Source organism: Balaenoptera acutorostrata, chromosome 5 (assembly GCF_949987535.1).
Source record: "Balaenoptera acutorostrata chromosome 5, mBalAcu1.1, whole genome shotgun sequence".
Taxonomy (NCBI): domain Eukaryota; kingdom Metazoa; phylum Chordata; class Mammalia; order Artiodactyla; family Balaenopteridae; genus Balaenoptera; species Balaenoptera acutorostrata.
In genome coordinates this window covers 124,329,080-124,572,872 of record NC_080068.1, presented here as the reverse complement: position 1 = coordinate 124,572,872, position 243,793 = coordinate 124,329,080, and the positions used below count along the sequence as shown (strand labels likewise).

Sequence of the window (243,793 nt, the reverse complement as noted above, 5' to 3'; positions counted from 1 at the left end):
GGGTCAAAAAACCTGAAAATGAACAAACAAGAAAAACCTCAAACTGGATTAAACAATAATGAGATTTGCTGATTGACATATCTGGAAACTTAGAGGTAGAATAGATTCAAGGATGATTTAATCCTGTAGATAGCCCTATTTCCTTGTGACTCTTGGCACTGTCTTCCTCATTGTATTGACGTCATCCTCGAGCCTGGTGATGGGGTATCGTTAGAGGTCTAAGTCTCACACCTACACACGACAATGCATCCAGAAAAAGAGTTAAGGGGTCACTTCTGCAAACGTTCCTGGAGTAGTGGGCAAAAAATTTCCCAGGAGCCCCAGGAAACCTCTCTTCAGGTCTCATTGGTCAAAATGGGGACTCACATTCCTCAGCCAATCACTGACAAGGCGGAGCAAGATTACCAACCAGGCTCACCACCCCCCCATGAATCACATGGGTTGCATGTGGCACAGGAACAAAAGGGGGTTCTGTTAAAAATGACAGTAAAGAATGCTGAGCAGGCATCCTCTAGAGAGAAATTTCATGCATGCCTCTTAATAGCTGCCTTCTTTCTGAACTGGTGATATGGAAAACATCTCATATACATTGATTAAAATCTTAGATACTGCAATATTACTTTTTTTTTTTTTAAAAAGCTTTTAGACTCTTACAAACATAATATTGAGAGAAAGAAGATAGACACAAAAGAGAATACGTACTGTATGATTCCATTTATATAAAGTTCAGGCAACAGTCTTTTGTGTTAGCAATAAGAGAGGCAAAGACTGTAAAGGGGTATGAAGAGTTATTCTAGGGATAATGTTCCTTTTCTTGATTAATGCTAGTTACAGCATGACTTTCATTTGTGAAAACTCATCCAGCTGTGCATATGTGATTTATGTACTTTTTGAGATGCATGTTTTACTTCAATTAAAAAAGTAAATGTTTAAAAATGAAATTATAGCGTAAAGCGTTGTGCAGGTATTACAGATATTGAGATAAAGTCTCTTCAAGATTCAAGGACTTCATAGCTGAGTGGAGGATTCATATATGCCCATAATCCATTATTATACCATGTTAGGATATTTTCTATGATATGCAGCATCAAATCCAAGGTCGGGAAAGGCTTTCCAAAAAGGATGACATGTCAGTTGAAACAAACACAATGTGTGGGTAGGAATTTGCCTGGTGAAGGATGAAGGGTTGCTGTGAATGCAGAGGTAACAGACTACCCGAGACCAGGTCAGCATGACTGGATCTGAGTGTTTAAGGGGAAGAGCGCCCATAAAGGCTGGAGAGGTCAGCAGAGGCCTTCTAGGTTATGTTAAGGAGATGGACTTTATCCTGAGGGCAAAGGAAGGTTATAGAAGGGAATTGCCCTGATCTGTCATCAGCCAAGAGCACACTCAGCACCCTTAGTGAAGGGACGTTTACTTGTATGTCTAAGAGATTGGAAGAAACCTCCATCAAGAGGTTGACAGTCCTCAGAGCTTGGCTGAGACGAATGAGTGGGAAACTAACTGGTCTGCAAGCCAGATGATCTAGATTCTTACCCCAGTTTTCCTACAGCCTTGATCTGCACTCTTAAACAAGGGGGAACGGGGAAGAGAAAGAGACTTACTGAATAGATCCACTACTTAGGCACTAGGCGTAAAAGGCAGAACTTCTCCAGGCAGAAAAGAGGGTAAGCATTCTCGAGAGTAGAGGAGGATGAGCATGAAGGCTATGGCACTAGCAAAGGCATCTAGGCACTAGGTGTGGTCACGCGAAGTGACCAGGCTCAGAAGCGGGAGTGTGGTGAGAGAAGGATGCTGAATGGGTGAGAAGGAGCAGGATAGGAACTGCAAAGGTGACTTCAGGCTGAGTTCAATCCCGGTAGGATGGCAGGCTGGATACTCTGAACAGCTCTCCAAACTGCCAATTCCTTAATGCAGTTTTAAAAGCATGCTTTTAAGAGAATTGCTCAGCTCACAAGAAATCAAGAGAAGTAGCTTAGGGTCGACTTATTCAAGTGACTGGGAGGATAATGAAGGGAGGTGCAGGTTTACAAGGGAACTGGCCAGCTGAGTGACCTTCAGGAAGCCAGCTGGCTTCTTTATGTCTCATTCTCCTCACGTGTGACATGAGGGTTTCAGGCAAGGAGATGAAGGTCCCAGCCCTAATGTTCTCACTGTCTGGAGGCAGGGTGCTTTTCCTCCCAAGCCCTTCAATTCTCACTATTACATCTACCGCTCAGATCTCCCTGAGGCTGAGAGGACCCTTGGAAAGATCATAGAGTTTCCTTTTTTCTATTCTTGTTGTCTTCCAGAAATTTAGAGCCTAATAAATTACTCAGAACTTTTAAATTTCAGGTAAAAATATAACATCAAGAATATTCAGCTTGGCCAAAAGCAGCAGAGAAAAAAGCAACTGTTATTTCCTTTTTTAAAAATCCTAAATTTACTTCATATGAAGTGAATAATGTAAACAGTGACTTCTGGGGGGTGGGGAGAAATCACTTACTCAGGAGAATGTTTATCTCTATTCCATCAGTAATTTTATAAGCAGAATTTCTAGCTTCAGGTATAGAAAAGTACACAGTGAATATTATCTTGGGAAAATGATAATGTAGTCACTTAAATGAACAATTTGTGTGTTTTAACAGGCTTATAGTTATGCAAGAGTGAGTGCAATGTTAAGAAGTCATTCTTTAAAAAAGATTTCAATTTCAGAGAAACAATGTTCCAGTATTATGGGAAAACAGTAATCTAAAAAATTTTTACACGGAATACATTACTTGAAAAAAGCATTCACTTGGTTATGTTTACTTTAATTCAGATAAATTATTTTTAGGTTTTAAAGGAGCTGTTAAAAAGTTCTGTTACAGTAAGGAGGCTACTGTTGTTTTCCTTTGGGCTACCGTATTTGCTTTGTTCCCAGACAAAACGATTTATAAACTTTGAAATCTAATTTCAAACATGTGTATATAAATTATTGGAAGAAAATAAGATGGAAGGAGGGAAGGAAGGAGGAACCCATAATAAGGAGGAAAAAATAAATTTTCATTAGATAAATATAATTCACAAGTGCTACTGGAAACTATTCATCCCTGCATCTTTCTCACTTACCAGGCATGAAGAAATGTCATTAAGACCCTGCTATCACTTTAATCGTATCAGTTTTTAAATTTATCCTATACTTAAGTCCCCTCTGGGGTGAAATACAGATCCTCACGCAGGGTTTTGAAAATCACTCTGGAAGGAAATCTGTGAAAATCTATATAATGTAACAGAAGGATATGATTCAACAATTACTTGTCTTACCTACCCCATAGGTAACATTTAGTGAAATTTAAACCAACATTTTCCGTTATTATAGGTAACAACATTAATTTCCTTTCTGTACTAAGTAATGTATTTCTTTACAGTGGAATTAGCTTCTCTGAATGACAATAATTCATTCCCAGTCTTTCCCATTGGAAGAATTAACAAACATGGTTTGTTAATTACTGAGGGAGGAAAACAACCAAGGTTAGGGTCCTTATTTGAAATACATTTAGGGTCCCTCAGTTCAACCCTCTTTATTTTACCACTTCACTGACTGACTGCAGCATCGTGCTTTGGTACTAGTACATTGCTACATACTTCTCAAGAAACAGGCATTGACTAAATGACGAATTAACTTACCGTACTCTCCCTTCTTTAGCTGGGAAAATATGTCAAGAGCTACAGAGCAAAAATATATGACTATTTTTTCTCCCGCATCTTTTAATCCACACCAGAAAATAGGGAAGGAAGAAAGTTTTACGTGCTATATCTAAATTGAAATGTCAGACAAAGGGTAGAGACTGAAATGACAACTGTATATTGCAGAGTTCTCACGTGTCACTGAGTGGCTTGCAGTCAAAAAACTAGGAGGTTCCAGAATTGTGCTTTGCTAAATGCCACTGAAATTGAACTCAAGAACAGGGTTATTCACAAATGATGAGGTCATCAATGAAACACAACTAGGCTTATGTACCAATAAGAAAGAGAAAAGCAAGGGTTGGTTAGATTCATGGTGAGTCAGTTTAAACACAGGAATGTTAAGCAGAGAATTGATTCTCCTCATAGCAATAATTATCAATATAATTAATCAAATGTGCTTATCCTCTTTCTATTCCTGGCTTGACTTGTTATTTAAACCTTATTGATTTTTTAACATTTTCTATTTTTACATCCAATCCTTCTAAAACACGGCTGGAAGCTCCTAGACTGCAGGAAAAATTGTCTTTTAAAAATACCTTCCTGGGATTCCCTGGTGGCACAGTGGTTACGAATCCACCTGCCAATGCAGGGGACACGGGTTTGAACCCTGGTCTGGGAAGATCCCACATGCCGCGGAGCAACTAAGCCCGTAAGCCACAACTACTGAGCCTGCACTCTAGAGCCCGCGAGCCACAACTACTGAGCCTGTGTGCCACTGCTACTGAAGTCCGCGTGCCTAGAGCCTGCGCTCCACGACAAGAGAAGTCACTGCAATGAGAAGCCTGCGCACCGCAACAAAGAGTAGCCCCCGCTCACCGCAACTAAAGCCTGCATGCAGCAACAAAGACCCAATGCAGCCAAAAATAAATAAATTAAAAAAAAAATCTTCCTACAATGTCTTGCACTAGGTTGGTGTTCAATAAATATTGATTTGGATAGTGAAATTACAAAAACTGATTCTAATTTGAGGAATTCATTTAAAAATTTTTTCTACTTAGAAATAACACATGGTCAGTGGAGAAATTTTGAAAACACAGAAAAGCTAAAGGAAAACTTAAAAGTCATCACAAGTCCTAAATACCCTGTCAACCTTAAATATAAAATAACCAGTTATTTTACTAGCAAAATGAGTTTGTTTGGAAATGGAAGAGGAATTGCAATTCAGGACATGCTAACTACGGCAAACTGTAGGCAAGTTCAGAGAAAGAAGGAGAGGAATGTTACTTTATAGAGAAAAACGGGAAGTTGGGAGTGGCTGCTTTGAACTGAAATCTATTGGAGGAAAGTGAGAGTTCAGGGTGGTAATGGTTACTCATTGGCTGAGTACTTGCAGTTCTCATTGGCTGGGTTGTTACTGGGCAAGGAAAAAAAATCTTCCTTCTTCCTGCTAGGGTAGTAAAGTAACCTTCTTCCCGCCCAGGAATGCATAGTAAGCTGCGACAGATGGAGCCTGACAGCACCCCGTTCAGGGCTTCCCAACTTCATTTTAAATGAGGTTTCCCTTTATTAATTTTCACAACCTTTTCCCTACTCCTCTTCTGCCCCTGGAAATACGTGAAAATTCTTATAATCTTTTTGCTGTGTTGGTTTGTAGGGGAAAAAAGGTATAAAGCTACACATAAAGTTCAATGGCCGACAATTTTTACTTAATGTATTACATGAACTTTTTCCCATGACAATAAATATCCTTCTACAATATGACTTTTGTGCCAGTATAGTATTCTATTGCATGGGAGCACCATAATTACTTTGCCAAAATCTTACTGTTTCTAATTTTTTCCATTATAAATTATTCTACAGTGATTATCCATGTTCATATCATATCAAATACACATAGCAATTAATAATTAATCAAGTAATTGATTAATAAGCTCTGATAGGCAGGATGTTTAATTAAAAAGAGACAAAGAATGGAATTAAATAGGTTTGTATAATCATGTATTACATATTTTACATTTTCATATAGAAAAATTACTAATCTCTTGAGTTTTGAAGTGTGACTAAGAAATAAAATACTAAAATTTTACAGAAAAAAATGTATGCCTTGATAAAGTGACTAATTTCTTTTTTTAGAGTGTAAAGTGCCTATAGATAATCAAAGCCTTAAATCAGTTAACAATAGAACAAACAAAAGGCTTCGCATTTATTTTCTGCACCATTTTCCATATCTCAGTGAGTTACAAAAAATAAATATGGGAAGAATTCTTGCTAATTCAGTAAAGTTTGAAGACAAATGCACTCAATATAAATTATATAAATGCTGAATGAATTGATACATGATTGTTGTTCAATTTCAATCTTGACTTGTGTCACATGTAAAAATCTATGTGGCTTTTTTAAAAAGCCTAAAATTCTGGATTATAATTACATATTTATTTAATTCTAAGTATAATGAGACCATCTATCACAGGCCAACATCAGGTTTTTTTTTTTAATAATTCTATCACCAACACGGATGAAAAAAACTCAAAAATATCTCAGAATATGCCATTTAAAGGAATCAGTGCATGGACTATTTATTTCTACTTCCTTTCATTGGTTAGCCCTCCTGATAGCTGGTGACCTTTTTTTTTTAATCCAAAAATTTTAATAGGAGATAAAACATCAAATTATTAATAAAAAAGGCTTTACGGGAAAGGATTATTACTAAGATTATCAGTCTTTTATCCAATTTGATCCCTTGCACCCAAAATAGCTTTATACCTTAAATATGGGCCAACAAATAAAATAGTAATGAAAGAAAGTAGCAAGAGGAAAAGAAACAAAATGGAATTAGGCCATGGGATGGAGAAATTCACAAGGAATCTAGGACTTCTGCACTGAAGAATTCGCAATATTCTCAGAATTAAAATTTTAAATCTACCTCTGTAAATGCAACCAGTTATTGCTTAATAAGGACATAAAGACTATCAAAGTTCTGAGAGGATGATGTTTAGATAAAATACATTTAGGAAGTGTCTAGACCCACATCACCACCATCACTCCCATCCCCACCACCATCTTTATCAGTTTACATAGTTACCTTTAACAAAGGAATGTTCTGGTCAAAAATGATTTCCCAAGCATTTATTGAGTGATAGGTTGCTAAAACTCAAGAATGAATAAACATAGTCCTTATCCTCAAGAGTAACATCCTGAAGGGAGAACAATTTGTAAAAACAGTAGTGGTTGCTCATAAATAACGCATACTTAAATGTCTGTTTTTCCTCACCTTATAGAGTTAATCCATATTGCTACCTTTCCTCCACACAGGACATGACTCTTCACATGTTTCTACTTGCCTCCATCCTCCACTGCCTTCCATGTTGTGATGGTCAGACAGCCTAAGAGCCCACTTGACATCTGTGGTCTTTTTTTTTTTTTTTTTTTTTCAGAGAACCCCAGGCTCTGAATTTTTTTAAATTAATTAATTAATTAATTAATTAATTAATTTTTTTGGCTGTGTTGGGTCCTCGTTTCTGTGCGAGGGCTTTCTCTAGTTGCAGCAAGCGGGGGCCACTCTTCATCGCGGTGCGCGGGCCTCTCACTATCGCGGCCTCTCTTGTTGTGGAGCACAGGCTCCAGACGCGCAGGCTCAGTAGTTGTGGCTCACGGGCCCAGTTGCTCCGCGGCATGTGGGATCTTCCCAGACCAGGGCTCGAACCCGTGTCCCCTGCATTGGCAGGCAGAGTCTCAACCACTGCGCCACCAAGGAAGCCCAACATCTGTGGTCTTGATTTAATGTGATTCAATAAGCAGGACTGTGTTTTCCTGCAGGCTCATTCAGCTGTACAAGTACAAGTAGAGGCATGGCCATAGCAGATTAGTTTTGCCAAGTGACTAGGAGGAAGGGCAAGGGAGTTGAAGGCATTATGTGGGGAATGGTAATAATTATAGTTGTGGAGTTTAAGTTGGGTAAGGGGGCATGTGGAATAGAGGAAAAAGGGTAGGATTAATGAATTAAAGATTGTGGAAAGATTGAAGTATTGCTAGAGTTGTGCTACTAGAAAGAATAAATGGCAACTATAGGGGGTGGTAAGGCCAGAGAGTGAGGTGCATGAAATTGTGAGGATGGAGGGATTTGAGGGATGGTTATGACAACTTCTAGGAGTAGAATTTGAGAGTAATAGCTGAGGTAGAGTGTAGGACAAGACAGAGGAAAGGAGCTCAAGAAACTGAGAGAAATATCATCTATATATCCTGAAGCTTCAAAAATTAATATAGGAAAAGTGCTGGGGAGAGTGACAGAGAGTCAGGAGCTAAAATCATAGAGAAATTAGGAGTGGCTCGGGCATAGGAAGATGCTCCCACCAGTGAGGTTAATCAGTGATATCTTCTGATGACGTCAGGGTCAAGCTACAGAGAAATCTACCCTGATTCTGGGTCTATAAATACAAAGGGTGTGGAAAACAGTCCCCGATTGTGAAGACTGCAGGGGAAGACGCATCCTCAGAAGGACAGCCAGCTTTTCTGTAAAGCAAGAAGGTAAAGGAAACTTTCAGAAAGGAGGTTGAAGACAGCAGATTTTGCTGAGGATGGATCTTGAATTCCAGAAGGAAGAGTAGAAGGGATTCAGAAATTTGGTGAAGGGTGGGTAGGAGACAGGATTAGAAGCAGAAATGGGCATAGCTGATGAGAGAGAAGGGGTGACCTGGAATATGGAGTTTCTTATGGTGAGTGACATAAACATATAGACAAAGGGCATCATGAAGATAGTCCTGGTAGATTCAAGGCAGACAGTGAGGTCATGGGAAGGCTGTGTCTGTTAGGAGCAGGGAAAGAAGATATTCAGTATATTCAGGGCTCCTTCATGACCTCAGGAGTTAGAGATAAGGAGCCAGAGAAGCCCTATCTCAGAGGCTTCTTGACACCTGTTGATGAGGGTGTGTGACCTGGCAGATGTGTCTTACTCAATGTGTACTAGATGCACCCTTGACATTGCTGGTCAAGATTGCAGATGGGAATTTAATTGTTTACAGACTCTTTATAGGGCAATTCCTTAGTACCTAAGTAAACAAGAAGTGAATATATACTTTGACTCAAAAATTTTAGGAATTTTCCTGTAAAATATTGTCATGTAGCAATCAACCTAGAAACAAACTAAATATTCAATGGTTAAGTAGCATATAGTAAATTCGTATTATAAAATAAGGTAGATAGTTAGCAAAGTTAAAGGTTGCAGAACAGCAAGTATAGTATAATTTCCTTTATATATTTTTAAAAGCATCATAAAAACCTATACTTGCATAACATATAGAGCAAACACTTTAAAGAATGTAATATGTGCAGGACACTGTTCTAGGTGCTTTATGTATTAACTAGGTCAGCTATGTACTATTATTATTATTATTGCTATTCTATAGATAGGGAAACTGAGACACAGAGTAGAAGTAATTTGCCCAAGAACCCCAAAATGTTAAGAGGTAGAGCTTGAATTTTCTCCCAAACAGCCTGTCTCCAGGTCTGTGTTTTTGTTTTTTTTAAAATTTATTTATATATATATATATTTTAGGGCTGTGTTGGGTCTTCGTTTCTGTGCGAGGGCTTTCTCTAGTTGTGGCAAGTGGGGGCCACTCTTCATCACAGTGCACGGTCCTCTCACTATCGCGGCCTCTCTTGTTGCGGAGCACAGGCTCCAGACGCACAGGCTCAGTAATTGTGGCTCACGGGCCCAGTTGCTCCGCAGCATGTGGAATCTTCCCAGACCAGGGCTCGAACCCGTGTCCCCTGCATTGGCAGGCAGATTCTCAACCACTGCGCCACCAGGGAAGCCCAAGACCTGTGTTTTTAAGTACACTAAATTGCCTATCGGGTATATAAGTCTATAGAAAAAAGCCTGAAAAAATACGTCCCTAACTCTTAACTGTGGTTATTTCTGAAAAGGAGAAAACTTTTAACAATTGGAATACTGAAAACTTTTAACAATTGGCATACATTCACTAGTGTAATATTTTTCACTTCCTTGAAAAAAAAAAAGTTGCTGTATGGTTCCACAAGGGTTGTGTACAAGGTACAGTGGTGGCATTATTTAAAAGGGTAAGAGGACGGTTATTAACTTGCTTTGAGGAAGGAAACTTCAAGGAGGAGGAGATTTTTGAGTTCTGAAAGTTGAAGAGTTTGCCAGGCAGACATTTAAGGAAGGGCATAGAATTGGTGCTCAATAACTTTTTTTGAATGGATGTATTCTAGGCAGAGGGAACACATATACAAAGTCTCAAAGAGAAGGTAGCAGGAGATAAGGCCAGAAAGATAGGCAAGGGCCAGATTACCAAAAGTCTTAAGTGTTAGGTAAAGGACATTATCTGGAGGCAATCAGGAGACTCTGAAGGGTTTTAAGTGGTGGACAGCTCACTATTCTTTGATTGTGGGTTTAATTTAGGCTCATCATTCTATAGAGGCTCACTCCACATTAAACAGAAAGGAACAGTAGGAAAGGGTAGTTGTTGCTGCTGATGTGAGATTCTGGGATATAAAGTCATGGATTCTGAACATGACTGTCTCCTATGATACACCCGTCCTATGTTTTCTGTATGTAAGATCATTTCGTTCATGGCCACACTGACACCTTGGGATTTTTCATTTCCTTAGGTACTGGTGATTTTTTCCTGCTTTGTACTCAATTTTACATTTTGCATTTATATAAAAGTAGCTTCTGAAACAAATCAAAACTCATGAATAAGATCTTATATGTTCTCACAGAAAGTCATTCTAATTAAACTATTCCATTTTGTTCCCTTAACAGCACTATAAATCCTTAATGTACTCTTGTTAGCTTATGAGCTTTTATTATTCCTCCTGAAATCAATTCATTTGTGGATATTGGGCTTTTCCTGAATTATCTCCAAAGTTGTCTTTGTTGATGTTCTAATGCATTTGGCTACAGTACGCATACTATTTCTAGCCAAGAAAAAGCTGATTCTTTTTAAGTAAGGTATTATTGGTAGCATAAGCCTATCAATGCATTTTTGGTAAAAATCTACCTGTGATTCACTAAGCTGGTTTTTTAAGAAAATTGAAGCCATTTATGGTTTGGGAGCCTGCCATCTTCTTTTGGATGTGTGAGAAGCCTCTCTCTCCCTTGGGATTTCAGAATTTGAAGCTGTTGGCTAAACAGTTGAGTAGAGAAAAAAAGTCCTCATGAAACAGAACATCCTATAGAAACGATTTCTTTTTGTGGTTCAGTAGCTCAGACTAATGTCTAACTTTTATGAGGAAGACTTTTGTGTGCAGGAATTGTTTGTTTGATACAGATACCAGCTCTTTTGTTATTGTGGCTGGGCTCTGCAGCAAGTAGCACCTTCACAGGATCCCAACAAAGTCCCTTGCACGAAGCTCCTTTTCCAGGATAAATTAAATTCAAGCCAAGATTCAAAGCTTCCACTTTCAAATTATATTTTAGACCATTCTCTCCTGTTTTGTAGTCAAACTGAAATCTATTGTATGCAAAAAAATCTATAATCTGTCTTCTTTTTGGTTTATAATAATGCAGATCCTTGTAATTGCTCTCCATTCCCATCTCCAACTCATAATCCTAAGAAGTTCTGATTGGGTTGTATCCAAGGCTCAAATTTTAAAAGCCCCAACTTTCAACGGAGACTCAGCTGTCCCCATTTGATTTGTACATGTCCAATTGGACTTTTCCAGTCCTTGTAGATTTAGATGGTGTTGAACATCAGTGCTTCCCAGGAACCCTCATAGGCATCACTTAAAGTTCCCCTTTGAACAATTATTCCATCGCAAAGAGATTCAACGACCTTCCTTATAAAGGCAATTATTCACAGATTGGACTCACTGATTAAGATGTAGTCCACACAATTAATTTTTTCCCCAGCATTTGAAACTCTTCTAAGAAAGGATTTATTGAACTAAAAAAGAATCTACAGTGGCATGTGGATGGTGTTTTTTAAAACTGTTGACATTATAAAAATATTAACATATATGTTCGAACATTTAGCCAGGACAGTGCAGAGGGATTCAAGCATTATAATGAGATCAGACTAGATGTCCTTTAAGATACATTTCAAATCCACATAGTTCATGATTTTTTAGACAGTATAATCTCCTCCCTTTTTCTTTATCCCTAAAGTCCTTAAAGACATTCTACTGATTATAATATCATGTCAAAAGTGTTAATAATTGAGCTGTATGTTTTATGTTGCTGTGTGACTATCTTGTAATTTTAATTTTTAATCAAAGTTTGCATTAAAATTAGACCACTGAGCATCCCATGTATGTGGATATTTCCTACGTATTTAAGATAATTTATTCCAGGTGAATATAGGGAGGGAGAAGCAGAAAACATTGTCTTCTCTCCCATTTCTCTTTCTTTTTGTATGCTCTTAACTCTTTGCCTAAATTGAGTTACAAGATAAAGGAGTTACATTTGAAGATTAGGATAGCTAATTGGGGTCTGGGGAAGAAGGGCATGGTTTAAAGCAATGGGGAAACATTGTCCTTTATATATCCAGAATGTTTAAGTGAGGCCCACTTTCCCTTCCCTAAATCCATACCTAGTTAGACCTGATTAGGCGTCAGAAAGTCAAGTCTCTCTTCATCCACTGGTGGTGAGTAGATATTTATGCTTTTAAACAAAACAAAGAAAGCTAAACTGCTAATATGGAGACTAACAACTTAATTCTATTACTGAACGATTCAGACCTTAGAATGGGATTGCATTTGCAACCTGTAAGTCATGTGCATGTAGCACAGAGTAAATTTGACATTAAAGAGCTATATGAGTAGGAAAAGGAAAGAGAATTGCACTTTAGTTTTTATCACCATTATTAATGTGTTCTAAGGATTCAACCTGCACAAAAATAATATGAATAAGAAATGACTTTAGCTCATTTCACTAATGGTGAATATACTATGATCGGAAAACTTGAACTACTCTATTTTCTCAAACTCCCTTTCTGACAGGTGACTTACATAGACACATTTCTGCCAGTTTTCCATTTGTAAGTGATCAGTACTTTTTCCTCCCTCAAGGAAGGACAAATATAACTTTGAGGAACATGTCTTTAAATAGGTTTTGGAAGAGGGTAGGCAGGGATCATAGGGATTAGGATGAAGCAGAGTTGTTTTTGCCCACGCCAAAAATAGAGGCTGGACAGATTTGATTTCTATATGTGCGTGCAGACAGAGGTCGAGGAAGTGAAAGCTAAATATTCACCCTCACCTCTCCTCAAGTCTCCAAACACAACAGCATTCGAAGCCTTGAGTAGCAGTGTTGGCTGAGTAGCAATGTCAAGCCACTCCTCAGATTGTCAACACAAAACTATTAGCACTCATAAAGTCTGTATCTTAAAAAATAAAGGATATTGGGGCTTCCCTGGAGGTCTAGTGGTTAAGACTTCTCCTTCCAATGCAGGGGGTGAGGGTTCGATCCCTGGTGGGGAGCTAAGATCCCACATGCCTCGCGGCCAAAAAAACAAAACATAAAACAGAAGCAATATTGTAACAAATTCAATAAAGACTTTAAAAAAATGGTCCACATCAAAAAAAAAATCTTATAAAAAAAATTTTTTTTAAAGTAGAGGGTATTGATTTCCTTTGGTACTGATTTCACATAAAAAATCATTAGCAAATATTGAAAAATTAATTAATAAATTAATGCATTTATTCTCGTGGGAAAGTTAATACAACCCCTCTCAGAACCTAATATACTCTTGGAGATTTCTGCTCTGGGGAGAGCTGTGAGTTTTTTCACCTGTAAAATATAATAATTGTCAAGCACTCTGAGATTTTACACTCTTTGCAAGCTAACAAGTTGGTCAGTCACAGTTTCGTGGATGCTGGCAGAAGGCACTAAACTCCCAGACCAGAAGCAAAGGACAGTTTTTTACTCACAGCCATAGCAGTAGCTAGAGGGTCAGCATTTGTGCTAGTTCCCTGAGTCCCAACTCCTGCAAAGTAACAGGAAGTGGGCCAGATGATCCCTGTGCATGCAGTGGGTTGCATTACAGGAGAGGAACCCCACGCTTAGGTAATTGAATCTTTTATAAGGATCAGTAAGCCTCCCTGCCCTTTGCCCAGTGGGAGCACCATCTTTATTATACTGGACAGTAAACAAACCTAGTCTTTGCTCCAGAGAGGGACACTCCCTCTGCCTTCCTAAGCTGTTCGCCTTACAAACACCCTTGAAAAGATATTCCAGAACAAAGGCAGACTCTCTCTGCTTGCAAGATGTATAGAAATGGGAGGCACTCATGGAGAACTGTCTTCCAAAAATAATACACTTCTGTTCCTATTTTCTCAAGATTGAGACTACACATAAAATCTCTAGCTCTGCCTCTTAGCCCTTTTTCCACTCCCTCCTCAAACTGCGCCCTTTCTTGACAGTGCCATGGGCAGATGCTGATGAGGGGGCTGAGGGGGTGAACGTAAGATGTTTGGGAATGGTAACTTTAGTAACAGGGAAGATAAAAGTCAGAAACCCTGTAGGAAAGTTCCTCCTCGGCCAGCTTGCTACCTGGCAGTTCCTCACCCCTCCCCACCCCTGTAAAAAGTATCTTCCTTTCCCTTCACTTTAATACACAGCTAGTAATTCCGCTAAATGGATATTCACTGCAGTCTTTGAAAAACGTAAATCTCTCAGAGCATTAAGGACTCTTAGATGTTCACACACATTCGTGTGAATTTGTGTAAGACCCTTTCCCTTAATAGCTAGCTGACGTTGGTTAACCTGAAGGAAGAGCAATTTTGACTGGCAGGAGATAGAAGGGTGATTGTAAAGCATGGAGCACTTTTTGGGTTCAGCAGGCCAGAGAGATAACATTGTGGGATAATTCAAGCAACATGAAGTCACTGAGTCCATAGGTGCCAGGGAAGGCAGGCACCATAAGGTGGGAAAAGATGTGAGAGAAAGAGTAGAAAGATATCAGAGAGGAATTTTGCCCATTCCCAGATTTTGTTTGAAGTTGGCACTGTGCCCAAAGCAGAGGAAGTTCTCTCCCTCCTTCTCCTCGTACCTGGATTTTCATTCCATAAATATTTATCGAGCATCTGCTATTGCAACTGCCACTGCTACTATTACTAGTTACCACTTACTGAACACTTGCTGTTTTCAGGTTTATGATTACACAGTGTGACAGTGTCAGATACGACACTGTCCCTGCCTTCAATAGAGCTTACCGTCCAGTGGGGGAGACAGACAAATAAGTCAACAGTTATGCAGCTTAGTAAATGCTATTTACTAAATACAATTATACAATTTAGTAAATGCTTTTATATAGAGGGGTATCTAAATCAGACATGGCAGCTCCCTGCCTTAGGACCCAGACTTCAGACTTCTATTGTAAGTTCTATAGTTTACAAGAGTGAACTAATAATAGATAATTCTTACCAGTACCTATTAGGTGCAAGGCACAGTTTTCCATGCCACTAACACCTAGAATCTTTATAGCAGCCTTATGAAATAGGTACTATGATTATATCTTCATTTTACGGAGGAAGAAACCGAAGCTCAGAGAGGTTAGGTAGCTTCCCTAAAGTCACAGAGCAGCAGAGGTGGGACTGGACTCCAGGCCTCTGGCCTAGATTATATGTTCTTACATACCTCTCTATACTGTCACTGAAACAAGTTTAAGTTAAGTAAGCTTTTGTGAGCTGTCCAAGAACTATACCCGTCACTTACAACTTATTTCTGTGATAAAGTAAATGTGGAGTTCTAAACTTGTGACCCATGAACAAATTTTCAAAACAAACGTTTTAAGGTAGGAAACTACCTGAGACCTCCTGGGTCTGTAAGAGAGCTGCAAGCATTAGTGAGACCCTGTTAATAGAACCCTGCCAATTCTGTGTAAAAAGCACTAGAGTACTAATTACCACATTATACATTCAGGGATCCTCCTTTTTCAGGCTCAATTATCCCGATATGCAGCATTCCCCATCTTACTAGTTTATGCTGCTAAGAAAAATTAATGACTTATGTTTCCTTTAAAAAGCAAAAAATCAAGAGCATGAGAAGACAAGCCACAGACTGGGAGAAAATACACTAGTTTCCCCTTATCCTCAAGGGATATGTTCCAGGACCCCCAGTGGATGCCTGAAACTGCGGATAGTATCCAACCCTACATATACACTAAGTCTTTTCTTATACATGCATACCTATGGTAAAGTTTAATTTATAAGCGAGGCACAGTAAGAGATTACCAACAATAACTAATAAAACAGAACAATTACAACAACATTCTTTGAGAAAAGTTATGTAAATGTGGTCTGTCTCTCTCAAAATATTGTACAAATTTAATGCCTTTTCCATCTTAACTGAGCACTTATCATGCACTGTGGCTATAACTTCCGCAGTTTGAAGTGTGACAGCAAAACTAGCACAGATTTCTTTTTCCTTCCTCAAAATTTCATGAATAGAAGACTCATTCTTACCGTAGATCATAGCAAACGCAGCATACGAGTTCTTTTTTTTTCTTTCCTTAAACCAAGAACTTTCACCTTTTCACCTAAAGGAAGCATTTTATGGCTTCTCTTTGGCATATTCAAATTGCCAGAACCACTGCTCTTGTGCTTTGGGGCCATTATCAAGTAAAATAAGGTTTACTTGAGCACAGGCACTGCAATACCACAACAGTGGATCTGATAACTGAGGTGGCTACTAAGTGACTAAAAGATACCTTACATCCTGAGTAACGATAATTCACGTCCTGAGTGGGATCGAGCGAGATTTCATCATGCTACTCAGAAAAGCATGCAGTTTAAAACTTATGAATTGTTTGTTTTCTGGAATTTTCCGTTTAATATTTTTGAACCATGGAACATGAAACTGGAGATAAGCGGGGGCTACTGTATTTGCAAAAGACATATCTGATAAAAGGCTGTTATCCAAAATTTACAAAGAACTCTTAAAACTCAACTATAAGAAAACAAACAACCAGATTAAAAATGGGCCAAAGATCTTAACAGACGCCTCACCAAAGAAGATATACAGATGGCAAATAAGCATATGAAAAGATGCTCCATACCATACCTCATCAGGGAAATTCAAATTAAAACAACGAGATACCACTACATACCTATTAGAACGGCCAAAATCCAGAACAGTGACACCACCAAACGCTGGCAAGAATGTGGAGCAACAGGAACTTTCATTCAGCACTGGTGGAAATGCAAAATGGTGCAGTCATTTTGAGAGACAGGTTGGAGGTTTCTTATAGAACTAAACATACTTTTACCATATCCAATAATTGTGCTCCTTGATGTGTACCCAAAGGAGTTGAAAACTTATGTCTACACAAAAACCTGCACACAGATGTTTATAGCAGCTTTGTTCATTATTGCCAAAATTTTGAAGCAACCAAGATGTCCTTCAGTAGGGAAATGGATAAAGAAACTGTGGTGCATTCAGTTAATGAAATATTACTCAGTGCTGAAAAGAAATGAACTATCAAGCTATGAAAAGACATGATAGAAACTTAAATACATCTCACTAAGTGGGAAAAAAAGCCAATCTGAAAAGGCTACATACTGTATAATTCCAACTATATAACATTTTGGAAAAGGCAAAACTATAGAGACAATAAAAAGATCAGTGGTTGCCAGAGACGGGGGGAAGGGTGGGATGAATAGGCAAAGCACAGAGGACTTTTAGGGCAGCGAAACTACTCTGTGTGATAGATATATGTCATTATAAATTCATCCAAACCCATAGCATGTACAAGACAAAAAGTGAACTCTAATGTAAACTATGGGCTCTGGGTGATAAAAATGTGTCAATGAAGGTTCATCAGTGGTAGCAAATGTACAGCCCTGGTGGCAGGTGTTGGTATTGGGGGAGGCTGTGCGTGTCAGGGTAGGGGGTCTATGGGAACTCTCTGTACCTTACACTCATTTTTGCTGTGAATCTAAAACTGCTCTAAAAAATAAAGTTTATTTTTTTAAAGCAAAGCAAAATCCACTTGGAAGAGAACTTCTATTCTTAAGGAGGAAAAAAATGTGCACTGGGGCTCCCCTGGTGGCTCAGTGGTTAAGAATCCACCTGCCAATGCAGGGGACACGGGTTCGAGCCCTGGTCCGGGAAGATCCCACATGCCGCGGAGCAACGAAGCCCGTGCACCACAACTACTGAGCCTGCACTCTAGAGCCCACGAGCCACAACTACTGAGCCCGCGTGCCACAACTACTGAAGCCCGCGCGCCTATAGCCCGTGCTCCGAGACAAGAGAAGACACCCCAATGAGAAGCCCAGGCACCTCAATGAAGAGTAGCCCCTGCTTGCCACAACTAGAGAAAGCTCGCACGCAGCAATGAAGACCCTGCTCGCTGCAACTAGAGAAAGCCTACACGCAGCAATGAAGACCCAACGCAGCCAAAAATAAATGATAATAAATAAAAAATTTTTAAAAAATGTGCACTGTTTGGAACATTATACCTGTTTCCATGCTCTTGCTCCCTTGAGAAAACTGCTAAGTCTAAACTTCATCCTGGGGTGCAAGAATTACTGCTCAACAGTGTCTTCTTATTAGGTGTGTTACACACAATCCTGGAAGAAGAGAGGGAGACAGAGAACAGAGCCTTCCACAGTGTGTGAAACAGATTTTAAAGAAGGTACAGCATTTCTTAGAGATTCAGGGGGAAAACTGGAATCCATCTTCTGCTACCAGGTTTTAAAAATTTGCTTTTATTTAATTTGGACTTATCATGAAAGTTACGCTTCTCTTCTGCCTCAGTGACCACCTCTACTTGAAAATAACCAGCCTTAACGGTTGATTTTCTGAATACTGAATACTAATTTTGTTGTTGTCGTTCTCCAAAGGAGTAATGGATTTTGAATGCATATTAGGCACTTATTTCCTGAGTACACAGACAGCCAACAAGATATATACAGTGATAGACCCTCTTTTACAAAAGAAGAAAACCAAAAAGACAAAGCTGGCTTATGCCAAGGAGGTCCCTATTTCCTCTCTCTTCTAAGAACCTACTTTCTTTAGATTTCCTCTCCTCTGGGTTTTCGTTAATCTCATGAATGCACTTCTTAAGAATAAAAATGTTAACAGACTCTGAATGAAACAGTTCCCTCACCCCAGGAGAGTTAGTTTGTGTTATGGGCTGAATTGTGCCCCTGTCCCTCATTTACATGTTGAAGTCCTAACCACCAGTACCTAAGAATGTGACTGTATTTGGAGATAGGGTCTTTAAAGAGGTAATTAAGCTAAAAGTGAGTTCATTACAGTGGGTCCTAATCCAATCTGACTTGTGTTGTTGTAAGAAGAGGAGATTAGGACACAGACACAGAGGGAAGACCATGTGAAGACTCAGGGAGAAGACAGTCAAGAGAGAGGCCTTGGAAGAAACCAACCCTGTCAACATCTTGATCTCAGACCTGCAGCCTCCAGAAATATCAGAAACCAAATTTCTATGGTTTAAACCACCCAGCCCGTGATACTTCGTTAGGGCAGCCCTAGGAAACTAACAACGTATGTAAGAGTAAACCCTCGTGAGTCCAGCATTCCCACAGTGCTTCTATCCAGAGCCTCATAAAAGCAGTTCACGCAGTTGTTAACATAATTATAAAGAACCTGTAGACTTCCTGAATTCATTCAACATTTATTGAGCTTCTCCTGCACATCAGGTACTGAGCTAAATGCAAAGACAAAAAGATAAACCCTCAAGAAGCTCAAGGTAAATAAGATCCCAAACCATCCTCAAGGAATTCAGGCTTAAAAGAGACAGGAATATAAGGAGTTAATTTCAATGCGCTATGACTACTGGTAAGACTGTAGTATGCACAGAGTGCCATGGGTGAGGACCACGAGCTGTGGGAACTTACTGGGAGGCAGGAGGGATATCAGATTGGATGCTGTACCTAATCTAGGTCTTTAGGGAAAGTAAAAGTGTGCCAGGTGGCTGAGGGGAGAGAGATGTTTCAGTGACAGGAATACCACAGACAAAGGCAGGGAAACAGGAAAGTGGCTAGAATGCAGGGTGATGAATGAGAAGTTCAGCGTAACTGGAGTTAGGATGTATATGAAGGAGGATGGGAGGAGAGACTGAAGAATTAAGGTCAGACCACAAAGGGCTGGGCATGCCAAATATGGATTTTAACCTGAAAGCAGTGGGAAGCCACCAGAGATTTTTACAGTGAAAAGTCATGATCAGACTTGCTCTGAGCATGGTCTCTCTAGCAGCGTGGAGAATGAAATGGTGTGGGAAGAGGTGGGCTGCAGAAAGACTAGATGGCAGGGAGGATGATGGGAGCCTTCACTGAAGCAGTGGTTTTGGGGTACGGAAAGCAGTCCTGCTTTAGAGATAGTTCAGAGGTGGAATTGAAGGGGTCTGGAAACTTGCATTGTGAGGATTTTGACACTTCTACTTCTATATGTGCTGGTATGGGAAGGGTGCTTCCAACTGTAAAACACCAGACATTATTTGTTTTTTCTGTACCAGATGTATAAATAAATATCATTGCTTCCTAAAACATACAGACATTATCATCTTAATAAAACACACAATATATTATTTACTTTTTAAGACTGTAGTTCAAAAGAGCTAAATTTCCTTGTGCTTTGTTTAAATTTGAGAAGAATTGCTCTTCAAAAAAATACAGTATAATTGAACAATGGTAAGAATGAGTATCTTATTTCATAGTAGCGTACTTGGTATTTTTGTGATTCTTCCAAGTTGGACTTGCTGGAAAGCTGTTTATTTGAGGCAATAGAAAGCTTTAGAAAATACACTTGCCTAGGTCTCATCTGAGTTTTCTATTACCTACCTTGAGTAGTTTACTCAGCCTCTCTAGGCCTCAGTTTTCTTATTTCTAAAACGAGGGATAAATTCCTTGATCCCTAAAACTCCTTCTGACGAAAATTCCACAAGTCTTTTCTCCCAGAAGAAATACTGCTCTTGAATTTTAAAATGCAATTTTTAAATTTTAAAAAGAATACTTTAAATTTTGCTGGAAAATATTTCTTGGAAAGCATATAAATCTTGTTAGATGTTTTGAGATTCATTTTAAAAAAACCCTGAAGCATCATGCACGATTAAAACATTACCATTCTTGGCACTCAGGGAAATGTACTTAAACCTCTGTAGGTTCAACGAAGTCTTAGAGTAAGTAACACAACGAACCAATGGTGCTTGTTGAAACAAATATAAAGTTGAACAGGGTAAATACAACTGCAGGAAAATTAACAAGCCAGACGACTTCCTTTTCCCTTCCTTGGGAAACTTGTATCTCTGAAAGGAGAAAGGCTGTTTTGGAAGAGAAAGGGGAAATTGCGGAGGGAAGTTTCTCTGATTTCCTTACTCCCTACCTGCTGGTCTGTCTGATTTCCTCTCGAGCTCTCACTATCTGATAAGGAATTGATTCTTCCCCTCTTCTCCCTCCCTCCCTCCTCCCTCCCCCCCTCTCTCCCTCCCTTCCACCCTCCCTCTCTCTCCTTCACCCTGAGTAACTGTACTGTCCTAGCAAGTGATGCTGTCGGAGACAGGAGACGGGCACGGAGGAGGCATCGCCGCCGCGGGGCGGGAGAGCGTTTCCCAGCACCAGCGGCCCGCTCGGCCCCGGGCTTCCTCCTCACAGCCACGGGCGTGGCGGCTGCCCCCACGGTTGGATGGTGGGCGGCGGCGGCGACACGGCTTTGGTTCCCGCCTCTAACTGCTCGGTCTCGGGCCGCGCCGTTCTCTCTTCCTGCCTCCCCGCCCGGGGCTGCCCGGGACTGCTGGAGCCGCGGGAGGTAGGGAAGGGGCGCCGCGGGGAGACCGCGCGGCGGCGGCGGTGGAGAAGGAGGCCGCCGGCCGGCATCCCCGCGCTCGGACCGCGGCCGGCGCGATGTCCACCAAGGTCAGCAAGTGCAAGGAGCAAGCGAGGGTGACCTTCCCCGCGCCGGAGGAGGAGGAGGAGGGTGAGGACGAAGGCGCGGAGCCGCAGCGCCGCCGACGGGGCTGGAGGGGCGTCAACGGGGGGCTCGAGCCGCGCTTGGCGCCCTGGCAGCGGGAACCGCACGACTACTGCCTGCCGCCCTTCCCGCCGGGGCCCGACATGTGAGTACCCGGCCGGCCCGCGGCCCGCGCCTCGGGAGGACGGCGCCTGGCGGGGGGCGGGAAGGCGCGCCCACGGCCGCCTCGCGATTTGCCCCGTACCCTCAAAGCCCACCCCCCACGGCAGTCCTATGCGTGGCGGCTCGGGTGTACGGCGGACCTGGGGCGGGGTCTCGCACCCTTGGTGCTGCTCGGTAGAGGGACTTCGGGGGGCGCCGAAGGCGTGGCCGGGGTGTCCGTCCCGGCTCGAGCGCACGGAACAGCCCCGCGGACTGACACAGCGGACGCCAGGCACGCTTTCCAGTAAGCAGACGCCTGCTCTCCTGCAACCGAGGACCGGCGTGCCCCTGCCCGTGGTCAGGGGACCCCGAGGTCCCGGCGCTGACCCCGGGAGGTCAAAGAAGGGGAAGGTGTGCTTAGACCCCGGCGCGAGCTCGAACCCGGCCTCCTCCCGGCGTCCAGCGTGGAGCCACCCTGGGAGCCTCAGTCCCCTCCGACGCTCCCGGCCGTCGGGCGTGGGGAGAAGGGAGGGGGCGGCGTGCGATACAGAGTGTGGGGTGAAGGTTTGCCCTGTCACCTCTTTTCCCGACGGTCCAGTCACAGTCTGGGGGTAAACTGGAGCCGAAGCCCCAGCAGGTCTCCCGGGGAGAGAGCGGGCGCGGGGCGGCCGCCGGCACCGCTTTGAGGTACTTGGTTGTGGTTCCCAGGCGGCTCAGGGTCAGTAGCTGTTTCTTTTTCAAAGAACGGTAGAGGCCCGCGCTTTAACGTGTGAGAAAGAACAACTTTTCTTAATTGCTAAATCTTGGAAACAGCCTTTAACCAGCTGCGAGACGCAGAGAGGATGAAGAAGAGAGTGGTTCGTTTTTTAGGGCGCGTGCTCTCTGTTTCTTTTGTCACGTACCTTGGGCGTCTCTCTTTTTTAGGAGGTAGAGAACTTGGGGCCAGTCGTGACGGGCTGCACTAACCGCCTGGGCCGGGGAAGGGGTTCTCCCGGGAAGGGACGGAGGTTCCGCAGCGCCCCCTGCTGCCCGCAAGCTGCGCACAGGCGGGGTGCGAGGTCTCTGGGGCGACCTCGAACCGGTCGGGTCGCGCACTGCTCGGCTGGTCAGAGCCTGCACCTGGCTCGGCCGGACTTGCCTATTAAAAACGCAAATCATTGGCTGGGAGTAGATCGTCTAGGGAAGGTTTCTGATTTAAAACGAGCGACGCTTCCCAATGTGGTTCACTTATTGCTGAAGATTAGCCTGGATTGGAAATGGCCCAGGAAATGGAGGGAAGGTAGGTCCTTTCGGATTAAAGCGCGGCCAGCTCGCTTCCCCGCCTCCCTAAGGTTTTAAGACATTGTCCATTTTTCCTTTTGCCAATTTGGTTTTTATAACCCAGCTCAACTTCTTGATTCCTTATTTTTTTTTCTTTTATCGTAAATCCACAATAAATGGGACACCAGAGCACTCTTATCTGAGAAAGTAGGGCGGAGCAGAGATTACACACTTTGCTTTTTGAAGCTTGAGGTCAATTACACAAAGCACTAGGACAAATTCTAATGTAGACTCGATGTCTAACTCGTAAGAGAACATCTTTCCTATCTATCTTCTGACTTTACATAATTCAACAGGTAAATGTTGTAGTGTACTTATTTTGTAAAGTAAATGCAGCTGGCTGAAAAGACCCAGTCATTTGAAGGAGATATCCAGTAATAAAGGTTCCTTCTAGAGGTAGAGCAGCAAGCTCTTCTTGTTTCTTTGAGGCCTGTCACTTGGTAACGGCAGAGACTAACTTGATATCTGCATCAGAGATTAGCTCTTTATTCCACCTTTGAGTAGAATATGGCCACAGTTTAATAGCTCAGAAAGTGAACATACAGCCCCAGGATGGAATTGGAGAAGGATACCCAGTCTACCAAAGCCCCAGGGTCATTTTCAGTAGGCAGAATAGAATACCCGAATTTAACATCCAGCAGAATGCCCAGGGTAGAATCCCACTTTTACCAAAAGGATTCCTTAGCATAACCCTGTTGCTCATTTCACTGCTCCGTGCTCCAGTATTCCATCTGGGAATTTGAAACAGACTGACTTAGGAAGAAAAGTGTCATCTACTATATCACTAAGAAGACTTTTTTTAATCCTTTGATAGAACTCTTTATCCAACCATTGATTCAAAACAAGACTTCTTTTTTCCCAATTGTTTGCAAATCTAGGACCAAGTAGTACGTCACTGGCAAGATTAACTCATTCTCGAAGTTTTTAGTTATTAAATATGTCTGATGAACTCCAAAAGCATTTGAAGGCAGTTCTTATGAGTTTTAATTCAAAGGCATTTCTTAAGCATTTACATGTGCAAAGTGCAGGCTAGGTACAGTGAGCCACAAAGATGAGTATGACAACTTTACTGCACTCAAGGAGTTTAAAATCTCATAAGGGAGAGGTGGAAATGAAAGTACGTATGAACAATTACACTATAAGTTAGAGTAAAATAAGTGCTTAAATACATACACACAGGATAGAGCTCTGATGAGTCAAGTGCAAAGAAGAAATAGACAACACAAGGTTGTGGAGAAATCAAGAAAACCTTTATGAGCCTTAAAAAGTAAATAGGATAGGAGGCAGAGACAGGGTGGGCAATTAATTCAAGCCCTCCCACTTCCAAAATTCCAGGCATGTCCAGGGACTATCAATTGAGTTTTACTGAAACATAGCTTATTTGGGGCATTAATGTATAGGATCTTGTATGTCAAGGGGAGGCAATAGGGAGCCATTGATTGTTTCAAAGCAGCAACAGTTTGATCAAAGCCGCTCTGAGAACAGGATGGATTGAAGTGGCAATTGGCAGAATGTGAATAAATAAATTAGGGGGCTATTGTAGCTTTCCTGGCTGAGATTAGGATCTGTAATAGTGTAGGACTGGTGGGATGGAATGGGGCGAGATAAGAAAAGAGAATACACAAAGAATCTATGGGAATTTGCAGCTAACTGTCCATCAGGGGTTCCCAAGAGAAAGCAGGGTCAGAGATGACTTGGTGATTTTGATGTAGATGACTAAGATCGTGATGTCATTGTTGAAAAGAAAAGAACAAACAGAGTAGAATCTGATTTTTCAGATAATTTTGATAGAAGTGTCAAGCAGGAAGATTGAAATGCAAGTTTAAAGCTTGGGAGAATTTCAGCATCTACTGTCTAATGGGAATTGTTATAGAGTTGTGTGAGTTCATGATATTACCCAAGGAAGGAGTGCGAAGAGAGGAACAAAGGGAGCCTGAGCTAGTTTTCTGAGGGGAACTTTTTTGTTTAGAGGGGCAGAAAGAAGGAGTAGCAAGCAGAAGACACGGGAAAAGATGAAGGAGCAGGTGGTACTAAGACAAGGCTGCCTAGAGAGAAGAGGTTCAAGAAAAGGGAAGAACTGACCCATAGTTGTCAAATACTTGGTAAATAAAGAGAAAAACTTTGTGTTTTGTCTTACTTTTAGTAAGAAGAATCAATCCTTACTCATTAACATACATGCAAGAAATCATTAGATTTCTCAGCAGTGTTATCTTTAAGAGAGAAAGGCTTCTAGAAGAGAGGATTCTGGGGAATTCCCTGGTGGTCCAGTGGTTAGGACTCGGCGCTTTCACTGCCGTGGCCGGGCTTCAGTCCCTGGTCTGGGGAACTAAGATCCCGCAAGCCTCTCGGCCAAAAAAAAAATTATAATAAACATACTTAAAAAAAAAAAAGAAGAGAGGATTCTGTTTAGTTTTTCTTGAGGAAGTGCTGCCAAAAATTTGTCATAATTAAAGCAGTAATTTGTGTTTATGTAATACCTCATGCTGTCATTTAAATGAATTAACGTGAATCACACCTCTTTAAAGCAGGTTTTCTCTTTTGGCAAATGAGGAAATTGATACACAGTGAAGTTTTCAATTGCTAAAGATTATTTAGTAAATCAATAATAGAGCTTCTGTATTCAATATAGTATTATTAACTTTAGTCCCCATACTCTACATTAGATCTCTAGACTTTTTCATCCTACATAACTGCAACTTTGTACCCTTTGACCAACATCTCCCCAATTTCCCCACCTCCCAGCCCCTGGTAACTACAGTTCTACTCTCTCCTTCTATGTATTTGACTTTTTTAGGTTCCACTTATAAGTGAGATCATGCAGTTTTTTTCTTTCTGTGTCTGGCTTATTTCATTTAGCCTAATGTCTTCCAGGTTCGTCCATGTTGTCACAAATCGCAGGATCTCCTTTGTAGAGGCTGAATAATATTGATATTACATTGTATATATATATACACCACAGTTTCTTTTAACATTCATGGGTCTATGACACTTAAGTTGTTTCCATATTTGGGCTATTTGCTAAGAGGGTAGATTTCAGGTTTCTTCATCACACACACACAAAAGGTAACTATGTGAGGAGCTGGTTATATTAATTACCTTGCCTGTAGTAATCACTTCACTATGTACAGCTGACTCTTGAATAACCCAGAGGTTAGGGGTGCCAACTCCCCGCACAGTCTAAAATCCATGTATAACTGTTGACTCCTCCTAAAACTTAACTACTAATAGCCTACTGTTGACCAGAGCCTTGCCGATAACATAAACAGTTGATTAACACAGATTTTGTATGTTATATGTACATATTATATAATTGTATTCTTCAATAGAGTAAGAGCAAGAAAATGTTATTAAGAAAAGCATAATTATGGAAGAGAAAATACATTTACAGTATTGTACTGTATTTATTGATACCATGCTTATGTCATCTGTTTACAAAATGAATCATCTGTCAGTACCTACAACGATATTGTCTTATATGGTACAAAACACTGCAGACGTTATATGTATTATTGATACTAACACTAGACATCAAAAATGAAAAAATTATGTGAAAAAGAAATTCATATTTATTTGCAGGTATAATGATTCATGCATTGATAACGAAGAAGTAGCAATATGATTGCTTTATGGTAGCCTAGTGTAATTGATATGGCTGCTTCACAGTAGCCTATAAACTAACAAATGAACCGTTATAAAATTCTTGTGGCATATGGTATTATTACCATGCCATATTCATAATACAGTATTGGAAACATGCTTATGTTTTTTTAAAACAACTTACCTGTGATGATAGGCTGACACACATCTTCTCCAATTGAAAGAAAGAGAGAGAGAGAAGCATACTATATGGTAATGTAATTCTTTGAAAGCAAAGTTATAAAACAGTAAGAAAACTAACATTATTGCTATTATTAAATATATTTAAAGTATATTATTTAATTATTTAAACATTATAATTAAATGTCTCTCACCTTATGCCTATGTAAGGATAGGCTAGTATCTACATATATCTTAGGCATTCATGACATACCTAACTTTTTCTTAGTTTTTTCAATATTTCCAGGCTACAGAGTTTGCCTGTGAGTTTTTTCAAATTGTCACAAATCTCCAAAACTTTTTCCAATATGCTTGTTAAAAAAATATGTGTACAAATGGACTTGCACAGTTCAAACCCGTGTTGTTCAAGGGTCAACTGTATATGTATATCAAATCATCATATTATATACCATAAATATATACAATTTTTATTTTGAAAGTTATATAAAATAAAGCCACAGAGTGATTAGAAGATTTAAAAGAATAATAGAGCTTCTGATGCTCAACTTTGTATGATAGGGGATCTGAAGATGAGTACACAATGCCTCGTAACCCAGATTGTCTACTTGGATGTTAGTTTCTGTGGTACCGGCCTGTGAAAACGTTCCAGTCCAGGTTTAGCTTGGCTGTGGGATTGAGAACAGTGTTGTGCATGTTGGCTTGTGTTTCAGACTGGAAGCAGCACTTCCCTTCCACCGCTGGCGTGGAAATCAGAGATTTGCCAAGTCACTGTTGAATCTCCAGGGATAGGAAGTTGGACTTTAAGGACTGAAGTCAAACTAGCATTATTAAGGAAGGGGCAGGTTTCTCCATAGTTAATAATTTTCAAGAATAGTACAGCACGGCATTAGACTTGAGACCTTTAATAATCTGAAACTTTGAATTATATTTTTAGTTTATCCCATAGAGTAGTAATTTCACTATGTACAGTAGAAAGTTGTCATTTTTGTTGGTTTGTTGTAAATTATTTTATATAGTATCAAAGTAATGCAAGAATATAGTTTTAAAACTTAATGCTAAAAAAAAGTGGCTTATAAGAACAACAGCAAACCCATGGCAGTTCCCTGGTTTTCTCCTTTTTTCTTCTTGTCCCCTCCACTTCATTCCACTTACAACTCCTTCAGGTATAGCTATCTTATTATTCATGTTTTTAGATGTCATCAGTATTCTCAGGCAACAATTTTCACTCACTTATACCTTTTATTCTCCCCCATCCTCCATCACATGGTTTGGTACAATGTGTGGTTAATATCTTACTTAAAGTCTTTGTTATTATGATCATGTAACTATTATTCACTGCTGAGTCAAGTAGTATAGTATGATTGCATTTCTTTTCTTTTATAATTAGTTGCTTTTCATGGAGTAAATATTTGTTCCATCTTGTTCTTGCCTCTTTAGCAAAATCTTTTACAGTCTCTTACTGTGTGTGTTTTCCTGAAGACATCCCTTCCAAAACCCTCTGACTTCCTTTGTTTGTGGTTTTTAATTTTTTTTTTCTTCAGGAAGCTTTTAGAATGATCTTGTCATTAGTGTTGTTCTGAAATGTCTAGATGATATGCCTTGATATGGGTCTTTTTTTCATTCGGTGAACTGGATACTTGGTGAACCCTTTCAGTATTTGGAGATTATGCCCTTTGGTTCTGGGAAGTTTTCTTGTATTATTTCTTTTATTATTTCCTACCTGTTATTTTCATATTTCTTCTTTCTTTCTGGAATCCTATTATTTGGACTTTGGATCTCCTGGGCTGATCCCCTAGTTTTTATATCTCTTCTATTCTGTTTTCCAGTGATTGTCTTTTCTGTTCTTTCTGAGATATTTCCTCGACTATATTTCCCAACTCTTTCACTGAATTTCTTTCCATTTTATCTATTATATTTTTAATCTCTAAGAGCTCTTTTTGTCTTATGAGTATTCCTTTGTTATAGCATTCTTTCTTATTTCAGAGATGCAGTATCTTTTTTTTTTTAATGTCACAAGGGAGAAGGGGTTGAGAGATAATAAACCTGGCTGCTAGTATTCTGGAACTGGCCAGGGTTCCCCCCATTCTTAGTCCCTCCCCTCCCCTGGGCCTGGTATCCCCACATTTAGAGAATCTCTGTTTCTATTTCTCCAGAGATTTCGTATCCTATATTTCTTATAGGGATGTGGGAGGGTTGTCACTTGATCATATCAGTTGGAGGTTAGCAATCTAGGGGGAGGGTTACTACACACCACTTACACAAAATTTCAGCTGATTCCTCCATTTTAGGCTCCTGCCTTGTCTCTGCTTTCTGAGATTTCTTTTGCCTTTAGTTTCCAAGTCTTTTGTGGTATTGGGTAGATCAGCTTATTTTTTGTTACAGGCACTCTGGTTAGACCTTCCTTCTCTCTGTTAAATCATTCACCATTCTTCCAGCTTATCTCCTTTTCATATATTGTGGTGTGTGGTTACAAATACTTCTGGTTTCATGGAAGATGAAATTTGTGTTCTTTGTTTTCTGTGTTGTTTAGGGGGTAATTTTTGAGAGGTGAAGGGGTGAGAAAGGCCTTTATTCCATCATCTTGAAACCAAACATCCTTACGATTGTGTTTTAGGTATTCATTTAAGCCCAAATGAAGACAGTATTATTAACAGAACCAAGGTTGCAGAAGGAAGACTATTCTTAATTATGACTGATCTTATTAGGCAAATGAAGTAGATAGTAATCTATACAGTGTGATTTGAGGATCATCTGAAGTCCCCCAACTAAAATCATCTTAGAATCACACTTCCTAAATTTAACTAATGTAGAATATGATGAAGAATAGAATGTTTGAGTTGAAAAGGATTTCATCTAGTCCAGTTGAGAAACTGAAGCTGAAGGTTGACATTGAATTCACGGAAGCCCCAGGCCTTGTGAAATCTCCAGTTTCCTTTGACTGTAATGTTTACACTGTGGCCGAGTTTGGGTTAAGCATTTCTCTCTTCCTCAAAGAAATTTTAGATGCATTTACTCCTAGGAGGAGCAACACAGGAAACTAATAATTAGTATTAACTCATTTATGAAATTCAATTAATTCATCATTTCAATTTGACTACTGATGGCAGATCAACTTGAGAAAGTTTGTAAACTAAGTAGGAGGATTAAGAATTGGGCGGGGGTGGGGGTGGGGGGGTGGAGATAAGACTATCTCAAGGAACAGTTGACCCCTGCCAAATATCATTTATGGTTTTCTCTTTTCTTAATATCAAAGAGGTAAAAGGATCCTGGACAACATCTGAAGAGTAGGTTAGAACTTTAGGAATTTTTCATTACTGTGCTAGGATAGCAAACGTCTGTCTGTTCATGTTTTCTCCATATAAAACTTCACAGGAAATGTAATGGGAGGAAGACAGCTGTTTTTGCAGAGCTCTCTGCTCTCCATAGGAAGGAATACTTTCAACTTCCTGGCTCAGGATTGAGATAGCCCCCTTCAGGCAATCAACACTACATAGCTATCAGTCTGGCAGGGAAGCCAGAAGAGTGACCTGTGCAGGGTGTACGCAGAGGAATCTGGCCCCAGATAGAAGGTCTGGAGTTGGGAACTATGGGTGCCAAATTCACACTTGTGCATAAGGGGCTCAGCAGTGACTTTATGAGAATAATTAGGATTGTTATAGCATTTTGTCTTTAATTTAGTATCTAGGTCAGGGGTATTTGTCTACACTTATCGAATCAGAAAATTTCCCCTATTCAAAAGAAAACTCCCCTCTTTTCTTTGCACTATTCAAATAATAGGTGACTATATGAATTTGGCCCTAGACCTTTTTTTTAAAATGAGATTTAAATGTCCACAAGTGCATGACGTGTTAAGGAAAGAGCATGACATTACTAAATATTTTACACCAGTTTTGCATTTCTAAATACATTTTGTCAAATAGGACTGATGCATATGGATTCTCTGTTAAAAAATAGGTCGCAGGGTGATGAGATGGGAACAAGAATCTAAAAACCTCAGACTTTTGACTTCAGATATGGATGACAATGATAGAAAACCAGATCCTTTTGCTTTTAATAACGTTAGAAGTTAATATATATCTAATTGATAGTGACTAATATGTTTAAATAGCCGAATATGAACTTCTCTTGGGTCAGTAGAGGTTTTTGATTTTATTATTGAGTTCATTTTATCTCAAGTTCTTGATCAATTATAGACTGAATTTTTATTTCATTTCTAATTTCATTGTCACTAATCTTCCTGAAATAATAAAAATTTGTTTTAGAAAGTACTGAGTTTAATAAATGAGTTTGTTTTTGAAGATAAGCTTAATTATTAACTATAAAAGCTTATTAATTCTAAGATGTATCCCCTGTTTGCCCTCAGATTATCCTGACAAAATGTAACTTTATCTAAGATCAAAATCACAAGCTGTAAGATTCGTCAGTTATTTTGTGGTGTAACTAAGAATTGAATGTGATTAAGCAGAAATCTGTTTTGAAAGAAGAATGATTGTTTACATTACTTTAATTCCTGATAATTAATTTATATTAATGTATTCATGACATTCTTTTTTATAGAAGAATGACTCCAAATTCCCCTCCACCAGTACTTCCACACATTATTTTATGTGACCAAGGGTATGCTTGAATCTGAAGGGGAAAAGTGTCTGTTCCCTAGGTCTTCAGCTTAACGCTTTAAGCACACACACGTCTGTGCCTCCGATAGATAGATATTCTTCAGCCGTGTACTAACAGCCAGGCTTATAGAGATACAGAGAGACAGTCTCTGCTCTTAAGTATGTTACAGTATTGTTGAGGAGACTGTCACGAAAGCAGATAATCACAAAGCAATACAATAGTCAGTTCAATGGAGTTACACACAAAATGCAGTTCCTGGAAACAGAAACATCTAAGTTCTAGAAGGCATTTACCTAAACTCTTTTCTGGGCACATATGTTTAAGAAGCATCACCAAGAACTCATGCAGGCAGTGGTTAGGGGTCCTCACCTCTGCTCCCAGTGGACTTTTAGAGGGAACAACACACTCTTAAAAGCTTTTTTGCTTTTCTGGTCTTAGCTGCTAAAGGGTCTGGCAGAACTTTCCTGAGAGGGATGTCGGGGAAAGCGATGAAGAGCAGAGACAGGAGCTTCCCTCCAACAACAGCTTCTCGTCTCCAGCTGAGTCATTAGGGCATATACCAAAATTAGCAGATTTATTAAAATGATGCATGGAGAATTCTGACTATAACACTGGCCAACAGAAACTCTCAGGAAATTAATGACTGTGGAGATCCAAATCTCTCTCCAGACTTGGAAGTTCTGGAATCTCCACATTCTAACCGTTTTCTGGGGTGGGACTCTTTAGGCATGAAAGTGACGCGTTCCTGTTTCTGGAGCGGAGTGCCTTGTCTTGCTGCTTTGGCCGCGGTCGTGACAGCATGTTGTCGGACTGTACGTGGTGACGGTAGAGGCAGGCTCAGCAGCAGGTGGTGTGGAAAGCGGCGCTACCCGTAGCTCAGTCCCCGCTACACCAGACAATCAGGCTGATTGGGCTGCCTCTCTCTAGCCTTGCGCGCTGGTGCTCGTCGGGGCTACTCAAGTTCAGAGTGCCCCGCCACTCTACTGCTTCCCCTCCACAAATACACATAAGAGATTTTTCAAAACGTGACATTACCAAGGCTGTCAGATGCCCTCTCCTCTTTCCGAGCACACTCACACGTAGGCGTAGCGTGTAGCTGTCAGATGTCTCCAGAGGCGACCACATTGACTGACAGGTGCCTGCTTCCCTGGGGGACTGTGGGGTTTGTCTCTTTTGTGACTTTTCATCTCTGACTTTCTTGTCCTCCGTCAGGTGCCTGCTGCTTCCCACCTTCATTACCACTTCCAATTATCACCATCCCTAATAGGTAGCTAACATGGTGGTGGCTCTCTGACACTTTTTCCCCCTCCTCTGTGCTTTTCTCACTACTTATCTTCCGTGGCTCCTCCTGCTTTTCTTGCCCTTCACAGAAGGACAGACCGGATCCTAGCCGGTGGGCACATTTGCCTCCTTCAGTGTGGTGAACTGATTAGTCAAAACAATTTGACTGTTATTCTTATTGCTTTGGCTCACGTTGGTGGTGGTGTTTACTTTGCTTGGTTGCTGGCTGGCTTGCTAGATAGATTGAGTAGCTGCTTAATTCTTCACCTCACTTAAATAAAAGATTTGAGGGGACTTCTTTAATAATGTCCATTTGTTGCTGAGTGCTAAAGAGCTTGTGATTCAACCCAAAGAGCCATTTTAGAAACTGTTTTTATAGAACCAAAGTATTCCAATACATAAGTTCAGCTTATATATATTTTAATAGTGCTATTTTGATTTGCAACTTGTTATTCATTTTTCTTGTTCCCTAGAGACAGCATGGTAAAGTAGAGAGACCCTAGGAGAGAACCTCTGAGCTCTCATTTTCTAATTCTCTTCCTTTCAGTGACCTTAAGGACGTTAACATTCTGACTGAGTCACTTTATCCATAGAATTAGCATCAATTGACAAGTATTTTTGAACATATACTACACTATATTAGGCACTATAGAGGTGGCTAAGAAGTATGAAAAATAAGATAGGAAGCATGGGGCATTTATTCTCAACCAGACTTAGGGGACATGAATATCATAGGAGAAAATAATCAAGGAGACAGAATCAAGGAGAGGGAAAAAAAAGTGTATAGATTTATGGGCAGACTAGCAATATTGCAAAAGGTCAGGCTGAAGTGCTCAGAAATGGTTTCAGAAAGGTTCAGAAGACAACATTTCAGAATGAACGGAACCTTGCAGGTCTTCTAGTTATTACCGTGTGAAGCCTTACCCTCTGTTTCCAGAGGTGTAATGTAAGCTGGACCACAGAAGGTAGGAAGGATTTGAATTGGCACAGGGCAAGAATAAGAGTATGCCCAGGGATAGAAACAAAAGGAACATCCCAGAGGCAGGTGTAGCAGGAACAAGAAACCAGAACAACTTGTATGGGCAGCATGTAGCTCGCATAACAGGCCTTTCCCCTGAGCCTCCTACCTGCTGACTAGTGGGGAAAAAAATTGACCAAATGTTCAATCTGTGGTTTAAATTAGTTTTTAAAATTCTGTTTTGTTTTTTGCTTGCTAAACAGACATTCATTCTCATTCAACAAGTGAATTAAGCAATCAATAAATTAAGCAATTAAGTTAATTAAGCAATTAAGCAATTATGTGGGTTAATAAGATGGGAATCCTTGACCTACATTATCGCAGGGATCTAGTCAACTAGGGCAGTGTCTCCCTGTGCTGCGAGCCGGTGTCTAAGGGACCTTTGCTTACTGATTCCTCCCTGCAATCTCCATAAGGGGTTGGAGTCTCTTTCTGGTCCACATGTCCACCCCCGGTTCAGGGCACTCTGGAGGGATGCTGTGAGGCCAATTTCACTTCTCTTACTTTGATAATATAAAGTAAGTTTCCTTTTTAAGAAATACTGTCTCACTTGGATAAAATTGCTTAGGCTCTTGGAAAGCCGCTCCTTCTCTTCTCTGTAGCATCTGGGCATTGGGGGAGGGGAGCTTATGTGTCCCCTGGAGGGAGGAAAGGGTGCTATTCTCTGACTCTTCCGGTCTCTGGGCAGTGTTCATTGTCTGCTGGGTGCTGCTTGTCAGTGGCAGTAACTTGATCTTGGCTGACTTGACTTTGTCACCCAGATGTGCTCTCTGGCATATGTGGTTTCAGCTCAGCTCCTGGGGGCTACAAAGCTGGGTGCCTGCAACATCCTCTGTCCAGCTCACAGCACCAGCGGTCGTCCTTAGTCTTGGTGCAGGCTCCCTGGCTCTCAGCGCAGGGTCCACAATACATGGAAGCTGAGGGTGGCTTGAGAAAGCCCAGACCATTCCCTACTTAACCAGGCAGGACTGTTCCAGATCTCCAAATCAAACAAGCGGGGCAAGAATCCCCCTACCCTCAGTGGTTCCTCACCTTACTAAATCCACATCTTGACTTTTACTTCCTTTCTGTTATTTCTTTCTTCTCCCAGGACAATAAGCATCATGGCTTTGTTGTCAAAAGTGGGAGAATTATCTTGTCTGCGTGATGAGAGCACTCAGTGATCAGGTTCTTTTGGAATTAATTAGAGAAATAAAGGAACTAAGCAAATTCTTCCTCAAGACAAGTTCCCTTTTCCCAAATTCTGCTTACAAAACCCCATTTTTCTTGCAAAAAAAAAAAGACTAAAAATTACCTTGATCTCTCTATGTGCACTCCTCCTCTAAAATTTATCTTATTTCCCCCTAAACTCATGCAACTCTATACTGCATCCCTCCCCCACCCCAAGACTGAAGCAAGATGTCCCCGAGTTAACCAGGGTCAAGATCTTGTATTTGGAAAGGCAAAATCGAAAAGAACCTTGCTAATTTTTCAAAAAAATATCCTTGATGGTATAGGATATTTTATACCTGTACCCTTTACAGTACAGAAATAAACAGAATAATATGTTTATAAGACAGTGAAGAATGAATCTGAGGAGCAAGGAGAAGAAGGTTGGTTAGGGAGGGTGGGGCAGGCTGTCAGCATCCCTGAAAATCAGCTGGAGGACCTAGTTTGTTTTTGTTTTTGTTTTGTTTTGTTTTGAAGAGAAGCGTGACAGTAAAAGCAGAAGTTAAGAACTGCAAGCTGCTGGGGATGTCTGTGGGGATGCAAAGAGGAAATCAGGAGCAGCACGAAGTGCCAGGAAGAATAGGAGTCAGACAGACCCTAGGTTGAATCCCAGTTCTGCATTTTACTCTGTGTATTACCTTGGGCAATTTCCTTTGAGCTCAGTTTTCTTATTTATGAAAGAGAAAATAATACCTGCTTCCTAGCAATGTTACGAGAATTAAATATGAGAGTGCATGAGAAACAGACACATATACCAGGAACTCAGTAAAGTTTCGTTGCCTTCCCTTGTGCCATCTCTGCCAGAAAGCTGTTCCAATAATCCAGCCACGACGAGTTAAAGATCTGGAGGATAGCGTTGGCATTGAGAATTGGAAGGAAAGGTCCGGTACAGGAAACATTCCAAAGGAGAAGCTTCAGAACTTTGTGACTGACAGGATCAAGACAGTGAGTCACAGATGACCTTGAAATTGCTAAGCCTGAATAACTAGCCTGAGATGCAAATGTTAGGAGGGGGAGCTGGTTTAAGGGAGAACGTGAGTTGGGGCATTTTAGAGTGACCAGAGGACAGATAGTTGTACATGTGGGAGGTGAAGTCAAGTGAGAAGATAGGGCCCAGGAAGAGATTTGAATACTCAGTTGAATAGATATTTATTGAGTATCTACTCCCTGTGGGGCATTGGGTAATGACAAATAAAGCATGGCCTTACCATCCAGGAATGTGGGCAGGAGTGGCCCATATGAGGGGGTATTTATTAATACTCTGTTTTTCAAAAAAGAATTTAGATAACCATAAAATAGGTTTAAGACACATGGAATACAGGATAACTGATTTAAAATCTATGTCAGAAATCATTTAGGAGAAGGGGAAAGACTGCCAGAAACCTAGGTTAGGATACTGATGGTAATTGAGCATTTTTAGATCTAAGCTAAATTCCTGGGTACCCTGGGCCACAAAAAAAGACACGGGTATACAGTTCATATTATTAGATTAAGGGAAGCAAACTCATCTGGAGAGACAGGCTTCTTGATACACAATTCTAGGATGATTTTAGCACTTGAATTCTCATAAAAGGTACAATAGATACTATAATGGAAAACCTCTTTAACCCTTTAAAGGCAGTTTTGAAGGAAACATAGTAACCCTTTAAAAATATCAATCCTTGATAAAAGAAAGAGCATGACATTAAATGGTCACTGGTGAAGGCATTTTACAGGCTTCTTATTTACTGTGATTCAGGTGAATAGCTTCCTGAAGATCAAATTTTAAGTGGTAATAAAGGGTAGGGAACCTAAATGAATGTAAGGCTGCTTGTCCCTTAGCCTGCACTGCTCAAACATGTTATTCCAACTTTGCTTTTGGCAGGGCCAGTGTGACAAGTGTTTACAGGCCTCCTAGCCTGGGGTCATTGATCCAGGATATCTCCATTGTTTTTATACTGGAGGTTTCCAACCTTCAGTGTGGGTAGGAATTGCAAAGGATGCTCATTTAAAATATGTATTCCAGGGCCCCACCCCTGAGAGTGATTTAGTTCATCTAGAATGGGGCCCAGAAGTCTGAATTTTAACAGGTATTCCAAGTGATCTTGAGGCAGGTGGGCCTCAAGTCACACTGTTAGAAGTCAGATGAGTGGATGGCAAAGTTACGAAAACTGAGGAGTGTTGCTTATATTTTTGCCTCTGAATAGAATGGAGCAAAGGATTGCCTTTGGGTGCACAAAAATATTTCTCAGGAAGAACTTTTTATCTGCTTAAGTGTTTGGACAAGTACTAGGAATCCAGAGTTTGTTTCATAAAGCATGAAAAAATTTTTTTGCCTTAAGATGTATGGTCAGTGTCTTACTCAGCTTGGGCTGTCATGCCTAAGTACCACAGACTGGATGGCTTAAACAACAGAAACATATTTTCTCACAGTTCTGGAAGCCAGAAGTCTGAGATCATGGTACCAGTATGGTCAGGTTCTGGTGAGTGCTCCCTTCCTGGCTTGCAGATGGCTGCCATCTCTCTGTGTCCTCACAAGGAGGGGGTGGTGGGAGGGTAGGGAGAGCAAGCTCTCTGTTTTCTCCTCTTACAAGGGCACTGATTCCACCATGAGGGCTCTACACTCATAACCTTATCTAACCCTGATTACCTCCCAAAGACCTCATCTCCACATACCATACTGGAGATTAGGGCTTCAACATATGGATTTGTGGTGGTACAGAGTTCAGTCCATAGCAGTCAGCTATTACCAGCCATCCATATCAGCCAGGAAGGAGCTTGCACATGGTGCTTGTAGGGCAACTGATTTAGGTCAGTGGTTCTCCAATGCTTTTACCCGAAAGAAGGCCCTGTCCAATGCACCCTTGCAGTGCTGAATGAGTTGACGCACTGGGTGAGGATCTAAAGGTAAGAAAATGTCTGGCAAAATGATTTTAGTGTTAGCATTACTAAGGTTAGGCATCCTCTCCCATTCACCCTCACTCTTTCCTTATTTCTCATGCCAGAGGAGATGCATTGTCAAGACCAGCCGAGATTGAGGCCATGCTAATGCATTGTGGATGAACTGATTGTGACTCATACCATTTTCAGTCCAGATTAATGAAGCTTACCTTAATACAGTAAGGAAAGTTTAAAAAAAAAAAAAAAAAGACACTTCTTATGTGGATTCACCATGAAGACAAGTAGCACCAAGTCAGTACTTTTATTTTGAAATAGCAGTATAACTGAAAAATCTTAATTCACACTTAACTCAGTGTTAGAATCTTTTAAAGCCAAAATCAAAATGGCTCATGTGACTTGTGTTGTATAGTACTAAAACCCCACATTTCAGCTCAAATACACAAAATGGAGGTATAGGTTCCAAAAGAAGAAGAGATACTAAGAAAAAAAAACTTTAAAATACTAAGAAATGCAAAGAAAAAATTTATGAAAGAATCATTTTCTGGTATTTTCAGATCACTCTCTTTTGGGAGAAAAAGTAGGGTTTTTATGAGTGATTTTCTTTGTAGGTAGCAAATCATTAGATAAAAAGCCCTATTCCATTAAGATGTGACACTTGAATAATGAGTTTATTTCCCCAAAGATAACCCATCTGAGATAGACTGGAATTCTGCAGACTTACATATTCTGCATATATATTCTGTAGTCATAAATAACGTCAATATATTATCAATGGTAAGCACAAATTTCATCATTTATACAATATGGAAGTTCTAGCCATTTGAAGAGTACCGGTTTGTAGCCTAATAGTAATATTTAATCTAATGAAGTCAGTACTACTAATGTAATAAGTATGTCAACTTATTACAATGACAGTATTTTTAAGATTTTTAAAGACCCTTGTCATAGAGTTTGATCTTGAAGCAAGGTCTCTTCTATGCAGTTCAGTGAATGCTATTTCCCAGTTCTTGTTCACCTAAAAAATCATCATTCTACAAACAAAGACACGCACACACAACACAAAAACACACACACAAAACACACGCCCCCAACCAGACTTGCACCTCCTTGTTTCCCACACACACACCACACACTTTACACACCTCACTCCACACACTATTCTACACACCACACCTACTAATAATAGTCAAACATATGGCATTTATTTAGCTTCAGAAAGATTATAGTGTAATGGTTATGTATAATGTAATATGTACCTATATTTAAAAAATTTTTGTCAACTATGGGATTAAGATTTTTTTAAATTTAAACATAAATTTTATTTTTAATAAAAATATTCAAACTATGGTTAAAGCTATTCAAAATGTGTAAAAGCTGTAAGTGAAAAGTAAGAATCTCCCTTCCCCTGTGGCTCCTCAGTTCCACTCCCCAGAGCCCCAGGTATAAATACAATGAAAGGCTACTTGTATTGCTTTCTAGAAATTCCTACACATAGATACATGTGTGTGTACATATGTGTATATATAAGTATATTCATATAAATGTGTGTGTATATATAAATACTACATTTAATTTTTTCAAGTTGATCACCTGACACTAGTTGAGCCGTTAGAATGGGGGGCCAGTCGCAGCACCCTCTGCCCTTGGACAAGTTTACAAGCTTGTTGGGGGACTTCTTTGGTTTCCTTACCTCTGTAGGTTTGCCTGGCCACATTTCCTTGGTCTCTATCTGGGAAACCTCTGCCAGTGGCTTCAGTGCTCCTTTCTTAATTTGGGGCCCACAGAGCTGAGAACTGAGGAGACACTGCTACCCACCTCTGAGTTCACCTGCTGGAGATGCTCCCTAATGCCAACCTCCAGGCCCCCCGCAGAGGACAATGCCTCTCTAGTTAGTTTTCAACCCCTGACTCTGTGAATGCTATTTTGTCAACGTTAGTTGCTTTATTCATAAAGTAATACTAGTGATTTTTAAACCGTAAATCATACCATATCCTTTTAGTTCAAAGAGGTAACTATATAATATTGGTAATTAAACAACTCATTACACAGTTATTTTCAAAAAAATAAATCTAGATTGATATTCTCATTTTATAATTGCTAAATCTTGTCTGTGTTATTGCAAAAAATGAATCTTGAAAGTTTTTTGGAGGGGTGGGGGAGTGGAGTGGGATATCCTTAAGAGAAAAAAATAGCAAATCTAAGATCCTGAAAGATAATTATTGGCCTAAATACTGGGCTGTGTGTGTGTGTCAATGATTTTATTTAGTTAAAAATATGCAGTGACTTGAGAGGATTGTTCTGGCCTAATTCTTGAAAACTTTAATTTCTTTAGCCTTCAAGCCTAGTGCTTTGGTGCCAGGTACCTGCTCGCCCCTATTTTCAAGACTTTTAAGAGCAGTAGTAAGGTTATTTCCACAAGGTATGATGAGTCCCATCTTTGCCAGGGTCGCAAGGGAGACGCGGGGTGTCTGGAAATCATTTATATTATTATTCCTTGTGAATGTCATTTTCTACGGAACAGGAACTCTTGTTCTGAAGGGCTTCCGGCCCCTCTCTGGGTTCTAGCAGCCCGTGTTAGGTACAGGTGTAAATTTCAGGCGGGCGTCAGCAACGGACCTGGCTGTCCTCGGGCCACAGATGTGCGCGGTGGATGCTGTGTACTCCAGAAATGGCCCGACATCTGGGAGGAAGCAATATGCCCTAATATTATACATCTGGATTTGTTTGTTTGTTTGTTTGTTTCTTATTGCTGTTGCTGATTAGGTCAATGGAGGAAAGCCCTTCCCTGAGGCGCAAGACGGTGATGCGCGAGAAGGGCCGGCGCCAGGCTGTGCGGGGCCCGGCCTTCATGTTCAACGATCGGGGCACCAGCCTCACCGCCGAGGAGGAGCGCTTCCTTGACGCCGCCGAGTACGGCAACATCCCGGTGGTGCGCAAGATGCTGGAGGAGTCCAGGACGCTGAACGTCAACTGCGTGGACTACATGGGCCAGAACGCGCTGCAGCTGGCGGTGGGCAATGAGCACCTGGAGGTGACCGAGCTGCTGCTCAAGAAGGAGAACCTGGCGCGCATCGGCGACGCCCTGCTGCTCGCCATCAGCAAGGGCTACGTGCGCATCGTGGAGGCCATCCTCAACCACCCGGGTTTCGCGGCCAGCAAGCGCCTCACCCTGAGCCCCTGTGAGCAGGAGCTGCAGGACGACGACTTCTACGCCTACGACGAGGACGGCACGCGCTTCTCCCCCGACATCACCCCCATCATCCTGGCGGCGCACTGCCAGAAGTACGAGGTGGTGCACATGCTGCTGATGAAGGGCGCCAGGATCGAGCGGCCGCACGACTATTTCTGCAAGTGCGGGGACTGCACGGAGAAGCAGAGGCACGACTCCTTCAGCCACTCGCGCTCGAGGATCAATGCCTACAAGGGGCTGGCCAGCCCAGCGTATCTGTCCTTGTCCAGCGAGGACCCCGTGCTCACCGCCCTGGAGCTCAGCAACGAGCTGGCCAAGCTAGCCAACATAGAGAAGGAGTTCAAGGTAAGCTGTGCGCTCCACCCCGGCTGCCCTGCGCGCTCTTCCCCTTCCGGGCTGCCACCAGGCGCCTTCCGTAGTTTGCTCCCGAATCAGTTTCGCCCAGTGGATTTAAAACCGCGAGGGACTGGGAGCGTCGTTCACAAACGACCTGCTGATTTTCCTTTCTCACCACGGAGCTGTGATAAATTCGCTCTGAGGATGGGTATATGCTAGATCAGAGAGCTGTAATTACGGTGCTGCTCTGTGTTCTGGATAAGCGTTAAGTCGTACACGAGACTTCTCTTTTGTTGAAGGAGGGATGTGGTGCGATCGTCTCCCTTCCAAATTCTTCCTCTTTTGTAGTTGATTGTCTGGTGGCACCCAATACAGAAATAGTATTAGTTTTGCATGCACTGTTTATTGGGCCAAACATTTGTATATCTTTTTTGAAAATTTATTTTATTTTTGGCTGCATTGGGTCTTTCTTGCCATGCGTGGGCTTTTCTCTAGTTGCGGCGAGCGGGGGCTACTCTTCGTTGTGGTGCGCGGACTTCTCATTGTGGTGGCTTCTCTTGTTGCGGAGCACGGGCTCTCAGGCGCACGGGCTCCAGTAGTTGTGGCTCGCAGGCTCTAGAGTGCAGGTCAGTAGTTGTGGCACACGGGCTTGGTTGCTCCAAAGCATGTGGGAGCTTCCCGGACCAGGACTCAAACCCGTGTCTCCTGCATTGGCAGGCGGATTCTTAACCACTGCGCCACCAGGGAAGCCCTTTGTATATCTCTTTAGACTGAAAGTCAAAAGGCTAATATAAAATTTTAAGTGAATGACTAAAGTCATTTTATTTGTGACAAAAATGGCTGTACCTGAAATCCACAAGTGAAATCCACAATATTCAAAATGGTGAGCCATAGACATGAGGTCAACCCAGAAATATAAGGACAGCAGATTGATTTGCTTTAATAGATTTTTTTGTTTTTTTATGAGTGAACTTTTTTCTGGACATCAACTCCAGTCAAGCAGAATTATTTATTTTTATAAAAACTATACATTAATAGTGGAACATTTTTAAAATTTAATTGTTACAGCCTGCTGTGCATTTTGGATGGTTCTACCTATTAAATCTGGGGCAAAAGGAGATTTCGTAGATCAGGTGAAAGTCAGACTGTTTTTCAGCAGGTTCTTGCCTCCCGTTATCCACCTAAGAGAATGATTCTAGGCATAAATTCCTTGAATTATTTTCTGTATGTTGAGTTAATCTTTTTAATTTAGTGTTGTGGTATCAGATCACAGACAAAGTGATGATTCTGCTTCTCAGATATTATTGCAGTCTTTCACACTTAAGTGTTACACAAATGCAACTAGCAATATAATTCAAGGGAAGTAGTTGAAAGAAAATGGTAGGAAAGTTTTGTGGGGGGTTTTTCCCTTCTGTATGCACCAAATTCCCTCGACATCCATCAACACTCATCTTGTCCTTCTGGAGATCTGGCCTTAGATAACAAATAATTTTATTTGTTATTCCATTGCATTCTTTTCTAATATAAAAGCTACACATATTTATAGTAAAAAAATTGGAAAATGTGGGAAAATAAAAAGAAGAAAATAAATATCACCTATATCTACTCCCGTTGAAAAGATTCATTATGTGGTATTTGAAAAGATTTATTTCCTTGTACCTAAAATGAATTATCATTTTTTTGACAGAACTCAGGTAGAGCAAATTTAAAACTTCAAATTCTGTTTGAAGAGAATAGAAAAGTGTTCAAAGTCTAAATGTCACTTTATTTCAACTTAGTAATAAAAAGTATAATTCTAAATTTGTTAATTCACTATTCCAAGTGTCACTCAAACCTTGTTTTTAAGCGTTTTGCTTGATATATACTGAAAGTCTGTAGAAGAGGTTCTACAAAAGGGAATGTTCTAGATTATGTTTTTTGTTTTTTAATATATATTTATTGGAGTATAATTGCTTCACAATACTTTCTTAGTTTCTGTTGCACAACAAAGCGAATCAGCCATATGCATACACATGTCGCCATGTCCCCTCCCTCTTGAGCCTCCCTCCCATCCTCCCTATCCCACCCCTCTAGGTCATTGCAAAGCACCAAGCCGATCTCCCTATGCTATGCTGCTGCTTCCCACCAGCCAACTATTTTACATTCAGTAGTGTATATATGTTGAGGCTACTCTCACTTCGCCCCAACTTTGCTCTCCCACCCCACGTCCTCAAACCCATTCTGTTTGTCTACCTCTTTATTCCTGCCCTGCAACTGGATTCATCAGTACCTTTTTTTTTTTTTTTTTTTTTAGATTCCATACATATGCATTAGCGTACGGTATTTGTTTTTCTCTTTCTGACTTCCTTCACTCTGTATGACAGACTCTAGGTCCATCCACCTCACTACAAATAACTCAATTTTGTTTCTTTTTATGGCTGAGTAATATTCCATTGTATATATGTGCCACATCTTCTTTATCCATTCATCTGTCGATGGACATTTAGGTTGGTTCCATGTCCTGGCTATTGTAAATAGAGCTGCAGTGAACATTGTGGTGCATGTCTCTTTTTGAATTACGGTTTTTTCAGGGTATATGCCCAGTAGTGGGATTGCTGGGTCATATGGTAGTTCTATTTTTAGTTTTTTAAGGAACCTCCCTACTGTTTTCCATAGTGGTTGTATCAATTTACATTCCCACCAACAGTGTAGGAGGGGTCCCTTTTTACCACACCCTTTCCAGCATTTATTGTTTCTAGATTTTTTGATAATGGCCATTCTGACCGGTGTGAGTTGATACTACATTGTAGTTTTGATTTGCATTTCTCTAATAATTAGTGATGTTGAGCATCTTTTCACGTGTCTCTTGGACATCTGTATGTCTTCCTTGGTGAAATGTCTATGTAGGTCTTCTGCCCGTTTTTTAACTGGATTGTTTGGGTATTTTTTGATATTGAGCTCCATGAGCTGTTTGTGTATTTTGGAGATTAATCCTTTGTCTGTTGTTTCATTTGCAAATATTTTCTCCCATTCTGAGGGGTTGTCCTTTTGTCTTGTTTATGGTTTCCTTTGCTGTGCAAAAGCTTTTAAGTTTCATTAGGTCCCATTTGTTAATTTTCATTTTTATTTCTGTTACTCTAGGAGGTGGATCAGAAAAGATCTTGCTGTGGTTTATGTCAAAGAGTGTTTTTCCTATGTTTTCCGCTAAAAGTTTTATAGTGTCTGGTCTTACATTTAAGTCTTTAATCCATTTGGAGTTTATTTTTGTGTATGGTGTTAGGTAGTGTTCTAATTTCATTCTTTTACATGTAGCTGTCCAGTTTTCCCAGCACCACTTATTGAAGAGGCTGTCTTTTCTCCATGTATGTTCTTGCCTCCTTTGTTGTAAATTACGTGCCCATATGTGCGTGGGTTTATCTCTGGGCTTTCTATCCTGTACCATTGATCTCTATTTCTGTTTCTGTGCCAGTACCATACTGTCTTGATTACTGTAGCTTTGTGGTTAGATTATGTTTTAATAATTTCCGAAAGATGGTGATGTATGCAATTCTGTCCAGAGAAGTAGTCTCAGTGAAGCAATGTTAAGAAAATTTGTTATTCATAGTTTTCCCCTTGAAGCCAGCTAAACCCATATTGATAATACTTGGAATCTCCTTTACCCTGACATAAAGAGTCACCTCTGATAACCTTTCAAAGGTGGGAAACTATTATAAGTGAAGAGGCAAAAAGAGGAGAAAACACAACTGAGTTTAAGAAGGCATCCATAAAGCTGCCAAATATCTAAGGGTATGCAAAAATCATCTAAATCTCACAGTTCCTTTTTCTGAATTATATGGAAAGCAGTCGTGTAGCATAACCATCTCTGAGCCAAAATACAGACACTTCTTTGGAAGTTACAGTCTCTAAGGACTACAGATCTCTCTCCTCTGACTAAATGTTCCTTTTCTTTCCCATTCTCACTTGTCCTTGTTATTCTTTTCTTATCTGCCTTCCTTTCACCTCTTTGCCTTCTCATCCCACACTCATGTCCACCTGTCAGGGCTTTAGACAGACAGAGAAAATAGTGCTTTCACAGCACTGACCCAGAGACTCAGAGCTCTGAAAGGGCAGGAAGTGAAGCTTATTTCTGTGGCAGGGTCACTTAATTTGCCCTATTCCATGGTGTTCACTATATTCTTTCCATAGAGGCTTTGAGCTCAAAGTACTGGCCTTGAAATGAAAAAAAAAAAAAGACAACGTGTTCCCTAGTGAAAAAGACGTGATTTTTTTTCCGTTTCAGACACGTATGACTATTTTATCTTATCAATGGCCTGTAAGGTCCAGTTTCTCATCCCTCAAACTGCCATCACTTAGGTGCTTCACGGAAGGTTCTCAGCCACTGTGCAGTTTTCAAAGTTCCTTGAAGAGTGCAGGAGGCATGGTGCCGAAAACATGTGAAGGTCATTACCCCAAGGGTTGAACATTCTAGGATATAGATATAGATAGATTAATGGAGGACAGCTTGGTGACAGGTTATTAAAGAAGTATTTTCGATGTGCAAATGCTATCTGAAGCTATTTTGAGAAACAGAATATTGGACAGGATGGATTCCATGTCTAATCCTTCAAATGTCAGTGGCAAGGAAGCTGGACATTTATTAAACTGAAATTTACTAATTTCCTAATTCTGAATCAATGATGCACTTTTTTTTTGCAAAAAAAAAAAAACCATTTGTTTTCTCCATGCCTCAAATTTCCCCTCTTTAAAGCAGAAAAACAATTTCAACCTAAATCACAGTAGGACTGTAAGGAAGAGGAAAATGAATGTAATCCAAAAGCAAGATAGCATTTCATAGCAGGAAAATACTCTAGGAATCATCTGACTATACACACCTCTCATTTTACAAATGAGAAAACAAAGACTGTAGCCAAGGTCCCATCTGCTAAGCCTAGATTTGGGTGCCTTGGGTCCCAGTCCTAGCTATTCTATGTAACATGCTGTACCTGGTAACACTGAAGCACTTCTATAGTATTTGATGTGTACCAAGCATACTCAAAGCATTTAATCCTCATAGTAGCAATATTAGATAGGCTTATTCTCATCAGAGAGGCTAAGTAACTTCTATAAGATCACACAGTGGTAGAAGCAGTAAGTGGTAGAAGCAGTGTTTGAACCTAGGAAGTCTGGTTTCAGATTTATCCTTTTAATCACTACACTATCCTGCCTCTTTTATTATTAGGGAAAGGATCTGACAGAACCACGCCTGCTTAGAGCTGAATTTCAGTTTTCCTGTTAAGGATAAAAAGGGATTAGAATGATGATTAAACCATACACATTAAAAACCTGCTGAAGCCTGTAGACAGGTTGTGATGAGGCCCGAGCTTCGTTGTTCTTCCTCTGGCTTGAGCACGTCTTCCAGGTTTTGAGTTCCTGCTCTGTAAAGTGGGCTGCAGATCCATCTGGTAACTTTGTGGAGGGCCATGGTAATGGAAAAGCGGCACAGTGAAGATGATCAAGCAAAACGAAATTAAGACAGTGTCATTAGAAAATTCAGACCAGATAAACGGTCTGAGTTGTGAAGCAACATGAGACAGGACCTCATGGTAGAACTGACAGAGTCAGCTCATGTTGCAATTCAGACTTTAGATAGTTCCTTTTGCAACTGAGGAAAGGCCATCTTTAGTGGTGCTCTCCATCTTTCCCTGAGAGCTCTGCATATATTAGCAAATGGTATCCCACAACCCCAGTAGAAGAAATCGCTATTACCTCCAGCTCTGATTATTTTCTGTACTTGGATAGCAGACTTCTTCCAGCAGGAAATGTTTAAATTGTTATGAAAACAGTGTTGTCCTTGCAACTTGGTTACCTGTTTTTTGCTTTTTGACTGATCTTTTAGTGGATATGAAAAAGCCACAAAGCTTTCCTTAAGATTGGATAATTTTACAGATTATAATTTTTAAAAATAATGATTTATTATTCAGGTATTACTGCAAAATTGGTTCCTATGTTTTCTTCAAGAATAGAAAATAGTCTCTTTTATTTCTGATCAATGGAGAATTGGCCATCCTGTGTTGTACCAAATCTTACAGAACAGTCTGAACTGACGAGTAACATGAGGAAATTTCATCTAAAAAATTGTATTAAAAGGGGAGCTTTATATGGAAACAGACATGGGTAACACTTCTTCTGGATGCTATAATAAAATATTTCATTAGTCTTTCAGGAATGGAAGGCAGATGGATATTTAACTGACACTCTGCATAGAAACCAGAGACTGAACATTTTATTAATTTTATCAGTTGCATGGTACCAACTTGAATGGAAACCAAAGATTGAAGTTTTTATTCATTTTATCTGTTCCCTTATGAGGGGAAAAGGATTAACTGCAACTGTTCTTTATCTGGATTTCTGATATCTGAAATGGAAACTATTCTAGTCTGTGTAGCCTTTAAACCGTCTCTCCTCTTCTTGTTTATTTTAGTTGGTGACATGATTTTTGCCCATCAAATCAAGTTAATTAATCATTTAAGGGGAAAAAAATTGAAATTCTTCATGTCATTTTTAAAGTATGATTTTTGGAAGCCCAGAAATTCTGCTGTGCTAAATGTTACTCAGTTATTAGACATATACAGTATCTCAGGACATGTTGGAATGAGGGATTCTATTTTCCTCAAGTGCACCAAATTAGGTTATCATCTGATTAATTTTCTTAATGGGCTAAAATTTTAGTGAAAGCCGTAGAAGTGGAGCTGGGGGTTGCAAAAGTAAGGCCCTTTCCCAAGAGATGGTCATTGACACCTAGACTGGAATCAATGGGCTAGAAATAGAGCTCCATTCAGTAGGTAACAGGGAATGCTGACAGCTGACTTCCTCATACCAGTCCATGGCACTATATAAATATGCTAATGAAATTAAAGATTCACAGATTATTTTTAGCAAGGTGTTAGTTCCAGTAGCCTGAAAATTTTTCTCTCAGGTATTGATATTCTGCAACCCTTGAGAATTCAATTACATTTAATCAGACATTTCTCTCTCTCTAGAAGCTCTGCAGGACATTATAATGTGCCCTTCAGACAAACAAGAAAAAATACCCTCCACGTTGGTACCTATCCTTCTCTTTGCCTTCACTATGAACCATCATTCTCAAACACAAATGTGTATCAGAAACACCTGGAGAGTGTGTTAACACAGATGCGGGCCCTCATTGTCAGTTTCTAATCAGGACACCTGGGGTGGGATCTGAGCATTTACACTCCTAACACATGTCCAGGTGCTACTGAGGCTGCTGGTCCGAGGACTACAGTTTGAGAAGCACTGTCTCCAATGAGGCAATGGATAGTAAACCAGACAGGCCATTTTCATACATAGTCAATCTTCTATGCCAAATTGCCACTTAATTTAAAGAACTTTCACTGTAGAAATGGTTTTGTTTGAGTTTTAAGAAAACTATTGTTCATCTGTACAAGAAAGATTCTTTCGATTCTTTGGTCTTTCAGCATTAGCATTTAGCCAACATCTCTTAATATAGATCAGTCACTGACATGCACACCATTTTCAGAACTGTCTCGCATGGTTGTACAGGTTGTAGAAGGTGCTGGCTAAGGGGGTAGGTGGGAGCAAATCCAGCCGGTATCGAACTGAACAAAACTAGCATCCACCTGGGGGCTGCAACTTCCTACCCAGAGGTAGGGAGACTTTTTCTAATTCACAAAACCCCTAAACACTTTCCATTGAATTAAAGCACATTCTCTGTATTAAACTCTAAACCTCTTGGCCTTAGAATGACTATCGCAAGCTCTCCATGCAATGCAAAGACTTCGTAGTGGGTGTGCTGGATCTTTGCCGAGACTCGGAAGAGGTAGAAGCCATTCTGAATGGAGATCTGGAATCGGCAGAGCCTCTGGAGATGCACAGGCATAAAGCTTCACTGAGTCGTGTCAAACTTGCTATTAAGTATGAAGTCAAAAAGGTGAGTGGCCTACTTTCGTCCAGCTCCATATTAGAATAAACATGTAATATCAACTATGCCATAATCCCAGGAAAGATTTTAAAATAATAGCCGTAATAGACGTTATTGATAAGAAGATTTATTTTACTTCATGAAAGAGATTAAATGAAGTATCATGGTAAAGTTGTGAGTCAAGTATCTAGCTCCGATCCTTTCCACTTTTTATCCATTTTTGGACCTTGGATAAGTCGTAAAACTTCTTTAAATTTCATTTTCCTCATATAAAAGGAGAATAATACCTCTTATCTGTCTCAGGGTCTTGGTGGGATTTCAGTGGATTAAGATATGCAAAAGAACTTTGTAAACTGCTCATTAAAATGCGGTTAATGATAATAAAATCTGTTACTTGTAAACATTTTTGTAAGGCACTGTTACTTACATTCGCATGTTAATCTTGCAATAAGCCTTTGTTATTATCCATTTCACATATAAAATAGGTGTTCGATGATGAGATTTCTATTCTATAAGGAAACCGAGGTTCACCAAGCTTAAATGACGTGTCTAAGATCACACAGCTATGGAATTTTATGCAGTTGCCAAAAAAAAAAAAAATTATGATTACTTTTTTACTCTGGTTACTGCAGATAGAACAGTTATGTATTATGTGTTTGCTACTTGTATGGGCCTTTGAAATAATTCATGTAAATTGTAGTTAGGACGTTTCACTTATAATAAAAATCTCAGTTATCCAGAATCTAATCGCATATACATATTGTATATAACTTAAATTTTTGTGCTTTAAATCACGAAGAAGTAAGCTGTTGTCGGGAATAGATCTGGTTTCGTGAACTGGTCAATCTATGGAATCTTCTGTCCTTCCTGCAGTGTGACATGGTGCACAAGAGGGCAGGCCCTGGAGCCAACTTGCAAGAGTTCAAGTCCTGACTTGTCTTCTCTGTGTGACAGGGCAAGTCACTTGATCAGTCTAAACTTCGTTCTGCTTGTTGGTAGTGAGGACAACTACTGTTGCAGTTGTTTTAAGGATTACATGAGCTAATGCAAGTAAAGTAATTAGCACAGGCATAGTACATGGTGATTGCTCAATAAGTATTAGCTAATCACATTTCTGCATTTGAAAATTCATTCTCAGAATGATGGCTCTTAAACAAGTTCAGTTCTTAGTCATCAAAGACATTTCATGTGTATTGTGCTGGTTCTCGTTCTTAGTGGTAGACCATAGCCAATTTAAACAGAAAAAAATTTAGTTAAGGATATTAGGAGGCTCACAGAATCATTAGGAGAGGTGGAGGAACAAGCTTATCTAAGCTGTGCTTGCAGAAAGCTTGCCCAGAACCAGGCCCAGAACTGACCTGGTAAGGGAGTTTCTGTGGCCCAAACAGAACAATTCTGCCTCTGCTGCAGATGGCCAGCTCCCCCCTAGCAGAAAGGATGCCCTGAGTGCTGCCTGTTATAAAAGGCCCCTTCCAAGTCAGAGGTCTGCCCATGTGCCTCTGACCAGTGGAACCTAGGCCAAAGTTTGTACCCTAGTAGCAAATGAGGACGGGGGAGTCTCTCTCTCTCTCTCTCTCTCTCTCTCTCTCTCTCTCTCTCTCTTTCTGTGTTTCTATGTGTGTACACACACACATACACAGTTCTACCACAATGTAGAGAACTTCCATATTGTAGTGTTCACAAGATTATAGCCAGCCATTAATGACAGATCTCCCCTCTACTTAATAAGATAGTGAAATGTGAAGATTCTCAGTAAATCTTGAAGTAAAATAACTTTTCAAGGAATTGTCAGTTACAAGGTAAATGAATTGGCTTAACTGCCCTCCTCTCAGAGCATTCTTGCTAGTTGAAGTTTTGCTGTATTGGAAGAAAAAGATAGTTTTGCATAAGATTGATATTAAACTGTTTTTAGAAAACTGTCTGGACATTTATTCACAGATCTTACACAACAGGCATCTCTCCTCTTTAGCACCTGAGCGGAGAGAATTGATTTCGGTTGTCACTGGTTCTTTATCATTGCGTTGAAAGTGTCATATTAGCAGAGATAGCTCATCTACAGATGTGCTGCTGTTAACCAAACTGTCTTGCAGAGTGAATATCTTCTTGCATGTTGATTTTAAATAAATGGATGTGTAGGTTACAATGTATGAGGTGTCAATTAATAATAAATTTGCTATCAGTCAACTACTAGGAAACAGCAACAACAAAAATGTATTCGGAACTGAAAGGAGATTTAGAACTTTGCAGGTATTTCTGGTTTTGTCTGTTTTATGCTATAAAAGGAATATTAGTTAAAATCTTTGATTTGGAATCTTCACCCAATAAATGTATATAAGAACTTTATTCTGGAATGCCCCCCCCCAAAAAAAGCCCCAGTTCCTCTTTCTTTCTCTCCAAGGCTTCCTTCATTCTTCACTCAACACTCACCCATCTCCATCTAGCAAGGAGCAAAAATACCCCCACCCACTTCTGCTGCTTCCTTTTTCCATCATCTCATTTCTAGTCCCCAGGTAAAATAACCTGTTGGGTTATAATGATTCATGAACCCTACCCACTGTGGCATTGAAGTAACCCATAGCTACATGCATGGCATTGGGATTTCAAAATACTGTATATGTTATGGAATTTTCCCCCCCTGATAATATAATAAACTTGTATATGTTCAAATCAACCCATAATTCTACCAAGGAAACCAGTTTGATTAATGTTCATTTGTTTAGGTCCCATAAGAGACTCAGGATGTCTCTTCTGCCATCTGCCCAAGATCTACTCTCAACTCTGATTCTGAGTCTGTTGGGTTCTTTCTGGGCTCAGGTCTTCCCTAGGAATAACCATGAGTTCACCTTAGGCCTTAGAGACTCAATGACAGTTAATGAAGAAAATGAAAATATAAAAGATCTGAATAGGAGAAGTCTGAACATGAATTTAATGTTTATGTGGGAAAGGATTTTTTAATATAAAAGCAGTAGAAGAGATAAAAAACAAAAACATAAATTGTTTGACAACATGCAACTTAAAACCTCTGTACATCAAAAAGATCATAAACAAAAAAGGTGAAGGGCAAACTGGGAAAAATTTTTTCTATACTATAACTTACAGAGGATTGATATTCTTAATATCCAAAGTATGCAAACAAATTTATAGGGAAAATTTCCAGAGCCCTGTAGAAAAATAAGCAAAAGGCTTGGATAGGTAATTCACAGAAAAGAAAATTCAAATGGCTAACAAACATATTTTAAAATTTCAAACCCTCTAGTAATAAAAGAAATGCATGCTAACATACAGATACCATCTCCTCTCGCTCAAATTATTAAAGAATTAAAAATTACAATTCTCAGTGCTGTTGGTGAAATGAGCAATCATACGCTACTAGTGGGGAACAAACAATAATGTATCTTCTATCAGGGAGTGGATGTTGAAGCTTATTCATCCCAGATTCACTTCTGAGGGGTCTTTAAGGTAAATAATAAAACTGGAAAGATAGTAAATGTTGTTACCGTTTGTAGAGTTACCCACATTATTCTACAAAAGAGAATGGAATAGAGTGGAGGGTGAAATTTGGTTTTTTGAAAATAAGTACAAGAAAATTAAATTTTAGGCAAACCATTCATTATTTTCCAATTAGAATAATGGACTATTTGCCCTCCAAAAAGTCCTGAGCTCTATTTATGAATGTACCTCTATCTTCTCTGACTTGAGGATGAATATCAATCCACTCCCCCCATAGAAATAACGGGAGTCCTACCTATCTCAAGTGAGCTTTTGTCTATTGTAAGAAAGCCCTTGACAAAGATAAAAGATACTAGCACTGGATAGATCATCGAATCTGGAAAACCAAGCTCTTGAGAAAGAGGAAATCCTTTCCTGAGTTCTTCCTTCTTGCTCTATTTCCTCCAGAGAGAGATTAGGTTTAACCGTAGCAAGATCATCTAGAAACGAGACATGAAGCGATATAGACACATAAAATTATCCACTGTATATGCAGAAAGTGTGAAAAGAAAGCCCAGAAAGTGAGCAGTACAATGAAAGAGTGGTAAATCCACTGCAGAGACTTTGGCGTGCATGCGGCAGCCGGCACGGGAAGGGGTCCTGCGCTGCAGGGCTTCTGCCATGTCTGTGCTCAGGCACCTGAGAGGCAACAGTGGGTTAGCTCTCGGTAGCAGCATTTTGCACTCAGTGGGTTTGAAATTCAGAAAACGTGTACAATGTAAGTTTTCAGGGGCTTTAAAAAAAAAATTTTTTTATTGAAGTAGAGTTGATTTACAATGCTGTGCCAGTCTCTGCTGTGCAGCACAGTGGAGTTTTCAGTTTATATTTCACAATTCAAAGAACTTTAAAAAGAAGATGAATGATCTAGTTTTTATTCACAAGAATATTTTCTTTTAAATATTGTAAACCGTGGCTCCAGCAATGTCATTAAAAACAAAGACAGAGTGTTCCTACCATGTTTTTGTACAACAGTATTCCCATGAAGATCGCTCTTGGAAAAAGCTAATTTGATAAAAAGACAGTGTAATTTTTTTAGGTTGAAATTTATCAACTGCCCTGATTGGTGGTTTAGTTTACAATCTGTCAGTCATTTGGCAGGGAATAAAATTTGTTCTCTATGCTCCAGTAGTTTTGTTCCATTGAAAGATTGAGACTTTCTTGTGTGTCAAGCATTTCCCCTTTAGATCAGAAAACCTCAAATAAGGGTATTATTTCTGTAATGGTTTCAATTTGTTGGTCCACTGAAGTTAAGAAACAGCATACAAATTTTATCCAGCTAGCTGTGACTGGTGTGGCAGCATAAGGACATTTTTTAGGAGGTAACACAGTTTTAAGAGATAAAGGTTACTGCCCTATTTTGGTCATTGAAAAGAGCAAAACTCATCTGCTAGAAGGATTAGCTCTTTTGCCCTCACTTGCTACTATTATACTGGTTTTATTTTCTTTTTTAAAATGTTCCTTGTGTACTTGTATTAGGATTTTAAATCATTGGAGGAAAATATCTATTTGTGTTTGCTTTCCGTGGATTAAATGCCATATGGTGCTGTATTATGATCTCAGTTAAGAAGAGGGTAGAATTAATAGTATAGGAAATATACCAGTTAGGTTGAATTTTAAAGTATAACAAGTGAAGTGCAAACACCATGATTTTGGCTAGTATTTAACATATATTAAGTGTCTGCACTGTATTGTACAAGTCACACCAGGTCAAAGATTGATCATTGCATAATGCCATATGGAAAGGATTGATTTCCACCAAGTCTTTGAGGGCTCTGTAAACTTTATACAGTATAATTAATGCCATAAAGCATTTAAAGATTCAAATTTAAAGATTAGCTCAAGGAGGAAGAGCAAGAAGAGGGAGCCATACTACAACATTAATATTTCTGTACTCAGGAGTTTAAAACCTAAGAAAGAAAGGCTGGACAACCACAGAAGGGAAATTTGTCCATCAATTTCACAGGGACACGTGTCCAAGTGTCTCTTAACTTCATGTGGATTTTCTGTTTTACAGAAACCCTTGGCCTATAAACAAGTGCATGTTGACTTCCCAAGTGGTAATCTGATCTGATGACACTGTATGCTCTACCTGTAGATTTCTCTGAATGCACCATTCCCGTTCCTAAGCTGAGCTTAGCTGGAGTCACAGGACTGCCTTTTAGTTACATCTCTCCAACTTCCCACAAATGCAGATCCTCCAAACACCAAGACATTTGGACCAACATTCAGATTAAGACTATTTTAAATGCTGATTATTTATCTTGGCAAGCATATGGAATCCAAGTCTCCATTATAATAACTTCTTCACATTTATGTACAGCTTACTGTGTGCTCTACAACAGGGACCACTTATCACTTACTGCAATACTGATGTTCCCATTTTGGTCTTCTTGTACCAAATACCTAACACCTGCCTGGCGTGTAGGAGGGGCTTATGACATTTTGAAGAATGAATGAATGAATGAGACAGACATTTAAGAACCGTAGAAGGGGGACTGCCCCGGTGGTGCAGTGGATAAGACTCCGCCTGCCAATGTGGGGGACATAGGTTGGATCCCTGGTCCGGGAAGATCCCACATGCCGCGGAGCAACTAAGCCTGTGTGCCACAACTACTGAGCCTGTGCTCTAGAGCCCGTGAGCCACAACTACTGAGCCTGCGTGCTGCAACTACTGAAGCCTGCGTGCCTACAGACCGAGCATCGCAACAGAGTAGCCCCTGCTACCTACAACTAGAGAAAGCCCACATGCAGCAACGAAGATCCAGTGCAGCCAAAAATAAATAAAATTAAATCTTAAAAAAATAAAAAAGAAGAAGAACCGTAGAGGGGATGAAGATTCTTAACACAAAAGGAGGGGTGAAGCAGGAAGGTAATGATCCAATATAGTACAGGGGCAGAAGTGGAAGTTTGGAGAAATTCTCAGTAAGACTCCTAGGAAATTGTTACATAGACCCCAGGAAGCCTTCAACCTTGATTTTATTTCATCATGAGTTCAAGTAATGACTGCATTGATCTTGAAATACTGTTTTCAAAAATCAGAACTTTGGAAGAGTGACAGAATCTTGAATTTGGAAAGAAGATCTAATATATACTTAGCCACTAGCAATGACCCATGAGCCTCAGGACCTGGGATTTTTATAACTAAATTAAGAGGAACTTACAAGATAAAATATGCTTTTTCACATTGAACTCATCAAGCAAGAAAAAAATAGCATCTTCCTTTTAGTACTTTCAATCTCCCAAATCCTGCTGTTCATTTCCTTTGTATTATTGGAAAAAAATTCAGTTAAGTATTTCAAACCTGATATTTGTAAACTCATCCTCACCACCTCTGTCAATGGATTGTCAAGTTTTCCTTCTGCACAGTGGTGGCAGCTGTCATAGCAAAGTCAGTGGACTTCCCAGAGGGCGGGTGCACACTGGGTAAAGAGTGGGAATTTGAGGAAAATTGTGCCTCTACCGCCCAACCTGGGAGATGAGGTTTTATTTTTGTTTTTTCTTTTCTTTTCTTTTTTTTTAAATTAGAACAGCTGATGGGAAACTCTACACCACTAAGTGGAATCCTGTTCATTTCCTTGTAGGTATGCTATTGATAAATAGCCAGGTAACTTGAGGAATTGCCTAGAGTTACTAAGAAGCATTCAGATCATTAACTAGAACTTGATTAGTTAGTTAGTGGGAACTGCGGCTGCTTCCTTTGCCTCTCAGAATTTGCAAAAACATTTCATGGGTACTTCCTAACAGGTTCTTTGTTGTTTGTTGCATTTTATAGAAGACAGTTATACCTTGATTTTTGTGTTGCTAAGCACTCTTTTTTAAAAATATGTTGACACTCGTAGCTGATTTGTGAATGACCCTGAATAATTCCCAAGCTTGGGCAAAGTGCAGCTGGCCGTTCAAAGAAAGGCATATCCAGCTGCAGATAGGCACCTTTTGACGTAGGGACCTTTTCACATGGGCCTGACTACAAATATATTCTGCTACCTGAATGAAGACAGGACCTTAATGAAATCCCAGTTCTTCTATATAGATGTAGGCAGATGACTTAGCAAAATCAGATGGCAAAAATAAAATAAAATAATAAAATAAAACAAAATAATAAAATAAAATAGCATGGCTAAAATAAGTATAATTTGCTCATGTTTTTCCTGATTAGAGCTGTAATTATAAAAGAATTGATAGAGATAAATGTTTGTGGTTTTTTTGACCTGTGATAGAGGAAGCAACAAAAAGAGTACAGATTACTAAAATAGGATGGACATGATATTTGATGCCAATTCCTGGAAGCAGAGCAAATGTGGATCAAGCATAACACTTGGAGGTTCACTGAGTTTTTGCAAATCTTTTGCATATTTGCTATGGTAGGGCATACATACACATAGGACATATCATGTATATATTTTTCATAGATGTATCATTTTAGGAGTTGCTCATGAAACAGTAACACATTTCTCTTTTAGCTATAGTAGCCAGTAAACCAAATAACTATTTTCTTTTCCATTTTGAACTGAATGCAAGTAAGCTGGCAGACAGCAACATGGGACACGTTTCTGCAAAGGAAAGCATACGTCACCCAGATTCCATAGAGGAGTCTGCAAGTGCAGAGAGAAAGAACTATGATTAAGGACAACGTCAGTTTTACCCTCATGTTTCCACTTTAGTTCTTGTAATAGTTCTGGAGCAATTTTGAAAAACAAAGGGAAGGTAAAGAATATTACCAGAAACCTTCCAGTGCCTATATCTGGAAACAAAATGTGCATTAGTATCTTTAGGATGCACATGCATTCGGTAGCCGAACTGTCGACAATGGCATGGTAACCTACTTCTCTTTCTCCCTCTCTCTCTGTCCCGACCAACAGTTTGTGGCTCACCCCAATTGCCAGCAGCAGCTCTTGACAATCTGGTACGAGGACCTCTCAGGCCTGCGGGAACAGACGGTAGCTGTCAAGTGTCTGGTGGTTCTGGTCGTGGCCTTGGGCCTTCCGTTCCTTGCCATCGGCTACTGGATTGCACCTTGCAGCAGGGTACCGGCTTTTTCACCTCTGTTTCCTCTGTGGTTGGTGTACTATGTCCTTTGAGGATGAAAAAGGAAAAAGCTTCCTACTTAAGGCTCTTATCAGTTTTACCCTGAATGTTAATTGACTCAAGAACACGAATTCTGCTTTTTAATGACTGGATTAGTTCAAATAAGGGATGAAAAGGATTTGGTACTAGTGGGATAGATCATATTTGCAGGCATATAATACTTAGGCTTTTAAGATAAAATCCCCATGGTAAGCAGGAGGAAACGCTGCTTTAAGTGAAGTAGCAATTGTACGGATTCTATTGCCAGCTTAATAAATAGTCTACCAGACTGGCCTGTGGAAGAGGAAGAGCCCTCCTGCAGTGGTTCCAAGAAACAGTTAACCTGAGAACTGAAAAGGCAGCTCGGTTGAACCTGTCAAAAAGATCTGAGGCTGGGTGTATTAAGCTCGGTTCTGAACAGTGGTATTATCCAAAGTCTTCAAGAAAGCACATGTCAGGTTCCCCTAGCCCTTTGTTCCTTCAGGAGATTCTAAAAAATGTTGAATTTGGGTTAGGGGGGCTTTGGATTTTTTAGATTGTTCATCTATTTAGTTTTGTTTGAATCATTTTGTTCACTACCTTTATCCCTCTCTCAACTTTGCCAGTATACAGTCAATTTAATTGTGCCTAAGAGATCCCCTAAACAAGATGTGGAAAGGAATAGGAGTCATGCTAACAGAATCTGTATTAGGTTAATAAAGGACACTGCCAGGGAGAATAAACAGTTCTGAGATCCTTTAGTCCTATTTTTATATTCTAAAATCTGGTTTTGTTAAAATCAGAGGCAGTTTCAGGCAAAATGAGTCAAGGCCACTCACAAATGACCCTGGAAATCTGTCATCTCTCTGGAGCATCTGTCTCCTCCTGTGGAGTCCTGCTCTGCAGGCCCATATACGTGTAAGAATATTCATCCATCTCACTTCGTCGTTGAGCTGCCCATGCAGTTTAAGGCAGAAATGTTGTCATTTTGATCAATTTTGATGACGCAACTAAGTTCCTTTGTTACATATCATGGACAAATACCTTACGATTCTGCTAATACATAAACGCTAAAGACGAAAAACTATAAATAGGGAGAGAGCATGCATTAAAGCAAAAATCATATCCCACCCAAATAATTTCCCTTCCTGGGGGAAATGAATTGGAATGTTCAGATTTATACGTGTTTGTCTCTTAGGGCAGCTTACCCAGTTAAAACAGATTGAGTTTGAAGTAGGCATCTTGAAGTCTATTCTTTTTTCTCTTCACTTGTAAAAGTGCAGCTAATGATGTGGTGAACTCTGCCCAGCAGAGAAGGGAAAGGAGGGAATTGAGTTGTTTCTGGAGCCCACATTTATACCTGCCATATACCACTTATCCTGTGGTGAAAGGACAATATAGTAAGAATTCTCCACATGTATCCCATTTTTAAGATAGGCATGCTGCTTTTTTTTTTTTTTTTCATGTTATTTAACATTTTCAAAGATCAACCTTTAGGAGAAACAGACTTGGCGACTCCCCTCAAATCACTATGTGCTATGGATGAACTACCCCAGTGTGTCCTCTCGGCAGCTGTGGGACAGCACAGTGATATGTAAATGAGTGGTTTATTTTTCTGTGTCTAATATGGAAAATGTGACATTTGTCTGTGTGCATTCATGTCCAATCCCAGAAATGTTTGGCATTCTTTGGTTATTTGTTGACATCAAATTAAGTTTCTGGACATACAAAAACATTTGTTTGAAGTTACAGTCTTTTAAACGTGAACCTTGGTACTTTTCAAGGTCACAGACTGAGTTTGAAAGTAGGGTCTGAGTATGCAGAATAGAGAACTTATCTGATAAATCTACCAAATATACCTAATTCTTAGACTGCAGAAGGTCTTGGGACAGAAGGAATTGTTTTTCATTTCTACTAGAACATATGGCTTTTAAGGACATTATATCACATGGGATTTTAAAAGAGTTACCTTAAAATCATTATAAACTGAACTTTAAAAATGCTTTTGTACTATTTATATGATTTTCCAAACTCAGGGATGACTTTTCATTAAGTTAACCTACTTAGAGGTTTTAATTATTGTGTATCTCTCTGCTCTTATTGGATAGTAACAGATAAAATATTTATGTTTATTATAATGTTTTCTGCCTTTTTATATCATACAAAGTACAAATTGATTTTGGAATACGTAGAAGTGAGAACAAAAATTTACTTCTGTAGTAGTAAGTTTCTTTTAATCTTCAAAGGGTTTGTAATGTGCTACAAAAACATCATAACATTTCAATTATAAATGAATGAGTCTACAAACTCATCATAACATTTCAATTATAAAGAATTACATATTGCAAATTTGGAGTTTCTTTTCCTAGACTCTAAAATCCTGCCACTGCATAATCTTTCATGTAAAAATAAGAATAACCAGTATATGCCTTGTAATTTCCAGAAATGCATCTGTGAATGAAGTCTATCCTAAGACAAATTGGATATTTAGAAACAATGACGTTTGAAGACCGCTTAAATTATTCTTAGAGGAAGCATCCCCTAAAAGGAGTAATTTTTACAATGTATAACTCTTCAGAAACAAAAGCAGAATTTTGAAAGTGTTCTCATTTTATCTGTTTTTTTTTTTTTTTTTAATCCTGTATAGTAGTTTTCATAAGTGGAAACCAGATTTCCTCAAGTAAAAGGTTTTGGTGTTTTTTGTTTTTGTCTGTCTGTTTGTTTGTTTGCCTTCTCACAGCTGGGGAAAATCCTGCGAAGCCCTTTTATGAAGTTTGTGGCACACGCTGCTTCTTTCATCATCTTCCTGGGCCTGCTTGTGTTCAATGCCTCAGACAGATTCGAAGGGATCACCACGTTGCCCAATATCACTGTTACTGACTATCCCAGACAGATCTTCAGGGTGAAGACCACCCGGTTCACATGGACTGAAATGCTAATTATGGTCTGGGTTCTTGGTAAGCCTTTTATTTCAAGTATTCTAATTTCTCCCAAAATAACATCTATATAATGATTGCCATGTTCTATGTAAAATGCTGTGGTACATTATATGGTGACAACAGCCCCACTGGAAGATAAGCAGAATAGCAAATACTGGAATAATGTGGCAGCTTGATAATGCTGCAAGGTATCCCTTAACACTAAACAAAATTTTTATGAGTAACATAAGCTTAATTATCAATATACCATGTTTCAGAAATCCAACTTCAATTACTGAATAAAATGCCATCTTTATATATACACTACCAACTGTAAAATAGATAGCTAGTGGGAAGCAACCACATAGCACAGGGAGATCAGCTGGGTGCTTTGTGACCACCTAGAGGGGTGGGATAGGAAGGGTGGGAGGGAGATGCAAGAGGGAGGAGATATGGGGATATATGTATATGTATAGCTGATTCACTTTGTTATAAAGCAGAAACTAGCACACCATTGTAAAGCAATTATACTCCAATAAAGACGTTAAAAAGATAAATTAATTTAAAAAAATAAAATGTGACTATTGTGATGATCAAATATTTAATTGAAATAGTTCTGAAATAACCTAGTGGCTATTAACTGATGATTAAAGAGCATTTATTGCTTCCGTTTCAGAGGTTTTTTTAAGGAGAGTTTCCATTTTCAGAATGTTTGTTACTTCACCTCACAATAGCTCGTTTTGAATAACTATGTTAAAGTAAACATTTTAAGCAATATGAGAAAAAAAATAAAGATTAGAACCAGTTTATCTATTGATCACTAATCCAAAGTCATTTTTGTATATTCTATTTCACACAGACTGTTTCTTATTATCTTCTCAGTTCCCAAATTAATGGGTTGGTTCTCCTCCTCATTCACTCCTGTGGCCTTAACCTGGGTCAATTAATTATTTTATGAATTTTATTTTGAGCCACTACATGTCTTTTAAAAGTGCTGCAATATTTTCCCCTTACATAGTCAGGACAAGTTGTTAAACTGGCATATTTTGTCCTCTTCTCCCAGAACGACATTTTCTGCTTTCAGTTTCTTCATAATGTCCTAGGGCCTCCTGCTTAAGGGTTTCTTCTTTTTCCAATGACATTCCTCACCTTCTCAGCATGACGCTGAAATGAGGAGAGAGGGTAGGGGAATGAGGTAAGTGTTCCTGGATGACTGGAAGACTGTTCTTGTTAAAAGTGTAGAGTACGGTTCTCAATTAGGGGCTTATTTCTCTAATAATCACCATGATTTGACAACCATTGTCATTTTATAAAGATGAATTTTCTCCTCTCTTCCAAGTGTTTCATGGGCCAAAATCATTTGATGTGAAGAGCCTTCCTTGCTTATTTCCTTCCCTCCCTCCTGCCCTGCCCCCATAAGAGTAGCACCATTTCTTGTGCCACATGTAGAATTATGTTTCACCAAAATCTAACTTGATGGAGTGAATCATTCCTTCAGTCGAAGCTTCTTCTTTCATTTAACTCTGCCCAGCACCTCCCTTCCCGAGCTGTCGTCCATCAGTGCTTTATGGTGCCTAGTGGCATGCTTTACACTGGGGCATTTTATAGGTGGGGACTGATGGTGGACGAAATAGTAGCTTCCAGATCCAAGCAGTAAACTCTTGTCTGTAACCTGTGCGTCTTGTGACAGGAATGATGTGGTCTGAGTGTAAGGAGCTCTGGCTGGAAGGACCCAGGGAATACATTTTGCAGTTGTGGAATGTCCTAGACTTCGGGATGCTCTCCATCTTCATTGCTGCTTTCACAGCCAGATTCCTGGCTTTCCTTCAGGCAACAAAAGCACAACAGTATGTGGACAGTTATGTCCAAGAGAGCGACCTCAGTGAAGTTACACTTCCACCAGAGATACAGTATTTTACTTATGGTAAGTTATCGGCTGCAGAATCCTCTTTTGTCTCAGGAAGGGTATTACAAGCACATTTTGGAAGGGAGTGCCAATAAAGAGTATGTTTAGTATGAGATGCGTGTTGAATGTGTAGAGATGGTAGAAAGAACATGAGCTTTAGAGCTGTATAAAACTAGATTCATATCAAGGCACTGACTCTCCCTAGCTGTGTGACTTTGTTCAAATTAGTTTACTTCTCTGTGCCTCAGTTTTCACATCTGTAAAAAGGAGGTATTGCAAGGTGGGAGAAAATTACCTGTAAGCCTAACATCATGATTATGCTTATATATTCTTAGGACATGAAATTGTCTTTAAGTGGGGGGAAAAATAGCTTGCTAAATTGTTTGATGTGGAAGATGAGTCCCTGAGAGCCTGGGTTAGAGGAGATGAAATAATAAAAGGTGCTAAACTGCTGTACAGGGAAGTGAACAAAAATTCAGCAGAGGCAGGAAATAGGAGCTAAAGTGACAGTGAGAATGTAAGCTTTGCAGAACCAGCAGGAATGCTGGGAAGGATGTTGTGCTCCTACGACGTGGGATGGAGAAGCCAGGCTTGTCTAGATCATGAGAGCAGGAGACCCCAGTGACATCAGAGGTGCATGGATACCGATGCCTTCCTTGCCCACTGCAAACCGATATTAAGTAATGTTAGCTTCCCTTCCCTTAAGGCGAAATTGGGAAGCTGCAATTAGCAAATTTTCATATAGTTGCAAAATCTTAAACCTGGAAAAGTTTTTAGCAATTATTTTACAGATAAGGAAACTCAGGCACAGAGTTTAAATGCGTTCTGATTGTGAGGAATAACTCTTTATAAGTACATTGTGATACGTACCAGCAGCGTGTTAACATTATTGAAGAAGGCTGAGTGCATGCTCTAAAATGAAGGTGTATGTTTTACACACTGTGAAATTTAAACACATTATCTCTTATTGTCAGCAAGCAAAGATTTTTATACACCAAGGAGGCCAGATCAAATGAGCAAGTGATTACCACTTATAATTAAGGAAATAGCTTAGATTGTATTTGTGTGTAACATATATCTTGACTATTTCAGTACCTTCTTATTTAAATTTACTTGTGTGTGTCTAATGACTATCATCTGGAGGAATGGAAATCTGTGAATTTAGCCTTCACTCCTTACTGTGATTTTGATCAAGTTTTTAACCTTTCTAAGTCTTGGTTTCTGCATCTTTGAGAAGAGAATAATAACCTCAGATCCATAGAGTCATTGAAAGCACAGTGTCTGGTACATATTAAACATTCAATAAATGTCCATTTTTGTTGTTGCTGGAAATGTCTGCAGTGCACCATCCTTCTGGGAGTGACCCAGTTCTCACAGAATTAACCACATAGTGTTTCGCTGATCTTCTAGGGAAATGAGTATCCAATAGTCTGCTGTGAACTTACTAAAGTAACCTTGAAAGGGGTGTTGGGGGTCCTCATTTAGAATCTGTTGCCAAGATTTTTGCACCTCAGTAGCATTTTATACTTTCCAGGAACCAGCTGTGTTGCTCAGACATCACATTGAGAGCACCACTGTGATTCAGTGACATTCTCACTTCTTATAATATGACATTTTACTTGCATAAACTGTTAGATGAACTAGTTTTCCCATGAAATAGGGAAAAGAAGATTTGTGCCAACTGAGCCTATAGGATGATAAAATAGCTGGTCAATAAATCTGGTAACTGAGGGGACAAATCAGTCAGGTCAGCTGTTTTGTCAACCTGGACACAGTCTGTATCTAACGAAGCATTTTCACCTCTTTTTTCATCCCTTGTACTTTATTCTGTTTCTGCTCAATGTGAAGTCAGCTTTGTATCTTTATAATAGCGTTTCCTCCATTAAAAGAAACCATATGAATGTAGAATTCATATGTTTCTGGTTTAAAATGAAAAACTGTGCCTGGACAGTTCATTAAATGTAGAGTAGTTTCAATTGAGATAATAACCACCTACCTACAAGGTAGTTCCTATTTAAGGTATTCCACGTAGTTAGCAATGAATAGAAAGTTCCATCTTTGGGCTTCCCTGGTGGCGCAGTGGTTGGTAATCTGCCTGCCAGTGCAGGGCACACGGGTTCGAGCCCTGGTCTGGGAGGATCCCACGTGCCGCGGAGCGAGTGGGCCCATGAGCCACAACTGCTGAGCCTGCGCGTCTGGAGCCTGTGCTCCGCAACAAGAGAGGCCACGACACTGAGAGGCCCGCGCACCGCGATGAAGAGTGGCCCCGGCACGCCGCAAGTCGAAAAAGCCCTGGCACAGAAACGAAGACCCAATGCAGCCAAAAATAAAATAATTAATTAATTAATTAATTAAAAGAAAAAAATTAAAAAAAAAAAAAAGAAAGTTCCATCTTTAATCGCTCTCTCTCTTTTCTTGTAGCCAGAGATAAATGGCTCCCTTCGGACCCTCAGATCATATCTGAAGGTCTCTATGCCATCGCTGTCGTGCTCAGCTTTTCTCGGATCGCCTACATCCTCCCTGCGAATGAGAGCTTCGGCCCCTTACAGATCTCTCTTGGAAGGACTGTGAAGGACATATTTAAGTTCATGGTCCTCTTTATTATGGTGTTTCTTGCTTTTATGATTGGCATGTTCATACTTTATTCTTACTACCTTGGGGCTAAAGTAAATGCTGCTTTTACCACGTAAGTAAAACATTTTACAAAAAAAGGTAGGATGAAGGGAAATTCTAACAAGTCTAGATGAAGCAAAAAAAAAATTTTTCAATGATTGTAATAAAGATGTTTTTAAGAGCAGGGAAAAAAATCCATTAAACATAGTTAGTGCCTCAAAGAACAAATGTTAGCGAGGATGTGGAGAAAAGGGAGCCCTCGTACACTGTTGGTGGGAATGTAAACTGGTGCTGCCACTGTGGAAAACAGTATGGAAGTTTCTCAAAAAACTCAAAATAGAACTATCATATGATCCAGCAATGCCATTCCTGGGTATATATAAGAAAAAAAAAAAACACTAATTCAAAAAGAGACATGCACCCCAATGTTCATAGCAGCTTTATTTACAATTGCCAGGGTATGGAAACAAACTTAAGTGTTCATCAACAGGGGAATGGATAAAGAAGATGTGGATGGACTTGGAGTGCACTAACTGAAATAAGTCAGACAGAGAAAGACAAACCGTGTGATATCACTTATATGTGGAATCTAAAAAAATACAACAAACTAGTGAATATAACAAAAAAGAAACAGACTCAGACATGTAGAGAACAAACTAGTAGTTACCAGTGGGGGGTGTAATAATCGGGTGGGGGACTAGGAGACACACACTATTGGGTATAAGATAGGCTCAAGGATGTACTGTACAGCGCAGGGAATACAGCCAATATTTCGTCACAACTGTAAGCGGAATATAACCTTTAAAAATTGTGAGTCACTGTGTTGTACACCTGAAACTTATGTAATATCGTACATCAGCTATACCGCAAAAAGAAAAAAAGGAAAGGGATGGGGAAAACCTAAGAAAACAAAAAACAGAAACAGTGCTTGTGTGCCATTACATTGCTCCAAAGGCTCATCTCTTTGAGTTTAGTGAGTGTTTGACCACAGAATGGATCAAAACTCAGTGAAATCCTAGATAAAACTAGCTATTTTAAGAGAATTGGGTAGCAGATTTTTAATACTGGATATCTCTCACATTATGTATGACGTTAAATGTAGTTTCATTATTTTGTAGCCATTACTATTATTTCAAAAAGAAGCATTGGCTTTCTTTTTTTTTTTTGACTGCATTGGGGCTTCGTTGCTGCATGCGGGCTTTCTCTAGTTGCAGCGAGTGGGGACTACTCCTCGTTGTGGTGTGCGGGCTTCTCTTGTTGTGGAGCACAGGCTCTAGGTGCACGGGCTTCAGTAGTTGCAGCATGCAGGCTCAGTAGTTGTGGCGTTCGGGCTTAGTTGCTCCGTGGCATGTGGGATCTTCCTGGGCCAGGGATCGAACCCGTGTCCCCTGCATTGGCAGGTGAATTCTTAACCACTGCACCACCAGGGAAGTCCCGGAGCATTGGCTTTTATGTTAATGTATCATTAATCAGTACAGGGAGTTGAAGAAGAAGAAATTATAGCTAAACGTTGTACCGTCCACTGTACAGTAGTACCACTTCCTTCCTTTGATCTTACTGGCGTCTGCACTGGAGGCTTACCTTCCACGTGAAGTCTTCCTTGAATAAGCTTTCTTAGTCATTGTCCCTTTAAGTCCCCTCAGCGTGGAGGAGTCCACATTGCCAGATCCTCTGTCACCCATTGCTGTTTAGTGGTCAGGGAGGCGGGCCCTCCGTCTGTACTGTGGTCCTTCCAGGTGAGGAGATCAGAAGGTCCTCCGTGCCTCCCTTTGTACCCTCTGTGCCCTGTAATGCCACAGCTGAAAACAAACTAGACCTTCAGTAAGTTCCCTGTGGACTAAAATAGAATATCAAGCCCTTCCAGGCATCTAAATTGTTTTGAAATCAATTTTTCCAAGTAGTTAATATAGAGCAGATCGTAGGGGTGAAAGAGAACTGAAACTCACTTTATTGTAATGAAAAAAAAAAATTCTGTTTGAACCCGGGGGGGAAGGACAGAGAGATCCTGCACACAGTAGTACCCCTTTGACCTCTATGAGAACTCATCTTATACACTACATTTCATCACTGCTTTGTGTGAGGACCTGACAACATGATATAGTGGAAAGATCATAGGCTGGAAAATCAGGCAGACCTGGCTGTGAATGCAACGTCTACTCTTTTCTAGCTGTGGTCTTTGGTTAAGTATCTTAACATTTCTCTGTATTAGTTTCTTGTTTTTAAAATAAGAGTTATAGGGGCTTCCCTGGTGGTCCAGTGGTTAAGATTCCGCGCTTCCACTGCAAGGGGTGAGGGTTCAATCCCTGGTTGGGGAACTAAGACTCCCCCATGCCCCGCGGTGAGGCCAAAAGAAAAAAAGCACAATAAGGTTTGAATCAGGTCATTGTAAGGATATGGAAGGTAATTTATATAAAGCCTCTTGCCCATAGTAGGAGCTCAGAAACTGCCAGTGTCCTCTCCTTTTCCCTCTCCCCCTCTCCCCACACATATGGATTCTCGGGAATCTATATTCCCAGCGTTAGAGGCGGGAAGGTTTGCAAAGGAGCAAGAGGAGGGAGTGGGGGCATTTTGTGATTCTGTTAAATTCACAGCAGGAACAAAGAGGCTAATAGTCTTTCTTATTCTTCCTTTAGCATCTATGCTATAACATCACATCATCAAATGTTTCATAATCAAGAGTAACTCTACAGGAACAAGAACCTTTCTATTCAACCCTCTATCCCCAGGGTCTAGCACAATTTCTATAACATAATATGTGCTCCATCAATATTTGTTGAATGATTGAATTAAACTAGTACTAAAACCTACAAATCTATAAAATTGTTGTTTAGAATCTGTTGTAACAAACCAAAAAAAGTACTATTTCTATACATATTTCTTTGAAAAAAAAAAAAGGGCTTACTTTTGAACCCTCCTTTTTACTGGAATTCTACATGTGTAACTGTTTAAGGATTATTCTCATGGTTCACAGATCAGTGATTACCACTCGGTTGTATGACAAAACCAGCCAGATTCAGTTGGCATAGTTCATTTAAGGGATACAAGTAGGTAATTAGTCTGGTGAGGGCTTAAGTGCTAACTGCTGTGATGGAAGAATCAGGAAGTAGACTATATAAATCAAGGGAAAAGAATAAGAATCTTTAATTGTTGCCTTCTCTTCACTTCCACTTAAGTAAAACTTTTAGGTAGGTAATATATTCTTGTGGCGAAAAATACATGTAGAGCAGTATCTACAGTGAAGAGCCTGTCCCCTTCCTCAGCCTTGGACCCCAGTCTCTTAGTTCTCCTTAGGTACAGAGGCAATGGTTTCTTTTGGATACTTTCAGAGATGTTTTTTGCATAAACAAGAATATAAGAATTTGTATACCCCTCTTTGTTATTAAAACAGTAGACTATTTCACACTTGCTACATCTCATTTTTTCTCTAATAATATATCTTGGATATCATTTTATATAAACACATGAAGGCAGATCTGTCTCATTTTTTCCCAGTGGCTGCGTAGCAATCCATTTATAGATGTACCAGAATTATTTACCCACTCCTCTATTGATGGGTATTTTGGTAGTTTTCATTCTTCCCTGCTGCCATGCTGCAAGGAGTAAGTTTGTACATACTTTTTTTTGAAGTGGGTATATAATTTTAATCCTAATCTTGTTCTACTCCAGAAAGCTTGACTTAAATTCCTAAACCACCTGCAAAATCAAACCCCAGACTTCCATCCTTCTAGGAAAAAGGAATGGGTATTGGGACATGACTTCAGCTTTCCCCTGCCAAGCTCAGAAAATTTTCACTTGATGATAACTTAAAGAGAAACTAGGCATCGGCACCATTTAATCACCAGTTCCTAAAAACCTGAGAGAAAATGTTCTATTAAATATAACAAAATTTTTATGATCGGGGTATTATGATGATAGTTTAATACAATAGCATTTTACATCTGTGCAGTATTCAGACCTTAACTTGTTTTTACTTTTGACTTTTTCGTACTGAAAACTGTTTATTTATTGACTCTGTGCCTTATTCTTTCAACAGTGTAGAAGAAAGTTTCAAGACTTTGTTTTGGTCAATATTTGGGTTGTCTGAAGTGACTTCCGTTGTGCTCAAATATGATCACAAATTCATAGAGAATATTGGATACGTTCTTTATGGAATATACAATGTAACTATGGTGGTGGTTCTACTCAACATGCTCATTGCTATGATTAATAGCTCGTATCAAGAGATTGAGGTAAATCCGCTTCCTACCCACTGTGTCTGTCCTTGCCATTTCGTTCTAACAGCACACTGCGTCTGCTTTTGTGCCCTGTGCCGGAGCGCCTGCTCTTGTCAACAAAGAGGCCTAGACCACAGCAGGACCTTTCTTTCTCTGTGTTTTCCATCTGGATAGGTGGTAATACACCTTCTAGTATCTTCTAGGAGCACAGCAGGGGTCCTCATGCATTTACCATCACTCTGCCTTCTCTCAGGGTATATTGCTGAATTAGTGTCTAGAAGAAGTATTGGCCACAGGGAAATTATTCTCTCCTACGTTGGCCAGCCAACCATCTGAAAGATCCCAGTAGAGGAATTACTAGATGCCTGGTAAACTTTGATGATGTTCTTTATCTAGTCAGAATTTTTAGTATTCTAGAAATCACTTTATTTTTGTTTGGGATTGGGCTCGATTTGGTGCCTTTCTTCATCACTGTATATATATTTTCTTATGTACTCCAGTTTAGTGTGCTGTATCTCTTTAGCGCTTTACTGTTTGTTAAGTCCATCGAGTCTCTATCTGTGTTTTAGAAACACATTAAGATAGTGTTCTCAAAGCAGAAGTTAGGTCCTCCAGAGATGAAAACTGGTACTCTGAACACCTGCTTGGGTGTAGTAATGGCAGACTGGGCAGCGTGAAATGACTGAGCCAACTTCTTCGAATCATGGACCGGCTCCGTTTCTTCTCTCCATTCTTCCTACCAGATAGAATGTTTATGCCCACCACCAGGGGGCAGCACTGAGGATAAAAGGAGATTAAGACAGAAATAGGCCACTGAGGGCCTTATGTGACATTTGAGTACATATGGCAGACACAGAACCTCCAAAGTGCAATTCATCTGAATGCTGCTGTCTTTTTCCTTTGCCCTTTATAATATGCTGTGTACACAACTTGGCTTGGATGGGTGTAGATGAGGAGGGGAACGGAGAACTATTGTTGAATACGCAGAATTGGAGGGAGTGGAGAGGGAGGGAGGAATTAATCTTTTCATCCTTCCTCGACCCTGAACTTTTCTTGTGCTTATGCTTTGTTTTTTGGATAGGGGACAGGAAATTCTGGTTAAATTTCAGTGGGTACAGACAGAGGCATATAGAAGAGAAAAAATTTTTAAATATCATGAAAATGATATTACTTAGAATATTATATAGCCCAATAGAGATTATATGCAGATAAATGTATATATGCCACTTTTGTATTTCAAAAGCATAATGTATGTTCATTGGAAGATCAATTACTAGGATATTTAGTTTTTAAAATCAGTTGTTATATTTTTTCTATTTTTGTGACACAGGATGACAGTGACGTAGAATGGAAGTTTGCTCGCTCAAAACTTTGGTTATCGTATTTTGATGATGGAAAAACATTACCTCCACCCTTCAGTCTAGTTCCTAGTCCAAAGTCATTCGTTTATTTCATCATGCGGATCATTAACTTTTCCAAATGCAGAAGGAGAAGGCTACAGAAGGATATAGAAATGGGAATGGGTAACTCAAAGTCCAGGGTAGGTATCAAAAGCTTACTGAGACCTGAAGATAAATGTTTTGTCTTTCTCCTTGTCTTTTGACGTTTGTTCAATAATTTTTATGTGTGAACTTAGAAGATGTTGAAAGTAACTGTCCATTCCATAGTCTTTCGCAGACTAATACTTAATATCTTCATAATATATCAAGAAGTCACTTAGTCTATGCCTTGTTTTAGGTCAGAATTTCATGTAAACTACCAAATTAAAAACAAACAAACAAAAAACTTCTTTAACTTGTTAAAAGTAAACAGAAAAGTTATTGCTAGAAAACACTTTGTTTTTTTGTGTGTGTTCCATGCTTCTCAATTGTTATTCTGAAGTTAAATAGTTCTAACATCACATTTTTCTCTTGGTTGTATATATAGTTCACCACCAACATATTATTCTTATTTGTAGAAACCCTTTATTGGGCTAAATAATCTTTTTTCCTTTAATATCATAAACTTGATACAGGCTTAAGAGCACCCCCAAATATTAACCATAAATACTCCCTTTTATAAATAATCAAGAATGGTTTGTTCTTGAGTCATACTAATTGAGTCATACTTTGATTTTAACAAAGATGAGTTCCATGCTAGCACTTTAGTATCAGGAACTTAATTTGCAGAGGTAGAATTGGTATAGGAGACAGAAGGATATTGGCAGAACCTCAAATAATAGGGAGTGAAGCAGACAGGAGCAAAATTAAAATATAATTTTGCCTAAAAGTTGTGAAAATGGAGCCCACAAGATAACAATGTTACCTCCATAAAGTGCATATTTTTTCTCAGTTGATGCTGGGGGAAAAGACAGGATTAGTGCAATTTAATTTCTCACTTTTTAAAAGAGATGTGCATTTCCAAGATTTGTAATACTCTACATCTTACTCTTTAAGAAGGTAGCCTTTTAAACCTTCTTTGTCTGACCTGAATATGGGCTCTTAAGGCTCTTAGGTTGCAAGACAGTGACTGGCTATGATTTCAAATAATATCTCACTGTATACAGTGAGAAGCAGCATAATGTAAGGAAGAGAGCCTTGGTATTAGACCTGGGTTTCAATTCTGGCTTAAGGCTTAGTAGAAAGTAACATGGATACATCACTTCATTATCCTAAGCCATAATTGTCTCACCTGAAAGAGAGAAAACTTCACAGGGTTATTGTGAGGAGGATATGAGAGGCACAAAATTCCAGCCTCAACAAATATCAGTGCCCTTCCTCATACACAGTTTACAAAGTGCTTTGCCGTACATTTGAACCTCATGCAACGCCGTGAGGTAGGTGTTATTATTCCCATTTTATAGATAAGACCACTGAAGCCATTAAAACAACTCACCTATGCAAGGTCACAAGAGCTAGCCAGTGTGGGGTACTTGTGGAATTGGCGTTTTCCGGCCTCAGAGGTCTAACTCTTTCTGCTGCACCTGGCTGCCTCCTGCCCAGCAGCTGCGGCTCTGGCTTGGTTACTGCCCCACCTCCTCCCCACCGGCTGTGCCTTTAGCTGCCGCTTAGCTGGTGTCTTAAATGGGTTGGGTTCTAATTGCCATCCTGGGCAACTCCTGCTACTGCTGAGACGGACTTTGTTTGGAAGGCAATTTGTTTCTCTGGGGATTGATTATTATTCTCGGAGGCTTTATTATTTAAAAGGGAAGCTGTTCAAGCATGGGAACACACAGCTCCAGCACTTCACACCCTCAAGTTTTCTTTCTGTAGGCAAATGGTTTCACTGACATTTGACTTCATTCCTGATACTGTCATAATGTACAAGGGGAGAAATACTAACAGGTTAAGAAGAGCACATTCAAGTTGGCTGTGGCTACCTAGACCCCTGTTTTTAAAAAAACAAAACAAAACAAAACAGCTTGCTCACAGGGATGTGAGGGCAGCAGATGTGCTCTGTTTAGGGGGTCCTCTCCTGCCTGTATTGCAACAGCGGCAGGAAGAACAGCTTTCTTCAGAGACGTTGCTGGAAACAGAAGAAGGTTGAGCACTGACCTTTCAGGAGCCATGCTGCTTGGCTTCCTAGTCTCCCCATATCTGGTTTAAAACTGCCATCTTGGGACCTCCCTGGTGGTCCAGTGGCTAGGACTCCGCGATCCCATTGCGGCGGGCACAGGTTTGATCCCTGGTCAGGGAACTAAGATCCCGCATGTGGCATAGTGCGGCCAGAAAAAAAAACCCTGCCATTTTGATTTTATTTCTTAAATTGTTCATGGACCTGTTTTTATCTCTTTAATCTTATTAATCTTTATAGATACTCTGTGTCCTGAATTTAGTAAACATTTGGAGAAATTATGTTTCTGCTTTTCTTTTTTAGAGGACAGGAAGGAACCTCAAGAAATCAATCTAACGTTTACCTCTAACCTCAGTCAACAGTCAGAGACTGACCTCTAGTGGCAAATAGGAGAATTAACTTTGTTAGCTGAGGTTTTCTCCTGCCACAATCGAAAGAGGACAAAACCAGGAGGATCCTTACCTATAAGCGCCACTTCCTTCCCTTCTAGTATCCCACCGCTTCCTAAGTTATGATGGTGGGAAGACAGGTGGTGGAGTGAATACATTTTTTTGGATAAAGGGCCCTGCCTTTGAATCACACTGTATAGGTAGCAGCTTATCTGCAAATAAAATACAGGCCCTGTTCACATTCATGAAGGATAGACAGTAACGACTGTCTCCTCTTGCTTTCTGTTCCTACCCACTCAAAAGCTAAACCTTAAAAAGAAAGAGAAAAGAAAAGAAAGCCAAAATACTTTAGTCCAGTTCTCTCCAAAGTGTTGAACCTGACACGGGCTACTTCCAAGATACTTAGGAAGACGTTTTGTTTTGGCTCATGTTTTAGGATTACAAAATACCAAGTGATACCCTATACCCTCTGAACTTGTAGTGTGTATCTGTTCAAGTGTAAGAGAGGACCACAGGCTCAGGAGCAGATAGAGTTGCTTCTGTGCAATTTCTCCTTCTAGATGCCATGAAGACATTTTGATAAATTGTACAAGGACCCCAGGAACAATTATGTTTAACATGAGCCAACTTTTAAAAATATTTTTTCAGTTAAACAGTTCTATTACAGTACATCTGTCCAACATTTTGATAAATGTGAGCGTGTTGCTCACATTAATTTTTGCCTTTGGAAATATATGAAGTCATTCATAAAACTCAGCTTCCACAGAATGTCCCTCGGAAATGTTGACTCCAGAAATGTTATCAGGGAGAATAAAGTAGATTATATTTATGATTTCCAAATAAATGTATTCTAATTTACTAGGTTAATTGTATTTTTTCCTAGTTAAACCTCTTCACTCAGTCTAACTCAAGAGTTTTTGAATCACACAGTTTTAACAGCATTCTCAATCAGCCAACACGTTATCAGGTAAGCATTCATTAGACATATCTCTTTATCTGTATGTAGTTCCATATATGTCTCTGTGTTCATGTGTGTGTGTGTGCGTGTGTGTGTGTGTGTGAGAGAGAAAAGTGAGTAGAATTATTTCTTCAGTTCTTCAGATGTGCTATGAGGGTAGAACAGAACAGAGAAAATGGTATGTTAGAGGGCACTTTAGAAATCAGACTCCAAGTTCTTCCTCTCCTTCTCCTTCTTCTTCTTCTTGCTGTTGTTTTGTTTGTTTGGTTGGTTGATTGAGGAAGAAGAGTTCCTTTGTGATATTGAAAGCAAAGTGTTGCCACAATTTCCGAAGGTCACTTTCATACACCTTGAGCTGGAGAAAGCAGTGGGAGATGTGGTATATTAGGAAAATAATGTTCTCACAGTACAAAAAAACCTGGTACATTTCTCCAGATAATCTGTTTTTCAAATGGAATCTTAGGCTATACTGTTGCATCAGTACTACTTTAAAATATCTGTTGTGCTTTGATCTTGGATGTGACATTTCAGCACTATTTTCCAACTCAGAAGAGGGTATAGTCCTTCCCATCTGGTTGATCACTTTGACTACCAAATCTTTAGATTTCTGTTGACTACAAGATCGCAAGAATGAGGATCAAAGAATTTACAATGAATGGTAATGTCAATTAATGGGTATACTCCTGTTCATATGGTTTTCTTGGAAGCAGCACATTCTGCAAAATTGCTTAGCACACTGACTGTCAAAGTCTTACTTTGTAATGGTTACGTATTTAATTTATCAGCCTTCTATTGATGGAAATAGAGGATATTGCCAATATTTAGCTATTACAGGCAATACAAGTAAGTAACCTTGTATACATGATATTTGAAACTTGCAAGCCTATAGAATTGTCTGGTTAAAGTATATGTGCATTTTAATTTTTTAACTATTATCAAACTGATTTTGATGGAGCTTGTACCAATTTATGTTCTTTTTTTTTTAACATCTTTATTGGAGTGTAACTGCTTTACAATGGTGTGTTAGTTTCTGCTGTATAACAAAGAAAATTAGCTATATGTATGTATGTATGTATATATATATATATATATATATATCTCCCCATATCCCCTCCCTCTTGCGTCTCCCTCCCACCCTCCCTATCCCACCCCTCTAGGTGGTCACAAAGCACCGAGCTGTTCTCCCTGTGCTATGTGGCTGCTTCCCACTAGCTATCTATTTTACATTTGGTAGTGTATGTACGTCCATGCTACGCTCTCACTTCGTCCCATCTTACCCTTCCCCCTCCCCGTGTCCTCAAGTCCCTTCTCTACGTCTGCGTCTTTATTCCTGTCCTGCCCCTAGAACCTTTTTTTTTAGAGTCCATATATATGTGTTAGCATACGGTATTTGTTTTTCTCTTTCTGACTTACTTTACTCTGTATGACAGTCTCTAGGTCCATCCACCTCACTACAAATAACTCATTTTCTTTTCTTTTTATGGCTGAGTAATATTCCATTGTATATATGTGCCACATCTTCTTTATCCATTCATCTGTCGATGGACACTTAGGTTGCTTCCATGTCCTGGCTATTGTAAATAGAGTTGTAATGAACATTGTGGTACATGACTCTTTTTGAATTATGGTTTTCTCAGGGTATATGCTCAGTAGTGGAATTGCTGGGCCATATGGTAGTTCTACTTTTAGTATTTTAAGGAACCTCCATACTGTTCTCCATAGTAGCTGTATCAATTTACATTCCCACCAACAGACTCTATGACAGACTCTAGGTCCATCCACCTCACTACAAATAACTCAATTTCATTTCTTTGTATGGCTGAGTAATATTCCATTGTATATATATGTGCCACATCTTCTTTATCCATTCATCTGTCACTGGACACTTAGGTTGCTTCCATGTCCTGGCTATTGTAAATAGAGCTGCAATGAACATTGTGGTACATGACTCATTTATTTATTTATTTATGGCTGTGTTGGGTCTTTGCTGCTGCGCGCAGGCTTTCTCTAGTTGCAGTGAGCAGGGGCTACTCTTCGTTGTGGTGTGCAGGCTTCTCATTTTCATGGCTTCTCTTGTTGCGGAGCATGGGCTCTAGGCACGCAGGCTTCAGTAGTTGCGGCACGTGGGCTCAGTAGTTGTGGCTTGCAGGCTCTAGAGCTCAGGCTCAGTAGTTGTGGCAAGCGGGCTTAGTTGCTCCGTGGCATGTGGGATCATCTTCCTGGGCCAGGGCTTGAACCCGTGTCCCTTGCATTGGCAGGCAGATTCTTAACCACTGCACCACCAGGGAAGACCACATGACTCTTTTTGAATTATGGCTTACTCAGGGCATATGCCCAGTAGTGGGATTGCTGGGTCATATGGTAGTTCTATTTTGTTTTTAAGGAACCTCCATACTCTTCTCCATAGTGGCTGTATCAATTTACATTCCCACCAACAGTGCAAGAGGGTTCCCTTTTCTCCACACCCTCTCCAGCATTTATTGTTTGTAGATTTTTTGATGATGGCCATTCTGACTGGTGTGAGGTGATACCTCATTGTAGTTTTAATTTGCATTTCTCTAATGATTAGTGATGTTGAGCATCCTTTCATGTGTTTGTTGGCAATCTGTATATCTTCTTTGGAGAAATGTCTATTTAGGTCTTCTGCCCATTTTTGGATTGGGTTGTTCGTTTTTTTGATATTGGGCTGCATGAGCTGCTTGTAAATTTTGGAGATTAATCCTTTGTCAATTGCTTCATTTGCAAATATTTTCTCCCATTCTGAGGGTTGTCTTTTCGTCTTGTTTATGGTTTCCTTTGCTGTGCAAAAGCTTTTAAGTTTCATTAGGTCCCATTTGTTTATTTTTGTTTTTATTTCCATTTCTCTAGGAGGTGGATCATAAAGGATCTTGCTGTGATTTATGTCATAGAGTGTTCTGCCTATGTTTTCCTCTAAGACTGATAGCATCTTTAGGATTCTCTATGTATAGTATCATGTCATCTGCAAACAGTGACAGCTTTACTTCTTCTTTTCCAATTTGGATTCCTTTCATTTCTTTTCCTCTCTGACTGCTGTGGCTAAAACTTCCAAAAGTATGTTGAATAATAGTGATGAGAGCGGGCATCCTTGTTCCTGATTTTAGAGGAAGTGGTTTCAGTTTTTTCACCATTGAGAATGATGTTGGCTGTGGGTTTGTCATATATGGCCTTTATTATGTTGAGGTAAGTCCCCTCTATCCTGCTTTCTGGAGAGTTTTTATCATAAATGGGTGTTGAATTTTGTCAAAAGCTTTCTCTGCATCTATTGAGATGATCATATGGTTTTTCTTCTTCAATTTGTTAATATGGTGTATCACATTGATTGATTTGCATATATTGAAGAATCCTTGCATTCCTGGGATAAACCCCACTTGATCATGGTGTATGATCCTTTTAATGTGCTGTTGAATTCTGCTTTCTAGTATTTTGTTGAGGATTTTTGCATCTGTGTTCATCAGGATATTGGTCTGTAGTTTTCTTTTTTTGTGACATCTTTGTCTGGTTTTGGTATCAGGATGATGGTGTCCTCGTAGAATGAGTTTGGGAGTGTTCCTCCCTCTGCTATATTTTGGAAGAGTTTGAGAAGGATAGGTGTTAGCTCTTCTCTAAGTGTTTGATAGAATTCGCCTGTGAAGCCGTCTGGTCCTGGGCTTTTGTTTGTTGGAAGATTTTTAATCACAGTTTCAATTTCAATGCTGTGATTGGTCTGTTCATATTTTCTATTTCTTCCTGGTTCAGTCTCGGCAGTTTGTGCATTTCTAAGAATCTGTCCATTTCTTCCAGGTTGTCCATTTTATTGGCATATAGTTGCTTGTAGTAATCCCTTATGATTCTTTGTATTTCTGCAGGGTCAGCTGTTACTTCTTCTTTTTCATTTCTAATTCTGTTGATTTGAGTCTTCTCCCCTTTTTTCTTAATGAGTCTGGATAGTGGTTTATCAATTTTATCTTCTCAAAGAACCAGCTTTTAGTTTTATTCATCTTTGCTATTGTTTCCTTCATTTCTTTTTCATTTATTTCTGATCTGATCTTCATGATTTCTTTCCTTCTGCTAACTTTGGGGGTTTTTTTTGTTCTTCTTTCTCTAATTGCTTAGGTGTAAGGTTAGGTTGTTTATTTGAGATGTTTCTTGTTTCTTGAGGTAGGATTGTATTGCTATAAACTTCCCTCTTAGAACTCCTTTTGCTGCATCCCATAGGTTTTGGGTCATCGTGTTTTCATTGTCATTTGTTTCTAGGTATTTTTTGATTTCCTCTTTGATTTCTTCAGTGATCTCTTGGTTATTTAGTAGTGTATTGTTTAACCTCCATGTGTTTGTATTTTTTACAATTTTTTTTCCTGTGATTGATATCTAGTGTCATAGCGTTGTGGTCAGAAAAGATACTTGTTACGATGTCAGTTTTCTTAAATTTACCAAGGCCTGATTTTCGACCCAAGATATGATCTATCCTGGAGAATGTTCCATGAGCACTTGAGAAGAATGTGTATTCTGTTGTTTTTGGATGGAATGTCCTATAAATATCAATTAAGTCCATCTTGTTTAATGTGTCATTTAAAGCTTGTGTTTCCTTATTTATTTTCATTTTGGATGATCTGTCCATTGGTGAAACTGGGGTGTTAAAGTCCCCTGATATTATTGTGTTACTGTCAATTTCCCCTTTTATGGCTGTTAGCATTTGCCTTATGTATTGAGGTGCTCCTATGTTGGGTGCATAAATATTTACAATTGTTATATCTTCTTCTTGGATTGATCCCTTGATCATTATGTAGTGTCCATCTTTGTCTCTTATAATAGCCTTTATTTTAAAGTCTATTTTGTCTGATATGAGAATTGCTACTCCACCTTTCTTTTGATTTCCATTTGCATGGAATATCTTTTTCCATCCCCTCACTTTCAGTCTGTATGTGTCCCTTGGTCTGAAGTGGGTCTCTTGTAGACAGCATATATACAGGTCTCGTTTTTGTATCCATTCAGCCAGTCTATGTCTTTTGGTGGGAGCATTTAACCCATATACGTTTAAGGTAATTATCAACATGTATGTTCCTATTACCATTTTCTTAATTGTTTCGGGTTTGTTTTTGTAGGTCTTTTCCTTCTCTTGTGTTTCCTGCCTAGAGAAGTTCCTTTAGCCTTTGTTGTAAAGCTGGTTTGGTGGTGCTGGTTTCTCTTAACTTTTGCTTGTCTGTAAAGGTTTTAATTTCCCCATCAAATCTGAATGAGATCCTTGCTGGGTAGAGTAATCTTGGTTGTAGGTTTTTCCCTTTCATCACTTTAAATGTGTCCTGCCACTCCCTTCTGGCTTGCAGAGTTTCTGCTGAAAGATCAGCTGTTAACCTTATGGGGATTCCCTTGTACATTATTTGTCGCTTTTCCCTTGCTGCTTTTAATATTTTTCTTTGTATTTAATTTCTGATGGTTTGATTAATATGTGTCTTGGCGTGTTTCTCCTTGGATTTATCCTGTATGGGACTCTCTGTGCTTCCTGGACTTGATTGACTATTTCCTTTCCCATGTTAGGGAAGTTTTCAACTATAATCTCTTCAATTATTTTCTCAGACCCTTTCTTTTTCTCTTCTTCTGGGACCCCTATAATTCAGGTGTTGGTACATTTAATGTTGTCCCAGAGGTCTCTGAGACTGTCCTCAATTCTTTTCATTCTGTTTTCTTTATTCTGCTCTGCGGTAGTTATTTCCACTATTTTACCTTCCAGGTCACTTATCCGTTCTTCTGCCTCAGTTATTCTGCTATTGATTCCTTCTAGAGAATTCTTAATTTCATTTATTGTGTTGTTCATCATTGTTTGTTTGCTCTTTAGTTCTTGTAGGTCCTTGTTAAACGTTTCTTGTATTTTCTCCATTCTATTTCCAAGATTTTGGGCCATCTTTACTATCATCACTCTGAATTCTTTTTCAGGTGGACTGCCTATTTCCTCTTCATTTGTTTGGTCTGGTGGGTTTTTACCTTGCTCCTTCATCTGCTGCATATTTCTCTGTCTTCCCATTTTGCTTAACTTACTGTGTTTGGGGTCTCCTTTTCGCAGGCTGCAGGTTCATAGTTCCCATTGTTTTTGGTGTCTGCCCCCAGTGACTAAGGTTGGTTCAGTGGGTTGTGTAGGCTTCCTGGTGGAGGGGACTAGTGCCTGTGTTCTGGTGGGTGGAGCGGGATCTTGTCTTTCTGGTGGGCAGATCCACATCCAGTGGTGTGCTTTGGGGTGTCTGTGAACTTAGTATGAAGTTAGGCAGCCTCTCTGCTAATGGGTGGGGTTGTGTTCCTGTCCTGCTAGTTGTTTGGCATGGGGCATCCAGCACTGGAGTTTGCTGGCCATTCAGTGGAGCTGGGTCTTAGTGTTGAGACGGAGGTCTCTGGGAGAGCTCTCGCCAGTTGATCTTACATGGGGCCGGGAGGTCTCTAGTGGTCCTATGTCCTGAACTTGGCTCTTCCACCTCAGAGGCTCAGGCCTGACACCAGGCCAGAGCACCAAGACCCTCTTGATGTCTGCTTTCCTTCCTGCTACTTTCCTTCTCCTCCTCCCTTAGAATCCTCTTGCTGGCAAAGCTGCTTGGTTTTCTCTGCCAGCCACAAAGAAGCTGTCTTTAACTGTGTCCAAGGTTGGGTGGAAGCACTTGAGTGCTCCTAGACAACCAATTCAGGTTTATTATCCTTCCCCTACACGGTAGCAGTTTCTCATGAGTAAACAATTCTCTATTGATAGTGTGCCTTTTATCATTCTCTTGGGTCTTCAAATGATTGTAATAATTTTCCCGTTTTATACTAGACAGAATGGACTAGGATTCACTTTCCTTTTCATGCATGTTCAACTCTTTTGCTCCTGCCTCATTTTGCCAGGATACCATTTCTTTGGGTACCTGTGCAGGTGAGCTGGGTCCTCTGCTCAGGGCCTCACACAGGAGGCTGCATGGGAGCTGCTGGTCAGGGCTGGAGACTCATCTAAGGCTCCAGGTCCTCTAGCAGGCACATGGTTGTTGTTGGAATTCACTTCCTTTTGGTTGTTGAGCTCAATCCCTTAGCTGATAGAGACCATCTGCTATTCCCTCACATGTGGGCCCCTCTCCAAAATGGAAGTTCACTCCTCGGGCAGCCGTCCTGTCACAGAGTCACCTGAGGGCTGGGTATCCTGTCAGGGGCTCCTTTCCTCAGGTCCCAGAGACGCCTGAGCGGTGGCCTCCTGTGAGGGGCTTCCCGGTCAGGTGCAGTCGCCTGAGGGCCGGGCGTGGGGTCTGAGTCATGTGGGGCGCTGGGCACTCGCCTTCTCTGCTCCCGAGTGCACCATCGGGGGCTTCGGCCCGCGTCTGAGCCCAGTTTATATTCTTAACAATAAACGTACAAGAGTGCCCATTTCCTCCTTAATTTACCGATAGTATGTTACCAAAGGTTTTTATCTTGTCCAAATTGATAGGTGAAAATGATACCACCGTGTCACATTTTGCTTTGCATTCTTTGTAATGAATAAATTTGACCATTTTTTAGGCTTAGTTTTCTATATGCTTAAGACCCAATATTTATTTGCTTTTCTTGATGGGCTCTTTGTTATAAATTAGGAAGAATTCTTTTAAGAATTAAGAATTATTTTAAGAAAATCAGCCCTTTACCTGTGACAGGAGTTGAGAATTTTTCCCCCAGTTTGTTGTGTGTCTTTTTAATATTTGTGGGTATTTTTTCCCAACCTTTTAGAATTGTGTGTAGTCAACTTTACAAATTGTTTATGGCTTCAGATTTTGTGTCCTATTTCAAAAGCTCCTCTCCCATATGAGGATATTTAAGAGATTTTTTACCCATATTTTCCTTGGTACGCTGATGGTTTCACTTTTTACATGATAATATTTGATCTGTATAGAATATAGTTTGATGCAATGTGTGGGTGGGGATCCAATTTATTTTTTTTCCAGATGATTACACAACTGGGTGTGTTGAATAATCTGTCTTTTCTATTGATTTGAAATATCACTTTCATCATTTACTAAATTCCCATATCTACTTAGATTTATTTCTGGGCTTTCAATATGCTATAGAACCACATTGTTTTAATTACTATAGTTTAAAGCAAAATCAAATAAAATACACAGAAACACATACATATGTCCTTACTTCAAGACTCTTACTTGAAGAGACTCTTACTCAAATTATTTTGCATACTTTTCCTGGTTTTTCTTTCTTGTTTATTTGTCTACTTAAACTTTAGAGTCAGCTTGTATAATTTGCAAAATATTCTGTTGGTATTTTAGGGGTTGTGTTAACTTAAGAAGAATTGACATCTTTATAATGTTGTGTCTTCCTTTTCAAGAATATGACACACCTTTCCATTTGTTCAGATCTTCATTCGTGTACCCAGTATCATTTTAAAGTAGTCCTCAGAGTGTTCATATTAATTAGGATTAAGAGGTGCAAATCACACAGAACCACCAAATACCAACCACTAATAGCTGAAAGAACATAGAAATGTGTTTGTCTCTTCTCTTCAAGAATTCTGGAGGTGGTCATTCCAGGGCTGGTATGGTACCTACCACTGTCAAGGGCCCAGGCTGTTTCTATCATATTACTCGGTCATGATTGACTTTCATTCTAACATGATCTCACAGTCCAAGAAAGCTGCTGAAGCTCCAGCTATTATTTCTGCATTCCAAAATATAGTCAGACAGTGATAGGGAAGAAAGATGCCTCCTTCCTGTAAGGAACTTCTGTTAACTTACACAAACAACATATCTGCAATGGAGGCTGGGAAATAAGTCTTAATTCCTAGTGGCCATGTGCTGAGCTAAAAAACCAGGGAAGAGAATTGGCAGTCTCTGCCAAAGTGGATTATATTATTTGTCTTGGTGGTTTACACATACTTATATCTGTTATTTGATTTATAAATTTCAAGTTTTGACCCTCCAGCTCTAAAATATGAAAAAATCAGTATATTTATTTTATCTTTCACCATTTTTGCCCTCCTTCTCCCAGCTTTTGCTAGTTAAATCATTAGAATTGTAGGAGTGGAACAAAAAAACCTTTCCTCTACCCATTAGGTTCTGTAGCTGGGGCCTGTGAATTGAACTAACAAAAGGTAGATTAACAGGAAGAAAAAAAAAAGAGTTTATTTATGCATGCAACGTGCAAACACATGGGAGAATTTGGTGATGAGTAACTCAAAGGGGTAGTTAGAAATTGAGGCTTATATATCATCCTAAAAAGGGCAATGAATTTGTGGAGAAGTGACAAGACAAAGAAAAGAGGATGTCTTTGGGCTCCCAGGGGTGGTAAATTGTGGGAAGGTAAGTATATATGTGGGGAAATTAATGGAAGACTAGGGTTACTGTAGTAAGGTTTGTGTTTGTGTAGACCCACCTCTGAGCCAACTTTCTGTTTCTAGTGATGATGCTTGTTTCTCTTCCTCTTGGTATGGGAGAGGGGAGGGGGAAGATCTTCACACAGGGAAATTTATGTCCTGTTCTTGGGCAGTTGGGAGGAAGGCAGTGAGCTCCTTCTGTGTCTTCTGCTTCTTAATTGCCTTCAGCTCAAAGTAATCCTATGTCAAAATGATATATTTGGGGGTGATATTTTCTGATCCCCTTCACTACCTTGTAGGATTATAATTCACATTTGTTTTCGTTTTAGTCCCACAGTTACACAGTCAGTACTCACCACCAGTCTTTTTGCCTTAATTTTCCATTAATCTCTTTGTCAGGTAAAGTTTGTCTTCCTCCAGTTTCTTCAAAAAGAGCTCATGGGAACTACGTTCTCTGAGTTATTTCATATCCTAAACTGTTTCCTATTTTCTATATATTCATACTGACTAGCTGTAAAATTCTTAGATATGACTTTATTTTCTTGATGTATTTGTAAACATTGCTCCACTGCTCCTAGAATGGAATGTTGATATGGAAAAGTTTGAGGCCAGCCTGATTGTTTTTCTCATATAGTTGACCTGAGATTTTGATTTGAATGCCCAAATTTTCTTTGTTTACCTTTTGAATCCAATAACTTGCAATTGATTGTTCTGTAGGTGGATCTACATGAATTTTTCCTGGCATGGAGTACGTCCTTTCAAATTGTACATTCAAGTCTTCTTTTATTTCTGAATAATTTCCTTGAATTATACCTTGAAATATTCTTTCTGTTCCATTATTTGAGGTCTCATCTTCAGGGATACCAATTAGATGCCTGCTGAATCTTTTTTTTCTCTATGCCTTTTGAATTTTTCATCCATTTCTCTTTGGCTCCTTTTTTTTCCCATCCTGTCTTTTATTCCTGTCTATCTTCATATGTGCTGCTTCAAATATATCTTTCATTTCTGTGATGATTTAACTTTTTTCTTCCTCCTCTTCTTGAGATTTTCCAACTTATATATCATTTCCTACTTTGACTTACCATATTTTCGGTGTGCTCTTATTTTGAAGACATGATTGGTCCCTATTTTTAAAAGATTATGTTTCAATAATGGCATTATGTGTTTTCATCTTTTCTTTAGCATTTTTCTAGTGAGTGTTCTTTATTTGCTATTTGTTTTTTTCCTTTTTTTCTTGGACTGTCTTAGTATAGATGTTTTGTAGATTCCTTACTGACTATTACTCAGTTTTGAATGAAGTAAGTTCTTCTCGGACCAGCTGCTTTCAGGAGGTTGGAATGGGGTCAGAGAATTCCAGGGCCCCGTCCCAGGCTAGCAGGAATTTGCCTTTAGGCACAGCATTGTGTATGTGAGTTCAACGTATTCTTTATTATCTCTTGTCAAAAGTAGCACTGCAGGGGGCTTCCCTGGTGGCGCAGTGGTTGAGAGTCTGCCTGCTAATGCAGGGGACACGGGTTCGAGCCCTGGTCTGGGAGGATCCCACATGCCGCGGAGCGGCTGGGCCCGTGAGCCACAGCTGCTGAGCCTGCGCGTCTGGAGCCTGTGCCCCGCGGCGGGGGGGGGCCGCGATAGTGAGGGGCCCGCGCACCGCGATGAAGAGTGGCCCCCGCTTGCCGCAACTGGAGAAAGCCCTCGCACGAACCGGGGACCCAACACAGCCAAAAATAAATAAATAAATAAATAAAGTAGCTATAAAATTAAAAAAAAAAAAAAAAAGTAGCACTGCAGGATCCTTCACAAGGCAGACTCTCCCTCTCCACCTCACTCACAAAATACTTCTAGCAATTATGGCTTTTCTTTATAATTTCTCCTTCAGCCCTATAATTCTAAGCTTCTGTAGCCTTTGTATCAAAAGGTCAAGGGACATTCTCAGCCATGAATGTCTGCTCTTGGCATTTCTCCATATCCCCATTTGACCTTACATATAACCTATCTAAAAAAGAATATGGATTCCTCTAAGTCTCATTAATGAAGGAGTTAGCGTTTCTGTTTCCTATTCTCCTTATTGCTTTTGAGTGATTTAGAAGTGGCGAAACTTCTAAGTTTATTGTCAAATTGAAAATGGCTATGCCTCTGCATGAGATGGTCCTTGCTAAATGCCTAGACTCCAGAATCCTGTATATTTCGTATTTTCTAAAGAGAAAAATTCCCTGTGCCTGTGGCATAGTCTTCTGTAGCTCCCCAAAAGTGATAGCAGAAAAAGAGAAACTGAGGGGAAAGTCTCAATCAGCTATATAGACACCAAACTTCATATAAATGTCTTGATTATATTTAGATAAAAATCTACCTGTTATGAACTCCATGAGTGATAACAATTGGTTTATTTGTTATGGATTTTTGTTTCATGTAGTGTGAGTATGTGGTTTACCTTAAAGAAATTCCTAATCTTAATCTGCTAAATGGGGATTTTTCCTTCAAAGGGGTGACCTTTGGAATACACTAATTCTAATGGTTTATATCACAGATCAGAATATTTTTGGAGTATCTCTAAAGAGTTACTTCTATAATTAGTTTGTAAGACACACAAAAGTGCTTTGTTACTTTCTCAGTCCTGAACTCAGCTAATCATTCACCTTATTAACAAGACAGTGCCATCTGACTTCACATTTTTTCAAAAATAGTCACATCCTGGGACTTCCCTGGCGGTCCAGTGGTTAAGACTCTGCGCTTCCAGTGCAGGGGGCACAGGTTTGATCCCTGGTTGGGGAACTAGGATCCCACGTGCCACAGGGCTCGGTAAAAAAAAAAAAAAGTTACATCCACTTTCAAAAAAATATGTGGCCATCACCAATCAGGTCATCATCTTACATGTTTTACATTCAAATGAATGTTTCCTCTCCATGACAATTACTTCAAAGACAGAGATTCAGATGTGTCTCACAGGGCAACAAAGGAAAAAATTTTAGGTGCCTTGATCAATGGCAGTATTATTTATATTAACATTAATTATTAAGAGCATGCAGAGGTAATTTTTATGTATATAAAGAATTTTTTGAAAAACGGGATGATTTTTCTGGAGAACATAAAGACTTGGAGGGATAGCTATGACTGAATTTTGCTCATGAATACCTGTGTTAATTCAAGTTAAAAGTACATAGATATGCTAATATGACCTTGAGAAATGAGAATATATTGTAAGCCTCCACAAAAGCTGGGCTCTAGGTTCTTATCTCTCTGCTCTCTTCTGTGGCAGCTCTGCTTTAACAACCTTCTTTGGCTTGGGAACACCTCTGGCTCAGATAGTGTTAGACTGTCTTCGGCCCACATGATGGTCTTTGATCTAATTCATGTAGGCTTGATTTTACTGGAAGTACATGGTAATATGAGGAATTCACCTTAAGCTTCAGGGCACATTCAGAATATCCTCTATTATGCATGGTCTTAGGTTGTAAGACTATAAATATACAGTCCATGGCTTCAAGGATCTCTCCACTGGAGTGGAAGGGCAGCACAGAGGTGGAGAGGAAGGGAAGGAAAGAAAAAAGTAGGTGAACGTTCATACAACCTTGGGATATGGCTATGTGGTATAAGTGAGATATAAATAAAATGGTATGGGAACCCAGGGAAACCCAGAGGAGGAAAATATTTGAAAGCTGATCAAGTAGAAGAAGGAAATCTATTCTTTGTTTCTCCAAAGAACAAAACTTGGACCAGTAGTTAGAAAGTACAGTGAAGCAGATTTTGGCTCAATACAAAGGAATTTTTTAACAGCTACAATTGTCCAAAAATAGACCAAACCAACTGTCTGGAAAAAGTAGCAGGGTCTGAATCACAGATGTTTATTCAGAGGCTGTGCAATGGTGATCTGTCAGGGTATGTATGTCACAATGAGTGGTATGAAAAAATGAAAAACACATGATTTCCAAGGACCCTTCCCTCCCTACAATTCTGCTCTCTACTTCCAAGTTCTTTGTGTTTGTCCAAATCAATCTTATTACCTTATACACTTTATAGGTTGCTAAAATTCAGATTATAGAATCTACCGATGTCAGTCAAATTTGGCTTCTCTGTAGGAGTAAATGAGGAAATAAATGTAAAAGTATCTGATAGATTACTTAACAATTGTTAGTTGAATTTGAATCAGTAAAAAATAAGCAAGTGAAAAGAAAAGCTTTGATGCGTTTTGGAAAGGCAGGGCATACACACATATGCAACCATCCAAATCTCATTCCCTCTCCCAGTCTTAATGGAGGGCTGAGAAATGAACTTGGATTTGTTTGCAAGAGATAATGCTTGAGGTAACTAGGACCAAGCTTTCCACACCCTGGACAGAGGAAATCCATAGTCCACTCAATAAAATTACAGTGTCTTCCTTAAACAGTGACTCACATGCTCATATCGAGAAATATGGATAATTCCTGGAGGTCTGTGGAATGTGGAAGTTAATTTATAGACTTCTGTTGCATTAGTTAGCAATTTGACCAAGAGGGAAAGAAGATGATTCTGTTATTGATCGATCTAATTTGTGGTACTGGCTTTGATTAAAGAATCCATCAGAAATTTAGGTAATGACAATATTTTAAATGATACTTTTACTTATTACTCGCAAGTTTCATGACCTTTGCCTACAGTACCAGCATTATTAAGATGGGTGAATCAAAATTTTCTTTATAAAAGAAACGTAAATGATAATAAGGAATAAGAGTTACATTAATTGAGCACCTTCTATGTAATTAACTTGTATTATCTTTTACAAGATAGATGCTAACATTTCCACTACACAGATTGTCACCAAGATTTGATTGCTTGTAAATAACTCAAAACACACTCAAATCCAAGCTATTTGTCCTTGTAGCCCACTTTCTCAACTGCTATACAATACTGCCTTGGGTTCACCAGACAAGCTACCTAATAGAATGGAAATGGCTAAACTTTTCACCTTCTTTGAGCTGCAAATCATTTTGGAATTCACATCAGTTATCTTTCCAACATGAACTAAGGGATAGACTATTACCAGGTAGTGTCATATGTGGGGAAACTGATTTCAGTCCAATAGCAGGTGTCTTCTTGCCTTTTAGAGAGACTCCAACTTGGTGTAGTGGTAGAAAAGTATATTTAAGTTGTAAATATTAAGGTGAACATTTTTATGGGATACATGGAAAGCTTAAAACACATCAAATTTTGAAGGGAAAAATTTAAGCCCATAACTAATTTTCCCTGCGGGTTAAAGATGAAATGGAGATGAATATGCCTTCTTTTCCCTTCAATGAGGGAATTTAATCTGAATAGTTTTGTTCAGTATATTTCTAGAGAACTTGAACACTATATGAATGTTTAAAATATTTTATTTTCCTGTTATTGTCGATTCTGGCAGTAAATGTAAGTTTTCATAGACTTTCTAAGTGTGGTTTTGAATAATGTTACAGAAATGTTTTAGAGTATTATACTAGGGAATGTGGGTAGCAGTATCTTAGTCTTCAGACTTTATAAATGATACCAACAAGAGCTGTCCTTTTCTAAGCAGGAACTATTCTTTTTACATGCGTTTGGTTATTTAATCTGTACAACTTATTAGTTGAGCTTTATTACCCCCATTTTATAAATGAGGAAATGGAAGCCTAAAGAGTTTAAGCACCTTTAATTCACTCAGCTAGTAAATAAAGGCCCGCATTCAAATTCATAGATTTTTGACTCCAAATGCATTCTGCCTCACTTAAATTTTTAGAAGTTTCATTTTTTGTAGAGATAGTATTTCTAAATAATGCATGTCTGAATGGTACTAAATAAGACCCTTATAAGCCCTGAGTTATTCTCAGTTTCTTTACAAGATGAAGTTTTTACAGCTTTGTTTGTAAAAGTGGAAAATATTTGTTTATCATGACTGAAGGACTATTGGCTACTGAAGATGGAATGAATGCCCAGGCTAGCGAGGCACATCGATTTGCTAGGCAGCATTAAAAACCTATTTGTAAGAGTATTTTAATTGTTTTTATTTTATTATATTTAAATTTTGATTATGGACTATTTCAAACACAGAAAGGTATCACAAAATGTCCTGTTAGACATCTATGTCACTACCATCTTACTTTAATAAATATTAACATTTTGCCACATTCTTTTTGGGTCTCTTTTTTTTTTTTTTTTTTTTTTTAGAAATTCACGTTCTTTTATTTATTTATTTATGACTGTGTTGAGTCTTCGTTTCTGTGCGAGGGCTTTCTCTAGTTGCGGCAAGTGGGGGCCACTCTTCATCGCGGTGCGCAGGCCTCTCACCATCGCGGCCTCTCTTGTTGCGGAGCACAGGCTCCAGACGCGCAGGCTCAGCAATTGTGGCTCACGGGCCCAGTTGTTCCGTGGCATGTGGGATCTTCCCAGACCAGGGCTCGAACCCGTGTCCCCTGCATTGGCAGGCAGATTCTCAACCACTGCGCCACCAGGGAAGCCCTGGGTCTCTTTTGTAAGGAAGTTTTGATACAACTAAAATACCCCTACTCTATTACATTAGCTTTCATCCCTCCCCAGCGATCTTCACTATCTTGAATTCTTGTGTGTTCTTCCCATGTATACTTTATTTATTATTTACATAAGTATATTCATACCATTATGTATTGATACTAGTTTTATGTGGTTTTGAAATATATATAAATAACATTACATATTCTGTTTTTTTTCACTTATCTTTATATTTTTGAGAATTATCTATGTTGATACACATATATCTTGTTTTTCATTCTAATTGCTCTATAATATCCCATGGTATGAATACACAATTTTTGTTTATTCCTCTGTTGATGAAAATTTAGTTTATTTTCCATTTTTGCCTATTATAAATAATGCTGTATTGAACATTCTAGTAAATGTCTCCTTTTGCACACTTGTGTTTTTCCGGGTTGTATACCTGGGAGTGGTTATATCAATTTCTATTTCCAGTAGCAGGATATAAGAGTTTCCCAATGTTCTCACAAGAACTTGGTATTATCAGAATTTTTAAATTTTGCCAACTACAAAACAACTTTCCTTTATACTTCAAAAACGTCAGCATCATGAAAGACAAGGAAAGGCCAAGGAGCTGTTCCAGATTAAAGGAGACTGAAGATACATGACATCTAAAAGCAACATGTGATCCTTGACTGGGAAAATGAGACAGAATATAGACTATGTATTAGACAGTTTGATCCATGTTAATTTTTCTAAACTTTGATCATTGTAGCATGGTTATATAAGAGAACTTTCTTAGAAGATACTCATGGAAATATTTAGGGATAAAATGACATGACGTCTGAAAATTATTTTCAAATGCTTTAGCAATATAATAATAATAGACACAGGGAGCAAGATAAAGCAAATGTGGCAAATTTCTAACATTGGTGAATCAAGGTGAAAAGTCTGAAGTCACTTTATTTTACTTCCAACTTTTCTGTGGGTTTGAATTTTTTTCAAAAGAAAAAATGTTTGCCGAACGTATATGTGTGAATTGGTAATAATTTTTTAAATGTACTCTTCTCTGATTACCAATGAGGTTGAACATCTTTTCATACGTTTGTTGGTCATTCAGTTTTCCTTTCTTGTGAATTTAAATTCTTTTTCCTAATTCTACTTGGCTGTTTGTCTTTACCTTAGTGACTTGTCAAAATCCTATCATGTCCTGGATACTGATTCTTGGTCAGTATGTTTTGCAAGCAGCCTCTCTCCCTCTTTGGTTTGTCTTTTAACTTCATGTAATGGTTCACTAAGGAGTTGCAGCCTGTGAATGTATAAAAGTGACTTTGTTTTCAATAATTTCCCACTAAGTGTCTTATTTTGAACTCTTCTTTTCCACTGAATGGAGGAGCCCTTTACAACACCTTGTCAAGACTCCATAACTTTCCAGTGACTTTGTGTTATTTGAAAGTCTCACGTTTGTAATTAAAGAGATAGTTATGTTTATTTTGAAATTTGAGAATTCCCTGGCAGTCCAGTGGTTAGAACTCGGTGCTTTCACTGCTGAGGGCCCGGGTTCAATCCCTGGTGGGGGAACTAAGATCCTGCAGGTCATGCTGCATGGTAATAAATAAATAAATAAATAAATAATAAATAGATAGATAGATAAATAAATAAATAAATAAATGAGAAAGAAAGAAATAAACAGACAAACAAACTCTCCAAATCAGTCTAGCGCTCTTCTCCTCTTCACTCCTAGCACAAGCTAAACCTCTGAAGGTGACTCCAGTGGCTGAAGACTGTGGTCTGCTTTGTCCACACCTCCCCCTGTTAACTCTTCTAGGTGTTCATCCTGTGCTATGTGGAGAGGGAAGAGGAAAAAGCTGAAGGGTAAACATCTTTTCCCTTGAATTAACTGCAGGTTGCAGTCTCTTCCTTGTTGTCACTAGTGCTCTAACACTGATCAAATCCTGATGTCCTGCTTGTGGCCGTCACCAAAGTACTGCCTGTCTAACTGGGCGGGGGCATGTTTAAAGGGTTTGAAAAGGCAACGCACAGCTCCCTGATGCAGAGATCTGGCTCTCACTTGAGGTGTGGATCTAATTTTCACCTTTCCCATGCGGATAGCCCATTGTCCAAGCCCCATTTATTGAAAAGATTATCGTTTCCCACTGATGTGTATTCTACCCAACATAGTGGAAATTTGTCTCTGTTTGTCAAATATTGAGAGTACAGGTTGACCCAATGGCTGTTCCTCTCTTATCACAGTTCTTTTTCCTTTCTGACTAAATTACCAGTATCAGGCCAGCAAGCCTGCTAGAACAGACATCTAATTGGGAGCAGGATGCCAAGCTCCCTTTCCTACAGGCTACCCTAAACTTTACATTGCCTTGGATTTCCTTCTTCCCTTCGCTTCTAGGAGGCGGGGTGCACCTTCTCCCTTCCACACAGGGAAGGGAGAGAATAACCTCTCTCCCCGCAAAGCCCATGATCCCTCCCATGTCTCACTCTCTTTCCTTATGTGAGGTGAGGAGAAAGTAGTTGGTAAGTTCAGTACTGGTCCAGTGAGTCTCAGTAAGCCCTGAGGGGAGGTGGCTGACTCCAGCTGCAGGGGGCAACGTGGTCTTAGACCATGGTGGCTGACCTGGTACTTAGCATCCTTTTTCATCAGTCTTGGGTGTATCAACAATTCCAGGACAACAGGAAAAATCCCATCTGACATAAGATTACATGTTATTGATATTCTTCCTTGTATGAAAGTTTTAAATTGTCCTTATATGGTCAGATTTATCAACATTTTCCTTATGGCTTATCCTTTCTGTTAGCTTTCTCAAGAAACATTACCATATTCCTTTCAAAGTTTCTGCTTTTCACATTTAGATTTTTCATCCCTTTGGCTCTTTTCTTTAATATATGGTGTGAGGAAGGTCTAATTTTAACTTTCCCTGTAAGGATAGTCCATTGTCTAGGCATTATTTGTTGAGCAGTCTTTTCTTTCCCACTGATTTGTATTACTGCCTTTCAAGCTGCTTTTAACTGATAAACACTTCGTTGTTTTTTCTTGCTATAGGAATATGCCTGCGTTGTCCCCTAAACTTAATTATATCCCACCCGTCACAGTGAATTGTTCCAGTGAGGTTTCGTTGGAGAAGGGATTGTGTTCACTGTTGCATCTCCAGTGCCTAGTATGGTACCTGGTAGAGAGCTGGCGCTCACTAAAAATACTTGGTGAATGAGTGAATGAGTCCTGCCTAAGGTCTGTCCTGGGGTCCAGATTCCACACAACTCAACAAGTTTTATACGTATTTTATTATGACTGATAAAATGGGCTTTTCCTTTTCGATAGCATGGGCTCCCTCTCAATCTGTCATTATTCTCTGAGACAGACATTTTGAATTATCCTAGATTTCTCCTTTCTACTTGACCTTGGCATCTAGTGGGTCACTTTGGTTCATAATTCATACTTTCTTAAAACTGAGGTACATTTTCCACCCTCACTACATCTGCATTTCAGTTAGAACTTTTTTTTTCTTTTCTTTATTGTCTTTTTAATGTTTGATATATGCACAAGAATATGTGCAGCACGTCAATTATGAAGTATAATTACATGCATACCTAGGAAGCCACCACTTCCGTGAGAGGGATAACGTTATCTGTCCACTGCCCCTGCATGGGTACTCCTCCCTAGGCCACACCCTTGCCTCCACCTAAGGGGTAGTCGCTATCTGGAAGTCTGGGTTTCTCATCCTCTGGCTTTGGCTTTCTTTTCAAATGTAGGTTTATCACAAATATAGATAGCCCTAAAAATGCATTATGTGGATTTACTTTCATTTAGTAACTTTATAAGGATAGTTTCATACTTTGTGAAGTCTGCAACTTGAATTTGTCATTCAACACTTACGCTTCTAAGATTCATCCATACTGTTGTGTGTGGCCATGGTTCATTAATTGCATTAATTAATTTCATTAGTGAACAGAATGACATTACATTGTGTAACATACCATGATTTGTCTATTCTTCTGTTGGTATTTGTTTGGATTGTTTCCAGGTTTTTTGCTGTCTCAGACAAGATTGCTATAAACCTTGTCTATGTCTGTCTCTTGGTCCACATGTGCTAAGTTTCTCTAGGGCCTATACCAAGGAGTGGCCTTTCTGAGTGAAAGGATATGCAAGTGTTCAACTTTAAAAGATAATGCCAAATTGATAGGGGATTAAGAGGTACAAACTACTATGAATAAAATAAGCTACAAGGATATATTGTACAGCACAGGGAAAGATAGCCATTGTTTTATAATAACTTTAAATGGAGTGTACTCTATATAAATATTGAATCACTGTGTTGTACACCTGAAACTAATATAATATTGTAAGTCAGCTGTACTTCAATTACAAAAAGATAATGCCAACTTGTTTTTCAAAGTGGTCTACTGTACTTGTACTCATGCCAGTGAAGTACAAAAGTCCCATTGATCCATATCCTTTCCAACACTTGGCATTATAAGATTTATTAATTTTTCCCTTTTTAGATATAAAATTGTATCACTTTTTTCCTTTTTTCCAGTTTTATTGAGATATAATTAACATACAGCACTGTATAAGTTTAAGGTGTACAGCATAATGATTTGACTTACATACATCATGAAATGATTATCATAATAAGTTCAGTGAACATATGAGTCATCTCATATAGATACAAAATTAAACAAATGGAAAAAAATTTTTTTCTTGTGATGAGAACGCTTTGGATTTACTCTCTTACCAACTTTCATATATAACATAAAACAGTGTTAATTGTATTTATCATGTTGTACATTACATCCCTAGTACTTATTTATCTTATAATGAAGTTTGTACCATTTGACTGCCTTCATCCAATTCCCCTCCCCACCCCCATGTATCTCCTTTTAATTGTAATTTGTATTTCCCCAAGAAAAGATTTTGAGATTGTTTTATATGCATGTTGGCCATTCACAATTCCATTTCAGTGAAGTGCCTCTTTGTCTTTTGCCCATTTTTCTATTGGATTATTTGAGTTTTTCTTATTAAAGTTCTCCATATATCTTGGATCCAAATTCTTTACCAGTTGTAAGTATCATCGATATTTTCTCCCAGTGTGTGGCTTGCCTTTTTACTTTCTTTGTGGTATCTTTATAAACAGAAGTCTTAATGAAGTTTTAATTGTAATGAAGTTGAGTTTATAAATCTGAAAAGTAGAAATTATAATAGAATTATAATTATAGTAGAAATACTATAATTAGAATTTTTTATCTTGTTTAAAAAACATCCATTTGTACACTGAATTTATAAATATATTCTCCTATACTTTCTTTTAAAGGATTTAAAAGCTTTGTCTTTCATATTTAAGATGCATGTGGAGTTCCTTTTTTTGTGCATGGTATGAAGTAGGGCTCCAATTTAATTTTTTCCATATGGATAAACAATTATCTTGTAAGAGCATTTATTTCGTTTGAAATATATTCACAATATATATTGCTATGAGAGGAAAACATAATGTAACAGAATATATGGTATTTAGACAACATAAAATGTAATACATATAGTAATTAGTATATATACAGAATTAAAAGATATTGGAAAGACATACACTAAAATAACAACAATGATTATCTTTGGATGGTGGGATAATTGATGATTTTTGTTTATTGTTTAGTTCTCTGTATTTTCCAAATTCTCCATATTGAGCATATATTTATATATTTTTTAAACAGTGAGAAATAAGGTAGTATCTATAGATGATAATTTAGTGTCAATGTGCCTTAAAGAGAAATCATTATTTGAAAGAGAAGCCATGAATTGAAGTCTTTCAGCTTAACTTCTTTTGAAGCTTCTTGCATCCCCGGAGTGGGGTGGCAGTGGAGGTGAAGGCTGGGTCAGGGCAATGTTTGTGGATCATGCAGTAAAACTCAGTACAAGGTGAAAAGGGATTATGTTCTGAAATCTGGGTGAGTCTTCTGTAAATAGTTACATACAGCTTCTCTCCCCTGAGTTCTTTGCTTTACAGGTATGTAAGGCTCTTTGGGAAATAGGATCCAGATTACTTATGTGTATCATTGGTGATACAATTTTTTTTTTTTTTTGGCCCAACAGCAGATAATGAAAAGACTTATAAAGCGGTATGTTTTGAAAGCACAAGTAGACAAAGAAAATGATGAAGTTAATGAAGGTAAGCACCTTCAACTTGAGAAACATCGTTTTACAACTAATTTAATGAACTTGGAAAACTTCATATTGAAGGATACTTTAAAAATCCAATATGGGAGAGTAAAAAATGAAAGTAAAAGTCAACCAGAAATAACTATTGTTAGTGCAATTCCTTCTTACCCTGCTTTCAAAAAAGAAAACAAATTTAAGTTGATTTTGGAGTTGCCTTGTATTTTGACTCATCATACTATATCAAAACAAGACTAAGCCACTTAATCCCAGTAGGAAAGACGGGGGCATTACTGATTTCAGTACAAAACATTTTAATAATAAATTAAAATTAAAACATGTGAAAAAGGAAAACAAAAAAATCCAATCTCAGGTAACTGTTTGGGTTCCTCCAAGATTGACAGGAGAATCTTATGCTACATTTCTAAAACTCTGTCTTTTTAAAGAAACAGTTATTTAAATTGTCAATCAGAGACAGTTTGTCACTACAGAATGCCCTGATTTCTTAGAATGTAAAGTCTGCCATCTTTCTGGGAGTTTCTAATCCCTATTACATAAGTAGTCTGTAGTTTCACTTCCGTTTCAGGGAGTTCACATTGAGTGTTAACATTTTTCCGGTGATGCAGGTAAAATAACGTTGGCTCAAACAGAATCCACATTTCTTCAGAAAAATCTTTACTTTCTTGTCCAGAAAGAAATCTCTAACCCATTTTTCTCATCTGGTGTTTCTCTTTTGCCTTTCACTTTTCTTCTTGGCACCTGTTTTCCAGGCATATCCTAGGCAGCACGTCTGTCTGGACTATAACACTTTTTCATCAAAGGCTGGGGTATAAGCCAAAGTACAGGTCCAGAGATGGAAAGAAATCAACCAGGGAGAAATAAGTTGCCCTAAAAATAGAAACTATAGCTTTCAGCACCAGTGAGATGCTACTAGATATAGCTACGCTGATAAGAAAAGGCTAAACTAAACTGTTGATGAGCTTTGAAGCCATTACTTGATTAATGCAAGGAATCTCTTACAAATCTGAGTCAATACAATGGTATGTGTTTGTAGAAATCTAAGAATGTGTGATTGGAAACCAGCAAAAATCCAATCATGGTGACCTAGAAACAGTCTCAGACAGGATTGGAATTGAGTTTTAGTTTAGAAAGCAGAAACCTTATTTGTTGTACCATAACCTCCCTTATTTGTTGTACCATAACCTCATAACTAAGTGAAGGGGGCAATGGGCCACCGTGACAGCATCAAAAACAAGGAGTCATCTTTCAAGTCCTTTTATACAAAAGAGGAAAATGAATTAAGGAAAATTTGGAGTTTTGAACAAAGTTTTAACTAAGAAAGTATATCATATAATTTAACCTGTTCACTGAATAAATAAAGAAGCTGAATTCCAAAGAGGTTGAGTAATTTGTGTTTCCTGTATTGGCAGACTAAGTACAACACTTAGTGTGTAGGCTTCCCATAACTTAAAAACAAGGAAGAAGAATGTAGTAGTAGGGAGGTGAAAGGGGGCCCACTGGGCTTATGGTCCAAATATGATATTAAATGCTGTGAGAATCCATTTCTTCCACAAAAGACTGGCCTCGCGATTTCGAATTTGATCAGTTTATTTCCTCTGTGTTGCCAAATGCGAAAGGAAAAGGCCCCCCCCACCTTTTTTTTGCCACAAAAAGAATCAAATGTTTTGTGTGTATTCTTGAGGAAGAGTTAGAATTCTTTAAAATAAAAGGTTCTGATGTTTATATAATAAAAGAACATAGATTATACTTTAAAGCATCATAAAGATACCAGGAAATATCATGAAAGATATGTTTTACATATGATTCTATTATAGAAAGCTATTAAAGTGCCAATGATTTAAAGAATCATTTCTTGGATTCAAGATAAATTCATGCCCCAAGGTTTACCTTTCAAGGTCAATGGCTTATCTACATTACAATTATTTGCAAGAGAATCCAGTTATTAATTGCAATCTACACATGCTCAGAGTATTACCAAGCTAAATTATGGGAATAGTTGTGTTTTAATAGCCAGAAGTTTCCTATGGAGACTTCTATGTATGTAAACATTGCCAGTGGTATCACATCTAAACTCCTTAATTTCACCATTGCTTGTTATTTCCTTATACATCATCCCCTGTGCCACAGAAACTAATTTGTTTGTTCCTTAGCTCTATGTTCACTGCCATTGCCTTCCCTAAGAAATACCCCTACTCTTTTTCCTTCCTTTCCCTTACTTCAAACTTGACCTCAATTTACTTCTTACATGTGAGTATTTGCCTGTTATATAGATTGATTCATTTTTAGAAATGTTTCATTTTGCTAGGATTCCCTTCCAGCCTAGCAATGGGAGATAATCCATATAGGTGTCAACCCTTATGGCTCAGGGAACCAGACAAACTCCCTGAAGATAGAAAGGAGATACTCTGATTATAGACCAGTTAACAGAAAAATCACCCTGTGTTAAAAATTGGCTGAGCCACAGGACAATACTTTAGCTGAGTTTTACTTTTAAAACATAGCTGAACTACTTTTTATGGGTTTTTTTCCAAAGTCAGTACATTTTTAAAGGCAGACATTTCTTAAACATTCTAAAGGAAAACACCTAAAGTAGCTATGTTGGAGATGTTATGAGACAAATGCATTCATGTATAAATTTCACTCTTGTTTTTTTATAAATACGAAGGGCAAATTACCAATTATATGTTTTTTAATACAAATACCGTAGGTGAATTAAAAGAAATCAAGCAAGATATCTCCAGCCTTCGCTATGAACTTTTGGAGGACAAGAGCCAAGCGACTGAGGAATTAGCCATTCTAATTCATAAACTCAGTGAGAAACTGAATCCCAGCGTGCTGAGATGTGAATGATTCAGTAACCTGGAATTATGGCTTTGACTATAGCACAAATGTGGGCAATAATATTTCTAAGTATGAAATACTTGAAAAACTATGATGTAAATTTTTAGTATTAACTACCTTTATCATGTGAATCTTTAAAAGTTAGGTCTTAATGATTTTACTGTTTTATCATATGCAAATGGTCTTCATTTTAATTGTCTGCCTTGACATTACAAACAATGACGTGCCATTGTATTTAAAGGCCCAATATTACTACGTTATTGATATTTTTGTCCATTTTAGAATAAACTCTACGTCTTTGCATTACCTGTTTGCCTCTAAGAGACTGTAAGCTCCTTGGGGACAGGGACCATGTCTTATTCATCTTTGTGTCTCCAGCATCTAGTACAGTGCCTGGTCCATAGTAGGTGCTCAATAAATGTTGTCAAAACCGACTGAACTGAACTGCCAACAAAATACAAATAAAAATTAAAAGGCCATCACTATGTAGCATATCTTCCCTTGTCCAAGTGCTAAAGAGATTTTTTTTTTTTTTTAATATAAACTGAAAAAATTTTACAAACAGCTATGTCTTGGTCAGATTTTCTTAGAATTTTTGACATCACTGATAATCCTAGAACCTTTGAGCCCTGAATGAAGAATTTCACAATGAAATGGGTTAATAGAAAATATAATTACATTACATATTTGTTTCATAGAATTGTTCCAAACAACACATTAAAGATTTTTCTAAAGTATATACTGTTTGCCTACTGTCTTAGATTTTCATTTGTTGTTTTTCAGTAATGGGAATTTAGTCAGTGGGGTGGTGAATTTTTTAAAGTCGGGGGTTATGCAGGGTTGTTAGTTTGTTATAACCTCCTAATTTCTGCCTCTGATGCTTTAATGCTAAATAAGTTATCAACAACTGACTTCATATCTTGCCTGTTAGCTCCACTCTGAGTTTTGGAGGGTATGCTATGGGGAGGAATAGGAAGGAGCAATGGCTGTGTACCTGGAAGCCATGTCCAAGCATCACCAGGTGTGTTTCATTTTCCTTTGAGGCATCTCTTGCCATCATTGCTTACAATGATTGACATCCTTTTCCTTATCAAGGCATTTCACTTACACTTGCTACACAGAATAGATTGTGATGTATGTGTATGACTTACTATGTAACTGAGCTGAACACAGGTAGTATCTGCAACGCCTCATGACTTTACTAGGAAAGGGGATACAGACTGGTAAGTTCCCTCCTCTCTTCACAGACCATAAAACGTTGAAGTATTTTTTTTAACCAGCTAGGTTTAAATCTCTCATAGAGTTATGCTTACCATCCTAATTCTCTTCAGTCTGTTCCTCTCAAATCTTACCAGAACACAAATTATGATCATAGCTCAAAGATAGTTTTATAGGTTCTAAAAGCCAATTACATACATAATACTTTGAGTCATTACTATCACGCAGGAAGGCTTTCTAGACATGAAGACAAAGATGAACATTAAATGGAACTACATAAAGCTCTTTAAAGATTATTTCTTAATTTCTACTTTTGGGGACTTAATTAAATTAAGAAAAGAACTTTATACATTTTTTGCTACCATTGTAGGATATTTCATTAACTTTTGTGCTATGATAATAGTATTTTGTCTTAAACATTTTTCAAACTTTGTGTATTTTATGTTATACCTCAGAACAGAATAAAATACTGAATTTTTCATTGTTACATGTTACTATACTTTATATTAAAACAGTAAAGATATGGAGTTTCCATAATAGACAACACTTTCAGTCTTATACATAGTATTGTCTATGATTCCAAGTGTGGATATTTTTGCTTACAGCTATGGAGCAGAATAATAAGTAATATTTTTAATTGGGGTTGGAAAAATGTTGAATGTAAAAGTGTTAAAAGCAGCTAGTTTGGGCTTCCCTGGTGGTGCAGTGGTTGAGAATCTGCCTGCCAATGCAGGGGACACGGGTTCGAGCCCTGGTCTGGGAAGATCCCACATGCCACGGAGCAGCTGGGCCCGTGAGCCACAATTACTGAGCCTGCACGTCTGGAGCCTGTGCTCCGCAACAAGAGAGGCCGCGATAGTGAGAGGCCCGCGCACCACGATGAAGTGGCCCCTGCTCGCCGCAACTAGAGAAAGCCCTCGCACAGAAACGAAGACCCAACACAGCCAAAAATAAATATAAAAATAAATAAATAGAAGTATGACTGTTCTGTTTAAAAAAAAAAAAAAGCAGCTAGTTTAGGATTCTTGGAGTCTTGACTGAAGATAAAACTCATGTCATCTATGCCATGTGAGTATATACATCTTTTCAGTCCATACCTTTCACAACTCTAGAGCTCTCAACATAGGGTTTTGTCTCCTTTATTTACTGTGCTTGTGTAAAACTAGTATGTTTTTGATATTTCACATTTTTTCTTTTTTTATAATTTCTGGGTGGTAGTCAAGAGGAAGATGTGACACCAAGGTGTGGTAGATGCCACTGATACTATGGATGCCCTACCCAGATCCCCTTTAATGGACCAGGGCATGCATCTCTCAGATCCGGAGTGTTGGCTCCTTAACAGTTCCCAGCTATCCTGTTCCCCAGGGAATTGCCCTCAGCTGAAAGAAAGCAACCCTGTCCTCGTCTGGTCGTTATGACCTCCCCTCCTCACACCAACAAACGACCAACTGGTGTGGACGCACAAAAAGCTGTCCCCTTGTGTCAAGGTAGGGCCAACTCTTTTGGTGCAATTCATGTTTCAGAGCTTTGGATAGGATTAGGCTGCAGCTAGACTCCAGCTGAGACCAAATCTTTTTTTAGCTTCTTCCCTGTTTTATCCTTCTTCCCCCCCCCCCCCCCAACCCCGTTTCTCCTGAGAGCATTCCCTCAATAAATCACCACATCCAAATCAGACTTTCCGTCTAGGGAACCACCCTAAGACGTAGGTATTACTGTGGTAACTTAAGGGTGAGGTGAAGATTAGTTTAGAGGATTACCGTGAGAATTAATACTTCTTTGAGGTTAATGATAGCCCTGGGCCACCAAGTCCTTGACCCACTTACTATTGTTACAGGCATGTTGGGCTTAAAAGTAAAGCTCAAAGAAGTTGGTGGGGCAGCTTGGAGAAGGGAACACTTTAACAGGACCAAAAGCAACTTGTCTAGCAAAAGACATTTAGGTGCTTATGATTAATTACAGGACTATCAAAGTCCAGTATCTCTTACTTTTTGACCTCTTTGCTATGCTTAGTTTTTTCCTCTGTTACAGAGAAGATCAAGGAAAGGAGGCAACACTCAACTGGCTTCTTAGGCTTATTGTTTAAAAAGTTTGGCACTTTGTAAGTGCTTGCTGTATTAAACTTATCGAGGACCCTTGACTTGATGGAATTCACAATATGTTGAGAAGCTTGGATTCATAGACCTGAAATAAAAGAAGGGATTATGCAAAATAGTATCCAGTGTCTTCAAAAAGTTCTGTGTACTACTGAAACTTAGAAATGACATAAATATGTTGTGATTATTAAAAGCAAAGTTAAGGAATTCCCTGGCAGTCCAGTGGTTAGGACTCCATGCTTGCTTTCACTGCTGCGGGCCGGGTTTGATCCCTGGTCAGGGAAATAAGATTCCACAAGCCACACCGCTCCAGCCAAAAAAAAAAAAAAAAAAAAAAAGCAAAGTTATTATAATTTAGGATAATTCTCTTTCCCCATGATGTCCAACATATTTCAATTCAAAAGTGTAAACCAAATGAGAGCAGCTTTTGTAAATGAGATGGTAAAGTGTCATATGGCCAATGTCTAAAGGAAACTGAAGCCACATTAATTGTTAATTGTGTGGCCTGAAACAAATCACTTAACTTCTCTGGTCTCATACATTATCCAGTCAAACAGGGTTATGCTACACCAGGTGTTCCTGGTCTCTGGGCATTGTAGAGGTGTTTCAGAAGGTTAATATCATCTTCCAAGGTGTTAATGATCTCTGTTTCCATATCTTGCTTTTATTTAAAGTCAGCCTAAAAGGGCTATTTATTATTTTTCTTTTTTCTTTTTCAATTGTCTTTTTTTTTTTTCTTTTAGAACAAGAGTTTGAGAGTTTCCAAATTGGTACCACATATTGGTGGAGAGCAATATGTATACTCATGACTCAGTCACTCAGCCAACCTCCTCTAGCTGTGTTGATAGTTTTAACACAATTAATGAATAACGAATTTAATGCTTCTATTCTTAGTAATGAGTTGTTTAATTTATGCTTACAGTGATTGCTTTAAAACCACAACATAAGGTTATAAGTTACTGAAGTGCATGGTAATTCAGTAAATTTGTCTCATGGCAGTTTTTATCACATCTGAGATGCAATCTTCTGGGGTTTTGTTTTGTTGTGTTGTGTTGTGTTTTGGGGTTTTTTTGCTTTGTTTTGTTTTGGCTTTTGGTTTTTTTTAATGTAGCCCACCAAGATGTCGCTACTACCTTAAGACATGTTTAAAAACAGAAAATATAGTGGCAATTTTGTCTAACTTTGCATTTCATTTATTGTGAATAAAAACTCCCCACCCTGCTAATTATTTGAGAAGTGCTTAAAATTAGTAGTTTGAAACCTTTGCTCATTATTTTGAAACAGAACACAGTACTTAAAAATACAAAATACATCCCTTGCCTTTTCTAGATGCAGAATGAAAGAATTCCAAGTAACATATCATACAAGCTCTTTTTATTTATTTTTGATAATATGTCATAGCCTCATTTCTATGTTTTAAAAGTTGATCTTCAAAAGAAAACCTCTCATCTTTTACACAATTAACTGAAAGTGAAATAAACAGTGGGCATCACTTGTTAAATGGAAAATAAGCATTGCCAGCCTATGTTTTTATTACAAATATTATAAATATTGTATAAAGATGAATTCTATAATGCCACCTTAATTAAATAGCAATCTAAATACCTTTGCTTTAAAGTTACATTTCTATGCAAAAATTATACAAAATTAATTGCAAAACCACACAGTGAAAAAATTAAGTTATTATTAAAATTCCTAAGGGCTTTGAAGGATTATATACTACTATGAAAATAGTTTGTGAATCCAAAAGGGAAAACATTGAATTAATATTTTCTAAGATTTCACCCAGTCCTGGAATACTATTAATATTTCCCAAGTATCATTTTTAAAAAGATAATGTCTGTCCACTTCACCAGGTTTTTGACATTTTGATGGTTTGTTTGTTATAATACAAAAACATAACAATATTGATATCGGTACCATTTTCCTTAAATTGTTAACATGAACTGCCAGGACCTAAAAAGGGAAACGAGAAAATAGACGGTGGGAAGATTCGGTACTCACCGTCTTAGAATACCCTTTATCAGAAACTTGCAATCACTGGGACAGTGGATTGCGTACTTTGGAAACTATGCAGAGTTAAACAGATGACCCTTAAAATAAACACCTTATGGAAAACAAAAAAACAGGAGGAGAAGCTCATAATTCTTCAATTTATAACCGACTGAAGTTTTTTTGGTATATTTCTTAACAGTCTTTTCCTATAATTGAAGTCATAGTATACACACAATTTGATATTCTTTTAAAATTATCATCCTGAGCACTTTCCACATTGCTATACAGCCTTCATTATTTTCACTTTCAATGGCTGCATAGTAGCCCGGAAAGTGGAGGGAGGCAATACTCCCCTATTATTGGACAGTTAGGGTCCTACTTTAAATAATGCCTCGATCATGGCTTCTAACCTATTTTGTGTTGTTTTCATAGACTAAATATCCAGAATGGGGGTTATAGGTTAAAAATATCACCCCATAATTTATAGATTTGGATATACATTACTAAGTTGCTTTTGAAAAGGGTTTTATTACTAGTTTAAAGCATCATGGATGATGAGAACACGCTCTCTCTACAGCATATAGTGGTATCATTTAAATTTATTTTCCAATTTGAAAGGCAAAAAAAGGTATCTTGCTTTAATATTATTGATTACAAGTGAAGGTAACAAATTTCTATATGTTTGTTCAGCAGCCACCTTCTTTGTGTATTGTCTGTTCATGTTTTTCTTATTAGAATAATTATATTTCTTTTTTTAATATTTGTATGAACTGTTTATTAAGATACTAACTGCACATATTTACCCTAAATTTTTTTTGTTTTTTGTTTATAAATTTATTTATTTATTTATTTATTTTTTGGCTGCATTGGGTCTTCGTTGCTGTGCACGGGCTTTCTCTAGTTGCATTGAGTGGGGGCTACTCTTTGTTGCGGTGTGCTGGCTTTTCATTGCAGTGGCTTCTCTTGTTGTGGAGCACAGGCTCTAGGTGTGCGGGCTTCAGTAGTTGTGGCACGTGGGCTCAGTAGTTGTGGCACACGGGCTTAGTTGCTCCGCGACATGTGCGATCTTCCCGGACCAGGGCTCAAACCCGTGTCCCCTGCATTGGCAGGCGGATTCTTAACCACTGCGCCACCAGGGAAGTCCTAAATTTTTTTGTTTTAAAATTTTTGTGACATATTGAAATGTCTAATCTTTGTTTTTCATATCTGTTTCTTCTTTGTGGCTTCTTCTATTCTTTTCAAGATGAAACAAATTCCTTTCTGTTATGGGCTGAATTGTGCCTCCCCCCCCCCCACCCCCCAGCCCCCACCAAATTCATATGTTGAAATCCTAACCCCCAGTACCTCAGAATGTGACTGTATTTGGAGAAAGGACCTTTAAAGAGATAATTAAGTTAAAGTTAGGTCACTAGGGTGGGCCTTTATCCTGCATGACTGATGGCCTTATTAGAGGAGGAGATTAGGACACAGACGAACACAGAAGGAAGACCATGTGAAGAAACAGGGAGAAGACAGCCATCTACACGCCCAGGAGAAATGCCTCAGAGGATTGGTTTGGTTCCCTGCTGACAACTTGATTTTGTAATCCTAGCCTGTGAGATCATTATAGAAAATAAATTTCTGTTGTCTAAGCCACTGTACTACTTTATTATGGCGGCTCTATCTAACTAATACACCTTCTAACCCCCTAAATTCCATAAAATTCTATAACAATTCTATTTTATCTCCGCTATGGCTTTACATTTTCAATTTACTTCTAAAATTTATCTGTATTTTTGTTGAGTCTAAATTGATATTTTCTCCAAATTTCTACACAGCTATACCATCTTCAGGCATTGTTGTCTATTTCAATACTGAGTTATTTTGGCCTCAGCAAAAGAATTGTCTGGAACATCCTGGGACCTAGGCAAAACCTTCTCAGATCTCTGTGTAGGAAATAATTTCTTTTCTTAAGAACCTCTTCTCAAGGGCTTAATTCTTGTTTCACAAACATTTGTGAACTCTCCCCTAGTAGACCACAGAAATCATTTGTGAACTCTCCCCAGTAGACCACAGAAACCACTTATTCATCTGTAGTATTTCTGTAGGCAGAGTGTGGTATGCACAAAGGAAGGACTGATGAAAGTGAGTCAAGGAAGGTCAGCTTTCAATCAGATCATGGGTCACTACAGGCCAGCAATAGTCAGAGGGTCCCTAAGGCCTTTTCAGTGGGGTCTGTGATTTTGAAGGTATTTTCATAAAACTAAGATGCTACTTAACTTTTTCACTGTGTTGACATTTGTACTAAGGGTACAAAAGCAAGGTTGGTTAATACTGCTGGTACTTAAGCGTGGATCAAGGCCACACATTGACAGGAAACAAAGTTTCATGTAAAAATGTTCTTTATGAAAGCCCCTACTCTTAGTACATATCATTTTTATTTTTTAATTCGGCCACGCCACGTGGCATGTGGGATCTTAGTTCCTCCACCAGGGATCGAACCGGGGCTCCCTGCAGCGGAAGGGCGGAGTCTTTTTTTTTTTTTTTTTTTTTAATATTTTTGCCTTGTTTTGTGTCCTCAATTGGTTTTTCACTTCAGTTACTTTTTTTTTTTTTTTTTAATTAATTAATTAATTTATTTATTTTTGGCTGTGTTGGGTCTTCGTTTCTGTGCGAGGGCTTTCTCTGGTTGTGGCAAGTGGGGGCCACTCTTCATCGCGCTGCGCAGGCCTCTCACCATCGCGGCCTCTCCCGCTGCGGAGCACAGGCTCCAGACGCGCAGGCTCAGCAACTGTGGCTCACGGGCCCAGCCGCTCCGCGGCACGTGGGATCTTCCCAGGCCAGGGCCCGAACCTGCGTCTCCTGCATTAGCAGGCAGGTTCTCAACCACTGCGCCACCAGGGAAGCCCGGAAGGGCGGAGTCTTAACCACTGGATCACCAAGGAAGTCCGAGTACATACTCTGTGGGGTGACATGGGAAGTATGCATGAAGCATTTCTACTGAATACGGAAGTACATTAGTTGTTTCAAGGAAATGCACTTGTATGATTATTTGAATTGCTAGCTGAACTCGCTGCTTTTTTCATGGAACACTTTTTTTGAAAGCACGACTGACAGACAAATTATGATTATTTAGACTTGGCATACACTTTCTTGTGAATTCAAGAAGGAAAACTATCATTTCAAGGCAAATAATTGACATTTGTTGCCAATGCTTCAAATTCAAGCTTTTAAGCACAAATTAGAATTTTTCAAAAATTTGTATCTGCCATCTGAGGTTGACAACTTTCCAACACTTCAAAACTTTTCTGATGGAATCTGTGATGATATTAACAAATGGACTTTTGGGGATGTTGTATAATGAAGCCACATTCCACATTGCAGCTAACTTTTCAAAAACTACCACTTGTTGAGTTTGGACCACATTTTCTTCATATACTTACAAAGAAACAAAAAAAAAAACATATACCAATAGATTGTATGCAGAAGTAGATCTGGGACTCCCCTGTTCACTGTTCAGGTGAACAGTGAATAGATTTGCAAACAAAGCCAGTCTTTTTACTTTTCTTTATTTTGGAAAATAGTTATTTTTCATTAAAATATTTATATAATGAGTTCATTTTTTTTTCAATATATTTTTTAGAAACTTAGTTCTAATTTCTAATATGGTAAATATCAATAGATAATTCATATAACCAAAAGGTCTTTGGGGTCCTCAATAGTTTATATGAGTTTTGTAAAGGGGTCCTAGGGCCAAAAGTTTGAGAACTCCTATGCTGCTGTAAGCTAACTCCTATGGCGGTGAAACCTAATTCTTTCAGGGATCCTTTCTAGTGGCGGTGAAACAGGTCAGAATCTACCAGGGCTTCAAGTCAAGGCTCTACACAGAAAAGACTTAAGACTTCGGGCTCAGGGCGGTGGCGGAGGCGTAGCCAAGACTGCGTCTCCGGTCTCCCTGGAAACCACCCTTCTCAGGTCTCCTGGACCTCGCCCTCCGTTCCTCTCCGCCTCTCATTGGAGCAGGTTAAGTCAGTGGGCGGTCTGTCGGGAGGGGGGTGGGGCTTCATTTCCATCCGGGGCCCTCTCGCAGGAACGTACGGACGTCACGCAGGACGCCGCTGCCCTGACGCTCCGCCTTTGCATCCCCCACTGAGCCCTTAGTAGCTGGCGTTGGCCCTCAGGTGGGAAGCGAGCTTTTTCCCTTCGGAGGCCTGGGGTCCCGCAGCCTCTACCCCACCTGTCCTGGCCTGGCGCTGCCCAGCGCGTCCGTGCCTCCGTCATGGATCTGAATTTAAACCGAGCGGATTATTTACAGGTAAACCTGAGGGGTTGGGGCGGTCGCTGCGCGGGCTGAGCTGCGCTCCCTGAGAGGATTCGATCCTTCCACTGGCGTCTGTTGGGGTGTCTCGGCGCCGATGCGGCGGCACAGGAGCGGATCTGGGTGCCACCCTCCAGACACCTTGCTCACGGGCAACTCCGGCTTGTTGGTGACGGTCCACGGGGACTTGGAAAGAGGGAGCCCGCGCCCCCGCGGTGCTGGCGTCTGCCAGGTCCTGAAGATGCTCCGAATGTCCTGATGCGCTCCCGGATTCCTACCCGGGGCCCTTCTTCTCCTCCCCGGCTGCAGCTTCTAACTCCCTGATCGCCATCTGTACCCAGCCCCTTCTGCGCAGCGCCAGATACCTGTTTCTTACTGTGAGCTGGACGCCACGAGCCAGATCATAATAAAAGCAGTGACAGCCGTTTTCGAGCGTCTAGTTTATTCTCAGATCTTAACACACGTACATATATTTAATCCTCATAAAAATTCCCAGAGTAGGTACATGAGGATCAAGGGGCTCAGAGAAAGTGATTTACACGATAGCGGAAAGGATGGAGTTCCTATTTGAAACAAAGTCTCTGACTCCAGAGCTTGTGTTCCTTCTGTTACACCACCCTGCCTCTCAGTATTTCAGCCCTAGACTTTCTCTCCTTCTCCATCTCCTTTTTCAGTAATCCTGTTTTGGCTAATGGTACAAATGTTTGTCCTGTCACTTTCCTTGAGAGTCATGCTAGGTACTTCCCACCTTAATATCTTCCATATCCATCTGGTCACCACATTTTGCTGCTTCTATCTCCTAAATATCTCATGAGTCTGTCCCATTTGCTCCCTCCATCTCTGTTACCCCTAGTTCAGTCCTCATCTTCTCTTGCTTGGATAATTGAAATAGCTCCTAGCCTCCAGCTTACCTCCCTCCAAGCAGTCCTTCACATCATTGCTAGATTGATGTTTCAAAAATACGAATCAGATTAAACTTTAATACTACTCCCTAGAATTCAGAATTAAAGGATAGACCTATACTATATGTAAATTCTTTCGTGGTCTGTTGTCTCCTCCAGTTTCTCTCTCTTTGGTCCCATTCTCCTGCCCTAACCATGCACCACTAGTGACAGTGCCCTGCTGAGCAAACCGTGCTGTTTTCATCTTCTGTACCTTTTGTAAAATAATCTTCATCATCAGTTAGATTGGATGTCATTGTCATCAGCATGGTGGTATTTTAGCTAAAATCTTTTATGTTTCGTTTTCAATAATAACGAATCTATTTCCAAAGATTTTAAATTACAAACACACTTTAACAACTGTATGAAGTTGTAAAAGAAGGCTTATAGAAATATTTTTTTGGTGTGAAGTATCTTACCAGTAATGCCACGTTATTATTTTTGACTTGACAACTTTATAGCATAAGTTTTACTATTTTTTTTTTAATTTTATTTATTTATTTATTTTTATGGCTGTGTTGGGTCTTCATTTCTGTGCGAGGGCTTTCTCTAGTTGCGGCAAGCGGGGGCCACTCTTCATCGCGGTGCGCGGGCCTTTCCCTGTCGCGGCCTCTTGTTGCGGGGCACAGGCTCCAGACGCGCAGGCTCAGTAGTTGTGGCTCACGGGCTTAGTTGCTCCGTGGCATGTGGGATCTTCCCAGACCAGGGCTCGAACCCGTGTCCCCTGCACTGGCAGGCAGATTCTCAACCACTGCGCCACCAGGGAAGCCCAGTTTTACTATTTTTGATTGTTTCCTGTGTTCTGACTTTTGTAGCATATTTCATTAGAAAATAAGTTCGTTGCTGATAATAATTATTTCATATCACTAATTAATTGCAATAAAAAAACTGAGGCCTACTATGATTAGAATCTGCTGGTCCTTTTAATCTCTGATTTAATAACTTCACATTAGTGTATCAGAAATCACTCACCAGGCAGCTGATGTGTTTCCTTAGGTGGGAGTGACCTCTCAGAAGACGATGAAGCTACTTCCTGCTTCAAGATATAGAGCCACACAAAAGGTAACGTAGAGATACTGATTTCTCCATATCTCTTCAGCTCTGACAGAGGAGAGGTTTATATTTCCTTCATTATTGATAAGTTTTTTTTTAAATTCCAAGGCTAAAATGGAAATGAATTTCTTTTCATTTGAACAGAGATTGGAATACCAAGGGACATTTATAGACAGTAAGTTTCTTGGACATTATAATTATTATGTACAATTAGTAAATAGTATAAGCAAACTAGTTGAAAACCATATTCCATTTTTCTGGTAATAACTTACCCTGTGTGTACCAGATTGTGTATATGAAAAAAGAAATAAAAAATCACAATAGATTGTAGAGAAAATGCTTTTTAAAAACTTTATCATATTTTTAAGAGTAATTAAATATATTGATGTTAATCTTTACATTTAACTAACAATATTGATTATTTTTATAGAAATATTAATCCTGTGATTTCCATAAGACAATTATAATTTCTTGGTAGACTAGTAGGATATTTTAATAGCTGCAAAATAATACAGTATTCCTATATATTAACATTTTATCAGGATAAATCAACAGATTTTTGATTGTCATTTATTGTATTCACGCAACTAGAGCAACACTTCTCAAACTTTTTGGTCTCAGGACTCTTCTACACTTTTTTTTTAAAAGATCATTTTATTATTTTATTTCTTTTTTATTGAAATATAGTTGGTGTATAATATTATATGTTACAGGTGTACAATATAGTGATTCATAATTTTTCAAGGTTATATTCCATTTACAGTTATTATAAAATATTGGCTATATTCCCTGTGTTATACTGTATATCCTTGTAGCTTATTTTATACATAGTAGTTTGTATCTTTTAATCCCCTACTCCTGTGTTGCCCCTCCTCCTTCCCTCTCCCCACTGGTAACCACTGGTAGTTTGTTTTCTATATCTGTGAGTCTGCTACTTTTTTTTTTTTAATATTCACTAGTTTGTTGTATTTTTTAGATTCCACATACAAATGTTATCATACAGTTTGTCTTTCTCTGTCTGACTTATTTCACTTAGCATAATGCCCTCCAAGTCCATCCATGTTGTTGCAAAAGGCAAAATTTTATTCTTTTTTATGGCTGAGTAGTATTCTTTATCCATCATCTGCTGACGGACACTTAGGTTCCTTCCATATCTTGGCAATTGTAAGTAATGCTGCTGTGAACATTAGGGTGCATGTATCTTTTGGAATTCATGGTTTTGTTTTTTTTTTGGATATATACCCAGGAGTGGCATTGCTGGGTCATATGGTAGTTCTATTTTTAGTTGTTTGAGGAACCTCCTTACTGTTCTCCACTGTGGCTGCATCAATTTACATTCCCACCAACAGTGTATGAGGGTCTCCCTTTTCTGCACATCCTCGCCAACATTTGTTATTTGTGTTCTTTTTGATGATAGCCATTCTGACTGGTGTGAGGTGATATCTCATTGTGGTTTTGATTTGCATCTCCCTGATGATTAGCTTTCCCTGATGATTAGCGGTGTTGAGCATCTTTTCATGTGCCTGTTGGCCGTCTGCATTTCCTCTTTGGAAAAATGTCTGTTCAGGTCTTCTGCCCATTTTTTAATCAGGTTGTTTGTTATTTTTTATGTTAAGTTGTATGAGCTGCTTACATATTTTGGATATTAACCCCTTATTGGTCTTATTATTTGCACATGTTTTCTCCCATTCGATAGGTTGTCTTTTCATTTTTTTGGTGGTTTCCTTTGCTTTGCAAAAGCTTTTAAGTTTAATTAGGTAAATCAACTATACGTCAATAAAAATAAAAAATAAGTTTTAAAAATATCAACTAGGTCTGTCACAACCTCATTTTGATAATTTTTTTTTAATATATAAATTATTTATTTTTGGCTACATTGGGTCTTTGTTGCTGCGTGCAGGCTTTCTCTAGTTGCGGTGAGTGGAGGCTACTCTTTGCTGTGATGTGCGGGTTTCTCATTGCGGTGGCTTCTCTTGTTGCAGAGCATGGGCTCTAGGTGCGCAGGCTTCCGTAGTTGTGGCACTCAGGCTCAGTAGTTGTGGCTTGCGGGCTCTAGAGCTCATGCTCAGTAGTTGTGGCGCATGGGCTTAGCTGCTCCATGGCATGTGGGATCTTCCCGGACCAGGGCTCGAACCCGTGTCCCCTTCATTCGCAGGCGGACTCTTAACCACTGCGCCACCAGGGAAGTGCCTGATAATTTTTTAAAGGTTAATCTTAAAATGTTTTTATGCTCCAGTTAAGGGAAAAAAATAATTGCCTCCTTGCCATTTGTCTCGATTTTCTTGTTCTGTTTACCTTGTAGGAACAGAACAGAAAGCCAGCTACTTCCGTAACGACTCTTCATAGCCTTCTCTTTGGCCCTTTCTTACAATTCTTTGGTGGATATTTTTTGTGGGGATGTCTTTACTAGATTTTCTGATATCTACTTTTAAAATCATAATTTATATATTGAGAATCTTGTTTTCCCCATATAAGTTAGTAGGGCATAATAACAGTAATTTTAGATTCTCCTCAATCTGTTACAGGTGGTTGTTGGAGATCATGATGGAGTAGTTATGTGCTTTGGCATGAAGAAGGGAGAAGCAGTGGTATGTGTACCTTTTGAATACTCCTACATTAAAATTTTTTCTAAAGCATAATGAAAAATAGGTTGAGGGAAGTAGTCATATGAAGTATGAGGCTACAGGCAGCATGAGAGTCATTTGCTAGCTGTTCGTAAAACATCTTTGACAGCCTAGGGTGATATACTAGTTTTTTATGCTGTGTAACAAGTTACCTCAAATTTAGGGGCTTAAAACGAAACACATTTATTATCTCATGGGACAGGAGTCCAAGCTCGAGGCCTCATGTGCCTGCAACACAGGTACAGCCAGGCTCTGTTTCTTTCTGGAGCTCAGGGTCCTGTTCCAAGCCCATGTAGTTGTTGAAAGAATCCAGTTCTTTACTGTTGTTGGACTGAGGTCCCCACTTTATTGCTGTCCATAAGCCAGGGCCTGCTTTCAGCGTCCTGAGGCCCCCCACAGTTCCTTGCCATGCGCTCTTCTCACAGGCTCTCTCACAACATGGTGAACTGCTTCTTCAGGCCAACAGGGAAATCTGTCCAGTCTGCTAAGATGGAGTCTTATGTAACAGTGTAACATGGACGTGACCATCGCATCACCTTTGCCACTTAATATAGCCTAACCAAGGAAGTGAGTTTTACATCATCATGTTCCCAGATCATAGTTTACAAGTGATGAGTCTGAGATGTGAACTCTTATATTCATTTAACATTATATGAAATTTGCAAAAAGATGAAGAGGGTAAAAACTATCAGAAACTCAGTGTTTCCATTGTTCATATATCCTTCCAGATATTTTATTCTCTGTGTATAAGTCATTGACGGTGAAGGGAAGAAACTGATGCCAATAATAAAATAGAAGATAATGAGGAATAAACTAAGGATGCAAATATTTCCAATTAAATAGAGAGATATGAAGTTATATGCTCAGGTTTTCAGTAAATTCTACAGTCCTTTATTTATACTACTAAAATTTATAAAATTGTAAGGGAACCAGGAGAGATTAGTTTTAAAAAGATGATTAAGGTATAAAACATGTCTACTGGAACCAGCTGAGGAATCTTGGTAAAATGCAGATTCTCATTCAGTAGCTCTGGGGTTGGGCCTGAGAGTCTGCACTTCTAATAAGGTAAGTGACGCTAATGCTGCTGCTTAGCGAACCCTGCTTTGAGTTGCAAGAGTTTAGATTTTAATGATGTCATTGAAATGCAACGTGTGTGGGAATAAACGTTGCAAAGTTTGAAGATATTTAGCAAAAAACCCAGAAGACCACTGGATACATTTGTATCTAAAGGTGTTCCTATTTAGAACTATAATATTTTGTAAGTTTAAAATCACAGCATTTTTTATGGTAAAAGAAAATACTTGGAATAAATTTGTGTACTTAATTTTTTCCTCAATGATTTTTGCAGACAGTCTTCAAGACTTTACCTGGGCAGAAGATTGCAAGGTTGGAACTAGGAGGGATTCTTAACACGCCCCAGGAGAAAATTTTTATTGCTGCAGGATCTGAAATCAGAGGCTTCACAAAGAGAGGAAAGCAGTTTCTCTCTTTTGAAACAAACCTCACTGAAAGCATTAAAGCTATGTATGTTTATTCTCTTTTTTATTTTTACATATCCATTTACAATATTTTGGATAGGTGACAAACATCAGATTAAGTATCACATCTTAGTAGGTTATCTGGGAAATAATTAAAGATACTTTATTAGTCGGAAATTAAATTTGACCTGGAGTCAGTACAGAATCAATTGGGTGTTGAAATCTTATCTTTTTAAGACATTTATAGTATTTATAGCTTCATTTTTGACTAGTTAGTTCAGTTATGATTCATCATCAAAGTATAAAAGAAGTGAAAGAAAATCTCCAGATATTTAGGTTCCTGTTGCTTTGCTGTCTCTGGTAGTTCTGATTTTGAGGTAGCATCATTTTGTTAAAAGGCTGGCCATCAAAGTTAATGACTACCAAAAAGGTATAATTTCAGGTGAGTTAGGTAAGACTCTAAGAGAAAAATAGCTTCCTTAATGGCTTCCTGTTATGTGAAATTTTGCAATTAAAATTTTAGTTTTTGAATCATGGAGAACTGGAAGAGGCTTTAAAGTTTATCTAATCCACTGTTCTTCAAACCTGCTACTTAGGAGAATCCCTTGGAAGCTTTAAACAATAGATTCCTTGTCCTACCTCATACCTGCAGAATCAGAATTATTAGGAGTAGGTTAAAAGAACAGTTTCTCATTTGAATCCTATGCAGCCATGTTATATAAGCAGCCAGACCTTGGTTTGGAAACTACTGATCCAGAGTTCTATTAACGTATAGCTGTCCTATGTAATTCTGTATAATGCGCAGCACGTGTCCTGATGTCTGGGCTGTAAAACTTCGGTTTGGTGAGATTAGATAAGAATTAAACAATGGCAAATGGAAGTAATTTCAGTGGCTTAATAAGAATATCATTCTTTTGAAATGCTTTTCTAGATAGACATGGCCAGTGATAATTGTGAAATACTAACACAAAAGTAGCTAATTATTAGCATACCTCCACATTCAGAAAGGTATATGGGTTGAGGTATGAGGAAGCTAAGGAGTTTCCCAGCCAATAGTCTCTTTAGCTAGTTTCTTAAATGTTTTTACTGGAGTGGCAGAGGTAGGATGGAACGGTTCTTTACTCAGTTTTTGAAAATTTATTATCTGAATCTCCACATTGATAAGGTTGCGTGGGAAAACAAGATTATAACTTGACAATATTCAGTAAGAAAACTGACCACTTATAAAATTGATTACCACTCATTAATCCTTCCCTGCTTATAATGCAGATGGATTTGAAAATGAAATTTCAAATCTTATAAGAGATTTAGAATTTCACTAAGTTGATAAAAATTATATTAAGAGAACTTTTCATTTATTTATTTATTTATTTATTTTAAACAGCAGGTTCTTATTAGTTATCTATTTTATACATATTAGTGTATATACGTCAAACCCAATTCATCCCACCACCACCAGCCCCCCACTACTTTTCCCCCTTGGTATCCATACGTTTGTTCCCTACATCTGTGTCTCTATTTCTGCCCTGCAAACCGGTTCATCTGTACCATTTTTCTAGGTTCCACATATATGCGTTAATATATGATATTTGTTTTTCTCTTTCTGACTTACTACACTCTGTATGACAGTCTCTAGATCCATCCACCTCTCTACAAATGACCCAATTTCGTTCCTTTTTATGGCTGAGTAATATTCCGTTGTATATATGTACCACATCTTCTTTATCCATTCATCTGCTGATGGGCATTTAGGTTGCTTCCATGACCTGGCTATTGTAAATAGTGCTGCAATGAACATTGGGGAGCATGTGTCTCTTTGAATTATGGTTTTCTCTGGGTATATGCCCAGTAGTGGGATTGCTGGGTCATATGGTAATTCTATTTTTAGTTTTTTAAGGAACCTCCATACTGTTCTCCATAGTGGCTGTATCAATTTACATTCCCACCAACAGTGCAAGAGGGTTCCCTTTTCTCCACACCCTCTCCAGCATTTGTTTTTTGTAGATTTTCTGATGATGCCCATTCTAACTGGTGTGAGGTGATAGCTCATTGTAGTTTTGATTTGCATTTCTCTAATAATTAGTGATGTTGAGCAGCTTTTCATGTGCTTCTTGGCCATCTGTATGTCTTCTTTGGAGAAATGTCTACTTAGGTCTTCTGCCCATTTTTGGATTGGGTTGTTTGTTTTTTTAATGTTGAGCTGCATGAGCTGTTTATATATTTTGGAGATTAATCCTTTGTCCATTGATTCATGTGCAAATATTTTCTCCCATTCTGAGGGTTGTCATTTTGTCTTGTTTGTAGTTTCCTTTGCTTTGCAAAAGCTTTTAAGTTTCATTAGGTCCCATTTGTTTATTTTTGTTTTTATTTCCATTACTCTAGGAGGTGGATCAAAAAAGATCTTGCTGTGATTTATGTCAAAGAGTGTTCTTCTTATGTTTTCCTCTAAGAGTTTTTTTGTTTTTTTTTTAATTTAGGAGAATCTCTGCTTTCCGAGGCCTTTATTATTTATTTATTTTTTGGGGTGTGTTGGGTCTTTGTTTCTGTGCGAGGGCTTTCTCTAGTTGTGGCGAGTGGGGGCCACTCTTCATCGCGGTGCGCGGGCCTCTCACTGTCACGGCCTCTCTTGTTGCGGAGCACAGGCTCCAGACGCGCAAGCTCAGTAGTTGTGGCTCACGGGCCTAGTTGCTCCGCGGCATGTGGGATCTTCCCAGACCAGGGCTCGAACCCGTGTCCCCTGCATTGGCAGGCAGATTCTCAACCACTGTGCCACCAGGGAAGCCCTCCTCTGAGAGTTTTATAGCATCCGGTCTTACATTTAGGTCTCTAATCCATTTTGAGTTTATTTTTGTGTATGGCATTAGGGAGTGTTCTAATTTCATTCTTTTACATGTAGCTGTCCAGTTTTCCCAGCACCACTTATTGAAGAGACTGTCTTTTCTACATTGTATATCCTTGCCTCCTTTGTCATAGATTAGTTGACCATAGGTGTGTGGGTTTATCTCTGGACTTTCTATCCTGTTCCGTTGACCTATATTTCTGTTTTTGTGCCAGTACCACATTGTCTTGATTACTGTAGCTTTGTAGTATAGTCTGAAGTCAGGGAGTCTGATTCCTCCAGGTCCGTTTTTTTCCCTCAAAACTGCTTTGGCTATTCGGGGTCTTTTGTGTCTCCATACACATTTTAAAATTTTTTGTTCTATTTCTGTAAAAAATGCCACTGGTAATTTGATAGGGATTACATTGAATCTGTAGTTTGCCCTGGGTAGTATAGTCATTTTCACAATATTGATTCTTCCAATCCATGAACATGGTGTATCTCTCCATCTGTTGGTATCATCTTTAATTTCTTTCATCAGTGTCTTATACTTCTCTGCATACAGGTCTTTTACCTCCTTAGGTAGCTTTATTCCTAGGTATTTTATTCTTTTTGTTGCAATGGTGAATGGGATTGTTTCCTTAACTTCTCTTTCTGATCTTTTGTTGTTAGTGTGTAGGAATGCAAGAGATTTCTGTGCATCAATTTTGTATCCTGCAACTTTACCAAATTCATTGATTAGCTCTGGTAGTTTTCTGGTGGCATCTTTAGGATTCTCTATGTATAGTATCATGTCATCTGCAAACAGTGACAGTTTTACTTCTTCTTTTCCAATTTGTATTCCTTTTTTTTCTTTTTCTTCTCTGATTGCCATGACTGGGACTGCCAAAACTGTGTTGGATAATAGTGGCAAGAGTGGCCATCCTTGTCTTGTTCCTGATCTTAGAGGAAATGCTTTCAGTTTTTCACCATTGAGAATGATGTTTGCTGTGGGTTTGTCATTTATGGCGTTTATTATGTTGAGGTAAGTTCCCTCTATGCCCACTTTCTGGAGAGTTTTTGTCATAAATGGATGTTGAATTTTGTCAAAAGCTTTTTCTGCATCTATTGAGATGATCATATGGTTTTTTTTTTTTTTGATCATATGGTTTTTCTCCTTCAATTTGTTAATATGGTGTATCACATTGATTGATTTGCATATATTGAAGAATCCTTGCATCCCTGGGATAAATTCCACTTGATCATGGTGTATGATCCTTTTAATGTGATGTTGGATTCTGTTTACTAGTAATTTGTTGAGGATTTTTGCACTATATTCATCAGTAATATTGGTCTGTAATTTTCTTTTTTTATAGTATCTTTGGTTTTGGTATCAGGGTGATGGTGGCCTCATAGAATGAATTTGGGAGTGTTCCTTCCTCTGCCATTTTTTGGAAGAGTTTGAGAAGGATGGGTGTTAGCTCTTCTCTAAATGTTTGATAGAATTCACCTGTGAAGCCATCTGGTCCTGGACTTTTGTTTGTTGGAAGATTTTTAATCACAGTTTCAATTTCATTACTTGTGATTGTTCTGTTCATATTTTCTATTTCTTCCTGGTTCAGTCTTGGAAGGTTATACCTTTCTAAGAATTTGTCCATTTCTTCCAAGTTGTCCATTTTATTGGCATAGAGTTGTTTGTAGTAGTCTCTTATGATGCTTTGTATTTCTGTGGTGTCCATTGTAACTTCTCCTTTTTCATTTCTAATTTTATTGATTTGAGTCCTCTCCCTCTTCTTCTTGAGGAGTCTGGCTAAAGGTTTATCAATTTTGTTTATCTTCTCAAAGAACCAGCTTTTAATTTTATTGATCTTTGCTATTGTTTTCTTTGTTTCTATCTCATTTATTTCTGCTCTGGTCTTTAAGATTTCTTTCCTTCCACTAACTTTGGGTTTTGTTTGTTCTTCTTTCTCTAGCTCCTTTAGGTGTAAAGTTAGATTGTTTATTTGAGGTTTTTCTTGTTTCTTGAGGTAGGCTTCTATAGCTATAAACTTCCCTCTTAGAACTGCTTTTGCTGCATCCCATAGGTTTTGGGTCGTCGTGTTTTCATCGTCATTTGTCTCTAGGTATTTTTTGATTTCCTCTTTGATTTCTTCAGTGATCTCTTGGTTATTAAGTAGTGTATTGTTTAGCCTCCATGTGTTTGTGTTTTTTACATTTTTTTTCCTGTAAGTGACTTCTAATCTCATAGCGTTGTGGTTGGAAAAGATGCTTGATATGATTTCAATTTTCTTAAATTTACTGAGGCTTGATTTGTGACCCAAGATGTGATCTATCCTGGAGAATGTTCCGTGTGCACTTGAGGAGAACGTGTAATCTGCTGTTTTTGGATGGAATGTCCTATAAAAATCAGTTAAATCTATCTGGTCTATTGTGTCAGTTAAAGCTTGTGTTTCCTTATTAATTTTCTGTGTGGATGATCTGTCTATTGGTGTAAGTGAGGTGTTAAAGTCCCCCACTATTATTGTGTTACTGTTGATTTTCTCTCTTACAGCTGTTAGCAGTTGCCTTATCTACTGAGGTGCTCCTATGTTGGGTGCACATATATTTATAATTGTTATATCTTCCTGGATTAATCCCTTCATCATTATGTAGTGTCCTTCCTTGTCTCTTGTAACATTCTTTATTTTAAAGTCTATTTTATCTCATATGAGTATTGCTACTCCAACTTTCCTTTGATTTCCATTTGCATGGAATGTCTTTTTCCATCCCCTCACTTTGTCTGTATGTGTTCCTAGGTCTGAAGTGGGTCTCTTATAGGCAGTATATATGGGTCTTGTTTTTGTATCCATTCAGCGAGCCTGTGTCTTTTGGTTGGAGCATTTAATCCACTCACGTTTAAGGTAATTATCGATATGTATGTTCCTATTACCATTTTCTTAAGTGTCATGGGTTTGTTTTTGTAGGTCCTTTTCTTCTCTTGTGTTTCCCACGTAGAGAAGTTCTTTTAGCATTTGTTGTAGAGCTGGTTTGGTGGTGCTGAATTCTCTTAGCTTTTGCTTGTCTGTAAAGCTTTTGATTTCTCCATCGAACCTGAATGAGATCCTTGCTGGGCAGAGTAATCTTGGTTGTAGGTTCTTCCCTTTCATCACTTTAAATATATCTTGCCACTCCGTTCTGGCCTGTAGAGCTTCTGCTGAGATATCAGCTGTTAACCTTATGGGAGTTCCCTTGTATGTTATTTGTCATTTTTTCCTTGTTGCTTTCAATAATTTTTCTTTTTCTTTAGTTTTTGCCAATTTGATTACTGTGTGTCTCAACGTATTTCTCCTTGGGTTTATCCTGCCTGGGACTCTCTGTGCTTCCTGGACTTGGGTGGCTATTTCCTTTCCCATGTTAGGGAAGTTTTCGACTATAATCTCTTCAAATATTTTCTCGGGTCCTTTCTCTCTCTCTTCTCCTTCTGGGACCCCTATAATGTGGATGTTGTTACGTTTAATGTTGTCCCAGAGGTCTCTTAGGCTGTCTTCATTTCTTTTCATTCTTTTTTCTTTATTCTGTTCTGCAGCAGTGAATTCCACCATTCTGTCTTCCAGGTCACTTATCCGTTCTTCTGCCTCAGTTATTCTTCTATTGATTCCTTCTAGTGTAGTTTTCATTTCAGTTATTGTATTGTTCATCTCTATTTGTTTGTTCTTTAATCCTTCTAGGTCTTTGTTAAACATTTCTTTCATCTTCTCGATCTTTGCCTCCATTCTTTTTCCGAGGTCCTAGATCATCTTCACTATCATTATTCTGAATTCTTTTTCTGGAAGGTTGCCTATCTCCACTCCATTTAGTTGTTTTTCTGGGGTTTTTCTTGTTCCTTCATCTGGTACATAGCTCTCTGCCTTTTCATCTTGTTTATGTTTCTATGAATGAGGTTTTCCTTCCACAGGCTGTGGAATTGTAGTTCTTCTTGCTTTTGCTGTCTGCCCTCTATTAAGAGAACTTCTGAAATCGTATGCAGAGCCACAAAGTGAAGCCATTTGAAGAATAATTGGAGAAGAGAAAATCAATGAGGATCATTATAGGATATGGAATAATTTTAGTATCAAAAATTTTTTTATATAGACCTTAGAGGAGATGTGGAAAAATAGGTGAAACCATCAAATAAATACCCTCTTTATGATCACGTGGTGATAGCTATCTAGAAGTGAAGATATTATACTAGTATATAGTTTTTGTCAAAAATGTTAGCTCCCCAGTGAAAACTTGATTCATTCTAAGAATTATAACATAGTTGTGATTCTTTATCTAAATTTTGTTAAATATAATTTGAAATGAACTTATTATTTCTTTTCTCAAGTTAAAATTCTAATGAAGTCATTTTTTCCACTGTTTGTTATTTAGTTTCAAGTAGATTCAGTTCAAATAGCCTTATTCTATTCAGTGTGGTAGTAAGAAAGCTCACTGTAGAGTTAAAAACTGAGTTGCAGTCCAGTCTGCTGTCTACTAGTTCCATGCCTTTATGCAAGTTACTTAACATTTTATTACTCTCCTTAAGGGATGATAATGGTCCGTAGTTTATAGAGTTACAAGGATTGAACTAATACATGTAAGTCACTTAGGACAGTGCTTGGCACATAGTACACATTCAAAAAAGTTACTTTTTGATATATTAATTGTCTTCAGATATAGACAATTAATATTACCATTATCTTGTCTTTGTTTTCAGTTTTTCTGAGCTCAATTTTTGAGAAGCCTGAGGCCTGTAGAACCTCATTTTCAGCTTTCAAAATCATTGCTTTACCAAAAGGCTAGAAATTAAGTGGGAGAAATGAAAACAAAAAGTGTCCTCTGAGTCTGTGATAAAATGATAGTAAACTGTATATAATAAACTTTTATTTTCATCTCTGAAAATAATTCAGGAGCTTCCTATGCTTATTTTTTTAAATGTTGATATCTTAAATTACTTTTTATATTCTCAGGCACATATCTGGCTCAGACCTTTTTCTCAGTGCAAGTTACATCTATAACCATTATTGTGACTGCAAAGACCAACATTATTACCTTTCTGGAGACAAAATCAATGACGTCATCTGCCTTCCAGTGGAAAGAGTACTTCGTGATGTACCAGTGTTGGCCTGCCAGGACAGAGTACTCAGAGTTTTACAGGTTGCTGTTATTTGCATTTTTATAGTTTTTCATACTTCAGGTAAAAAATTATTGCTGAACAGTGTATACTTGAGATAAATTACTTTAGTGACTACTACCACTTTAAGTATCTTAAAATTATATCTTGAAGAACTTTTTTAATATTTTAATTGACAAACTAATTTTTATTTTTTTTACTTGAGGCAAATGTGTAGAAATCTTTGACAAGTTTTTAGAGAGGCATATATGGAAGAAAGGACACTTTTCTCCCCACACATAATATCTGAGTTAGTACAGTAAGAATCTAATGCCTTTGCTACAGGGAACCCTTCCTAGCTTTTCCTTTTTTTTTTTTTATTTCCTCCATCACCCTCCCCTCTCCCAGAAAGTCAAATTAAAGGAGGAAATTGTGTTGGGGAGAGGGTGTTAGGCTTTAACAGGAGAGAGTTGAGATCAGGGTTGTATCATTTGAATTTACCCAGCATTTATGACAGTATGTTGAACAGAATAAGCACTCAGTAAATGTTTGAAAAAGCATCTACTATCTTTATATTTCTATTAAAAACCATGATTGGCTAAAACAACTACTTAAGGCCATTGTTATTAGTAGTACTAATTACAACTGTCTTTTTGAAAGTGACTTTTTTTTTTGGCCGCGCCACACGGCTTGCGGGATCTTAGTTCCCAGACCAGGGATTGAACCCAGACCCTTGGCAGTGAAAGCGCTGAGTCCTAACCACTGGACCAGCAGGGAATTCCAAAAGTGACTTTCAATAAAAAAGACGTACCCTCTCTCTCTTTCTCTCTCTCTGTCTCTGTCTCTCTCTCTCTGTCTCTCTGTCTCTCTCACACACACATACACACACACACACCCCAGGACCCATAAAACAAAGTTTAGATGTAAATAACATATAACAAGTGGATTAATTGGATCAAAATTTAGGATGATAGTGCAATTGAACAAAAAGTCTAGCTGTTTGTTCTGTGCCACCAAAGGCTATCTCACTCTTTGGAATTTCATAGTTAGATGGCCTGTCTTGGCACCAGCCCTTTTATAGAAGATGAAATCCAGTGGTTCTATGAAGTTCTTTTTTTTTTTTCTCTATGGGGAATTAAAGTAATGTTCAAGGTTCACTCTAGGGGCGTGAATGATTAATTTCTCCCCCAGCCTATGCTCCCAAATATGAGTTGTTTGAATAAGGCTTTTAACGAGTTGGCTCACACCCATTTAGAAATTGATCTGGCTGAATTCTAGGATTCTGCTTTGTTTAACAAGAGATCCATATGCTAATTGTAAAAAAAAAAAAATCACTAAGGTTTTGTGGAAAGTAAAAAGTTGAAGTCTTTCCTTTGCCCTGCACACTTTTCCCCTACTCCCCCTCTGCCTTTGTAGGCAATCCGTTACCCCAAAGGTAGCCTTTTTAGAGTTTTGTGTGTATTCTTTTGTGTTTATATAGTTACATATAGATATCTGTGAATTTTTACTGTTTTTTTAAATAAAATGTAAAGCATATGGCTCTTATATATTCTATATATATATTTAAAATTTTTAAACAATAATGGTATACCAGATTTACTGTAATTTTGCCAATGTTTTTTCATTGAGTGATTTATCATATTTTTTCTATGTGAATTTAATACTTCTACCTCATTCTTTAACAGCTTCACAAATACTATTCACAAATACTATGCATTATAAGTGACAAAATTGAAAAAAAGACAAATAAAAGGATTTAACTGTTTTCTTATCTAAATAGCAGGTCATTCTGCCTCTTACTCGAGTGGGTTTCGGAAATATCCAAAGACAAGGCCAGAATTTTCCTTAGGAAGTAACTTTGAGTCTGTTTGAATGTGCTCTAAGTTAAAGCCCTTGAGTTAGACAGGACAGAAGAAACAACTTGTTCCTGGAAAGTTTTGATAGGGAAATTTACCAGTGTCAAGTTTTCAGGCAAACAAAGTACCTAAAGTGAAAAGTATTCAAAGTGGAGAATATTTGAAATAATTATTTCCTCACTCTTTATATTTTATATGTGTATATTTTTATTATAAAATGAGTCAACATGTGCAGAATTGCTAACAAATAGAAGTTAATATTCACAATCTAGTATTTTTCAGTAGTTTTATTCCAGGGTTCTTTATATGAATATTGATATTATCTATGAATACCTCTATTACTTTAAATTTGTCTTTTGTTTTAGTTTTAAAATACTTGTTCTCCTTCAGGGATCTGATGTGATGTATGAAATTGAAGTTCCTGGCCCACCTACTGTTTTAGCCCTACATAATGGAAATGGCGGTAATCAGAGCTTTATTTTTGACAATCAAATAAGGGAGTGAGTTACGTTATTTAAGTTTAGATATTTCAGGTTTTTTAATCATTTAACTATATATTAAGTGAAAAATGGGAAATTGTAGGAAGAACATGAACTGGAATAGAGACAGTTGTCTTCTAACTTGCCAGTAGCTAACAGTAATGTGTTATTGAACTTTAATTTTTTAGTTTCCTCATCTTAAAATTAGTTGACGAGGAAAGGTCTTATCTCTTACAGTTATAAATTCTGTGAATGTATAACCATCCTTCTAAATTAAGTAAATTAATTAAAATCTGTCTTTTTTATAATATTTTATATGAGATTTTTACATGAAAGACAATACATATGAAAATATTTCAATTTTAAAGAAATAGTGTGAGTTGTGGGGTAAATATAATATGTTGACTTTAAATATAACTAGGTGACTCTGGAGAAGACCTTTTGTATGGAACGTCAGATGGAAAACTTGGGCTTATTCAGATCACTACATCCAAACCAATACACAAGTGGGAAATTCGAAATGAGAAAAAGAGGGGAGGTATTTTTTTTTAATTAATTAATTTATTTATTTATTTATGGCTGCATTGGGTCTTCATTGCTGCACGTGGGCTTTCTCTAGTTGTGGCGAGCAGGGGCTATTCTTTGTTGCGGTGCGCGGGCTTCTCATTGTGGTGCCTTCTCTTGTTGCGGAGCGCGGTCTCTAGGTGCGCGGGCTTCAGTAGTTGTGGCACGTGGGTCAGTAATAGTGGCTCATGGGCTCTAGAGTGCAGGCTCAGTAGTTGTGGCACATGGGCTTAGTTGCTCCGTGGCATGTGGCATCTTCCCGGACCAGGGCTCAAACCCGTATCCCCTGCATTGGCAGGCAGATTCTTAACCACTGCACCACCAGGGAAGTCGGGGGGTATGTTTTTGATATAATTCAGATTCTGAATTTCAGTGATTATTAAATAAAATATACTGGGAATTTCCTGGTGATTCAGTGGTTAGGACTCTGTGCTTTCACTTCCAAGGGCGTGGGTTCGATAGATAGATAAATAGGTCAACCTACATTATATAGTTCATTCTGTTTTATTTATTCATAATGTATAGCAGACTTAGCAATTTACAGAGCTGCCTCAGGTTTATTTACTGTTTGTTTATTTAGCAGGTCTATCATACTTTTGCCATAAGTTTTAAAGTAAGATATGCTAATAGTAAATTGGGATGGATAGGCTTTTATGGACTAATGTCTATCTATGACATTAATCTATGCTCAAATCCATTTTTCGTTTTTTTTTTTTAAAGGATGAAAGGTATTTATTTATTTATTTATTTATGGCTGTGTTGGGTCTTCATTTCTGTGGGAGGGCTTTCTCTAGTTGTGGCAAGCGGGGGCCACTCTTCATCGTGGTGCGCGGGCCCCTCACCATCGCGGCCTCTCTCGTTGCGAAGCACAGGCTCCAGATGCGCAGGCTCAGTAGTTGTGGCTCACGGGCCCAGCCGCTCCGCGGCATGTAGGATCTTCCCAGACCAGGGCTTGAACCCGTGACCCCTGCATTGGCAGGCAGATCCCCAACCACTGCGCCACCAGGGAAGCCCCATTTTTCGTTTTTTGCTGTAGGGAATTAATTGGAATTTGGGAGTACTTGGTGTGAGGCAAAGAAGTGCAGTCGGGTCAGGGAATATTCCTTTTTTCTAAGGAATTTATACCTTTCTAAGGGGAATTTATATCTGACTTGGTAGGTTTGGATGGCTATTTATAAGTACAGCATGAGATCTGATTGACAAGAAAATGTGTTAACAATGTAAAAGATTTAAGGGAAAAGAATGTCCAGGAAGAGGAAAAAATAAAGGCAGAGGACTTGAGGCAGAGGTAAACTCGATTCATTTGAGGAGAAGAAGGAAGACCAATGTGGCTAAATATATTCATATGGCATGAGATGAAGTCACAGAGGTAGGGTAAGGCCAAATCACGTAGGTCCTCATGAGCCTTGGTAAAGGGGTTTGAATTTTAATCTAACTGTAGTGGGAAGTCATTGGAAAATTGTAAGTGGGGGTATGATGTGGTCTAATTTACCAAACTAAAACAAAAACACTCCGTGGAGAGTGGGTTTGCAGGGAAGCAGGTCAAAATTAGAGGCATGGAGTTCAATTGGGAAGTTATTGTTATAGTTCTTCTGTTTTGTTTTGTTTTTTAAATTTTTATTTATTTATTTATTTGTTTTTTTATATTTGCCTGTGATGGGTCTTTGTTGCTGCATGCAGGCTTTCTCTAGTTGTGGCGAGCGGAGGCTACTCTTTGTTGCGGTGCGTGGGCTTCTCATTGTTGTGGCTTCTCTTGTGGAGCACGGGCTCTAGGTGCACGGGCTTCAGTAGTTGTAGCATGTGGGCTCCGTAGTTGTGGCACACGGGCTCTAGAGCGTAGGCTCAGTAGTCGTGGCGCCTGGGCTTAGTTGCTTCGCAGCACGTGGGATCTTCCTGGCCCAGGACTCAAACCCGTGTCCCCTGCATCAGCAGGCGGATTCTTAACCACTGCGCCACCAGGGAAGCCCTATAGTTGTTTTAATTTACCCTGGTTTTTTTTTTCGTACTCTGATTTGATATATATATTTTTTTCATTCATACTTGGTATATTTTTTACTGTAATATCAATTTTATTGATAACTTATCACTTACCTTTTTAAAGGTATTTTGTGTATTGACAGCTTTGACATTGTGGGTGATGGGGTTAAAGATTTACTTGTTGGAAGAGATGATGGAATGGTGGAAGTGTATAGTTTTGATAATGCAAATGAGCCTGTTCTACGATTTGATCAGGTAAGTTCACTTTTATAAAGACTATATATGCTTATTATTCATCAAACAATTATAGAGATGACTGACAGTTTGTGTTTTATTAAAGGAAATATATTAAAATCTTGTGTTTGGCTTAAAATATCTCTGCTTTGATATTATCAAAATCTTCTCTAGACTACTCTTATGTTTGAATAAATGACTATTGCCCTCAAGCTGAACAATAAATTACTTTTTTACTTGATTTCTAAATACTGTATATCCAAATTATTAAATGTATTACCTTAGTTTCTATAATGCATAATAGATTACAGGAGTAACATTTATATGTTTAGGTAGCATAAATGAGATTGTGTTGTTTTAAAGTAATAAGGTTTTAGGAATAAACTTCGTATTGTTAAGACAATATCAAAAATATCCTTAAGCAGAGAGGGAAAAGTAGCAATTTCACTTCTCGCCACCCAAGATCCACAGTATGAGAAGAAATACTAGATAAGAGTAATTTTTAGTTCACAAATTTTAAGTGTAATTAAGCTTGTTTATCCCAAGGTGCAGAGTCACATGGAGAAGCATTCTGGCATAAACTGAATCTTGCATTTTCATAAAGTGGTGTTCTCCTGTCCAGGATTTCCCCATCCTGCCTCATGCATGATGTATTGAGGCTGTTTAACAATAGCAGCAAAAATCCACAATTCAGTATGAACTTTTCTTTCTTTGTCTAATTTCTCTAATAGTGGTAAAAGTTCTCCCAGTACCTACTTTAATTGCATATCAGTAAATAACAGATATTTTGATACATAAAGTATATTATTATATAGATAATATGGGGATAAAAACATTATACAACTTATTTTCTGGATTTATTTTGTACTTGTTCACCTTTCTTTGGTGCAAAAAGTTACCTTGCTAATGATGCAAATAATAGTTTAGGCTTAAAAGTACATAATAATCCTGTGTTGGTGATCTCCCATTTTTTTCTCATCAACCCCTGAGAAACTTTCCCATATAGACCCCAAGTTTCCTCTTTGACTTCTATTCCGAACCCCAGTAATGACATAGCATGTCTCCCCTCTGCCACGTGTGGCACTAAGAATTCCTGTCTTCCCAATCTTTCTTCTGTTTGTTTGATGATAGAGGTACTGCTTCCATGTGTGTTAAGGCTGCGAATATGCTGCCTCATCTTGATTCATGACGTCACTCTCTTTATTGTTTTCCTAATCAGGAGAAGTCCTTTTATCTGACATAGTCTGGACTGATGGTTGGTTAATCAAAAAAGTTAAGGAGCAGATCATAAAAAGACAATATGTACATACCTTAAACATCACATTTTAATTTAAACTTATAAATATATATTTATTCACCAATATTTTGAGCAGTGACCAAGGTCTATTCTTGTGAGTTCCCCTAATTGGCATTCCATGTTGTTACTTACATAAAACATGTCTATACTATGTTGTCTAGGATCTCCTGTGTTATGGTTCTATGACTTTTTTTTAAGGTGTAAGTTGAATTAACTAAATCTACAACTCCAAGACTTTTATAAAAAGGTACTTGAAGTACATAAGATAAATGAATTTCATTAAAATGTTGTATTGGCAAAAAACATGTAGAAATTAACAGTTTTTTAATTTTTGTAACTTTTTCTGAGTACATTAGGTTAAATAAGGTACTTCTAAGTGAGTGAAAGAGTAAGTTATAATTAATAGTCACTCAATAAACCACTCAGAAAGTGAGAATGTGTGTGACTCTATTGACTCGGTAAAACATTCTTCTGTAGTCAGCTGGTTTCCAGTGTTTTGCTTTCAATAAATAGAAGGAGGACCTAATCAAGGTGTCAGATGATACATCATTAAACACTTTCAGTGGTAGATCAGATGATTTTAGGTATGTAACTTGGAAGATATTTAAACAATAGAGTGAACTTTTTTTTTTTTAATTCTGTTTCTACCCCATGAGTCCTCCTCCCATTTCTTCTTTATTTTTTTTTTAAACAGATTATTTTTAAAATTTATTTATTTATTTATTTATGGCTGTGTTGGGTCTTCGTTTCTGTGCGAGGGCTTTCTCTAGTTGTGGCAAGCGGGGGCCACTCTTCATCGCGGTGCGCGGGCCTCTCACTATCGCGGCCTCTCGTTGCGGAGCACAGGCTCCAGACGTGCAGGCTCAGTAATCGTGGCTCACGGGCCCAGTTGCTCCGTAGCATGTGGGATCCTCCCAGACCAGGGCTCGAACCCGTGTCCCCTGCATTGGCAGGCAGACTCTCAAACACTGCACCACCAGGGAAGCCCCTAGAGTGAACTTTCTACAACAAAATTTCTTTTAGTCTCATCAGTATCTTTATGGGACTAAGCTCGATTAGTGCTTCTATCTATGAAAATGAAAAAAAGGAATAGGACTGATGTTGAACTCAGTCTCATTCTATCAATATATAAATAATACTCATTTGTGATACATGAATAATTTAGAAGGAAAAAATGTCCCATTCGTCTCATGAGATACATTTCCTATAGAATTTTGTTTTAGTGGTTAGTTATTATTTAAAAATATAAAACATATATTTGTTGATCAATTGTGAAATACTAATAATTAGGACAATAGAAATTTCTAATGCTTAGAGCTTTTTAATCACAGAAGATAAAAAAATTCTGTTTCTTTTTTCTTGGTTGCAGAGAAGTATAAAAGAATTTCAAGCATATGAGTACATTACATTAAGATAAATATATGTGGGGGAAGTGGAGTGAAAATAGAAGTTCAGGGAACAATGTAAAATTTCCAACTGTGAAAGAAGGATTTGTTTTTTTCACTTTTAAGTCAATTGTGTATATAAATTTGTCTTGATATTTAGGTTCATTGGGTATGATTGGGATGTGATTATGTGACAGTTTTATTTTAAAATTAAAATCTCTAAAACTTCCAGACATTACATTCTTTGTAACTATTTAAAGTGGTGATGAAAATCTGAAAGTCAGTTTAAAAATGTACACAGGGATGGATGCAGTTTTGTTTGTTTGTTTTTTCAGAGTTAACTTTAGCGAGAACATGAACAAAAGAGTTTGAAGAATTCTAGTGTATATGAAATCCACTGGGACACTTGTTAAAAATGCACCTATTGGGGAATTCCCTGGTGGTCCAGTGGTTAGGACTCTGCACTTCCCTTGCAGGGGGCACGGGTTCCATCCCTAGTCGGGGAGCTAAGATTCCTGCAAGATGTGCAGTGCGGCCAAAAAAAAAAAAATGCACCTATGAACCTAACTTCATGCAAATGTATAATCAAACCTTTGTTACTTGAATCTCTCAGGTAATTAGCTCAGGAACAGCTAAGATAGCCTGATTTGCAGAATAGCTCAGAGGTTTGCCTCCTACAGGGAGGATGAAGAGAACTATCATTTTTAATGCTGGTGTCCATTCCCTCTACCTTCTCCTTTAGGACAATGGTTCTGGGCCTTGCCTGGTAATAATTACCTGGCAGAGCTACTGGTCAAACCCATTAATGGGTTGCTAACACATTTTTTTTTAAATGAAAGAGAATAGATTAGAATATATCAGAATATAACAAAAACCTTTTAAGTTATATCTGTTGTATATGTTCATGTGTGAATTATACCAGCTTGCAATATGAAACTTATTGCTTGCTTTCCACATAGCCTGAAAGCCACTGAACTAGAGTGCTTGTTAAAACTACAGATTCCTAGTTGACTCACGCAAGTGATTATTGTCAGACAAGTTTGGGAAGTATTGCTTAAAAGAGATATAAACCCTGAACCATGTGAAAAACTTGGTTTCTCTCCATAGTAGCAAATTGTCTAAAGGTTCCATGTAAGCTAACATCTTCTTTATTCTTCTAAAAAACTATTTGGAGAAAACACATGAGAGGTGGTCTGTGGAATTCAGATAATAAACTAAATATATTGAGAGTTTTGCTTGTGTAATTTTTTTTTTTTTTGGCCACGTGGCTTGTGGGATCCTAGTTTCCCAACAAGGGATGGAACCCGGGCCCCCTGCAGTGGAAGCATGGAGTCCTAACCACTGGACTTCCAGGGAATTCCCACTTACGTCATTTTTTTAAAAACACTTATTTCTTTATATAAATAAATGATTTTGCTCATTAGATGACTACTGTAGCTGAGTGGTACACACAAATATATGAATCACTTTCAATCTTCTTTCCCCAAATTAAAAAGCACTGGAATTTTCAGCCATTTGTGCAGGATTTTCACCTTTCCAATCTCAGTGTCTACACATAATAAGTATTCAATAAATATATGTTGAATGTTGGGAGACAGGAAAATAAGTTTTGTGGCTTATTATTTCACATATCTGTGATATTTTATTGATGACGTGCTTGATCTTAAATTTATTTTAGACATTGTCTGAGAGTGTCACATCTATCCAGGGTGGTTGTGTAGGGAAAGATGGCTATGATGAAATCGTGGTATCCACATATTCAGGTAAGGTAAATGGTAATAGCTAGTTGAAGAAAGAATCAATAATAAAAAATATAAACTTAATAAATTGCTTTTGATGATTACTTTTTAAAACGTTTATTAGTAAGTCACTCTTACCTACAGTATTAAAAGCTTTAATGGTTAAAAAATAAGAAAGGAAGGAGTAGGTGTATTGATTTATAAAACAGTTAATATTTGAATAATACTTTTTAAAAGTGCTTAGTATATCTCTAGCATCTTTGAAAATTAAATGCTATCCTTTGGTTTAAAAAGAATTATTTACTGAAATTTAGTTTGTTTTGTTACTGTGTACATTTCTTATAAAACTTGCTTTTGAGTAGGTCATTTTTGTATTCTCACAATAGTTATATGAGAGTTTAACTTCCCATGAAAATAATTTTTGAAAGACAACTTTTATTCATCAGCCAGTTTTTGCATTTACTAGAATGTGTTGACTTATTCCATACTTGAAAACTAAAACTTTAAATTAAGAAGTGAAAGATTTCCTTAATCGTAGTATTACAATATTTCAGGCAAAACAAAAATGGTATCCAAAGTAATTTCTTTATGGTTTGAATATCTTCTAGCTTGATTTCTTTTGCGTTTTGTTTTGTCTTGTTTTTTGAAAAGAAATAAGTCCAAGACTAAGTGAGGTTGATGTTGGTGGACACAGGGGCATGTATCTTGGGTTTCTTTTAACACTAGCAGCACTTACTGGTGCACGATTGTAATTCATCTCTGCAGGCTGGGTTACAGGTCTGACAACAGAGCCTATTCATAAGGAAAGTGGACCAGGAGAAGAACTAAAAATTAATCAGGAGATGCAGAATAAAATTTCTTCTTTACGGTAATTTTGGATTTTTGTTTGCTTCTTTTTTTTTCATTTCATAAAGTGTGTGATTGTTGTTTTTTTCTTATTTATAAATGCAGTATATTTTATTGGAAGGAATTATACATTTAATTAGTTTATCACCTTTTTAAATGAAAGTTTATCAGTTTGAGAAAATTAGCAGTAAGTGCTGATTAATATTTTGGAGTTAGAAATACACTTTTTATATGTTTTATTCTATGCTGATTTTTTTCTTAGATCAAGAATTGTATTTTTTCATTCATTTATTATAAACAGTTACAGTGGTTTTTTTGTTTGTTTTCATAGACATTAGAAAGAAACTAACACAGATGGCTCTATTCCTCATTAATTCTAATGTTTACTGCTCTTGTGGACCCTTCTGAGTCTGTAACTTTGGCTTATAAGTTTTCTTACTGGAAATGAGTAATGTTGACTCTCTTAGACACAGGGATTGCTTTCATGGCCTGTTCAGTTTGACAAGTCCTGTGAAAATGGCCTCAAGGAAAATTGCTGCATACAATGAAGAAGTGGGAGTCGTTGAAACTTTTAATGACTAGTCTCCTTACCCTAGCCCTTCAGCCCTCAGCCCTCAGGAGTGAGGGCTGATCCTTTTTTGGTGGTAGTTGATGGCTACAGAAGTTTTTGAGGCAACAAAATGCCACAAGTACTAGTTCACTAAAGCCACACCGCCAGTTCACCACAAACCAGTTCACCAAAGTCACCAGGAGAGAAAGCTCTAATGTTCATGCAGCAAGGACACCAAGGAGAGTTAATGAACTACTATCTCATGTCCTCAGTACAATACCTCATATTTATAACCAAGTCAACCCCCTCCTGATTCCACTGCAGTGTATGTTCACGAGAAGCTTATGTCTATTTTGTTCATTCAGCACCCGGATCATAGAGTCACTCAGTAAATATTTCTTGGGCGAATGAATCTTTTCCTTTGTTTAGTGCACAAATCCCTTCCAAGCGCCTTCCCAGACTTTTCCCCCTAAATTGGGGCTAGTAGCTAAACCTCATGTTGTTCTACCCTAGTTACTATTTACTTCATTTCCTTTCCCTTTAACTGGAGCAGCTCTAAGCAATGCCTGCACTGTTCAATCTCCAACACTTGGTAGAACTTCAGCTGTACCTCTGGCTCGTGATTATCCTTGTGGTCTCCAAAATATTCATACTCAGCAGCCTTCTTATTTTGTCTATCGCCCCTAATGTCTTACTGAAAGGTACATGTTTACTGATTTCACATGTTTTGTTTCTTCTTATTAAATCTAATATGTTCCTCTACCCCAGAACAATCAGTTTCTTTTCTGATTAGTGCTATATGTGACTGTAACCAGATTCATGTATTAGGATTGATTATTTGCAGCCTGCCTTGATTCTTACAAAGCCTTATTAATATTGCTGGTGTGGGGCTGAGTAGATGTTTTAATTTTTAGATCAGAGATAAATAATGTGGAACCATTTGGTCAGTCATAGAAGTAAAAATTTTGTTCCTATTAGTGTTATAGTTCTAACTCAACCAATAAAAATGCATTTTGCAGCAGTAAATGTCTCAGACTTTTGTAATTCTAAGGATCTCAAATGTTTATACTTATAGGTGACAAAGTTGTATGTATTTTCCTCTAGGAGTGAGTTGGAACATCTGCAATATAAGGTACTACAGGAAAGAGAAAAATATCAACAGTCTTCTCAATCAAGCAAAGCAAAATCAGCAGTACCTTCATTTAGTGTAAATGACAAGTTTACATTAAATAAAGATGATGCCAGCTACAGCCTTATCTTAGAGGTGCAGACAGCGATAGATAATGTCTTAATACAGGTAAGCAAAATGTCTAATTTCTTTGTTTCATGGCTGGATCTGTTTTGCAAACTAGTCATATGCACTAATTATTATTGAACACTTTTAAACAGTGATTTTAAATGTTTATCTTAATCTTCCATTAGCTAATCAGTTGGCTCATAGATTATTTAAATTATGTCTTTACTTTTTTTTTATCCCGTACATATTAAACAAAAGACCAATGGACTTAAGTTTCAGGAAGACCTAGAAAGGACATTAAAGATTTGTTCTCTGATTAGCCTTTAGGAGAATCTTAACAGAGATGTGACTTAGAAAACTCCAGTATTTTATATCCTTATTAGAATTTTTTAAGTTCCAACTACTAAACTAATACAGCCTGCTCACTCACCATCAGTTTCGAGGTAGATAATCTCAAAAGGTGAAAATATGTGCTGTGAGAATTCTTAGTTTTTCATCTGAACCTTTTTTTTTTTTTTTAATATTGACTGCAGAGTGATGTTCCAATAGATTTACTAGATGTGGATAAAAATTCTGCTGTTGTCAGCTTTAGCAGCTGTGATTCTGAGGTGAGTAAAAATATAAAGAATTCTTCAAATGCTTTCTTTCCATTATGCCATTTTGTATAAAGCCTATAAATGCTACTAGTGTTTGATGTTTCTTCTGTATTTCCTTTCATAACCCTTCCCTCAAAATCTGCTTCTACTCTCTTTCCCTATCCTCAGAAAATCCAGAAGCTGGAGTGTTGTGTTAAATTCCTTCCTCTCTCTGATCTGTTAAATCCAGTTACAGTAGTTCCCCCTTTATCTGCTGGAGATACATTCCAAGACCCCCAGTGGATGCCTGAAATCACGAATAGTACGGAACCCCTGTATGATACGATGTTTCTTTCAGCATCACTATTTTTGCACTTTGGAGCTGCTATTAAGTAAAACATGGGTTATTTGAACACAAGCACTGCAATACCATGAAGGTTGGTCTATGTAATAACTGAGATGGTTCCTAAGTGACTAACGGGCGGGTAGCATATACAGCACGAATATGCTGGACAAAGGGATGATTCATGTCCCAGACAGGATGGAGTGGGATGTCGCAAGTTCTCATCACACTACTCAGAACGGTGTGCAATTTAAAACTTATGAATTGCTTACTTCTGGAATTTTCTATTTAATATTTTCAGACCACAGTTGACTGTGGGTAACTGAAACCCTGAAAAGCGAAACCACAGATAAGGGGGGTGCTGCTGTAGTCACTAATTTCTGTCATTTCCACCTCATTGCTCTTCTACATCTACTCTGCTTCATTTGCACTTCTGTTAACCTTCCTGGCCCTCATAATGCTTTTGCTTGAACTCCTCGTCTGCCAGTTTCTGTGCCTCCAGTATTGCCTCTCACCTCCAGGCTATGCTGTGCACTGCCACCAGAGAGGCCTTCCTAAAAGACAAACATCACCGTGTCATTCCTTTTCTCAAAGCCTTTTAAAGATTCCTTATTTCCTGAGCTGCATGTAAGTCAAGATTCCTCACTGTAGCATAAAAAACTTTGCAAAATTCAGCTCTTGATTACATCTCCAACTTAATCTCTCACCAGCTGCTACCTTCCCTCCCATGCACATGATTTCTGCCAAACTGAAGTTCTTAAAATTTCTTGAAAATGCTATACAGTTTCACACATTCCTACATTTAAACATGATCTGTTCCATCTGCCTGCCTTTCCTCACTTTTTCTTGTTGACTCTTGCTTAGCCTTCATTCAACAGACATTTATTGAACACTTACTATGTGCCAAGTACCCGGGATGAGACCATATCAGAGCTTTTGGATGCGCTTACTGTATCACTTCTTTCTGCGTGTTACTGGCTGACTAGCAGTCTCAGAGCTTAGGTATGGCTCCTGAAGAGAAGTTAGGGTTCAGAGAAGGTCTGGAGCAGCTGCATTGGAGAAGGCAAGCCAGAGCAGGAAATGGTGACTGGAGTTGGCATTAAAAAGGGAAGGATGACAAGAGTAGATAAAGAACAAAGTTGATAGTTATATTAGGGAATAATTTTCAAAATAATTTCAGAGTAAAGCTTTTTTTTTGATAAGAGATTTTATAGCAGTTGTATTATGTTATCATATGTGCTTTGTCATCCCTGTTTGAGAACAAAACATAAAAGATTAAGATCTACATTTTTATGATCATTTAAAAAACAAGTTAGTATGAACTTCAGATCTTTAATTCCTAAGTTACAGTGAAAGATTAACCTGTTTATATCACTGCAGGATTCTTTGAAATGAGTATTTCATACTAATTTAAAACCTATTTTCTAGAATGATGGCTTAAAAAACAAATCTTATGGAGATTTCAAGTATATACAGAAGGACAAAGAATACTATAATAACCTCCATGTTCTCACCACTGACTTTAACATACGGCCAGTCTTGTTTTATGCTCTTTACCCTCCCCCTCCCCATCCCAAACCAAATTCCAGACATTTTATCCCCTTTAATTAATCTATATAATTTTATCCATAAATACTTAAATATACAACATTTGTTTTTAATTACACAGAGGTATATTTATTTTTAAGTTGACTGATCCTCTGTGTTTGCTGAGTTTAAATTATTTGAAATTAAAACATTTGAATTTTCTTTTTAACATTAGCATTCTTTTTATTTCTTCAGGTATTTATTAAAAATAGGGAAATAGCAGTGCCTGAAAATTGCATATCAAATAGTTCATGTTGCTTTTTCTGATTTTGCAATTCATGCACGCAGATATACTTTTCTGTTTTTAGTAGTTTATTATTCAATTTTAAGAAGTTATAATACTTGAAGTAACCTCTCCAATTTTGTTCAGCAAACGTGTTGAATGCCTACAGTCTACTTGACACTATGCTATTTGCTGGGAATACATAGATGAGATATTTCTCAGTTGTCTATAAGTATGTGTGAAAATCAAATACATTCAACACTGAACATTGATGTTTTTACCTTTATAATACAAACATTCGGAGTTTGTACTGCTGGTTAAATTTTTGGGAGAACAATTAATATTTTAAAGTGTTATTGGAGAGATTTAATATGGAAAGAGCATTGAGCTTTAGAGTCTTAAAGATATGAATTTGAATACCAGTGTTATAACTTACTAGCATTTAGGAAATTTACCTAACCCTTCAGGCCTCAATTTCTTCATCTGTTAAAACTTAACCGCGTAGGGTTGTTTGTAGGAATAAGCGTAAGGCTCATAGCATGGTGCCACCCAAATGATAGGTGCTCAGTAAAAATAAATATTGTTATTACTGTTGGTGCCGTTGTTATCGTTAAAAACGTAGATTCATCCTTTTCCTCAACTTTGAATTCTTCCTAGTCAAATGACAACTTTCTTCTCGCCACTTATCGGTGCCAGGCAAATACCACAAGGCTGGAACTCAAGGTAAAACTGTTTGAGATTACCTTTACTTGAAAGTTTGAACTTTCTTTTTTCCTTGGTAAATCTTGCAACATATGATATCATTTCTTTGCATTAAATTTCTCCCTGAAATGAGCATTTTGGAATAATGTCTTTTGAATGACCTATTAGGTTTTAGTTCAGCCCAAACCACTCTCTTTTCTGTTAGCACTCAACCAGTCACGTTCTCTAAAATTACCAATCCTAAATTTCCTCTAACTGGAAATATTTTTTCTAATTTTCTATTATGGAAAGTTTCAAGCATACACAAAAGTAATGATTCCAGTTTCAGCGATGATCAACTCATGACAATCCTGTTTATGCTGTCACTCTCCATTCCAAATTATTTTGAAGCAAATACAAGATACTTTATAATTTTATTAGTAAATATTTCAGTACATATGTTTAAAAGATAACTCTTTTTTTTTAAGTGATTATGTAAAATTTGTATTTTTTAAAAAATTTTTATTGGGGTATAGTTGATTTACAATGTTGTGTTAGTTTCAGGTGTACAACAAAGTGAACCTGTTATGCATATACATATCTCCACTTAAAAGATAAGAACTCTTTTTAAAAACATAACCACAGGGCTTCCCTGGTGGCACAGTGGTTGGGAGTCTGCCTGCCAATGCAGGGGACATGGGTTTGAGCCCTGGTCTGGGAAGATCCCACATGCCGCGTAGCAACCAGGCCCGTGAGCCACAACTACTGAGCCTGTGCGTCTGGAGCCTATGCTCCGCAACAAGAGAGGCTGCGATAGTGAGAGGCCCGCGCACCGCGATGAAGAGTGGCCCCCGCTTGCCGCAACTAGAGAAAGCCCTCGCACAGAAACGAAGACCCAACACAGCCAAAAATATAAATTAATTAATTAATTAATTAAAAAAAAAGAAAAAAACATAACCACAATACTGTTATCACACCTAAGAAAAATAATAATAATTCCTTAGTATTATCAAATGTTTAGTGTAGTGTTTTTTGTTTTTAGTTTGTTTGATCCAATCATGGTCCAAATAAGGTAATTTGGTTATTGAAGTCCCCGAGCGTTTGCCCTATATTTTCCTATTATCTGGATTTTTCTGATTGCATTCCAGTGATGTCATTACCAACTATTCCAGGGAAAATCTTTGAAGTTTCCTTTTGCAATTTACTAACATAATCACTTTTATAATTAAATACTGATTGTAGCACACAAGTTTATTTTAGTTACTTAATTTTTAGTGTGAAATTTAAAAAAATTTTTATTTTTGATATGTTTATGATCCAAAAATTAAGCACTATAACTTTTTCCTGATGTTCTGAAACTCAAAGTATGCTTTTTTCAAGAGAGATGCTATTGCACAATAACTTTTTCACATCTGGTTAAGGAAGTTCCAGTTAAAATGTAATTTTTTTCTAAACAATTTATTTTCATCTGTATAAGTCCCCTTTCATGTATTTTGAAAGAAAAATTGAAAACTAGTAAAAGTTCTAAAGGAATATACTTCAGCATATTTATGTAACCTAATTAAACATTTAGATTACATTCGCTGAGCTAGATTGTGACAATAAATTAGGAAGTAGGCCTAAAAATATTAAAAACCTATGTTCTTTTTTAAAATTGGATACAATAACTTTAAAGTTCAGAGGAAAGAGTAAATGCCTGAAAAGAGCCAACAAAACTATGATAAAGGAGAAAAGGTGGAACTTATCTTGCCCTATGGTAAAATGTACTATAAAACTATTATAATAAAAATAATGTGGGGTATTTACAAGGCCTAAATAAATAGGTCACGCAACAAAATAAAGTCTAGAAATATAGCCCAGCACATATTTATGGGAATTTAATGCACAGCATTTTTAGGTAGGGAAAATTCTATTAAATTACTGTTTTTATTTAAAAATTGCTATTGGTGGGACTTCCCTGGTGGCACAGTGGTTAGACCCACAGCAACGAAGACCCAACGCAGCCGAAGATAAATTAATTAATTAAAAAAATAAAAATAAAGATTGCTATTGGCACAACTGGCATCCATCTGGAAGAATATTAAGTGGATTCTTATGCCATATATTATAAAAGATAAATTCAGATGAATTAAGTACCTAGTTATTTTCAAAAAGAAGCTGTCTTCCAGATAATGGGTGAATATCAGAATATGAAGACTGCCTATAAGTTGTTTAAAAAGAGTACCCAGGGTGGGCCAGTAGTTAAGAATCCACCTTCCAATGCAGGGGACGCGGGTTCAATCCCTGGTTGGGGAACTAAGGTCCCATATGCCACAGGGCAACTAGGGCCATGCTCTGCAACTACTGAGGCTGCATGCCACAGCTAGAGAGCCCACATGCCGCAACTACTGAGCCCATGCACCACAACTTCTGAGCCCGCACGCTGCAATGAAACATCCCGCATGCTGCAACTAAGACCCAACGCAGCCAAAGAAAGAAAGAATCTTCTTCCTTAAAAAAAAAAAGACTACCCAATTAGGAAAATAGGCCAATATGGGTAGGCAGTTCGCAGAAGAGGGAATCAAAATAGCTAACAAATATTAAAAGAACATATTCTACCTCGTTGTCAGTTAGGGAAACTCAAAATAACAAAAAATCAGTTCCGCTTGTCTAACAGATAGGCAAAAATTTTGAAAAAGCAGAATTACCAGGTGGCAGGATGAGGAAAAGGACACTCTCAATCATAGCTGAAGGAAATAAAAATTGTTATTGCTACTTTGGTAAAATAGGCTATAATCCCATTTGTTGGAATCTATTTCATAGCAATAAAATCACAGTATTGTACACACAGATATGTATATAATTAACTGCAGCATTGTTTGTAGAGGCAGAAAAGTTGACCAAAGTGAACACTCAGTAATTTAATGTTTGAATAAATAGCTGTTTATCCATTTCATAGAATATTGCAGAGCTGCAATAAAGAATGAGTTGGTCAATTCCTATTAACATGGAGCAAATTCCATGAAAAACACAAAATGCAGATAAAAGTCCTACATATGTATATATATATATAATCTATAATGTGAAGAAATGTATAAAAAGAAACACCTGTCTGATATGATAGGTCGTACAATAGGGGGAAGGTATCGGTGGGATGGGAGTGGGAGGGAGGTGATGGTATTAGGAGAGGCAGAGATAAGGGAAAAATGTGATTATTAGAAATAAAAACAAAGATGTCTATGATATAAATAGAATTTAGTCATGTGAAGTTATGCATTTATTTTTGTACATCTGCATAGAGAGATGTATGAAAGGTTGACTATCAAAATAGCAATAATGATCATCTCTGGGTGGTAGGATTTCAGATTACTTATATGTTAATCCTAATTTTTCTTCATTGTGTGGATTTTTAAAATAATGAATATGAAGTATATAATCAGAGAAAGCATTATGACTTTTCTTAATATTATGAACAATTATATTCTTTTTTTAAAGTTGATATTGCATTTACAGTTATTATAAAATATTGGCTATATTCCCCGTGTTGTACTAATTGTGAACTTATTGTGCAAAAATTTATGTGCCAGTGTAAGCTTACCCTTTAAAAAGAAACCCTAAAATATAGCTTTATCAGATCGATTTTTTATTTTCCTTCTGTATTTTTATTCTTTTCCTTATCTTTTCTCTCTTCCCATTCAGAACAATATTTTCAGTATAAAATTTGCAGAAAATCTTGCTTTAAACTTTTATTTATGTTTCCCATTTAGGTAAAACATTGATTTTTTTTTTTTCCCCCTCACATGCCAGGGAAAGTATGAGCTGATGTATCAGTTAGATTAGAGAAGCTGCCTTTGTAATACAAGAGGTACTACAATCCACTTCATGAATTGGAACAGAGAGGAGCTGAAAGGGACAGGAGGGAGAAACTCGACCGCTTTCTAACTCCTAAAATTAGGTCTTCACAATTTCATGAATTAGGGTTTTCTGTAAGTGTTTTAAATTCTCAGGATATCCAACTAGCCATATTCAAAATAGCTTAAAAAGAATTTCCTAATCCAAATATGTCATAATTAAATTGTGAATATGCTTCTCTATTTTCATAGAAAGTCAAGAATTAAGTTCTTGGAAACATTTTTTTTTCTGTCAGTAGGGTTTTATAACAATAGCCATATGCTACAATACCCCCATTTCTGAGAAAATGAAGTATTAGTTGTTGACCCACTTATCCCTTCAACAAAAATGTCTAAAGTTTAACCATTTTTTATGTGAATCTTATACAATGTATTCTACACCTACACTTTTAGACGTGATAGGGTGGTGTGTGAGAATATCTGTCTTTTGGAATGACAGACCTAGAAATATGTGGTGGGGATGACTTTCATGGATGGATTAATTTTGCTTTTGATTACCAAAATCTTTTAAAATTTTCTTTTACTATAGAGGTAAAAAGTTCTTGTTTAATAGAATGTCCTTATTTCCTTCAGCGTATCACAGAAGAGATTAAGGCCTGAGTACCTGCTTACTTGCGTTGAACATTTTAAAGACAGCCTTTGTGTTGCTAGATGATTCTTATTTTCTTTCCTCTTTTGTGTTCAGATTCGCTCCATTGAAGGCCAGTATGGCACACTTCAGGCATATGTGACTCCAAGGATTCAGCCCAAAACATGTCAGGCCCGCCAGTACCTTATCAAACCCCTTTCACTCCATCAAAGAACTCACTTTATTGACCATGACAGGTAGGACAAAGGAGGGAGAAGTTTATTTTTAGGATATTACACGATGCAGATAAAGTTGCTTTCTATTTTAGTAGTGTAAATTCTGGTAGCTAGTTGTACTTTTAAAAAAATTAAATAAATATTTAAATGCTGTGTACAGGTTTCCCCCGCTATCTGAAAGTAGAGTGTTCCTGTGAAACCTTTCATAAGCCAAAATAGCGTAAAGCGTAGAAGCAGTTACTGTAGGACACATCTTGATAATGGATGCTCAGAATAAATTGGGGTAAAGCACAGATGCTCACAGGCAGTTCAGAGCTACGTGGCCTGATGCTGAGGAGCTGAGTGTAGTTCCTAGAGAAGGAGCTCGGCGGGGCCGCTCTCGGTGCTGCTGGGGCACGTGCTGCTTCCGTAACAGCCGCTGCACAACAAACGCTGAGGCTGTTTTTGCTTTTCACCTTTTTTGGTAAAAGCAAAAATCCTCTTTGGATTTCTCTTGGTTACCGAAAATGGACACTCGTGCAGACCTTCCGTAAAAACAAAGTGGCGTAAAGTGAACTTTCAAAAAGCAGGGGATACCTGTATTAATCTTTCTAATAGACGTAAGAGTCTTTGTCTTCTTTTAGAGGCTGATTTGAGCTGGACTTTCCTATCTTTCTCATGTATTTACCATTCTGAAATCAGTAGAGTAACAGTTCTCTGTCTCAAACATCTATTGTGAGGAAATACTGTTTAGCATTTGAGTTCTCTGTAAACAGGGCCTTATTGTATTAGCCTCACACATTATATTTCCTTTCTACTTCACCTCAGGGAATACTGGTAGAGCAATTAGTTGTGATAGTCCCTATTATTTCTAACTTCCGTTCCAACTTAATCATCCTCCTGGTTATAGTTTTTCACTTTCTTTTCTGAAAATGAGAGACCATGGCCTTAAATGAAGAAGGGAAAGAAATGAACAATTAGTGAATACTTTCCCTGTGCCATGCATTGTGCTCAGTGCTTAGGTGTTACCATTTAAGTCTTACGGCAAAACAAGTAGTAATGTTTGGAAAAGTAAGTAACTTGTTGATATGAGAAACAGAGTGAAGATTTGAGGCCAAAGCCTATGTTTTTTCTATTGCAGCTTGTAATTTTGAAGATACGTAATTTAAATAAGATGTAAGGAGAAAAGTTCCTAAGGAAGGTTTTGGGAAAACATTAAAGAGAATGGACTCTCTGAGTGTGTCTTCCTGCTTAAAAGTCAGAGTTGTTAAAGGAGGTATAGTGTGGTGTTCTGGAAAGAACAGCAAACTGGGACTCAGGAGACTCAGATTATAGCCTTATATCTGTTCCTGCATGACTTTCGGAAAATAATTTAATCTCTGGGCTTTAGTTCTCTCATCTGCAAATAGAGTTGGTGTGGCGATCTCAAAAGTCCTTTCTATTCTGTATTCTCTTAAAATTCTTTCTGTACCTTTAATTCCATAAACTTGCATTTTCTTAATTCTTTATCCATTTGATTTATTTTAAATTTATTTGATTTACTTTACAACCTTTTGTGTGTATGTGTAATTTGCAGATAGAAAGTTAATTCCATATCCCTGCAAAATAGAAGGTATCATTCCCTAACTTTCCCAGTGGCATGCAGCGTTTCAAACCCATGTCCATCTCACTTAAAAGCCCTGTTCTTTGCCTTCACATTATGCTGATTTTTTCCTTTAGGAGATTCTTATGTTTTGTAGTTCCTATAATATAAACACTAGATGAACTTTTAAAAAATGGAATTTACCTGAGTAAACTGAATTGTATTTGTGAAGGCATGTTATAATGAAAACAAGCTATTTATGTCACTTAACTGAATATTAAAAGTACAGGTATAGATAAGCATTCTTTTTTTTTTTTCCTTGAAATCAAAATGTTTATCTGATGGGTAAGATTAATCTGAGAAAAATTAAATGGCTGCTTTTCTATTTGTAACTACTGTTGCAAAATTCTGTTTTTTAATGTGTTGAGTACATATAATACCTCTGTGTATTCCCACACAAATATGTGTACCTCTGCTATTAAATTGCAGACCCATGAATACGCTGACTTTGACAGGCCAGTTCAGTTTTGCTGAACTTCACTCCTGGGTGGTTTTTTGCCTGCCTGAAGTTCCTGAAAAACCTCCAGCAGGAGAATGTGTGACATTTTACTTTCAGAACACCTTCCTGGATACACAACTTGAAAGTACCTACAGGTAAATAAAACTTATTCCTGGTTCACAAGTGTTTTTTACTTAAATGGAACTTCTAAATTTTCGTAAGTTTTAAGGCAGTAATAATTTGCAAATAATATGATTGAAAAACTGTACTGTTTAAGAGAATCTGTTGAAAAACAAATGGAATTAATGAGTTTAAAAAATGATTGACTAAAGATGAATATGAAAGAGCAATACCTTTCCAATTCTCAGCCATAACCAGTTAGAAAATAAATTGTTTAAAAAGATTCTTTCAGAGCAGCGATAACAATAACAAAATGTTCATATAAAATCTGTAGGAATATTCTGTATTAGAAATACATAGAACTTCATGAAGAAAACTTTAAAATTTTATTGACATTAAAGACTTGATTTAATGGAGTAATATGTTCTATAGTTATCAATATGAAGACAATGTAAACATGCAAGTCCTTCCCAAATCGATTTGAACATTTATCCTAATTCCGGTAAGAATTACAAGAAGAATTACCATTGAATTTCTTTATGCAAAAATAGGAAATGGCTCAAGAACTTGAGAGCTTAGAACATGCAGGCTTTTGAAGCTACCACGTTGAGGTGAAGGTCATTATTCCTTGACACTCTTCTCAAGCTCCCAGTTGCCCTCCTGCCCCCTTCACTGTCACTCCCTACTCATCTCCCATAGGCCCCCCTAATTTCTGTTTCTGAATATAGTAGAGGCTAAAATTTCCTTCTCCTTTGTTCTTTTTCTTAATGTGTTGGGTAAGGCTGATTTCTCTACATCTGCTTTGAGCTTGTGCGCTCATACTTCTTCAAGGTTTTTGCATTCTCATTCTCTCACATCTGTAGGTTGTTTTTGTTTGTTTGATCTTTTGTTTTTGTTTTTTGTTTTTTAATTTTGTTTGTTTGGAGAGGAGGAGGCTTCTTCTCTTCTCTCTGTCTCTCTCTCTCTTAAAGCTTCTTTCCCTAAGCAGTGTACTGAGGTATTCTACTTTCTGCTTCCTAGCTGAGACTTTACCATGCTAGGTTCTGGAAACAACAGTGAACACATAATTTTACCTCTGAATATAGCCTTTGGGACCAAGAACTCTCCAGAAATCTAATTGATTTTAGCATCAGTTCTATGGGGGCGTTTCACTGTACCCTCCAGGGGATCTTACCTGTGTAAACCTGGAATCATGACTTCAGTTTTGAGGTACCACAGCGAACCTCACGTTTTAATCATAGCAGACAATTTGACAGGCCCCTGGCATACTACATATTTTTATAATAGCATACCTTTGCTTTTTACCATTCTGTGTCTTTAAATATTCTTTCCTTAATAGTCAAAACTCTACTTATTCTTCAAGGCCCAACTCAATAGCTACATTTTTTAAGTCTTCCTTGATTCTCTTCTCTGTTCCCATAACATTTTATTCTTACCTGCCTTAGATTTTTATTGTTATTTTTTTGAAGTATATAATAATTTTTATGTAAGCTTGTCTCTAAATCAGATTGTAAGCTCTGGGCAGAGTTTATTTCTTAATTAACTTTGTATGTATCCTCCAAGTATCTAACACATGGCTTTGAACATAGTGGTACTCAATAAATGTTTTTTGTTCCATAAAATACGTATATATGGAAGAAGTATAGAAGCGTGTACTTTGGAGACAGACGTACTTAGGTTTGAATCTGGCTCTGTGACTCACCAGCTATTTGCTCTTAGCTAGATTACTTAACTTTCTGAGTTTCAGTTTCTTTTGTGACGAATGGAAATAGTAGCACTTACTTCACTGAATTGTGATGCTTAAAGGAAGATAAACCATGTGAGTCATTCCACAGTGCCAGGTACTGTATAAGTATTTAATGTTAAATATCATTAATTAAAATTGAAGACTAGTGAAAAAAATCTCATGATTTCTAACACATAATTGGGATCAAAATAAGTGTGTATTATTCACCTTTCTAGAAAAAAGAATTAGCATTTGCCTACAGCAGTCAATATAAAAGCAAATAAAAAGGCAACACTGAATACGTAAAAGATGGTATATATTAATTAGGAAAATTTTGGCCATCATAAAAAGGAACCAAACATAAGCAGGCTTAACCAAATAAAAGGAATTTATTAGCTCATATAACTTAAAAGACTAGCAGTAGTCTGCCTCAAGCATAACTGGATCAGTGGCTTAACTGATATTGTCAAGACTTTATCCCTTTCCATTGCTCAGCTCTGTTTTTGTCTTCTCTTGGCTTTCCTATGTAGTGCCATGGTGGCCACCAACAGCTCCATCCAGCTTTATATCTTTTCAGCTACCATAGCCTCCCTTTCCCACTAGTTCCAATGAAAGTCCCAGGATTGAGTATCATCGTTGAGTCGTGAATCACTGTGCTCAGGGGTATGGAATACGCTGCTGAAAACTTCCTCCTGAAGTCCCAGAAATGGGGTTGGGGCCAGTGCCAATGAAACTATATGGATTGAAAAGGGTGAGAGAGAGAGAGAGAGAAGGAGGGGTTGCATAAGGAAAAAGAAGGGTCCTGTGAACATAAGAAGTGGCAATGGATGCTGGGCATGGAAGAACAGAAGATGTTACTCTTAGGTTTGATATTAGCTTTCTTTTAAGGATGAAGCATATAGTCATGCTGTAATTTATGTGATTCCATAAAAAAAAAACTTATGTGAAAGCAAGCAATTCTAAATGCATTTTATTTACATAAAGGGTTAGCTATTCGAAATTTTATTAGTGAAAATGAAAAAAAGGTGTTTTAAATGAAGAACTTATATAAATTGTCGTATCTTTCGGAGGCATGTGTCTAACATCTTTTATTCAGTTTTACAAGTATGTTTAGAACTTGAATTGCTACAACAGTAGAAGGTTACATGTTTAAATATGTTTTACATTAATAATGAGATGTCTATATAAAGAAATCTAAAATTAAATGAAGTCTAAACACAAGGTCCTATTCGCAAAATATGTATTTACTGGACATATTTATTGGATGTATTTCCTTCTAAAGCTGTTCTTTTAAAAATATTAATTTTATAGAAAAGGTGAAGGAGTTTTTAAATCTGACAACATTTCTACTATATCCATCCTAAAAGATGTGCTCTCTAAAGAAGCTACAAAAAGGAAAATTAACCTCAACATATCATACGGTAAAAAAAAAAAAAAAAAAGAATCGTTCTTTCTGTTTTTGGGGGGTTGTTGTTACAATAAGAATGTTCCTGATCAAAGTGACTTATCTAATTGTGCCTGACTCAACTTCTTCTAGAGATAAATGAAGTATCAGTCAAACACACATTAAAGCTAATCCACCCAAAGCTGGAGTACCAGTTGCTTTTGGCTAAGAAAGTGCAATTAATTGATGCTTTAAAAGTAAGTATTTGTGTCACGGGACTCATGATCATTATTTTATTGTGATGGGATTTCTAAAATTGTAAAGACCTTAAAGTTTTCCACTTTAAATCCACTTTACACTGGATTAAATTTTGAACATTAAGTGCTTCTGTTTTTAATTTTAAATAAGGAATTGCAGGTTCATGAGGGAAACACAAACTTTCTGATACCAGAATATCGCTGTATCCTAGAAGAGGCAGATCACCTACAGGAAGAATACAAAAAGCAACCTGCACATCTTGAAAGACTCTATGGTTAGTGAACTATTCTAGAATACCTTGTCATATTTCTTTTCTACTGGCTGTTTGCAAAGGATCACATGAGAGAAGCTGGACAGAAGGAGATAGGCAAAGATTACAGCAGTCATGAACCAGTACCAACCCATGTACTGCCCAATGTATTTATTTTGTCAAGTTGGTTTTAATGTTTAATATTTTTACTAGATAAAATACAAATACACATTAAGAAGTGAAATAAGTGTAATGCAATGAATTAATCTATATATATGAAGAAACCCAGTGTGAAATGAATGTAACCTATGAAGCATTACAATTTAGGCTATATTTCACACAAATAATTTTCAGTTTTTATTGCTATTCTGAAATATCAAAATGCAGCATTTAATATTTTTATGCAAAATTGGTATATATGTGCTGTGTCAATTTATGTTTAAAACTCATTCTGCTTTGGTGGTGAGAAGTTGAATGTTTCACAGTTGTATTGAAAAAGCAAGAGCAAGAGGGAGGAAGGAAGGAACAGCTTAAGGAAACATTTTTTGTGATCTTTATATAAGACCTATTGTGCATAGCACACCTATTTATTTATAACATCTTTATAATCAGGGGGGATATTTAATCCTTACAACAGCTCTGCAAGGTAGATAGTGTTATCTCTGGTTTTCACATCTGTAAACTGAAATCTGAGCTTAAGAATGTGTTGTCACATAGGTAGGTAGTGGCAAGGCCTTCATTAGAACCTCCTCGCCCCCAAATGCAAGCTTTTTGCACTGTGCCGAGTCTTCTGTAGAGTCAGTTGGTATCATCAGTCCATATTGATCCTTAAGATCTACCTAATGAATTTATTTTACGCCCAAAGACTTGCTCGGAAACGGTAACAATAATATCTAATATCTTAATATTTACTATGTGGCAAACACATGATCTTTTATCCTCATCACAACTTAGAAGATGGGTGGTGCAGAACCACCATCTCTTATCACCAATTCCACAGTCCAGAGAGCTTTGAAATCAAACACTTTGTTCATAAATCATTTGGCAATAAATCTGACTTGATCTGAATTAATGACAAAACCTCACTTAAACTGATACGAGGTTATTTATAGTTTTTTTATTCCACTTAGTATGAATATTCATATATTTTGTTGCAGATATGTTATGTTTTGTTACCAGATGCTGCCACTCACTTTCCACGGGTATTATGCCATATATATGGTATATTATGGCATATTCCTTTTATTATCTTCCTAAAATATGAAAAATTCTGAAACACATCTTGCATCAGGAGTTTTGGATAAAAGATTGATAGCTTGAATTATTCCCACTATATATATGCAAAAACTCAAAGGTGAAATAATTTGCCCAGATCTTTGAAACTAGAAATATTTGCCTTCAAGTCAAATCCTAAGAATGGTCAACATATAGATGGGATATTTTAATTCAGATAGAGCTGTTATGAACAGAATATGTCTACACTATGTCAAAATGGTCAGCCTGGTGGAAAAAAAAAACCCACTTGTTGTAATTTTATATATACCAATAGCAGTTCAAAACTGGCCAGCAGTTGATTGTCTGAATTAATAGCTTATAACCAATTGTTAAGAGGCTTATTAGCCAAATGATTTATATTTTGAAACTTGCCTTAAAATCCCCCCCAAATATTTTTTAATGCATCAATCCTTTCGGATTTCTGTATGTTAAATAATGGAATTACAGGTGCTTAGAAATAGATTCTCAAGCAGTCGCTTACTTTCATTAAATAATGTGTCATTAATAGAATTAATCAATGACAGAAACTTAACATTTTTTCTTTATAGGCATGATCACCGATCTTTTCATAGATAAGTTCAAATTCAAAGGCACCAATGTAAAAACCAAAGTGCCTCTTTTACTGGAGATTCTGGACAGTTATGACCAAAATGCATTGATTGCTTTCTTTGATGCTGCATGAAATATAAATAAGGTAAAGTTCCAAAGAAGTTGTATGTTTAAATGAAAAATGTTAAAACAGAATTGCAAGCTAACTGTATATACTTTTATTTCAAGTGCGTTTTTTAATATTATCTAAAAATATATGAGGTATGACTTTTTTTTAGTAATGCTTCTATTTTTTTGACAAATGGAACTTTTTAAAAATAAAGAGAATTTTTATTTTTAAAACAAGTGGAATGATTATAAGGGATTTTAATGAATTTTTTTCAAGTGGATGTTTTATAGTAATCATAAAATAATTATAATTATAATGTTTATAATAATCGAGAACTATTATTTGGAAAATAAAAATATATTCAAATATTTAATAAGTTAACACACATATGTATAAACTGCTTTACAGTTTTCAAAATGTATTTACATATGTTACCTCATTTGATCTTTTTTAATTTATTTTTGGCTGCTTTGGGTCTTCGTTGCTGTGTGCGGGCTTTCTCTAGTTGCGGTGAGTGGGGGCTACTCTTCGTTGTGGTGTGCAGGCTTCTCGTTGCAGTGGCTTCTCTTGTTGTGGAGCATGGGCTCTAGGTGCGCAGGCTTCAGTAGTTGTGGCTCACGGGCTCTAGAGCACAGGCTCAGTAGTTGTGGTACACGGGCTTAGTTGCTCCGCGGCATGTGGGATCTTCCTGGACCAGGGATCGAACCCGTGTCTCCGGCATTGGCAGGCGGATTCTTAACCACTGCGCCACCAGGGAAGTCCCTCCTCATTTGATCTTGACAACATATATTGATTATTTTGTCAAATCATGTAAGAAAACTGATTCTCAGTGAGGTTAAGTGTTTAAGAGGACATGCTATTATTTTGTAAAGGTGGAACCCAAGTTCTGGTGCCTGGATTGCATTCTGGTTACTATGTATGTTGTCAACCAGGGGAAATAACATAAATTTTGTTTTAGGAATTGAGATTGATTTACAACTGATTTTGCTGTTACTTGGTGATGTTTTGTGACCCATGCTCAGTTTGTAAAATACTTGAGTTGGCCAGGGAAATCAGCAGAACTTGCACAGACTGGGGGGGATCTTAACTTGATGTGCTGTAACCAGTAGGGCTATACAAGTGTACTACATGTGAATAGTGTCGAAATAGTGACAGCTTCTTAGATTTTCCTGCATTAATATCCACTGATTTCTTTTTTATCATAAATGGAGGGAAATATGACTTTAAGGCTATGGAAGTCATTAATCTTAATTCATATTTTATTCATATTCAGGTGAATATTGTACTTAAAGGTTGTTTAAAATAGCATAAGGATTATAATAGAAAATAAATTATTCTGTGTGTTTTCAAGAAGGGCACACTTATGAATTTGTTGGAAAACAACAGTGCTCCTTAATTATATACCATTATATTTATTAGTTATGTGCAAGCCTTGTTGTATATTAAATGTGAAAATTTGTTAAAGGCACATATTGCTAAGAGAGTTTTACTTTTATAAGGTCATATTGTTTTTACTATGTTTAAACAACCTTCATTTCTAAATGGAACACAGAATTATATCTAGGTCACTCGAATTTTACTCCGTGCTTTTTGTTGGCTGCCACACCTTGGGGAAAAAAAGAGATAAAAATTAATGACTGTCTAGTTGAATTTCTTGTAGTACATTACTGTTTGTTACATATATCAACAGTAGTTCAAGGTGGCACTTTAAATTAATTGCATCTTCATTAGGAAAAATAAAAAGCATAAGACTGTGAAGAAACACCTAAATGGTAAGATGACATTATAGTCTTCCAATATTATATCAGTTACATAAGCAGCGTGTTAAATGATTTATGCACGTTATTTAATACTAACGACAACTGTATAACGCGTAGATATTATTCCCAATTAACAGATAGGAAAATTGAGAATTGGAGACACTGAATAACTTGAACAGGACCACCAGGCCAGTATGTGGCCGGATCAGATTTTAGACCTTGAGAAACTAGTCATTCAAGCTAACTGGAGGTCCTAGGGCAGAAGGCCGGGGCGGCCCGCTACTAATTTCTAAAGTTTAATTCAGTTTATCCTAGAGACAGCCCTTGACCCGAGACAGGGACCGCCTAGCGGCCCTGTTTAAAGTCACAGTAGACTTAGGCCCCGCCTCTCCGCCGGGCGCGCCTACTTCCTCCTGCCGCCGTTCGACATCTCTTCGCCCCGCTCCGCCCCTGCTCGGTTGCCTTCGCAGCCGCCTTCACTCGCTTGCGACCGCGTCGCCCCGAGTGACGTCACGGGCCTCGGCTCTTTTCATTGGTCCATTTCAATAGTCGCGGGATACTTGAACTGCATGAACAGCCGCCGCTCCGGCGGGCTGCTCGCTTCGTTTCGGGGGCGTCCTTGGCCCTCCACGCCCGGCAGTGCCTGCCTCCGCCTTTCGCAACCTCCTCGGTCCTACACGATCCCGAGCGGGCCAGCGGGCGGGCAGGCTGGCCCGAGCTGCGGCGGGCGGGTACGGCTGGAGTGTACCTAGGCTGGTCGGCGGGACGCAGTGCACGCTGCTTGGCGCCGCAGGCTGATCCCGCCTCGCCCCCGGGAGCAGTGATGTTGGGCAGCTCCGCGCCCGGGCCTGCGGCCCGCGAGGCAGGCTCGGCGCTGTTAACATTGCAGCAGACGGCGCTCCAGGAGGACCAGGAGAACCAGGAGAACATCAACCCCGAGAAGGCGGCGCCCACCCAGCAGCCCCGGACCCGCGCTGGGCTGGCGGTACTGAAGGCCGGGAACTCGCGGGGACCAGCGCCGCAGCAGAGGCCTAAGACGCGACGGGTAAAGCAGTGAGCCGTATCTGCAGGAGGGTGGACCGAGCGGGAGTTTTGCATGGGTTTAGCCGGCAAAGGAGAGTGGCGAGAAAGCATCCCCTGGCCTTTTCGCGGAAGGCCAGGACCTGGAGTCCCTTGATCCCTGGTTTTCTGGAGTGTAGGATGCCACATTACTCCCATTAGTTTCTCCCATTACTCTCCCTGCCAGCACAATGCGTTTGTGCTGCCTGTCCGCTCTCCTCCACTGGGAGTATTTTTCTATAGATAACGAAGTCAAACCAAGCCCTACAACATGAGTATGGTCTTTGCCCGCCTCCACGCCTTTCTCTGCTTTTAAGCCCCAGCCGCTGCTCGGACTTCCTAAATCCTCCCCATATGGTTAAGAGATTACCTCTGCTTTAGGAAAGGGTATAAAAAATACTTTGCTTTTGGTCAATTCCGCCATCTTACCGAATTTGCTCTGTTGCTCCACCCTGGGGCGAAAGAGGTAAACCACTTTTTTGCCATCTCTCCTAAATTTGGCATTTTTCGGCCTGCCACTCCGCCCATCTCGTGGCCTTGATGAGTTTTGCCTAATTCCACTTAGTGTGACTCTAAAACTCTTGCAGGAATGCCTGTGACAAATTGGAACATCCCTTTCTCCGACTACTCAAATTTCCTTGTCTGGATTTTCCCCCCTGAAGTTTAATTTTCCTGATAGAGCTATTGGGAGTAAATGCAGTATAAGGGGATGAAAGCAGAACAAAATTCCACTTAATAAGCTCAAAGCCAGTTATTTATTTTTTAGGTTGCACCTCTTAAGGATCTTCCTGTAAATGATGAGCATGTCACCGTTCCTGCCTGGAAAGCAAACAGCCAGCAGCCTGCGTTTACCATTCACGTGGATGCAGCAGAGGAAGAGACTCAGAAGAGGCCAGCTGAATCTAAAAAACCAGAAGGTGAAGATGTCTTGGCTTTTAACTCAGCTCTTACTTTACCAGGACCAAGAAAACCACTGGTACCTCTTGATTACCCAATGGATGGTAGTTTTGGTAAGTTTTAAAGAAAATTTGTTATCAAATCAATGTAATCATAATTACTGAATAGACTGGATTAATGAAATTTTGCTTTTCAGAACATTATCTTACCTGATCCTTAACTACATTATGAGTTAGGTTTAATGTAACAAGTTTAGAAAGGGTGTGACTTATCTCAGGCCTCACAGCTAATGCAAGACCTAGTGACCTACAAAAGGATCCTAATCCCGTGCTCCTTCTGGTACACGGCTAATTACATCAATTTCATTAGATCTCAGACTTATTTTAATCTGACCCTGGAAATGTTTGCTTGATTGGGAGAATATATTTCAGTTGTATTCTTAAGACTCACTTTGTACATACCATTCTCAAATAGAGTGCTATTTGAGAATGCAGCTTTAAATATTGAGATAGCCAACATCTCTTCCACCTTTAAAACTGTTTCTGTAAAATCAGTCTGAGTGATTGTCTGTTACCAGAGAGGGACATTGTCCTCCTGTGAGTCAGAGTAGCTGCTATAGACAACTCTGACTACAGTTTGTGCTGCTTCTTTACCATCAGGCTATCGAGTCACTGGACAGCTCACTAAATTCAATCTCAGCTTTAGTTCTATGGATGAGAGGTGTAGCAGGGAAGTCCTATGGAAATAAAATAATTGGTGTATTTTTATTTAAAATCTGCAATAAATTTTAACCTCAAACCTTGAAGTAAAAAGAATAATGGATGATATTTTTTGCCTTCAAAGATAATTTAAATTTACCAAAAAAGAATCACCCATTGATTTTAGTGTTAATGTGTTTGAACTGCCCATAACAAATCTGAGTTTCTCTTTAGCACACTTGTTAGCCCTACTTCTCGTTATTGCCTGGATTGTGCTTTGAATAGGTTAGACTTAGGGGTTTGCAAACTCTCTTATGACAAATCCTAGATATCTCAAAACTTGGATTTTAACTTTGTCCTAGCAAAACCAGTGTACTCCTGTCATGGGAGATGAATGATACTTCAACATAATACCTGCTCCTCAAACTCATTTTCCTGTTAATGGTTTGTCAGTACTTTTTCTTGTTAATTAAAATCATTCCAAAAGTAGGTGGACATAGGTACTAAAATCAGAGTTAAATCTTCTATGTACTTTGTCATAACAAGCTCTTTTTAGTTGGATGAAATAAACACATTGGTAGTTTGGGACTCCTTACAAGGGCAATCACTTTTAGCTCTTAAATTAAGTCGAAAATGAAAAGTGAACTTCACTGTACTTTTGAATTCTCCCAGAGTCACCACATACTATGGATATGTCAATTGTATTGGAAGATGAAAAGCCAGTGAGTGTTAATGAAGTACCAGACTACCATGAGGACATTTACACATACCTTAGGGAAATGGAGGTAAAGGCTCTCTGAATCTACTTTTTATACTATTTGTTCACTGTGGTGAAAGGAAATTAAGAGGATAATGTTTTTAAGTTTTTTAACTGCCAGTGAATTACTCTAATGCTATACTTAAGTTTCTAGCATATAGGCAGCATCTGTTAATGGTAAAATAATCTAACTGCAGTTTTAACACTATACTAAGTAACCTTCTCAACAGGTTAAATGTAAGCCTAAAGTGGGTTACATGAAGAAACAGCCAGACATTACTAACAGTATGAGGGCTATCCTCGTGGACTGGTTAGTTGAAGTAGGAGAAGAATATAAACTACAGAATGAGACCCTGCATTTGGCTGTGAACTACATTGATAGGTTTCTTTCATCAATGTCTGTGTTGAGAGGAAAACTTCAGCTTGTGGGCACTGCTGCTATGCTGTTAGCCTCGTAAGTACAACTTGGTTTGTTGGGTTAAAAGTGATTAGTAGTATTTCTGTGTAGGGAAGAAATTGTGATCTTTTAAAGTGTGACATTTTAACATACTATACAAGGCAGGGAGTCAGCAACTACTTTAGGGATGGTGGAGTGGATGAAACTTTTTGAATTTAGGACATTAATTTTCCTAGATCTGGATTTCAGGGCACCTTGAATGAACCTACAGACTGGTGACATTTTAATACACCAGGACTAGGTTACAGAGTGGTTCCTTCCACTTTAAAGTACTTTCTGGTATATAAGCAAAATCTTTTCTCCATTAAGACATGAAAACTAAAATGTAAATTATTTATTTTTCTAAGGAAATTTCCTACATTTTCAGTTACTTGGTGAACTCTGGCATTGTTCCCATCTTGGGAAGTCAGTCTCTCACTTATTTCCTTTGACTGAAGTGGGAGAAATATTTGGGGCTTTTAATTAGCACTTACGTAGTCTTGGCTAGAAATGGTCAAGTATCAGTGGAAACAGGCAACTGGTTTTGGATTCGTTCCATTTATTCTGCTTAAGGGATTTCAAGTCGGGATAAACAAGCTTGCTTTTCTTATAAAAGGACTGATTACTTAAAACTCCTTTCATTGTAGAAAGTTTGAAGAAATATACCCCCCAGAAGTAGCAGAATTTGTATACATTACAGATGACACTTATACCAAGAAACAAGTTCTGAGAATGGAGCACCTAGTTTTGAAAGTCCTTGCTTTTGACTTAGCTGCACCAACAATAAATCAGTTTCTTACCCAGTACTTTCTGCACCAGCAGTCTGCAAACTGCAAAGTTGAAAGTTTAGCAATGGTAAGTTCTTTTCATTTTGTTGAATGAAGATTCTAAGGTCACAATTAGGGGCAAGCTCTAATTTCATTATACAGCCTTGGTCAAGGGATTTAGTATTCTGGGGACAGGTTAGTGCTGCAGTATGAAAGAAAGCCTATCATTGGCAAAAGAAAACATAAATGGAGAAAGCACTAGGAATAGTGGTATGAGGATGAAGTCTTGGGAAATGGTAGCCAGCAGAGTTTTTAAAGTTATTAAAGGAGGAAAAATACAGGATGAGAATGAAGCAAAACACGGTAGTGGGTATATTTAAAGATGTGGCGATGGTTGCTACAGAGCCAGTCTTAAAGACAGCAAAATATTCGGTCAGAAGGTAAGGATTTGAGGTTTGAATTCCAGAGCTCTTATGATCATAAAGCATATTTACTTTTTCATTCCAGTTTTTGGGAGAGTTAAGTTTGATAGATGCTGACCCATATCTAAAGTATTTGCCATCAGTTATCGCCGCAGCAGCCTTCCATTTAGCACTCTACACTGTCACGGGACAAAGCTGGGTATGTATGACGATGTCCTCACACATCCACCTTGTGCTGTAAATGCTTGTGCCAGATAGGTTAAATAACTGTCCTATACAACTGACAGTTGTCTAGATGTACTGAACTGGAAGAGCTATTCAATCACCTACACTGTTTAAAGCATTTTGTCTTACCTGTTTAATAGCATGTGTTGTTAGGTAGAAAGCTTGCTTACTATTAATACTTGGATTTGAAAGGTGTGCTTAAAGAATTCAGGCCATAAGACTTGCTGCTGGCAAGGAAAATAGTAAAAATTGATCGAAGTTAGCAAACAGAGCTTGAGAAAACTGGAAGATGTTAGTTGGAGGTGTTAGGACTGAAGTTTAACAAAACTCAAGCTTAATGCCAACTACTAACTAACTTGTATTCAGTGTCTGTTACTAAAAACAAAACTCAGTGGTTCCGTCCTCCCTCCTGCAGCCTGAATCATTAGTACAAAAGACTGGATATACGCTGGAAACTCTAAAGCCTTGTCTCATGGACCTTCACCAGACCTACCTCAGAGCTCCGCGGCATGCACAACAGTCAATAAGAGAAAAGTACAAAAACTCAAAGTAAGAATTAACAGCAGTAGATACCAAAGAAGCTTGCTTTTCCAGGCTATCGTACGGTTCAGAGATCCTTGACATTTCAACTTTATTTAAGGGATTCACAAATCAGGCACAGCCTCCTTAAGCAACTGTTCTCTTAGCAGCCATGTGTTTTGAGCTTCTGTCCTGTATTTGAGGGAGAAGAGGGGAGAGGAACGGGAGGCATGCATGCAAGTGCTGGGGACCAGACTGTGGTTTTATAACCATTAATTCAAGTAGACAGAAATAGCATTTGTGAGTTCCTAGTATATGTTTCATTCCATAATCTGTTTCACCCAATGAATGTTTACTAAAAATGGATTTTTTTTTTCCCTGCTTACAGGTATCATGGTGTTTCTCTCCTCAACCCACCAGAGACACTAAATGTGTAACAGTGAAAGACTGCCTTTGTTTTCTAGGATGTAAATCACTCAAAGTATATGGTGTACAGATTTTATCTTAGGTTTTAATTTTACAATCATTTCTGAATACAGAAGTTATGGTCAAGTACAAATTATGGTATCTATTACTTTTTAAATGGTTTTAATTTGTATATCTTTTGTACATGTAACTATCTTAGATATTTGGCTAATTTTAAGTGGTTTTTGTTAAAAGTATTAATGATGCCAGCTGTCAGGATAATAAGAAATAAATTGATTTGGAAAATTTGGTTTGTAAGTCAAATTTAATTCGAGGTAAAAATTTGACTTCAGGATTTCACTCAAAAATTAATTTGGTTTATTAAAGCATGGGGACTGGGAAGGCTTCTCCTTCCAACACACAGGTGATGACATTCACCTCCGTAAGGAACTGGGCCAACTGTCTGACTTGGGCATAATCTAAGAAGACTCTTTCAGGTCTTTGTACACACTATGAAAATGCTTTTTCATTCATCAACTTTTACTACATTTGACCTACCAAAGTGACAGTTATTTAAAACCTGTTTTAAAGAGTTCTCCAGACGTTTATTTTAAAGCATAATGTAAAAAACTGTATAAAGAACTAGATTCTATAATGGGTTTGTGAATAATACCCAAGGTTGTTAGCACTGAATAAATACCTTTTTAATAGTTATATACAAATATACAACTATGTGAACTTTAATTAGCAGCTCTCTTCTTTTTTCTCTTTTTCACTGGCTTTTTACTTGGTGCTTTTACTTGTGTTGCACTGATGGTCTGTGTTCTGTGAACAAAGTAAATTAACAAGTTTTACCAGTATTAGTACTAGGAGCTTACTTTTGCCAACTATGACAGAAGAATACTGTAACCTTGAAAGGCATCCAAGCAGTTTTACAGACCTAATTCTATAAATCTCAGGTTGTAGAAACCCAGAGAGCAAGCTTCTAAAAAGTCTTGAGTATATGTATACATTTGAAATAAACCAGAAATTTGTTACCTTATTTTCTTCGGATTCTTATCTGGTTCTAAAATGATCATTTCTTCTTCTTCACTGTCTGAGAGCACTATAGGGGCATCTTTTAAGAAAATGTTAAGAAAGGAATATAAGTTTCAGATAGAGAGCCCAAACAGCATTTTGGGTGGAGGCTTACAGATGTACTATTTGGTTCTTCCCTTCCCTGAGGTTATTCCTTGGAGCTCTGAAAAACCTTATGTGTGCTTCTTTAATAGAATTGAAGTGAGGGGGATAATTCTACATACAGGTGTGTGTGTGTGTGTGTGTGTGTGTGTGTGTGTGTGTGTGTGTATATACACACACACACTATACACACACACACAGAGCATCTTATAGAACCAATTTGGAAACAAGTCAATATGCCAACTGAATTCCTTGTGCTACTCTTTGAATTTGTTAATTTTGAAGATCTAGATTTTAAATTTCTCCCTACTATAAACAACACTAGAAGGAAAAATACCTAGAAGCAGAATTACTAGGTCAAAAGGCATATACCTTCCGAAAGACATTTTTGCCAGATCCCTCCAGAAACGTTTCAATTTACACTCCAAGAATAGTATATTAACCCATTTTCCTATACACCCTTGCCAATGTGTTCCTGGCCGTTTGTATTTGAGAATGCATATACAAATAGGAACAGAAACAAAAAATAGGCAAAAGAACAGAAACGTCTGTTTCTATTCTTTTGCCCGTTTTCCCCATGAGACTTATTACATTAATTCTTTATATTTAAATAGAGTTTTCAATTACTTTCTCCCTATTAGAAAAATTTCACAAATATATAAAGGCATATGGAGTTTAAAAAAAAAAAGTAACATCTATCAATAAATAGTCCCTGTGTTTCTTAAGCAGCTTATGTTGGTGTAAATATATAGTAAATACATGGAACGAGGTCTGGAAGAATAATACTAAATAGAAGTAACCACTGGGGAAGCTGAATAAGGGTCCCAATTAATGGGGATTTTTTTTTTTTTTTTGCCTTACAAAAAACCCCAGCATGTTCTTAGTAATATTTACAGGCAATATTCTCCTTCCTTGAAGGCAGGCAGGTATATGCATTACACACCGAAACAGTATCACCTTCACTATTTTCTCAGCCAGATTTAGTAGCTGCATCCTTTAGTTCTCCACCAACCTACCTCCTAGATCCTTCCTTGTTTGATTTATTAAAATTTAGAATTCAGTTCTTCACACAAGCCACATTTCACTGCTCAGTAGCTACATGTGGCTAGTGGCTACTATGCTGGACAGTGTAGAGACAACATTTCTAACACTGCAGAAAGTTCTGTGGATGGCACTACTCTAATATATGTTATGATATTGCCTTTTTATGTTTGAGTCTAGAAACTATACAAAGAAAAAACAGCACACAGGAATGAGATTTTAGGAAACTCATCCCCTTAAAACTGGCCCGGATAAGATACAAAAAAAGAAAAAAAAAAAAACTTTAAAATAAAAAATGCCACTCCCTTCACATACCAAAGAATACCACTATTCCTCAAAGATAAGCATATTCTTGCAGTTAGCCTCAACAGTTTAGTTGAAATTTAAATTACAAAATATTTAGCCCCTCTAAAAAAGTAACTGCTAATATAAAAATAAGATTCCTAAAATAGGGATATATATATATATATATATATATTACATATAGCCATAAAGTATCACATACCTTGGCTTCCAATATTAGAGACTTCTCCCGTGTCCATTTTTATACTATCAAGAATGATAGCTTCATCACTGCCACCTTCATTTTCGTCTTCCTTCTCAGAGTCTTCGAGATCACCCCAGGAGTTTTCTATTCCCTCTCCAATTTGGGCGGTTCCAGGAGTCCACAGCACAGGTTTCGAAACACTTAGCAAGTTAAGAAAACTGAATAACAAAAATACTGCTATTTGATGCAGTGCAGAAAAAGATTAGAGTGAAAGTTTTCTTCCTTTAAGATTGATTGAAGTGTGCCTCACATTATTAGGAAAAAATTTACTAATAGCTATACTATGGATGGCTGAACAGTGAAGAAGAAATAGTGTATAATTCAGGTTAAGATTTTATGGACACAATGGGTGAGAAATATCAAGAGACACACTCGCTCTGAACATTTTAGTTGCAGTAATAAATCTGGTGAATGAACTTCAGGAACAATGTGGGGACTTCCCTGGTGGCGCAGTGGTTAAGAATCCGCCTGCCAATGCAGGGGGACATGGGTTTGAGCCCCGGTCCGGGAAGATCCCGCATGCAGCAGAGCAACTAAGCCCGTGCACCACAACTACTGAGCCTACGCTCTAGAGCCCGCGAGCCACAGCTACTGAAGCCCGAGCGCCTAGAGCCTGTGCTCCGCAGCAAGAGAAGCCACTGCAATAAGAAGCCTGTGCACCACAACGGAGAGTAGCCCCTGCTCGCCACAACTAGAGAAAGCCCACATGCAGCAACGAAGACCCAACACAGCCAAAAATAAATACATAAGTAAATAAATTTATTAAAAAATAAAAGAACAATGTGTAATGTATAGTGTCTGACCATGCCAGTGAGATTAGAGAACAGTTTTCCAAAGGAAAATGAAATGCTGTAAATTGGTTCTTAAAATAAGAGAATTTTCTGGTTTTGGTAGGATAGCTGAAGAGAAGGTAGATGTTACACCATCAATTTAATATGACTCATCACTATCTTGTCTTATATCTTAAATGTTTTTTTCTAACAAAGTACAGTGTTTCAGAAAACAAATTTCCGTATGCACACGCTTCACATAGCCCTAATAATGCCCAAAGTGTTATGAATCTTCTTGGTTTTACCAAAAACACCCAGTAAAGATACACTTCTGAAGGAGGTTCAGCTTCAGAGATGATTTCTTCTGCTTTCTCCTCTACATCGGAGGTATCAACAGGGGCCTTTTCCATTCTAAATGTTGTGATCCTTTGATTTGCTATAGATTCTGCAAAGCCAAACTTTCCACCTTCTTTCCTGTGTGGGTTTTTTTGGGGAGTTGTGGGGGAAGGGGGAATGAGAGATGGGAGAGAAGACAGGAAGGGAAAAAAAAGTTAACTATTTTATCCATTTGATAGATGAGAAATATTAGATGAGAAACTATTTGACTAACTTAACCCCACCAATTTATTATGCCTATCAAGTGAGATAATAAAAAGTTACTATAATTAACCATTTATTAAACCGTGTGCCAAGCATGTGCTATGTACTTAAAGCATATTATTCTCCAATCCTCAAACCAGCCCCACCAGGTAGGCATTAACCTCCCATATTACAGAAGACACTGAAGTGCTGAGACAGCTGTTGCTTAATGTCACACAGTAAGAAGAGATGGGAACCAACCCGTTTGTATTCTTTCTGTTAACAGGAGCTACTGGATTCTTTTTTTCCTAAGAAAATGTTAACTTTTTAAACGAAAAATATTATGTGGCTTTTTAATACAGATTATGTGTAAACTGGAATACAATAAATAGTTCAATCAACTTTCAAAAAACATTTAGTATATTCAACTGAGATGAACAGATAAGGAAAGACTGAGTGTAAAAACTCTGTAGTTATGCTTGTGCGAGAAAAATCCTCAACAGAAAAATCTATAACAAGACCATTCAGTTCTAAAAAAATCAAACTTACCTAACTTTCTGGTCGTTCTCCAAAGCTTTCTGTATTAGCTCTGTAATTTCTGCTACCTTCACACCAGCTATTTTACTACATCTCAAAACCTATTTATAAAAGTGAACTCTGTTATTTAAAGACAACAAATCAAATAGCTTTCTCTAACAAAACTAAAAACATGAGATTAGTTTTTCTACCTTTGCAATTTAAGCCTTACTTTTTTTTTCAAATATGAAAATAATACACTGTAAACACAAATTAAGGCAAGATGTGAGAGCTATTTTTAATTGTTAAGGGAACTGACCCAAAAACTTTTCTATGACAATGTAGAAGATACCACTGAAGAGGCCACAGATACACTAATTTCCTTTCTGTGAGTGATCCATAGCTCTGTTCAAGACAGGGCTGCACGGTGTCCCCCGGAAAGCTTTTATAAAGCAAAGATTCCCAGGCCTCAGGGACCTAATGGATCAGAATCGCTGGAAATAGGGATCTGGCAGTGGTTATGATGCTGGTAATAATGACAATGATGATAACAGAAACTAACATTTACTGCACACTTAATTTATGCTATACAGTACAATATATCCATATCTATCCTTATATTCTCCTAACAAGAAGGTGTTGACATTAAGATTATTTACTATTTTACAGATAAAGAGATTGAAGCACAAAAATATGAAACCATCTGCCAAAGGTCAGTTAGTATAAGGAAGAGCTGGAGTTCCAATTAAGTAGTCTCTGTGCTCCTAACCAGCTGCACCATGTGGTACATGGCAATCTATTTTCTAAAAGTCCCCATGTGAATCTTATATGTAGCTGGATTTGAGAACTTCTGCTCACTGTACCCAAATTCCAAAAGTAAAACTATCTTTTTACATAATTTCTACTTTCTGACACTTTAAAGAAAAATAGGGATATACGGACTTCCCTGGTGGTGCGGTGGTTAAGAATCCGCCTGCCAATGCAGGGGACACAGGTTGGATCCCAGTTCCGGGAAGATACCACATGCCGCGGAGCAACTAAGCCCGTGTGCCACAACTACTGAGCCTGCGCTCTAGAGCCCGTGAGCCACAACTACTGAAGCCCGCACGCCTAGAGCCCGTGCTCCGCAACAAGAGAAGCCACCACAATGAGAAGCCCGCGCACCGCAATGAAGAGTAGCCCCTGCTCACCGCAACTAGAGAAAAGCCCACTCGCAGCACCGAAGACCCAATGCAGAGAAGGGGAAGGGGAAGGGGAAGGAAGGGGAAGGGGAGGGGGAAAGGATATAAATCTCTTTCCTCACTGGAAGGAAAAGAGTATTCCTCCATCTAGAGGGGTAGACTCTGGAGGGCCATCCACGGGAGAAGCAAGGGAGGAAGGAGGGTACCTTGTAGCCACAAGTCAACAGACAGTACTGAAACCAGATTCTAACAGATCCGAGAATCGATCATTGAAAATATCTGTTGGATTTTAGTTAAAAAATACGAAAAAGCTTCTAAAAAGAAGAGACCTATCTTTAATGGAACAGTAATCAAATCAAAGCACTGACTTGATCTTTTAGCAGCATTATCCCACCACTGGATTGGATGGTACAAATCTCTCGATGTTTATTCATGGCAATCACCAGCAAGCCATCCATTACACGTTCTTCTCGTTCATTGGGATCCACCAATAAATATGTTCTGAAATGAATGTTAAACGGACCTGAACAAATCTGATGCTGAGTGCTTGTCAATTTTAAGCTAATGGATATTTTTAAAAGATAGCATTATAATAAGGTCAACACAGTGTAGGTCTGAGCCTATGAATTTGAGTCACTTTAATGTGAAAAGAGACAACAGAATTATTATAACATTAATTTGGTTAATTTTAAAGTTTCCCTAATATCCTGTACTTTGAAATTCTTCCAGGTTCTGCTAATGGCTCATTACAAAAAAACACTGCCTATTTCCACAGTGTCCAATGTTAGCCTCTAATCACATGTGGTTACTGAGCCGTTGAAATGTGGCTAGTCCAAACTAAGATGTACTGTTAGTATAAAATACTGGATTTCAAAGACTTAGTAGAAATAAAAGAATGTGAAATATCTCAAGAATAATTTTTAAGATATTGATTACATATTAAAATATTTTAGATATATCAAGTAAAATAAAATATCAAAACTAATTTTACCTGTTTCTTTTTACCGTTTTAATGTGGCTACTAAAATTACATATATGGTTCATGTCATAATTCTACAGGACAGTGCTGGTCTATTTCCCTCTAATAAAATTCTATACTACAGTGACTGAAAGATGAAAGCTTTTCTCTAGTTCTTAGTCATAAAATTGCTAAAATATTTATACCTCTCTTTGTTTCTAAAGAGATTTAAGGCTCAAGCTTTCATTTAAAGGCACCTTACATGGACCTAAGATTCCAGGTTTTCTGTTGGAGGAATTAGCAGTGAGTTGTGAAGAAACTGCTGGAGAGCTGAAGGAAAACAAGATTTTTTTTCTCATTTGTGAACCATTCCGCCTTGTAACCTGCTCCTATCCTACAACTATTCCATATAATATGCTCCTCAAATATATTCCAAAGTCCTCTTCCATTAATCCACAGTCATTCTCAGCCTACTTTCCAAAATTAGAGCCTAACATCTGTACACCTCTAGGAAAGATACACTACCATGCTGTGGTAAACTCATAAACGTATAAGTATGCCATGAAAAGGAAAACGTGAAGTCTCTTCATTAAAGGAGGATTTGTCACTTCTACTGAGAAAGCTCTCAGTTCTGAGCATTTGTCAAGTAATGCTCTTAACAGAGAAAGAAAAGAACTATAAGGCGCTCTAATATTAAACAAGGGGTTTGTTCGTTTGCCTACGGCACATTTGAATGGAACAAAAAAGCTCCTAGCTGCATTTATAATTTCAGCCCATGACCAGGGTGAGACTTACCCTTGCTGGAAGAAGGCAAAACTGACACAAATGGGCATGTGGTGGATGCTCAATGGCACAGGATCGCGCTCCTCAAGTGTATACTGTTTGAAAATGAAAGTTTCAGTAATTACAGTCACTGACTTCTAAACAGACAAAAAATCATCTTGTACATCAAATATTAAAATAAAAAATGAAATCCCTTTAATCTTCAGTGAGTACCTAAATAACTTCTTTTGCAACTACCTGTTTGACTCTGCCATTCATCTTCCTTAAAACTTTATGTATTTGTCAAAAAGCTCTGTTGAGGTATAATTTACATAACATAAAATCCACTAATTGTTAGTAAATAATTCACTTTTTAGTAAATATATAGTGAAGTAACTATCACCACAATTCAGTTTTTAAAAGATTCTCATTACTCCCCCAAATTCCCTTAAGTGTGTTTGCAGTTGATTATCACTCCCACTCCCAGCCCAAAGCAACCACTGATCTATCCATACTTTATCTCTATAAATCTGCCTTTTCTGGGCATTCCATGTAAGTGGAATCAAACAATTTTCAGTCTTTTGCATCTGCTTCCTTTCAACTCAGCATGTTCCATCCACCTTGAAGTATACATCACACTGGTAGTTTGGTCCTTTTTACTGCTGAATAGTATTCCACTGCATGGATATACCACACTTTGTTTTTCCATTCACTAGTTGATGAACATTTGGCTAATTTTCAGCTTTTGGCTGTAATGAATAATGCTGCTATGAACATTCACATAAAAGTCTTTGAGTGAATGTATACTTTCATTCTCCTTGAGTACATTCTTAGATATAGAATTGCTAGGCTGTATAAGTTTACACTTAACTTTTTAAGAAACTGCCAAACTCTTCCAACATGGCTGTAACACTTTACCACCAGCAATATCTCTACAGTATTTTTTAATCAATGTCTTTTTTGTCTACTCATCACTCTATACTTTCTTTTTTACTTCCATATACCACCTCCCCTCTCTAAAGGGACATGTCTCTATTGTTAATAAAACTTTGTCTACACCTCTAAGTCTTTCAAGAGTCTGCTCTGGCCTAATTCCTAAAAACAGCATCATGAATGACATCTTAAGAGAGTTTGGGCATCTGATGTTTCCTTTTATAACTTCAGGAATCAAATTATCACCACAGTGCACTTTGATTATTCTAGCATGTAATTTATATAAATTGAAATTGACATACTCTGCACAAAAGAAAGGACAATGTAAATAGTACAGGTCCCTAGTTTTCAAAATGTGGTCCTTATACCAGCAACATCAGTATCACCTGGGAACTCTGTCAAAAGTACAAACTCATACATCCTATCCCCATTCTACTCTGAGGATGGAGACTAGCAGTATGTTTTAACAGTCTTTCCAGGTGTTTCTGATGGGTTTTTGCCACACAGTAAGAACAAGCATCTCACTGTGAAAATACTGAGAATTATGATTTTTCACACATGCCCCCTAAGCATAAACCAACCACTTTATCTAATGCTCAATCCAAAGAAGTCATTGAGTTCTATTCTAAAAAAACCAGGATAGGGTATGCTTTCATTGACAAAACTTTAATACAGGAGATTTAAGAGATTTCAAAGGTAACTGTGACCATATTTTTTGCCTTGGGAACAAATTTTAGAACATACTTAATTGCCGTTTACAACAAGACTTCATTAGAAACAAGCTGTCTGCGCAGCAAGGATATTCATTCATTCATAAGAAGGAGCCTGGCTCACATCATGGGAGCTTACCAGTGTTACTTCATCTCCTTGGACAGAGACATCAGGCCTTCGGAAGTGACATAAGGCTACAATTGCAGCAATGCTGGCAGCATCAATAATGTTTCCATCATGATTTAACAAATGTAGGTCCACGCGTATTTGCCAAACCTGAATGTGAATTCAAAACAAAAATAAATCCTAAAGAGTCACAACCAGAGATAATTTATAAGGAAAGGGAACACTGTGTGCAAGTTTTTCTCTTGCTGTTAAAACATGCAGTTATTCCTTCTATTGTATCAATAAAAATACATTTAGAAAAATGTCAAGCCAGACCAACACCTGAAATACCAGTAGTTTACCTTTCTATGAGTCATTTGAAAATAGTAAAATATATACTGTAAATACACAGAACCACTCTACATTTAGTACTAAGATTCCCCTAACTCCAAGCCTAATGATATTTTTATTGTGTCTCCTAACTTAAAAACCTCAAACTCTTAGGTTTTACTTGACAATATTTATGATAACCTTACAAGTAATGCAAATAGTATTATATTCAAGTATGGAATGTGGAAAGGCCAAGTGACTTTTCTGGAGTCAAAAAGATGGTTAAAATACCCTAATCAAGAATAAAGTTCTAATATCATCAAGTAGCACAATATATTGAGAGTAATATTTCCCATGTCAGACTACCAATGACTCACTATGCAGCCCTGTGTAAGTCAATAAACCTATCCAAATGAAGGATTTAATCAGTTCTTCAGCTCTTCATCCATAAAAAAGGAAAACATTACCTGCTTCTATCAACTCACTTAAATAACATAAGAAAATAAATGAAAATATGTGAAAAACCACAAGTTCTTTGAATAAGAAATGTGTATACAAATCCAAGTTGCTATTTTCACCAATTTTTTTGTCCCTCCAAAGAGAGATGACACAAAGTTCTATGGGTAGCACTCAGGAATATGTGAAGTGAAGTGAACTAGAATAAAACTGAATTAATTGAAGCTCTGAGAATGAAAGTATAGATACAGGGATCCATGAATCAACAATACTCATCCCAAGATTAAGAATTTTGGGCATATTCCCCACCTTTTCACCAGCAACAACACAGAGAGATTCAGTGTCTATACACTTCGAATTTCTGAGACATCTTTCCAAGAGGCGATTCAACTTCACCAAGAGATCTGACTGCCTATGAAAACAGGAATGGGCTAATGTCATGAAATATAACACCAGGCAGTAAAACAATAGCTCACCCCTGTTAGGCTCTCCTCTGGCTAAAGCAGCTTAAGAAAAAGATTTAAATACCTGCCAGGTTCAAAAGCTGGGGCAGCCATCTGAGAGAGTTCAAGGTTAAAAAAAAGAATACCTTCTGTTGCCCTATTGAGTTTTGGAGAAACAAGTTCACAGGAAACCTGTCCAAGAACTCTGCAAAGATAAAGTACAAATCTGTTAATTAAATGTATTTCCTTTCCAATTAAAAAAAAAAAGGAAATCTAAAAATTAAGTTCCAGTCTTACAGTAAGTTGAGTAATAACATGTTCAGTATAATATATCATTAAAGGTTGAAGTTACCTACAAAGTACAGTACTAGAATACATACAGAAATAAAACACATATTGGCATAACCAAAGAGATGACAGGGAAAAAAAATCTCTTATTACAATATTTACTATGCCACAGATTTTTAAGAGTCAATGACCATTTCTTCTCTTTTCTAAAACAAATATTTAGTGATACAAGATGGCATGCAAACTTGAGACGTTCTAAGAGTTTTCTTATGGCATGGTTCACCAACATTATCTGACCAATATCCTCACAACTTCCAAACGAATATTAAAAATCTAATTCTCATGTCACTCAGGAAAAGGAGGAAAGTAGGCCCTACTTAATGACAACAAATGCAAGGAACAAATTCAGTGCAATCACTGCTGGTTGTATATATGATTCACAGAGATCAGAAAGAACTATGTGATACTCATGTGACAGAAAATATATTCATGATTAAAAATGTAAAGTGTGACTATAAACCCAAAGTCTTGCATTGAAGAAAACATATTTATTTCGGGCAGCTAAACAAAGTACTGCCCAGACTTATCTGCTCTGTAAACTGAGTCAATCAAGTTCTTTCAAATTTCTCCCTATTGAGCTTATACCTAATTTGAATACTTTGTTACCTTGTTTTTCCAAGTTCCACAATGCAGCACCCATAATCTGTTCCAAATGAGATCTTGATGTTCCTATAATCATAGGTTTGTCTGCCATCCAGCCGCTGTAAGCACAACATTCCTTTATTCCTAATACAAATATTGATTCCTCTGTGCTAGGCAGTCCTTGGGCTAAGCACTTGGAGATAAGTGTGATCCTGACCACTCCACGTAGGAGAGTGGAAACTAGGTGCCCGAGCACTGACAGTCGCTGGGGTGACCTGAGCCTTGAAAAGACCCCACCGGAGCCAAATAAATATTGGGGCCTTGGGGGAACCCACCGGCCGCTCCCCCAGGGGCTCCCGGGGCCTGCGAGAGCTAGGTCTGTGCGCCCAGGCCGGAAGGCTGCGGGCCGCCGCGCTACCCGAGCGCTCACGCAGCGCCAAATGCGCGGTTTACCTTTTTCTCTTCGATGGCGCGGAGTAGAAAGCGGCGCTCGCAGTTTGAGAGTGGCGTCTCCTTCATACTGTCGGGTCAGGGGACGCACAGGTACTGGAACGCGTCGGGAGAAGACACCCTGCACCTCTTCACGCGCACCCTGCTCGTACCTCGGCGCGGGAGATTGACGTCATCAAAGCGCGGCAGCTGAAGCTGGGAAAGCAAAGGCTGGCGGACCGCCGCTAGTGCGCAGGCTCAAAGCAAGGTTGGACCAGCCGGAGCTGGCTGGAGAATTGAAAGGAGGCGAAATTCTGAACGGAAACATCTGTTTCTTTTATTATAAAGTGTAGGGGAGAAAAGGACCCCGAAATAACCACCAGTGATACAAATTAATATCAGTAGAGCAACTCTCACACTTCACTCTATCCTCAGTTCTAGCGGAGTAGGCTAGACAGGTATTATTGCTATTTTACAGATGAGGAAGTTGATTTGGCCACTAAAAAGCTGTAGAGGCAGAGTTTCAGCAGGTTCATTGGAGAAACACTGAAATGAGCCGGCGTAAGTGGAGCGGAGGGGAGAGAAAAAAGTGGAGATGGTGAGCTGGGGTATTTTTACGGGCTGACTGTGAAACCTCGGAGGACCTGAAAAATTGACAAGAATTGATAGGATTAGCAATTTGTACCTACCGCTGGCTGAAACAAAATGTGTTGTTTATTTCTTACAGCCTCTCCAGTTATTTTAAGGCCATAAGCTTATTTTTATAGGTGTAGAGGAACTTTAGTGTGTTCGTGCTGCCAGTCACTCAGCTTTTTGGGGGAGGCAGAATCAAGTAGTACAGATGTTCCTCCACTTACCGTGGGGTTATGTCCAGATAAAGCCATGTAAGTGGAAAGTACATTACTACACCTAACCTAGGAACATCATGGCTTAGCCCAACCTACCTTAAACTTGCTCAGAGCACTTCCATTAGCCAACAGTTGGGCAAAGTCATCTAATTGGGCAAAGTCATCTAACACAAAGCCTATTTTTATCTATTTTTATTATAAAGTGTTGAATATCTTGTGTAATTTACTAAATACTGTACTGAAAGTGAAGAGCAGAATAGTATGGGTACAGAATGGTTGTAAGTGTACCTGTTGTTTACCAGGTGGCTAACTGGGAGCTGTGGTTACTACCACTGTTGAGCATGAAGAGAGAGTATCGTACTGCATATACATAGCCCCGGGAAAAGATCAAGATTCAGAATTCGAAGTATGTTTTCTACTGAATGCATATCGCTTTCAAGCCATTGAAAAATTGAAAGGAGAACTGTTATATGTGCAGGACCCTCTGTAGTTAAAAGCAGGAACTAACTTCAAGCTACCCAGGCTCAAATTCTGACTCTGCCCTGTACTTGTTCTGTGACCTTGGCCAATGTAGCCTATATGCTTCACTTTACTCATCTGCAAAATAGCAATGATAAATCTATTATGAGAGATAAAAATGAGTTAGTACATGTAAAATGCTTAGAACAATGCCTGGCTTGGAGTCAGGCACTAGTTCAGTGTTCACATATTATTTTGTTTCATTTGCTTCAGAGTGATAGGCAATGTAACTCCTACACAGGCTGCGTCTCGCTTCTGTCTCCTCTCAAGCGTTTTTTCCTACCAGTGATCATTGTACCACTTGTAATCTGTGTACTCAGTAAATTACATATACTACTTGTGAGGGCCTCCCATGTCCCAAGAATAATTCAAGTGCTGGATAAACAGGGTGGACAAGCTCCTGACCTGAAAGGAATGTATGTCCTCTTTGGAGGAGACAAACAATTAAAACCTACACAGTTAAATAAGACAATTTCACATACTAAATACTATCAGTATTTGAGGATGAGGAGGCTATTTTAATCGGGCTAATTGCAGGAAGAGGTCACTTTGTAGAGGTGCCATTTGAGTTAAGTAAATCCTTCATGATGAGAAGGATCAGCCAGAATATCATCTGCAGGAGAGGAAAAGTCTTTCAAGCAGAAGGAGCCACATGAGCCAAGACTGAGGTTGGATGAGCCTGACATGGTCCGCAGACAGGAATCGTGAAGAAGGAGGGAAGTGGACAGACCCTACATCCACACGCTCAGACAGCCGATTGATTTTCAAAAGGCGCAAGGGGATTACAAGGTATAGGCCGTTTAAGTTCTTAAACAACACAATTCATGTTTATAGTATAGTTTCGCAACAGAACTCCTGGCTGTTAATTTTATCATTTAAATCTTTGGGTTATTTTAGTGGGCTTTTGATAACTTCTCTTTCCCGTCAGAAAGGAAACAGGACTTTGTTGAAATAGTCTGTCCTTTCCTGAGAGACAGCTTGGTGGTGGAAAAAAAAATGGACTTTGGCTTCAGATAAACTTCAGATCAAGTGGACTGTAGGTGAATTAAATAATCCTGAGCTTTGGCTTCTGTGTATTTAGGTTGGAAATAATTACTTTGTGTTAAATGGTCTGAAGGAAAGCATCAAACACCATGTTTTGGACATAACAGCTATTCAAATTGTTAGTTTCCTTCCGCTTTTGATTTGGCAAGGCTTCCCGTGAAACTGTCCAAATATGCCATGTCTGATTGCTGTTCTGAGATTACTGCTTGATTACCTTGTCCCGCTCACCTTCCACTTTTATACAATTTCCACCATCCCTTCCTACTTTTACTATTATATTATTGTAATTTTAGCACTACAGCATTTGCCTTTTATTGGAGTTAATCCAAAGGTGTATAACCCGTTTCCACTCACATCTACATACCATCATAAAATATATTTACTTCATAGCCTTGTTTTTAGTAAGAAACTTTTGAGACACCCAAGGGACATTTGTTTCATGCTTACAGGGGAATTTTTTTTTTTAATTTGAGAAGAGGTTCAGATAATGTGCATTCTGCTCTTTAAAAAGAATAAGTTTGAGTAGTATATCGACCTAGATGATCTGTCTAAATATAACCTGGTTTTCAACAAGATATTTGAGTATAGATCTTCTCTCCTCTTTATTGGACATCTGTTGCTTTGTCTGACCAGCACCCTTCTATTTCTTGGAGACATGCCCTTTCCTGACCCTATGTGATTCTGTTGTTAATGTTAATAGCAGGCATGGCTGTGATCAGGCCCTGCTAATTGTGGAACCCCATCCCTGTCTTCTCATTGACTGTTGACCCAGGTAGGACCAAAAAAGTTCCTCCATCAGTCTTGACATGTGAACTCTGAGAGAGAGTAGGTCTTTCCTTCTCTAGGATTATAAACATTAAGGACCATGAAAGTCTAGAACTATGTGGGGCCATCTTGCCACCACATGGAGAGAACCTGTTTGAAGATGAAGATGAAGTCAGACAGAACTGAGAAATAAGAGAGAGAGAGAAGTAGATTCTTTACATAGAAATAGCTTGCACCAAATTGTTGGACTTCCCGGTTGATGAGCCAATACATTTGAGTTGGTCTTTTGGTAAGTGTGTCCAAAAGAATACTGACTAAATACACTTCTATTAGAAGTGTTTGAAGAGGGACTTCCCTGGCGGTCCAGTGGTTAAGACTCCACGCTTCTACTACAGGGGACATGGGTTTGATCCCTGGTCAGGGAACTAAGATCCCACATTCCTTGCGTTACAGCCAAAAAAAAAAAAAAAAGAAAGTCTATGAAGAGCCATGTTGTAGAGCACCTTGTGAATAAGTGGATGAATGACCTATTTCACAGCACGTCTGTTGAAAGAAATTAATGGACAGATCACTAAATAAACAAATGGAAGCTTACATTTTATTTACCATATAATATGTCTGCCATGAAATTTGTCTATATTGAAATTGGTTTTCCAGAAATTATCCTGGAAAGAAATAATGCAAAATGTTGAGATGATTATTTCTGGGTAGTGGGATTCTGGGAAATTTTTTTTCTTTTTGAAGTTTTTTTCTTTATGAATTTCCCAAATTTTCTGTAAGGCATATGAATAGCTTTTATGATCAGAAAGAGTTAAGAAAAAAAAAAAACTTACGTTTTCCTTTTCATGTTCTGACACATTTAACTATTTCTTTATTTAGAGGAATTTTGGCATTCAAACATTTCATCAGAGACATTGGTTGTTGTTTTTCAAGACTCAATCTGGAAACCACATAGTCAATATCTGAAAAGATTTTATGCATTGACAAATGCTGTGGTCTGAATGTTTGTGTCTCCCCAAATTCATATGTTGAAATCCTAACCCTCAAAGTTGATGGTGGTTCAAGGTTGGAGCCTTTGGGAGGTGAGGGTGGAGCCCTCCTGAAGGAGATTAGTGCCCCTATAAAAGAGATCCCACAGAGCTCCCTGGCCCCTTCCACCACATGAGGACACTACAAGAAGTTTGTGAGTTGAAGGAGAGCCATCACCCAACCACGATGGCACCCTGATCTCAGGCTTCCAGCCTCCAGAACTCTGAAAAATAAATTTCTATAGTTTATGAGCCACCCAGTCTGCAGTATTTTGATTATAGCAGCCTGAATGGACTGAGACAACAACAACTGAACACTAATAAATCAGATGTAGTGTATATTTTGCTTCCATATTTTTTCATTCATATAATAAATAAAAACCCTCAGCTTATCAAGTTCAGTTCTAGTTTCCACTGAATAGTTGAAAGAGCTTCCCCTTTCGTTCTTATCAGTCACTACGCTCAGGAACCTATATATGATCTCTCCTATTATTGTTAAGCTTTTCTATATGTTGAGAGGAATAAAAAATTATCAGTCTTCAACTTATCATAAATACAACAAAATAAGGGGGAAGAGAAGCAGGGGACATGTTGATTTCTGCTGCATACTGATTGTTGTAGTATGTGGGTAATCCTGGACACAAAGAAAATTATGCATATGGCTCTGTCGCAGGCACGTGACTGAATTCCTTTGATTTATTCTCATCTACAAAAAGAAGATTCATACTCATTGATAAAAATCTGTAGGAAATTATGTGGTTTGGTGTCTAAACAATAAATACAAACCAGCAGTTCTGTGCCAGTTAGATTTCTACAAACAAAATCATATCTGAAATACAATTAGAAATAATAAAATAAAATAATAAAAGTAGAATATATTACTGTGGGCTAAACTCGTAACTCAAATAACTATTATGGGAATAGTCCCCCCCTACACCCCTGCCCCAAAGAAGCCCTTGTCCTAATTCCAGGAACCTGTAAATATGCTACCTTGTAAGGCACAAGTTATTTTGCAGTTGTGATAAATTGGGCATTTCAAGATGAGATTATCTAGGTGGGTCCAACGTAGTCACAAGGGTGCTTATAAGAGGGATGTGGGCAAGGGAGAGACAACAGAAGCAGGGGTCAGTGAGGAGAGAAGTTGCTATACTTCTGGCTTTGAAGATTAAGGAGGGCCTGCAAATCAAGGAATATGGGCAGCCACTAGAAGCTGGAAGATGCAAGAAAATGGATTCTCCCCTAGAGCCTCCAAAATGAACGTAGCCTTAGGGATACATTTTAGACTTCTGACCTCTAGAACTGTAAGATAAGTAAGATAATAAATTTATGTTGCTTTGAGCCACTAAGTTTGTAATAATTTGTTACAGCAGCAATAGGAAACTAATACAGATTGCCAGATAAAATACAGAATGCTAAGTTACAATTGAATTTCAGATAAACAATAAATAGCTTTTTTTTTTTTTAGTATAAGCATGTCCAATTCATCCCAAATATTGCATAGGACATACTTATACTAAAAAATTTGTTTGTTTATCCGAAATTCAAATGTAACTGGGCATCCTATATTTTTAAACTAAATCTGGCAACCCTAAATTATTATAATTTGCCTTATTTATTCATGTATGTATTAATTTCTATCTCTAGTTTTATATACCAAGTTTTCTTTTAAAGGAAGATGCTTGTGTTCATTACAAACTATATTGTTGTGGGGAGTTATGGTATTCATGAAGCTATTTTTTTTTTTTTTTGAATTTTTATTTATTTATTTATTTATTTATTTTTGGCTGTGTTGAGTCTTCTTTTCTGTGCGAGGGCTCTCTCCAGTTGCGGCGAGCGGGGGCCACTCTTCATCGCGGTGCGCGGGCCTCTCAACCGCGGCCTCTCCCGTTTCGGAGCACAGGCTCCAGACGCGCAGGCTCAGTAGGTGTGGCTCACGGGCCTAGCCGCTCCGCGGCATGTGGGATCTTCCCGGAACGGGGCACGAAACCGTGTCCCCTGCATTGGCAGGTGGATTCTCAACCACTGCGCCACCAGGGAAGCCCGAAGCTATTTTTACCTGAAGATTTCTCACTGCAGTGTGAAGATATGTAGTTGAAAATATTGGGTGGCAAAGGCTCTTTTTTGTATGTTAGAAGGAACTTCCTCTCTGCCACAATAGGGAAGTCTACAGATAACATCTCATAATTTTAAAGCTATAAGGGGCCTGAAAGGTCAGGGCTAGTACAGGGCTTGCAGGTGAAACGACGTCAGGGTCCAGGTAGATTATAAATGAGTGAAGCTGGTTAGTTTAGGACTATAGGAAGTGATGGGGACTCTGGTGACCTACACAGCACATGCCCTGTTTAAAGGGATCAAAATATTGTTAAAACTCTCTGAGAGCGAAACAAAACATGGACTGCTAGTTTGCTTAGGCCCTCTCTCATAGTCTCCATCACCCCAACCCATCCAAATAAGTTCTTATTCTAAGTAAACACAGTGTGCTTGCCAAGCAGATGCAGCCGTCTGAGAAATTCCTCAGTCCCTTTCAGCCAGATTGCTGGTCCCAAGCTCCTCCTTTATAAGTTCCAGAATGTCTACTGAGAAGATTTCATCTTTAAAAACCATCAAAATTCTTGCAACTTTTAAATGAGATACACTGACCAGTAGCATCAGCATCACCGGGGTGCCAGTTGAAAATCCAAATTCTCAGGTCTCATTCCAGACTTACTGAATCAGAAGCTTTGCAGAAGAGGCCCTGCAGTCTGTTTTAACAGCCTCTCCAGGTGATTCCTATATGCACTAAAGTTAGAGAAGCCCTGATCTAAATTTCTTGGAGAAAGAGGTATACCTGGTGTTGTGCATAGCCCTGGGATTCCCAGTCTGTTTTTTTTTTTAATATAAATTTATTTATTTATTTATTTATTATTTTTGGCTGTGTTGGGTCTTTGTTGCTGCACGCGGGCTTTCTCTAGTTGCGGCGAGCAGGGGCTTCCCCCCGTTGCCGTGCGCGGGCTTTTCACCGTGGCGGCTTCTCTCGTTGTGGAGCATGGGCTTTCTGGGCTTTCGGTGCACGGGCTTCAGTAGCTGTGGCAGGTGGACTCACTAGTTGTGGCTCACGGGCTCTAGAGAGCAGGCTCAGCAGTTGTGGCGCACGGGCCCAGCCGCTCCGCGGCACGTGGGATCTTCCCGGATCAGGGTTTGAACCCGTGTCCCCTGCATTGCCAGGCGGATTTTTAACCACTGCGCCACGAGGGAAGTCCCTCCCAGTCTGTTTTGTGCAAAATATACCTGCAGGTGTCATCCACTCCCCTTTCCCCAGGGGCTGCTGCTAACTGAGGGCTTACAGATTTCAGGAGTGAGGCAGAGGCAGAAGAGGAATTATGGACCTCCTACTATGTGCTAGGCAGTGTGATTGGTGCCAGCAAAGTTGTGCCTTCCACACAGTGATTTCCAACTTGCTCTTTACTCATTTTGCAGAAGGAGAACTTTCAGTTACAGTCTAAACCTGAGCTATATTTTAGCAGCATGGATTTTAAAAACTTAATAGACATTTTTCAGAGCACAGCAAAATCGAGTGGAAAATACAGAGTTCCTAAACACCTCTCCCCCCACCCCCAAAATACATACACCTTCCCCCACCATCAACATCCCCCATCAGTGTGCTATATGTGTTACAACTGACGAATCTACACTGACACATGATTATTACCCAAAGCCCATAGTTTACATTATGGTTCACTCTTGCTGTTGAACATTTTGTGGGTTTTGAAGAATGTATAATGACATATATCCACTATGACTGTATCATGCAAAATAGTTTCACTGCCCTAAAAATTACCTGTGCTCCACTTAGTCATCCCTCCCTCTCCCTTAACCCCTGGCAACAATTGATCTTTTTACTGACTCTTTTTTGCCTTTTCCAGAATGTCATATGATTGGAATCGTACAGTAGTTAGCCTTTTCAAGTTGGCTTCTTTCACTTAACAATATGCATTTAAGGTTCTTCCATGTCTTTTTGTGGCTTGATAGCTCATTTCTTTTTGTTGCTGAATAATCCATTGTAAGGATGTACCACAATTTGTCTATCCATTCACTTATTGAAGGACATCTTGATTGCTTCCAAGTTTTGGCAATTACAAATAAAGCTGCTGTAAACATTCATATGCAGGTTTTTGTGTGGACAAAAGTTTTCAATCATTTGGGTAAATACCAAGGAGCACAATTGCTACATCGTATGGTAAGGGTGTGTTTGGCTTTGTAAGAAACCTGCCAGACTATCTTTCCAAGTGGCTGTACCATTTTGCGTTCCCACCAACAATGAATGAGAGTTCTTGTTGCTCCGTGCTGGAACCACCATTTGGCATCAGTGTTTTGGATTTTGACCATTGTAAAATGTGTGTAGTGGTATCTCATTTTTATTTTAATTTGCAAGTCCTTAATGACGTATGTTGAATGTATAAGCAAACATATGCTTATTTGCCATCTATAAAACTTTGATGAGGGGTCTATTTGGATCTTTTATCCATTTTTTAAGTTGAGTTTTACATTTTCTTATTGTTGAGTTTTAAGGGTTCTTTGCATATTTTGGATAATAGCACTTTATCTGATATGTCTTTTGCAGATTTTTCTCCCAATCTGTGGCTTGTCTTCTCATTCTATTGACAGTGTCTTTCACAGAACAGAAGTTTTTAATTCTAATGAAGTTTAGCTTATCAAAATTTCATTCGCGGGTTGTGTCTGTGGTGTTGTATCTAAAAAGTCACCTCCAGTCCCAAGATCCTCTAGACTGTCTCCTATGTTCTTGTGTGTTGTCTACTTTTTCTGCTCGAGCCCTAGCATATTTATTATAGTTCTTTTAAATTCCTGGTTTGATCATTCCAATATCCTTGCCATAACTGAGACTGGTTCTAATGTTTGCTCTGTCTCTTCAAACTGTATGTTTTGTCTTTCAGTATGCCTTGTAATTTTTTGTTGAAAACCAGACATCATGTATAGGATAAAAGGAACTGAGTTATCTAGGTGCTTTGTGATGTGTTGGTAAGGTGTGGGGGAGGGGAGCATTCTACAGTCCTGTGATTTGGTCTCAGATTTTTAGTGAGCCAGGGCCCCTGGGCTGTGACCTTTACAATGGTCCTTAGGTGAGACCATAAGGCTAGGGGGGGATAGAGTTTGGTCTTGCTCTTTTCCTTGGTTAGTGAGGCTCTGGTAATATCCCAGTCTGTGGGGCTCTGCTGAAATAGTTTCTGCTGGGGGCAGGTCTTATTAAGAAGAACAGGGTGTTCTGGTCCTATATCATAATGGCTCCTTCCCTTGCCAGAAGCATGAAGAGATTTCCCCCCCCCCCCCAGTCATCACTGTGAGAGCCAGGTATGGCTTCTGGAGGTAAACTCACAAAAGCGTTGGAGCCACCCTGTGAGTGCCTCCCTGCTGGAGTGTTATTTATTTATATATTTTTAATTTAATTTAATTTTTTTTTATACAGCAGGTTCTCATTAGTTATCCATTTTATACATATTAGTGTATATATGTCAATCCCAATCTCCCAATTCATCCCACCACCACCTCCCCGCCCCGTTCCCCCACTTGGTGTCCATATGTTTGTTCTCTACATCTGTGTCCCAATTTCTGCCCTGCAAACTGGTTCATCTGTACCATTTTTCTAGGTTCCACATATATGCGTTAATATACGATATTTGTTTTTCTCTTTCTGACTTACTTCACTCTGTATGACAGTCTCTAGGTCCATCCACGTCTCTACAAATGACCCAATTTTGTTCCTTTTTTATTGCTGAGTAATATTCCATTGTATACATGTACCACATCTTCTTTATCCATTTGTCTGTCGATGGGCATTTAGGTTGCTTCCATGTCCTGGCTATTGTAAATAGTGCTTCAATGAACATTGGGGTGCATGTGTCTTTTTGAATTATGGTTTTCTCTGGGTATATGCCCAGTAATGGGATTGCTGGGTCACATGGTAATTCTATTTTTAGTTTTTTAAGGAACCTCCATACTGCTCTCCATAGTGGCTGTATCAATTTACATTCCCACCAACAGTGGAAGAGGGTTCCCTTTTCTCCACACCCTCTCCACCATTTGTTGTTTGTAGATTTCCTGATAATGCCCATTCTAACTGGTGTGAGGTGATACCTCATTGTAGTTTTGATTTGGATTTCTCTAATAATTAGTGATGTTGAGCAGCATTTCATGTGCTTCTTGGCCATCTGTATATCTTCTTTAGAGAAATGTCTATTTAGGTCTTCTGCCCATTTTTGGATTGGGTTTGTTTTTTTTAATATTGAGCTGCTTGAGCTGTTTATATATTTTGGAGATTAATCCTTTGTCTGTGATTCGTTTGCAATATTTTCTCCCATTCTGAGGGTTGTCTTTTCATCTTGTTTATAGTTTCCTTTGCTGTGCAGAAGCTTTTAAGTTTCATTAGGTCCCATTTGTTTATTTTTGTTTTTATTTCCATTCCTCTAGGAGGTGGATCAAAAAAGATCTTGCTGTGATTTATGTTATAGAGTGTTCTTCCTATGTTTTCCTCTAAGAGTTTTATAGTGTCCACTCTTACATTTAGGTCTGGAATCCATTTTGAGTTTATTTTTGTGTATGGTGTTAGGGAGTGTTCTAATTTCATTCTTTTACATGTAGCTGTCCAGTTTTCCGAGCACCACTTATTGAAGAGACTGTCTTTTCTCCATTGTATATCCTTGCCTCCTTTGTCATAGATTAGTTGACCATAAGTGTGTGGTTTATCTCTGGGCTTTCTATCCTGTTCCATTGATCTATATTTCTGTTTTTGTGCCAGTACCATATTGTCTTGATTACTGTAGCTTTGTAGTATAGTCTGAAGTCAGGGAGTCTGATTCCTCCAGCCCCGTTTTTTTCCCTCAAGACTGCTTTGGCTATTTGGGGTCTTTTGTGTTTTCATACAAATTGTGAAATTTTTTGTTCTAGTTCTGTAAAAAATGCCACTGGTAATTTGATAGGGATTGCGTTGAAACTCCCTGCTGGAGTTTCAGCTCTCAGACTTGTCTACACTGAGCCTCCAACTATTAGTCCCTTACAGCTTAGGTTTCCTACCACAGGCTGCTTCCTGTAGAGGTTTCTATATGTGAGTTTCTGCTTTGGTAAATTGTGGTCTTCAGTATCTCTCTGTCTGCCTCTCCAAATTCTGCAGCAGTGGTTTGTCCCGTGACCTCACTTCTGTGATGAATCTAAGAAAAGTTGTTGCCCTTTAGTTTGTTCAGCTTTTTTCTTGTGTGTAGACAGCAGGACATTTCCAAGCTGACTTTGTGTTGGACCAGAAACTGGAAGTCATATGAAGTAAAAATTTAAAATAGATTCTTTTATTTAAGAAACATGAATATAACACTTACTATATGCCAGGCCCTGATTTAAGCACTTATAAATATCAATCCTAATAATTACCCTATGAGGTAGGTGAAATTATTATCTGTTTTACAGATGGGGAAACCCAAGGCACAGAGAGATTGAGTGATTTTCCCAGGGTCACACAGCTAGAAAATCATACAACCAGGATTCATACCCAAGCAGTCTGTCTCTAGAGACTGTATTCATAACTATTACACTGTCCTGCTTCTTGTAAATGGGAATCCATTTCTATGCCAAGTGTATGAACTTCACCTTAACAGTGAATCTGCTTATTTTTCTCTCTGTATCTTAACTTTCCTCTCTTGATTACTTTGCCATTGACATCTATATAGAAAAGAAAGCTGCTATTATTAGATTATCCAAACTCAATTTCTTATGCTTAGACTTGACACACAATTAGAAATACAACCATGAAGTAGGGTTCATTAATATAAAGAGACATGAGATCCAACTGTAATCCCAAAGCTTACATACAAGCAAGAGTGAGATTAATACTGAGCTTTTATTAACAAGCAGTAGAAGCTGTACATGCAGATGCGGTATTTGTTCTTGACTGAGAGGCTCCTACAGACTATGTCATTTGTACAACATTCACCACTCTCCTTTAGCCCAAAGCCCAGGGATGCTGCACCTATATCATGACCAACTCTTTATTCATATGAATGATTTCAAGGGAAAAGTTTCTACTTTTTCTTGTTTTCACCTTCTTAAATTTGCCTAGGAAGAAAGGCTTAGGTTGTTTCAGAAGCAGCAGCTTCAGCAGAAGTGGGAAAACACCAGATGATGCTGACTCTCCATGAGGTAACAGTGGACAGCCAAGGCCGAAAGGTGGCATCATGTGGCCTCATCTCTTTAAGAAGAAATATGGTATTATCCTGAGATAGTACTTAAGTGGTAGGCAGCTTCTAAGATGGCCCGCAATGATCCCCACCTGCTTGCCTTCAGGGCCTGTGTAATCCTCTTCTTTGAGTGGCTTGCCTCTGGCCAGTAGAAATCTCAAAATTGAGGGGATGACGCTTCTGTGATTAGATGGGTTGCAACTTCCATCCCACCAGCAGATTCTCTCCCTTGTTGGCTTTGATGATGCAAGTTTCTACGTTGGTGGGCCCATGTGGCAAGGAGCTAAGGATGTCCTCCAGCCAACAGCCTTGTAGATATTGAGACCCACAATCCACAGCACAAGTGGAATTGAATACTGCCAAGAATCACATAAGTGAGCGTGGAAACATGCATCCCAAATTACGCCTTCAGATGAGACCCCAGCCCTGGCCTACATCTTGATTGCAGCCTTTAGAGAGAACTGTAAGCAGACCCAGCTGAGCTGTGCCTGTATCCTGACTCACAGAAACTGTGGTAATAAACGTGTGTTGTTTAAGCTGCTAAGAAACAATAGACAGCTAATGCCATTCCTACCACAAACTCTTCTCAGGTAAGCATTACCTTCGGACTTCATGTTTCATTGGCCTAGTCTCATCTTGTTGATGGTGCAAAGAAAATCTCCATTTGACATTTTTTGCAAGCTTTGAATCCATCAAAATACTGCTAAAATATTTTATGAAGAAGTTTGTAACACATAAAGTGCTAGATCTGTATCACTGAAGTGTGCTTTCTTTAGTGATCAGGAACATTTTTTTTTTAAAGATCTAATTTCTTTTATTTTTGGTTGCGTTGGGTCTTTGTTGCTGAGCGCAGGCTTTCTCTCGTTGCGGCGAGCCCAGGCTGCTCTTCATTGCGGTGCGTGGACTTCTCATTGCAGTGGCTTCTCTTGTTGCAGAGCACCGGCTCTAGGTGTGTGGGCTTCAGTAGTTGTGGCACATGGGCTCAGCAGTTGTGGTGCACAGGCTTAGTTGCTCCACAGCATGCGGGATCTTCCCGGACCAGGGATTGAACCCATGTCCTCTACGTTGGCAGGTGGATTCTTATCCACTGCACCACTGGGGAAGTCCAGGAAAATTTTTAATGATGTCTAAGAGGTGGCCTGAAAGGAAAGCATGGTTTGTATCTCAGTAATCTTGTTTTAGTTAAGTATGACTGGATTAGAACTATAATTTCTACCTCTGCCAATATAAAATGCAGGGGAAAATGACTTCTAATGTGCAAATGGAAAATCCTTGACCAACTTTGCTTTTACTTAAAAAAAAAACCAAAAAAAAATCAAAACTGAGCCTGAAAGGGTAATTTATTGAAAGTCACTGACAAAAATCCATTCAGAATTGGATTTTTTATTTGATCTGATAATGTTATCTGAAAAGGTAGAATACATCTTGGAAGCTCTGTTATGAGTACATATCTGTAAGAAGAATTAGTATCTGCTTATAAACAGGGACTGGAAGGGAAAACTGAAATTAATAGAGATTATATATTACATCTGATCATGGCATTTTTTTTTTTTTTTTTTTTTGATCATGGCATTTTTATTTAATTTTTGTTTCTGGTATTACTGATAAGTTAGATTGTATAACAAAAATATATAAGAATTCAGTCACTTATAGAAATATGTTTTGTGAACATACTATGTGCCAGGCTTTATTCTAAGTACTGGGATAATGTAGTAAACAAAATAGACAAAGTCCCTTGGAGCTTTTGTTATAGAGACAGGTGGACACTAAGGTAATCAACAAACAAGCAAATGAAAAATGCCTGGCAGTGATAAGTGATAGAAAAGTAAAGCCAAGCCAGGCATGTGTAAGGGAGAGTGACCAGGAGGATACTGTGCAAACAGCATCGTCAGGAAGATAGCCTCCCTGATGAGGAGGCATTTGAGGAGACATGGAAATGGGGGCAATGAATGATTACGTCAGTGGACTTGAGCATTCAAAATGACTAAATAGGCTGTGAGGAAGCTAGCTGGAAACAAATAGGGTGACTTCTTTGAGGTTCTTTGGCAAGTACTCAGTATAGCTGGGTGTGGTTTCTTTTTTTTTAAAATTAATTTATTTATTTATTTTTGGCTGCCTTGGGTCTTCATTGCTGCACGCGGGCTTTTCTCTAGTTGCGGCGAGCAGGGCCTACTCTTCGTTGCGGTGCGCGGGCTTCTCACTGCGGTGGCTTCTCTTGTTGCGGAGCACGGGTTCTAGGCGCCTGGGCTCCAGGAGTTGTGGCTCGTGGGCTCTAGAGCGCAGGCTCAGTAGTTGTGGCGCACGGGCCTAGTTGCTCCGCGGCATGTGGGATCTTCCCGGACCAGGGCTCGAACCCGTGTCCCCTGCATTGGCAGACGGATTCTAAACTACTGGGCCACCAGGGAAGCCCTGGATGTGGTTTCTTGAGAGGGAGTTTAATGGATAAAGAGCCCAGGCTCCAACTGCCTGGTTTAAATGCCAGCTCTTCAACTTGCTAGCTGGGTGACCCTGGGCAAGTTGTAAACCTCTCTGAAAATAAAATGGGGCTGATAATACCCTCATAAAGTGGTCATGAGAATTAAATAGTACGTGAAAAGCATTTACAACAGGTGTCAGCCCATATTTAACAATAATAAACATTAGCTATGGTTCTTACTAAGTTTCCTCTATTACAATATTTATTCTTTTTCTTTTTTTAAAAAATTTTTTGGCTGTGCCACACAACATGGAGGATCTTAGTTCCCTGACCAGGGATCGACCCTGTGCCTGCTGCAGTGGAAGCGCAGCACCTTAACCACTGGACCACCAGGGATAAATTTATTCTTTTTTAAAAAAATTTTATTGAAGTATAGTTGATTTACAATATTGTGCTAATTTCTGCTGTACAGCAAAGTAAATCAATCATACATATATATATATATATATATGTATATATATATATATGTATTCTTTTTCATATTCTTTTCCATTATGGTTTATCACAGGATATTGAATATATTTCCTTGTGCTATACAGTAGGACCTTGTTGTTTATCCATCCTGTATATAATAGTTTACATCTACTAATCCCAAACTCCCAATCCTTCCCTCCCCCACCCCAACCCCTTTGGCAACCACAAGTCTGTTCTCTATGTCTGTGAGTCTGTTTCTGTTTCATAGATATGTTCATTTGTGTTGTATTTTAGATTCCACGTGTAAGTGATGTCATATGGTATTTGTCTTTCTCTTTCTGACTTACTTCTCTTAGTATGATAACCTCTAGGTCCATCCATGTTGCTGCAAATGTCACTATTTCATTCTTTTATTTATGGCTGAGTAATATTCCATACAGTATTTATTCTTTATTAAATGAGGTCAGCACATGTCACTCTCCAGAGGTATAACCATATGCCTGTTAAAATATGAAGGCTATAGACTTCAAATTTGCAAACCCAATTTCCTAAGGAGCTTTTCTGGCTTCTAGGAAAGTTTCAGAACACGAGCCCAGAAGTAGCTTCCCAAACAACTTAGGTGTAAGGTACATTGTTAAAACAAAGGTATAAAGAAGTGAGTAGATGTCAAGGATTCTTTGAAATCATCTAAGAATGTCACACATTTTAAAAATGTAAATTTTATAGTGGTTTAGGGCATGGGCTTTGGCTTCAGTGTTGGGTTTAGATCCTGGCTTGGGAAACTGTAGTGTCTTGGACACATCTTACTTCTCAAAATGGAGTTGTTACAGCTGATACTCATAGCATTTATTATGTGCCAGATACTTTCCTTAGATGTTCACATACATTAGTTCATTTAATCTTCACAGCCCCTTTTGAAGGGAGTTACTATTATTATTATTATCATCATCCCCATTTTACCGATGATCAACATGAGGCAGAGATCAAGTGACTTTTCAAGGTCACACAGCCATTTAAGTGACAGAGTCAGGTTTTTGTTTTTGTTTTTTTTAAAATTATTTTTGGCTGTGTTGGGTCTTCATTGCTACACATGGGCTCTCTCTAGTTGTGGCGAGCAGGGGCTACTCTTTGTTGCAGGACGCAAGCTTCTTGTTGTGGTGGCTTCTCTTGTTGCGGAGCACGGGCTCTAGGTGTGCAGGCTTCAGTAGTTGAAGCACATGGACTCAGTAGTTGTGGCACACGGGCTCAGTAGTTGTGGCTCGCAGGCTCTAGAGCACAGGCTCAGTAGTTGTGGGGCACGGACTTAGTTGCTCAGTGGCATGTGGGATCTTCCCGGCCCACGGATCGAACCCATGTCCCCTGCATTGGCAGGCGGATTCTCTAACACTGCACCACCAGGGAAGTCCCCAGAGTCAGGATTTGAAAGAATGCTGTCTGGCTCCAAGTCTGTGCACTTAAGCTGTACACTCCACTGCCTCTTGATAATAACAGTTTCTACCTCATAGGTAGAACTGCATTAATAGAAGTGGTGTATAAGCACTTAGCATAGTACAAGATGCAAAGTAAGTGCTCAATAAATATTTGTCAAAAGTCATAATAAATTATATCATAGTAAATAGAATACCTGCATACTCTATTATGGCTGAACGGTTCAATTATTTTTACTTTTTAAGGTTCTCTTGTGTATATTACATCAGCTTTGCAAGCCCATTAGCCTAATAACCCTATTTTGATAGGACATTGGATTACCTGGCAAAATTTGTTTGTACTGAGCCCATGCTGGCTCCTGATGGTCACCTCTTACATTTCTAAATGCTCACAGACCATCTGTTTGAGAACCTATTTTAGAATTTTGCTTGCAATCAGTGTCAAGCTCATAATTTACATATTTGCTTTTTTGCATTTTTTTTTGGAACTTGGGGAACTTCTAGCTCTCTTCAGGATGAAAATCTGGTTTACATTACTGGTATACTTCATTGGTGATGAAGACTGTTAGAAATTTTCTATATAATTTCAATTTTTTATTAAAGTAATGAGATAACGATATTGTACTCAAAGAGGACTTGAATCATACAACTAGCAACTCACTCCTATTTCAAACCCATAGCTATATCAAACTGTGGGGCTGATCCAGCATAAAATAAGATTACTCATCTGTTAGAGGAAATTTTCCAGCAGGAACAGAGAAATTTAGGTAGGATATGAGTCATATAATCTGACATTTTTCTGCTGTCTAAATAAATCCTATTTCTTTTAACTAAACCATATGCTTTAAAGGAGTTAAAAAAAAGAAAATATAAAATTCTTATACATTGAAACCCTTGACCAATTAGAACTTTTATACATTTGAATTTTTGAGTTATAATTGACTTCAAAAATAGGTCAGTCGTTTTCTTTGCAGTAAACCTTTTCAACTGCATGTTTTCCTTAATAATTTCTGATCATCTAAATATAGCAAAGAAATTCAGCTCTGCATACTTTTGTTTGCTGTCTATAGATGGTATTGTCTAGAGCAAAAGCTAGTAGTAAAAGCTCTGAAATGTTAAAATGTATAGTCCGTAGTCTCCCTTCTTAAATTTTCCAAAGGTCAATTGAGTTGTTAGGAGATGAGAATTAAAATTCATAACTTCAGTTGGCCAAGTCAGCATTTCATTTCTACAGTTTACATTTAAAATGATAATAAGTGGCTTCCATTTCCATACAACAGCTGGAATCCAGGTACCATTGAAATGGATTAAATCTTGGTCACCAAACATTAAGTTGCCCACCGCTCCCCTTTCCTCTTTTACCTTTTGGTCTAATGAGGGCGTCAGATAAGTTGCAGTGCCACTACAAAGGATGGGAGTGGGAAGAGAAGGAAAACAAGACAGAGCAGACTTGGTGGATCTTAGAAGAACATAACCTATTATTTGAGGATTTAAAGTGTGTGTGAGTATGTGTATATGCATGTAAGTCTGTGCGTGTGTGTGTGTGTGTGTGTGTGTGTGTGTGTGTGTTTATGTGACATTTAGATTGATTTACACCTCCTTGCTGTTAAAACCAGTGAAAACTGAAATCTCTTACTTGGCTTTTTGGTAGCATTTGATGTCATTTGTCTTCTTGAGATACTTGTTTCCCATGACTTTGGTGACTTTCTTGAAATGCTTTTTTATCTTTCGTGACTTCTAATTCACCTGATTTTTCTACCTGTTTGGCCATTCCTTTTCAATCCCTTTTGGGTATTCCTCTTCCTCAGTTCATCTCTTAAGTGTCAATGTTTCATGGGATTCTGTCCCAGAAAATGTCTCTTTTTACATACTCTCCCCAGTTTTCCACTTCCATGGTTTCAATGACCAGCTATCTGCTGATTACTCCCAAATGTACTGTACCGGCCCTGACCTCTTCTGGACTCTGAATGCCTCTAGATGTTCTATGGACATTTGAAATTCATTATGTCCACAACTGAACTCGTTATCTCTCTTCCCAAGCTTGTTCTTCCTTATATTCCCTCTAGAGAATGGCAACACCCCAGTAGCCAGTAAGCCAGGGTGGCATTCTCGGCTCCTTTCTAACCACACCCACCTCTTCTTATAAATCACCAAGTCCAGTTGAGGCCACCTGCTTAAACACCTAATCCATTTGTTTTCTCTGATCCTATCATCATCACTGAAATTCAGGCCGCTATCTCTTGCCTAAATTATTGTTATCAGCCACCAACTTAGCCTCTCAGTCTCCAGTCTTTTTTCTTTGAGTTCATTTTCCACATTATGTATGATGCTTCCCAAACACAATTCTAACCTCTCTGTTTTCCATAACAACCCTTCCATGACTTCCCATTGCTTTTAAGATAAATTCCAAACTCTACACTGTGGTTTACAATGCCTTTTATAATTTAGTCCTTGTCTATTTCCCCAGTCCCATCTGTGAACACTTCTGTCTTTATCTAATCTTCAACTTTATTGAATTATTTTCAGTTACTCAAAGGCACCAAAATCTCTCTCACCTCTAGGCATTTGCATAGGGGTTCTCTCTGCCTGAGTACTTTACCCCATGTTTTCTTTCTGACCAACTTCTAACCATTCTTCACTTTTCAGCTCAGAGAAAGGAAGAAGTCTTTCCTGAAAACCCAGACTAGCTGAGTCCCCTCTCTGTGCTCCTAGAGCATTCAAGGCGTACATTTTTTCTTTAAAACATCTTTATTGGAGTATGATTGCTTTACAATGGTGTGTTAATTTCTGCTGTATAACAAAGTGAATCAGCTATACATATACATATATCCCCATATCTCCTCCCTCTTGCGTCTCCCTCCCACCCTCCCCATCCCACCCCTCTAGGTGGTCACAAAGCACCGAGCTGATCTCCCTGTGCTATGCGGCTGCTTCCCACTAGCTATCTGTTTTACATTTGGTAGTGTATATATGTCCATGCCACTCTCTCACTTCGTCCAGCTTACCCTTCCCCTGTGTCCTCAAGTCCATTCTCTACATCTGCATCTTTATTCCTGTCCTGCTCCTAGGTCCTTCGTGACCTTTTTTTTTTTTTTAGATTCCATATATATGTGTTAGCATACGGTATTTGTTTTTCTCTTTCTAACTTACTTCACTCTGTATGACAGAATCTAGGTCCATCCACCTCACTACAAATGACTCAATTTTGTTTCTTTTTATGGCTGAGTAACATCCCATTGTATATATGTGCCACATCTTCTTTATCCATTCATTGGTCGATGGGCACTTAGGTTACTTCCATGTCCTGGCTATTGTAAATAGAGCTGCAGTGAACATTGTGGAACATGACTCTTTTTGAATTATGGTTTTCTCAGGGTATATGCCCAGTAGTGGGATTGCTGGGTCGTATGGTAGTTCTATTTTTATTTTTTTAAGGAACCTCCATACTGTTCTCCATAGTGGCTGTATCAATTTACATTCCCACCAACAGTGCAAGAGGGTTCCCTTTTCTCCACAGCCTCTCCAGCATTGATTGATTGTAGGTTTTTTGATGATGGTCATTCTGACTGGTGTGAGGTGATACCTCATTGTAGTTTTGATTTGCATTTCTCTAATGATTAGTGATGTTCAGCATTCTTTCATGTGTTTGTTGGCTATCTGTATATCTTCTTTGGAGAAATGTCTATTTAGGTCTTCTGCCCATTTTTGGATTGGGTTGTTCGTTTTTTTGATATTGAGCTGCATGAGCTGCTTGTAAATTTGGGGGATTACTCCTTTGTCAGTTGCTTCATTTGCAAATGTTCTCTCCCATTCTGAGGGTTGTCTTTTTGTCTTGTTTATGGTTTCCTTTGTTGTGCAAAAGCTTTTAAGTTTCATTAGGTCCCATTTGTTTATCTTTGTTTTTATTTCCATTTCTCTAGGAGGTGAGTCAAAAAAGATCTTGCTGTGATTTATGTCATAGAGTGTTCTGCCTTTGTTTTCCTCTAAGAATTTAATAGTGTCTGGCCTTACATTTAGGTCTTTATTCAATTTTGAGTTTATTTTTGTGTATGGTGTTAGGGAGTGTTCTAATTTCATTCTTTTACATGTAGCTGTCCAGTTTTCCCAGCACCACTTAAAAAGAAGCTGTCTTTTCTCCATTGTATATTCTTGCCTGCTTTATCAAAAATAAGGTGAACATATGTGCATGGGTTTATCTCTGAGCTTTCTATCCTGTTCCATTGATCTATATTTCTGTTTTTATGCTAGTACCATACTGTCGTGATTACTGTAGCTTTGTAGTATAGTCTGAAGTCAGGGAGCCTGATTCCTCCAGCTCTGTTTTTCTTTCTCAAGATTGCTTTGGCTATACTGGGTTTTTTGTGTTTCCATACAAATTGTGTAATTTTTTGTTCTAGTTCTGTGAAAAATGCCATTGGTAGTTTGATAGGGATTGCATTGAATCTGTAGATTGCTTTGGGTAGTATAGTCATTTTCATAATGTTGATTCTTCCAATCCAAGAACATGATACATCTCTCCATCTGTTTGTATCATCTTTAATTTCTTTCATCAGTGTCTTATAGTTTTCTGCATACAGTTCTTTTGTCTCCTTAGGTAGGTTTATTCATATGTATTTTATTCTTTTTGTTGCAATGGTAAATGGGGGTGTTTCCTTAATTTCTCTTTCAGATTTTTCATCATTATTGTATAGGAATGCAAGAGATTTCTGTGCATTCATTTTGTATCCTGCTACTTTACCAAATTCATTGATTAGCTCTAGTAGTTTTCTGGTAGCGTGTTTAGGATTCTCTATGTATAGTATCATGTCATCTGCAAACAGTGACAGCTTTACTTCTCCTTTTCCAATTTGGATTCCTTTTCTTTCTTTTACTTCTCTGATTGCTGTGGCTAAAAGTTCCAAAACTATGTTGAATAATAGTCTAAGAGTGGGCAACCTGGTCTTGTTCCTAATAGTGGAAATGGCTTCAGTTTTTCACCATTGAGAACAATGTTGGCTGTGGGTTTGTCATTTATGGCCTTTATTATATTGAGGTAAGTTCCCTTTATGCCTACTTTCTGGAGGGTTTTTGTCATAAATTGGTATTGAATTCTGTCAAAAGATTTTTCTGCATCTATTGAGATGATCATATGGTTTTTCTCCTTCAATTTGCTAATGTGGTGTATCACATGATTGATTTGCATATGTTGAAGAATCCTTGCTTTCCTGGGATAAACCCCACTTGATGATGGTGTATGATTTTTTTTTTTAAGATTTATTGATTGATTGATTGATTGCTATGTTGGGTCTTTGTTTCTGTGCTAGGGCTTTCTCTAGTTACGGCAAGCGGGGGCCACTCTTCATCGCGGTGCGCGGGCCTCTCACTATCGTGGCCTCTCTTGTTGTGGAGCACAGGCTCCAGACGCGCAGGCTCAGTAGCTGTGGCTCATGGGCCCAGTTGCTCCACGGCATGTGGGATCTTCCCAGACCAGGGCTCGAACCCGTGTCCCCTGCATTGGTAGGCAGATTCTCAACCACTGTGCCACCAGGGAAGCCCCTATGATATTTTTAATGTGCTGTTGGATTCTGTTTGCTAATATTTTGTTGAGGATTTTTGCATCTATGTTCATCAGTGATATTGGCCTGTAGTTTTCTTTCTTTGTGACATCTTTGTCTGGTTTTGGAATCTGGGTGATGGTGGCCTTGTAGAATGAGTTTTGGAGTGTTCCTCCCTCTGCTATATTTTGGAAGAGTTTGAGAAGGACAGGTGTTAGCACTTCTCTAAATGTTTGATAAAATTCTCCTGTGAAGCCATCTGGTCCTGGGCTTTTGTTTGTTGGAGGATTTTTAATCACAGTTTCAATTTCAGTGCTTGTGATTGGTGTTTTTATATTTTCTATTTATTCCTGGTTCAGTCTCAGAAGGTTGTGCTTTTCTAAGAATGTGTCCATTTCTTCCAGGTTGTCCATTTTATTGGCATATAGTTGCTTGTAGTAATCTCTCATGATCCTTTGTATTCCTGCAGTGTCAGTTGTTACTTCTCCTTTTTCATTTCTAATTCTATTTTTTTTTTAATTTTATTTATTTATTTATTTATTTATTTATTTATTTATTTATTTATTTTATGGTTGTGTTGGGTCTTCGTTTCTGTGCGAGGGCTTTCTCCAGTTGCGGCAAGCGGGGGGCCACTCTTCATCGCGGTGCGCGGGCCTCTCACTATCTCAGCCTCTCTTGTTGCAGAGCACAGGCTCCAGACACGCAGGCTCAGTAATTGTGGCTCACAGGCCTAGTTGCTCCGCGGCATGTGGGATCTTCCCAGACCAGGGCTCGAACCCGTGTCCCCTGCATTGGCAGGCCGATTCTCAACCACTGCGCCACCAGGGAAGCCCCTCTAATTCTATTGATTTGAGTCTTCTCCCTTTTTTTCTTGATGAGTCTGGCTAATGATTTATCAATTTTGTTTATCTTCTCAAAGAACCAGCTTTTAGTGTTATTGATCTTTGCTATTGTTTCCTTCATTTCTTTTTCATTTATTTCTGATCTGATCTTTATGATTTCTTTCCTTCTGCTAACTTTCAGGTATTTTTGTTCTTGTTTCTCTAATTGCTTTAGGTGGAAGGTTAGCTTTTTTATTTGAGATATTTCTTGTTTCTTAAGGTAGGATTGTATTGCTATAAACTTCCCTCTTAAAACTGCTTTTGCTGCATCCCATAGGTTTTGGGTTGTGGTGTTTTCATTGTCATTTGTTTCTAGGTATTTTTTGATTTCCTCTTTGATTTCTTCAATGATCTCTTGGTTATTAAGTAGTGTATTGTCTAGCCTCCATGTATTTGTATTTTTTACAGATTTTTTCCTGTAGTTGACATCTAGTCTCATAGCATTGTGGTCAGAAAAGATACTTGAGGGGCTTCCCTGGTGGCGCAGTGGTTGAGAATCTGCCTGCTAATGCAGGGGACACGGGTTCGAGCCCTGGTCTGGGAAGATCCCACATGCCACGGAGCAGCTGGGCCCGTGAGCCACAATTGCTGAGCCTGCGCGTCTGGAGCCTGTGCCCCGCGACGGGAGGGGCCGCGATAGAGAAAGGCCCGCGCACCGCGATGAAGAGCGGTCCCCGCACCGCGATGAAGAGTGGCCCCCGCTTGCCGCAACTGGAGAAAGCCCTCGCACGAACCGAAGACCCAACACAGCCAAAAATAAATAAATAAATAAATAAATAAATAAGAAAATCCTTTAAAAAAAAAAAAAAAAAAAGAAAAGATACTTGATATGATGTCAATTTTCTTAAATTTACCAAGGCTTGATTTGTGACCCAAGATATGATCTACCCTGGAGAATGTTCCATGACTACTTGAGAAGAAAGTGTATTCTGTTGTTTTTGGATGGAATGTCTTATAAATATCAGTTAGGTACATCTTGTTTAATGTGTCATTTAAACCTTGTGTTTCCTTATTTATTTTTATTTTGGATGATCTGTCCATTGGTGAAAGTGGGGTTTTAAAGTCCCCTACTATGATTGTGTTACTGTTGATTTCCCCATTTATGGCTGTTAGCATTTGCCTTATGTACTGAGGTGCTCCTATGTTGGGTGCATAAATGTTTACAATTGTTATATCTTCTTCTTGGATTGATCCCTTGATATTATGTAATGTCTTTCTTTGTTTCTTGTAACAGTCTGTATTTTAAAGTCTATTTTGTCTGATATGAGAATTGCTACTCCAGCTTTCTTTTGATTTCCATTTACATGGAATATCTTTTTTCATCCCCTCACTTTCAGTCTGTATGTGTCCCTCGGTCTGAAGTGGGTCTTTTGTAGACAACATATATATGGGTCTTGTTTTTGTATCCATTCAGCCAGTCTGTGTCTTTTGGTGGGAGCATTTAACCCATTTACATTTAAGGTAATTATCGACATATATGTTCCTATTACCATTTTCTTAATTGTTTTTGGGTTTGTTGTTGTAGGCCTTTTCCTTCTCTTGTGTTTCACGCCTAGAGAAGTTCCTTTAGCATTTTTTATAAAGCTGGTTTGGTGGTGCTGAATTCTCTTAGCTTTTGATTGTCTGTAAAGGTTTTAATTTCTCTATCAAATCTGAATGAGATCCTTGCTGGGGATAGCAATCTTGGTTGTAGGTTTTTCCCTTTCATCACTTTAAATATGTCCTGCCAGTCCCTTCTGGCTTGCAGAGTTTCTGCTGAAAGATCAGCTGTTAACCGTATGGGGATTCCCTTATATGTTATTTGTTGTTTTTCCCTTGTTGCTTTCAATATTTTTTCTTTGTATTTAGTTTTTTAAATTAATTAATTAATTATTAACTTCTTTATTTTTGGCTGCATTGGGTCTTTGTTGCTGCACACGGGCTTTCTCTAGTTGCGGCAAGCGGCGGGCAGGAGATACTCTTCATTGCGGTGCATGGGCTTCTCACTGAGGTGGCTTCTCTTGTTGCAGAGCACGGGCTCTAGGCGCACAGGCTTCAGTAGTTGTGGCACCAGGCTCAGTAATTGTGGCTCATGGGCTCTAGAGCACAGGCTCAGTAGTTGTGGCACATGGGCTTAGTTGCTCTGCGGCATGTGGGATCTTCCCATACCAGGGCTTGAACCCATGTCTCCTGCATTGGCAGGTGGATTCTTAACCACTGTGCAACCAGGTAAGTCCCTTTGTATTTAACTTTTGATAGTTTGATTAATATGTGTCTTGGCGTGTTTCTCCTTGAATTTATCCTGTATGGGTCTCTGTGTTTCCAGGACTTGATTAACTATTTCCTTTCCCATATTAGGGAAGTTTTCAACTATAATCTCTTCAAATATTTTCTCAGTCCCTTTCTTTTTCTCTTCTTCTTCTGGGACCCCTATAATTTGAATGTTGGTGCATTTAATGTTGTCCCAGAGGTCTCTGAGACTGTCCTCAATTCTTTTCATCCTTTTTTCTTTATTCTGCTCTGCAGTAGTTATTTCCACTATTTTATCTTCCAGGTCACTTACCTGTTCTTCTGCCTCAGTTATTCTGCTACTGATCCTTCTAGAGAATTTTTAATCTCATTTATTGTGTTGTTCATCATTGTTTGTTTGCTCTTTAGTTCTTCTAGGTCCTTGTTAAACGTTTCTTGTATTTTCTCCAATCTATTTCCAAGATTTTGGATCATCTTTACTATCATTACTCTGAATTCTTTTTCAGGTAGACTGCCTATTTCCTCTTCATTTGTTTGGTCTGGTGGGTTTTTACCTTGCTCCTTCATCTGCTGTGTGTTTCTCTGTTTTTTCATTTGGCTTAACTTACTGTGTTTGGGGTCTTCTTTTCGCTGCCTGCAGGTTCGAAATTCCCGTTGTTTTTGGTGCCTGCACCCAGTGGCTAAGGTTGATTCAGTGGGTTGTGTAGGCTTCCTGGTGGAGGAGACTGGTGCCTGTGTTCTGGAGGATGAGGCTGCATCTTGTCTTTCTGGTGGGCAGGTCCACGTCCAGTGGTGTGTTTTGGGGTGTCTGTGACCTTATTATGATTTTAGGGAGGCTGTCTGCTATTGGGTGGGGCTGTGTTCCTGTCTTGCTAGTTGTTTGGCATAGGGTTTCCAGGACTGTAGCTTGCTGGTCGTTGAGTGGAGCTGGGTCTTAGTGTTGAGATGGAGATCTCTGGGAGAGCTTTCGCCATTTAATATTACATGGAGTTGTGAGGTCTCTGGTGGACCAGTGTCCTGAACTCGGCTCTCCCACCTCAGAGGCACAGGCCTGACACCCGGCCAGAGCACCAAGACCCTGTCATCCACACGGCTGAGAAGAAAAGGGAGAAAAAATGAAAGAGAGAAAAATAAAATAAAGTTATTAAAATAAAAAATAATTTTTAAAACTAAAAAAAAATAAAAAGTAATAAAAAAAAGAAAAGGAAAGAAAGAAGAGAGCAACCAAACCAAAAAACAAATCCACCAATGATAACAAGCACTAAAAACTATACTAAAAAAAAAAAAAAAAAAGACAGAGCGCTAGGACAAATGGTAAAAGCAAAGCTATCCAGACAAAATCACACAAAGAAGCATGCACATACACACTCACAAAAAGAGAAAAAGGAAAAAAATATATATCTATCATTGCTCCCAAAGTCCACTGCCTCAATTTTGGGATGATTCTTTGTCTATTCAGGTATTCTAGAGATGCAGGGTACATCAAGGTGATTGTGGAGATTTACTCCACTGCTCCCGAGGCTGCTGGGAGAGATTTCGCTTTCTCTTCTTTGTTCCCACAGCTCCTGGGGCTCAGCTTTGGATTGGACCCGCCTCTGCATGTAGGTCGCCGGAGAGCATCTGTTCCCCGCCCAGACAGGACAGGGTTAAAGTAGCAGCTGATTAGGGGGCTCTGGCTCACTCAGGCCGGGGGGAGGGAAGGGTACGGATGCGGGCGAGCCTGCGGCGGCAGAGGCCAGTGTGACGTTGCACCAGCCTGAGGCGTGCCATGTGTTCTCCCGGAGAAGTTGTCCCTGGATCACGGGACCCTGGCAGTGGCGGGCTGCACAGGCTCCCGGAAGGGGAGGTGTGGATAGTGACCTGTGCTCGCACACAGGCTTCTTGATGGCTGCAGCAGCAGCCTTAGCGTCCCATGCCCGTCTCTCGGGTCCGCGCTGATAGCCGCGGCTTGCGCCCATCTCTTGAGCTCATTTAGGCAGTGCTCTGAATCCCCTCTCCTCATGCACCCCAGAACAATGGTCTCTTATCTCTTCAGCAGCTCAAAGACTTTTTGAAGACTTTTTCCCGGACTCCCTCCCGGCTAGCCATGGCGCACTAACCCCTTCAGGCTGTGTTCACGCCGCCAACCCCAGTCTTCTCCCTGGTATCTGACCTCCAAAGCCCAAGCCTCAGCTCCCAGCCCCCGCCCACCCCGGCGGGGAAACAGACAAGCCTCTCAGGCTGGTGAGTGCTGGTCGGCACCGATCCTCTGTGCGGGAATCTCTCCGCTTTGCCCTCCGCACCCCCGTTGCTGTGCTCTCCTCCATGGCCCTGAAGCTCCCCCCTCCGCCACCCGCAGTCTCTACCCGCGAAGGGGCTTCCTAGTGTGTGGAAACCTTTCCTTCTTCACAGCTCCCTCCCACTGGTGCAGGTCCCATCCCTATTCCTTTGTCTCTGTTTTTTCTTTTGCCCTACCCAGGTACGTGGGGAGTTTCTTGCCTTTTGGGAGGTCTGAGGTCTTCTGCCAGCATTCAGTAGGTGTTCTGTAGGAGTTGTTCCACATGTAGATGTATTTCTGATGTATTTGTGGGGAGGAAGGCGATCTCCATGTCTCACTCCTCAGCCATCTTGAAGGTCTCCTCCAAGGCATACATTTAAAGTGGTCTGTTTGCCTGGCTGTGTCTCTTACTCAGCTCCACCTGAAGAGTCTGTTTCATTCACTTCTCTATCCTTAGCACCTAAGCCTGAGACATGGCAGGTACTTAGTAAATGCTATATAAATGAGAGAAGAGCAAGAATAGGATGGATGTGGAAGCATATTTACTGGCAGCCATTGTGCTACCTGGGAAAAGTAATCTTCAGTTACCTTTGCATTCCCACTGTCCTCCAGGCACTGTTCAAAGCAACTCCATGCCTTGAATTTTCCCAACAACGCTAAGTAGATGAGGATTTTGATGCTTAGATAAATAAGGTAACTTGCCAAAGGTCAGACATCTATTAATCTGAGGCTTTCTCCTCTTTGGTAGTGTGAGTGTTCACTATGTCTAACAAGATAGATTATTAACCATATTTTGCGTAAAAGTACTACCAACCTGATTATGATAGACTTAATAAACAAATATATTCTTTAAATTAGAAAATGTCATTTTATTTTAAATAGCCGTATGTCCTTGTTATGAGGAAACTGTTAAGATTATTTTCCAGAACCTTTGCCAATATTGTATAAATTAAGTAAAATTTCAGTGAAACTACCCTCCTTCAAAATAGTTTCAAAACCTTCTCAAGAAGGACAGATGGTGTTTTCATCATAAACAATAATATGGAGGATACCAAAGTCAGTTGAGGTGAGGCAAAGCACCAAGCACCATTCAGCCAGGCTATTGCTTTAAGATGCATAAAGAAATTTGTTCAGAATTGGGAAATATTACAGAATTCAAAACACCCCACAACATATTTAGCCATCCAAAATGTATTTCACAAGCTTCTCAGTTCATTCTATTTTTCTACAAGAGATTAGTCAATATTTTGGTAATCAGGTTTTGAGAAGGCAGTTTGAAACTCTGATTTTCACAGAGAATGGGATTGGTGTATATTTTCATGAAGTGGTTTTAAATGGCAATACTTTCAACTTTACCCTGAAGGAACTACAAGCTAGTTGATTAACTTTGTGTGAAAATAAATCCATAGCAATAAGCACTGGAAAGAATTATGTAAAGACTTAAGCCTGTGAACGTGTTATAGAGCGGTGGGATATTTTCCCCCTAATTTGACAGATGCTGTGTGTGCCATAGATAGGAGTCAGGGACAAGTACAGGGTCTGCGTAGCAACCTATGCCTGGGCAGCCTCCAGTATCTAGCTCACATCCACCTCAACTCTTTTTTTTTTTTTCTAAAATTTCTTTTTTTTTTTTTTAATTATTTTTTTAACATCTTTATTGGAGTATAATTGCTTTACAATGGTGTGTTAGTTTCTGCTTTATAACAAAGTGAATCAGTTATACATATACATATGTTCCCATGTCTCTTCCCTCTTGCATCTCCCTCCCTCCCACCCTCCCTATCCCACCCCTCTAGGTGGTCACACAGCACCAAGCTGGTCTCCCTGTGCTATGCAGCTGCTTCCCACTAGCTATCTGTTTTACATTTGGTAGTGTATATATGTCCATGCCACTCTCTCACTTTGTCCCAGCTTACCCTTCCCCCTCCCCGTATCCTCAAGTCTATTCTCTAGTAGGTCTGTGTCTTTATTTCCGTCTTGCCCCTAGGTTCTTCATGACCATTTTTTGTTTTTTGTAGATCCCATATATATGTGTTAGCATACGGTATTTGTTTTTCTCTTTCTGACTTACTTCACTCTGTATGACAGAGTCATGTACCAAAATGTTCATTGCAGCTCTATTTACAATAGCCAGGACATGGAAGCACCTGAACTCTTAAAAAGCAGTCCTGGTTCCACACTGTGACCACTCCCCTCAGGCTATGATGCCTATTTTGGCTCAAGACTCTTGACACCAATTAACAAGGTTCATTCTGTCCCAAAGGACAGAGCAAATTGTGCTCATTTGATTAGCCCAAACTCTGTAAAAGCCCTATGCTCAGTAACTCATAGTTGTGTCGGGTACTTAAGAGCTTTCAGCAGAGCCAGGAATAGAAGCAGGGATGCTGCGGGTTGAGTTCTCCCCCACTCCTTCCTGTGGGCGTCACACTGCTGAGGAAAAAATAGGGGAACAGCTGGAGGGAGGCAGGGCCCTTGGCAGCAGAGCATGGTGTCAGAACCCGATCTGGTGAAGCAGAGTGCCGTCGGTAGTTACATCAAGAGTGCCAGGTCCTTTCGAGCTGCCAAAAGAGGACGACTGTGGGTGGGTGGTTAGAACAAAGAGGCAAAGGGAAGAACACAAGCCAATTTCCAAGGAGGGGTGGGAACTAAGCAATGGAGAAGATGCCCTCAGAGATGTGGCATGTTAGTGGCTATTTTATGTGTGTCTGTGGGGAGGTGAGGGGTCACAATCTGTGTTAAGTGAGTTCCATATATAAGGTAAGGTTGGTGTGTGTGAGGAGCTGATACTCAGTGATGAACTTCCAATGAAGCCAAGATGGGTTTTGCTCATGGGCTCACTCTGACTCCACACAAGAGGTTTAGAGACATGTACAGGGCTCCTAGCATGTCTATGACAGGGCAGTCTTGAAACAAGAAGTAACCCATTAGAACTGCAAGGCTCTTTTGTGACTTCTGGCCCAGAAGAGGGCTTCTTGCGTTACAAGGAGACACAATGTTAGAACCCCAGGAATCCACCAGGCTTGCCAAAGCAGACTAAGGAGTCCAATTCACCAGATATAATCCCTTGAAAGTAACACGTCTAAATATGAGTGAGTGACCTCCTGGTAGGAGGAATGAAATATTAGTATTTGGTCTATTGATTGCTTATCTGTGGTGCACTTAATACAGATCTTGACCTTCCATGTAGAACTGCCTCCTGACTCTGCAGGCATCTTCCCCATGGCTCATTTCCGACCACTCCTTGGTGCATGTTTGATCCTTCTGCCTTTTTGTTCATCCCACCCACCTGCAGACCTTTCTTCTTGGCAGCCTAATAACAAGCAATGGGTCCAAAAGAAATGAACTAGAAAACCTTGAAATAAATGTTGATCACCATTTTATCTTACTAATCCCACCTCAGTCTGCTTGTTTATATCACTTTGTTACATACAATATTAACTTATAAAGCTCTTTTCCATATTCTGCCCTGTGATTGTTTTCTACTTTTTTTAATCTCTGAATTTAGTCTCTTCTTATGCAGAAGATAAAAACTCCTTAAAGGTAGTGATGAATGTTTTATGATTTGGTATTCTATCTAATGCATAAGGGTTGAAGTGTGGATGATACAGATATATAGTGTTAATACCAAGTGTTTTTATTTCTTTACTTAGTACCTGAGACAGTACATGTGCAATTAGACCTTTAAAATCCTTTTGTTGATTTATTAGTTGCCTCTTAGGTGTTTTTTTTTTTTTTTTAAGATTTATTTATTGATTGATTGATTGATTGCTGTGTTGGGTCTTCGTTTCTGTGCGAGGGCTTTCTCTAGCTGTGGCAAGTGGGGGCCACTCTTCATCGCGGTGCGCGGGCCTCTCACCGTTGCGGCCTCTCCCGTTGCAGAGCACAGGCTCCAGATGCGCAGGCTCAGTAGTTGTGGCTCACGGGCCTAGCTGCTCCGCGGCATGTGGGATCTTCCCAGACCAGGGCTCGAACCCGTGTCCCCTGCACCAGCAGGCAGATTCTCGACCACTGCGCCACCAGGGAAGCCCTCTTAGGTGTTTTTGATTGTGAGTCTCTCTTGGACAAGCTGTTTGACCACTCTCAACATAGTTTTATTAACATGCTTTCCAGACCTAGATTTTTTTTTTTAACATCTTTATTGGAGTATAATTGCTTTACAATGGTATGTTAGTTTCTGCTGTATAACAAAGTGAATCAGCTATACATATACATACATCCCCATATCTCCCTCCCACCCTCCCTATCCCACCCTTTTAGGTGGACACAAAGCACCGAGCTGCTCTCCCTGTGCTATGCGGCTGCTTCCCACTAGCTATCGATTTTACATTTGGTAGTGTATATATGTCCATGCCACTCTCTCACTTCGTCCCAGCTTACCAGACCTAGATTTTTATGATATAATAGTAAAACCAACCCACTCTAAATCACTACTTTATTATGTTTTTTTCCTAAAATATTCTGGAATATAACAACAAAATATATTTGAGTGAAGAGTATTGACATTATTAAATCTGAAAATAATTCCAAATGACTCTCTGGACTTAAGAGTGTGTTCATCTTTGAAAACAATTCAGGAAACTCTACTTTTCTCTTCACATTGATGGAACTGAATTTGTGCACTTTGCAGAAAGTACTTTGTTCTAAATTGAAGAATGTAGTTGGGATCAAATTAGATAATGTATGCAGAAGTGCCCCGTTAATTGGTTTATCGGTATATATCATTAGTACGGTTAATGATGATGGTAGTCATGGAACAGCCAAGAATACCTTTAGGTACATTTAGAACTGGACCCTCACTAGGTATGGCTGTCACCATGAGTTAACTAGACGACTGGGGGCTGCCAATCTAGTGCTTCTCCAACTTTAATGCGCATAGGAATCACCTGGTGATATTGTGAAACTGCTGCTTCTGATTCAAAAGCCTGGAGTAAGGCCTGGGTGTCTTAATTTCTAAAAGGCTTCCAGGTGATGCCAACACCGCTGATGCACAGAAAACACTTCAGGCAGCGAGGTTCTCAGCCTTCCTAACAGTTGCTGATTAGGAAAAAGAAGAATATTTGGCAGGATAAAGCCAAGGACCATGTTCTCTGGAGTGTAGACCACCTGTAATTCACTATCACAGCAAATTTATGAAAGCAGAGACAGAGAAAGAATCTTATCTTTGTATCCTCTTTTGCCTTCGTTTTAAATTATTAATATCTTATTTTCGGGGCTTCCTTGGTGGCGCAGTGGTTGAGAATCTGCCTGCCAATGCAGGGGACACGGGTTCGAGCCCCGGTCTGGGAAGATCCCACATGCCGCGGAGCAAATGGGCCTGTGAGCCACAACTACTGAGCCTGCGCGTCTGGAGCCTGTGCTCTGCAACAAGAAAGGCCGCGATAGTGAGAGGCCCGCGCACCGCGATGAAGAGTGGCCCCCGCTTGCCACAACTGGAGAAAGCCCTCGCACAGAAACGAAGACCCAACACAGCCAAAAATAAATAAATAAAAAATAAAGAATAAAAAAAAAAAAAAGAAAGATCTCTTTAAAAAAAAAAAATCTTATTTTCAATTCAGTTGATCTCAAGAAACATTTACTGAGCAACTCTTAGGATAGTTGGACTCAAATTACAGAACCTTTGTACCTGGCACCCCTAAGCACACATGCACACACGCACACACGCACACCCCTCGAAGCGCCTGAATAATTCCAACTGAGTGTGAGGTTGGAGAAGGAGGGGGTCGGGATGTAAGAAAATAAGCAGTCTAGGATTCTTTTTAGGATATTTTTGATTACAGTCCCCCTAAAAGCTTCTTGCAAAACTCTATTCCCCTGAAACATTTTAAATTGACATTAAATTTTTTCATTATAAATTTAAGTAGTAGTGAAGGATGTTGTTTATGGCATGCTGCAAATATCTATATTTTTAAAAAAAGCTATCCCTGGGGGGATTGGAGAAGATGGCGGAAGAGTAAGACGCGGAGATCACCTTCCTTCCCACAGATACAGTAGAAATACATCTACACGTGGAACTGCTCCTACAGAACACCCACTGAACGCTGGCAGAAAACGTCCGACCTCCAAAAAGGCAAGAAACTCCCCCCGTACTTGGGTAGGGCAAAAGAAAAAAGAAATAACAGAGACAAAAGAATAGGGACGGCACCTGCACCAGTGGGAGGGAGCCGTGAAGGAGGAAAGGTTTCCACGCACTAGGAAGCCCCTTCGCGGGCAGAGACTGCGGGTGGCAGAGGGGGGAAGCTTCAGAGCCACGGAGGAGAGCGCAGCCACAGAGGTGCGGAGGGCAATGCGGAGACATTCCCGCACAGAGGCTCGGCGCCGAGCAGCACTCACCAGCCCGAGAGGCTTGTCTGCTTAGCCGCCGGGGCGGGCGGGGCTGGGAGCTGAGGCTCGGGCTTCGGTTGGATCGCAGGGAGAGGACTGGGGCTGGCGGCGTGAACACAGCCTGAAGGGGTTAGCGCACCACAGCTAGCCCGGAGGGAGTCCGGGGAAAAAGTATGCAGCTGCCGAAGAGGCAAGAGACTTTTTCTTGCCTCTTTGTTTCGCGGCGGGCAAGGAGAGGGGATTCAGAGCACCGCCTAAACGAACTCCAGAGAAGGGCGTGAGCCGCGGCTATCAGCGCGGATCCCACAGCAACAGGGGCGCAGAGGGAAAAACGGAGAGACTCCCGCACAGAGGCTCGGCGCCGAGCAGCGCTCACCAGCCCGAGAGGCTTGTCTGCTCCTCCGCCGGGGCGGGCGGGGCTGGGAGCTGAGGCTCGGCTTCGGTCGGATCGCAGGGAGAGGACTGGGGCTGGCAGCGTGAACACAGCCTGAAGGGGTTGGCGCACCACAGCTAGCCGGGAGGGAGACCGGAAAAAGGTCTGCAGCTGCTGAAGAGGCAAGAGACTTTTTCTTGCCTCTTTGTTTCGCTGCGCGCAAGGAGAGGGGATTCAGAGCGCCGCCTAAACGAACTCCAGAGAAGGGCGCGAGCCGCAGCTATCAGCGCGGACCCCAGAGACGGGCGTGAGACGCTGGGGCTGCTGCTGCCGCCTCCAAAAAGCCTGTGTGTGAGCACAGGTCACTCTCCACACCTCCCCTCCCGGGAGCCTGTGCAGCCCGCCACGGCCAGGGTCCCGGGATCCGGGGACAACATCCCCGGGAGAACACACTGCGCGCCTCGGGCTGGTGCAACGTCACGCCGGCCTCGGCCGCCGCAGGCTCGCCCCGCCTCCTCTGTACCCCTCCCTCCCCGCGGCCTGGGTGAGCCAGAGCCCCCGAGGCAGCTGCTCCTTTAACCCCGTCCTGTCTGGGCGGGGAACAGACGCACTCAGGCGACCTACACGCAGAGGCGGGTCCAAATCCAAAGCTGAACCCCAGGAGCTGTGCGAACAGGGAAGAGAAGGGGAAATCTCTCCCAGCAGCCTCAGGAGCAGCGGATTAAAGCTCCACAATCAACTTGATGTGCCTGCATCTGTTGAATACCTGAACAGACAACGAATCATCCCAAATTCAGGAGGTGGACTCTGGGAGCAGGAGATATTAATTTTTCCCCTTTTCCTTTTTTTTGTGAGTGTATATGTATATGCTTCTGGGTGAGATTTTGTCTGTATAGCTTTGCTTTACAATAGCTTTATTTTACTTCACTATATTATAGCCTCTTTCTTTCTTTCTTTCTATTATTTCTCCCTTTTACTCTGAGCCGTGTGGATGAAAGGCTCTAGGTGCTCCAGCCAGGCATCAGGGCCGTGCCTCTGAGGTGGGAGAGCCAACTTCAGAACACTGGTCCACAAGAGACCTCCCAACTCCACGTAATACCAAACGGCAAAAATCTCCCAGAGATCTCCATCTCAACATCAAGACCCAGCTTCACTCAACGACCAGCAAGCTACAGTGCTGGACACCCTATGCCAAACAACTAGCTAGACAGGAACACAACCCCATCCATTAGCAGAGAGGCTGCCTAAAATCATAATAAGGCCACAGACACCCCAAAATACACCACCAGACGTGGACGTGCCCACCAGAAAGACAAGATCTAGCCTCATCCACCAGAACTCAGGCACTAGTTCCCTCCACCAGGAAGCCTACACAACCCACTGAACCAACCTTAGCCACTGGGGACAGATACCAAAAACAACGGGAACTACGAACCTGCAGCCTGTGAAAAGGAGACCCCAAACACAGTAAGATAGGCAAAATGAGACGACAGAAAAACACACAGCAGATGAAGGAGCAGGCTCAAAACACACTGGACTTAACAAATGAAGAGGAAATAGGTAGTCTACCTGAAAAAGAATTCAGAATAATGATAGTAAGGATGATCCAAAATCTTGGAAATAGAATAGACAAAATGCAAGAAACATTTAACAAGGATGTAGAAGAACTAAAGAGGAACCAAGCAATGATGAAGAACACAATAAATGAAATTAAAAATACTCTAGATGGGATCAATAGTAGAATAACTGAGGCAGAAGAAAGGATAAGTGACCTGGAAGATAAAATGGTGGAAATAACTACTACAGAGCAGGATAAAGAAAAAAGAATGAAAAGAACTGAGGACAGTCTCAGGGACCTCTGGGACAACATTAAACGCTCCAACATTCGAATTATAGGGGTACCAGAAGAAGAAGAGAAAAAGAAAGGGACTGAGAAAATTTTTGAAGAGATTATAGTTGAAAACTTCCCTAATATGGGAAAGGAAATAGTTAATCAAGTCCTGGAAGCACAGAGAATCCCATACAGGATAAACCCAAGGAGGAACACGCCAAGACACATATTAATCAAACTGTCAAAAATTAAATATAAGGAAAACATATTAAAGGCAGCAAGGGAAAAAAAACAAATAACACACAAGGGAATCCCCATAAGGTTAACATCTGATCTCTCAGCAGAAACTCTGCAAGCCAGAAGGGAGTGGCAGGATATACTTAAAGTGATGAAGGAGAAAAACCTACAACCAAGATTACTCTACCCAGCAAGGATCTCATTCAGATTCGATGGAGAAATTAAAACCTTTACAGACAAGCAAAAGCTGAGAGAGTTCAGCACCACCAAACCAGCTTTACAACAAATGCTAAAGGAAATTCTCTAGGCAAGAAACACAAGAGAAGGAAAACACCTACAATAACAAACCCAATACATTTAAGAAAATGGGAATAGGAACATACATATCGATAATTACCTTGAATGTAAATGGATTAAATGCTCCCACCAAAAGACACAGGCTGGCTGAATGGATACAAAAACAAGACCCATATATATGCTGTCTACAAGAGACCCACTTCAGACCTAGAGACACATACAGACTGAAAGTGAGGGGATGGAAAAAGATATTCCATGCAAATGGAAATCAAAAGAAAGCTGGAGTAGCAATTCTCATATCAGACAAAATAGACTTTAAAATAAAGACTATTACAAGAGACAAAGAAGGACAGTATATAATGATCAAGGGATCGATCCAAGAGGAAGGTATAACAATTGTAAATATTTATGCACCCAACATAGGAGCACCTCAATACATAAGGCAAATACTAACAGCCATAAAAGGGGAAATTGACAGCAACACAATCATAGTAAGGGACTTTAACACCCCACTTTCACCAATGGACAGATCATCCAAAATGAAAATAAATAAGGAAACACAAGCTTTAAATGATACATTAAACAAGATGGACTTAATTGATATTTATAGGACATTCCACCCAAAAACAACAGAATACACATTTTTCTCAAGTGCTCATGGAGCATTCTCCAGGATAGATCATATCTTGGGTCACAAATCAAGCCTTGGTAAATTTAAGAAAATTGAAATCGTATCAAGTATCTTTTCCGACCACAACGCTATGAGACTAGATATCAATTACAGGAAAAGATCTGCAAAAAATACAAACACATGGAGGCTACACAATACATTACTTAATAACGAAGTGATTACTGAAGAAATCAAAGGGGAAATCAAAAAATACCTAGAAACAAATGACAACGGAGACACGACGACCCAAAACCTATGGGACGCAGCAAAAGCAGTGCTAAGAGGGAAGTTTATAGCAATACAAGCCTACCTCAAGAAACAGGAAACATCTCGAATAAACAACCTAACCTTGCACCTAAAGCAATTAGAGAAAGAAGAACAAAAAAACCCCAAAGCCAGCAGAAGGAAAGAAATTATAAAGATCAGGTCAGAAATAAATGAAAAAGAAATGAAGGAAACAATAGCAAAAATCAATGAAACTAAAAGCTGGTTCTTTGAGAAGATAAACAAAATTGATAAACCATTAGCCAGACTCATCAAGAGAAAAAGGGAGAAGACTCAGATCAATAGAATTAGAAATGAAAAAGGAGAAGTAACCACTGACACTGCAGAAATACAAAAGATCATGAGAGATTACTACAAGCAACTCTATGCCAATAAAATGGACAACTTGGAAGAAATGGACAGATTCTTAGAAATGCACAAACTGCCGAGACTGAACCAGGAAGAAATAGAAAATATGAACAGACCAATCACAAGCACTGAAATTGAAACTGTGATTAAAAACCTTCCAACAAACAAAAGCCCAGGACCAGATGGCTTCACAGGTGAATTCTATCAAACATTTAGAGAAGAGCTAACACCTATCCTTCTCAAACTCTTCCAAAATATTGCAGAGGGAGGAACACTCCCAAACTCATTCTACGAGGCCACCATCACCCTGATACCAAAACCAGACAAAGATGTCACAAAGAAAGAAAACTACAGGCCAATATCACTGATGAACATAGATGCAAAAATCCTCAACAAAATACTAGCAAACAGAATCCAACAGCACATTAAAAGGATCATACACCATGATCAAGTGGGGTTTATCCCAGGAATGCAAGGATTCTTCAATATACGCAAATCAATCAATGTGATACACCATATTAACAAATTGAAGGAGAAAAACCATATGATCATCTCAATAGATGCAGAGAAAGCTTTCGACAAAATTCAACACCCATTTATGATAAAAGCCCTGCAGAAAGTAGGCATAGAGGGAACTTTCCTCAACATAATAAAGGCCATATATGACAAACCCACAGCCAACATTGTCCTCAATGGTGAAAAACTGAAACCATTTCCACTAAGATCAGGAACAAGACAAGGTTGCCCACTCTCACCACTATTATTCAACATAGTTCTGGAAGTCCTAGCCACAGCAATCAGAGAAGACAAAGAAATAAAAGGAATCCAAATCGGAAAAGAAGAAGTAAAGCTGTCACTATTTGCAGATGACATGATACTATACATAGAGAATCCTAAAGATGCTACCAGAAAACTCCTAGAGCTAATCAATGAATTTGGTAAAGTAGCAGGATACAAAAGTAATGCACAGAAATCTCTTGCATATCTATACACTAATGACGAAAAATCTGAAAGTGAAATTAAGAAAACACTCCCATTTACCATTGCAACAAAAAGAATAAAATATCTAGGAATAGGGGTTTCCCTGGTGGCGCAGTGGTTGAGAATCTGCCTGCTAATGCAGGGGACGCGGGTTCGAGCCCTGGTCTGGGAAGATCCCACATGCCGCGGAGCGACTAAGCCCGTGAGCCACAATTACTGAGCCTGTGCGTCTGGAGCCTGTGCCCCGCAACGGGAGGGGCCGCGATAGTGAAAGGCCCGCGCACCGCGATGAAGAGCGGTCCCTGCACCACGATGAAGAGTGGCCCCCACTTGCTGTAACTAGAGAAAGCCCTCGCACGAACCGAAGACCCAACACAGCCAAAAATAAAGAAATAAATAAATAAAGTAGCTATAAAAAAAAAAAAATCTAGGAATAAACCTACCTAAGGAGACAAAAGACCTGTATGCAGAAAATTATAAGACACTGATGAAAGAAATTAAAGATGATACAAATAGATGGAGAGATATACCATGTTCCTGGATTGGAAGAATCAACATTGTGAAAATGACTCTACTACCCAAAGCAATCTACAGATTCAATGCAATCCCTATCAAACTACCACTGGCATTTTTCACAGAACTAGAACAAAAAATTTCACAATTTGTATGGAAACACAGAAGACCCCGAATAGCCAAAGCAATCTTGAGAACGAAAAATGGAGCTGGGGGAATCAGGCTCCCTGACTTCAGACTATATTACAAAGCTTCAGTAATCAAGACAGTTTGGTACTGGCACAAAAACAGAAATATAGATCAATGGAACAGGATAGAAAGCCCAGAGATAAACCCACACACATATGGTCAACTTATCTTTGATAAAGGAGGCAAGCGTATACAGTGGAGAAAAGACAGCCTCTTCAATAAGTGGTGCTGGGAAAATTGGACAGGAACATGTAAAAGTATGAAATTAGAACACTCCCTGACACCATGCACAAAAATAAACTCAAAATGGATTAAAGACCTAAGTGTAAGGGCAGACACTATCAAACTCTTAGAGGAAAACATAGGCAGAACACTCTATGACATACATCACAGCAAGATTCTTTTTGACCCAGCTCCCAGAGAAATGGAAATAAGAACACAAACAAATGGCACCTAATGAAACTTAAAAGCTTTTGTACAGCAAAGGAAACCATAAACAAGACCAAAAGACAACCCTCAGAATGGGAGAAAATATTTGCAAATGAAGCAACTGACAAAGGATTAATCTTCAAGATTTACAAGCAGCTCATGCAGCTCAATAACAAAAAAACGAACAACCCAATCCAAAAATGGGCAGAAGATCTAAATAGACATTTCTCCAAAGAAGATATACAGATGGCCTACAGACACATGAAAGAATGCTCAACATCATTAATCATTAGAGAAATGCAAATCAAAACTACAATGAGATATCATCTCACACCGGTCAGAATGGCCATCATCAAAAAATCTAGAAACAATAAATGCTGGAGAGGGTGTGGAGGAAAGGGAACCCTCTTGCACTGTTGGTGGGAATGTAAATTGATACAGCCACTATGGAGAACAGTATGGAGGTTCCTTAAAAAACTACAAATAGAACTACCATACGACCCAGCAATCCCACTACTGGGCATATACCCTGAGAAAACCATAGGTCAAAAAGAGTCATGTACCAAAATGTTCATTGCAGCTCTATTTACAATAGCCAGGACATGGAAGCAACCTAAATGTCCATCATTGGATGAATGGATAAAGAAGATGTGGCACATATATCCAATGGAATATTACTCAGCCATAAAAAGAAATGAAATGGAGGTATTTGTAATGAGGTGGATGGAGTTAGAGTCTGTCATACAGAGTGAAGTAAGTCAGAAAGAGAAAAACAAATACAGTATGCTAACACATATATACGGAATCTAAGGGAAAAAAAAAAAAAAAGGCCATGAAGAACCTAGTGGCAAGACGGGAATAAAGACACAGACCTACTAGAGAATGGACTTGAGGATATGGGGAGGGGGTGGGGTGAGATGTGACAGGGTAAGAGAGTGTCATGGACATATATACACTACCAAATGTAAAATAGATAACTAGTGGGAAGCAGCCGCATAGCACAGGGAGATCAGCTCGGTGCTTTGTGACCACCTAGAGGGGTGGGATGGGGAGGGTGGGAGGGAGGGAGATGCAAGAGGGAAGAGAAATGGGAACATATTGTATATGTATAACTGATTCACTTTGTTATAAAGCAGAAGCTAACACACTATTGTAAGGCAATTATACTTTAATAAAGATGTTTGGAAAAAAAAAAAAAAACTCCACTTGCAGCAACATGGATGGACCTAGAGATTATTATACTAAGTGAAGTAAGTCAGACAGAGAAAGACAAATATCATGTGATATCACTTACATGTGGAATCTAAGAAAATGACACAAATGAACTTATTTACAAAACAGAAACAGATTCACAGACATAAGAGAACAGACTTGTGGTTGCTGGGCGGGGGCGAGGGGAGGGATGGTTCGGAGTTTGGGATTAGCAGAGGCAAACTATTATATATAGAATGGATAAACAACAAGGTCCTACTGTATAGCACAGGGAACTATATTCAAATCCTGTGATAAATCATAATGGAAAAAAATATGAAAAAGAAAGTATATATATGTATAACTGAATCACTTTGCTGTGTAGCAAAAATTAACACAATATTGTAAATCAACTATACTTCAATAAAATAAATTTAAAAAAAAAAAAAAAAAAAAAAAGCTATCCCTCTTCAGTGGAAATAAAAGTACCACAGTGATTGGAACCCATTGCCATCCATTTAAAACGCTAACAAACAAGCTCCTTTCTGTCAGAAATTTCATCTTGTCTCTTTTTCTCCAACTTCCATTTCTATTCCACTTCTCCCGTAGATTTTTATCCTAATGTAATAGGCTTTTATGTCGACCATCTTTTATTGGCATTCTTGTCATGCTTCTTCACCTCAAATATACATCCTATGAACATATGTGTACAGCAATTTCTTTTGGGTTGACTTATCATAAATACCAGTAATATGCATTTGATTAGAACATCATAAACTATGAATTCTGATAAACAATTATTATATGACTACTGGTTGGCACTAATACCCCCAAACAATACACAGAGAGGGCGTAAGGCAAGGCTTAATGGAAAGTCTTACATCTAAGAGTCAGCAGAAGAGCACACAGGATTTCCCAAGTTCTCATCCCACCGTGAGAGGTGGTTAGGCCCAGGAGCTCACTTATGTAAACCTAGGGCATTGAGAAGAGACAGGAAGCATTTGTTTAACTATGTAACAACAGTGGCTTCCTAGAGATGGGATGACTTTCTTAGAAAAGAGTAGTAGTTGGAGCTTAGTGAGGCTGATATCAGCTAGAAGCTGCCTCACCCTATTTTTGAGCTGGCCCGTTGCTAGGCTGCCTGATGTGGCAGGGAGACAGAGCCACTGAAGCCTTTCAGCAGACAAGGGTATGTTTCTTGTCACCCCAAAAGTAAAATTTATTGGAAATGTATCTCTTAATGAGATGGATGGGGGAGGATATGTTATGGTGCCTTGATTAAAGGAATTGTTTACAGGATTATTCATTTGGCAAAGTACAGTATTAAAATTAAGACTAGGTAAGAGATATGATTTTCTTGCTAAAATGGGAGGAAATTTGGAAAGAAGAGTATGAGAAGAGACCCTTGACATATTGATAAGTGAAAGAAGCCCATCTGAAAAGGCTACATGCTGTATGATTCCAACTATATGACATTCTGGAGAAGGCAAAACTGTGGAGACAGTAAAAAGATCAGTGGTTGCCAGAGAATAAGTGGGAGAGAGAGGAATAGACAGGCAGAGCACAGAGGGTTTTTAGGGCAGTGAAACTATTCTGTATGATATTATAATGGTGGATACATGTCATTATACTTTGGTCAAAATCCATAGAACGTATACCACCAAGAGTGAACTCTAATGTAAACTATGGACTTTGGGTGATAATATGTCACTGCAGATTCATCAGTTGTAACAAAGGTAGCACTCTGGGACTTCCCTGGTGGCGCAGTGGATAAGACTCTGTGCTCCCAATGCAGGGGGTCCGGTTTCGATCCCTGATCAGGGAACTAGATCCCACATGTCGCAACTAAGAGTTCACATGCCACAACTGAGGAGCCTGCCTGCTGCAACTAAGACCCGGCACAACCAAATAAAGAAATATAAAACTGAACAAACAGAAAACAAAGGTAGCACTCTTGTGGAGGATGTTGATAGTGGGGCAGGCTGCGCCTGTGTAGAGGCAGAGGGTGTATGGAACAGTACTTTCTACTCAATTTTTCTGTGTATCTGAAACTGCTCTAAAAAATAGTCTATTTTTAAAAATAGAGGGAGAGAAAGAGAGAGACCCTTGGTGATTGGCATCTTCTTAGGCAAATGATTTTAGGAAAAAGTACGTGGAAGTTGAAGATCTGTACATAAGCATAAAACTAACCACGCTCATGTGCCCTTTAGAAAGTCTTCATGTACCCTCAGGCATAATTGAAACCTAGTTTGAAGATTTGGTCTAAGGTTGTAGGAGAGTGAATAGATAAAGAAATGTAGTAGGAAAAATGAGTTATTCATTGAACAAATGGTTTGGGGAAAACACGATAGTCATATGGAAAAAAATAAGGGTAGAATCACACCTCACCAAAAATTAAATTCTAGATGTATCAAAAATTTAAACATTAGAAAAAAACTATACCTAGAAAAATGGTACAGATGAACCGGTTTGCAGGGCAGAAATAGAGACACAGATGTAGAGAACAAACGTATGGACACCACGGGGGGAAAGTGGCAGGGGGCTGGTGGTGGTGGGATTGGGAGATTGGGATTGACATATATACACTAATATGTATAAAATGGATAACTAATAAGAACCTGCTGTATAAAAAATAAAATAAAATTCAAAAAATAAAAAGCACTGTACATAGCAAAAAAAAAAAGAAAAAAACTATAAATGTAATAGCACAAACATGATCTGGAGAGTGGTAGGTGTGATTAGTGAGGTAGGAAATGAATTCTACAGCTGGTTTATGTAATCACAGATTGGCACTGTCATTGCGTTGTTAACATCCTGACTTGTGAAATAATAATGAGAATGAGAGTTAACTCTTATTGGGCACTTACCATGTTCGGGCAATGTTCTAAGCTCTTTATATATGTATTAATACATTTAATTTTCACCACAACCCAACGTTGAGGGTATCGCTTTATACCTCCATTTTACAGATGGGTCAATTAAGTCACAGAGTTGAGGTCATATGCTGGTCAGGGAAGTGAAGACTTCTTAATTCAAGCAGCCTGGCTCTAGAACCCAGGGACTTAATCACCATACTCTACAATGAAGCAATGCTCAATTCTATGTGCTTTTAAAACATGCTAGATATACAGATTAGTATTACATTTTGACAAAGTTATATCTACAGCAATAAGTTTAAACAGTTTGTGTGTTTACTTTCCTTTAGAAAAGCTTTGGAAAAAGAGTGTTTTTCATTCAATAGTTCACTTACAAAACACAGGATTATTTTATCCCTTATATATTCCAGTAACTGGAGAGTAAAATTTTGACATCTTTGCAAGGCTTATTTCACTATTTAATTTCATGGTGTTTAAAACAAAATCACAGTGTGTAGACTAGTTTTAGAAACACTGCCATTATGCATGAAATGTTTTACAAACATGATCATCAATAGTTTGATGGGCAAACTATTGTCCTTTAAATTAATATGCTGCTTGTGCTGACGTTGAGAGCAAATGTTGTCCCATTATTTCCGTGGCAGAGTAAACCTCACTAGAAAAGCAGGAATACCAAATAGCACACCAAATATACTAGCTTTATAGTACTGTCATAAAATGATTATGGTGATGTTAAAGACAATATGAAATAATGGACTGTCAACTGCTTGATAACAAAAACACTCAATACTCTTTAGTACTAAATAACCTTTAAGATGAGATCAATTTTTGTTCAACATTAGATAAAAACTAATAAAGCCTTTTTCTTAGGGTGCTGGGGATTTAGAAAGCTTCATTTTTAAGCCTGTACAATGGAGTTTTACTCACTCTAATCTGAAAGAGAATTAAAAACAGTGCCTGCAATTGCACTGGCATGAAGTCCTGTCCTCAGCAGCCTACCTGGGAGGTCTTCTTAACACCGTAGTCTTTCCCTCACACTCTTTCTTATTTGGAAATGATTTGGGCTTGATCAGAGAGGTTGAAGAGTTATGTGTACCATTTTTCTAGATTCCATATATATATGCGTTAATATACGAGATTTGTTTTTCTCTTTCTGACTTACTTCACTCTGTATGACAGACTCTAGGTTCACCCACATCACTACAAACGACCCAAATTCATTCCTTTTTATGGCTGAGAAAAATGGTACTGATGAATCTATTTGTAGGGCAGGAAAAGAGACGCAGATGTAGAGAACGGTCTTGTGGACACGGGGTGGGGGAAGGGGAGGATGGGATGAATTGAGAGAGTAGCACTGACATATATACATTACCATGTGTAAAATAGATAACTAGTGGGAAGCTGCTGTATAGCACAGGGAGCTCAGCTTGGTGCTCTGTGATGACCTAGATGGGTGGGAGGGAGGCTCAAGAGGGAGGGGATATGGGGATATATGTATACATACAGCTGATTCACTTTGTTCTACAGCAGAAACTAACACAACATTGTAAAGCAATTATAACTCCAATAAAAAAAAATATTAGGGCTTCCCTGGTGGCACAGTGGTTAAGAATCCACCTGCCAATGCAGGGGACACAAGTTCGAGCCCTGGTCCGGGAAGATCCCACATGCCGCGGAGCAACTAAGCCCGTGCGCCACAACTACTGAGCCTACGCTCTAGAGCCCGCAAGCCACAACTACTGAAGCCCGCGCGCCTAGAGCCCGTGCTCCGCAACAAGAGAAGCCACTGCAGTGAGAAGCCCACACACCGCAACGAAGACCTAACGCAGCCAAAAATAAATTTATTAAAAAAAAAAAAAAAGCGAGAAGATCCAGGAATGGACAATTGTTAATAATCAAATTGCTAGTGATAAAAATTAAACAAATATGATGAATCTTAATTTTGGGCTTTTTTGCATTTTCAATTGAAAATGTAAAAAAACTCTTAATAATATTCTGATGTAAAGAAAATGTGAACAAATACTTAATAAATCTAAATAACCTAAAAAAAAAAGAGTTATGTGTAATACTCAGGGGAAAATATCTTCTTGGCAACTGATAGGAGAATTCCTGTGGGCAGAAATTTCATTTAAAAGAGAATCTGATGAACCTACAGGTAGAAGCTAGCTCAGGTTGGTGCTCAGGTTTCCTGCCTAACAAAGAAAGCAAAGGAGGGAAAATAATGACTTTGGGGAAGAAAGGGTTAAAAGGAAGGCACAGCTGAAGTTGCCCAAACAGCCAACCAGGGCTTTGGGAGCAACAGAAATGTCCATTGCATATTTGTTAGCTCTGTGATCTAAATTCTTCCTTCAGTAAGTTCTATGTTGTTCAGTGATGCTCTGTAGTGTGGTTTTCTCTTTTGAAGGAATCCATGTTGTACTGAGTCCTGCTTCGTGATTTGCACATAGTGAAAAAGTGGTTGCTCTCGGGAGCCACTGATATGTTGGTTACATGTGAAAAACCCTGCTTCCTTAAAGTTAAAAGGAAAAATGTCATGGTGGGGGGTGAGCAGTGGTTCACTAACCCCTTCTGTTAACGTGTCAGAGGCCCTTCCCAGAGGAAACTGCTTTCCTGAAAGAAGGCGCCCTGGGTTCCAAGCCTACCCCATCATCGTGGCAGCTGGGAGCAATTCACCCAGATAATCTCACTCTTCTACCACTCCCTGGTTTTGGCAGTAAAAATGATAAGTCATTTGAATTTTGCAGCCAGAAGGGACATGGAGATAATTATGTTCAATCCCCTAATTTAGGAAGCAGAAGCATAGAGAAGTGAAAGACATGCCCAATGTTACATGGCTATGCTAGCATGGGATGGTTAGAACCCAGGCCTTCTGTTTCCCACCAGTGTTCTTTCCACAACAACAGAAAAGCTGAAGAAATGTGGAAAAGGAGGAGGAAAAATCATACTGGCAACTATGACTAAGGCATCAACAAAACGATGAAACCGATAAATGGCTGTTTTCTTCTTGCAACAGACTTTATTTTTCATCAAACGAAATACACAAGATAGAAGAAAATACGAAGAGCCAAAAAATATGTTGGTAGCAGGTGCTGAGTTTTGTGTAATGAGTTGTGTATTCGTCTCTTCTCATAGGTGAGAAACAGCTCAACCACCAGCTGGGGTGGGTGGAGAAGCAAAATTCTTGGTGGTGTCTAGTGACAATCAGAGCCCACCAGCTCAGCCGTACACCACATGAAGAGATCATGATTAGGAAGGGCACACAGAAGAGCCAGGTGTGCAACAGCTGGCAGGAATATGCATTTCCTTCAGATGTCACAAATCTTCATTTTCATTATTGAGTAACCGGTTATCGCGTCACTTAGCTCAACCAACGGTATCCGCAACAGAGCAAAAGAAAACCTCGTGAAGGTATTAATATTCTAGTACCACCAGATTCACACACACCCTGAACATTCTCTTTTTACAGGGTTTCACAGGTCATAGAGAATGATAGGACGATCTCTATATTGCTGAAGTTATAATCCGTAACTTCTAAATTCTTGAAAATGTGCTTTAAAGGTTGCTGTCTCCCGGATGCCAATCATCTTGGTGTTTAGGTGCTCAGATCCCTTAAGTTAAAAGAAAGCATGTATGAGTGAAGCGATACAGAGGCTTTGCCTGTCCTAAGCCAGCAGCCTCCAGTCTGAAGTAACGATTTCCATGGGGAGGGTTAGAAGATTCCTTGGATTGATTCACAGCTGATGCAAAAGGCAGAGGGAGGCTTTGTTAAGCAGTCATTTGTTGGCTGGTTTATGGTGATGGTTACAAAAGGAATATCCAGGTATATTTCCTAGTGGGGGCATTAGTCTCTCGCCAAGAGTTTCTGTTGTAGATTCCAACCCGTATTTATGACAACGGGCCTGCTAATATGCCATATCACAGAGGCAATAATACCAGGCCTATACCTTAACCACTGTGGAATTGGCCTCTCTAAATATAGAAAACCCTGAGGAGAGATATTTTTCACATATACTAAATGGCAGTGTGACTTGCTGCATTAAAAATATTTAAACTCCTCAGGAAATATTGGGTTGGCTAAAATGTTCTTCAGGAGGCATATATATATATATGCCTTCCTATAACCTATAGTCAAAGTAGATTATTTAAATGTTTTAGATCATATGGTATAGCTCTTTTTTTACTCAAAATAAAACATATTTATAAGAGTGGTATATACATACAATGGCATATGTATTAGTCAAGGATCGCCAGAGAAACAGAACAAATAGGACTTTGAGCTAGATATAGAGATAGATAGATACGATTTTTTTTGATAGATGTGATTTGCTATAATGAATTGGCTCATGTAATTATGGTGGCTGAGAAGTTCCAGTGTCCGCAGTCAGTGAGCTGGAAACCCAGAAGAGATGAAGGTGTAGTTCCAGTTTGAAAAGCAGCAGCTCAAGGACAAAGAAGACCCAGTTTCAGTTCAAGTCTGAAGGCAGGGAAAAAAACTGATGTCCCAGCTTGAAGGCATTCCGGCCTCTTACTTGTGGGAGGGTCAGCCTTTTTTCAGTCTTCCAACTGATTGGATTGGTCCCACCCACACGAGGGAGGGCAACCTGCTTTTCTCAGTGTACTGATTCAAATGTTAATCTCATCGGAAACATCTTCACAGATACACCCAGAATAGTGTTTGACCAAACGTTTGGACACCCTGTGGCCTGGTAAAGTTAATACATGAAATTAACCATTACAGAATACTATTCAGTCTTACAAAGAAAAGAAATTCTGACACCTGTTATAGTAGGGATGAACCTTGAGGAAATTATATAAGTGAAATAAGCCAGTCACAAAAGGACAAATACTGTATGATTCCACTTATATAAGTTACCTAGAGTAGTCAATTTCAGAGAGTCAGAAAGTAGAATGGTGGTTGCTAGGAGCTGTGGGGAAAGGGAAATGGGGAGTTACTTTTTAATAGGTACAGAGTTTTAATTTTGCAAGATGAAAAAGTTCTAGAGATTGATGGTGGAGATGGTTGCACAACATTATGAATGTATTTAATATCACTGACTGTACACTTAAATGGTTAAGATGGTAACTCAAGTGTATTTCACCACAATTAAAAATAAAAAGAGAAGGATTCTGGGAAGGTGGTGGATTAGAAAGCAGTAGGAATCTGTCTTCCCACCTAGACAACAGTTGTACTAGCAGAATCTGTCTCATACAATATTTTGGAATTCTGGAGTCTATTAAAGGCTTGCAATTTCCAGGGGAAGTCTTGGATGTAAATTATGGCAACAGTGATCCCAGGCTCTGGGCAGCAGTGATCATGTGCTCTATGTAATTCTACTTTCCCTTTTGCTCCTCTAGCTCATGGGGCTATAATCTTGTGCTACTTTACCTTCTCCTTTTCCTCCTCCTACCCATTCAATAGCCTTGTAACCAATTCCCGGTATTAAATTTCCCTATTTTAAATACCTACAGTGGTTTTGTTTTCTTTTTTGGACACTGACTAATAATCCACTTCTTCAATTAGATTATGTCAATTTAGGTCATATGCCCCCTCCTATACAAAAAAAAATTGTCATATTCTCTGAATGACTTTTAGATCAACAGGGACCCACTTCCCCAAAAGAGTTTCCTCTTAAGTTGAATGGGATACATGGGAAAGAGGCAGATACCTGACTAGAGTCAGGATTCTATTGACAAGGAAGAAAGAGGGATGAGGTGCTTGGTAGGCAACCAATGGTGTCCAAGGTCCCCCAGCTAGCAAGAAACAAAGCCAAGATATGTGTCCAAGTCCACTGGACTGGAAATACAGCACTGTACAGTATAGTATAGGGTCAAGTATACTGAACTGGGACCCAAGTCTGTTCATTGCCAGTCTGAACTATGGTGTCTGCATGTGCGTGGAGGACAGTTTGGATCCCTAGATCTGGGAATGCAGGCCCTAGTTGTGTCATTAGAGCTCACAAGTTGTCATTTCACTAAGGGAGCATGCGTGACAAAAAATTCTACTTTTTTCTAATTCCTTTTTCTCTTGGGGCAGTCCAGTTTGAGCTTCGTGTGTGTGTCTATGCTTCTGCAAGCCCACAGCTCTGATCATTATCAGCTGACACAGAAGCTTTGCAGACCTTCCATTAGTGGTGACAGTTTCACCACTGTCATTAGTTGTGCTGAACAAAGGATGTATTGATCTCTATGATGCTCAGACTTTTTATTTTGCTACATAGCATAATACTGATCAAGTCTAGGGCCAGCCACAGTCACATCGACTTTCTCCAATGTTTCTGCTAACTTACTGGAAAGAGTCTAAATTAAAGAAATAGTGTTTGGCCATTACCACATCTGTCACTTAACATTTTTCTTTTTTAATATTGGACAGACTTGGGTATCTTCTGTTGTGTTTTAAGACATTTGAAGCTAAGGACATTGTCTAGAATTGTGGTGGTGGTTGTGTTGTCTCCGTAGAATTGTTCTTAGTGGCGAATTCTGGATTTCAAAGGCTACCCACATAGGGTGATCTCCCACATACCCCTCAAAAAGATTTCTTCCTTAGATTTCCTTCCTTCCTTCCATCCTTCCTTCCTTCCCTCCTTCTGACTCACTGGTATTTCTAAATGTTTCCTCAGATTTAAGCAGCTTATCACATGCATTTTACTTATTTCCTGAAGCATATCTCATTTTGTAAGCATTGCATAACTGCCCAAGTTAGGGGGCTTTTGGGGATGGAATGGGGAAAGAGGTGAGGGTGTGGAGAGCAAACCCTATTGTTGGAATGTTACAATAACTGTTGATTAACTTTAGATGACTCCCTGAGGTAGAACAACTCACTTTTCTCTCCTACAGTAGTGGACATTCTCATAGATTTTCTTTTTTTAAAAAAAATTAATTAATTAATTTATGGCTGTGTTGGGTCTTCGTTTCTGTGCAAGGGCTTTCTCTAGTTGCGGCGAGTGGGGGCCACTCTTCATCGCGGTGCGCGGGCCTCTCACCATCGCGGCCTCTCTTGTTGCGGAGCACAGGCTCCAGACGCGCAGGCTCAGTAGTTGTGGCTCACGGGCCCAGCTGCTCCGCGGCATGTGTGATCTTCCCAGACCAGGGCTCAAACCCGTGTCCCCTGCATTGGCAGGCAGATTCCTAACCACAGCGCCACCAGGGAAGCCCTCATAGATTTTCTAATTCTGGTCTTGAGGGTTTTAGGAGTGATAAAATATATAAATCAGAGGCAATTCCAAGGAAGCCCAGTTTGTGTCTCCTAGAAATGAACATGGTGTTATATCTGTACTTGAAGCAGGAGCAAGGGAGAAGAGGTGTCAAAGGAACATGGATATTTTGGAGCCATTAAGGGTTGCCAGGATCACTAGGACTGACTCAAGCCCTGACTAGCTAGAACATAGCTTCTTAGGGCCTGGAAACTTCCATAGAGTATGGACCTCATCCCCAGCACATGCATGGGTACTTTAAGAGACATCCCATCTAAGCAGAAACCTGTAACCCAATTTGTATGGTCCACAGTATCTGGAAAGGTATACAGTTACTTAAGGACCCAGTGTTACTAATCATGGTCAATAACACATTTTGAGGCCAGAGCATGGTATAAAACCTTTTTCTCATTTCTTTTGGATTCATTTCAGGCCAAATTGAATCAACCTCAGGAAGGTACCTGGAAATCTCTTTCTCTCTAGTCTCCTACTCTTATCCTGCCCTTGTGTTGGGGAAGCTGCTTCCAACTAGCAGGTACCCCCAACAGGTAGGTTCCATCCTGGGATCTTGGCAGACTTTCACAGTCCTTCCTGAGTGTCTTCTTGGGGCTCTGGGCTCTTTAGAGAAGCACACTCACAGGACAACCTCTTCTACTGCTACTATTAATCACTTCCCATAGATACCTTTGATGCTTGTTATGATAAAAGACCCCCCTCCCTTTTAGAGGTGAGGGTGGGAGGACAAAGCAGGCAAAGGGAAGGAGAGCCCTATCCTGCTACACACCATGGATGTCCGCAGGCCGGGGCAAGGAGCAGTTGTTCTGAGACTCGTGAGGAGGGGGACTGAGGAGTGGGAAGTCTGCCTCTGAGTGGTGGATGAGGCTTTCTGTGTTAAGTGAAAGCACACGTGGGGTCCACTCTGTGGGCAGTGGTATAGGACTGCAGTGACACAGCCTCCCTCCACCTTACCAACGTGTGCACCACGGCTTTCTTTTTAGACAATGGAACGGTAACACTCTTATCTACAGCGAGTGTCCTTTCTGGCTTTTAAAATTCTTGGATTTTCTTCACATGGATTTCCATGAAGTATGCATATTTAGGCTGAGAAAGGTGGTGTCTTATTCCTATGGAGTCATTTGTGATAAAATAAACTGAAATTCAGACCATCTTATGAGATATATAAAAATGACCAGAGGCAAAAAGCATTGGGAGCATCTAATAAATGTAATAAGTTATTTTTGTGGCAGCAATGTTATTTTAAATACAAATTCTATTGAGAGTGAATATGAAGATTTATTAGTTAATATTTATAAATCCATTTAAGCTGCTCAGATAAATGGATAATCTAAATAGTATGGTTAGGCAGGCTGAAATGGGTTTGAGCTTGGTGACATAAAATCCTCATTTCTTGGCCTCTTTCCCCAGCATTCTGCAGGGATACACTGGCTCATTTGAAGCTTTGACCTTCAAGGTTTCAAAGGAGGGAGCCGAGATGCACATAAGTAGAAGGTATGTGTCTCTTGAAATTTGTTTCTTTCAAGTTTGATGCTCAAAAGAAAAAAACAAAGTCATTAATTTGACAGTCATGCATAAGAAAAGAGCACTTTCCTCTGTGAAGTAATATATCCTAAGGGTTGAGAATGCAGGCTGCCACTTGCTAGCTGTGTGGTCTTGGGCAGCTCACTTAACCTCTCTGTGCTTCAGTGTCCATCCTTGAATGGCTTGGATATCTGGATGGCAATGTGCCAAGTGGCATATGCCTTTTCTACCAAACACCTTGTTGATTACGAGTGCTTAACATATGCAAAGTAAGTCACGCCTTCTTTATCAGGCAGTATTCTCATCTGCAAGCTGCTGTTAACCACCATGCTTTGCTGCAGTAAGGAGATTTACTGGAAAGCCAGGGGAAGTTCACAGAATAGAAAAGAGGCAGTTTGGAAAAAGGGCAGGAGTCAAGGATGCCACGGAAGCAGCAGCAAGAGCCACACCCCATCACTCCGGGGACTGGTCTGGCCTGGGAGCTCCTCTGCCACCCAGATGCAGCTGACCTCCAAACATTTTCTCCTGTTGCATCTGCTCCCAAGCTTCGGAGTCCTGGAGTCAAGGATATGCGGGTGAGTTTCTGGCATGGCTCTTCCTGCCCTCCTCCCTGCACTGTATCAGGAGTGGGTAAAAGATATCTCTGACCCCCTTGGTTTCCATAACGGGAGGTGGCAATGGAAAGCAGTCACTGGGATCTGTCTTCTTTCCAAGATTACATACAATGGAAAATTCTACCAGTAGGAATATGTGGTGCCTAGAGTGGAGGTGTGTAGATTCTGGGTAGTCAGAAAAATCACAGATCTCTGCTTTACTTGTATAAGACTTCAAATTTTCCTCAGTAACTCTGTGAGCAGTGATATGCTGGTAAGTGTTTAACAACTGGCTCTCTGGCCCTGATTTGTAGCACTTGTACATTTCCACAGGGCAAATACCCCTACTGTGGCCAATTTCACGATACTACATGACATCTGAGCACAGTTGGAAATACACAGTAACATACTACTGTATAACATTTCAGCCATACAGCTACAACAGATGTAAATAATCTCAAGTGCATAGATGATAGTAAAATGTGGTGAGACAATGAGGAAGTGATGATTTTTGAGTATTTATTACCTTTGTTAACATAATTTAATTGTAAGTTTATACGATTTAATTTTTAATCATAGCTGTATTTAGCAAATGGCTTGCAAAATTTTTGAGAAAAACTTTGAGCCAGTTCCAGCATACTACTGCCCATGAGGTGGATCAATAATGTTATTGAGAGAGAGATTGAAAGATCTGAGAGATTCCTTACACAGTAGGATGTTTGGTGGAGAGACCTAGGACCTGGGAATTTTGCACAGCAGTCTGTAACACTGAGGACTCTCAGTAAAAGAATAATAAAAGTGCCTGGCATTTACTTAGGAAAACACATTCTTACTCAACATCCCACTCATTTTTGATCCTCACAACAAATCCAAGGAAAAGGTAAGCAAGGTGTGTTACAGGTGAGGGGACGGAGAGTCAGAGAGCTGAAGTGACCACTGACACGTGGAGCTGAGACTAGAATTGGGTCCTTGAGACTTCCAGTTCACAGCTTTTTCCATACCATCCTGCTTCTTTGAACCCCCTGCCATCACTGGGAGAGCCATTTATTATAAGCAGCCCATTAAATAATCTGGGATGTGTATGTCAGGCCTTATTCCCCAAATTCATTCCAGGGGCCTCTCCTGTATCTTCACAAATAAAGAATGAAATAAAGTTGGAGGCTTATAGAGTGGGCAATGATAACCCATTGCATTAGCAGCTTTGATAGCCAGACCCCAAGATGGCCACCAATGATCCTTAGCCCCTGGTGTTCATGTCCTTGGACCCCTACATCGAAGAGGGCTGGCCTTGTGACCAATAGGATACTGCAGGAGTGATGGTATATGACTTCTGAAGCCAGCCATAAATGGCACTGCAGCTTCTGCCTTGTTCTCTTGGATCACTGGGGGAAGTGCTCTCAGCTCTTGTGCTCTGGGGGAAGTCGGCAGAAGGTTGTGCAGACACCCAAGCAGCCCAGTGGAGAAGCCCACATTGGAAGGAACTGAGGCCTCCCACCAACAACCAGCACTACTTGCCAGCCATGTAAGTGAGCCACCTTGGAAGTGGATTCTCCAGCTCCAGACAAGCTTTCAGATGACAGCCACCTTGGCTAACATCTGACTGAACCTCATAAGAAACCCCAAGTCAAAATCACCCACCTAAGTGCTCCCAAAGTATTGACCCACAGAAACTGAGAGATGACCAATGTTTATGTTGTTTTAAGCCACTTAGTTTCTGGGTAATTTGTTACACAGCAAGAATTCAACTGGATTTCTTTCAGAGCTGCACCATATGGGCTGTGGGTGATCTTAATCCACTACAGAGAGGTGTTAGGGGCTTAAGCGAGGACTTTAAGTAAATTGTTGTGTTGTTTTTGTTTTCCACCAAAGAAATTGAATAAGTCAACATTGGAGGGCTTTGTACAATATAACTTGAAATGCATTTTCTCTTTAATGCTTTTCTAAATAAATCTAATGCTTTTCTAACATTTTTTTACATATTGTTATCCACAAAAATGTGCACTCTACACTGAGTGCATCTGCAACTCTGAAGAGCAAGGCAGCTTGACCTGGCATTGACTCAGGCGCCCTTAAGTCATCCCACAGCCCTTAGACCCCACCTTCACTGTCCCCTTTGATACTTTTGGGTCTCTGGGCCATGGCATCGCCTGCCCTTTGGGAAAGCCTGAACAAGGGAAAATAATGAAACAAATTAATTTGGAAGGGAGGGGGCTAGAGACCCCACTGGATGTTGCGGGTGGAGACCTTAAGATCATTAGCAAAACACCAGCCCTAACACCCTCTGGGAGGCTGAGCCTGGAAAAATCAGCTCGCGTTCCCAAGAGCTCAGGAGAGGATCTCAGCGTAGACAGGCTGTCGTGCCTACCGGGAGGGTGGGAGCCGGGATTACCCCAGCTCCTTGGCGCGTTTCCTCCGAGCTGGAGGAGGCCGAGGGTGGACCCCGGAGCCGTTGCCCAAGGCGAGGCGCCCGAGCGCCGGCGCGGGGAGACCGGAGGTGGGACGCGGCAGGCTGCGCCTTGCAGGCCAGAGGCAACGGGTGCGGAGCGCGCACGGCCCCTGAGCGCCGGCGCCTTCAGCATGGAGTGGGAGCTCAACTTTCTGCTCTACCTGGCGCTCTTCTTCTTTCTGCTCTTCTTACTTTTCCTGCTGCTCTTCGTAGTCATCAAGCAGCTGAAGAACTCCGTGGCCAGCACTGCCGGGGCGCTCCAGCCCGGGCGCCTCTCGCTGCACCGGGAGCCTTGGGGCTTCTCCCACGACCAAGGGGTGTGACCGGCGCCGCGCGGACACTGGCAGGAGGGCATGGAGCTGTGCGGGCACCGGGCTGGGTCTCGGCCTCGATTCTCTGGCCGCCCGGGTTCGAGGGCCAGGCTCGGCTGCCTCGCTGGCAGGTCCGTTTGGGCGTGGGAGGGGTTGGCAAAGGGGCGACTTTCTCCGCTCCTCCGGGAGGCTCGGGGCTCGCGGCGCGCGGGGATGTCAGGGACGGCGGGTGTCTGGGGTCTGGGCTGGTGCTGTGCTCTTAGGGAGGGACCCTAAGCTTTTCCGGGGCGGGGAAAGATGCAGAAAAGAGAGAAGTTTAGCTTTTGGAGCCAGAATGGCTTTGAGCACCTGCAAGCTCTTCTTCCAGTCCAACTGCAATTTATCTTGTACCCAAGGGGTACAGCACTAAATTATTAGGATAATTCAGTCCAGCCACTTGCAAACAAAATCGAATGTCATCCTAACCTTTGCGACAGGAGGCAGGAAGAAACAGGGCGCGCTCGAAGTATTCCAAACACTGCTTTAAGTATCTTTGTGCTTTGGAGATGCTAAATGGGATTCAACTGGCGGTGCCAAGGAGCGAGGACTCAGTGGCCCGTTTTTTTATGGGGAATCTCCTCTTCCTCTCGATCCCTACTCCTATTCTAGACGCCAGCCCCGTAGGTGCCTGCGGATTGCTGCGGCGGTAGGTTTAGAGTCTGAAACAGCAGGATGGTGAGCGTTAGAGTGGGAGCCATTGGGAGAGTTCTTGGAGCTGCCATGGAGGGCTGGAGAAAAGAGACAGTTGAAGCGTTGTAGGGCAACGGGAAAAGGACAGGAAGAATGTAGGCTGTCCTACGTGATCAGAACCTTTTCGGGAAGATTGACGGGCAGGAGTAAACTGCTCACCAGTGTGCCCTAAGTACGCTCTGGGCAATGTTAGTCTGGGAAATAACTTTATCTTCCAGATGCTTTTTCCTCGGTTTATGCCGTCTCAAGTTCTGGAGCCGAGCTGCTGCTCTGGGCTGGGGTGTGGAGGACCGCGGATGCAGTTACAGCCGGGTAACCGGGCTGGAAACACCAGAGACGGACGTTTTCTGCGATGGTAAGCAGGGACCACCCTTGGTTTCACTTTGTCCCTGGGTAAACTTTTGAAGACCCAGGCCCTTTAAAAAGTGAGAGCTTAGGATGGAGGAAATGGGTGCAATGAAATAAAGGGCTCTCTCCCACTCAGAACCAGTGAGCTTCTACTGGAACCAAGGAGCCAAACTGATTCCTAACCTAGTACAGTGTCTAGGTAGAGGATCATAAAAATTAGAATGGGATGTGAGAAGTGATTGCAATTTTAATAAATATGCTCTTTTGGAAAACAGTGCAGGGGTTCTTGAAGTTGAAATATGTAATGCAGATACAATTTGTCTTCAATAAAGGAAGATGTGGGTTCAGTCATGTTTAGGATAAGATAAGCTGTCCCTGTTGTGACTGTAACACGGAAAACATTTATTAATTTTAGGCACAGAGACAGACCATGTAGAAAGGCTAAAAACAGTGAAACACTAAGTGTTGCCTAAGTCGATAATATGAAAATGAAGTGGAAGACAATTATTTTAATAATTCAAGAGAAGGAAAAATAGTCTCACTTATGTGAATATTTATGGGGGAAGTTTTGGCCTGACACATTCAGATAATTTCCTGCTTTCCTATTTCACTTTAGTAGAATAGAACTGTTGTTAATGAAGTGAGTGGTTTATTTTAAATATAATGTCATAAGCAAACTCAAATACATATGTGTATATACATATGTACACGCATATATGTGTGTATATACACACATATATGTATATATACACATATATATATATACACACATATATACACATACACACACCTCTCTCTATTGAAGGTATAATAAGACTCGATTTGAATTCCCAGTTTGAATCTCAGAATCAACTGCAGTGATTCTAAATTGTACTTTGCACAGTAGTTCTCTAACTGGTTGACACCTGTGCAGTGACATGTAGTTATACAGTTGTATGGTTAATATGGACTTTGAAGATGGGTGTGGGAGTAATTAATAAGAAATAATAGGGGCTTCCCTGGCGGCGCAGTGGTTGAGCGTCTGCCTGCCGATGCAGGGGACACGGGTTCGAGCCCTGGTCTGGGAGGATCCCACATGCCTCGGAGCAACTGGGCCCGTGAGCCACAACTGCTGAGCCTGCGCATCTGGAGCCTGTGCTCCGCAACGAGAGGCCGCGACAGTGAGAGGCCCGTGCACTGCGATGAAGAGTGGCCCCCGCTCGCCGCAACTGGAGAAAGCCCTCGCACAGAAACGAAGACCCAACACAACCAAAAATAAATAAATAAATTTATTAAAAAAGAAAAAAAGCAATAATAGTTTACAAGGATGGAAAACAATCCCTTCATACTTTATAAATAACCAGAATGCAAATTGTTTTAACCACCTGCTTGTCTTGATTTTATAATCCTTTATTCTTCGTAGCAGTGCCACTGGTGTCCAGAGGTTTAAATCACCCCTGACTCTTCTAGACAGGAGACTATAGAGAACCCAGGGTGAGTAGTTTGCTGCCATCCCAGTATTAAGCCAATCTCTTTGCTGGTTCTACTGACTCAGTTTCCTACGAAAAGAGTGGTTGCCTTTCTCTCTTGTGGCCAGTTCCATTTTATAACCTCCTCAGAATCTAATTCATTAACTACTAAGTTCCCATTTATCCAGGCAAAAATGAATATTTATTCCTATTACCCAATCTCTGCCTGGAACTTGGCCCTAAAATCTAGGAATTAAGAATTCTCACATTTGCTCTCAGAACTTGCTGCTGTTGATCTCCTGCTTTGCGCTTGCTTTGTTAGAGGTCTTGCTTTTGAAACTTTGACATCTCTACATGAGCTGCCCTGTTCCATTCATTTATTCAATCATCATTTTTAAGAACGCAACATAGATTGATCTCTCACATTAGAACTACTTTTGAACTCAAATTTTGTGCTACCTGTATACATTTTTAATCTAGCGCTCTGACGCCCACAGTGGCCTAGGTGCCAGGCTTGTACATATCGGCTGCTCCATCCACTGACCACACCCTGGTCCTGACAACCACTCCACCAAGTCTGTTTTTGAAGACAGTGTACATATGAGCTAGGCATTAAAACACTTTGAAAAGTCAGGAACATTTAAAATAACTGCTCGTTATATAAGTGTAACTTGATTATAGAAAATTGCTATATTTTATTTTCAATATGAGGTTTTTAGTGACTCTTCAGCAATGTTAGAAACTGAGTTGAATTTCTTACATTATAAGGAAATGGGCCATAATTCGATTGTTATATAATATTAGTATTCTGTTTCAACTGTTCTTATTTCATTGTTGTTTCTAAATTTCAGCTGTTTAAAAAGACTTGAAATCTTATTAGGATAATCTCGATTGTTTCACGGATTTCCAAACTTGTAAGTGCAATGAATCTGCAGTTCTATTTGGAAAGATAACCATTTTAAGTTGAATGAGAATGACATCACAATCATACCTGTGACATCTAAAATGTCTAATAAAGTAGATTCCTATGTCTGAACTTCAATTTTAAGGCACAGCTGTGGATGCAGGACTGATGCCATCTGGTGTGATTGCACAGAATAAGAGAGAAAATCTACCCAGGGTGTGCCGTGCACTGGCTTTTCTGGGAATGGACACGGTGCCAGGATTTGTTTTTGGTTCACTTGCAGGGGTGGGAACTTGGAACTAGGTGAGTAAAAAATATGCAATATTCTATTTTTAGCTTGACATTTCATGTTTCCAATTTTGTCTATAGTTTCAAAATAAGTGCAATAGAGTTAAAAATTTTTAATGGCCAAAATTCTAAACATTGTAAATGGTTAAACCATTTAGGATAGTGGGAAATGATTATTTTTTCTAATTCATACCTACTAATATAGAGACTTTTAGAATACTAATGTAGTACATAGAAAGTACTTGCAGAATACTGTACTCTGTTTTTATTTTTATAGCTACTCTGAGGTACTTGTGCTTATTTAAGCTAGATCCACAATTTAAACTCTGGGACCATTAGGAAATCACTGTCAGCTGTCTGTGTCACATAAAGGGAAAATTAAACATTGAGTTGTAGATCTTTGATGTTGATTTTTTGTTTGTTTGAATCAGTGAAATCAATTCTCAATTCTCCATTTTTTACTTTGTCTACACAAAATAAAGTTATAGATGAAATAATGATCTGAATAATTATCTGAGTAGTTAGCATTTTAACATATAAGAATTTGAGTAAGCAGAAGGGCAGACCTATGTTTAGAGAGCACTGAGAACATAATAGACATTCAGAAAAAAACTTCCTGATGGATTAAGCCAAAACCCCTCTTATTTGCCTTAATAGCAGCTATTTTACACAGTAATCCTGATTATTTCCTCCACCCACCTTTGGTCTGTTTAGGCATTCGTGGGTTCAAGATATACTTTTGTTTTATTAATATGATTCTATGAAGTTTCTTGAACTTGAATATGTACAGATTCTTCAGGCAAGATATTTTTTACTTTCAGATAAAAATTTTCTTATTGGGAATCAAGGTGGATTGCTATCTTGAAATTACTGGACTGAACAGCGGCTTAAACAAAGTAGGGGTTTCGTTTTGTTCTCGTGTAACGAGGAGGTTGGGGGTCAGCTAGTACTGGTGTTGGTTCAGCAGCTCACAGGTGTCGGGGTCAAGGTGGCCCCTGAGGTTCCCATGGCTTTTCCCTTAGGTTCCAAGGTGGTTGTTACAGCTCCCCTCAAGAAGATGGAGGAAACCCAAAGGGAAAACAGAGCACGCCAGTTTGAGTCCGCTTCCGTTTAAAGAGCTTTCGGCAGCCCAGCAACTTTTGCTTACATCTCATTGGCCAGACTGTGTCATTGGCTCCTGCTATGTCTAAGGTTGGCTGAGAAAGGTAGTTCTTGTTGCTGGACATATAACTGCCTTCAACAAAAATCTGAGTTCTCTTGATAAGGAAGAAGATAATGGTGGATCTTGGGTGAACAACTTGTAGTCTGTGCCCTGGATACAAAATACAGTAGTAAAGAAGCATAATGCTTGAAACATGTCAAAACTGTAGCTCCTTCACAACTGGCAACACTCCAAGCAACGCTGCTGCGCTCTGAGAGAGTGAGTAGAGTGAAGACATGTTAGGTTTTCTCATGAAACACTTACCAGGACTGCCCTTCTCTCTCAACCAACATCCTTGCCCCCATCAGGCTTTTCTAGAGGAAGATGCTGGGAACCTGCACACTGTCTTGGAGGACATAATCTCTTCATGGAGGTTTGAAATGGGATGAGGAATGTTCTACCTTGCTACTTCCACATCTGCTTCATTTCTCTCTTCTCTGATTTTCCTGACAAATTTTTGGTGGAATCTAGTTGTGTATTTGATCCCCATAAAAAGATCATTCCTTTCATGCACAGGGGAGGGTAATCTATGTGAAGGAAGGCTACTTTACTCCCTTCTGTGACTCCACCACCAATCTAGGAATATCCTGGAAGAATTGCTTCTCAGAACTGCTTCCATAAGCAGCCTACATCCTGGCTCAGCAAAGGGAGAAGAAACACTTCCCACATCCAGGGCTGTCCAAAAGAACTTTCTGTGATGACAGAAATGTTCTATATCTGAACTGTCTTATATGGTAGCCACTAGCCGCATGGGGTTAGCGAACACTTGAAATGTGGCTGCTGTGACTGAGGAGGTAAATTTTAATTTTATCTACTTTTAAATAATTTAAATGTAAATAGCCACATGTGGCCAGTGTCTATTGTGCTGTACAGCATAGTACACACCTTTCTCTTTCCTGTGTTTTAGAACTTGCTGGGTGTGTGTATGGGGAGGGGGGTGGTTAGAGTCACCATGTAAGTCACATGCTTGGTGTTCCATGGTCTTCACTGTTCCACCTTGCCATTGAACTTGTCTCCCAGAGGAAAAGGAAACATGGTATTTTGGAACTAAATTCAAGATGTTAACTTGACATTTACACATTGAACGTATGTATAAGTGGAATGGTCTCCTGGGAATAGATCCTGTGATTGATTTTAGTAATAATTGGTGATGGGAAAGGGGTAGTGCCGGTCATTTAACATTCCTAGTGAACATTATGTGTTCCTAGTCAAAGTCAGCAGAGATTATTTTATTCTGTTGTGTAATTCATTCTGTTACTTTATTTTTTTAATATTGTGGCTGCTAAATGATACTTCATGTCTGTTTTTCAAAATACTTTGTGGTTTATACTTCTAAAAGGCTGTGAAATAAAAAAATAATTATATGTAACTCAGCTTGGTGTGTGTGTGAATTATTACTTTTTGAAGAGTTAATTAGGATGAGGTAAATGGAAGGAAGGAAATACTTATTTTTGTATCAGATTTTCTTTATAATGGGCATGTTTATATGCCAATTAATGTTATTTTTAAAAAATATTAAATGATTCTTTCACTGTATACAGAGTTTGGGTAAAATATGAGGGTGGCAATGGCATTGAGTAATTTTTTCAAGTGTCTGGGTGTTTTTCTATGCGGAGCATCACTTGACTTTCGTCTCAGTGTCCTGTTTTGGGTTGTTTGTCTTTTATTAATGAGTTGTACGGATTCTTAAAAATATCCTAGACACTACTCCTTTATCCCAATATATGCTTTGCAGTAATTTTCTTCTACTTTCTGGATAGCCTGTTCATTTTCTTAACAATTTCTTTAAGAGAGGGATTTTTAAATTTTGAAGATAAATTTATCCACTGTTTTCTTTTATTGCTTTCCATGTCCTCTTCCTGTCTTCTAGGTCACAAAAATATACTCCTGTGCTTTCTTCTAGACTAGAAGCTTTATAGTTCTAACTTTTACTATGTCTTTTATCAATTTCAAATTAATTTTTGTATATGCTATGAGGTAAGGATTGGGTTCTCCCCACGCCCCATATGTATGAACAGTTTTCCCCCCATTTATTGAGAAGACTTTCCTGTCCCCATTGGATTGCTTTGGCATCTCAGTCAAAAATCAAATGACTATTGATTTGACTATGTGGGACTATTTCTGGACTCTGTATTCCATTCCATAAGGTCATCCTTATGCTACTACCTCAGTGTCTTGATCACTGTGTTTCCACAATAAGTCTTGGTATTCACCACAAAATGTTACAATCTGAACTTTTTAAAAATAAACTTCTACTAAATATTTAGTCTACACACGAAAAGTAATTTCAGTTGAAAATGGTTAAATTCAGTAAGAAAACCCCACTATGATACCAGGCTTCCTTTATTCTTGCTTGTAGCCCCACCTGTAATCTGAATCAAGATCTAGAGTTGAACTTGGTTAAAAGGATCCTTATGAGTAGAAAATATCCTTTTTTTCTGTTTTTATAGTTGCGAACAAACTGTATTTTTTAAAGGGACTTTTTACTAGAAAGCTAAAGTGATACAAAACAAACCAAAAAGCATAGAAGCTCATGAGTTGTTAGGGTCCCAGCTTCTTTACCAACCTAAGTCTAGCCACAGATTGGACTGCCTGACTCAAGTATCAGGACATCCATTTTGATGTTTTCCACTCATCTCCACAGTGGCTGACATTTGAGTGGTTGGATACCAGATCATGCTTTTTAGAAATTTAGCTGAGGTAGTTTGATTGGCACCAAATCATGTCTCATGCCCCATTTTATTTGCATGCAGTTTTTCAGACACACTACTTCTTGTCCTTTACACATCTCAACTGGGGACTCATTGTGAAGTCCCAGCCCATTATAGGAAAAGCAAATGGTCGCATCCATCTCCTACTACTATAATCTCACCCCACTCCTCGGAGCTAACAGTTCTTAACAGTTTGCCATCTATCTTTTGAAATAATATTCTGTGTACTTTCATGCTCTTACAATGTGACTTTGACATTGAGAGATAGGGTCTGTGTCCCTTCCCCTGGAATCTGGGCAGACTTGTGACAGTAGAAATTGGCGGAAGTGACACTGACTTATGAAGCTCGGTCAGGAGAGGCAATGCAGTTTCTCCATCGTTTGATGGAATATCTACTTTTGGAGCCCTGAGTCACCATGTAATATTGCACTATCCTGAGGCCATCATCACTTTCTGAAGAAGCTCAGGCAAAGGGAGAGGCCCCTTGTAGGGGCTGTAGTTGAGCGTCACCACAGATGAATAAATCAGTGAATGACTGTTGAGTCCTCGCAGCTCCTTCCAGACTTCCTGGAGCAGAGACCAGGCAGTCTCGCTGTGCCCTGTCTGATTCCTGGTGGTGGTTTTAATTCACTAAGTTTGGGAGAGTTTATTATCGCAATAGTAACTGGAGAATATGTCTTAGAAAATTTTAATAAAAATAGAATCATCTTTATTTTAAATTGCTGTTAGAATTCTCAGCAATTTAACAAGTATATGCTATTGATGGACATGAAATTCATTGCCAATTTTTCTACAGATTGTATTTATACAGGTATGATTGCTGGGTTAATTGGTTTAGAAATCTCAAGAGTTGGTAGATACTGACAATCTCAATCCTAAATGACTGTGTCAGTATCGATCCATCCGCTTTCCTATACTACTTGACATTATGGGTCTTTTAAAAATTTGCCATTATAGTGAACAAAAAACAATAGAACCTTATTGGTTTGATCTGAACCAAAGAGGACTTTGTTCCTCTTGTTTCATGTTTATTGGCCATTTTAATTTCCTCATCTCTAAGTACCTATTCATATTTTTTACCTATTTTTCTAACAGGTTGTTTGTCTTTTTATAAGTAATTTATATATACTAGAGATATATAATGACTACATATATAATGAATATATACATAACATAATACATATATAGTGACTATATATATATATAAAATCATTAAACGTGTGCATATATACATACAATCAGTAATCATTCATCAGCTGGAAGTTGAAACTTTTTTCTCCTAGTCAGTTGTCTGTGTGTTAACTTTGTTTTTAGTTTGTCATACTGATGTTTAAAACTATATATACACATTGTTTAATTGCCATAACTATTTGTGGTAGCACAGTCATCTCCCTCATTTTATCTTCATTTTTCAAAATTTTCTTGGCTATTCTTGTGTGTGTGTGTGTGTGTGTGCATGTGTGTGTGTGTATTTCACATAAGAAGTTAAGAATCAGGGACTTCTCTGGTGGTCCAGTGGTTAAGACTCTGTGTTCACAATGCAGAGGGCCCGGGTTCGATCCCTGGTCAGGGAACTAGATCCCTCATGCCGCAACTAAGAGCCTGCATGCCGTAACTAAAAAAGGTCCCTCATGCCGCAACGAAGATCTTGCAGGCTTAAATATTTAAAAAAAAAAAAAAAGTTAAGAATTTGTTAATTTCCATTAAGTAAAACTCCTTTGGATTCTGGTTGGGATTGCATTGAATTTATACATTAATGTTGGAGAAGAATTGACATCTTTTAGTCCTTTAATGATGGCTTAGATTGTTCACCTCATATGGGCAATCTTGGATATTCCTGCTTAAGTATTTTATAGTTTTGCTTGATAATATATAGGGGATATTAAGTGGTTATTGCTCATAAAAGAAAGCAATTGACTTTTATTTTATTTTATTTTTGAGTTTATTATATTTTTAGTGGAGTAAAATTGCTTTACAATGTTGTGTTAGTTTCTGCTGTACAATGAAGTGAATCAGCTATATGTATACACATATCCCCTCCCTCTTGGACCTTCCTCTCACCCTCCCCATCCCACCCATCTAGGTCATCAGAGAGCACCAAGCTGAGCTTCCTGTGCTATACAGCAGGTTCCCACTAGCTATCTATTTTACACACGGTAGAGTATTTATGTCAAACCTAATCTCCCAGTTCGTCCCACCCTCTCCTTCCCCCCCTTTGTCTACATGTCCATTCTCTACGTCTATGTTTCTATTCCTGCCCTACAAATAGGTTCATCTGTACCATTTTTCTAGATTCCACATATATATGTTAATATACGATATTTGTTTTTCTCTTTCTGGCTTACTTCACTCTGTATGACAGACTCTAGGTCCATCCATATCTCTACAAATGACCCAGTTTCGTTCCTTTTTATGGCTGAGTAATATTCCATTGTATGTATGTACCACATCTTCTTTATCCATTCAGCTATGATTGGACATTTAGGTTGTTTCTATGTCCTGGCTATTGTAAATAATGATGCAATGAACATGGGGGTACATGTGTCCTTTTGAATTATGGTTTTCTCAGGGTATATGCCCAGTACTGGGATTGCTGGGTCATTTAGGTCTTTAATCCATTTAGAGTTTATTTTTGTGTATGGTGTTAGGTAGTGATCTAATTTCATTCTTTTACATGTAGCTGTCCAGTTTTCCCAGCACCATTTTTTGAAGAGGCTGTCTTTTCTCCATTGTATGTTCTTGCCTCCTTTGTCATAAATTAGGTGACCATATGTGCGTGGGTTCATCTCTGGGCTTCTATCCTGTACCATTGATCTACATTTCTGTTTTTGTTCCAGTACCATACTGTCTTGATTACTGTACCTTTATAGTATAGTTTGAAGTCAGGGAGCCTGATTTCTCCAGCTGTAAGACCAGAAACTATAAAACTCTTCGAGGAAAACGTAGGAAAAACACTCTTTGACATAAACCACAGCAATTGACTTTTATACATTGATCTTATATCTGGCCCCTTATTAAACTCCTCTATTTATTGAATAATATTTTTTTAGTGATTTCCTTGCATTTTCTAGGTTGTCAGTCATATTGTACAAATAATGAGTTTTGTTGCTTTGCAACCTGCATTTATGCAGTTTATTTCATTTCTTTTCATATGGCAATGACCAGGACAGCTAGTACAATGTTGAGTATTACTGGTGATAATTGGGTATTCTTGTCTTTTATCTTATTTCTAATCTTAATGATTGTACTTCTAATGTTTAACCTTTAAATATGACATTTGCTGCAGGTTTCAGATATGTTTCTTTTCATTTTTTGAATGGGAATTCGTGTTGTTTTCTTTTGTGATATGTTCTCTTTTACTCAGCAATATGTTGTGAACAGCTTTCCAAATCCAGAAGTATATAAATAAACAAATTTAAATGTCTGCATGATATTTCATTGAATATACATACTAAAATTTACTTACTGTGATACATAATAAGAAATATATATTTGGTCTTCATCCCTGTTACTGGCACAGAGCTCCTAAAAGCCTTGGAATTTCCTAAGTGACAGAACAACAAAGGTGTCTTTTGTTACATTAATGAGGTGACTTTTGGACCCCATCTAAGGATGGGGGCTGGTTGCCAGGAGAACCAACCCTGCGATTAGAGGGTTGAAACTTTCAGTCCCATCCCCCTGACCTCCTTGGAGGGGAGAAGGGCTGGAGATTGAGTTTAATCATGAATGGCCAATGATTTAAACCGTACCTATGTAATTGAAGCCTCCATAAAAATTCCAAAAAGATGGCTTCAGAGAGCTTCCAAGCTGGTGATATGGAGATTTGGGGAGTGTTGTGTGTCTAGAGAGGACATGAAAGCTCTGCACTCTTTCCCCATACCTTGCTCTATGCATCTCTTCCAACTGGCTGTTTCTGAGTTATATCCTTTTATAATAAACCAGTGATCTAGTAAGTAAAATGTTCCTCTGAATTCTGTGAGCCACACTAGCAAATTAATTGAGCCAAAGGAGGGGGTTGGAGGAAACTTTGATTTATAGCTAGTTAATCAGATATACAGGTAACAACTTGGACTTGCGACTGACTTCTGAAGGGGAGGTGGGGCAGGGAGGTGGCCGTCTTGTGGGACTGGGCCCTCAGCCTGTGGGATCTGATGCTATCTCCAGGTAGACAGTGTCAGAACTGAGTTGACTTGTTAGGACACCCAACTGGTATTCAAGAATTGCTTGGTGGTGTGGGGAATAACCATACACCTCTACCCAACAGTGGAATTGGGTTCATTATACCTAGTCTTCTATTGGTAAACAAAAAATTTTCCATGTGTATATAAAATAATCTACATTGCTTTTTTTTTGGCCACACTGGACGGCTTCTGGGATTTTAGTTCCCTGACCAGGGATCAAACCCGGACCCTTTGGCAGTGAAAACATGGAGTCCTAACCATTAGACCAGCAGGGAATTCCCATAATCTACATTGCTTTGAATCTCTTTGTGCAAACAACTTTTCACATTTCTTTTATCCTTGACAGTTGGATAGCTTGGGTTAAAGATAAGGAAGGTATCTAACTTTATTATACATTTTGTTACAAATTGTTGAAGGCTGATTTGCCCTCCAGAAAGGATATACTAATTTATACTGTCATCAACAGTGAATGAATGTGCCGTTTCCCTCTACCCTTGTTAACTCTGCATTTTGACGGTCTTTTTAATCTATAAATTTGATAGGTAAAAGCAATTATTTGTTTTTACTGGGGTTCATTCTATTATTAGTTTGAGTATTGATCATTTCTCTTTCTTCTTTTGTGAGTTGCCTATTCATACCTTGCCCATTTTTCTATTGAAGCATTCTTCAGTTCCTTATCGATTCTTTTTGTTGACCACAGTGAGGTTAAATCTTCTTCCTTTCCCTAAATACCAGTCTCCATTTCTTCTTCCTGGTTACCAGATTCATATGTATCCTTGTAGACTTAAAAAATACATATTCATGCATATATATTTATATCTTTTTAATTTACATAAATGAAGCCACACTATACCCACATTTTTTGTTCCTTGCTTTATTTATTTATTTATTTATTTATTTATTTATTGGATTTTTTTTTTTTTTTTGGCTGCATTGGGTCTTTGTTGCTGTGTGTGGGCATTCTCTCGTTGCGGTGAATGGGGGCTACTCTTTGTCGCGGTGCCTGGGCTTCTCACTGTGGTGGCTTCTCTTGTTGCGGAGCATGGGCTCTATTTGCACGGGCTTCAGTAGTTGTGGCACGCAGGCTCAGTAGTTGTGGCTCTTGGGCTCTAGAGTTCAGACTCAGTAGTTGTGGCGCATGGGCCTAGTTGCTCTGCGGCATGTGGGATTTTCCCAGACCAGGGCTTGAACCCGTGTCTCCTACGTTCGCAGGCGGATTCTTAACCACTGTGCCACCAGGGAAGTCCCTGTTCCTTGCTTTAAAAAAGTATAACAATTATTCCCTACTCATTTATTCAACAAATATTTATTGAGCACTCTTCCTGTGCTAGGCACAATACTAGTTATTTGGGATATATTAGTGAACCAAAAAAGAACAATTCCTTTCCTCATGGAGCTTATTTACATTCTACAAAGAGGCTGCTTCTTTTTTAACTGCCCTGTAGTATTCCACGTGCAAAGGAAGCACAATTTACTTATCCAGTTCTTTTATAATGGATATTTAATTGTCCCCTGGCTTTTGCTATTCCTAACAACACTACATAATCCTTTGACATAAATTTTTGATTAATGTTTCCATATATCTAGAAGGATGAAATCCTAGATATGGAATTTCTAGACATGTACACTGTATAAATTTTTTTGTTATAGAAATTTGAAAGATATATAAAGGTAGGGGGAATATTACTATAAAATTTATTCTCATTGATTATTTAAACATTAATTTTTATTTATTTGTTTCAAATAATATTCCATTATCTGGATGTACCACATTTTTTTTATCCATTTACCTATTGAAAGGGCATCTTGTTGCTTCCAAGTGTTGGTAATAATTAATAAAGCTGCTACAAACATCTGTATGCAGGTTTTCATGTGGACATAGTGTTCAACCCATTTGGGTAAATACCAAGGAGCACAATTGCTGGATCATATGGTAAGAATATATTTAGTTTTGTAAGAAACTGCCAAAGAAGATTTACAGATGAGGTAAGGTATTTTGCGGAGGTGTCTGTTTAGATCTTTTGCTCATTTTTTTTTTTTTTAAAGCAGTATTTATTTATTTATTTTTGGCTGTGTTCGGTCTTCATTTCTGTGCGAGGGCTTTCTCCAGTTGCGGCAAGCGGGGGCCACTCTTCATCGCGGTGCGCGGGCCTCTCATTGTCGCAGCCTCTCTTGTTGGGGAGCACAGGCTCCAGACGCGCAGGCTCAGCAGTTGTGGCTCAAGGGCCTAATTGCTCCGTGGCATGTGGGTGGGATCTTCCCAGACCAGGGCTCGAACCCGTGTCCCCTGCATTGGCAGGCAGATTCTCAACCACTGCGCCACCAGGGAAGCCCCGCTCATTTTTAAATTGGGTTTTTTTCTTACTGTTGAGTTTTAGGTGTTCTTTATGTATTTTGGATATAAGTTCTTTATTTGCAGTTACGTCTTTGCAAATATTTTCTCCCACTTTGTGGCTTGTCTTTTCTCTTAACAGTATCTTTTTCAGGGCAGAAGTTTTTAATTTTAACAAAGTCCAACTTATCAATTTTTTTCTTTTATAGGTCATGATTTGGTGTTTTATCTAGATTTTCTCCTATGTTACCTTCTAGGAGTTTTATACTTTTGCATTTTACATTTAGGCCTATGATCCATTTTGATTTGATTTTTGTGAAAGGAGAAAGGTCTGTGTCTAGATTCATTTTCTGCATGTGGATGTCTAGCACAATTTGTTGAAAAGACTCACTGATTTTTAAAAAACAAAACATGTCATTGGAGAATGAATCCTCATCTCTTCATGCTCCAAAGTTCTACTCATTAAATTGCCTGTCTGTTTTTATCTCTTTTGCTAAATGATTGACATATTCTGAACCTAATGAATTATCAAGCCCTTACTGGATTAGACTGCTTGTCCTGCCTATTTCCCTATTGCCTTTTGGTTGCAAGTAAGAGAAATCCAAGCTCAAACTGGTATAAGCAAACAAAGAAAATTTATTGACTGAATGACCTAGGGGTAGATTTAGCTGAGGTACAGAGATTCAAACAATGTCATTAAAATTGAATTTTTCCTTCAACTTTTAGCTCCATTTTCAGATATTTAGCATTCAGTCATATTTATTAAGTATCTACTTTGTTCCAGACATTGTTTTAGATGCTGTGGAAGCAGTGCAAATAAGACAAGGAAGGAAGTTCCCTACTTTCATTGGGCTTACATTCTAGTAGAAGTCTTGAGATTCACTCTGATTAGACTAGCTTAGGTCATGTGCTTACCTCATGAACCAACCACTTGGCCAGCAGTGGGCTGATTGGGCCTAAGCCTGTGTAATATGTTCCATCCCTAAAACTAGGGATGGGCCTGCATTGGACCACATGGACTAAGAGTGGGATAGGGCTGGATACCCAAATGAAAACCAGGGCTGTTGTTGAGAAAAGGCAGAATGGATGCTGGGAGACAAGTGACAAATGTTCCTTTTAATTATGTCTTTGGGATGACTGACTATGAAAATTCTCCAAGAAGCTATTTCTTTAACCATGATTCTTGAGGGGTTAGGCTATATTAGAGCCAACCAGCTAGCTCTTACAACTTTCATATTTCTTGAGCCTCTATGGAAGAAACCTGATTTTATTCTGAGTTGTACATGTGAGACTCCCTTGACAATGAATTAAAAGCAAACATTGCTGGACAATGTTCTCTCTTTAAAAGGAGAAAGTGCTAGGACATGCCCTATTGCCCTTTCTGCCTTTCTCTTTCCTATTGCTTGAAGCATGGTCATGGTGGCCTCCGCTCCAGCAGTGCCCTGGAACATTAGCCCACCTTTATGATGGAAGCTTGTGCTGAGAATGGCAGGTGTGTACGTATAGGATGGCTATAAGAAGAGTGCTTCTCATGTCCATCTACGTATGTATAATTTCATGTGGACAAAGTCTGTTCACCTCAATTTTTAAATGAGAATAGCTCTGTTCATTTCAAATTTCTCAGGTAACAAATGCCTAAATTACTCAACATATTTATTCCTCCTACATACTACTAATGTATTGGTGTTTCTGAATTCTTCAAGATTTGGAAAAGATGAATTTCCAATCAACATAGATGCTAATTGGATATGATTTATGCTAACAGTAGATTATCACAGTGTTAATTTTTATATGGGACATGAAGTACATATAGGCTTTTTATTGGACCACTGTAATTATTCATAAAACCATGATAAAATTTGATAAGAATCATCTGAAATCACACTGTAATAGCCAAAATGGTTTTCTTAGTCATTATATTTACTGAGTTCCAAACACTGCATAGTAAACATGGTTAGGATTCGGAGCACCTTGAGGGACTCACTACGTCCTAAGGTTTCTGGGAAATATATTTGTTCCTCAACAGTATCCCAGGAGAACAAAGATTAAGCAGTCAGTGAAATTCTTTGGATTAAAGAATAATTGGAGAGGTTTCTGGGAATGTAAAGTGGGCAATATTATGAGATTTTAAAGTGTTTTTCTTTTGATGTTTCAATATGAGCTTTAAAATATGTTATTTAATTATGTGGCCATTTCAGTTTTTGTTGGCCTTGTACATTATTTTAATTGCTCTTATTTCTGTCCTAGAGCCTTGTACCCAGATGTGAAAGTACTTAAAAAGTTAAAATTGCACTCACAAATGTAAGTTGTCGATGTCATGACCATATCATTATCCTGCCAGTTTTTGGTCTGAGGCAATATCAAAAAAGGCATAATCTTTGAAGGAGAACAAATAAAAATAGGAATTTTACGTATCCCAAATACATATATGTTTGGGTTAATTTAGTAATTCCAGTAATCCCCTCTCTGTTGCTCTGGATGGCATTCTCTCCTAAACTTATTAATTTTGTGTGGATCATAGATTTTCTTCAGCTGCTTCTCAGTTTCTTAACAGTTGTTTGATGTCCCCTCTATTTGGTTGAAATTCTAACAAAGGGGACACAAACTCAGATTCCTTCAAAGGTCAGGTAGGTGGCATAAAGGCATAAAGCTGTGTGTGTTTGTGTGTATGTATATAGTTGTATATATATGTGTGTGTGGTTGAGTGTGTTTGTGGATTGTATGTGCAGTTGTGTGTGTTTGTGGTTGTGTGTATATTTGTAGCTGTGTGTTTGTAGTTATGTGTATATTTGTAGTTGTGTGTGTATGTGTGTATGATTGTGTGTGTTTTTGGACTGTACATACAGTTGTGTGTATATGGTTGTGTGTGTTTGTATGGCTGTGTGTATTTGTAGTTTTGTGTGTGTATGTGT

At 39.0% G+C, this 243,793-nt stretch overlaps 5 protein-coding genes and 1 non-coding gene across 17 annotated transcripts; 5 read left to right on the top strand and 1 right to left on the bottom strand.

Moving 5' to 3' along the window:
* The first annotated feature begins 21,097 nt into the window (after window positions 1-21,097).
* TRPC3 (transient receptor potential cation channel subfamily C member 3) lies at window positions 21,098-99,783 on the top strand. Of its 4 annotated transcripts, none has more exons than XM_007172398.2 (12): window positions 21,098-21,680; window positions 40,542-41,313; window positions 49,043-49,231; window positions 57,571-57,735; window positions 60,495-60,711; window positions 62,363-62,596; window positions 65,000-65,264; window positions 69,225-69,420; window positions 70,736-70,945; window positions 74,230-74,313; window positions 96,138-96,213; window positions 98,929-99,782. In XM_007172398.2, the coding sequence occupies exons 1-12, from the start codon at window positions 21,469-21,471 to the stop codon at window positions 99,069-99,071; spliced, it is 2,763 nt and encodes a 920-aa protein (XP_007172460.2). In that variant the 5' UTR covers window positions 21,098-21,468; the 3' UTR covers window positions 99,072-99,782. The 4 variants fall into 4 exon arrangements, with proteins under 4 accessions (XP_007172460.2, XP_028019821.2, XP_057403492.1 ...); XM_057547509.1 differs by lacking the exon at window positions 21,098-21,680 and adding an exon at window positions 21,836-21,980; XM_057547510.1 differs by lacking the exon at window positions 21,098-21,680 and adding an exon at window positions 21,972-22,087.
* Window positions 99,784-108,474: 8,691 nt separating this feature from the next.
* On the top strand, window positions 108,475-152,635 carry BBS7 (Bardet-Biedl syndrome 7). Of its 6 annotated transcripts, none has more exons than XM_007172405.3 (20): window positions 108,475-108,662; window positions 110,603-110,668; window positions 113,185-113,247; window positions 114,632-114,807; window positions 122,526-122,712; window positions 124,915-124,987; window positions 125,425-125,541; window positions 127,669-127,799; window positions 132,139-132,223; window positions 132,965-133,067; window positions 134,700-134,892; window positions 135,366-135,440; window positions 138,218-138,283; window positions 142,817-142,956; window positions 144,986-145,150; window positions 148,153-148,262; window positions 148,379-148,482; window positions 148,634-148,757; window positions 150,557-150,702; window positions 152,564-152,635. In XM_007172405.3, the coding sequence occupies exons 1-19, from the start codon at window positions 108,627-108,629 to the stop codon at window positions 150,688-150,690; spliced, it is 2,148 nt and encodes a 715-aa protein (XP_007172467.2). In that variant the 5' UTR covers window positions 108,475-108,626; the 3' UTR covers window positions 150,691-150,702; window positions 152,564-152,635. The 6 variants fall into 6 exon arrangements, with proteins under 6 accessions (XP_007172467.2, XP_007172466.2, XP_007172468.2 ...); XM_007172404.2 differs by lacking the exon at window positions 152,564-152,635 and adding an exon at window positions 151,172-151,257; XM_007172406.2 differs by lacking the exon at window positions 152,564-152,635 and having other exon boundaries at window positions 114,632-114,669; window positions 150,557-150,895.
* A 599-nt stretch (window positions 152,636-153,234) lies between these two features.
* CCNA2 (cyclin A2) lies at window positions 153,235-158,921 on the top strand. The gene is made up of 8 exons (XM_007172403.3): window positions 153,235-153,471; window positions 154,252-154,495; window positions 155,753-155,865; window positions 156,068-156,291; window positions 156,921-157,128; window positions 157,548-157,661; window positions 158,103-158,236; window positions 158,595-158,921. Exons 1-8 carry the CDS (start codon window positions 153,250-153,252, stop codon window positions 158,641-158,643), a joined length of 1,308 nt encoding a protein of 435 aa, XP_007172465.1. The 5' UTR covers window positions 153,235-153,249; the 3' UTR covers window positions 158,644-158,921.
* EXOSC9 (exosome component 9) lies at window positions 154,222-170,659 on the bottom strand. Of its 3 annotated transcripts, none has more exons than XM_007172401.3 (13): window positions 170,506-170,659; window positions 170,077-170,171; window positions 169,208-169,327; window positions 168,989-169,091; window positions 167,927-168,064; window positions 166,178-166,260; window positions 164,793-164,925; window positions 163,277-163,365; window positions 162,476-162,622; window positions 161,337-161,518; window positions 159,650-159,728; window positions 159,312-159,436; window positions 154,222-158,398 (listed from the first exon to the last, which is right to left on the bottom strand). In XM_007172401.3, the coding sequence occupies exons 1-12, from the start codon at window positions 170,569-170,571 to the stop codon at window positions 159,352-159,354; spliced, it is 1,320 nt and encodes a 439-aa protein (XP_007172463.1). In that variant the 5' UTR covers window positions 170,572-170,659; the 3' UTR covers window positions 154,222-158,398; window positions 159,312-159,351. The 3 variants fall into 3 exon arrangements, with proteins under 3 accessions (XP_007172463.1, XP_007172464.1, XP_057402256.1); XM_007172402.2 differs by having other exon boundaries at window positions 154,222-154,387; XM_057546273.1 differs by lacking the exon at window positions 154,222-158,398 and having other exon boundaries at window positions 158,975-159,436.
* Window positions 170,660-223,440: 52,781 nt separating this feature from the next.
* SMIM43 (small integral membrane protein 43) lies at window positions 223,441-232,991 on the top strand. Of its 2 annotated transcripts, none has more exons than XR_009008350.1 (5): window positions 223,441-223,964; window positions 227,687-227,823; window positions 229,219-230,471; window positions 231,278-231,352; window positions 231,479-232,991. XR_009008350.1 is itself a non-coding variant. In XM_057546683.1 (5 exons), the coding sequence occupies exon 1, from the start codon at window positions 226,164-226,166 to the stop codon at window positions 226,749-226,751; it is 588 nt and encodes a 195-aa protein (XP_057402666.1). In that variant the 5' UTR covers window positions 224,537-226,163; the 3' UTR covers window positions 226,752-226,870; window positions 227,687-227,823; window positions 229,219-230,471; window positions 231,278-231,352; window positions 231,479-232,991. The 2 variants fall into 2 exon arrangements, 1 of the variants encoding a protein (XP_057402666.1); XM_057546683.1 differs by lacking the exon at window positions 223,441-223,964 and adding an exon at window positions 224,537-226,870.
* A 2,878-nt stretch (window positions 232,992-235,869) lies between these two features.
* Window positions 235,870-235,942, top strand: TRNAV-CAC (transfer RNA valine (anticodon CAC)). The gene has a single exon. It is a non-coding gene; the product is annotated as a tRNA-Val (tRNA).
* The last annotated feature ends 7,851 nt before the right edge of the window (window positions 235,943-243,793 follow it).

Coding starts and splice junctions, on each gene's coding strand:
- SMIM43 (XM_057546683.1), top strand. CDS start 226,164: ATGAAACAAATTAATTTGGAAGGGAGGGGGCTAGAGACCCCACTGGAT.
- TRPC3 (XM_007172398.2), top strand. CDS start 21,469: ATGTCCACCAAGGTCAGCAAGTGCAAGGAGCAAGCGAGGGTGACCTTC. Junction 21,681..40,541: donor TTCCCGCCGGGGCCCGACAT/GTGAGTACCCGG, acceptor GTTGCTGATTAG/GTCAATGGAGGAAAGCCCTT. Junction 96,214..98,928: donor AAATGATGAAGTTAATGAAG/GTAAGCACCTTC, acceptor CAAATACCGTAG/GTGAATTAAAAGAAATCAAG.
- EXOSC9 (XM_007172401.3), bottom strand. CDS start 170,571: ATGAAGGAGACGCCACTCTCAAACTGCGAGCGCCGCTTTCTACTCCGC. Junction 170,172..170,505: donor GCGCCATCGAAGAGAAAAAG/GTAAACCGCGCA, acceptor TTGTGCTTACAG/CGGCTGGATGGCAGACAAAC. Junction 161,519..162,475: donor GCTGAACCTCCTTCAGAAGT/GTATCTTTACTG, acceptor TAACTTGCTAAG/TGTTTCGAAACCTGTGCTGT.
- BBS7 (XM_007172405.3), top strand. CDS start 108,627: ATGGATCTGAATTTAAACCGAGCGGATTATTTACAG. Junction 122,713..124,914: donor GAGTACTCAGAGTTTTACAG/GTTGCTGTTATT, acceptor GTTCTCCTTCAG/GGATCTGATGTGATGTATGA. Junction 148,483..148,633: donor AATTAATTGATGCTTTAAAA/GTAAGTATTTGT, acceptor ATTTTAAATAAG/GAATTGCAGGTTCATGAGGG.
- CCNA2 (XM_007172403.3), top strand. CDS start 153,250: ATGTTGGGCAGCTCCGCGCCCGGGCCTGCGGCCCGCGAGGCAGGCTCG. Junction 155,866..156,067: donor CATACCTTAGGGAAATGGAG/GTAAAGGCTCTC, acceptor CCTTCTCAACAG/GTTAAATGTAAGCCTAAAGT. Junction 158,237..158,594: donor GAAAAGTACAAAAACTCAAA/GTAAGAATTAAC, acceptor CCCTGCTTACAG/GTATCATGGTGTTTCTCTCC.